This window comes from Diceros bicornis, chromosome 11 (genome assembly GCF_020826845.1).
Source record: "Diceros bicornis minor isolate mBicDic1 chromosome 11, mDicBic1.mat.cur, whole genome shotgun sequence".
Lineage (NCBI taxonomy): Eukaryota > Metazoa > Chordata > Mammalia > Perissodactyla > Rhinocerotidae > Diceros > Diceros bicornis.
The window spans coordinates 15405367-15693724 of record NC_080750.1 but is presented as its reverse complement, the minus strand read 5'-3'; the positions used below and the strand labels follow the sequence as shown (position 1 = coordinate 15693724).

Genomic DNA, 288358 nt, shown 5'->3' with positions numbered 1-288358 from the left:
AGCTCAGGGCCAGTCTTCCTCACCAAAAAAAAAAAGTAAAAGGATGAAAAGGAATATATAATGCAAACACTAACCAAAAAAACCAAAAATCCCCCAAAACACAGAGGTAGTCATATTAATTTTAAAAAGGGGATTTTAAAGCAAGAGATAAAGAGGAAAATTTCATAATGATAAAAGAGTTCATTCCACAAGAAGATCTAACAATTCTAAATTTGATTCATCTAATAATTCCATAGCTTCAAAATATATAGAACAAGACTTCTGCTTTCAGCCTTGATAGAGTAACTGGTACCAGGCTGGCCCTCCTCTTATAAATAACCATAAAAGCAGGGCATTGAAGAACCGGCAGCAGAGAAATGTGACACCTAAGAAAATGAACACAAATAAGGTAAGCCCCACACAGAGCACAGCAACCTCACTAAGCTAAAGAAACAGAGATTAGAGAGTTTCAAGGTTAGCGAAGCAATTGAAATTTGTAGCACAGCATGCTGGAGAGAAGAGAACTGTACAGAAAAGGAGATACAGAAATACGTATAGAAGAACTTTAATTTTTTTTTTTTTGCTAAGTACCAAGCTGTGCCTATTTAGGGGTGTGACTCCATAAGGCTAGATCTACAAAGAGTGACTAACAGGGAAAGAATGTGTACTGAAAAATTGTGACCTAAACAACCACTGAAGCTTGCATAGGATTAGAAGATGCTCAAATTCCAACAAGCCAAAGTAGAGAAACCTTGTTGAACACCCTGGGAATTTGGTAGAAAGACCACGCCTTAGAAGTTGGACTAATCTAGCCCTAGTGTAAAGACTACTCTAGACCTGCCCTAACAAAGTTTAAAAGAAAGCCTTGAAAAACTCAAGATGATCCATAAGTAGATTAATTCCATTCCAAAAGGAAATTCAACATTGTTTAAAATAAGACAACAAAACCCAGAAACTCAACAACAAAGCATCAATAATGTCTAGCATAAACCAAAAACGACCTGGCATGTGAAAAAGCAGGAAAATCTGACCTACATCCAGGAGAAAAATCCCTCAATAGAAACAGAAAAAAAAAAAAAAGACAGAAATGATGGAATTTGCTATTATAAATAAGTTCAAGACTTAAAGGACAAGCTAAACAGTGAAGGAAGAAATAGGGAATCCAACCGAGAAAGGGAAACTATAAAAATGTAAACTATTAAAAAAAAAACTATATAAAAATGAAGCAAAATTCTAGAATAGAAATTCTACAATTGAAAAATATATGAAATAAAAAATTCACTAGATGGGCTTAACAAGAGATTAGACACTGAAGAAGAAAAGATCAATGAAGTTAAATATACTACCACAGAGAAACTATGAAACTAAAGCACAAAGAGAAAAAAGGCTGAATAAAAAGTGAGTAGAAACTCAATGACTTGTTGAATATCAAGTGGTTTGACATGTATGTAATAGGAATACCAGGAAAAAAGGACAGAAAAAATGTTTAAAGAAATAATGGTCAAAAATAATAAAACTCTGAGCCTAAATGGCCTTTTCTTTTATTCTTTGAAATATTAAAGGAATAAATACTAGCAATCTTACACAATTTGAAAAAGCAGAAAAAGAGTGGACACTTTAAAAATCATTCCATTAGGTCAGCATAACCTTGACACCAAACTAACATTATAAGAAATATCCCTGATAAACACAGATGCAAAAATCTTTAAAAAAATATTAGCAAATAAAAATCAATGTTATATATAAAAGTTAATATATGTGACCAAATTAGATTTATTCCAGCAATGCAAGATTGGTTTGATATTTTAACAAAATGTAATTCATCACATACAGAAAAAAAAAGAAACCTATATAGACTACATGAATCAACTGGTGTATAAAAATCACTTAAAAAACTGAAATAAACATTAATAGCACTCAGAAAACTAAGAATAGAAGGGAATTTCCTTAATCTGAGTATCTTTTTTGTGTGTGTGTGAGGAAGATTGGCCCTGAGATAACATCTGCAAATCCTCCTGTTTGTTTGCTGAGGAAGACTGGCCCTGGGCTAATATCCATGCCCATCTTCCTCTACTTTATATGGGACGCCGCCACAGCATGGCTTGCCAAGCAGTGCGTCGGTGCGCGCCCGGGATGCGAACGGGCGAACCCTGGGCCGCTGCAGTGGAGCGTGCCCACTTGACTGTTTGCGCCACTGGGCTTGCCCCTTAATCTGAGTATCTTTGTCACAAAAACACAGCTAATATATTCATGATGAAACACGGAACACTTTCCTCCTGAGTTCAAGACTACAACTAAGACATGGATGTCCATCACCATTTCTATTTAATGGTGTAGTGGAGGTTCTAACAAACGTAATAAGAAAAAGAAGTGAAAAGATTAGAAAGGAAGAAGTAAAATTATTTTTCACAGATGATGTGATTGTATAAATAGAATATCCAAAAGAAATCTGGAACTACAAACTATTAGAATTAATAGGTGAACACAGTGAGATTACCAGTAACAAGATTAATATACAAAAAAGTCCACTATATTTTTATATGCTAGCATCAAACAAATGGAGAATATTTTAAAATACCATTTGCAATAGCACCAAAAAACATCAAATAACTGGGAATAAATGTCATGAAATATATATACCTCTATCTGGAAAACAAAACATAACTAAGAGAAATTAAGACCTAAATAAATGAAACGATATACCATGTTCACGAATTATAAGTCTCGATATTCTTTTTTTTTTTTTATAATTTTTATTTATTTATTTTTCCCCCTAAAGCCCTAGCGGATAGGTATATGTCACAGCTGCACAGCCTTCTAGTTGCTGTACGTGGGACGCGGCCTCAGCATGGCTGGAGAAGCGGTGCATCAGTGCACGCCCGGGATCCGAACCCGGGCCGCCAGCAGCGGAGCGCGTGCACCCAACTGCTAAGCCACGGGGCCAGCCCTAAGTCTCGATATTCTTAAGATGTTAATTCTCCATAAATCGATACACAGAGTTAATGCAATTCCATTCAAAATTTTAGTAGGTTTTAAATGTGCGTATGTGGCAGAGGTGAGACATGAAAACAACAAAGTGAGCCTTAAATTTATATGGAAATACAAAGAATCTAAAAGAGCCAAGACAGTCTTGAAGAAAACAAAGCTGAAGGGCTCATATTACCAAATATCCAGACGTTACAGTAAAGCTACATAATAACTAAGACAGTGTGGTAGTGACATAAGGACAGAGCTGAGGAAAAGAAAAGACCAACATATATAAGGTTACATCAGAGGTGCAACCATAATTCAGCAGAGAAAGGATGGTCTTTTCAATAAATGCTGCCAAGTCAACTGGATAGTCATATTTTTAAAAAAATCCTTGAGCACTATGTCCAAAAAAAATGGAAAATAATAAGTGTTGACAACAATGTAGAAAAACTGATACCCTTATGCACTGCTTGTGGGAAAGCAAAATGGTGCAGCCACTGTTGAAAACAGTAGTAGTTCCTCAAAAAGGTTAAACACAGAATTACCATATAATCCAGCAATTCCACTTTTAGGTATATGCCCAAAAGAACTAAAAGCAGGGACTCAAACACTTGTACACTCATGTTCATAGCAGCATGATTGACAATAGCCCAAAGGTGGAAATAAGCCAAATGTCCATCCACAAACGAATGGATAAACAACAAAAAATGCAGTATACCCATACAATGGAATATTACTCAGCCTTAAAAATTAAATTATGATACCTGCTACAGCATGAAAAAACCATGGAATATTATGCTAAGTGAAATAAGCCAGGCACAAAAAGATAAATATTGTATGATTCCACTTATAGGAGGTACCTAGAATAGGCAAATTCATAGAGACAAAAAATAGATTAGCACTTCCCTGGGGGCTGGAGGAAGAAGGGAGTAGGGAGTTATTGTTTAAAGACTACAGAGTTTTTGTTGGGGATGATTAAAAAAAAAGTTCTGGAAGTGGGTAATGATGATGGTTGCACACATTTTGAACGTACTTAATATCACTGAATTATACACCTAAAAATGGTTAAAACAGTAAATTTTGTTATGTATATTTTACCATAAAAAAAAGGCATGAAGGTTCAACACAGTATTATTTATAATAGCCAAAACTGGAAACAACCCAAATGTCCTTAAATAGGTGAAGGATAAACAAATTGTGGTAATATATAAAACGGAATACCATTCAGTAATAAAAAAAGAACTACTGATACACACAACAATTTGGGTTGATCTTAAGGTCATCATAATGAATGAAAAAAGCCAATTTCCAAACATTATAGTATATGATTCCATTTATATAATATTCTCAAAATGACAAAATTAGAGAGAGAACAGATTACCAGAGGTTAGGGGAGAAGATTTGACTATAAAGCCTGAGGGAGTTCCTTTGTGGTGACGGAACAAATTTGTACTTGGTGGTGGTAGTTACACTAACCTATACATAGGAAAATATTTCATAAAATTATATACATAAAAAAGTAGTAAATATGAAAACTAGCGAAATCTAAGTTGTGTGGTCTAGTTAACTGTGCCTATGACAATTTCCTGGTTTTGATACTGTTCTATAATTATGTAAATGTAACATTAAAGGAAGGTGGGTGATGGGTACACAGGACCTCTCTGCATTATTTTTGCAACTTCTTATGAGCCTATAATATTCAAAATAAAATCCGTTTTTAAAATTCTGAGAGAAAACTCCTTTCCCAAACAAAAGCACACATTAAACTTAGTGTCATATACTTTCTTAATAAATTCAGAAAGTTTTTGGTTTTTAAAAATACAAGTCATCTTAGTAACTTCACAGTTACACAGGTATAGTCATTAAAATCCTAGCAGTAAATGATCAAATAATTCATCTATAAGAACGTATATCTAAGGGACCCAGAAATGCTCCAAATTTCTGTAGTAGTAAATTGAGTTGTTTCTAGACATGAGGGATAACTGTACCCTTCATTCTTGTGGAAAATTAAAAAAAAAAAATATGAAAGTTTTCAATAAATAAATGTTTATTAGCTAATTACTACAGGAAAGTCATTGCCTAGGAGGCAATATGCAAAACATCAATAAATTTATAATTTATTAACAGGGATAAGACATGTGAAAATAAATGTGATAAGAGAGGAATAGGATATATAAGAGTTTAGAGATAGGAGGGACATTTAAAACTAGAAGGTTTCAGAGAAAATTTCATGGAAACGTTATATTTGAGCTAGCCCTAAAATGGGAAGAATGTGGGTAAAGTTAGAGTGGAGAGGTTCTGATTCAAGATGGCAACACAGGATGATCCTGAACTCACCTCCTCCCATAGACATGACGAATCTACAGCTATATATGAAAAAACTTCCTCTGAAAAAAACCTAAAAACTGGCGGAGCAACCTCTTCACATTGGGCAAATGAGAGAGAATCCCACCACAAACCCCACCCCTGGCGTGGCAACTCACAATTGGAACTCAAAACCTGGAGCTTCTCCCTGAGGAGCAAAGGGTTCACACCCCACATTGGGAACTCCAACTTTTAAGACTAGCACCTGAAAGATGAGCCCCCAAAACATCTGGCTTTGAAGACCAATGGAGCTCACACTCATGACTCACAAGGCTGTGGTGAAATGAGGAACAGCTTTCAAAGGGCAGACTCACTCACCCCAGCACTCAGCAGAGAAGGAGCCCTTTAAAAGCACCAAGACTCTGTGAAAGAGGCTCATTTCCTAATTTTAAGGCATTGGTCTGAGGGGCAGGGGCCTGTTGGGGTACTCTCTGGGAATGGAGGCTGGTGACCACCATCTACCTGCTCTCCCTCTGCCCTGCTAAAGCCAGTGGGTGTCATCTCTTTTCTTTTAGTTTTCCTTTTTTTTTTCTTTTTTCAGCAGGTGCCATCTTTGCTCTTCCCCTCTGCTTCCCTTCAGCTAGTGCACATCTTCTTTATGGTCTCCCTCTGCTGCATTCCAGAGCAAAAGCATCTCTCAGAGAGGAGCTCTTATATATGTCTGGTGCCCTTGTTTTTACACCTGGTGCCCTGGTTTCTGCAGCTGCCGCCCAACAGATACCAGATGATGCTTAGCTCTGCTGGCCAGGTGGGCTTGTGTTTCTGGGTCCCACAGGACTGTAACAATCAGAGAGACAGTTCTTGGCAGGCTACCACCCCCAAGGCACTGCATAGACAGCAGACAGAAACATACCCTCAGCCTTTCTGTGAAAGATGCCTACTTGCTAATCCTGGAGTTTTGGCCTTCCAGGCAGGCTTTAGGTCTGGCACACATCTAGAGGCTAAGGAGGTGATCTCAGGAAACGTACGCTGGGGGACACCATCTATGTGCTCTCCCTTTGTTTAGCTATAGCTCACTGGTTATCTCCCAGAAGGGAGCTTGCACACTCGTCTGGAGCCCCAATTTTTGTGACTGCTGTCCAGGGAACACCTCCAGTTTGCCTGGCTCTCAGAGCCAGCAGGGCTTAAGCTTGCTCTCCCACAGACCTGTATATATTTGCATACTTTAAAAGCTGCTGCCTGAGGGTCTGGCTTCCAATCAGCCTGAATCTAGATGCTGACTGAGATCCTCCCCTTTGAGACAATGACTGGTCTTGGCACATCCTCAACTATTGGGAGCTATTAACAATAAAATAGGCTGCTTAGACAAGCATAAAGGTTTGAGACAGCTAGGGCAAGGTTGAACAGTAAGGTTCATCTCCTACACAAGGCCAACCCTTTAAGACTGGGAGACATGGCTGCTTCATCTAATGCATAGAAACCAACCAGAGTGTCAAGCAAAATGAAGAAACAAAGCAGTAAGTTCCAAATGAAAGAACAAGATAAAACCTCAGGAAAAAAACCTTAATGAAACAGAGATAAGTAATTTACCTGATAAAGAGTTCAAAGTAATGGTCATAAAGATGCTAACCAAACTTGGGAGAAGAATGGATTAACACAGTGAGAACTTCAACAGACAGAGAAGATATGAGAAAGTTCCAAACAGAAGTCACAGAACTGAAGAATACATTAACTGAACCGAAAAGTACACTAGAGGGGTTCAACAGCAGATCAGATGAAGGCGAAGAAATGAACAATGCACTCAAAGACAGGGCGGAGGAACTTACCCAGCTACAGCAGCAAAAAGAAAAAACATGAAAAAAAGTGAAGATAGCTTAAGGGACTTATGGAACAACATCAAGCAGACTAACATTCACATTATAGGAGTTCCAAAACGAGGAGAGAGAGAGAGAGAGGGGAAGAAAGCTTATTTGAAAAAATAATGGCTGAAAACTTCCCTAACTTGGGGAAAGAAACAGACATCCAGATCCAGGAAGCCAAGCCCAGAGAGTTCCAAATAAGATGAACCTCAAGATACCCACACCAAGATACATTATAATTAAAATGTCAAAACTTATAGACTAGGAGAGAATCTTAAAAGCAGAAAGAGAAAAACAACTTACTATATATAAGGGAACCCCCATAAAGCTATCAGCGATTTTTCAGTAGAAACTTTACAAGTTACAAGGGAATCGCAAGAAATATTCAAAGTGCTGAAAGAAAAAAAATTCCAACCAAGAATACTCTTCCTAGCAAAGCTGTCATTCAGAATTGAAGAAAAGATAAAAAGAATTTTCCACATGAGTGAAAACTAAAGGAGTTCACCTCTAGACCGCTTTACGAGAAATGTTAAAGGGATTTCTTTAAGCCAAAAAGAAAGAGCGCTAATTACTAACAAGAAAACATATGAAAGCACAAATCTCAGTGGTAGAGGTAAATATATAGTAAAGGTAGTGGATTCATCACTTATAAAGCCAAATAATTAGTTAAAGGGATACACAAGATAAAAAGATGTAAAATGTGACATCAAAACCAAAAAACGTTGGTGAGGGAGAATAAAAATGTCGAGCTTTAGAATGCCATCAAAATTATCAACTTAAAATAGACTGCTATAAAATGTAAGTCGTTATATGTAAGATGGCGTGGAGATGTTCAGTCTTATAGAGCTGATGGAAAAGCATAAGTAAAGATAATACAGCAGGAAAGACAGGATATATTCAAGAACCACAAAATTATTCAAATTGGCTAAAGTAAAGAGATTAAAGAAGTAGGAAGCAGTGAACAAATGGGGAGACTTGTGGTGGACTCAAAAAAACAAAATCATAGAATTTCCTATGGTGCAGAACATTGCAGGTAATGCCACCATCGTATTTTTCAATTCTCAAATACAGTAAACTTTGATAGTCTCAGACCTAATATATTCAAAGTTTGATTTGAAAGTGATATAAAACTTTAATTTAAAATATTTTTCTATTAATGAAACAATTCAAAAAGAGCTGATAAAAAAACTTAAAAATCACTAAAATATTGAAAAAGTATCCTTAGACATAACTTAAAAATCTTATCAAGTCATCTTGTCCAAACAAGTTACGTATTAGAATGGTTCTACAAAAGTGAATTTCCTCTATATTATAATCAAAGTGTAAAGCAAAACTCTGACAAGCATAATATATCAATACTTGTACAACTGAAACTACAACTCTCAGGAAATAATTCATTTTAAAGTTTTCTTCTAGAAGTAGTACACCTTTTCACCTCTACCACCATGTAACAAATAAAAATTATAGCTTCTATGAAAACAGAAAATAATTCAGACCTAAAATACCAAAAATGAAAGGCAATTCAGGCTCAGCAGAATTTTTAACAACAGAAATCTGTATGTTATTTCCAGGAACAAACACTGTTTTGGTTGGTAGTGAAGATACTCCTTTGGTACTACTAAAACTATTAAAGTAAACAAAATCAAATAGTTTTGACATATATTGTAACACAAGAAGTGACAGAGCAGTAAGTTGTATTTTAAGTCAACTTAATTTATAGGATGGCATCAGGATCAAAAGATTTCTAAAGAGGAAATTATCACGCTTCCTGTTTACTTAACAATATTCTTTCTCCTTTCTCACATCAAAGAACAACTATCTTTATCTAGGAACCATCAATTTCAGCTCATTCTCAAAGAAAATAAACTTGCATTTGAAAGTCAAAATGATCCTTCATTATTATTATGAAGCTTGACATTAATATCCAGTCCCCATCAACATTTCCCAAGTATTTGTACATATTTCATGTACATGTTACACTCAAATTTTTTTTTTACAAGTTTCATCTAACATTTCCTTAAAATAATGCTCAGTCATGTCACTTCACCTCATGTGCAAAATGAAATACAATTATCTAAAAATACATCCCCACTAAAAATTTCTAAGTTTCTATAACAAATATAATTAAATGTCTGTTCTACTCCCTTCTGGCACTGCCTTAATACATGATCAATACCACCATATTTTTTATTAAAAAGTTTAGTTAGAATTCTGCTTTATAACATTTTTCATACCATGGCAGATATGAAAATGGTATTACTGAACATGGGGGTTAAATAATAGGCTGCCTAGGGCCGGAGTTGACTGTCCAGGGCTCTAGCTGTCCCTGGCCCCACAATGACCCCTCAAAGGCTAAAGAGACTGAACACTAAATCTCCATTCTTAAGAGATTTTATATATTTTAACTATTGTACTATTTCTCCTAATAACTGAGTTAGACTGAGGGTGAAGGGAGCATGACAAAATATAGGCCAGGGTTAAATCTCCAAGAATTCAAACTTTGAAAATACCCTGAACACAATCTCTTGCAAATCTCACATCTGCCCCTTCCCCAATGAAACTGCTTTACCTCCACTCAATTCTCCTTTTTACTCGTAGTTTATTTCCCCCATTTTGGCTTGAACCATTTCAGTAATGCATTCACATTACCCAAGATTCCCTAAGCAGAGCTGACTCAGTTGCAGCTGGGCCAATTCTCTGACCTGGGTAACATCCACTATCCTCCCCAAACAAGTCATAAACATCACATTAGGCAGCTCCACTACAAATTCATACACACTGATGAAATCTCTCCAATCTTATAAACAAACATAAAAAAAAAAACCTAACCACATCCATATTATTCTCACCACCAAGCTGCTATAGAGAACCAGAATTCAGTCATTGCCTCCAAACCCTCATCTCCCATTCACTCCTTAACTGTGGCCAATCGTACTTCTGTCACCACTAACTTTATATTATTCTGTAGGGTGGTGTTTTTTAAAGTGTGGTCAAAGTACTACCTGCATCAAACCATCTGTAATTAACTTGTTAAAATGCAGAGTTGGGGCCTCCTCCCAGATCTGCTCAATCAGCGTATCTTGGAGTGGTACCTCTCCTGAGCAACCAGGTCTGGGAACTGCTGCTTTAGTCACCGGTGGACTCTTGTTGCCAAATCCAATATTTTTATAGTCCTTGTTATCTTGACCCCTTGCAGCACTTGGGAATGCTTATTCAATTCCTGAAATTCCTCTTTCTGCTATTCTTCTCGCTCTTCACCTGTCAAACAACTCCACGTGTTTCTTTTTATTTAAAAAAATGCAAAATATAAGTTTCCTTGAGGTTCTAGCCTTAATGTTCTTCTTTATATTCCCCAAAAAGAGGCAAACATCTTTTTTCACAACTTGAATAATTAGCTCTTTGCAAGTGATTCCTAATTTTTAATCTTTACTCCAAAACTTTCTCAAGGTCTTTATCACTGTATTTCCAGTTGCTGAATATCTCCACTTGACAATCTATTACCATCTTAAAAATGTATGTCAAAACTTCCAATCTTTTCAGCCACATCAGATTCCATTCTTGACTTCTCTGCTTCTATTTATAGTACCTCCAGTTATCTTGATTCCAAAAATCTATACATTCATGAGGTAATGGGAGAATTACTATTAATTTTTAAGGTGTGCCAAATGAACTGTGGTTATACACGTGTGTGGTGTGTATATTAATGAGTCCTCATATTTTACAGATACATATCAAAGTATTTTCAGATGAAAGAACATGTCTGATATTTGCTCTAACATAATTCAATTTGGGGAGGTAGATATAAAATAAGGCTGTTGTGTTTTAATAATTACTATGGCTAATGGGTACATGGGGATTCATTTACTATTCTCTCTACTTTGGTATGTTTGAAAATTTCCATAGTAAGTAAACAAAGAAAATGTCATGAAACAGTATTTTAATGTATATCACTTCCCTACACAAAATCCTTCAAGGGCTCCCTTCTGCATACCAAATCGAGAACATCTGCTAGACTCAACTCTCAAGTTTTCCATCCAATATTCTATACTCTAGCCTCAAACACTGTAACATTTCCTTTCTAATCTTTGCTTTACAATTTCCAACCGGAATGCATTCTCTCTCCCATTTCAGCCTTCTAAATTGTACCCATCCTTCAATGCTTGCCTCAGATAACAGAACCTTAGAGGTAAAACAAGACTTAAACTTAGATGCAACTAGTTTAGTGGGTTTTGAACAATATTAGAAGTTGAATTTCTACTTTGAACAATATTTGAAGTCTGAATTTAGAAGTTTTTCTTCAAGCAAAATATCTTGTACAACCCCAATACATAACACATAAAAGAGATAATAAGCATTGCTGCTTTTGAGGAAGGGCAGCCTGAAGCCCTTTTATCAAGCTTCCATCCCAAAACACAGACGGACGACCACCAGTATCAATTTCATCCTTGCAAAGATTAAAAACTGAGCTAAGAGAGATTAAATGACTTACAAGTCACAGTCATAAAGGCAAATGTGATGTTTTATGTCCATCTCCTGCTCCTTCTACTAAATGATTGCCTTCTACTAAATGCCATCTCCTTTATCCTTTTTATAGTCCCTCCTGATATCCCTCTCTAGATATAATCTTTCCTTTCTCTAAACGGAAATGCTACATATAATTGAATAGACATGATATATAGAGACACTCAGCGACTATATGTTGAATAAATAAGTGGCACTTACCAGATTCTGTCTGTAAAACAGTTGGGTATATTTGCTCTCTCTTACCCTTAAACCTGTAAATTTCTTGAGGAAATGAACTGTCTTTTACAGATTCCCATGGCAGTGTCCAACACATGGCCTTTTTACTGTGAGGCAAAACTTTTGGAGGCAAATGTTAACCGCCTGGTGCTTTTCCTTATTTTATAAGTGTCAGTAAAAAGCAAAATATCCACGAATGTGAAAAGCCAAGAGAAGGTGAAAGATCTTATATTTTTCAAAGGTAAATTTACTACCAAACAGAGGTAAAATAGAAATAAAAGCTGGAAATTAGCTGTGGAAGGAAAGCACCCAGGAAAGAAACTAAAACAAGGAAATACCAGCTTAGAGAAATAAGCAATAAATATCATCTAATTGATGGAAACTTATTAATAGTATATTTATGTTGATCCACGTGAAATTGCTCATATTTGACCCTTTTTAACCTATCAAAAAAAAGGAAATTTCACATGGTTAAACCTAATATTAATAAGTATAGAGTGTAGTCTACTGAAAGACATACAACTGTCTTTCTAGAATGACTTCAATGTTCATCAACTAAACTCTACCATACTTTTAGAACAGACAAAAAACAAAAAAACCGACATCAACCTCATCAGAGATTATAACAGTTCATATGCAGTGGTATGAGATATACAAATTTAATAAAGATACAAGCTAAGAGGGACAAAGCCACCATTTCACCTAAAGATATATATTCTAACTAAACAGTAACTAACTAAACTTTTCCTTTTCATCTAATCACTGTACAAATATAAATATCAAGATAAACAGTCTTTTATTGATCTATTATTAGAAATCTGTACTATTCTAAATTATAAAGGATTAAATAAAAATTAGATGGATCTTACAGGACACTTGAAATGGGCGATCTTATTTAAAGCATTTATGATAATCCTCTACTAATCACAATAATTTATCAAATTATTCCCTAACATAGTTAATATTTTTCTGCATTTATATGTGCAGTTTGCATTCATGAACTTCTTTGACATGAGAAATGATGTTTTAGTTACTGTTTATTTCCTATCACATAGCATGGTGACTGGCACATATCAGGCACTCAAATGTCTGTTGAATTAATCAACAAATGAGTAAGAATTATTATTTGTATTCTTGGATTTTAATTAAAAAAAAAAAAACAAACTTGAGTGAGATACCAGGACATAATGTTCAACGAATATCTTTGCTGTATGGATAGCTTTAAAGCAACAACTTAAAATGAATTCTCTTCTAAACTATAAAAAGGGTAATGGCTTTATAATGTCTGTAAAAATAAATACAAAATGGTTACACAATGAATCAGGTAACTAGTTTTCAAAAAAATACTTTAAAAACTCTAATGTTTCGATGTAAATTGACAAGAATATTTACAAATTTTTAGCAATCTCTGGACACTGCTGTTGCAAGACACTGATTTTGAAAGCTGAAAACCAACAATATTTTTAAAATATTTTTACTAGTCAAAACACACCAAAAAATAAGATTTTTACTGACAATAGATTGTCTAATTCACATACTAAATTGCTCTATACAGGGAGATTTCACAATCCAGGAGCCATAGCCATGTTGCTGTAAGTAAGATTTCAACAACGTTTTCGCTTCTTGATAGGATCCAGACATACACTATAGAAAGAAAGAAAAAAACTGAATTACAGAATATAGGCAGAATTTGGCTTATGAAAAGTAAGTAGCCCTAATCTTGTTTCTTTAGTTTGGTATTTTAAAAATTAATGAAAATCTTGTTGAACTGCTATTTTTTCTCAATATTATTTTTGAAACTAAAAATTGTCCTTCCCAACACTCCTGAAAGACAATTTAATTTAAAAAATTTTAATTAAAATTTTAATCATATTTATTACAGAAAACTTGAAAAATAGAGAAAATATAAAAGAGGAAATAAAAATCACCTGTAATCCCCAAACTATAGATAACCACCATTAATATTTTGGTTTATTTCATTTTTTATAAATGAACATATTGATGAACTTAAAAAGTTTTATTGAGTTATAATTTATATACCATAAATTCACCCACTGTAAGTATACAGTTTGATGTTTTTTAGTAAATTTATAGAGGTATGCAACCATCGCCACAGTCCAGTTGTAAAACAATTCCATCACCTACAAAAAGTTCCACTTGATTGCATATTTGCAGTCAATCTGTATTCCTGGCCCCAGCCTCGGGCAACCACACTAATCTACTTTTTGTCTCTAGAGTTTTGCTTTTTTGAAAAATTTCACATAAACTGATTAACACAATATGTGTTCTATTACGTCAGGCTTCTTTCATTCAGCCCCATGTTTTCAGATTCATTCATGATGTATCATGTATCAGTAGTCTGCTCCTTTTTATTGCTTATTAGTATTCCATTGTATGGATATATCACATTGTTTATGCATTCACGAGCTGACGAACATTTGAATTGTTTCCAGTTTCTGGCTATTACGAATACTGCTGCTGTAAACATTTATGCACAAGTCTTGTGTGAAAGTATAAGTTTTTCTTTCTCCTGGACTGATAACAGTGAAAAATACTGGATCATATGGTAAGTATATGTTTATCTCTGTAAGAAACTGCCCCAACTGTTTTCAAAAGTGATTGTACCATTTTATATTCCTGTCAGCAGTGCAAAAGGTTTCCAGTTTCTCTGCAACAACAGCTAGTATGGTCAATCTTTTGGATTTTAGTGGGTAGTGCAGTGGTATCTCATTGTGGTTTGATTTTGCATTTCCCTAATGTCTGAGACTGAGCATCTTTTATATGTGTATTTGTCATTTCTATATACTCTTTGCCACTTTAAAAAACACTCTTGTTTGCCCTCTTATTACTAAGTTCTAAGAGTTCTTTATATATTCCAGGTCCAAGACCTTTGTCAGATGTATGATTTGCAAATATTTTCTTCCAGTCTGTGGCTTGTATTTTCATTTTCTTAATGATGACTTTTGTAAAGCAAGTTTTAAATTTTGGAGTCCAAATGATCAATTTTTTCTTTTATGAATTGTGCTTTTGGTGTCACATCTAAGAAAATTTTTCCTAAGCTAAGATTACAAATACATTCTCATGTTTTCTTTGGAAGTTTTATAGTTTTAGCTCTTTTAGATCTATGATCCATTCTGAGTGAATTTTTTGCATAATTGATATACTCTAAGTTAATTTTTTTGTTTTGTCCATGGATATCCAAATGTCCCAGCACTATTTGTTGAAAAGACTGTTCTTTCTCCCATTAAATTCCTTTGGCACCTTTGTACAAAATCAATTGACCATAAGTGTGTGGGTTTATTTCTGGACTCTTATTCTGTTCCATTGATCTATGTCTCTCATTACATCAAAACACTGTCTTGATTACTGTAGCTTTACAATAAGTTTTGAAACTAGGTAGAGTAAGTCAACCAATTTTGTTCTTTTTTAAAATTGTTTTGGTTCTTCTGTGTGCTTTGGATTTACATACCGATTTTAGAATCAATTCGCTTGTCAATTTCTACACAAAAGCTTGCAGGGATTTTTGACAGAGTTTGCACTGAATCCTTAGATTAATTTGGAGAGAAGTGACATCCTAACAATACTGAGTTTTCCGATCCATGAAATGGTACATCTCTCCATTTATTTATGTCTTCTTCAATTTGTCTCAGCAATGTTTCATCACTTTCAGAGAATAGGTCTTACACTTCATTTGTTAAATTTAAGCCTAAGTATTTTTTTTGCTATTGTGAATGAAACTGTTTTCCCAATTTTATTTTTAGAGTGTCATTCCTGGTATATAGATATACAATTTATTTTTCTATATTGTTCTTACACCATGTGCTAAATTCACATGACACAGTTGTTTTTGGTAGATTCCACAGGATATTTTACATACAAGATTACATCATTTAGAAATAAGTTTTTCTTCTTTCTTTCCAGTCTGGATGCCTTTTCTTTCTTTCTCTTGCCTTGCTGCACTGGCTAGGACCTACAGAACAATGCTGAATAGAAAAGGTGAGAGCAGACGTTCTTCCCAGTCTTGGTGGGGAAGGCGGAGAGAATTCAGTCTTTCAACATGAAGTGTGATGTTAACAGTAGGTTTTTCGTTCATGTCCTTTATCAGGTTGAGGAAGTTCACTTCTATTTCTTATTTGTTCAGTGTTTTTACTGTGAATAGGTCTTGGATTTTGTCAAATGCATTTTAGACATCTTTTAAGACAATTATGTGGGTTTCGAACTTGAATCTATTCATATATTACATCAAATAATTTTCTGATGTTGAATTAACCTTGCATTCCTGAAAAAAAGAATCATATAATATGTGGCCCTTTGTGTCTGGTTTCTTTCACTTAACTGATGTTTTCAAGATTCATCATGTTGTAGAATGTATCAGTACTTCATTCCCTTTTATGGGTGAATGGTAGCCCACTGTACGGATATACCATATTTTGTTTATCCATTCATCAGATGATGAACATTTAGGTTGTCTCTACCTTTTCTATATTATGAATACTGCTGCTATGAACATGTATGTACAAGTTTTGGTGTGGATATATGTTTTCAATTCTCTTATGCATATACCTAGGCATATGGAATTCCCAGGTTACATGATAACTCTATATTTAACTTTTTGAGGAACTGTTAAACTGTTTTCCAAAGCAGCTGCACCGTTTTACATTCCCACCAGCAATGCATGATGGTTCCATTTTCCTTATATCCTTGCCAACGTTTGTCAATATCATTCTTTTTTATTATAGCTATATCAGTGTTTGTAAAGTAGTATATCATGTGGTTTTCATTTGCCTTTCCCTAGTGACTAATGATGTTGAACATCATTATTGGTCATTTCCTTATCTTTGTATATTCAAATTCTTTGCTCACTTTAAAAATGGGGTCATCTGTCTTTTTATTATTTTGTCGCAAAAGTTCTTTGTGCATTCTGGATACAAGTCCCTTGTTAGATAAATGATTTGCAAAAATTTTATCCCAGTTTGCGGTTTGCCTTTTCATTTTCTTAATGATGATTTTTGAAATGCAAAAATTTTAATTTTAACGAAAGAGAGAAAAAGGCTATCTACATCACCTACTCAATCAGGCTCAAATCACATGCTGAAATTAAAGCTGTTTCACAACTTTAGGATAGGACAATTAATTTATACGGATATCTTAAATTATTGTCATAGACTACTTAACTTCTATAGTTAGCACAGTTTATCATATACAGAAAAAATTTTATTACCATTTTGCTTTATTACCATTTGGGTATGATAGCAGGTTTTGAGCAATATTATCAAAGTAATTACACACCATACTGAGGTGGCTACTTTAAGTGTCAACACTTATTTACATAACTAATTTCTGGCATATTCATTTAAAAAATAATTTTACCACTACATGGCAATATCTTATATTCAGGAACTATTCAAACAATTTTTGCTATGTATCATGATCAAAATTAGAAGATTGTTGTCTTAAATTTTATTTCTATGATCAACTTCATTCTTTCAAGGACTTACCTTAGCCGCATGATATGTACTAGCTTCAAGTAAATCTTCTTTTTTAGCTTCTTTGGCAAGCAGGTTAAATCGATTTAACATTGCAGCCTTACAAAGCCGACTTGCCATTGACATACCACTTTTAAATGGGGAACTAAAGCAGAAAAGAAAGAAACATTCACTAATCATTATTCAATGATTTATGGTAGCAGTTGTAGGGATTAAAATCAACAAAGAATCTACAAATATTTATCTCAATTATGTGCAATGCATATACTGAAATTTTTCTACATAAAAATCTTTCTGAATATTTACTTTCTGAAGCTAATTTCTTTTATGAAGTTACAGTTTAACTTACTACAGTGCTGCATTACAAATTCAAGCAGAAGATGGATGGAACATTTCTATTGTTTGAAGCAAAATTAATCTTCAGTGTTCCAAACTAAAACAAACAGTGGTTCTACCAGGGAATGATTGGAAGAGGGCAGAGAAATATTTTCTGGGATGATGAAAATGCCCCACATTTTGACTGAGGCGATAGTTACAGAGGTATACACATATATCTTATGAAACTGTACAGTGCATTTAACTGTATGCAAATTTTAACTCACTAAAAAAAGTTAAATATACACACCTGACCACCCTCCGTACATGCATATATGTATGCATACACAGATAAATATTTTTTCTATGTTTCTAATAAAAGTGAGCCCACAGATCATGAGTTTTGCTACTGTAACTCTTTCCCTTCGTTATTATCTTTTTATTAGTTTTGCAATTAGTTTGGCAATTATAAAAATTGCCAAAATCCTTCATTTCTCTCTGTCTCCATGTTCTTTACAATGTGACTTTTCAGATTCTCCCATCAATAACTGTGGCTGATCTTCCCTCCCCTTGAATGTGGACTGGCTTTGTGACTTGTTTTGGCTAAGTTTTGAGGTAGTTTATATGCAGCAATAGTTAACATACATTCCTGTGTATGAAGTCTATTGATCTCTATATATTCATTTTCCACTCGATACCTTTTGTTGTAGCTTTTCAGATGATTCATTCGGGCTTTTCTGGTATAAAATGATACCATATGCAAAGAGTGGTAATTTTACCTTCTCCTCTCCAATATTTTATATCTCATTTTTTTCTTGTCTAAATGCATTCAGTAAAATGTTAAATAATAGTAAACAATCATGTCTCATTTTGGATGTTAGTGCAAATGCCTCTAGATTTCATCATCAACCATCATAATACTTTTAGACTAATAAAGATACATTTTATCCTTAACAAAAATATCTATTCCTTTTTTATTGAGTATCTTTATCTGGAATAGTTGTAGAGCTGTATTATACACCTTCTTAGAATTTATGGAGATAAATATATGGTGTTTTTACCTACATCAATTAATATGACAAGTTATATTAATGAGAGTTTCTATTCTGGTATTATTTCTATTACATTAATATCCCCACATTCCTAGAAAAAATGTCAATTAATATTGCTATATAAAACATATTATTAAAGTACTCCCTAATAGTCTGTTCCCTAATATTTTATTTAGCAATTCTGCTTGGATATAAAAGTGAGCTTGGTCTGTAACTTTGGGGGAGGGGCAGCAATCTTCTATCAGGTTTAAGTATCAATGAAACAATTGCTTCATAAAAGCATTTGGATGTTCTTCATCTTTTTAGATAGCACATGAAGTTCCTGCTATTTAAAGGTTTATAAAATTCCTCTGAACCATCTCAGAATGGTATGTTGAGAAAGAGTTAGGGCACCTTCTTGATAATTTTCTCATGAAAATAATCTGTTTAGATTTTTATCTTTTCTTTACCAGTTTTAGAAATATTTTCTTCCTAGGAATTTATGCATTTCATCCAGGTTTTCAAATATAGTTGCATGGCTGAGCAAACAAGTTTCTCATGATTCTTTTAATTTTCCCTGTTTCTGAGTAATTACTCATCATTTATTATATGAGATTAGCTAGTGATATTTTTTCACAGAATCAGCTTTTTATGGTTACTTCTAACTTTTTCTGTTTTCTAGCTCTTTAATTTACATTTCTAGTTTTATTAATTTTTTCATTCTGCTTATTTCCATTATTTGTTGATATAAGCACTTAAAAAAATTGGCTTTTCCATTCAGCTTTGCTTTAGCTCTTTATCCTACAAGTTCTCATATGTAATGCTTTCAATATCTTTGTTTTCTAAATATTATGCAATTTTATTTTGTATTTCCTCTTTGAGTCAAAAGTTAGACTTTTTTCCTCAGTAAAAGAAGTCCCTAATATTCTGATTTTGTTATTTATAGTTTTATTGCATCACAATCAGAAAATACTGTTTCTATGTTTTAGAATTTGAGATTTCTTTGTGGCCTAACATATGGTCAATTTTTGTCAACATTCTGTAGGTTCTTGAAAAGCAGTTGTATTTTATATTTGTATGGTGCAGAGTTTTAAATAAGTTAATCAAATCTACATTATTGTTATTTAAAACTGCTATATTCTTGCTTATTGTCTACTTGATCTACTATGAACTAGAAGAGGTGAATTATTGTCTCAACTACCAATGTGTTTCTATTTTTCCTATTATCTTCTGTAATTTCTGTTTTACGAATGTTGATACTATATTACTTGTTGCATAGATATTCATAACCCTTCTGTGTTGTGAATTACACTTTATATTGCTAGAGTGTCCTATGCCTTATGTAATGTTTTGGGGCTGATTTTACACCTTGTCTAATATTTAGATCACATCTACTTTGTGTTTGTAATCACCCAGCAAGCACTTGGCTCTAAGAAATGAGTTAAGCTCATTTTACATTTATTAATTTCATCTCTGTTATGCTATTATATGTTCTCAGTAAATAGTTTTTTATTGTTTTTCACAGAACACCTGTTTTGTTTGTATGTGTGAGTTAGTCTGTTATTAACAGTGATACACTTCTTTATGCTGATTTAAAGCATAAATAGTATAATTCAACCTAGCTGAAATAATCAATAGTATGCTTGACTGAGTTCACACCAAGAAACACTTGTATGTGCTCTTAATTTAAATCCGTCTTCACAAAGAAAGCAAATTTAGGCATTTAAACTTTCATCATTGGGGCCGGCCCGGTGGTGCAAGCGGTTAAGCGCTCGCGCTCCGCTTTGGCGGCCCCGGGTTCGCAGGTTCGGATCCCAGGTGCGCACCGACGCACCGTTTGTCAAGCCATGTTGTGGTGGCATCCCATATAAAGTAGAGGAAGACGGGCATGGATGTTAGCTCAGGGCCAATCTTCCTCAAGAAAAAAGGGGAGGACTGGCATCAGATGTTAGCTCAGGGCTAGTCCTCCTCACAAAAAACACAAAAAACAAAAAAAAACTTTCATCATTATTCATTACCTCATTATAAATGTATGTTTACACGAAAAGAAGCATTTTAGTTTTACTTGATAATCAATGGCAGGGATATTACAAAGAAATGTCTAAAAGGCATAGTGCATTATGGTTAAGAACAAGGGCTTTGGAAATAAAATGTTCAGATCAGAATCGCAGCTGCGTCACTTACTACTTAGGTGACTTTAAGCAAGATATTTAACTTAGCTTGAATCTCAGTTTCTTTATCTGTAAGAGAACAATACCACCTAATCTACAGGGTTATTATAAGAAGGCAGTATAACATAGTACAATAGTTCTCACACTTAAGTGTACATAAGTAATATTTGGGAGAGCATGTCAAAAATACAGATTCCTGAACCCTAGATCCATAAATTCAGATTCAATAGAAGAAACTGAATTTCTTAAACAAATATATTATATGATTCTAATGATAATGGTGATGAAATGACACTTAGAGAAATACATGTTCTGGAGGCTGATTTTGAATGCTGGCTCCACCATTTGCTATGTAATTTCAGTAAGTTACATACCCTCTTCAGGCCTGTCTTCTTATCAGGGAAAAAAATTTTTTTAAGTTAGTACGATGCCTACAACATAGTCACATTCAATTAATGATAACTATTATTACTGTTGTTCAGAATTCAAAAAATCGTATCCAAAAAAGTTAGAATAATAAAAAAATTATATTAAAACCTATCCTTTTGCTTAAGTAGTATGTGAGTTTTAAAGAAATTAGGAATGCTAACCTTTTAGTGATCTTCCCACTTAGGCCATCCACAATCTCCAAAGAATTGTCCCCTTGTGCCCAATTCAGACTTATGGATTTATATTCCAAGTTTGTTTGAAGTGAATATGCAGAAGGTACTAAACTAATATGAGGCCTGTTGACCAAGTAAAACATTGGAAGTTTCGAAGTGAGTGCGTCATCAACACGTTGCTTTATAGCAATTTCTAAGCCTCTAGTATCACTGCAATTCCCATCACCTAGAAAGCAAAATCAAAATACTCAGAAGTTCAATATCGAGACTATACAAAAAAAAAAAAAAAGAAAGAAAGAATTGGAAATAGTCTAAAGTCCATTTCTTCATCCTTTACCTTGCAACCTTCCCTATCCTACTTTTACTCTCTTAGCAGCTACATTCTTTACCAGAAGCAGGACAAGGTAATGACAGTCAGAATTTCCATTCAAAAAAGAATCTTCTACAGAAAATAATGAATTGACATTCCAGTGAATAAAAGCAGAGCCAGAGTTGACCCCGAAAGAAACTGGTACTTTTAAGAGGGTTCTGCCAGAGTGAATTGGCTCATTCTGTCTTGACTTCTCAGATTACAGCATAAAACCAGTACTTAATGCAGCAGATAAATGTGGCTGAGAAATAATTGGTGAAAGTAAGTTATTTTTCCACATTTGAGGGCCACAAATTACAACTGCTCCAGTACCACAACGTTTCAGTTTCACAACACAAAGTAATTTAAAGAATGACCAATGCTGGTTAAAACTGTGGCCAATACCAAAAGCTCTGAGTTCTCCATTAAAATAACTATTGAAGAAGAGAGCTCAATAAGACGCAATGTCATTAGTATAAAATAATGGGCGGCATCAAACTTAAAACAGAAGTTACAGAACAGTCATTCCTATTTAAAAATTAATAATTCTAAATCAGATCTCTTTCCTCCTTAGATGGTCAGAGGTTCTCACAAGAGAATCTTCATACACCACTGGACATATTTCAGAAATCAAGTTTTGTTTCCACATCACTGGAATTGTTGAGGGAGCTACTGAGCTTACACTTACTATGACTATTTGGGAACTAAAAAATGATGTAAAAAGAACATGAGTTGCTCTTGACATCCTTTTTCTAAGCACTCCTTTGAATGTTCCAAATCAAGAGATATCAACAAATGAAGGCTAGTTAAATTAAAGATACACTTGGGCACAGAAAAAAAGTTGGGAAGAAATAAGGTCTGTGGAACAGCCTTTTTATCTATAACGAATAGAAGACGTGGATTCAAAAGAAAATGTTATGGAGGCCGGCCCCGAGGCTCAGCAGTTAAGTGCACGCACTGCGCTACTGGCGGCCCAGGTTCGGATCCCGGGCGCACACCGATGCACCGCTTCTCCGGCCATGCTGAGGCCGTGTCCCACATACAGCAACTAGCAGGATGTGCAACTATGACATACAACTATCTACTGGGGCTTTGGGGAGAAAAAGGGGGAAAAAAAAGGAGGAAGATTGGCAATAGATGTGAGCTCAGAGCCAGCCTTCCTCAGCAAAAAGAGGAGGATTAGCATGGATGTTAGCTCAGGGCTGATCTTCCTCAGCAAAGAAAAAAAAAAGGGGGATTAGCACAGATATTAGCTCAGGGCTGATCTTCCTCACAAAAAAAAAAGAAAGAAAAAAAAAAGAAAATGTTATGTATTTATTATACACCATGCTATAGACAAATGTGTCCCCACAAAATTCATATGCTGAAACCTAATCCCCAATGTGATGGTACTTGGAGGTGGGGCCTTTGCAAGGTGATTGATTAGGTCAGGAGGGTGGAGCCCTCATGAATGGGATTGGTGCCCTTATAAAAGAGACCTTCACCCTTTCCACCATATGAGGACATAGTGAGAAGACAGTTATCTATGAACCAGGAAATGGGCCCCTCACCAGACAACGAATTTGTCAGCACCTTGATCTTGGACTTTCCAGCCTCCAGAACTGTGAGAAATAAATGTCTGTTGTTTAAGCCACCCAGTCTATGGTATTTTTTTTTTGTAGCAACCGAACAGACTAAGATGTATTGTAATGAGATGACACTGGTTGTGCCTAAAACAGCAAGACAGGTTTGGAAAAAGATAACAACCCTACAAGTCAAACTCCAGGTATGATTCCTTAAACATCAAATTGTTTCACCTAAATGTTTTAACGAGGTGGTATAAAAGCTAATTTAATAGGAAAAAATCAAGTATATTAGTATTTTATTAGAAGCTTTACTTTTTTCCTTTATATACGTATGCTTTACTTATTAACTATCTGAGGTATGATTTTGATTATATCTTGAGGCTAAATCTTGTTCCTGGAAAATTATATCTCTAAAACTATGTCATACAATAGGTAAATTTTTATTTGATCCATCCAAAATAATCTGAAGTAATAACATGAAAATCAAAGGTGAAAGTCAAAGGTTAAATCTAATCAAAGACTACAGCAGACCTGATCTGACAGCTTTTCATACAGAAAAGATCTAGGAGCTTAGTCTTCCATAAGTGTAATATAAGTCAACAGAAATGGCTGCTTAAATAGCTAATACAAACTAAGGCTGCATTAATAAAAATAAAGTGTCTAGATCAAAGAATACAACATCATTAAAGAACTATACACTGGTCACACCACATTTGGAACATCACTGTCTGAGGCATTACATTTTAAGACCATCAACCATATATTACAGAACATCTGGAGAAAACAAATCATGTTCCTGCGAAACACAACTGATGTCTAGATAGGAGAAGACATAAAGGTAAGAAGCATCTTGTCTTTGTATTCCAAATGTTCATTCTCTATTTTATGCAAATGGCGCCCCCTGAGAGTTATTAACAATGCACAGCACCTAGATATAGTAGGTGGCTCAATAAATACCTGATGAAAAAGGAATATAAAAGATCAGATCATCAGAGAGCAGTCATTATCAATCCTGGATACACATTAGAATCACTAGAGATTAGGATATTAATACCAGTGCCATTCCCATACCATTTTAAAAGCTTCCCAGGAGAGCCCAATGTGCCACAAGAGTAAAGAATAATAGATAAAATTTATTTTTCAAGTGTTCCAGGCAGTAGAATTAGTATTAAGTAGAAAATAAAAGCACTTTCAAAAATAAAACATGCTGACTCAAAGCATTTATTCATGAAACACTAACTGACCTCCTAGTATAAACCAGACCAAGATGAGGAAAGCAAAGCACCTGCTTCAAGAGTGTCAAGTTTAACAGACATAGCAGTCAGATTCTAGTCACTGGCTAGGCTCAGACAAAGGTTTCAGAGCTTAATTTAATAGGAACAGCAGCAGCATGAGAAGTTATGAAGACTGAGTTTGCTCTCCCAACAGGCAAACTGAATGATTTGGGATATTTTATTAAAATTCTGAACCTCATATTACTGATCCGAAAATAAAAGGAAAGGAATGAATAACAGAATCTCTGAGGCTGTCAAATGCTTCTTAAAAGTCCCATGAACTATGTTTAAAATAGATTCCTTCACTAGGAGGAAATCAGCATTTGGTATTCTCTATAATCCAACTGTACAATTCAATTCAGCATATAAAAAGAACTCCTGGATGGAAATACTTCTGGACAAACATTCCTGAAATATTTAGACAGATGATCCTACTGTCTAAAATAGGACACCAAATTTGCAAAATATACCTTAAAAAGCTTGAAAACTAATATAAATCCAGCTATTTATAAAAATCTAAGCAAAGTGAGTTTTTTTTCCAGATTATTCTGGATTCTTTTCTGCTCAAATAATAGTAAATGACTTTTTAAATACAAGCCTAAGATTTTTCTTAAAAAAAGAATACTACCACAAAAAGACAATATGACCATCTGAGAATATCTACAGAAAAGTTTGTTTCCGCAAACTTTTTGAAAAGTTAAATGAAGTCTTAAAATATAATACTTCCTCCCACTTGTAACTGGTCTATTAAATTAACTTAGGTTGTTAAGAATCAAAATAAAGAACTACAAAAGACTTCATAAGACTTAAAAGGGGACAAGGTCATTATTGTCAAAGAATTAGAATTAATCTGTATTGTCACTCAGTACAGAATTAAAGGAAGCAAATTTCAATTCTAAATAAGAAGGAATTTTTTTAAACAATTGGAGTTATTCAATTAGTGGAACAGATTGCCTTTAATCTACTTCTACTCTCCACACACACACTACTGGAGGCTTTATCAGAAGCGGCATAAAAAGAGTTTGTATATTAATTAAGAAGCCGTACTAGACAACTCATAAAGTTCAATGAACTCTTGAGATTATTTTTAGCTGACTAAATCACATTCTTTTAGTGCACAGACACTTTAAATGAGTATTTCTCAAAGAAAGCCTTTCACATTATCTGTATCAGAATCACCTGGTGGTACTCTTAAAATGTATATTCTTGGGCCTCAAAACTCCTACCCCTTGCCCGCACCGCCCCCCGACATACAGTAGAGATCTTAAAAGGTCCAGAAATCTGCATTTTTTTACAAAAAACAACTTAAACACTAAAATTGTTTAGGTTATACCGGACAGAACACCAATTAGTTAGCTTTAGATGTCTCCCACAAAGATGCCAAGAAAGAGAGCAGAAGCAATTTTACAAAGTGTTACAGTGTTTTTATTGCTACCTGCTGTTCCCCATGGGTAGGTGCAAGATGACAGTCAAAATGATGAGATCTAATTTTTAAGCCCCTGTTCCAAATCACTAACTAAATACTAAATAATTTTAAAAGAATCTATATCCATCCTTTTAAGAAACTAAATATAGTACGGAGTTACATCACACAAATGACAAATCTTAAAATATCTTTCTTCACAAAAGTCAAAGAAAGCCTTGCTTGCCAAAGCTGTGATTCTAGAGAAAGCAGAGACATTTCTTAGATACTTTATAGACATTTATCATGAACAAAAACAGCCTTTCCTAAAGGATACTGAGAAAAGTTTGAAGTGTCTGAGAGAGTATCTGAACTGACTAAAAGAAAACAAGGTAAAGAAGAACTTTATTAACCAAATTAAATCAAAGAAATATATCATCTATAAGAATACATATTTTCAAGAAGTAGAGGTAGAAATAACTACTTTTGAGAGTATAAATATACAGGTATTCTTATATACTGCTGGTGGGAATGTGATTTGAAGGGTTACTTGGTAATATTTTTCAAAATTGCAAAAGCATACATCTTTGACCTGCAATTCTACTTCCAGGAATTCATCTTATAGATATACTTTTACATGTGTGAATAACAAATGTAAAACGGTCATTCACTGTAGCATGTCACTGTCACTGTAGCATGTTGGTAGCTACAAAGGATTAGAAACAATCTAAAAATCCCATCAATCTATAACTGGTTAAATAAATTATGATACATTTATACAAAGAAATACCATACAGTGAGCCATGAATAATAATGAGAAAATTCTTTATATATCCATATGACTTTTCACTGAACACCCTTTGAATCTTTTGAATTGTGACCCAAGTAGTATTTCCTATACAAAGAAAATAAGCTTAATATTAGAAATATAAACAAATAATAATTGTTTCCTTTTTGTACTTTATTAAAGCCAAACTAAACAAAAATGGCAAGGAAATACAGTATCTTGTATACATATGGAACTGAAAAAATATTACCTATAAGAGAAATTCCTAAAGAAATGACTATAAAACACACAGAATGATGGGGCTGGCCCAGCGGCGTAGTGGTTAAGTTCGCACGCTCCACTTGGGCGGCCCGGGGTTCGCAGGTTCAAATCCCAGGTGTGGACCTAAGCACCACTCATCAAGCCGTGCTGTGGCAGCATCCCATATACAAAATAGAGGAAGATGGGCATGGATGTTAGCTCAGGGCTAATCTTCCTCAGCAAAAAGAGAAAGATTGGCAAGGGATGTTAGCTCAGGGCTGATCTTCCTTACTAAAAAAAACCAAAAAAACACATTGAATGGAAACAAAAAACAAACCCAAGAAAGAAATAACAGAAAAACCACCACCTAAAAACAAAAATATTACCCATGTGAGGATTTAAAGCTTACATGTGTAATCATTACCAAAAATTTACAGTAAGCAAAGGAGAGTAGAGTAATGGTAGTATTTAAATTGTTTCACGAGGGTAACTAAAGCTTTGAAACACCTAGGGCTTTACGAAAACTATAGAAATGAGCTCCAAAATTGCTTGTCGATGAGATAATGTCTGGAAAACCATTCTAATATAAAGATAGCATTCTGTAATATTCCCCACCAAAGAAGTAAACTACTAATTCAGATTATTTATTTTGTGTTTTAGTTACTTGTGACTCATCTGACATATCAAAAGTATCCAGACCATAACCAAACATATGAAAAGGGAATAAGGGTAGGAAAGAACCAAAATGGGCATTTAATATTTTTCTTATTTCAGAGATAACGAAATATAAACTTTTAGATTTGAGAAGTTCAAGGAAACATCTCCCAAAAGAGAGGGGTAAAAAACTGAATATTGTGCAAATAAAAGTATAAGTTCAAGACAGAATACAGCTAATTGGCTAACTTAAAATATTAATTCTTAATCACCTGGTAAGACGACAAAAGTCATATTACACTAAGTATAATTACAAGTTACCATGAAATGAAAAGCTCAGCAAAACAGTGGATCTGTCTTTTTGTATCTTAAATACAGCTTCATGTATGCAAAATCTGATTTCATACGGATAAATAAAATAGTGTGTTTAACATAGTGAAAGAGGTCAGGATGTACTGAAATCCCACTCACCAACAAGTATATTGCTTATATAAACTGGCTGTATAAAGTGACTCAGCAATGCTCCCTGTACACCAAGCACTTCCCATCTTGTCAATTTGTCACTTGAAGACATACTGCTTACTCTATTAACAACATCTGCAGGACAGCAGACAGTCAGATAAATCTTGCCTTCAACAGCCACATGCAGACTCAGTTCTTCATTGGCTTCAAATGCAGATATAGAATGAGGATTAAGACGCCTAGACAAAGAAAATCAAGTTTCTGCCTTTAAAAAACAAAGTTGACAAAGTAAAATCTACATTTACCTAAGAATTGTTCTCAAACATGTTTAACTTGCCAGTGTACATTTAATTCCTGTAACAGAACAGACACAAACCCAAAGGTCACTCCACCAAATGGAGTGACTTGGTTCCACAAGATCAATACCAAACAGAAATTAACCATATTTAGAGCTTCCAGCAAAGATAAACTTATTGTTGCCATTCTTTATGTCCCTTAAAATCAAATGAAAACGTAATTTTTGTCCCCACCATAGTATGTGATTTTTCTTTCTCCGTATGAAAACATTTAAAAACTAGAAAGTGAGGGAACGAAAAAAAGAAAACTGACAATTCGTATTCAAGTTTCATCTCCAATGAAATATGTTAAAATGATAAAATGTAAAATTATTTTTCTTGCCGTTTCTCTCCAGAACACTTATTGCTCTTATTTTCAAAGATGTTAACGGAAGGATTTTTAACAAACTATTAACCAAGGTAATCTCTAGATGGTCAGACTTGAAGTGAATTTTACTTTCTGCTTTGTGCTTGTCTGTATTGTTTAAATATTACGCTAACTGATGCTACCCATTCGTCAAGATAATGAAGTTTTGGCCACAGATTGACCAGAAAAACAAACTGCATCCTTAACTCCTGTATTAGTATGTGAATAGTGAATAAATCCATACTTTCCTCAAGTTTATGAAGTCTTAAAACTAGAGAGGAATAGAAGATTTTCAATAGCATAGGAAAAAAAGTGGTAAAGTACATGGACTATTTAAGTAGTAGTAATAGATCAGATTGAGTGGAAGGGAGAGAGAGAATTTGTGGACTCTTACAGTCTACAAATAACACCTAAAGGCTGGAGGGGAAATATGGATAGATATGAATTTGCCTGTTGTATTGCTGTAGGGATTTAGAATATAAGATATGGCCTTCCTAGCTGCTTTTAAAAACAATTTCCATAATACTTACAACTGTGACTTAATCTGGGCTGATCCTTTAGGCAACTGGTTCATATAGAGGTAAATGTTGATATTCTGTTTGAGAGTGAATAGATTAGAAGCTGGTTCTGTACAAAATATTGATTTTTCCATCATAGCAGGATTTTTGCTATAGAAGAGTAGAAGTTGTCTATAAAAGTACCTAAAAGAGATGGATTATAATTTTATTAAGTAACAAAATGTAAAAATGATGTATCTTAAGCATAATATTCATGTGTCATGAGCAACGTCCCTGTATGTCAAAAGTTTTGATAAGAACTCCTAAAATAATCTTAACCTTATTTAATGAAGAATTAAGTCCCTTGAGCAGTCCTCAACTGAAGTCCAGTCTGTCCTGTGACCTGCCTTAAAGCACCACTCCTTGACCACTCCACTCTCATTTCACATTTGAGTCTTCAACTGTCATATCCTGCAAAAGACCCATTTCTCTACTAATTCCTCCCTTCTTTCTCAGACAGTTCTGCTCCCAGTCTCTTAGGTAAAGTGTCAATTTTCTGCCTTACTTTTATTTCCCCTTCCCTGCCAAAACAGACAGACACACAAATAACATCAACAACTGTGGTTCCTGCTCCATAGTGGTTTTGAAGACAAAAACATAAGAGCATAGGTACAATGCAATGAAGACCATAAGTTGTATTAACAAGTGAAGCAGATCTCCCGAAAGACTACTACTAATCAAATCAGGGGACAAATACTATTTTGCTTTTTAAAAAAAAACATGATTTTTATGCTGCCATCAAAAATATGTAATAAAAAATTAAGCATTAGTATATAACAGTGCCAAGCATGGAAAGAAACAAACATAAAAGAGGTAGCTTTAAAGAGGTCAAATAACTCAATAAGCACCAAGGGGAATGGAAGGACAATGAGATGCATTATTTTCATGAACCTCCCCCAAAACTTTCCTTTTAAGATTATAGGATTCTTTCTCTTAGAGATACATAAGTTTTTCAGAAAAAATACTATGTCTAAGTTTGCTCTAAAATACTCTGAGAGAGGGCCGGCCCCGTGGCTTATCGGTTAAGTGCGCGCGCTCCACTGCTGGCGGCCCGGGTTCGGATCCCGGGTGCGTACCGATGCACCACTTGTCTGGCCATGCTGAAGTCGTGTCCCACATACAGCAACTACACAGATGTGCAGCTATGAAATACAACTATGTACTGGGGCTTTGGGGGAAAAATAAATAAATAAATAAAATACTCCGAGAGGATTTTAAACAGCAGCAACAAAAAGTGAGGTTGCATAGATTAAATAAGAACAGCAGAATGCTGATAACTGGATATGATCACTGGCTATTGGTATCAGATTGCTGATAACTGAACGATGGAATTCATAATCCTATTCTCACTTATGTGTGGTATGAAAATTTCTGTAAAAAAAGTTTTATGAAAAGTAAGCTCAATGGCTTAAAAGAACCAAAAGCTGGTGGATGCTGCAGGAGGTTATACTTATTTCCCACTTTTCATGTTTTCATATGAAGGGACTTCTGAAGAGTGGCATTCCTGCCTTCTCCCTCCTACCTCCTATTCACTCCTCTTGTAAGGAGCACAGTGACTAATGAGTCTGGAAAAAAAAACTAGGCATGCTCACCTCAGATCGTTTCTCTCTTTTTCTTTGAGATCTACCAGCCTAAAGAATATATTATCTACACTCTGCCATGAATTTACCTGTTGTATTGCTGTAGGGATCTAGAATATATGATACAGCCATTCTAGTTGCTTTTAAAAGCAACTTCCGTAATATTTACAATTGTGATAAACTTTGCACAGACCTCATGAGTGGAAACCCATCAGTTTCTGGTGCTGCCTTTGGATAAGTATGTCTAATTCAGGGGTGAAATATTACAAAGTCTACTTGGTCCAGATCTAAACTTATACTCTCAAAATACTTAATCAGTAATAAAAATGGTATTTTTAGCTTAAAAAAAAGGTTGTAAAATTCTTAAAACTAGGCTCCTAAGGTCTTGATAACAGAAGCCACTAAAATCCACAGACTAGACACTGCAGTTACTGTGATAAGGTTTTCAGGGGCCGGCCCGGTGGTGCAAGCGGTTAAGTGCGCGCGCTCCGCTTCGGCGGCCTGGGGTTCGCCGGTTCGGATCCGGGGTGTGCACTGACACACCACTTGTAGAGCCACGCTGGGGCAGTGTCCCATATAAAGTAGAGGAAGATGGCACGGATGTTAGCTCAGCGCCAACGTTCCTCAGCAAAAAGAGGAGAATCAGCATCAGCTGTTAGCTCAGGACTGATCTTCCTCACCAAAAAAAAAAAAAAAAAAAAACTATGATAAGGTTTTCAAAAGTGACACAGAAATAATCAGATGGCTTGGATAAGAAATCGTCACATCCTTGGATGAAAGATTAGCAAAATTCCATTTGAAAATAAAGACATGTATGTGGTTACTTTGGGCTGAGAGCATTAATATTTGATGGCATTAAATATATTTTGTTACACCTTACCTAAGGAGAGATCTTCTTGCTGTAACAACAGCATGAGTGTCGTGCAACACTCTTCCATCTGGCTTAATGCACTGGCTGTAATTGTATTCACCTGTGCCTATAGCTACAACTTCATGCTGTCCAGCTGAAAAGAAAAGGTTAACAGTAGCAGGTTATTTTGACCTCCCTCTTCCCTATGTTCAACCTCCACCTCTAACTTACCATTTTAAAGTTAGTAAAATATATTGACCAAAAAGATGAATAAATGACCCCACAGTTTCAAGTAAGAGCTTGAGAGTCTTCTAAGAAGCAAAATTTTAAAAATATTTCAATATCTCAATTAAAAAGCTGATGTTTTATATTATGATACTTTAAATTTTTACCACAATCAACAGAATCACCAGATATCCTTGGATTTCAAATATGCATCTATTTATTCTACATTTAGATTTATTTTGCTAGCTAAGAGACTTCATTTGCCATTCTACTTCTGTCTTAAACAAATTATCTACATATAATGCCTCTAATTTTTTCCTAATCCTCTCAAACTCTCTACAAACCAAATTACGGTTTCTTTCTCTGTTCTACTAAAACTGCTTTTTTTTGAAGAAACAAGCACCCAAGCTTTTTTCAGTAGTTTTACTCCACTTACTTTTTGCTGTACCTCATTTGAGATTTCCTTCAAATCCTATGCTTAGAAGATACACAATTCTTTTTTCCTTTCACATCCTAACTATGGGGTCTTTCTACAGCCTAGTCACTAGCTCATTACTCTTTTTTCTCTAAAGATTCTCCTCTCAATATCTTGCTCATTCTATCTTTCACTTTTGTGTTAATGATTTCAGAAAACCTCTAGTCTTAGTCTTTCAAAGTTCAGTTTCACATTTGCAACTACCTAAAGGATTTTCATCAATTCAACAAAAATCAGTGAGGTCCTACCAAGAAGCAGGCACTGAAGTAGATGCTAGGAATAAAATGCTGAACAAGACATGTTCTCATGAAGCTTCTAAAAGGAGAGACATAAAAAAAAGACTAAAACCACAAATTGTGATAAAGTGCTTAAGGAAAACAAACATGGGGCTAAGGTAAATAATAATGGTGGGAAAAGTTACCTCATGCAGACTACTTGCAGAATCCTTCCCTATGAAACTGAAATTTTAAGTTTCAGTATGAGAAGTGAGCATCATGAAGAGTGAAGTAAAAAGTATTCCAGTCAAAAGAAACAGCTTGTGCAGACCCTGGGCAAAAAGAGACCAGTGTAGCTGCTCTAGCAAAGGGAAGTGAAGGGAATGGCATAAAACGAGGTTAGAGACAGAGGCATCATAAACCATGGTAAGGAGTTCGTGGATTTTACCCAAGAGCTATGGCAAAGCTACTGAAGATAAGGAAGCAAAAACCATACTGGGTTACATTTTAAGATAACTGCTCTATGTAGAGAATGGCATACGTAAGGTTCAAGAAGCTGAATTAGGGGGCCTGTTACAGTAGTCTAGGTAAGAGATAATGACTTAAGACTCAAATGATGTAAGTTAAATGGAAAAGAATGATCAGATCTGAGGCTGAGTGGGGATATAATCAAAAAAGGCTTAGAGATGAATTGTAGGGTGTTAGGGAAAAGGATAAATAATGGATGACTTAGATTTTCAGTCTGTCTGAGCAACTGGGTGGATGCCATTTACTGAGACGGAGAATGCTGGAAGAGGAGTAGGATTAGATGAGAAAAATAAAATGCTCCATTATCTCTAGTGTAGCTGCTCCAGTAAGGGGTGGTAAAAGGGAATTATATAGTGTCAGTGTAAGTTCTGAAATGGTAATGTAAGTTCTGATTTATAAAGGGCAATAGTGTAGCCAAGAATTCAGCTTCTTTCTCAACTCTGTAACTCAACTTGCAATGTTTCAGGGAGATAATAGAGTTTGATAATGCAGAAAAAACAAAGGATAGCCAAAGGAAGGAAATTCATCAAGATGTGAGAGGGAATGGAATCAGGATTTAAGTGAAGGGATTAGCCCATAAGAAGTGAGATCCTTCCTCCACTGTAACAGTAGAGAAGACGGACAAAAAAGCAGGCAAGTATATAGATTTGGTGGCAGAGGCCAGAAGGCAGTTTGGATTTCACAGCTTCTTACAGACCTGATTAAAAATTATGAGGCAAGGCCATTAGTTGAGAGCAAGGATGCAAGAGAGGTTGCGGGGTATTTGAGGACAAAGAAAAAGTATGAAATAGCCATCACAGGGAATGTGTGACTAATCCTACTGGAGACACAGGCTGGCTGGGCAATGAGGAATACCCACGCAAGGTTTCTAATAATACATTTTAAGTACGTATTGATTGTGTGAGTTACTTAGGAATGTGTACTTCATTTTACTCATGCTTTCCACACCTCACGTTCACAATCATATTTCTAAAACCAATTTATTATTCTCACCCATGCTCTTCTCCACACAACTTCACATCAGCTTCCAGATTCCCTGTGTATATGGAAACACCATTCTCCTACGCAAACTTGAAATGATGTTATTTTTTTATTCATCTACCATTTGTTGTCACCTTCATCTTATCACATCAATTTTTTAAAAATATTTCTTTCTCTTCCTATTCATATCTATCTCAATTCTAGTATAGCACTCCATCACAAGCATCTAAGCTGTGATTCACTAATTCAGGTTCAATCACTGTAACATTTTTTAAAAATTGTTTGTTGTCAATTATTGCTTAAACATCAATTTATCTTAATCATCACAGATATAATTAATTATTAAGCTTTTACTAAATACCAAGTACTGTACTAAACACTTTATTTACATTATCATATTTAATCCTAACGACTCCATGAAGTAGAAGTTATAATTTCTATTTTTAATAAATGAGGAGTTTAAGCAGAGAGATATTAAGTATAAAACTTGCCCAAAGTCATTTAAGTAGCAGAGCTGAGTCTGACACAAATGTTCCCAATAATTATAGTACATTATCAATCTCTGTTCAAAAATCTTTCACAGCTTATTATCTATCTCATTAAATTCAACTTTTGGCTAGCTTTTAAGTCACTCCAAAGTCTGGTAACATCTCACCAACCTAACTATATTTTGTATTACTCCTGTATATATACTCTTCTGCACTAGAAATAAATTTCTCTCTCACTGTCCCATAAACAGTTTTCTCACTGCTGCTCTCTCCCCTCATGTTTTTCTCTCTCCAAGAATATTTTCCTTTCTTCTATTTAGTCAAACCTAATTAACCCTTAAAGTTTTAGCTTAAGTCTCACCTGCTCCCAAAGACTTTAAACCTATCAGTTCTCTATCTATGAATTCTCATGCATTTTTGGATTACAGAAAACACTTTTTAACTTTCATCATCTTAGACTTTCAACAGTATATGTATCTTCTCTCGCCTCCTAGATCATAAAAACTCCTTAAGAACAGGGCCAAATTTCAAGTTGTTTTTATATCATCTAAAATATCTTATTCATAGATGAAAATAAAATTCAAACACTTCTAATTAATGATCAGTCTAGAACATTAAAGGGTAACAAAAGATTAAATGTATTTGGAATCGTATCATAATATCCACATGAAAAACCAGAGGCTCGTGATTTTTCATATTTTAATCTTTTCTTGAAAATGAAGAAAATATGTTAATTTTCATAGAGCTTTTCTCAATGTTTGTTATAATGCGAGATTAGATTTCAGGTTGGTAGTGGTACCAACAGAGTTATTGTTTAAAATGTTAGGCACTTACCACTCTGCAGTGCTCTGTTGGTTCCTGGTTTATCTCTATCTTTGAGAAACTTTGTGTTTAAGGACCTACACCTATTGGAAAAGGTCACTTCAAATCAATGCAACCATTATCAACAGGGGCAAAGATAGTTAATTAAAATACTACCCTAGTATAGTTCAGATCATTAAGATATTTAATAGTTTTTCAACACATCCCAAATATTTGGACTTACCTCGTTCAATTACAAAAGCAGCCAATGAATTGCTACATTTCAGATATTCTGAATGAGAAGAAACTAGCTGATTAAATGTTTCTTTAACAATCTGGGAAATCTTTGCATACTGAATATGTCTCCCTTCTAGGAAAAAAAAGCAATATGAATTTGAGGAACATTGTGCTTTCTCCCAGAGGTCTCTATTATACCTATTATAACCCTACAACTGAATGAGTTAATAATTTACAGATCCATGTAAGCAAATTTTAATTTGTGTCAGGACTAAGATTCTAAAGTATTCAATTCTAAAAGATCACAAGTTATTGAGCTTTTTGGATAACTTCTTGAAAGATGTCTTAGTATTATATATTAGACAATTATTGATTTATGTTTGATGAAAGATCCAAAAGTTATACAGGATACAATTCTTTGTTGTACAGGATTGTCCCACACTGCCAGACAACCAACATTTCTTGAATGCCAGTAGTCTTCCCCAATCAGTGTGACAATCAAAATACTCTCCTTAGTATTTGCCCCACTGAGTACCACTGCATAGTACTAAGCACTTAGAGATTCTTAATATAGTTCCATGTTCCCACTAAAAAAGTCCCAAACTTCAAAAGGGCATAGTTTTAAGTAAGTAACTAGGATCACCATATAACATTTTTTTTTTTTGTGAGGAAGAACAGCCCTGAGCTAACATCCATGCCAATCCTCCTCTTTTTGCTAAGGAAGACGGGCCCTAAGCCAACATCTATTGCCAATCCTCCTCCTTTTTTTTTCCCTTTTTCTCCCCAAAGCCCCATTAAATAGTTGTATGTCATAGCTGCACATCCCTCCAGTAGCTGTACGTGGGACACTGCCTCAGCACGGCCGGACAAGCGGCACGTTGGTGCGCGGCCCGGATCCAAATCCGGGCCACCAGTAGTGGAGCACCTGCACCCAACTGCTAAGCCACGGGGCCGGCCCCGATACATTTTATAACCAAGAATATACATGAAAAGTTACCTATGGATTTTCTTTTTTAAAACATGACAGAGCTAGAGTCTGGGGTAAGGGCCCTGGCCATCTGTTCTGTGTAAATATGCTTGTGTATCCCCAGTGAAGAACCACTATTATAGAGAACGAGAGGTTGCAAAATCACTTAATACAGTGTTTCTCAAAGTTTAGTTGTAAACCACTAATATACTTCCTGATGTTTCATGATGGTTGCTAAGTAGTGTATCAAGTGGATCACATTCCATTTAATGTTTTCAGAGGGAAAAAGCAATGAAACAATTTTGCTTTCAAGCATTACATATATATGAAATGTATAATTAATTAATTTTCACAGAAATTCTTTTCACCTGCTTAATAACCATTACATTAAAAAGGCACAAAAATGATAAAAGTCTGACGTTAGTAATCTCAGCTAATATTCTGCTAACTGGATACAACTCATTTGAGTTAGCCCATCTACATATTTCTGTTTATATTTGTTAAACTTGAATTTTTCTTTGTTAATGTTAATGCTCTCTTCTTGGCAAAAACAAGTCCCATCAAAAAGAGTGAAAGAACAGTCACCAAGTTAATCACAAAATGAAGCTCTGGAGGGAAAGAAGAATGAACTACAGGTAAATTTTTTTTATCTAATCACGAAGTGCACAATGTGGAGGTGCAAATTATCATCATCATTGCATGCCAGCATATATTTCACTAAAATGGTCAAAACCATCAATGTGTGATGTACAAATTAGTTTTTGGTCCTTATCTAATAAAAATATGAATGAGAAGTACTCAGCAACTTGCCTCTGGTATCACCAAAAGCTCATGATATAGGAGAAGCAGCATTCTTTTAATGATATTTTAAAGTTTAACTATTTTTCTATTTAAACAGCAATACAAGAGACATACATGCATAAGTCTCCTTCTCCAAATGAAACAATTATTACTAATTTCTTATGGATATTTTGAGAAATAATCTATAAAAATACACATACTTCGCTTTAAAAAATAAAAACTGGAGCACGCTAAAACCCACTTTTTGCATTTACTTTGTCTTGGACACCATTCAAGGGTAGATAGTAGTGCTACTTCATCCTTCTTAATGGTTCCACAGAATGAATGTACTATAATTTACTTAATCATGTCCTATATAGTTAGCAAATACTTCGTGTTATGACAGAGAATAGAAAATTAGTACTGACCAAAAAATTATGTGTGGCAAGAGAATGATTTGCTGCACATTCAAAAGGTTGCATATGAATAACACAAAGAACATTTGAGAGTTAACATATTGATATATCTCTTGATCTTAATTCAGTATTGAAAGAAATAATAGATATTGTGAATACAATCAAATCTCAGTTACTAAATGTAACTCTTATTAGCATGTGTTTGAAGGAGTAAGGAGCAAGTGCAACACTGTTTTCCCTATACATGTGTGCTGGCTATTGAGGAAATACAGTGTTCTCTGAAATTATTGGAAATGAAGGAAGAGATAAAAATATGACGTACATAATACCAATTAACACCATCTCTTTGATTTCAAGTTGCTAATTTCAAGTGACACTATCACGAGTAACCTTACCCTATCTTCAGAACAAATATACAGTCATGTGTTGCTTAACGATGGAGATACGTTCCAAGAAATGTGTTGTTAGGTGATTTTGTCATCATGCGAACTTCATAGAGTGTACTTACACAAACCTAGATGCTATAGCCTACTACACACCTAGGCTATATGGTACTAATCCTTTTGGACCACCATTGTATATGCAGTCTCTTGTTGACCGAGATGTCGTTATGCGGTGCATGACTGTATCACTATTTTTAATGAAGATATGGTCCAGTTAGAAACATGGAAAAGTACACAGGCTGTGAAATAGTGATACTCTTTAAAACTGGCCCAACACAATCTGTTCAGGAGATTTTTGTGGGTCTCAAATCTTTTTTCCTCAAAAGTGATAATGTCTAACTCCTGTGTTTACTCGTAAGCTTGAAGGATCATGTTTGCTCTCTCTTTTCTCACTAACATTTGACTTCTACCAAACAGCCTACCCACCCTGACACTATTCTTGTATTTCTTTAAACATACTGTTAACCATACACGCTTTCTTCCTCACAGACTGATCTGTTTTCTCAGGTAATAGTAATCTATATTATTTGCCAATCATTGACCAGGGATTCTATCCCACTATTCATTAAAAATGTCCACAGAGGCTGAAAAGAAAGACTAGAGCCCACTCCCATATTAAGAGATCATTGCTGTTGGACTGATCCCTCACTGCCCTTCTGTTCATCAATTCTTATGACTGTTAAGTCAAGTGACTACATTTAACTATCGGTAGATTGTGTCTTTTGAATGTGCCCATTTTCCCTGGTCTGGTCCTTTTACTCCATGCAAACACACAAGACTTTGCTTTCTCTGTCTTAGCAAGATAAGTGAAAACCAAGCTTGAATAGGCATAAAACTGTTTTCAAATCCTAACCTACAGTCTTGGAAAAGAGAAAAAAAGAAAGGTTCTCTTTCATTTTAATCCTACAAATACTCTAAACTTTAAAGTCTGAAGTGTTACTGTTATGTAGGCAAGGTAGAAATTGAGAATAATTTCCTGCCTTTCAGGGGATTCATCATCTAATGGTAAAAGTATACAATAACTACTATACAATGTTGAATATGATAAAGTGTTTTAATAAAATAATAGTAGTTACTATTTAGTCAGCACCTACTGTGTGCCAGGCATGATCTAAGTATTTTACATGTATGAATTTATTTAACCCTCATAATAACCCTATGAGGTAACTATTGTTATGGCCATTTTACAGATGAAGAAATTAAGGTACACAGAGAAGTAACTGGTCCTAGGTCACACAACTATTAACTTCAATTGCAGCTGTAGTTTTCTTGGGCTTGAGTGACAAATAATTGCCATTAAAGAAAGTGAATAGATTATCTGAAATGAATGCCTCAACCATCAAGCACTAGAGAGCCATTGGTTTTCATTAATGACAAACACATCAAAGCAAAGAATTCTCATAAAAAGCAGTTATATAAAATTGATGAACAATCTCATTATAGAAAAAAAGTCATTTCTTCAGTCTTTCCTGTTTCTTATTTCTCTAATTTTTAGCAGAGTATGGAAGAAAATTCTCCCCTTTGTAGAAATGTGACAGGTTTTAATGATAAAATATTAATCTATATCTTCATATCTATACATATTTTAATTATGTTGTTATAATTTTTAATTGAGTTACTGTTCTAAAAAGGAACATCATAAAGAACTTTCCTACCATAATGTACTTTTGAAACATATACTGGTTCAGGTGAAATAACAGGCTCTGCAGGGATAGGAGGAGGACCTGTAAATAAAACAAAAATATAAGGAAACGTGAAACTTCAATGTTCCAAACAGCAGGTACCTTACTTTTCTGTAATAAAACAGCAATCCAAGAATGATTATTTTTTCTGTATACTCTGTCAACTCTAGGCCATCAAATGTCTGTTAGCCTCAATAAAATGTGTTTCCTATACTGAACTCAATTATGCAAACACATTTCTGGGTTTCCTAATCTTATGCTACTATACAGCTTGCTTTGTAATAGATGTAACATTCTGAAAAGCAGTTAAAATGAAACGTCAATTTAGATGCTTATGAACAATTTTATATTTATTGTAATACTATGTAAAACATTTAAAATTAATATTCTATCAAAAATTAGTAAGTAAAAATCATTTTTAATCTTTCTTTACCAGAGTGTTTTCCAGGGGAATATTACAAAGTTTTCAAAGCTTTTACTCTCATTCTTTGCAATGGCTTTCCAATTTGGTTCCCAAGTTAGGGAATCCAGGAAAAACAAGAAAAGAACATGACACTAGACCAAAAGAACAAAAAAGATCAGGAAAACTTAAATGAAGAGGCTCCAGGAGCAAAAGTTTAATTCAAGTTAGTATCTTTGAAGAATCATTTATAAAGACAAGGAAAGCAAACAGAACTGCTACTCTGGACTTAATTTTGAGTAAGATGAGAAACTGGCTGAATATATAAAAATCAGCAAGGAAAGACTGACAATGTCATCTTGGGGCTCATGTTACTTATGCAAATGCTGACTACAGTTAGATATATATATACTCTGGACTTCAGATAAGCAGAACTGTAAAAACTCATAAAGACGGACTTTTTTCCATTTACTCAAGTGAGTAGCACTCAAGGAGAATGAAGACTAAAGATATTAAATCCTATTTATGAAGCAAAAATACTTTCAATGAATAAAATGTGACTGCACAAGTTGGTTTGCATTTTAAAACGCCATACACCAACAGGCAAAATAATTTTGAAAAAGAAGAACAAAGCTGGAGGACTCACACTTCCTTACTTAAAAGGACAGTAAGCAAAACAGTGTAGTAATTGCATAAAGACAGACACATAGACAAATGGAACAGAATAAAGAGGCCAGAAATAAATCCTCACATGTAGTCAAACAAATTCTTGACAAGGGTGCCAATACCTAATTCAACTGGGGAAAGGATAGTCTTTTCAACAAATGATGCTGGAAAAACTGGACAGCCACATGCAAAAGAATGATGTTGGACCCTTACCTAACACTACATATACAAAAATTAACTCGATATGGATCAAAGACTCAAACATAAGAGGTGAAACTATAAAACTCTAAGAAGAAAACATAGGAGAAAAGCTTCATGACAATGGATTTGGCAATGATCTCTTGAATATGACACTGAAGGCACAGGCAACAAAAGAAAAAATAGACAAGTTAGACCTTATCAAAATTTAAAACTTTTGTGAATGAGAGGTCACTATTAAGAGTAAAAATGCAAATCATGGACGGGGAGAAAATATTTGCAAATCACATATCTAATAAGGGATTGCTATCTAGAATATGTAGAGGGCTCCTAAAAATCAACGAAAAACAAACAATTCAATTCAAAAATGAGGAAAGGACCCGAATGCAACATTTCTCTAAAGAAGATATACAAATGGCCAACAAGCATATGAAAAAATGGTTGTCACTAATCATTAGGGAAATGCAAATCAAGGCCACAATGAGATACCATATCACACCCATTAGGATGACTACTATCAAAACAACAAAAAATAACTAGCGTTGGTGAGATGTGGAGAAATTGGAAACCTTGTGCACTATGGGTGGGAATGTAAAATGGTGCAGTCATCATGGATGACTGCATGCAATGGTGCAGGCATCGTCAGTTCTTTACAAAAATTAAAAATAAAATTGCCATATGATCTAGCAATTCCACTTCTGGGTATAAACCAAAAGAAGTGAAAGCAGGGTATCAAAGAGCGATTTGTACACCCAGGTTTATAGCAGTACCATTCACAACAGTCAAAAGCTACTGAAACAACCCAAGTGTCCATCAATGGATGAATGGATAAACAAAATGTGGTTGGTATATATATACAATAGAATATAATTAAGTCTTAAAAATGAAGGAAATCCTGATACATATTATAACATGGATGAAATTTGAGGACAATACGCTAAGTGAAATAAGACAGTCATGAAAAGACAAATACTGCATGATTCCAATTATATGAGATACCTAGAGTAGACAGAAAGTAGAATGGTAACTGCCATGAAAGGGAGAATGACGAGTAATTGTTTAATGGGTATAGAATTTCACTTTTGTAACATGAAAAGAGTTTTGGATATTGGGTGTGCAACAAAGTGAATGTACTTAACACTATTGAATTGTACACTTAAAATAGTTAAAATGGTAAATTTTGTTTTATATACATGCATTATAAAATTTTATGTTATTTTTACCACACTAAAAACTTTTTAAATGATTTTTAAAAAAGAGGTATTAAAATAAACTAAACTTAGAACCAGATTCCTAAATCATTGTGTCAGTGTTAAAGATTTCCAAAACCTAACATAGTATCATTAATCATACTGCCCTTGAAAAACACTAGCGCAAGAGTTTTTATACAGTTAATAATACAATGAGACTACACTTAAAAAAACACCATGGACAAAATATGAAAGAAGATATACACGAAAAATAATTCTGATGAGTTCAAGATTTTGAAAAAAAATTAAGTTTTTTAAGTTTTATGTTATAAACGAAGAAGAGGAGACAAGAAACACTAATGTAAGGTTAACAGCAAAGAGAAGAAATACTCAACTTATCTTTCGTATCCTTTCACAAGAAAAATAAGTCTTTAAACTCAGCCTTCCTGAGTGAATATTTTAAAGAAGAAAATGTAGCTCACTATAAGAGAAAAGATGACCTAAATAAATTATTTCTAGGATTTCTAACAAGAGAAAAAATATTTTTAAAGAACTTTTTAGTCTCAATCAAGGTACTACTGGCACTTTTTGAAAAACAATGGTGAATACAAAAGTGGTGTCAGTCGAGATGGGAAAACACCACCTTAATTTTCACAAAGGAAGGAAAAGATACATGCTTAAAAACATGAATTGTAAAGATTCTAAAGATTGTAGACTACTACGCAAAACATGTGCTAGCCCTAGATAAACATTTTGAAAACACTTAGGAAAAAAAGCATTTATCATGAGAAGCCAATCATAAATACTCTTTTTCGATAACTAAATTAGATACTTGGAAAATTCTGTAGATATGTTTTAACTTGATTTCAACAAAGTATTTTAGTTCCTTTAAGGTAAAGGACAGGTCTTATTTGATTCTAGATTCCAAGTACCTACCACAGTCCTTGAACCTAGCACATCCTGAAAACACAGATTTATTGATTCTACTGCATGCTACGGTTGCAAGGAAACTGGGACAATATCACTAGGGACATACTCAGGTGGGTTGATGGCTGATAAAATAATCACATATAAAGGATTTCCATTAATAAACTGAAAGAATGCCTTAAGAATATTATTTGTCACAGGTTCTGCCTTTCACATTAACTTGTTAAACACTCTGGAAAGGCAGGAGTATATCTATTAAAAAAAAAAAAAACCTGAATAAATCACTAGTCATACTAAGCTCTAGGTGAGCAGGATTTCTTCACCTAGAGCATAATATAGTGTGTAAGACTGAATAAATGAATGATGGACAAACATGTAAGTTGGTAAGGATAGCAAAATTATCAAGTGATAAAATCAAGACTCAAAATTGTCAAAATTGACTTCATATTAGAAAGATAAGTTTCTAGGTAAAAGTCCTTACCTTCCAAATATTTAAAAGAAAAAAAGTCAAAGAAAACATTATCCATATGACAAAAAAGGAAAAAATCGAAAGAAACCATAACAAGACACTTATCAGCGGTTTATAATAAAGTCAAATGTTAAATTTTCTATTAAAATATTCTTTGATTATGTCAAAAACCAACAATTTTATGAGCAATAGAAAATCATTAAACAAAACAGGATAGTCAGACATTGGATAAACACAAAAAAATAACTAGAAGTAGCATCATCATGAGTATCAAAAAAAAAGATTTCAAGAGTAAAAATATATATATACAAAACATAACCATAAAACAGAACAAAAGGAGTAATTTCATATTGAATTACAAGGTTTACTCTGTAACAAAGTGAAATCATTGCACCACTGCTCTTTATAGGTCAAAGCACATGTAAAAAACAAATCAGAGTATTTTAATAAAACAAAGATAAAATGACATTTATAGTGCCAGTACGTATAAGACATTTACCAAAATCATCATACCTGGCCCTAAAAAATTGATAAATCTGAAAAACAGTGAACACAAAATAACATAAAAGTTAACAAAACACTTTCTTAAGTACTTATTAAATCCAAAGTATGAAAAACTATTTGAAAACAATGAGAAAGACTATACACAAGATGTGGCCAAATAAATCATTTTTAATTATTAAATAATGGTTTTAAATTAACATAAAAATAAAAATATATGAAATAAGAATTCAACTTAAAGAACAAAATGACCTTAAGTATGACAAAAGAAAAGCTGAAATTAATATACAAAAACCAACAAACAAGAAAAGCCCAGTAGTACAATAAATAATAATTTAAATTTTAATAGAATGAATTTATCATCACTGTTTAGATCAAACTTAAATGTTTTTATTTTTTAAATTTGCCTCATTTACAGGTAAACCCAAATATAATCTAACATGAAATGAATAGTGACAAAAACTGCCTACTATGCTAACACATATAACATGCTAATATAGTCCTCAAATTGATTAATATTTAACAAGAATTACTATCATTTGATTATGTATTATTCACCAGGCACTAATTAAAGGCTTGGCATGCATTATTTATTTAATCCTAGTGACAGCCATAGGAAGTAGTTACTATCATTGTCTCCACTTTTCAAATGATGAAATGTAGGTTTAGAGGGAAAATAACTTGTCTGTCCAGGGTCAGTATTCCAATCTGAGCAATCTAATTCTGGAGTTTACATTGTTAAGCTATTTGCTATGCTACCTTAGGCCATTAGTTTCTCAAGTAACTCTACCATTACTGAATTTAACACAGGCAAACATCACAAAAATTGCATTAAAAACCTCTAAGTATTAAATGCACAGTGTTAAGTGCATAATAAGAATCCAATAAATTACAGAGAAAACCAAGTGTCTGGACTCGAATCTATTGGCAATTTGACAACTTATCAGAAAGTTCAGCAATATGATTATATCTTTTGGTGCTGAAATACACAAAAGCATTTTAACTACTGCTAAATAGGTCAGCAATCAGACAGCAATGGAAAGAAAATTTTCAAATCCTGCTACTTCTATCTTGTAGTTGCCAAGTAACTTCATTAACAGAAATCTTTCAGGTGATCACTTCTGGAAAATGATTTTACACATACTTTATAATCAAGAGTATTTACCTGATGTTTCTAAATTTCTCAGTTCAGGTTCATCCAATTGTAGAAGCTCATCAAGAGCTAATTTTGCCGCATTGGATCTAGACTCCTTTTTATTTAGTCCCAGTCCAGTCTTGTATTGAATACCATCCACCACGGCACAAAAAGCAAAATATGGTCCCATAACATTACCTTGAAAAAGAACTCAAATGAATGCTACAATACTTCACAGTACAATCTTGTAAAAGATGTCTGTTATATGTGAAAACATCCCAATACAAAAATTCTAGGAAACTATCTCTATCTATCAGTTTTTTTGTAGGGCCATTACAGGTTACAAGTAAAGCTGGGTGGGCCCCTCAACTAGTTCTGAGGAATCCTTCAAGCAGCCAGGTTGCCTCCAGATTCTGCAGGAGCAGTAGGGCCAGCTTTAGAGTAGAGGTCATACATGGAGTAACAGTGTCTTGTATAATGCCTGGCAATGGCAAGCATCCAAATATCTACAGAATAACCAATGAGAGGTACTATGTGTAGCCTCTAGCAACATCTTTCTTCTTTCAAACTTCAATATAGTCATGCACTGCATAATGACCTTTCAGTCAAGGGACCGCATATACCATGGTGGTCTCTTAAGATTAGTACCATATATAGCCTGGGTGTGTAGTAAGCTATACTATCTGGGTTTGTGTAAGTACACTCTATGATGTTTGCACAACAATGTGATTTCGTTGTATCCCTATCTTTAAGTGACATATGACACTACCAATAAAAGTTGAATTTCTCCCATCTTATGAGTGCCTTGATACTCTCTTAAGCTCCAGAACAGTAGAGACCCCTTTGAAGAAATCCTGTGCACCTATCAGCGAGTCAGGTAAGCAATTCAACCCACCATAGCCTTAAGACAGGCAGAGGGAGGGAATTCACAAGAAAAACCCAAACATAAACAATAAAAAAGACATGCTAAAGAATTAAACTGAATGTCCAGTCATCAAAAGTTCCTATAAGGATTGCCTTTACACAATTACTTTTACCTAGTTTTCATATTTGCCTGATGAAAAGTGAAATGGAATCTTCTAAATTTACAGGCCAAAGATTTTTCAGGTTCAAGTTTTAGTTGTTGATATTCAGACTTTAGGAGGCCTTTAAGAAACTTGAGTCTCCACTTTAGTTATGGATGGCTAGGTACAATGTCACTCCACATAAGCCTCATCATTATTTTCTTCTCACATATTACATTAACTTCTGGGAGTTTTTTCCTTAAGATACACATCAAGGGTTTACAAGCAACTCTCAATTGCATTTAGGTAAATTGCTTTCCCTCCACCATCTATGACCTCAGTTTCCCAAGTTCCTTCCTTCACGATCACCTGGTTTCCAATCCAAATTTACTAAACCTGAGTATATTTTGTATATTAACAAGTGGCCCAGATGATTCTTATGTGTGAGATATTACACAACAAATTTGTTAATTAAGTACTCTGTGTCAGAGTGCTGAGTCTTTAAGCTTCATCCTGTTTATACCCCAGGTTATCAAACTTTAATATGGATCTAAATTACCTGTAGAGCTTGTTAAAAATACTGATACTCTGATCTCACTACCAAACCTGCTGAATCAGATTATTCAACTAGTACTATGCACACAAAATGAACACCATTAACTGTCAATGGGTTGTGTTTTTGAGTAGTTTTCCTCAGATCAACGAAGATTTGCCCTGATCAATTTTTTTTTCTTACTGTGACCAATAGTTTACATTTTCCAAGGGCAGTCTGAGAAGAATAGAGGAAAGTTAACTAGTTACACAGAAATTAAGCCCAGAGTATTGATCACATGAAATAATCCAACCTACACTAACAGGACCTAGGAAAACTCCACATTCTACACTAATATTCTATTTTTGTCATCTGTTAGTTTACTATTATTTCATCCAAAACAACAGACTGGAAACTTGACTTCATTATGACAATCTTTACTAAAATCTCAAAAACTTTAAATTCTTTTGCAAAGATGCTAACTTTGAGACCTATATTGGCAAAAGTTAGTACCAGGAAGAGAAAATTAAAGAAACTAAACTACCTGATATTGTGTGAGTACAAACATATACACACACACATACATATGTGCACACATATTTTAAAAGACTGTGCTTCTTTGACTCTCATACTTTTAGCCTGTCAATGACTCTTTAAGAGCACTTATTCTCTTATCCCTCCATTTTCCTAAAGTTCTTCCCAATTTCTGGTCACAAAGTGAAGAAATCAGAAACTGCATTCTGCATTTTACTGATCTGTACTCCTGCAGCCCTCCAGAGGCACAATATGGTAAACAGATTCTTCTGGTCGGGAGGCAGTTTTGAGAGAGAAAGGAGAAAACAGTCACAGACAAGTCTGCAGAGAGAGTATCAATCATGTAAGTGCTATTTTCACTTTTAATTCTTGAAGTTCAGAAGGCAAACTTGACCATAATTTTTGTTAGGCATCATCACCACAGAATCTTTCTCATAATATAATCACAGTCCAATTATTTAACATCCCTACAAAAGCATGTTTATTCTACAAGAAGTATTTATGCTTGAAAATAATCCACCAGGCTGATGAGATTTCAATTCAACTAGCCATACACAAAGAATTAAAATTCAATGATTATAAAAATTTTGTATATGTGACTTATTTGCAGAGGCTCAAACGGCTAAAGAAATATGAATACAAAAATTTCTAAAGTATACTTGTCAAAACATACTAGTAGTTATCTAACCCCAACATTTTGAGAATACAGAAAATAATCAAATTTAGTACCACTTATATGCTCTCTTTTTAATAGGAAAAAAATATTTTCCAGTATTGTGATACACAGATACAACTTTGGACTTGCCTGTTGTTACTGTTTCCTTAAGGTCAAGCTGAACCCGCTGCATTTGTGCAAACTGGTGCAAGGCTGACACAGGATTTATCTCTCCACGTTTATATTTCATTATAAATTCCTTAGGTATTTTTTTTGGAGGAAGGACAGGATTTGCAACAGAGGAAAGACCTTTGGAAAGCAATGGTTCTGGAAAATTACCTAAAAATAAATGTTTACACTTGTCAATTTGGTAAAATAAAATAATAAGCAAAAGCACTAAACCCCTCCCCAAAAGGGAACATTATCCCAGACACACTTAGTCATATGTGTTTCTTATTACAAGTAAGTTTCTACTAAATAATTCTGGCACACATGACAAGTGCAACCTGCTATTGCATGTATCTTCTGGAGTACTAAGACTATTTTGCAAAGAAGTGCTATCACTGTCATATCATTAGGGACATCAAAGACTCAGAATTTTAGTAACGTCAGGGTCTTCAGAGGCTCTCTAAGCCATTTTTGCACATGATGTCACTAAGGCCTAGAATGGAGTAAGACAGATCTGGGACTAGAACCTAGCTTCTGTTTCTGATTCACTATTTTATACTACCTTTCACACTGAATTCAATCGGATTTTTAAAGCGTGTTTGTCCCTGCTTTATACTTTATGCTAAGTCATATGAGGAACACAAACCAGTGTAAGTCCCGTCGTTTCCCTGAAGGGGCAAACACAGCCTCATCTCAAAAACGCAAGACACACTTGACGCGGTTGAACAGCCAAGCGGTAGAGAATGATGAAGTGAGCCCAAGGGGCAGGATTTCTAGGCCTCCTACGGCGCTGGAAGTCCAATCCGAGCTCCCGGTGGGACGCGGCCACAGGTAAACGGATACATATCCGGGAAATATTTAAACCAGAGGCTCAACAGAACTCATTGGCCATTCCAGAATTTTAAAGAACTTAGGCACTATTGCAAATGAAAAGGAAGCCCATACCCGTCACTTGCGTCACCCTGGATGCCATATGCGACAGGGCGTGACTTTCCGAGGAGTATCCTGCGGGGGCAGTGACCGTCTGGGCTGATGGCTGAACCGGCAAGTTCTTTTTCAGCATCTGAGCGAAGCTAGGGACCCGGGAGCTCTGAAACCAATCATTGCTGCCCGACATTTTGTCACCTACAAGTGGTAAGAACGTTGGCAGAAAATGAAAAATAAACTAAAAACACTTACTCTGAAATAAAAAAACAACCACATTTCCATCAATGGCCTTGACACACACACTCACGCAAGAGCTAAATCACTCTGACGTCATGACTGCTTTGTGACTGGAGTTTTGATTGGCGCGGAACCCGTCCTCTCTAAATCCCTTCCAAAAGCACTGCTACAAAGGGGGAATGAGGGGACAGGAAAAGAGAGGAGAAAAAGAAAATTCAAAAACACGAGCCCACCGCGGCCCGTTGGTGGCCTCCCAGTCCCAGCACAACTCCCACCCATCAAAACCGTCCTTCCCGCCCTGTCGGGTGGACGCTGCGGGCGGGCAGCTCACACTGGGCAGCAGGCCGCCAGCCGCCGCAGCCCGCGACGCCGTTGCTTCCTCCTCCACGGCTCAACCTCTCTCTTCAGGCCGCTCTGTGTGAGCGCCACGCGGCCAAGGCGGCGTCTTTCAAAAGCGGCCTCGCGGCGCCCCTGGACGACCCCACCTACGCCCCCCGTACCCCGCCTCGTCCAATCACCAACAGTCTCCGCGGCCTGCGCTCCCGCCTCCGCGCCCCCCTCGTCCAATCACCAACCGTCTCTGCGGCCTGCGTTCTCGCCCTCGCGCCCCCCCCTCGTCCAATCACCAACCGTCTCCGCGGCCTGGGCTTCCCCCTCCGCGCCCTGCCTCATCCAATCAGCAACCGTGTCCGTGGTCTTCACTGTTGCGTGCCCTCGCTGTGGTCGCGGTGCTCCAAGGTTGGTGTCGCCAATCGTTGCGCACGTTCGAGGCCCGGTGATGCCGGCTTAATTCTGTCAGCGTGGACTCTGGTGCCCTGTGTGCTGGAGAAGTGATGTAAAGTGGCGAAGTTCTGCCTCTTGATTGTCGTGCTTGATGCCCTCCACCAGCACCACCTTTCGCGGTCCTCACAGGCTGTTGTACTGGGGCCTCCCCATCCAGGGGGCTTCGAGGCTGTCCTAGGGGTCCCTGTGTGGGGGCGGTTTCAAGGCAGCCCGTCGCTTTATCCTCACGTATATACTGTGAGAAGACGCTTGCGGACCAGGCATGGCCTCTGCGGTGTCTTCCTATTTACAGAAAAAAACCGCCTTGGACTCTTGCAGAAGCTCCACGGACAGGACGAACAGCGAATAATGGAACCATCGTGAAAACAAATGGGGGCGTTGAGAGTTAATGGCTCTAATATCTGAATGACAAACCCAGTGTGGGTGTTTTCAACTCCTGAAAGTTGGAGGAGGCCCTAATGGAGGTGTTAGCTAATAGATAGCTGAAAATATTTTTAATAGTAAATTACTAAACAAGTTTTGATATGTAACCCAAAAGGAATTCAAGGAAGCGAGTGATATTGTTATAGCAAGATTTAAATGCCTCTGTTTTTGTATTAAGCAATGCATTTTCAATAAACGTGTATTTTTCTTTAGTAATTATCAAAATGTGTAGATTCTGTTGCTTTGATCAAGTGTCCATTAGTAATTATAACTCAATCCAGAATTTTTTTCTTGACATTTAGAGGCTTTTGCTTACAGGAAATTAAGAAATTCAAATATTGTTGCCAAGAAGTATGATAAGGATGATGAATAAAACTTCTAAGAACAGGGGGCTGGCTTGGTGGTGTAGTGGTTAAGTTTTTGTGCTCTGTTTGGGTGCTGGGGTTCGCAGGTGCGAATCCCGGTGCGGACGTAGGCACGGCTCATCAAGCCCTGCTGTAGCAGCATCCCACATATGAAATAGAAGAAAGAGAGGCAGGGACGTTAGCTCAGGGCCACTGTTCCTCACCAAAAAAAAAAAACTTCTAAGTGCAAAAGTATATAATTACATCAGGATCAAATTTGAGGAGGGACAGGAATGGAAATAGAAGCTCAAGAAGTAAAAGGAATGGATAAAAATTACTCTTAAAGCGTATATATATACTGTTTTATTTTGAAATAACTTTAAATTTACAGAGGAATTATAAAGGTAGTATAGTACAGAGTTCATCTGTACGCTTCCATCCAGTTTCCTGGAATGTTAACATCTTACTGTAGTACATTTATTCAAACTAAGAAATTAGGGTCCAGCCCGGTGGCATAGTGGTTAAGTGCACGCGCTCTGCTGCAGCGGCCAGGTTGGGATCCACAACTCACCGCTTGTCAAGCCATGCTGTGGCGGCCTCCCATATAAAATGGAGGAAGATGGGCACAGATTTCGCCCAGGGCCAGTCTTCCTCAGCAAAAAAGAGGAGGATTGGCATCGGGATGTTAGCTCAGGGCTAATCTTCCTCACACACACACACACACAAAAAAAAAAACCTAAGAAATTAACATTGGTACAACACTGTTAGCTATACTACATGCTTTATGCAGATTTCACCAGTTTTTTTCAACTAATGTCCATTTTGTATTCCAGCATTCAGTCCAGGATACCACATTGCACTTAGCGGTCACATCTCCTTAGTCTTCTGTGGTCTATGATAGTTTTTCAGTCTTCCCTTGTTTTTCATGACCTTGATATTTTGAAGAATACTGATGGGATATTTTGTAGAGTGGCCCTCAATTTAGATTTGCCTGATGTTTTCTCATGGTTTTACAAGAGTTAAGGATATTTGGGAAGACTACTACAGAGGTGAAGTGCACTTCTCATGGTATATCAGGGAGTACATGATAACAACTGTTGCTGGTGATGTTAACCTTGATGACTTGGTTAGGGTTGTATCTGTCAGGTTTCTTCACTATAAAGTTACTGTTTTCCCTTTTCTCTGCTGTTTGTTAGAAGAAGTCCAGCATACACACAAGGCGAAGGAAATAGAGGTCCACCTCCTGGAGAGTGGAGTGTCACAGAATTTGTGGACATATGTTAAAACCATCATGTTAATAAACATTTTGAGGGAGATAATTTGAGGCTTTGCAAATATCCTGTTCCACTCTGGAGTTTCACTTAACTAATTTTCATTCTTCTTTGGATCTTGCCTGAAGCGGTTATTACTGTGGTGTTTTGTTTTAATATGTTTCCTCAGTTAAATAGTTTTTAAATTAAGATATAATTGACACATAACATTATATTAGTTTCAGGTGTACAACACAATGATTTGATTTGATCACCATGGTAAGTATAATTAACATCCATTGCAACACAGTTGCAAATTTTCTTTCTTGTGATAAGAACTTTTAAGATCTGCTCTCTTAACAACTTTCACATACACAGTACAGTATTATTAACTACAGTCAGCTGTACATTACATCCCCAGGACTTAATTTATTTTATAACTGGAAGTTTGTTTCTTTTGAGCCTCCTGAAGGACCTACCTGAGGCTCTTCTTGAGGAGGTGTCACTCTTTGCAGAAATATGTCCATTGTGATTTGCATGGTTTGTTTCTTTTCTTCGTCATAGATTTGCTTTTAAGCAGATAATGCATCATGAACATTTGTGTCTATTAATGAAAACCTTTCATTTCAGAGTCCATGTTTTCAAACTTTTGAAGAGCCTGTCGAGGTCTGCAAAAGCTCCTACTAAACCCTTCACTGTGAATTTTCTTGGGGGTTCTTCTTTTTCTTCCCCTGCAGTTTCCTTTTCTCTTGCCTCTTCTTCAGCTATGCGTTTCTGTTCCAGTTCCAACAACTCCTCGTTAGTCAGTTTCTCAGGAACCACATCTAGGAGCTCCTCAATGTCATCCTCATCCACATCCAGGTTAAAATTATTTGCCATCTCAACCACAGCCTTGTTGATTTGTGCAACCTCCTCATCCTTAGCAAGTCTTTTAAAGTCATAGACAAACCTCTTGAGTGTCTTCTTCCAGATGCCATTCATACACTCCTTGGTGGCATCACCCCAAACCCAAGCAGGGTTCTTGATGCAGTCTTAGATGTTGTAATTCTCCCAGAATTGCATCAGTGACTTTCTCAGTTGCAGGAATCCCTGGGCAAAGGTATCTTTCAGGTAGTAGGTCTTACAAGCTGCTATAACTCCTTGATCCATTGGTTGGATCAAAGTGGTGGTATTTGGAGGGAGAAAGACTGATTTGATATTGTGATGAAGATCATCAATAAAAGGAGGATGTCCAGGAGCATTATCAACAATAAGCGAAATTGTGAAAGGTATATTATTCTCTAAACAGTACTTCTCCATTTTGCTGGCATAGCAATCCAGGAAGGCATCTTGGAAGAGGAGCTGGGTCATCCATGACTTCTCATTGCTCCTGTAGTACACCAGCAATGTGTGCTTTGATGTGCTTGAAGGACCTGGGGTTCTCACTGTGTCAGATTACAAAGGGCTTCAATTTGTAGCTGACAACATTCCCCTCAAACAAGACTGTTATCCTGTCCTTAGAAGCCTTTGAACCTGGCAAAGTCCTTTTGGGCAATCATTTCTGGAATAGGTAGGTTTCACTCAAATGTTTGAGCAAATATTCTATGAATATGAAATATTCATAGAATATTTGCTCTGGCCAGTAATCTTTCTCTACAATCAGCTTATCTGGAGTATCCAAAAATTCTTCAGCTGCGTTCACGTTAGTACTTGCAGACTCACTACTCACTTTCACATTATGTAATGGATAACAATTCTTAAATAATTTAAACCACCCAGAGCTAGAAGTATAGCTGGGTCCAGCCTTTTCTTTCAACGTCACAAACAAACTTTTTACTTTGGCAATGATTGTCATGATGCTGAGAGGGATACGCTTCTGTGTCTAGTCTTCCATCCAGGTCATCAGAAGTTTCTCCATAACTGATATAGGCCCTTCTTGAATTTTTGTTAGTCTCGTTGCCTTCAATTAAGCAGATCCTTTAACAGTTTCCGTCACTTTGGTCTTGTTCTTCAAGATCATAGCTGTGATGGAATGGGACGTACCTGACTGATGAGCAATAACCATCACTGATTTTTCCAACTTCGTACTCCTTAATCAGTTTTAATTTTGTTTCCAGCTCAATCACTTGATGTGGCCTCTTACTGGCAACATTAGCAGTGGATTTTGTATGCACAGGGGCCATGATGAACAAAACAACATGAGATTAAATCAAGCACAAGAAAAAATGACGCAGTCAAGAGATATAGTAAACACAGGATGTAGGAGGCTGCTGTGGGCATAACACAGCATACTGTTTTACAGTAAACTTTTTTTTAATAAGTAGAAAGAGTACATTAAAATAACAACAGGGGCCAGCCCGGTAGCGGTTAAGTTCACACGCTCCACTTCGGCGGCCCAGGGTTCTCCGGTTCAGATCCTGGGCGTGGACCTACTCACTGCTCATCAAGCCATGCAGAGGCGGCGTCCCATATAGAAGAGCTACAACCCTACAACTTGATATACAATTATGTACTGGGGCTTTGGGGAGAAAAAAGAAAAAGAGGAAGATTGGCAACAGATGTTAGCACAGGACCAATCTTCCTCAAAAATAAAATAACAATAAAAAGTATAGTACAGTAAATACATAGACCAGTAACAGTCATTTATTATCATTATCAAGTATTATGTACTGTATATAATTGTATGTGCTGTACTTTTATATGACTGGGAGCACAGTAGGTTTGTTTATACCAGCATCACCACAAACACGTGAGTAACGCATTGCGCTATATTATGATGGCTACAGCTGTCACTAGGCGACAGGAATTTTTCAGCTCTGTTATAATCTCATGGGACCACCATCATATATGCGATCCATCATTGACCGAGACGTCATTATGCAATGCATGCCTATATTTCTGTTGATTGCCAAATTACTCTGGCTTGGACTTCTAATTCTTTGTTAAAGGAAACTAGTGAGAGTGGGCATCCTTGTCTTGTTCTTGATCTTGGAAGTCTTTCAGCTTTTCACCACTGAGTGTGGTGTTAGCTGTGGGCTTGTCATCTATGGCCTTTATTGTGTTGAGGTACATTCTGTCTATACCTAACTTGTTGAGAGTTTTTATCTTAAATAGATGTTGAATTTTGCCAAATGCTTTTTCTGCAGCTATTGAGATGATCATATGATATTTATCCTTCATTTTGTTAATGTAGTGTATCACATTGATCGATTTGCAGATGTTGAATCATCCTTGCCTCCCTGGAATAAATCCCACTTGGTCATGGTGTATGATCCTTTTCATGTATTGTGAATTCAGTTTACTAGTATTTTGTTGAGGATTTTTGCATCTATGTTCATCATGGATATTGGCCTGTTATTTTCTTTTCTTGTGGTGTACTTGTCTGATTTTGGTGTAGGGTAATGCTGGCCTCATAAATGAGTTTGGAAGTATTCCCTCCTCTCCTATTTTTTTGGAAGAATTTGAGAAGGATTGGCATTAATTCCTCTTTAAATGTTTGATAAAAATTCATCAGTGAAGCCATCTGGTCTTGGCCTTTTGTTCGTTGTGATGTTTTTGATTACTGATTCAATCTCCTTCTAGTAATCGGTCTATTCAGATTTTCTATTTCTTCCTGATTCAGTCTTGATAAGTTGTATGTTTCTAGAATTTTTACATTTTTTCTAAGTTGTCCAATTTGTTGGTGTATAATTGTCCATAGTAGTCTCTTATGATCCTTTTTATTTCTGTAGTATCAGTTGTAACATCTCCTCTTTCATTCTGATTTTATTTGAGTCCTCTCTTTTTTTCTTGGTGAGTCTAGCTAAAAGTTTGTCTATTTTGTTTATCCTTTCAAGAAAACAGTTCTTAGGTTTCATTGATCTTTTCTGTTGTCTTTTTAGTCTCTAGTTTGCTTCTTTCCACTCTTATCATTTTTATTTCCTTCCTTCTACTCATTTTGGGCTTAGTTCTTCTTTTTCTAGTTGCTTGAGGTGTAAAGTTAGGTTGTTTGTTTGTAATTTTCTTGTTTCTTAATGTAGATATTTATCACTATGAAATTCTTTCTTAGAACTGCTTTTGCTGTATCCCATAAATTTTGGTATGTTGTGTTTCCATTTTCATTTGTCTCAAGATATTTTTTGGTTTCTTTTGATTTTTCTTTGACCCATTGGTTATTCAGTAGCATGTTGTTTGATCTCCACATATTTGTGAATTTTCTAGTTTTCTTCTTGTACTTGATTTCTAGTTTTATACCATTGTGCTCAGAAAAGATGCTTGATATGGTGTCAGTCTTTTTAAATTTATAAAGTCTTGTTTTGTGGCCTAACATATGATCTATCCTGGAGAATGTTCCATGTGCACTTGAGAAGAATGTGTATTCTGTTGCTTTTGGATGGAATATTCTGTAAATGTCTGTTAAGTTCATCTGGTCTAACATGTCTTTTAAGGTCAAGGTTTCCTTATTGATTTTCTGTCTGGATGATCTATCCATTGATGAAAGTAGGGTATTAAATTCGCTACTATAATTGTATTGCTGTCCATTTTTCCCTTTAGCTCTGTTAATATTTGCTTTATATATTAGGTGTTCTTATGTTGTGTGCGTAAATATTTACAAATGTAATATCTTTTTATTGGTTTGGCTGCTTTATCATTATATAATGACCTCCTTTGTCTATTACAGTCTTTGTCTTAAAGTCTATTTTGTCTGATATAAGTATAGCTACCCCAGCTTTCTTCCGGTTTCCATTTGTATGGAATATCTTTTTCCATTCCCTTGCTTTCAGTCTGTGTGTGTCCTTACATCTGAAGTGAATCTCTTATACACAGCATATAGATGGGTCTTGTTTTTTAATCCATTCAGCCACTCAGGTGTCTTTAGAGAATTTAGTTCATTTACATTTAAAGTAATTATTGATAGGTATGAACTTATTGCCATTTTGTTAATTGTTTTCTGGCTCTGTTGTAATTCCTTTGTTCCTTTCTTCTTTGGTTCTATTTGTGATGTGATGATTTTCTGTCTTGGTATGCTTAGGTTCCTTTCTCTATCTTTTGTGTATCTACTATAAGTTTTTGCTTTGTGGTTACCATGAGGCATGTGTAAAACAAGTTATATTTATGACAATCTATTTTAAGTTGATAACAGCTTAAGCTTGAACACATTCTAAAGCTCTGTTTTTACTCCCCTTCCATGTTTTATGTTTTTGATGTCACAACTTACATCTTTTTGTCTTGTGTATCCTTTAACATATTATTGTAGTTATATTATTTTTACTAGTTTTGTCTTTTAACCTTCATTCTAGCTCTATGACTGATTAACCCACTACCTTTAAAACATTAGATTATTCTGAATTCTACTACATATTTACCTTTACCAGTGAGATTTACACTTTCATATATTTTCCTGTTACTAATTAGTGGCCTTTTGTTTCAGCTTAAAGAAGTCCCTTTAACATTTCTTATAAGATGGGTCTATTGGTAATGAACTCTTTTAGCTTTTACTTGTCTGGAAAACTCTTTATCTCTCTTTCAATTCTGAAGGATAATTTGCCAGGTAGAGTATTCTTGATTGGCAGTTTTTTTCTTTCAGTGTTTTTAATATGTCATGCCATTCCCTTCTGGCCTGTAAAATTTCTGCTGAAAATCTGCTTATAGTTTTATGGGGTTCCATTGTATATAACAAGTTGTTTTCTTTTACTACTTTTAAGATTCTCTCTTTGTTTTCAAGTTTTGATATTTTAATTATATTGTGTCTTGGTGTGGGTCTCTTTCGGTTCATCTTACTTGGAATTTTCTGGAATTTATTTTAGCCATTATAATAGGTATGTAGTGGTATATAATTGTGGTTTTAATATGCATTTCCCTAATGACTAATGAAGTTGAGTATATTTTTATATATCTTTGCCATCTAGATCCTTTCCTTGGTTAAGTGTCAGTTTAGTCTTTTGCCCATTTTCTTATTGGATTTTTTCCTTTCTTATTATGTTTCAAGAGATTAAAAAAAAGATAATATATATCATTATATATTCTTTATACAAATACTTCATTCGGTATGTGATTTGCAAATGTATTCTCCAAGTCTGTGGCTTGAGTATATATTCTTTTAACAGTGTCTTTGTAGAGCAGAATTTTTTAATTTTGAGAAAGTCTAGTTTATCAATTTCTTCTCCTGTGGAACATGCTTTTGGTATTGCATGTAAAAACTCACCCCTAAACCCAGGGTCACACATTTTCTCCTATGTTTTCATCTCAGATGTTTTAAAATTTTAAGCTTTACATTAGGTGTATTATCTATTTTTCCATTTTGAGTTAATTTTTGTATAAGATGTGAAGATAGTCTTGAGCTTCTTCTTTTTTTATTTTTTTGCCTATGGATGTCTAATTGTTTCAGCACTATATAAGAAGACTATTTTGGGGCCGGCCTGGTGGGGCAAGCGGTTAAGTGCACGTGCTCAGCTGCGGCGGCCTGGGGTTTGCTGGTTCGGATTCCGGGCGCGCACCGACGCACTGCGTGGCAAGCCATGCTGTGGCAGTGTCCCATATAAAGTGGAGGAAGATGGGCACAGATGTTAGACTGCCCAGGGCCAGTCTTCCTCAGCAAAAAAGAGGAGGATTGGCAGATGTTAGCACACGGCTGATCTCCTCACAAAAAAATAAAAAGCAGACTATTTTTTCCTCCAGTGCATTGCTTTTGCATTTTGTCAAAAATCAATCTGGCATATTTATGTATAGGCTATTTTTCCTTAATGCAGTGGTTACAACTTCCAGTATGATGTTGTATAGGAGCAGTGAGACATGACATCTTTGCGTCTTTCTGAATTTTATCGGCTTGTTGGATCTGGATGTTTCTTTCTTTCCCTAGGTTAGAGAGTTTGCAGCTGTTATTTCAAATAAGTTTTCTGCCTCTATCTTTTCCTGTTCTCCTTCTAGGATTTCTATAATGCAAGTATTGATCCACTTGATGTTGTCCCATAAGTCCCTTAAACTATCATCAGTGTTTTTCATTCTTTTTTCTTTTTGCTGCTCTGCTTGGGTGAGTCCCACTTCTCTGCCTTAGAGTTCACTGATCCTTTATTCTGCATCATCTAGTTGGATATTGAACCCCTCTATTGTATTTTTCAGTTCAGTTATTGTTTTTTTCAGTTCAGTTATTGTATTCTTCGGCTCTGTGACTTCTATTTGGTACTTTCTTATATTTTCTATCTCTTTGTTGAAATTCTCACTTTGTTCATCCATTCTTCTCCTGAGTTCAGTGAGCATCTTTAGGACCATTATTTTGTATTTTTTATCTGGTAAAGCACTTATCTCTGTTTCTGAATTTTAAAGGAAAAGAATTCGATTTCTCACATTAAGTATGATGTTAGCAGTAGGTTTTTCAAAGATATCACTTATTAATCCAAGGAAATTTTCTTCTGTTCCTAATTTGATGACAATTTAAAAAATCATGAATGGATATTAAATTTTGCTGAATGCTTTTTCTATGTCTATTGAGATTTTTTTTTTAATTTGGTCTGTTAGTATGGTGAATTATGTTGATTGATTTTCAGATGTTGAACCATCTTGAATTCCTGGGGTAAACTCCACTTGGGTGTTATATATTATCCTTTTCAAATATTGCTGGATTCAATTAGCTAATGCTCTGTTGGAGAATTTTGCATCTGTGTCCATGAGGAACATCAGGCTATAGTGTTCCTTTCTTGTAATGTCTTTGGTTTTAGTATTAGGATAATGTAGCCTCAAAGAATGAGTTGAGAAGTGCTCAGTATTCTTCTACTTTCTGGGAAAGATTAGGTAGAATTGGTATTACTTATTCCTTGAATGTTTTGTATTTTCCAGTAAATTTTTTGGAATTTTCGTTAAAACCATCTGGGCCAGGAATTTTGGTTTTTTGGAATGTTTTAAACTACAAATTCAATTTCTTTAATAAATATAGGACTATTTAGGTTATCTATTTCTTCTTAAATGAGTATTGGTAGTTTGCATCTTTCAAGGAATTAGTCTATTTCATCTAAGTTTGGTGTAATTGTATCAAATTTATGGATGTATAGTTTTTTGTGGTATTCTTTTATTATCACCTTAACGTCTGTAGGATCAGTAGTGATACCCCCTCCTTTACTCCTAATATTGGTAACTTGTGTCTTCTTTCTTTTCTTTTTCTTCAGCCAGGCTAGAGATTCTATTTTATTGATCTTTTCAAAGAAACAGCTTTTGGTTTTATTGATTTTTTTTTCCTGTTTTTCTTTTTAAATTTCATTTATTTATTCTTTAATTCTTTATTATTTTCTTCTTCTTGCTTTGGGTTTAATTTGTCATATATTATTTGTTATTATTATTTATTATTTGTTATCAATTTAATTTGTTATTCTTTCTCTCTAATTTCTTTAGTTTCATGCTTAGGTTATTGATTTCTAATCTTCTTTTCTAATATGAATATTTAATTCTATAAATTTCCCTGTAAGCACTGCATCCCACACATTTTGATACATTATATTTTCACTTTCATTTAGTTTAAAATATTTTTAAATTTCCCTTGGGACTTACCTCTTTGACCCAGGGCTTACTTAGAAGTGTGTTAATTTCCAAACATTTTAGGATTTTGCAGGTACCTAGTTTAATTCTGTTATGGTCTGAGACATACTATGTATGATTTCTATTCTTTTAGATTTGTTGAGATTTGTCTTAGGGCTGAGTATGGTCTATCTTGGTGAAGGTTCTATTTGAACATATGAAGAAGTGTTCTTCTTCTGCTGTTGGGTGGAGTGTTTTATAAATACCAACTAGGTCAAGTTGGTTTTTAGTGTCGTTCAGGTCATCTTTATTCTTACTGACTTTTTGCCTACTTGTTATATCAGTTACCCAGAGAGGTGTGTTGATATCTCCAGCTATAATTGTGGATATGTCTATCTTTTCATATCTGTCAGTTTTTGCCTCATCTATTTTAAAGTTCTGTCATTAGTGTATACACATTTAGGATTATTACATCATCTTGGAGAACTGACATAGAGTACACATACACAAAGAGATGTGTATCTCTTTGTCCTGATAATACTCCTTATTGTGAAGTCTACTTTGTCTGAAATTAATACAGCTACTCAAGCTTTCTTTTAGTTAGAGTTTTCATGGTATGCTTTTCTCCATCCTCTTGTTTTCAACCTATCTATGTCTTTCTATATAAAATAAGTTTATCGTAGATAGCATATAGTTGGGTCTTGCTTTTTTATTCAATCAGTAATCTCTTTCTTTTCACTGGTATGTTAGGCAGTTCACATTTAAAGTGACTATTAATGTGGTTGGATTAAAACCTTCCATCTTAATAAGGCTAGCTGTTTTCTATTTGTTTCAATTTTTTCCCTGACTTCTCTGGGTTTAATTGTACATTTTTTATGATTCCATTTCATCTCCTCTATCGACTTAATATTTACACATCTTTTATTTATTTATTCATTTGTTTATTTATTTATTTGTGAGGAAGTTCAGCCCTGAGCTAACATCCATGCTGATCCTCCTCTTTTTGCTGAGGAAGACCGGCTGTGAGCTAACATCTATTGCCAATCCTCCCCCTTTTTTTTCCTCAAAGCCCCAATAGATAGTTGTATGTCATAGTTGCACATCCTTATAGTTGCTGTATGTGTGACGCGGCCTCAGCATGGCCGGAGAAGCAGTGAGTCGGTGCGCGCCTGGGATCCCAACCCGGGCTGCCAGTAGCGGAGCGCGTACACTTAACCGCTAAGCCATGGGGCCGGCCCCTACACATCTTTTAAGAAACCTTCTAGTGGTTGTGCTGGAGTTTACAGTAATATTTTAAAATAATCTGAGACCACCTTCAAATAACATTATACCACTTAACATGTATATTTATCTTATAATAGTATATTCCCAATTCCTCCCTCATATGCTATAAACACAATACATTGTTACAATTTTTCCTTTATCCAGTTAATTATCTTTTACAACAATTAAAAATAAGAAAAAAAGATATTTTTGTTATCCTCATTTATTCCCTTTCGACATTCTACATGTCTATATATAGACTGAAGTTTCTGACTACATATTTATTCACAGGTGCTCCTGCCCCTTTTCCAGATGTAATGTTGGGGCTAATTCTCCCAGGGGCAGAACTTTTTTTATCTTTTCACTCTCCTCCAGCTGCAGTGGGTTTCCACCAGTTGCCTCAGGCAATAGTTTTGTTGCCCTTCCCTCTTTAGAATAAGGCTTTTATTCCTTAGGAGATATAGAAGAAATGGGTCTCGGCAGAGTTTCACTGGTGGCTGTTCTTCCTTCTCTCCAGCCAGCACCATGGGGGAAGCTTTCTCAGGAGTCACCTTGATCTAACCTGTGAGCACCTTGTGGGATTCCTGGAGAGAAAGCCTGCAGGAAGGCACAAAATCCCCCCTGTCTGGCCCCCAAGGACATCACGGTCTTATGCTACCCTATGCTCAGTCTGTAACAATTAGTTAAAAATTGGTAGCTGAATCTTATTAGCTTGTATGGCAGTGTGTGAGCATTTGGCCCAAGTGAACAAAAGCTCAGATCCTTTTTGTCCCTGTGTCTGTCTCTCTTCATATTTCACGTTAGTTGTTTGCAATATGACCTCAGTTTTCTGATGGATTCAAGAAAAATTGTTAATTTGCAGTCCAGCTTTTTTATTTTCAGAGTTCTAAGAGTGAGGATAATGCTTTTTCCAGCTCTCTACCTCTCTAGGCTAAAACTTTAAGTACTCTGAATATATATTTTTAAATGAGTGATGTTGGGGCTTAAGTCCCTAGAATATATTCCTTGGATAAATTTAAAAAGAGTGATATAACACCCCAACCTCCTCACCCTTATTCTGGCCCTGCTGCAAGTTGAGACGAGGAAAGGGAACTACTATTTTATAATTATTATTTCATGGAAACTACACGTCTGCTTTGTGAAGTATACTTTAATCATTTTATTGGTGAAGTCTTGCAAGGCACCTGTTCAGCAAATACTAGGGCAGATAGTCAAGTTCAAGTGTACCACCAAAGCTAAAACCTTTTCATCAAAGCAAATGTGTAGAAGGAAATAAGCCTTTATGCTGCAAAGGAACTCCTAGAAGATAAAATATCTTCAATATCAGCAAACATTTTAAGTAAAGGTAATTGCCTATGCTGCTTTGCTAGGCACTAAATAAAGAGATATATACACACACATGGTAGCTGTAATCAAGTAACTTATAATTTTGGACAATACTAATAACAAAAATCATGTAAAGAATATGGCAGAAAGAAAAATATAAAGTAAATCATGTGAGAAATGAGTGTTTTTGGGTATAGCAACAAGAATAAATCTTTGAGGGTGGAGAGAAAATCTTTCGAAAAAAACCTTCAAAATACTGCATATTTACAATCTGACTTTGTATTGCCTTGAATGTTACCACTCTAGTGTAAACAACCATCTCTTGCATGTTTTACTGTGACAGCCTCTTGACTGGTTTCCTGTTTCATTGTTTGCTCCCATCCTTATACCCCTTTTCCCCCATACTCTCTTTTCCTTACACTAGCCAAAGGGATTCTTTTCACCCACCTCCATGGTTGGTTGAAACCCCTCCCATGGCTTCCCATCTCACCTGGGAATATAAACCAATATCTTCACAATGGCCTCTGAGTCCCTACATGATCTGCTCCTGCCCTCCTCCTTGACTTGACTCTGTTCCAGCCAGGGTGTTCCAGCCTTTTTTGCTGTTAGTCAAACATGCCAGGCTGGCTGCCATCTCAGAACCTTTGTCCCCTCTGCTTGGGAGGATAGGCAAAATATCCCTACATGATCTGCTCTTGCCCTCCTCCTTGGTCAAGTTACCTGGTCCTCTGAGTCTCAATTTCTTCATCTACAATTTAGGCGTATTATCATCCACTTCATTTAGTTGTTTGGAGGAATCTATTAATTGATAGATATAAACAGCTTATCATAGTACTTGTTACCTGGTAAATGCTTGGTATTATTATTTTATTTCATATATGAATAAGTAATAAAGTTTTAAAGATAACCTTTAAATGTTTGTCACAGAATTTAACACGTAAAACTTCCATGACAGAAGTTAAATAGATGGTGGAACCCTCATTTCTGGTACTGGTCATAAGGTTGTTATTAGAATTTATCATTTACCTCTTGCACCACCCGTTCCGAGTCAGTTGCCTTCAATCATTGTCTCAGATGATTGGGGCTCCTTATTCAGTGGAATAATGTGAAGAACTATGAAGGGTTTGAGATTTTGCTCTACTTGAAAGCTTTAAAGTTAGCCTGCCTAGTTTCATGGATTCTGGCAGAAGACATGAGACTCATAGGCCAGAGACTAAGGATTTGATTATTCACAGCGTGGGCATAAGCACGTCTGTATGGTTCTGCATGTCCTCATATCGCATAGAGGCAGCATGTATGCGTCCAGATGAATGCTGCACACTCAGTGGGGTTGTATTACAGGAGAAGAACTCTGAGCTTAGGGAACTCTAATCTTTTTCTAATGGGCAGAGGGAGACACTATATTTTCCAAGGCTGTAGGTAAATCTACCCTTTGTTCTGGGAGAAGATACTCTATTTTCCAAGGTTGTTTGCCTTACAAATATCCTTGAAAATATAGGACAATTAGTGTCTTGCTTGCAAGATGTGCAGAAATGTGGGAGACCCATTGAGAATATCTTCCAACAATGATCTAATCTTTGTTTCTGAGAGATCTGAAAACTAATAGACATGGATATGGTTGCTTTACTCTGCTGCAAATTTAAGGGCACTAAGAGACTTCTTCAGGGTTCACCTTGGAGCTATCTACATTCCTGCTCGTCTCCATTGTACAGCAGCAACCCCATTTCCCCCAATGATGAGAAAGTCAGTCACTGTAGCTGGTACCTTTTTACTAGTTCAACCAGTTGGCATCTGGAAACCCAAATAACTAGGTGGCAGCCTCAGATTCTAATTTAATGAGAGCATTGTTGTGTTCCTAGTGGAAATATTCCTCCCTTGGATACTAAGAGTTCTTATCAGCATAATTGGACAGAGAGTATACATTTTGAAGTAGATTGTTAGGCATAATAGTGAGAGGTGACAATTCCTCTTTCAGCCCTCAGTTATTGGATCCATGTATTCTGTTGATGGAAGATACAGTATGAGATATTGAGGACTAGTTTAGAACATCTACTACATCCAGCACCCCAGTGATAGTATCTTTCCCAGACCGAGGAATCACTGAATTTTCAGTAGGTTATTCCACCATTACAAGTCCAGCTGCATTGGATAATGACAGAACTAGTGAAACCCATAGGCATCAACTTTCTTTCACTGTAAGGTAGGTAAATTTTCACTCTGTTAAATAATGAATAAATCTGTTAATAGGAAACTGTAATAGTAAAGAAAAGTATTTAAACAGAAAACTATTACTATTCATGTTTGATGCTTAAGGTCAATAAATATCTGCTTCCTCCTCTCCACAGGTTGGAATTCATTGAGACAGATATCAGAGATACAGAGGTTTAAAAACAAAGGTCAGCTTTATTGCTTAAAGAATCTAAATTGGAAAATGTGGCTCAGATGTGTGGCCAAATGGGCTTGCTGATGCTCTCTCTAAATACATAAATTGACTCATTCTCTCAGTGCAGGCTGGACAGATCCAGGTTGCTCCTTACAGCGTGCACAAGGGAGGAAATCAGAACTGCATCCTCCTTGCTGGCAGGCTGGCTTCAAAAGGTGAAAAAGAGGAAGAGGCTGAGCTCATTTTCTTATCTCCAGATCACCAAATAGATTACGTCACTTTTGGGGAGGAGAGAACAACAGATTGAGAGAGAACCTGTTATTATTCCTGTGGGAAGTTCCTCATCATGGAAACATGAAGCCAGGGGAAAGGAACTTATCAGAGAATTAATTTAGCAGCTTTTTTGTCTGTCCTGTACCATTTCCATTGGCAGGTGACTTGATGATCTGACCGGTCAACCTGTAATCATTCTGAGCGCCCAAGCTTTGTTGTTACCTCCTAACACCACTCCCCATGTATAGACCACTGGGTATACATCTAATGACCAGGGTCTACCTGCCATCACTCTTGACAGCATTTGCTCTCTTTTTGGTGCATTTTAACAGCACCGTACTCCAAAAATGCCTCTCAACATCTGATAGTTCTTCTGAGAGCTTCCCTAAGGGTTTGTCACATATCATTGTCTAAACCAGCTGTTTGAATTCAGAGCCTTTCCTGGTCTTGAGTTGCTTGACTCTCTGATCTACTTGACTCTGATCTGCTTGACTCTCTGATCTGCACACGTAAAAATTCACAAAACCAGACCTTATCCAATATTGCTCACTTAAGGATTAGAGTCTAGCCATCTGTCAGATAACACCTTTGGCTAAGGATACTCTATGCTTGAGGTCACAAATGAAAAAAAATATTAGCAATTCTCCTTAACTGACTTTAGAATATATGCTAGTGACACAGGGAGATGGGTATCTAGCTCTCACTGTGCAGAGGGTACAAGCATTCTGGGCGTGGCACTGTCAGTTCTCATAGAAAATGACCAGTCCACACAGGTAATCAGGTTTATTCCACTGAACTTGAGAAGACACCATTCCACAGTGAGGATGGAGAGGATTCTAAAGCAATTCTATTTAGTGTGGTCTACGGACTGAGGCCACTCCATGAATTGTTACTGTTCTGTGAGAGGTATAAAAATTGAGAGTATGTATTTAGAAATTCTTATAGCAACTGATAGAACCCAACACTTGAATCTAATAAAATTGAGTCATAATTAAAAACTTGAGCTTGTATTTTGTATGTCCTTAAGTATTTTTTTAATTTTGAATAATTGATTCTTACTATAAGTATTGCTTTGATAGTTTAGATTGGTACTTCAGATTTAGATTTGGTGCTTCCATTGGTAATATAAAAAAATGGTTCTTCACTACATATCGTTTGTAAATCACAGCTCTAAAATGGGCCCTAGAATCTCATCTTTACAGGAGAAAATCCTTTAGATTTTGTTACACATTATTGAATTTTACAGAAAATCTGGATGTAGCACATGATTTCCTGGAATAGAACAAAGTACATGATATAGTCATCCCTTGGTATCCCAAGGGGATTGATTCCAGGATCCCCTGTGGATACCAAAACCCAAGGATGCTGAGTCCCTTTGTAGGCCCTCTGTGTCCTCGCATGTGGAACCTGTGGATAGGGAGGGCCGACTGTACTCATAAAATGTAGACCATCTGGAAACTTTGTAATCTAGACAGCTGGCTGTATCTTGCTTTTTTCATTTAAGAATAAACATTAGAGATCATCCTTGTTTTTTTTTTTTTTTCACAGTTGCATATTATTCCACTAAATGGATCTGTCATATTTTATTTAACCTGTCTTCTGTTGTTGGATATTTGAATTGTTTCCAACCATTTCTTATAGAGAATGCTGCAACAAATATTATTACATAATTATTTCACACATATGCAGGTATATCCGGTGTGAGACTGTTCACTAAGATTATATGCCTTTGTAATTTTAATAGCTCTTGCCTAATTGTCCTCCATGGCAGTCGTACCAATTTACATTCCCACCAGCAGTGCACAAATATGGTTTTCTCATAGCTTTGTTCAACAGTCACAGAAATTTTGAAGTTACAGATTTCCTTTAAATTGCCCTTTTTATAGCGTTATCATAGTAAGTGCCAGAAATAGGGTAAGTTTATACTTATGTCATTTTTTTGTAATCTCATATAATACTTAGAAGCATGGGAAATTTTTACTATTTAGAACTTACTGGCATACTATTTCTTTGAAGCAGAGAATACATACCTGAAGTAGGACTTAAGTCAGGAATTAATTTCCTTTTTATTTACTTTGTTTTATGGAGTAACTTTCTGGCAGTATTATCTTAGACACTAGATCCAAAGTAGGCATAGAATTTGCTTCTCTGGTAAGCTTGATCAATAGAAATAATGTACCTATAGCCCCCAGATGTAGGAGTGACTGGGGGGGATACAGAGATCAGAAGATGATAGATAAGATGGTCTAGCAGAAAGAATACAAAATGACTCTAGACACTAAGGTTTTCGTTTTAGTTGTGTAAAAAAGTTGCTGTGTGACATTAGATAGCAATTCTTAATTCCCCTACCAACCCTTGCGCTCTCTCTCTCTCTCTCTCTAAACATATATATATATATGCACGCACATACACACCCCCCTTGGCTAAGTATCTTGGCTCTTCTGGAGTTTTGTTTTTTTTGATCTGTCAGAGATAATACTGCCTTATCTACCTAAGCACAAGGGTCTGCATCAGAGGCTTTCTTGAGGTGTTTTCTAGCTGTAGGGTCTTCAATTCTACTGTTTTTACCCAGTCTGTAAACTGACTGTACTGGCTTGGCCAGATTTCAAAACTCAGGTGTTATTAACAGTATTATGGCTATCTTTGAATATTATTTTAGATTTTGCTATTCTTTTACATTCTTTTTATTATACTTACGCATGCACATAAACGTGCAGAATATATACATTATACATATAAACATATACATAAAGAATAAGAAGTAGAATACTTAGTCTTTCTGGAGCCTCTGCTGTGCCGCTCTCTGACTGCATCCTCCTCAAGCTAATTTTTATAAGGATATTATTTTTATAAGTATTAATTATCTTATATGAAAACATTCAATAACAACGCAGGATAGCTTATTTTTATAATTAATAGATGCCTATCAAAGAAAGAAAAGACTCAAAAACACTACAGACTGAGACCAATTACTGTGACTTTATTACAACAGTTACAAATAATATTTTAGTGGTATTTAATCATATCACAATTACTCAAACTATATACAAACAGGGATTTATACAAGCCTACATTTAAAAAAAAAACAAGCAATTAATAACCAAAAAAATCACATTATCAACAAGATCTTTTCTAAAATTTATGGCCAATACAAAGGAAATTCACAGTTATTCTTAAAATGTTTTAAAGACACAGAATCATATTGCACATAATACAATTATAAATCCTACTGCGCAGATTTATATATTTTAATCAAGTTTTTCACAAAATTTACATTATCATGCAATACTTGACTGTATATAGAATGGTATAATGAGAAGAAACAGGTTAACTTACAAACAATATAATGGCCACAAAATTAGAATTATTTTAAAGTTATATTTAAAATAATTTTACTATACAAAAAAAAAACTCCAGTGTAATAAAACATAACAGACACAATCATAATTTGTTCACACATCGTTACTTTTTTAGTGTTCCTCTTTGTCTCTTCCTTTCTTTTCCTTTTCGTCCTGTAGTGCAGTACCCAGCTTTGTGATAAGAACCGACAGAACCTTGTCCAGTGGGTCCATGACTCCTCTCTGAAGCCATTTAGGAATAGTAGTCCTGGCATGATGAAAGCCCAATTTTTGAAGAATATAATCAACACCTACTGGATCAATCTTTCTTCCAGTCCAAGAAATTAATCTAAAATAATTATAAATAGTAGTTATGAAGGAGTACAGTGCCCTAGCACAGTCTTGAAAGTAGGTTCAAAAACATCACTAATATGTTCAAGACAAAGTATTTTCAATAGGGGCACTTGAATAATCTAACCAACAATTCCTGGATTCACTATCATAGCATTCAAAGAACGTGTGATTAGGGCCGGTCCGATGGCGCAAGCGGTTAGGTGCGCGCGCTCTGCTGCACCTTTCATGGCCCGGGGTTCGCTGGTTCGGATCCTGGGCGCACACCGACGCACCGCTTGGCAAGCCATGCTGTGGCGGCGTCCTGTATAAAGTGGAGGAAGATGGGCACGGATGTTAGCCCAGGGCCAACCTTCCTCAGAAAAAAAAAGAGGAGGATTGGCAGATGTTAGCACAAGGCTGATCTTCCTCACAAAAAACAAAAACAAAAATGTGTGATTATAAGTATCCTTGAGAACCAACACACAGCAATGGAATTTACTGAATTTCATTCTGATTGATTTATTTTAGGCCTGTTAAGTTACACAGTCATCTTAAACATTTAAAAGACATCTGGTTAATTCTACAATTAACCTGATGGGGGGAATCCTTTCACAATGTATATAGTTGGCCTTTTGTATCCATGGATATTGCATCCTGTGGATTCAACCAAGAGTAGATTGAAAGGCCTACGATGGTTGCGTCTGTACAGAACATGTACAAACTTTTTTTTTTTGGTGAGGAAGATTAGCCCTGAGCTAACATCTGTGCCCATCTTCCTCTCTTTTATGCGGGATGCCTGCCACAGCCTGGCTTGACGAGTGGTGCTTATGTCCACATCTGGGATCCAAACCTGTGAACCCCAGGCGGCCCAAGCAGAGCATGCGAACTTAACCACTATGCCACTGGGCCGGCCCCTACAAACTTTTTTTTTCTTGTCATTATTCCTTAAACCATTAATGCAGTATAACAACTATTTATACAGCATTTACATCGTATTAGATATTATAAGTAATCTAGAGATGATTTAAAGTGTATGGGAGGATGTGTGTTAAGTTATATGCAAATACTTTGCTCTTTTATATAAGGGACTTGAGTATCTGTGGATTTTGGTCCGGAGTACTGAAATCAATCCATAGTGGATACTGAGGGATGACTGTACGTATATCCTTGTACACTTAAAATATCTTACTATTTTGTCTATAATACCTTAGTAAAGTGGAAAAAAATAAAAGAATTCAAGAAGCATGTGGCATAATGGGGGGCTGATGGGGAAAGGGCTGAAATTTACTGAGTGTTAGCTATGTGCTAAACATGTTTGAATGGAGAACCATTTTTTCCTTATTCCTGTTACTTCCTTCCATATAGCAGAACAGCCATTAGTGAAACACTCTAGGCCTTTCTCTGTCTCCTTACTGATGATTTATCTGATTGGAAATTAATGGAGGAACTGAGTAGTGTAGTTCAGTACACTACCCTCCCTTCCTGCCTTCTTTTAGGAGCCACTCATTTTGGTCTGTTCCCTCATGCCTTAGGTTTTTCAAAGACAGGGCCTGATTAGGTTAGCTCAAGCGTGTTCACGGCTGCCTGTGGCTAGGTGAGTACATAGTGCTGCTGACTGTACAACTCCAGCTCCACTCCCTTGAGTTTTGCATCATTGAGACCCTGCAGGTAAGTCTAAACCTGGACTTCGTAGTAGAAAGCCATCGCCGCCACACATCCAAACCACATTCTTTGTCATTAGCTTTACAAGTATTAAACTGTCATTTTGATTTCCAGCTGCCTCTCTCCCACTATTTCAAATGGTCTTGAACTTGGATAGGGACAGGGGGTAATTAGGCATTGATCTGCTAAAACTCAACTCATTTTACCATTGTAACAACCCTGCGAGATAGGTAATACCATTTTTCAAATTTTTCATATGAGGCAACTGAGGCAAAGACATGTTAGGGCCTTTGGCCCAAGTCATTCAGCTATTATGCTATAAAGCTGGGCTTAGAGCCAGAACTATCAACTGTGCTCTTCACCACTACACCATATTACTTAACTAGTCTCTTGATAGTTTGCTAAAAAAAAGTAATATATTTATGGCAAATTTAACTATTTTTATGCTCATTTTAAATTAAAGTCATTTTATATTCAACTTAAATATAGTCACTCTAAAATATAGTCAAGTTCATTATATTTATTTAGATTTACAAGGGCAAAACAGATTTTCCAATTTTCTGCATCAAGACCTTTCCAGTATTTTAATATAGTTCCTGAGTACTGACACTGTTAATAGTAAATATACTTACGAGAAATATTAATACCAAAATGTTTTGCTGATTTGGTTACAACAAATTTTATTGAATACCAATTAGTAACACAAAGTCACTACTTTCTGCTTATACAGGAACCCACTGTATAATAGAGATTTTGTTAGTTTGGAATTATTTTGTGCCATGAATATATCTGAATAGTAACCTTATCTAAATGAAATCTATATTGTTCTGCAGAATGTTGTGCTGGAGTGTGATGAACTTTTTTTTTTTTTTTTTTGCTGAGGAAGATGTGCCCTGAGCTAACATCTGTGCCAATATTTCCGCTATTCTGTATGTAGGTTGCTGCCACAGCATGGCTGGTGAGTGGTGTTCGTCCATGCCTGGGATTTGAACCCACAAACCCAGGCCACTGAAGCAGAGCGTGCGAAACTTTAACTACTTGGCCACAGGGCCAGCCCCGTGATGGCTTTTTTTTTGATACTATTAGTCCATGATTTGGACAGTTATAATTTGATTAACAAAGCAGATGAGAGGAAAGGGAAAAATAATAGGAAGGTCATGAGTGTTAATCATAAACAAAAACATCCAAGGCAAGTACCATTAGTTATAGCAGCAATTATCAGTATTATTAGAAGCTGAAAATAGTTTTGAAATTTTGATCTGAAAACAAGTTGATATAATTGGGATCACAACTGTCATAGAACATGACTTAGTAAAGGAACCTAAATCTGATAGCGTTAAATTTGACAGATTTATATTGCTTAATATGCAGACAGAAGGACACTGTGAAACTGTAGGTTTTATTACATTGTCATGACATATGTGAGAAATTGTAACAGTTCCTTAATGATGATGTATAACTTCCATTGCATCTTCCCAAACTAAGTAACAGAACAGTTTACTGTAGCTACCTCAAACACCTGAAAATAACATCCTGGTGAGACGGTGAAAAAATAACAGCAACTGTGGAAGTGGAGTTAATCTCATATTTTAGTGATTAACTGACGCAATGCCACACAGTGGACAGCTCATCAGCACTGAGCTATTCTCAATGTTTGTGCTTCTTTTGCCTCACCTAGAAGCACTTACAAAAGCAGAAAGGAGCAGCAAAAACAGCAGAAGTTGTAGAGTTACAAGTTACATTATTTATAACCTTTTTCTCATAATCCATAGGATATAAGTAAAATATGTATATCCACCACTTACCTAAGAGTGGGTTCTAGATGCCATGTGTTGCACATAAAATCTCTCCAGTCAACAGTAGTATAAGTGATGCTATCTTCTCTATCTTTGTCAGAGGAATTGTCATCAGGTATAATAATTGGACTTTTCTGTCCTGGTCTAGTAGATAAAATCCGAGGAGGAAAAATGGCTACAAGGAAAATAATAGATTAATATTGCAAATATATATCTTAGAAATTTATTTTAAATCACTATACAAACAGAATAATTGTCTCCATTTATCATTTTTATGAACTGGCCAAAGCCTCATTTAATTACATTTCTTAAAAATAATATTTTAAAATAAGCCATAAATAAGTGCCAATTATTGGTATTTCTTGGAGAAAAACAGTATCAAAGTTATTTCCTTATAACAATTAGAAATAACATGCCATTATTTATTTTTGAGGAATAGCATATGTTTTACATATATGTGTGCCTAAAACTAATGGTAAAGAATGCTGAGATTTATTTGATAGCAGGCATAGGGTACTGAAATTGACAGTTGTAAGTTTCCTAAAGAAGGGCAGTAGGTGGATGATTTTTTTTTATCAGCTTTATTGAGAATACATTTCAGTCATTTAAAGTGTACAACTCGATTTTAGTATGTTAATGGCTATATATATTTGAACTGTGGTACTACTAACTTAGAAGCTTTTATGTTAAGCAACCTTTTCACTCTTTATAGTGAATGCTCAAGTAAATGTTTTATGACAAAGTCTTTTTAAATTAGGAATCATACTATACATAAAATCAAATCTGAGACAAAGGGAGCTTTCATATAATCTTCTTTAATAAATACAGCATTTCTCTTATGGCACAAATTTTAAAGACACAAATGGGGCATAAAATAATTGATTACTTACATAATATGATATGCATTATGTAACTCTAGTTGTAACTTTATTGAGAATTGGGGTAGGGATAAACCGTTGATCAGGAACGAGCCTAGGCATGGAGCTGTACTCTCACACTGCGTAAGGATCCAGATGTCCTCAGGTACCACCTGCTCAGCTGCTCTGCCTTTGTTTATTATTGGAGGTGGTTATAGTGTTAAAATTTATCTTGATGATCTAGAAATATGTTGATTCTGGTCTAGTCTTAATGCTCTTAAGAATTTTTCAGGGATGCTTATGTTTATTTTGGTCAAACCTAATTGTGTTTAGTTCTCAATAAGAAAATATACTTAAGGTATTAAAATTTTTTTTTTTTTAAAGATTTTATTTATTCATTTTTTTTCCCCCCAAAGCCCCAGTAGATAGTTGCATGTCATAGGTTCACATCCTTCTAGTTGCTGTACGTGGGACTCGGCCTCGGGTTGGACGGAGAAGTGGTGCCTCGGGGCGCGCCCGGGATCCGAACCCGGGCCGCCAGCATCAGAGCGTGCGCACTTAACCGCCAAGCCACGGAGCCGGCCTAAAATATTTTTATTTATAATTGAAATCCCCATAGAATAACAATTTGTTAATGTAAATCCGAAACTCAAGTCCCTATTCCCTCTCTTCCCATTGAAATAATGTTTTACAACAGTTTATATAAAAATAGTTTTTTTTTTTTTTTAAGAAATACACACAGTTAATGGCGGACCAAGACCAACACAATATTTCATAAAATGACAATGTCTTCACATAATACCTGAGAGAAAGAAATCTGGCAGGCTGTCATATCTAGGTAGACTAAAAAAGAATTCTAAACTTCACAGGTTTACCTAGAATCTCTTTTCCTCCATATTAAGTTTAAATATTAAGGCAGAGAGAAAAGAGGATTACCAGTAACCGGTATATTTTGGGTGCTATATGTGAAGACTGGATCTACTTATAATATATATAATATTTCCTATTATATGGTTTCAGTCATTTTACTTGAAGTTTCAACTAATGTCTCAGAGATTTCTCCCAGTCATCATTATTGATTGTACTCTCACTGAATTTTTGGCACATCTAGATTGCAAATCTATGCTGTGCTACTTTGCACTCTTTCAACATGGTCTTTTGATAATCTTTGTTTCCTTCACTCAAAAATTTATCATGAGGCTATTCTGAAATATCTGTAAGATAAATTTTACATTTCTTTCTTCAAGAAAAAAATGAAGTAATATTACAGTGTGACCTGAACAAATTACATATCTATTCCAAGCAATTCTTCAAAAAAAAATCACATCTGTTGTTTTACCATTGTATATTCATACAGTTGTACAATAAATATTTATTGAAAGAATAAAGACCATATATTTGGAGAGCGTTCCATATCATTACATTTCAAACTGCCTCATTCTTTTAAACAGCTACAGAGCATTCCATTCCATTGTATGGACACACCATAACATATTCGACCAATTCTATATGGATATTAGGGTCACTGTATGTTTCTCAATGGGCAAACATTTAAGTTTCCATTGAGTAAACCAATGTTGTTAGCTAGTGCATAAAAATGAACCACCACCACTGAAGTCTACATAATTTATAAAAAGAAAACATTCTCTGCATTGCAAACGGATTTATCTTATTTAATTCAGTTTTTCCAATTACGTATATAACTCAGGCTACTTCATTATGTACTTGTTTGTTTAGTCATTTCACTTTGATTATCAGTGTTTCCTCAAAGAGGTTTTCTTCTCCTTCTTTGCAAGAATCTCCTACAAGGTCTGATAACGTATATAACACATATGGAAACATTTTGTCAAGTATAAAACACCATTCAGTGTGAGGTATGGTTAGAAAAAAACGTGCCAGGTATTCAGAAAGTCTTTCCCATAGTCTTATTTATATTTATTTCATTTATTTATTGATATTGGCAACTCATGGAGGAAGGAGACACATTCTACTGCCTTTCTTGAAGCTTTTAAGGAAAACAAGAAACAAACCCCAAACAAGAAAATGCTACCCACCTTTTTCTTTTTCTTTAAGATAAGCCGACACTAAATCATGAAGAAACATGATGAGCTCAGCATCCATGGTCACACAAATGTGGTCAGTGAACTCTGTCACCACGCTACATTCTACCTTTGGCTTCAGGTTGGCATCTGCAACAGCAAAGTTCTTTTATAGTAAAAGATTTTATGAAATAAGTCCCTTTCTCTCCCTGTTAATAAGGGATTTACAAAGGTCCATGTAAATGTATCCACTTAAATGCAATTACAGAGAAACGAGTAGTTTCTGTATGTGAATTATAGAATGATGATGACAGTTTACTAAGGACCTTTTGAGTATATCCCATTTATTCCTCATAAAAGCCCAATGAATGCAGTCCTATTATTAACCCCCATTTTACTGAGGAAAAAGAGACAAAAAATGAATTATTTGCCAGAGGCCATATAGCTGGTAAGAAAATCAATTTCACCCAGAAAATCAATTTCATTAGACTATATTAATAGTACAAAAATAACCTGTGAGACAACAGCAGTAGTTTGAAGTTCCTTTAGAATTTTCTTAGCAACTTTAGAAACTCAAGATTGTTTTTCCACATACCCTGTAATGAAGGTTCTTGTGGTTCTTGAACATGAATGGACTTAAAGTCAAGCTGCATCCTTGGTAACGCAAAGATGGTCTCTGTTTCATGATTATAGCTAGAACCTCCTCTGAATCCACTCAACAAACTAGAATTCTTCACAGTAGTGCTATTCTCAGTATTATTAGCATCCACATTACGAAGTAGGTTCAGCTCTACATGCATAATAATAAAGACAATAAGAATGAGATTAAACCAGTAGGCATTGATAAGCCTCTAGCTTTCATGACACTATGACACAAACTGTTATCATTTCAAAAGTCGGAAAGTGGGGCCAGCCTGGTGGCATAGCAGTTAAGTGCACACTCCGCTTCAGTGGCCTGGGGTTCCCGGGTTGGGATCCCGGGCACAGACTGACGCACAGCTTGTCGAGCCACGCTGTGGCGGCATCCCATATAAAGTAGAGGAAGATGGGCATGGATGTTAGCCCAAGGCCAATCTTCCTCAGCAAAAAGAGGATTGGCATTGGATGTTAGCTCAGGGCTGATCTTCCTCACACACACACAAAAAAAGTTGGAAAGTAAAGACTCACGTTTTTAAAAATAGAGCCATATAAAGCTGTGGTCTTGAGAATAATGATATATCTATATATAGATATGAATATAGTTTTATATATATAAAAATTTAGTGATATATTTATATATGTAGTGATATATAGTGACATTTATATGTATGTAGTGACATATTTATATATATATAAAATAGTGACATATTTATATACATATATATATATAAATAGTGATATATATCACTATTCTCAAGATGGAAGCTTTATGACATGATTTTAGACAAAAATCCAATACATTTGGTTTTTGTTTCTTGAACTTTAAAAAGAGCATTATCCTCAACTGAATTCATTTCTGAATTTAAGAGTTTCATTAAGCTCAAAGTTCTCCATAGATAGAATTCTTCATTATTATAGAATTTGCAATTAAATATTATCCTGACTTTGAAATCAGGCAGAAGTCCTGATTTTCCCCAATATATGTGTTATGATAAAAATCAGCATTTTTCTAGGTACAAGGGTAGCAGAACAATATGCTAACAGCCCTTCCCTAGTATCCCAGCCAAAAAGAACTCCTTCCCCCAAAAATCTCCATTTGGAAGGTAAAATAGTCAATATATGCATATTCTAATTTACTTCCTTATCCTCCTTTGTTCTCAGAATATTTTTAAGAGTCTCTAATCCCTGGGGTTGCCTATACCATAGTAACTATTTTCCATGGGGCCCAATTCATCTTCTTTTCCATTTTGAAAGGTCATTTTTAAGTAAAACATTCAAGTATTAACATGTCTCAATCTAGTCAGCGTTCCAATACAGACGAAATGATTGGTAAAAGCAGTACTGTAAACTTGAACACAAAAACAACCACAAAATAAGAATTTTCATGACCATATTATTACAAGACTGGTGAATCTTATCACATGAAAAAACTCATCCAAAGCACTCTCTTTAAACTTATGACTAAATATATTATTTAGTTTCATTTTATTCCAGCTATCCCGAACCTTAAGTTTTGTGGCATTCTATGTTGTATAATAACTTTAGTTAGTTGTATAATAATTTTCCCAAACCTCCCAAGTTTAGCATTACTACGAAAATATTTTTCTAATTATAATAAACTTAATTTCACTTATTTAAACCAACTTTATTTTGAATGTTTTCAGTTACATCTAGAATAATTTTAGTCTATAAGATGTGGCACTACCAGGGTGGTGAATCACATATAGTCATGTGCATAACGATGTTTCTGTCAAAAATGGACCATGGTCCCATAAGATTGGTAGCGCATAGCCTAGATGTGTGGTAGGCTATACCATCTAGGTTTGTGTAAGTACACTCTCTGACATTCGCACAACAAAATCGCTTAACGATGCATTTCTCAGAGCATAGCCCCATCGTTAAGTGCTGCATTACTGTACTAACATTGTTACTTATGTCAGCAAGAGTAAAATGAAACTTGTTTAATTATAAAGCAACGAAAATTCTTCTTCCACTTAAATTCTAAACACAGTCAACAGAGCCCAAAATAGAGAAAACAAAATCTCTTCAAAGAATCAAAATTTTAACCTTCATTCCTTGTGGCTGTAACATAATTGAACCATTCTTTCACACTGGCTACTCCATGGGGTGGATTTTCATGGCGACGCCTTGTTATCTTGGTTATTGTTGCCATAGGACTTTCCAAAGCACCACATGGTTTGGTAACCATGGTATTATGACCCAGATGAAAATCCAATGTTTGTACAATATATGTAGAATGATCACTAGAGCCTAGAGGAAAAAAAAGTTTTTTAATGTAACAAACTATATTTAGACGCAAGAAAATAGTTGTGGCCCTAGAGTAATAGATTTAGCTAAGTCATACATAGATAAAGTTGTAAAATGGAGGAGTAAATAAGTGAGAAAAAAATCACAAGTAATTGTTCTTTCTTTTAGTTATAACTGGATTTATCCCCAGTAAGATGAAGAGCATCAACCATTTTTCCCTTCTTCATTAAGCAACCACTGAGCAGGAAATTAAAGCTAAAAGGAACTGGGTTTATCACTGTAAATAGAGGTAAAAGCACAGCCTTGCCCATAAAAGTTAAATACAGTCTTGACTTGCAATAATTTCCTTCCACTACCTATGTGTCTTCTCTTCATGTTTTTATAAGAAATATTTACAATAACTATTATTATGACTATGGCCAGCCATAGCAGCAGAAACTTTAATTGCCTAAGAAATGGAAAAAGATGGCTGGTTCAGAAATAAATATGAAAAAGGAAAATTACTTTGTCATTTATAATCATATCAGAAGATAGGAAAAAGTAAAAGCTGTAAATGTGTCAGTTTACCATCTTCCCAGATTTTCTGAGCTTCAGTCCAAAAAGCAATATTTGGTTCCTCTAAATGAAAAAGGGCCCAGGATTTTGAACGGAAATTTGGACCATGAAAACAAGCCAGTGTCATATGATTTCCATGTAAGCTCATTGATCCTCCAAACTGCATTCCATCTTCTGGTAGTGGAATCTGAAATAAGGATATGTGGCATCCTGATACCACCTTCAACACTCCAGGCCAGTGGCGATGATGAGCTGCGTCAAGCACTGCAAGAAAACCCAAAACCACGTATCTACAAGTGCCTCAGGAACATCTTGAATGGCGAGTAGGAAGGCAGCAAGTGCCTACTTTCTACAGCTGAAGTGACTCAGGTAAGGGATGAAAACAACAACACCTGGTTAACATTAAGAAGCCAATAAAGATACAGTCTGGGAAAAGATGCTGCATAAGGATGGATAGAACTAAGGAAAGTAGTAACTTAATAATAATTACAACAAACACTTCGATGATTAATGATTTACAAAGTGCTTGCATGAAATTTTATGCAATTCTCACAATAACTCTGTAAACTACGTATTTCATCTAGACTCTTTCCAAGTGAAGCAGAAGGGGGGTTAAGTGAACCAGTGACTAGAAGACCTAGAAATCAAATGCAGATCCTTGATTTTAAGTACTGTTTTTTACTCTCTTGTACCCTTGCTACTCAAAAGTGAGGTCTGAGGACCAGCAGCCTCAGCATCACCTGGGAGCGTGTTAGAAATGCAGACTCTTAAGTGTACCTCATACCTACTGTATCAGAATCTGCATTTTAATAAAATCTCCAGGTGTTTCAGATGCACATTACAGTTTGAGAAGCACTAATCAGGTATACAGTTCATAGTTACATTTCCCATTTATCCCAATAATATCCTTTCTGGCTGTTTTCCACAACTCTCATTCCAGATCTAACCAAGGATCATGCATTTTATTTAGTTAGCATGTCTCTCTAGTTTCCTTTAATCTAAAACAATTCCCTAAGCCTGTTTCTTTGTTTTCTATGACAAGACTTTTGTGAAGAATTCGGGCCAGGTGTTTTGAGGACCATGCCTCTATTTGTACATGCCTGATACCAATTCCAGTTTAAAGGAAATACACAGACTAGAGGAACAAGATAAATGAAACCAGAAGGAAACAACTGAAAAAAATCTAGAAGGTAGGACATTCTCCAGGACAATTGAGCTAGTCTCTTTAAGTCATGTCATTAAAAAAAGGACTGCTGAACTAAAAGAGAGTAAAGGAACATAACCAGATTTAACCAGTGATCTTGGTTTGAATATATTGGTTTGGACAAACCAGTTGTAAGGATAATTCTAGGTCAACTGTGGAATGTGGTCAGAAGGCTAGAGGAGATAAATAATTAGCAAAATGGAAAGTTGGAGATTGTTGACTGGAAAAGGTTACAAAACAATATGAACAATATTTTGGTAAAAAGTACACATATAATAGGTGCATATAAAAGTACCTGAAGATATACGCTCTGAAGTATTCACAGTGATGCAATGCACATGTACTGCTTCTGTGATAATAAGTTACTAAACATTATCCTGATTCTGACTACTTTCACCACTTTTACCTCTATCATTCTAGTTAAAGCCACCATCATCTGTTGCCTGGATGCTTGCAATGGCCTCCTTACAATGCTAATGTGACAATGTGTATCAATGATAATGGTAATTACTGCAATGGTCTCCTTACTTCCATTCTTAACCACCTGTAGGCTCTTCTCCACACAGCAGCCTGAGTGATGCTTTAAAAAGGAGTATTTTAAGAAAAAGTAAATCAAATAATACCAAATCTATAAACATGTCTCCAATAGCTACCCATCATATTAAAAATCTTATCTGTGGCCTATCTCTCTGAATTCACGTCCAACATTTTCCTGTTTGCTTACTCTGTTCCACCACAGCGGCCATCTTAATGATCCTCAAACAAGCCATGTTTCTTCCTACTGTAGGAGCTTTGCACCCTTCAATAAACCCCTATGCCCAGAACTCTCTCCCCACAGATCTTAGCCCGGATCTTCACTTCAGAAAAGGCTTCCCTAACCACCCTTTCTAAAACAGCTATCTTCACACACTGTCATTCACCATCCTTCCCCTGCTTTGTTCTTTTTCTCAGCACTTCTCTCTACCTGAAATTCTTACATATTTAGTTAGTAAATTAATTATGGCCTCTCTCTCCCATTAGAATGTAAGCTTCATGAGGGTAGGAATTTTGTCCACTAGTAGATCTCCTATGCCTAAAACAGTGCTTAAGAACATGGTTGATGCTTAATATTTGCTGATTGAATTACCGAGTGAAAATAATAATCTGCCTAATACGACACAGCTAATAAATCAAAACTCAGACATTCCGACTCCATAACCCATGCTCTAAACCAGAACACGATATTGTCATAATTAGTATTCAAGAGCATGGAACGAGCATGGTTGCGATGAGTTGTAGTAGGGGGAGGAGGTAATAAATGATGACTTCCAAAATGATGGCCTTTTAATTCCATTGGCAGTAGGAAATTAGGTACTTTGCTGAGTGAATAAAGAGCATATGGACCACTTTGTATGTATAGTATATAGGTATTATTGTTATTATTTTAAATTAAGATAGTGACACACATTTAGTGAAAGATAAAGCATATATAAAGGCTTAGTTCTAATTCTTACATTGTTCTTGTGAACTTTTCTCTAGGTTATTAGTCATCGTCTTAGGTGGAAGATAAGGAACTGGTCCCCAGGTAGACAGAGCTCGTTTGCTGGTATCAAACTGTTGTGTAAAAAATTCCTGGAGCTTCATTCCTATTTTTATCAGGTCTGGTGTGGTTGATCTTGATATCATTACTTGGAAAATATCCCACTTCAAATCTCCATGGACAAAAATTTCACTAGAGCATAAAACAGAGTCTTTATCATATATCTTATAGAGGATAGTTAAAAAGTACAAGAAAAATTCTCTTGCCCACCTATCTTGTTTATTCATACTAATTGCATAATATAAAATCATTTTGCAAGAAAACTGAATTGTGTTTTCTCACTGGATGATAAAAAATATGTCAAGAGCCGTCATGTGAAGTGTTCAAAAAGTAATACTTTACTGAATACCTTTTATCAGTCATGCTTGACTCCAGTGTATTATACAGATTTACTTTCCATTCATCCTGAAGCTTGAGATCAGCATTACTGAAGATACCCATGAGGATACTTGAGCCCATGTAATCAACACGAGCTTCAGTAGAACCCATAGTAATCTGAATTTTGTGACTAGGTTGCTGATTTGGATGTTCAGAAATATGAGCTAAAATAGAAACAATAATTACTTTTCAAAGAAGTGCGTAATGGGAAAAACTCATCAAAACCAATTTTCAAAAACTTTTTTTCAATATATTTTTTATTTGTAAAATTTTAACATACCAACCATCTCCAAAGCATTGACATCTATGGTCCCTCCAACTACTCCTCCTTTAGAATCTAACTGTGATCTTCCCAGACCAACAGACATGCTTATCTCTCGATCTCGATTGCTTCCTACCGATAGACGGCCCTGGCTCTTCAAACCACTAGTTGTCCAACTAAAAAAAAGAAAAAGAGTTATTAATTAGACATATGGCTTCCAATGCCATGAATTAAAACAGGAGTTAAATCAAATGATTTCAAAAAAGTTTGACAGTGAAGCAATACATTTCTTATAAAAACTGGTAAATACTTGATGATGAAGGTTTCGTCTTAGCTAGAAAATTACTCTATTTTCCTCATAATTTTCTCTCTTTTTAGAACATATTTCATGCTGTTTTATATTACAGTATCTTTAGGATTAAGCGATTTTTCAGGATAAAGCAATTTATACCTTTTCTCTACTGTCTTTGCTCTCAAACATTTCAGCTTTAAAAAAAAGTTTTGAATTGCTTTACTACAATATAAGAAAAATTACAACTAATGATTAAATATATTTTCTTTGTATCTGAATAGCTTACGTTGTATTTCCCATTACATTACTCATATTCATTTGAACATTTAATTGCTTCAAGTTGATAGCAAACACGACAAGTGTTTCCCACGGGGTCCCTTGTTGGCTTGCTGCTTTGTTTGACTTGTTAAAGGGAGTTGATGTTTTTGAAAGTGAATCTAAAAATAGAAAAATCAAAAGCACATTCATTCACACAGATGCTCAGCTGATTACAAGGCAAAAACCACTTATCACTATATTCCAAAAAGTAAAAATATAATATTCTTGTATCAAACCTAACATTTAATAGTTGTCATATTGCCTCTAAAATAAGTTACCATTTACTGGTTTAGTAAGTGCTGGCAGCCTTACTTCTCGAAAGCTCATAAAGTTCTGTATTACCTCCATTTTATATGAGGAAATTCTGGTGTACATGGGATATGGCAGCACAGATCGTTCATCATGCTGGGATTTTCTTAACAAAGGAGAAAATATAAGTTGCTGCTGCCAAATAGAAGCCTCGAAGGCAGGGACCATTCTAAAGCGCAGAGGCCATCTGGGGTGCCTGTCTTCTGTGTTCTTATGGACTCAGTATATATCTTGAATCCTGCCTTTGCTCACTATACTCTAATCTTACCTTGTGACATGAACTACATCATTTATCTTTATATGTTCAGACACAAGTAGAGTGCTGAGGACATAAAAGAGTTCAAAAAACCCTGGCTGAATAAAAGAAAGATTGAACATAAAGATTAACGTTTTCAGTATCAAATATCTTTTACAACACTGTAGGTTTATTTCTAAAAGCAACTATACCATATGCAGCACAGTAACAATACGCTCACTCCTTTCTCCCCATCCCTTTTCAAAGATACTAGTTACCCAGCCAGTCTCTTCTCCTGGCAATACTTTGATGTGTTTGTTGTTTGGGTTTGGGGTTCCCCCTGCCATCTTCCATAAAAACCTGCAAGGCTATATCTCCCTGCAGTTGGGGCAGAAATCTGGGAGTAACTAATTCAGATTTTTATCCTGGGGGACACTGGAGGGCACCTGCTGATAAAGGGAGCAGTGTTACCTCTTCGAGGAACTGAAGAATCAGACACACTCCTTGATCTGGTGGAAGCCGGGGACTTCAGGCTCTGTGCTGCTGTCCCTGGTGACACGGCGCTGTTGGTCACATGCTCGCTGAACACACTAGGTGCCTGAGGCATGTGGCTGAAGGAGGCTGACTGACTGGGCTGCTCCCAGGCCCTGCAGTAAGCTTTTCTTGCCGATTCAGGAGAGAGGTGCTGGCTTACCCCTTCAGTGGAATCAGGTGTCCCTGGGCCAGATGCTAGTAGAAAAGCAGAAAACAAAAACAACATTAACAGTAAAATCACCATCTATAAAACAACAAATTTCACCACTCCACCTTTTCTAATCACGTTATATATTCCTCCTAGTTCTCTATTTGACAACCGTATGTCAATTTACAGTTTGCAAAGTACATGCCAGCTTATTTATTTTATTTAATTCTCACAGAAACTCCATGAGAAGGGTAGGACAGGTACTCTATTTCCAGATCCAGATTTCTAATATTTTCTACTGTAGCACGCTAACTTGACTTTTCACTTACGAGGTCTAATACCACAACAATATCTGAGTCCAAGAGAAAAAATGCAGGCAGTATGGTAGCATGTCCCCAACATTTTCTGTTTTCCATGCTTAACCAACCATGATTAATTTGCATGGTTAAATATATTTCTCCGTTTCCAGATTTTAAAAGATTACAGAGTAATCATTACCAAATAAAAGTCAGCTGAACGTACTCTCTGAGAGAGCAAGATTCTGTCTCTCTGGGTCTGTGATACAGCCCCAGTGCTACTGTATCCCCAGTGGTTAGTACATTAGAGGGGCTCAAAAGACATTTGTTGAATGAATGAATGAATGAATGAACATGGTGCAACTTACCAGGTAAGACAAGGCTTGTGTTATCAATCATGGATCTTGTTGCTGTTGTAACCAAAATTAAAAGCATAATTAAGTATATGCTTAAGTATAATTATAATTACATAACAAGCTTACTTGGCAAATTTATAGTTTGGTCTCCGAGGAACAGGCGTCTTGCAATACTTCTCCTATACCATGCTCTTGGAAATGCCAGAATTTCACTGAGTCGCCGCATATCGTATTTAAAGGAGGCAGACCCTATATCACAAACAGCTGATACATAAATAAATAAAATTTGTTAGAACTTATTTCCAAAAACCTTAATATTTTCACATGGTAGGTAGGACATGGTATTACACAACTGAATTACAATCATGTTATAATTCATGAAATATCAAAATAAGTTACATAGTATGATTAGTAAGTGATAATACATTCCTTCTACAAATTATAAAAATAGCACATTCTAACACTATTAGTTCCATTTCCTTTTTTGAGGTGAGGGCAAGTTGGAATTATCACTTTATTGTGAAATTCTCAGAGGTTCTCAAGATCAGTCTTACAAACAGCTTTCTACTTTAACACAGGGCTCTTGTCAAATATGGCAAATGAATCATCAGGATGAGCTGGGATACAAACTTCCTCAAAAGTAGCTGCAAACCAAATAGCTGTGTGGCAAGACTACTATTGTCCTTTTAGACAAAGAGCAGTGACTTGTCAGTCTGAAAGCATTCTGATGGCCGTCTCCTGGGCTTCTGCTCAGAGCTCTCTGCTGGCTCCTGCTCTACGTGTTCCATATCTCTACCCTAGCTTCTGTGGGATTTACACCAATGTCTCCCAAACCTAAAGTTTCTGGTTCAGCCTAAGCCCACATCCACACAATTGCCTACCAGACATTCCACTTGAATGTCCTATAGTCACTTTCTTCTCTATTTTCTAAGTTAATGACTTCACCGTCCCGTCAGTCACATATGTTAAAAGTTTGAGGCATCCTTGTGTCCTCTACTGCTCCTTACATAACTTGTCCTCCAGCTTGTGGATTCTTATATTTCTCTTGAAACCATTCCCTCTTCTCCTTTTTTACTGTTCAGGCCTTCATCCCGTATTGCTCAGTCTATCTCAACAGCCTCCTCAAGCATCTTTCCTCTCCTATCTTTCATGCTGCCATCAACTCTCTTTCTAAAACACCAATCTGAAACATCATCCTCCTCTTTTTAAATGGAAACAGATGTTTATTTAATAATCCATATATAATTGTGTGTGTGTGTGTGGTAAGAACCCTTAACATGATGTCTACCGTCTTAACAGGTTTTTAAGTGTACAATACATCATTGTCATCTTTAGGAACAATGTTGTCATCTCATTTCTTAGAAACCTCTCATGGTTTCTCACTGCCCAAAGGATCAAAACTCTAGTCTTTAGCCTGGCAAACAAGTCTCCCCCCAGTCTGGTCCTGATCTATTTTACTAGCTTTACCTCTAGCCAACTCCTCTCTCCCTCTGGCCCCAACTGCTTTGTACAACCAATTAAATGTTCAGTTATATCCGTGCTTCACCCTCAGTGAACCAAAGTTTGATCCAAAAGCATACTTTTTGATGCTTCTGTGCCATTAAATAACATGTTGCTATAGCCAAGAATATTCCTACATAATTTTGAAGATCTGGTCCAAGTATCATTTCCCTTGTGAAGCCTTCTCTGATCTCTTATATAAAACAGAATATATTGTTTTCTCTTCTTTATATAAACCTTCATTATAGCATTTATTACCTTGCAATGTCATTTATTTGTCTACTCATAAGACTTTGCCTTATCAATCACCTAGCACAGTGCTCGGCATAAATTCACCGTAAAATACACCTCAATATATGTTTGTTGAATGAATACTGGGTGGAGTGTACTTACTATATTTGTTTGATTAATAATTTTAAAAGTTTCCTCTCATATAGTACTCTGAAATCTTCAAAATGTTCCACATGCATTTAATTTTAAATACTTCAATCACAATGTAAAGAAAATGAGCAGGTGATTTGCCCATAGTTATATAGCTAGTTAAAAAGCTAGCAATATACATGCACACAATTCAAGATCTTATGACACCAAGTAAAAAATTTTTAACACTCATCCCTATTTAGTGTTTTAAGAATTTACAATTAGAAAATCAAATAAACAGAAAGTCTGAAATTTTACCAATTCATGGTAGAGAAGTGAAGAAAAGACGTTTTCAATGATTTAATTAGGCATATTTTGATCCTTGGGTGATATTTCTATATATTTATCTAGAAATCATATTTTTAACATTGATTACTTGGACTGAGATAGTATAGTAGGCTGGACTGTTTATTTCTCTCCTTTAAATCAATTTATCACTAAAAGCTTAATATTATTAAATGTATTTAATATTGAAACAATGTTATAAAGGAGGCCCTTATTTAATTCTGGAAAATAATATTTTAATTAGAAAACTGTAAAATTGAATACCAGATATATTTATTAGCGTAGTGTCCATCTTGCTTGCAGACTTGCTTACAGACTGACTTTCAAAAAATGAGGCACCTCCTGAACGCCTTATTCGAGACAGACTCACTTTTACAAACTCAAGGTTTATACTGAGTGAGTCTTTTCGACCAGTGACTGAAGTGGGTTCTTCATCCACATTCCCTTTAAAAAGACACACACACATTAATATATACACATGTATACATATACATACACACAACTATCTAGTTACATGAAATTATCCAATACGCTGGAATATGCCATCAATTAAAATCACTTCAGTGAGGTAAAAATTTAAGCAGAATGATCTATTGAGCATTAGCATTCCTAACAATAGTTTTAATAGGTTCAAGCCCATAACCATAACTGATGATTTTTACAACCCTTCTCCAACAAAAGCTATTATTGACGTGCAGTATATGCCTTCATTATTTGTCTAAATAAGTCAAGAGAGATTCACTAATATCAACATCACATGATTTTTAGTGGTAAATCTGTACTTTAAAATGCCAGTGGAACTTAAGTTTGCTAAATAACTGACTAATAATAACAATAGTCTCATTTTAAATTAACAAACATGATGCACACACTTTAAAAATTTACTATTTATAGAATATAATTTCTTATACAAATAGACAGTGATTTGGTAAAACATTTAAACATTTAAGTAACATAAGTAACTTCTTATATCCAAAGAGATTATTGTGCTGTGTATGTCACTTATAAAATATTCTGAGTTTTTAAATTCTTGTATAATTAATTCACCTGAATTATTTATTTCATATTTCTACTTACTATGTAGAGACAGGATAGATATTATCAAAAGGAAAAATAAAAAAAGTTTCTGATCTTATTTTACATCAATTATTAAAGGTATCATGATTTCTGAAAAGATCAAAGCTTGAAAAGTTACTATAAATTTGAAAAAGACACAAACATGCTAAGTATACCTAATCCTCCTGATCCAGATGTGAGGCCAGAAACAGCAGTTTTTTGTTTCCCTGCTCCATATGGATGAAATACATAAAGGGAAAAGTCAGACATGCATGCAGTGAAGCTCAAACCAGACGAACTGCTGCTGGAACTGGTCAGATCTGACTGGCTACTACTATGTCGACTTCTGCCAAGAGGGCTGCCTAATCCTGACGAACCTACAGTGAACACAAGAAATCCAAAATATTTATAAGCCACAGAAAATTTAAAAAGCCTGTTACTAATATATTCTCAAGAACCAAACATGACTTGACAATGGAAACACTCCAATATTAACTGGTCAATAAATTTAAATCCTTGAAATCAAAATGAGGACTTTCATGTACTTTCCAATTAGTAATTTACTCTGTAAACCAACTCTGTTCTTCTTTGAAACAATTATTTATACATATGATTGGCCAACGCCATGGTTTCCTGTTTCTTTTCTCCTTTGCTCCACTGGAAGCAGGCAGTGGAAAGGCACAGAACAGTTGGGGTTTAAGCAAGGAGAAGGAGAACAAACTGTAAAAAATCCAAATTATACAGTGGGAGTCCACATTTCAGTAGGAAACAGTGGAAAGAGAGCAAGGTACACAAATGCAGCAAGTTAAAGTTGTCTTTGTTTCAGAGAGCCAAGTGTTCTCATTGGCAACATTTCCCATGGGTGGATAGGCGAATTCCAAATATGCTTTAAACTTAAAAAATATGAGACCATCTGAATAGAGCATTTTGCTGATGATCCCAAAACATATATCTCCAGACAAGACCTCCTTTGAATTCATATATCGCAGCTGGTTACTTGACATCCTACCAGAATGCGTTGCAGGCGTCTAAAGCTTATCATGTCCAAAACTTAACTCTTCATCTTTTCCCCCAATCTGCTTTTTCCTAATGTTTCCTATCTCCAGTAAGAGACACTTCCATACAAATAGCTCAACCAGAAACCTGGGAGGTTTTTTTTTTTATCATCCCTCCCACTTCTAACTTCCTATCAAGCAATTTATCACCATATCATTTCTGTGTCCAACAACATATATCAAGTCTGTCCATTTTTCCCTCCATCTCGCTATTGCTATTCTAGCCTAAGCAATTATCAATTCTGGACTGCTGAAATGGCCAACCACTCTCCCTGCTTCCATCCACTCTTGCTCTCCAATCAGCTGCCACATTGCAGCTGGACTAGTGTTCTAAAAGTGTAAATCGGAATCAAATCCACTCCCCTGCTTAACCTTTGAGTGGCTTCCCCACACAATCTGGCTCTTTTCCTTTTCTCTCAATCTTTCCCATGCCAGTCTACCCTTTATTCACCACGCTCCACTTATACTAGTTTTTTTTTTTTTTTTTTTTCAAAGTTGCCAAACTCTTTTCTGCTTCATGGATTTTGTATTCTGTACCTGGAGTGTTCATTCCCCCAACTCTATGCTTGGCTAACTCATACTCACCTACTTCAAGTTTCCATTTAAAATATGCTTGTTTGCTTAATATCTCTCCAAATTCAATTTAAGTTCCACATTAGCAGGGACCATGTCTGTTAGCTACTACTGTATATCTAACCCCTAGGACTTACACAGATCTCAGTAAAGTTCAATAAAGATCCTTTGAAAGAATGGATATTGTCGTAACCTCTACGTATCATTTATTCTCATCGTCATTCTTTCTTGTATTTTTTTTTTTTTTATAATTTTTATTTATTTTTTTTTCCCCCAAAGCCCCAATAGATAGTTGTACGTCACAGTTGCACATTCTTCTAGTTGCTGTATGTGGGACGCGGCCTCAGCGTGGCTGGAGAAGCGGTGTGTCGGTGCGCGCCCGGGATCCGAACCCGGGCCGCCAGCATCGGAGTACACGCACTTAACCGCTAAGCCACAGGGCCCGGCCCTCTTGTATGTTTTATGATGATAAAATGATCAATGTTATTTTCTAAAAAATCATAAAATGTGGGCACAAAAAAATAGTTGCTCATTTCACATTCCTTTCACTACATGTTCCTAGCATAGTACATATATACTACCATAATAATTTGTGTTAATAATTCGTGACATTTTGTCCTTAAGAAAAAAGCGAATGTCCCAATAGAGGAATGGGCAAGGGCATATTTATCCCCCTCACTCAAAGAGCCAATAAAGTAATACAATATAAATTAAAATAATAAAATCCCACTTTAGTACATTATATTGACAATAATTGAAAATAAATTTAAAGCACAGTGTTGAGAAGAATACAGTGAACTTGGTATCCACACACACCTTGATGAGGATGCAGAAATCTTCTAGTCTTATTAAAGAGTAAAACCTATCAAACCCTTTAGAAATATTCACTCTCTGACTTAGGAATTCCACTTTCAAGAATTTATGCTAAGGATGTTTATAAATATTTATATACAAAGATATTCACCTCAATATTATTACAAAATAAAAAAGAAAATGCCCAGGGAGTCTCAAACATAAGATCAAAATGATGGAATGTCGGGGCCGGCCTGGTGGCGCAAGCGGTTAAGTGTGTGCGCTCCACTGTGGCGGCCCGGGGTTCGCCGGTTCGGATCCCGGGCACGCACCGACGCACCGCTTGTCAGGCCATGCTGTGGCAGTGTCCCATATAAAGTGGAGGAAGATGGGCACAGATGTTAGCCCAGGGCCAGTCTTCCTCAGCAAAAAAAAAAGAGGAGGATTGGCAGATGTTAGCACAGGGCTGATCTCCTCAGAAAAAAAAAAAAAATGATGGAATGTCATGCAGTCATTAAAGTTATTTTAGAGACAAAGATTTAATAATTTGGGAAAACCTATATATTAAATTTTAAAAAGTTACATAGCAGAAGAGATCATATTTCAATTTTTCCTGGGAAAAAGACTGTATCTCTACAAAAATGCTGGTTATCCATCATAAAGGAATACTATTTATTATTTTCATGTTTTTTTTTTTTTTTTTTGGTGAGGAGATCAGCCCTGTGCTAACATCTGCCAATCCTCCTCTTTTTTTTGCTGAGGAAGACTGGCCCTGGGCTAACATCCATGCCCATCTTCCTCCACTTTATATGGGACGCCGCCACAGCATGGCTTGCCAAGCAGTGCGTCGGTGTGCGCCTGGGATCCGAATCGGCGAACCCCGGGCTGCCGCAGCGAAGCATGCGCACTTAACCGCTTGCGCCACCAGGCTGGCCCCTATTTTCATTTTTAGTACTTTTTTGTTTCCTATATTTTCTATAATGAACAATGAGTTAATGTGACAATCAGAAAAATATGTTTTCAAAAACCAACACTACCACTCCGATACTTTGTTTTGACGACAACACAATTCCAGCAGCAATATTTTGGAGCTAAGTGCGAGACAGTGGGGAACTGCATTAGCAAAAACTTTAGTTCTAAAATATTAACTTCTTGCTTTCCTATTTTGTTGTGAAAACTTTCAAAGATTCACACAGCAAAGCAAAGGTTTTGCTTTACCATTTCTCCAGTGTCTCCAGACATGCCAAATGTCCCCTGGGGGCAAAATCGCCCCTGGTTAAGAACCACTGTTCTAACGATAGTTCTCTTATCAATTCTCTCATCAATTTTCATTCATTCTAGTTTCTTTCTTTAAAAGTGTCCAATAAAATATTTATCATTTGCATTTGTGATCTTTATATGATTTTTAGGGCAGAAACGACACTGAGCTTTAACATAGTGAAGAGTGACTATCTCATCAGGAAATCATCAGTTCTATTTTAAAAACAAAACCTTTCATGAAACAATACATTTGATTTCCGTTACAAAGTTTACCATTAAAAAATATATACAGTCATGCGTCACTTAACAACGGGGAATACGTTCTGAGAAAAGTGCCATTACATGATTTTGTCATTGTGTGAACATCATAGAGTGTACTTACACAAACCTAGATAGTATAGCCCACTACACACCTATGCTATACGGTACTAATCTTATGGAACCACTGATGTATATGTGGTCCCTCGTTGACCAAAACATCATTATGTAGTGCATGATTGTACATGCTACTTAATACAATTTTAATTCAGCGTGATAAGAAATCCTTGCAACATAACACTACATCTCTTATTTTCTATTTGCAACAGTGATTACTCTTAAATATAAAAATATAGCATAAAACATTCCAAAGTACTTGAACGTATTATTATATGACAGTTACTTCATAGTGCTTGTAGTATGTACATTCAAGCCAACAAAATGCTATCCAACTGCCATTCACTTGTAACAAAATATACTCAGAACTTTGATCTACTATAGATTTTTAAATAAATACTCTAATTCTCAAATATTCTTCTTTTCCAAATTTATTTATTTAGAAGTATATATTCATTACTATTAAAAATATTTATTTAAAAATAGTATTTGACTTGGGGGCCGGCCCAGTGGCGTAGCGGTTAAGTGCGTGCTCCACTGCGGCAGACCGGGGTTCGCGGGTTTGTTTCCCGGGCGTGCACCGACGCACTGCTTGTCAAGCCATGCTGCAGTGGTGTCTCATATAAAGTAAAGGAAGATGGGCACGGATGTTAGCCCAGGGCCAATCTTCCTCGGCAAAAAGAGGAGGATTGGCATCGGATGTTAGCTCAGGGCTAATCTTCCTCAAGAAAGAAAAATAGTATTTGACTTTATACCAGTGGAATAAAAGAATGTTTCCATACCTGGAATTCCAGTTTTGGTAGCAGAAGTCTTTGTTCCACTCTGAGTAGCATTCCCTCCAGGGGATAAAGTCTCTGCAGGATACGCCGTTCCTAAAGTCTCCAGTTCTCCTCGGTTTGAAGAAAACACTAAGTCCAGGGATGGCAGCTTTAGCATGCACTCTACTCTTGATACCGGTAAACAGCTAAACTTGATCTGTGAGGGCTAAAAAGTGCAGAAAGCCAAAAAAAAGGTTTCTAAGGACTAGATGGTTAAAAAATTTCACATTGGGTTCCAAAAATTACATTTAATTTCCATTTCAGTCCACATATATAAAATTTATTTGACACGTAAAAGGATTTTCTGTTTAATATCCTAGCTTTTTCAAACAGACACATGATACATTAACCAAAATGTATTAAAAAAAATGGTATCATTTTAAAAAATCTAAATATTTGAGGAGCTATCTCTGAGTGATAAATATTTAGATGTTTAGATAATTCAGAATGTTAAAGATGTTTATATTCATATTATACTTGTTCATAATCAAGTCTTTTAAAGGAAGTAATTTTCCTTATACTAAAATTTAAAAAGGCTGTTGCATTAATAACAAAAGTTTTATAAACTCTCAAGCCCTCACCCATTACATGTTTTCATTAGATCTTCAAAAAAGCTATTGCAAAAACAGATCAGACAGAAGCTCTTTTGGCCAAATTGCTATTGTAGAAAACAGTTTGAACAGATGACCGTTAGTGTTGCTTTTATTCCTGAGATTGATTATAAGATTTTAATTGAGGGTAAACTAAACTCTCAAGTTTGGATGCAAGTAGTTTTCAAATCCTCCTTAATAAATGGACTCGATCAGATGCTAATATATACTCCCCAAAGGCCTATTGATAGGACTGCATTTTAGACTAAAATATTAGATAACTCTTAGCAGAAATCCAACAAAGGTGCTATTGTGACTTTATATCTAAATTACACTTTAAATCTGCTCAAAAAGGACCATATAATGACAAGAAATACAGATGCCATAATAAAAAAAGGCATAAAATGCTAAAAGAGGGTTTTTACTTATATATTTTTATTTTTGCCACAAAAGTATGAGATCTAAATTTTGAAAACCCAAATATCTACAAACCTCCTCAGCAGAAAAGTAAATAAACACATAAAATTATACTTCCCAGAGGTTCAGGCAATCTTTAAGCCATCGGAGACACACTAAAGGTCCATGAACTCAAAGTTAAGAAAACTTTAAAGGGAAATCAGGTTGGAAATGTTCAAATGAACTGAAGAAACACTTTTTTCTTTAAAACAAAAAGGAATAAATGAAGTAGATCACCTGAACTCGTACATAAACCACAACATCTACAGGGAAGGAAGAGTAAGCAGATGTTGAAGATGATACTAATGACGTTGTTGATTCTTCCATAGGATCTGGTATTTCAAAATGTCCCATATCTTCATCTTGTGAGCTGATAGCTGTTAAAATATTTAGTTTTAAGTTTTATTATTAGGGCAAGGGCAAATTATTTATGAAAAGATCCTTTTATGCTGAGATCAGGGGTGTGAACACAGAAACATTTACTCCTGTGGCCCATCATTCTATACGTCTTTTCCTATTCAAACCTCTTGCTCATTCCTCCAGAATTCGATTCCCCTGCTGCTATACCAAACACTGTACCAAGAAAACAGTAATTACGTTTTTGCCCTTAAGGAGTTTCCAGTCCAAGAGACACACTAATGAAGGAGCTAAGGATGTTCATTTTCTCATTACCTAGCTGTGGCTGTGGGAAAATCACATAATCTCACCAGGAGTTAGTTTCTTTATTAGTAAATGAGGACTGGATGATCTCTCAAGTTCTTTTTTAGTTCTGTAATTCTTTTACATTTATCATTGAATATATTATATAATAATATATGATAGCATTAAGAAATCCTTCTAAGTAATAGGACTCCAAAATATATGTGATGAGAAAGTAAGTATACGAGGATACTCACTTGTATAATTCCTCTCAATTGGTGTAATTGGGATAGTTTCCAGAGCCTTTTCCAGAAAGTCTAAAAGGCAGGGACTAATAACCATTTCTTCTGGCAATGACTGAAGTGCTACCCAGGCATATAATTTGGCTGTTTTTACTCCTCCACTTCCTTTTCCTTTGGCTAGAACAGTTACAAATGTGAGATGAATTTAATAAGTAGTTCCCATAAAACATATGGTAATTCTGTGAGAAATTAAAATTATATGACAGTTTAATCAGGCGAAGCACCTTATCCTTAAAACCATACAAGAATGCAATAAAAATAGTAGGCTGATAGAAATGATATATTAATGTCAGAATACAAAGATGATTAACGATGTATAATGCAACAGTTATTCCTACTTGCTCTAGGTCACAAATTTTGGTTCCATTTTTCAAATTTATACTTTGCTAAGTCTCTCATTAGCATTATTTTAGCATTTAGTCTCTCATTTAGCATTATTTTGTCCACTTAAAAAGTAAGATATAGAGAACTTTTGACTAACAATATTTTATGGCAAGTGAGGAAAAATGTCATCTCTCCTTCCTTCTACCTAACCTAAATATGTCTATGTCAGTAGAATGAGTATAATAGCTAACTTAGCTAACTTTGGCTTAGGTTTCCAACTCCAAGATATATTAGCTTTGTAAGCCTAGCAAAACATTCAACTTCTATGAGCTTAAACTTTCCCCATGTATAAAATGGGGATAATAATACCTGTCCTGCACTTAACAGACATAGACGTGCCTTGTCAATTCAAAAGTGATATAAAAAATATTAGGCATTATCATGGTTACTAGCTATTTTAAAAGATTTATATATCAAGTTCCATCTCTCAAATTTTTTCAAATAATTCTTGCCCAGTCTGATATTCCTTTTTCTACTATATACATAAAGTATTATTGTGGTGTGGTAGCCAGATTCCAAAATAGCTTTCAACGATCCTTGCCTCCCGGAATTCATGCCCTTGCGTAGTTCCCTCCCACACTGAATAGGGCTGACCTGTATGATCAGTAAGTTATTGTGGAAGGGATGATATCTGACTTCCAAGGCCAAGTCATAAAAGATATTGCAGCTTTAGCCATGTTCTCTTTTGGATCACTCGTTTTAGGGAAGTCAGCTACCATGTTATGAGAACACTCAAGCAGCCCAGCGCAGAGGCCCATGTGGGGAGGCACTAAAGCACCACCTCGTCAGCCATGTGAATGGGACGTGACGGAAGCAGATTTTCCAACACCACTCAAGGCTTCAGATGATTGCAGTCCTAACCAACATCTTGACTGCAACTTCATAAAAGACTGTTAAGTTAGATTCACCCAGCCAAACTACTCCCGAATTTCTGGTCCACAGAAACTGTGTTTGAGGTTATATTATAAACTACCAAGTTTTGGGTAATTTGTTATGCAGTAACAGATAGTAAATGCAGTTAAGTCCAATGTACTCTGTCTTAAATGTATAAGTTTAATGTTTCCATCTAGATCATAAGCTCCCAAACTTGAACTACATAAAACTTTTTCTAAATATACATAGATCTAAAAAACTAAGTAAACTATTTAGTATATTAAGTTTATTTTAACAACTAACAGTCTAAGGTAATATCAATTCGAAAAATAGCCAAAAATGGTTGCCCCACTCTTCCATATATGAATTTTGTACAGTCATTATAGCCAAGTCTATGTCCTTTTTGTGAATTTGAAACAAAGTCTCAATAGAGCAAGTAGGTGATGACTAAAAATTAAGTTATATAAAAAATAAAGTATATTTTCCTTAAATACCTGAGGGAATAGGTGGGGGTTGGGGAGGAAGTAAGGTGTTAGTCTTGCTCTGGACAGTGCAGGGTAAAGGAGGAGAAGGAGGAGATGTTGCACTATCTTTCATACCATACAGCTTGGACTCTTTAGAGAGTGTTCTTGGCAAGGAAGATCCTCTGGAGGCATTAGGTGATTCAGTCTTTAGAGTCTTGGAATTGTAATGCAACTGTATGGAAACAAATAAACTTTCAAAATTAAAATTATGCAGATGAGGAAAGCCAAGAAATGTAGAAAAATGTGGTAGGAAGTACACTGGTCCAGGAGTCAGAAGACCCAGTTCCAGTTTTTACAAGTTAGCTTTCTGATCCTAGCATGTTTCTTAGCTTTTTTCCATTTTTAAAATTATAAAGGTCATCCCACGTATTATTTAAAATTCTTTGTAGCTTAACATTCTAGGATTCTGTGATGCTAGAATCTAAAAAACAATTGTTTAATAAAGTTACACTAGGCAAGGTTTAGTAAATATGTTATGAATAACAAGGTATAAAGAAGAAAATTAACTTCTGCCAAAATTTTGTGGAAAAAGCTGTATAAAAGAAGCGGCAACCTGTGATTTAGACGTTCTATGTTCAGAATATGGCTACATTAGAGAAAAACATCGGAAAGCCTCATTTTAATATAATCGGCGAAGGAAGAACATGTATGATAGAAAATAAACAGTGCTGCTAGTAATCCAATCCCTTATCCTAGACATTCAGGTTTTTACCTTTACATCAACTCCAGGAATATAAAATACTGTTGTTTCTGAGTCACTAGGCTTTGTCTGTAGAGATGATGGCACTTTCTTGCCAGTCATTAAATGGGTGGTAGAAGCATAATTAGTCTGAAACTTCTTCTTTTTTGAAGGAGAATCTTGATCTAAACTCCTGGAACTTCTATCATAACTCCTATAAATAGAAAAATGTTTTATCTTTTAGAAAAAGGACATTTATCTCCTTTTCTTTTGTTTAAAATCAAACATTTATACAGCAAATGGAATGTAATCTTTCATTTAAAAAGTTGAAAAGTAAAGCGCATCAGTGTCTCAGCTAAACTGATGAAAGCCTTGCACAGATGAAGGTTACGTAGTGTGCGCCATAACTACACAGGACAGTTTCCTTTGTTCTTTCCTGAGGTCAAAACTGTTTCACATAAATGATTAGGTTGAACCAAATGAAATTGCCCTTTATGTAGGTAAAAATAGCTGAGTATCAGCAATTTATTGGCTGGCTTATTATGGTTCAACCAAAAATAAGTTAACAGTCATTCTTTTGATCATTACTACTAATTTGTAAGACTTTAACTGTTTAGAGTGACTTTTTATCTTCTCCTTTTATAAAAAGTCTCATTAGACAAATAGACCATTTAAAAGTCTTTTACTATGGAAAATTTCAAACATACAAAAAGTAAACAGACTGGTATAATGAACCCCCACGGATACATCTCCCAGCTTCAACAATTGTCAGCATTCTGCCCTACTTGTTTTATCTACATTTGCACCCACTCCCCACCCACCCACTCCATTATTAATATTATTTTATAATAATTCTTTTTTAGATTAGGAAAGAAAAGCAAAACAAAAATTCAAAGAAAAAAATAATCTAACATTAAGCCTGTTTATACCACCATTTATTTAATGATGGAAAAAAATGGTAAAGTTGCAGTTATACCCTGAACATTCCAGTATAACGATGCCTCTTTGTGCAGTCGTTTCCCAATCTTTCTTATTTCTTTATGAAGTCATCAAAACTCTCAATAACCAAGATATCTCTGAGTACTGCACTGTTCTTTAAAATAGAAAAATGCACAATACCAAGATAGCGACTGAGAAATTCATGCTTGTTTAAAGGAGAATTCCAAAAATATAATTATTTTAATTAACAAATTTTTTAGAACCTAAATCAGACATCCATTTCTAGTTGCCAGAAAATATTACACTTTTGTTTAAAGAAATAGTATGTTATACAAATAACCACTCAAACATTACAACTATGATTAAATCTACATTTTGGGACATGGAGGGGAATGTTATGCTGTAATTCTGTGATATAAAAATAGTATTTCTAACAAATGCAGTTACACGTACCCTTTTCAGACCAATTTCTTACCTTCTAAAGCTTATATCATCATGTTCTTGTAGAAGCGTGGTTGGGTGGAGCACACATTTTCCACTATCAATTTCAACCCGTATATCAAGTTCAAAGTCAATATTTCTCTCTGTAGCTGTGCCACTAAGACTTCGGTTGACTGGTGCTGTTGGCCAGCGTTCTGTAAACAGCTGATGAACAGCAGCAAAGCCTGTTGCTTTTTTACGAGATGTATGTCTAAAGAAAGAACAACTGGTCATTACATTGTAGTAAAATGGGAAGAGTTTTTAACAAACTGTTTTCCAATATGTTATGTGAGCAATGGTCTGTAAATAAATTTTACTATTTTATAAATTCACACAAATTACTCAATTAATTCATACTAACTGAAGTTTCTCCTAACTTAAATGGAGTCATATTTTATTCAACAATTATGTACTGAATAACTATTATGTGCCAGAAAATGTGCTGGTGCTGAGGATACAGGCACAATCGCTGCTATGAAGGAGTCTGAATATCAGTATATGAACTATAGGCATGCCTCGGTTCATGGTGCTTCGCAGATATTGCATTTTTTACAAATTGAAGGTTTGTGGCAACCCCACATCAAGCAAGTCTACTGGCACCATTTTTCCAACAGCATTTGCTCATTTCATGTCTCTGTGTCACGTTTTGGTTATTCCCACAATATTTCAGACTTTTTCATTATTATCATATTTGTCATGGCGATCTGTGATCAGTGATTTTTGACGTTACTGTTGTAATTGCTTAGGGCGCCATGAACTGTGCCCATGAGACGGCAAACTTAATCGATAAATGTTGTGTGTGGTCTGACTGCTCCACCAACCGGCCATTCCCCCATCTCTCTCCCTCTCCTCGGGCCTCCCTATTCCCTGAGACATAACAATATTGAAATTAGGCCAAATAATAACCCTACAATGGCCTCTAAGTGTTCAACTGAAAAGAATAGTCACACGTTTCTCATTTTAAATCAAAAGCTAGAAATGAAATCAAAAGCTTTAGACAGGAAGGCATGTCAAAAGCTGAGACAGCCCAAAAGCTAGGCCTCTTGTGCCAGTTACCCAAGTTGGGAATGCAAAGGAAAAGTTCTTGAAAGAAATTGAAAGTGCTACTCCAGTGAACACACGAATGAGAAGAAAGTGAAACAGACTTATTGCTGATATGGAGAAAGTTTTAGTGGTCTGGATAGATCAAACCAGCCACAACATTGCCTTAAATCACAGCCTCATCCAGATCAAGGCCCTAACTCTCTTCAATTCTATGAAGGCTGAGAGAGGGGAGGATGCTGCAGAAGAAAGTTTGAAGCCAGCAGAGGTTGGTTCATGAGGTTGAAGGAGAGAAGCCATCTCCATAACAGAAAAGTGCAAGGGGAAGCAGCAAGTGCTGATGTGGAAGCCGCAGCAAGTTCTCCAGATCTAGCTAAGATAACGTAATGAAGGTGGCTACACCAAACAACAGATTTTCAATTAGATGAAATGGCCTTATATTAGAAGAAGATGCCATCTAGGACTTTCATAGCTAGAGAGGAGAAGTCAACGCCTGGCTTCAAAGGACAGGCTAACTCTGTTGTTCGGGGCTAATGCAGCTGGTGACTTTAAGTTGAAGTCAGTGCTGATTTACCATACTGAAAATCCCAGGGCCCTTAAGAATTATGCTAAATCTACTCCACCTGTGCTCTATAAATGGGATAACAAAGCCTGGATGACAGCACATCTGTTTACAACATGATTTACTGAATATTTTAAGCCCACTGCTGAGACCTACTACTCAGAAAACCAGACTTCTTTCAAAATATTACTGCTCATTGACAATGTACCTCGTCACCCAAGAGCTCTGATAGAGATGTACAATGAGAGTAAGGTTGTTTTCATGACTGCTAACTTAACACCCATTCTGTAGCTCATGGATCAAGGAGTAATTTCAACTTTCAAGTCTTAAAAAATACATTTCGTAAGGCTATAGCTGCGATAGATAGTGATTCCTTTGATGGATCTGAGCAAAGTCAATTGAAAACCTCCTGGAAAGGATTTACCATTTTAGCTGCCATTAAGAACATTTGTAATTCATGGGAAGAGGTGAAAATATCAACATTAACAGGAGTTTTGAAGAAGTTGATTCCAACCCTCATGAATGACTTTGAGGGGTTCAAGACTTCAGCGGAGGAAGTAAAGGCAGATGTGGTGCAAATAGCAAGAGAACTAGAATTAGAAGTGGAGCCTGAAGATGTGACTGAGTTGTTGTAATCTCATGATAAAACTTTAACAGATGAAGAGTTGCTTCTTATGGATGAGCAAAGTGGTTTCTTGAAATGGAATCTACTCCTTGTGAAGATTGTTGAAACGACAGTGAAGGCTTTAGAATGTTACATAAACTTAGTTTATAAAGCAGCGGCAGGGTTTGAGAGGACTGACTTGAATTTTGAAAGAAGTTCTACTGTGGGTAAAATGCCATCAAACAGCATTGCATGCTACAAAGAAATCATTTGTGAAAGGAAGAGCCAATCAATGTGGCAAACTTCATTGTTGTCTTATTTTAAGAAATTGCCACAGCCACCCCAGCCTTCAGCAGCCACCGCCCTGATCAGTCAGCAACCACCAACATCAAGGCAAGACCCTCCACCAGCAAACAGATTACAACTTGCTGAGGGCTCAGATGATGGTTAGCATTTTTAAGCAATAAAGTATTTTTAAAAATTAAGGTATGTACATTGTGTTTTTAGATATAATGCTATTGCACACTTAACATGCTACAGTATAGTTTAACATAACTTTTATATGCACTGAGTAATCAAATATTCATGTGACTTACTTTATTGTAATACTGTCTTCACTTTATTGCAGTCAGGAATCAAACCTAGGATATTTCCGAGGTATGCTTATAATATTCTACGTTTTGGAAAAGATTTCATTTTTGCAAACTGTAAAATTTAAAATGCTACTTTCTAGCATTTATTAAAAGATAAAAGAACAGAAAAATAAAAAAAACAATGCCATATGGAGGTAAATTACATTAATGAACCATGGGTATGTCTCAGTCTCACTCTGGCTAGGCACATTAAGATTTTTTTCTGTGACAATTAACAGTTATATATACAATGCTTCAAGCTCAGTTCTAGATTCTGAAATACTATCTAAGGATCTTAAAACAAAAACGCTACTCACGAGGGTTTCCTGTAAATATAAAACCTTTCCCTCTCATGGTCCTCATCCTTTTCATCCTTCTCGGAATCTTCACTAGTAGACGACAAGCTGTCGTCCCGTCGGCCCTCTTCAGGCTGGAAAGGAATGCCTGGTGAAAAGACTCCCGGAGTTTTGGGAGAACTGAACACGGAATATGATCCTTCACTATTTGATGAGTAATGGGATGGCCCTTCAATGGTTACTGACAAAAGGTCCAGTTCTGTCTCCTCTGGAAACTGATTGTAAAAAGAGAAAACACGAATCAGGTTCATATTACAAAACTCTTCTCAATTAAAAAAAAGAAAAAGAAAAAACATATGTTTAAACATTTAACAATTCTCTCAGAGTTGAATTTCCTCACTCTGAACTAATACAAAGGTCAGATTCATGAACATATGAAATGGCACACCAAGGACAGAAGCAGAAAGTCAAACCACAGGAAGTCACACCACTGACATACTAAAAAATTAGAGTGAAATTTTACTTTACATAAGCATATATCATCATATTGATTAGTACATACTGTAATTCTTCAAAGCATAAGTTAAACATGCTATGGAAAGTGTGATCAACTGTAAATCAGAAGGGCATGAGAGCAATCAGTGACGGGAGAGCATGCAGTGTCAGTACAGAATGTACATCACGCTTGTAGATGCTTTCTGTGGATTTATCTTTTAAAAATGAGCCCCTAACAGGTTGAAGAAAGATGTACAAATAGTTATGTAATCAAACATATTAATCAATCAAAGTTAAGAATGCTATATTATAAGGTGAATAGGTTGTATAACCACCACGTCACTAACGGATGATTGTATCAGGAGGCCATTGTATTTAAGTAGGTCAAAAAAACAACAAAATTTCCTATGACCTAATTTCAATTTCCAATTTTGAGAGTCGCTTGAATATCCTTTGAGAATGTGATAAGCCTTTGTAAAGTGTAACATGCAAGGTAATGTAATTTATTGATGTTACTATTAGATACATAGTGAAATCCTACAATCAAAATTTCAAACATCTGCAGCATCCAGCTTTCTTCAGTTTTTATAACATACATGTTTATTTAGTAAACAAGTAAATCAGATTTCATTTATCAGAATATCTTCAATTTTTAAAACTGTGGTAAGAATTTATGTAAATAAATATCCCTTTGTTTTGTATTTATTTTATATTTAACCATGACTTGATATATATATATTTTTTTTGTGAGGAAGATCAGCCCTGAGCTAACATCCATGCTAATCCTCCTCTTTTTGCTGAGGAAGACTGGCCCTGAGCTAACATCTATTGCCAATCCTCCTCCTTTTTTTTTTTTTCCCCCAAAGCCCCAGTAGATAGCTGTATGTCATAGCTGCACATCCTTCTATAGAAGTTGCTGTATGTGGGACGCGGCCTCAGCATGGCCGGAGAAGTGGTGCATCGGTGCGCACCCAGGATCCGAACCCGGGCCGCCAGTAGCGGAGTGCGCACACTTAACCGCTAAGCCACGGGGCCAGCCCAATGATGTTTTGCAATTTATGATTTTTCTATACTATTTTTTATAAACAGGGTACACTGCTATTTAAAAACAGGACTTGAATCAATTCAAATATTAACGCATTTAAGAATCACTTAATCATTTTGCAATATATACAAATATCAAATCATTATGTTGTATATGTGAAACTAAAAATGTTTTATGTCAATTATATTAATAAAAACATAGACAGGAAAAAAGATCACCTAATTAGCAGAAGCCATTCAATTCACTGTAAATGATTTATTTCCAAGTTTGTTTCTAGAAAAAAGGACATGTTTTTCAAGCTCATTATACTACAATCTAACAGTTCTAAGACAAAATTCAGTGTAACTATGGGATATATATTGAGACTGTAGCTTAAAAGAGTGGGGGCAGGGAAACAAAATATATGTGGAATAGGTGCCAGTTTTTAAATGCAACTTAGAAAAGTCCCAGACAAAGATTCATATACCTAGGATACAGACACATTTTTAAAATTCAATTTTACTTTTATGACTTATATTTAGAGAAAATATTTGGCTCATAAAAATGTTAATTCAACTTATAAATGATTGTGCGGTACACTTTCCACTGTTTTGAACATATGAATAATTTGTTAAGTAATTGCTTTTATATGTTTTTTTATATCAATGACTCAAAAGAAATAACATTCATGATTAATTTGTTGTTCTAAGATAGGTTTGATTCTAGTTTGAATTAATTTGTTTTTTAAAGAAAAGATTTATTTTGTAATAGAACGTCGGGAAAAAGAGATTCACTTAAGGATTAGCAAGTAACTGTAGTAAAATTGCATTTTTGGTTTATGATTTGGTTGAGTTAATTTGGTAAGCTGATTTAGGCTTTTTTGAATTTTGGAGATTAAATAATTAATATTAAACTATAAACAAGTATAGAACTAAAATATATTTGTGAAAGAGCTTATGAAATATACATGATGAAAAAGAATTCAAACGATCTTAAACCTGTATATAAAATATTTTTGAAGTCTGAGTTTAGTATGAAACGAGAGGAAGACTTGATGAAAGCAGATTTTCAGGGTGGATAATTAATTTTAAAGCAAAATTTATGTTGTGCTTAATAAGTACCTGAAAATACCCTTCCCCAGGACAGCTGGATTGTGATGTACTTCCCCATACTGGTTTTTTCAACTTAATTAAAATAAGAAAATTTATAAAAATTCATGAAAAATAAAAAACAATGGTTTAAAACAAATATACAAAAAATGAAACAAACATTTTAACATAAATTTTAACATGCTATAAAATTAGAATACAGCTTTGAAGCTGCCCTTTTTAATTCTGGTTTCTGCTATTATCTCTATATATTCTGAACTAAAACACATAAATAATAAAATACATAAAATACACAAATAGATACAGTATAAACATTCCACATTTTCAAATGTGTAAAAGACATAGTTTAATGTGGATTTGCACTTGAAATAAAAATTATTCAACAAAACATTTTTACCTAAGAGTAAGCAGTATGGAGTCTTTACATGTACAACACACACCTGCAGCACGGCTCTCAAATGATGGCACGTGGGCAGAGCCATGCCATTTGGTAATGTACAGACACTTCAACCATCACAAGCCACACTTTCATAGTAGGTTGGAAATAGTATTTCAAAATTGTATAACTTCTATAATTTTGTAATTACTAAAAATTATTTAGCACTGTTTATCTCTAAAAAATAATCTCTCTCTTACTGTATCTTGGATATTGAAAGTTACTCTGGGTCCCGGAGATGCTGCATCCACACGGATTTCGGGGAGCTCTTCAGTTTCTCCTACTCGAGAACTATATAAAGTAAAATATAAAGTTATAAAATATTAACGTTTGTGTTAAAAAAATCCCTAAGCTTTATAAAAGTCTGATTAACGACATTAGCATTCTCTTTCTAAATATTTACCTTATCCAAGGATTGAAATTTTGATATTCCATTTCTTAACCTTTAGCATCCCATAAAAAAAATTCAAGGTTTTGATTAACCCAAGATTTTATAAAACTAAACCATATAAAAAAGAATTCATACCTCTTACTTTACAGGGCTCATTTACTAGTAAAACAGTATTTTTCTTCAATGATAAGTACCATTTCCATTTTTTCAAATGCTAAATGTTTGTGTAATCAACTTTTCTAAAATGACAAACTTAGAGCAGCAGTTACTAATATGTACATTTTCATTTCTTTGGATAGTCTATAAGTTTACACACTAACTTGTTAAATAGCAATGTACTTCATTACTAAATGCACACAATGATTCTGGTATAAACGTGATAGAAGAATTCCTCAAATAAACTTCTTAGTTTGACAGTATCCACTGATATTTGACTAATACGTCCATTTTTGCAATTAATTTTGTAATTTCCCCAATTAGAACAGAATTAGTAAGTAGTGGACCTTAGTAAAGGAGTCAGCAATTTTCTTACTTGTTTCATTGGTTGAAATACATATTACCTTGCCCTTTCCATACGCTTAAGAGGTGGTCTTCCAGAAGCAGAAATGCTTTTCGATCGGCTATAACTTGGTTTATAACCCAAACCCCACTTATCCTTCAGGGAAGCAGCCTAATGAAATGGGAGAGAAAAAGGGTGACTTTAGGCAGTTGTTAACTGTTGTAATATCTGACTTCAAATAAAATATTCTACTATTGAACAAGTTAGCTTGTTTTCCCCAGGTCAATAACAAGTTACTTTAAATTGTGACTTTGAATGCCACTTAACAATATAGATGGATCAAAGGAGAGCAGGAATCAGCTACTCTTTAGTCCTAATGTCAATTAGTACGGAGGGCTGTACAATAAAAATATGAGCCACCAGCTGGCCTGAGAGAACAAAGAAAAGAAAAACATTGGGAGTGGGGATGAGGGGTACAAAAATAAAGTGAGAAGAAAGGAAATGATTAAAAACAAAAGAAAATGAAAATTGAAAGGAAAGAGGGAAAGAAGGTGGAGCGGGGAGAGACCACCAATTATCTGAGCTACACCCCAGGGCATCCCTGCCACAGAACTCTACCACACAAAGGAAAGGAAGTGGTGACGTGAATACTCTCCTTGACTCCAAATCCCTCTTCTCCAAATTGGTGGCTAGGGGCTAGATATTAAAAAGATTCTAATATAATGGAGATTTGAAATCTAAGAGTACTGGAAGGGAATTGGGGGGAAAATGCCAAATAAGACAAATGTTAAGACACAGATGTAGTTTCAATAATTTCCCTAATCCTCTCTACCTAGTTTTATTCCTGACAGTCAATTACAAAGTATTAACTACTTTGTAAACAGTACACAAGCAATATTTTAATTATATTGTATGATTGTTAGGTATACAGTAGCAAAAATTTTAAATACAGAACTATGCATTACACATCATCACTATTTATTACTATCAGAAGCCAGTGATGAATAACCCAAATTGGATTTTATCTTTAATTTAAATAAATAATTTTGAACAGTATTCAAACGAGATTGTCTGGGAGTTTGGGGGTGAGCAAGGAAAGGAAGGTCAAAAGCTGATGAGCCCTGAATCCCCGCACTTTTCCCCCTTCTTCTGACCCCAGCAGCTCTCATGTAACCTGTTTTTTACGTATTGGAGTGCCATCCAAAAACCTTATTCTAGTAAAAAATGAAGAGTTCCGATTATTAACAACAACAACAACAAAAAAGTTAAGAACCTATTAACTTTTTTTCAACAGGTAATTTTTCCACTAACAAGACCACCTTGACCCAAAGCAACCTACCACTCTATCTGAGTAAGTTTTAGAATTATTTTCTGTGTATTTATAATATATCTATATATTTATTTCAACTGTTCAGCAATTGGACTAAATCCCAGAAAACGTGGTAGGTAGTGGGGTCAAAGATAACTAACTTGTTCTTTATGAGACTCTACCTCTAGTAAGGGCAACTCAACTTGCAAATAATAAAGACAGGAATAAAGTGCTGAGGGTACCCAGTGGCTGAGAGGTAAAGTCAGCTGTGGAGAATGGGGTAGGGGTAGAATGGACATCTCAAAAGACTTCACATTTGAGTTAGAGACTAAAAAGAAAAGTATGACTTCATGAAAGGCAGACAAAACACAGTGGCTGAGGGCACAGACTGTCTAGTCCCACTGCTTGGGTTTGAGTCTTGGCTTCACTGGGATTACTAGCTGTATAACCTTGGTCAAATTACTTGACCTTTGTGTCTGTTTTCTCATCTTTAAAATGGGGAAGAAGGTTGCTGAAGAATCAATTTAATGGGCTGTTAAACATAAAGTGCTTTAAACACTGCCTGGTATATAGTACACAGGAGACGTCCAAATCAGGTGGTATTATCACCAGCAACAGAGGAAGAAAGAGAACAACGTACGTATCATCATAAAGTTTTGTAAAGTAAAAAATAAAAAAATATTCTGCTTTAATAAAATTCTGCTTTAAATGTTACTCACTCGCATACTGGACCTCCGTAATTTTTTACGAACATCTCTTCGAATGTCATTCACAGCAACAGATTCTAACTGTTGGTAACGTTGGATTTCCTGGTTTATGGTTCCTTCACTTGCACCCAATTTTCTGGATGTAAAACAAATATTGCATTTGTGTAAAGAAGTAACAAAGTAAGCTTGATTTTTATTTGCTCCTTCTTAATTCTTTCAATGAGCAGAATATCGAAGATTATGTATGCACAGGCCAAAATCCTCCATAAAGTTAACACTCATATCTGGCAAACTAAAAAAGCTCTAACATTTTAGGAAAAGGTTGTTACCCATTTCTGCATCAAGAGTCTCTCTGACAATCTTATGAAAGCTATGGACCCACTCTGAGGAAGAATGTCTCTATTTAAAAGTCTATGGACCCACTCTGAGGAAGAATGTCTCTATGTAAAAGTCTACATATAACTTAAGCCTCAGGTAAGATTTTAGGGGAGGAAGTATATTTTGCTTCAAGTCATTTTTTCCCCTGAGAACAAAACTCAAACTGTAATGTAAGTCAACAGGAAAATGTGAATCACTGTATCATAATTAATTTACCGACAAGTTTTTAGGTAATACTTTTCATTGCACAAAATGCATATGTTTGTGTAAAGCCCTTGAATACAAAAAAACACAGGTGCAAGTATATGAAGATCAGAAAACATGAGGCGTGACTGTCACACTTTCTGGGAAAACAAGAATTTCAAAGTTTGGCAAAAAGAATATTTAGTCTTATGGAGGAAGCATTACATCATCAGTACTATCCAGCAAGCAACAAGGAAAAAAGAATTGCTACCACCTACTCCGCATCTCAACTCACCCTACCCCCACCTCCAGGTCTAGAGAACCACCAATATAGGCAGGCAAAAAACAAAACAAAACAAAACAAAACATGAACTTTGAATTCAGACACACACAAGTTGAAATTCTACTTTTTTTAACCTCTCTGAGCCAGTTTTCTCATCTATAAAGTTTGGATAATGCCATCTAATCTCACAGAAACGTCATGAGGATTAAATTGAGATAACATGTCAAATTCACGATACTTCATAGATGCTAAATTTGTTTCCCCTCTTAAAAATTTGCATTCCAGAAATACTAATGTTAGCAAAAGACTAATACATACATTTATATACACATGTGAAGATACATGTAAGTGTATACACACATGTAAAGACACGTACATGTGATATAAAGTCAGTCATAAACTGCTCAGAATGGGGAGTTGTGATGAGCACCAGACTAGGATTTCAGGCCTAACTTATCACTAATGAATTATGATCTCAGGCAAATTACCAAACTTCTCTGGACCTTCTTAATATTTATTTATTTGTTTGTTTGTTTGTTTGTTTGTTTATTGTGAGAAGGACCAGCCCTGAGCTAACATCCAATGCCAATCCTTCTCTTTTTTGCTGAGGAAGACTGGCCCTGGGCTAACATCCATGCTCATCTTCCTCCACGTTATATGGGATGCCGCCACAGCATGGCTTAACAAGCGAGGCGTCGGTGCGCGCCCAGGATCTGAACCGACAAACCCCGGGCTGCCGCAGCGGAGCGTGTGCACTCAACCGCTTGTGCCACCAGGCCAGCCCCTGTGGACCTTCTTGATCTCATTTATAAGCTAAAGGAGTAGTACTGGCTCAAATCCAGTTTCCGCTACATTTAAAATACTATGATTCTATTATTAGGGAATACCAATATTAAATTTAAAATCATGATACATACTTAAGATCATCTATTACTTTGGCCTGTTCATTCAGTTCTCTGATATCCACTATACGCTTCATAATTTTTCTTCCTCTAAGTTCTCCTAGCTGGCTAGAAGATGCTCCTTGTCTTCGATAATCTACAGCTTCCTGAAAAATCAAAAGCATGTCTGTCAATACCACCCTCAGGTCACAGAGCAAATCTATACTATCACAAAAGTAACACCTTCAATCAAAGGAAGCATGCAAGAATCAAAGCCATCTATATTAAGTAAGATGATTGGAGTTCTCCAGTGATTCAAATCCCTTCATTTTCATAAGGATCTATTTAGTTGCTACCTACGTTTCCCCATGAGTGAGCTCTGCATGCTTTCAAATGGGACTGGCTAGACTGAGGGGAGCCCAACATCTTGGGGTCACACAGATACTCTGCAGGAACAGAATAGCGCTGGTGTGGGGGCGTCAGGCCTAGGAGGTGATTTACAAGTCGCTGCCCAAAGGTGAGTTTGTGGCCATCTCCACTTACTGAATTTCCATCTGAACTCTAAATGATAAACAGTAACATTAATTTTTTAAAAAATTTCTTTCCAAGAACACAACTATTTTATGATACAACAGTTAAAAGATGTTTAAAAAATTTTTAAAAATCAATACCAGAATGAAAGCAGAGAGTAACTTTCTTTTTAACTACCAAATAATTTGATACTATAGAATGTACAGTATAGATGGAAATACATATTTTAAAAATGCACACTTCATTTCATGTGCGTGCACTTTGCTTTTAAGTTTCATTTTTTAACATCTTTATTGAGATATCATTCACACGCCATAAAGTCCACCCATTTAAAATGTACAATTCAGTGGTTTTTAGTATCTTCACAAAGTTATGCAACCATCATCACAATCTGTTAAGAACATTTTCACCACTGCCCAAAGGAAACCTCGTAACAATATGCAGTCTCTTTCGTTCCCCCTCCCAACCTCCTCAACTTTCCCAGTCCTAGGCAACCCCAATCTACTTTCTGTCTCTACAGATTGGCTTGCACTTTGCTTTTAATGTTAGTAGTTACCTACTAGTAGGTTAAGGCACAAGTTGGTTGACAGTCATTATAAAACAAACAAGTCAATTAAAAGACAATATTATGAAATTAAAAAACTATATTATAAAATGTAGACAGAGAGAACCACCACTCCCTTCCTTCCTCTACAATTAGGAACTACAATATAATAAATAACACTGAGTTAATAATATCCCTGTCTCTAGGTAAAAGCCAGTCCTGAAAAAGTCTAACAGTGAGTTTACTTACAGTATGGATAGTGGGAGACATAGTATCAACTTCATCCTCATCTGACAGGTCGGCTATGTTCACTGAATTTAGATCAGCGATGTCATCTATGTCCTCCTCTCCTGTCAGTGTTGTCAGGGTATTGCCCAGAGCATTAAGTCTTTTGCCAATGTTAGGATCCATGTGGACGTCAATCCCACACATTTTCCACAACACATTGAGTGTCCAGGTTCCAGCACTACTACTTTCTGTTTCAATAAAGAAGTGTCATTTTTGGTAAGTCTTGAGACTAGAAATTTAAATAGTTCTACATGGAAGGAATAGAATGGATGACGGCCCTGTGTGATAACTAATGTCCCTCACAGCTAGATTTTTCAGAAACCTCAGACTCGGAGATTGGTTTTCCTATTATAGAGTATGCATCTGTTGTTTCCTCTGTGCAGCACCCTCTTTCTCCTATGAACCATGGATTCACTCCTCTCCACCTCCAAGTTCATCTACCTGCCTTCCCATGGCTGTAGCAGGAATTGCCATGACCCTCACTCATTAGCCAGAATTAATTAAATAATTAGTTCAGGTGAGGGTCAAAGTTGGAAAACTAAGAATCCTTCCCTGGACTTGAGAAAAGACTGGTCCCTCTCTCATGATTGAGGGTGAGGAAAGGAGGCTCATGCGCTGTTGGCAGCCATGTTTCCTGCCATGGGTAAGGAGGAGGCCAGCAGTAAGAAAGAATGAAGCGGTCAGAGAGGAGCAAAGACCAAAGCTGGAAAGAGTCCTGGTGATGGTTGGGATATTGGTTCCAGTAGTTCCTGAGGGCCCCTGAATGGACATAGTTCCTTCTCTTCACTGACACAGCCATTCCTAAGTTTACTTGTGATCTGCAAATCTCCCGTTATTAAGGTCCCCCTTTTGGTTAAGTTAGTCTGAGTGGGTTGTTGTCACTTACAAACAAGAGTCCTGACAAAGACTTTTACATGACCTTTCTCCCATATGTATGTTTACCTCAGTCATTACCCTTTCCTTCTAACACTACTCCTGGAAATTTCCTACCCTTTTCAGTTCTCTGTCAGTGGGGACTGTCAGCCTTGCTGCTTTCTGCGACAAGGTACTGAGGATGAGCACTGAGGCCACGAGACTTGGGGAGGAAAAGAGGGAACAGTAAGGAGAGAAAGGAAATCTACCAACCTTAATCAGCTTCCAGCCCCTCAACGTTTTAAGAGTCCTTAAATAAATACCTCCCTTTAGCTTACCTTAATTTTATACCAAGCAAAATAATAAAAATTTACACTGTGCTATCATCTTAGTCAAGACAGGTTATTGCTTCTATAGTTATCTCCTAACCAGCTTCCTAGGTTTTTTTCCTTTCTAATACTTGAAAGTGTCCCTTTAAAGTGTCACTATCTGCTTTCTTGCTAAAAAAAATTCATTGGCTTTCCTACTGTTCACCAAATCAAGTTTAAACTCCTTATTTTGGGATTTAAGACTTTTCCCATCTTATTTTTCATATAATCTTGTTCCAGCCAATTTCAACAACTCTAACCAGACACTGTGTTTTAACATCACGAGTGATACTAGTCTCTCGGCCTGAATTTTATCTGACCTGTACCTCCTAGTTTTTGCTTTAAGAAACAATTTTATCTATCTTTCAAGTCCCTCTTTAAATGCTTGTTCTTCAATGAAGCTTTCTCTGATCCTAGTATCCTTTCAAATTTGAAAATTTTCTCTCCCTCCTGTAAATTTTGACAGCAACTGAAATTTTATATTTTATTGTACTTATCACTTATTACCATTTAATTATGCTGCAGAGCCTTAATTATATTATTAGAATTTAAATTTATAGAGAGTAGCAAGTATATCTTATTCATCTTTGTCTTTCCCAAAACATTTGGCAGTGTATCTTGTACATAGCAGGTGTCTAACTAATAATTGTTAAATAAATAAAAATACGCTAATATTACTGCAAAATAGCTTTTAAAATTAGGGTACACCAGAATTAGTTTAGTTAGAAGATCCTCTCGCTCTATTAATACAAAGGCAATACAAAGGCAAAAAATACATATATAAAGGCAGAATTCTACTGGACATATGTCGCAAGAGTAATACCAAATGTGAACTTACCAGCTGCCGCTTGTCCTGTAGTCCTGGAACATACTTCATAGGTGCCATCTGGAACTACACCTGCATAAAAATCACCCCAAAAAATTTTTCAATAAAATTACGCTTGTGATTAAATACTGTACTGCAATTTTTCACCCAAAGATTATTATCTAAATAGAATCACTAGTGTCTCTTGGTTTCAGTTTCTAATCTGCAGGATGGAAGGGCTACCTTAGATGGCTCATAATATCTATTTCATATCTCCCAGTATTTTATGCTATGATTTTAAGAAGTAACTGCAGTTTTATCTTCACATTCTGCATGTGATTTCCCTCTCTGAACTCTAGTTTCTGCATGCTACGACAATTTGTGCTATTATGAATGAATGGCACTTTGAGAATGCAAACGACATAAAACTGATTTTTTGATAACTAAGAAGTGCCACATTAGGTCACAGACATGATTCATCAGCCTTGTCATTTCCTTTGACAAGGAACATTTTATGAGAAAAAAATGATTGGCTGCCATGATGTCAATCTCATAAGGTCATGGACCTATTTCCAGAACATATCTGGCACTAACTTTGAAACGTTTACTACCACTTAGCTTTAATCTGATAACTCCAGCTTCAAAAGAAGAAGTTAGTTAAATCAACAACTTTAAACAGTGAAGGGCGTATCATCCTTGAAATAACTTTTAAACAAAGTAAAGTCTAATGATAGAATTAAGACCTTTTCTCAATAATCCTTAATGGAAAACAAATTTCAATCTAAACCCGATAGGACATACATCTTAAATTTCTTTCTGCAATTCACTCCATATCCTATATTGGTATGCAAATATTACTCAAATCTGAGTTGTAGAAATACTACAACTTATTTTGGGAGAAACGGTCTATTTGTTAAGTACAATTTCTATTATATGTTTTTTTTTTAAGATAGTGCCAATAACTCTAAAATCTAAATTATATTTTTGAACCATATGCTATCTGTGCCTCACATACAAATTATAAAATAAGAAAGAATTAGATCTTGTTTTGGGGTAAAAGATGACCCAATTCACCTTTCATAGTCATGGTTATAAATCAGAGCAAAAGAAACCTAGATTACCCTTTCAAATCTAGGAATGCTAGAATGAAAAGAAAACCCCTTGCAATGTGAGTAACATAATTGAAGCCAATGAAAGGAAGAACTAGTAAATAAAAAAAGGATAGAAAACGTTAGGGACTTCCAATTCCAATAAGTGTCAGAGACTTTTTAAAAATTAAGTTTTAAAAAAAGAGTATATACATTCATAGAATACACACCCATGATGAATTAATAAGGAATATTAAGATTTTTAGGAGCAGACTGGACTTCCGAAAGTGAGGAGTAGGAAACCAACTAGGCTCTTCCCCATAGTACCCGTGGTCTCTGTGTCAGAGACGACACTGAGCTGGACCAACCATTAGTCTGAATACAGGACAGCAATTTCCTGCTCTAAGACCGAATGCTCCCTGGGTGTTAACAGAGAGCTTTGAGTCCTTCAAACTTCTAATGGTTTACATATTTTTAAAAAATATATGCTAATGTAAAGGGTCTAAACTTTACTATCTACTTACATGGTCCTCTGAACTCTTCCTACAGATTGTCCTTTTTAATTTTTACTGCATTTCCCAAAAAACATTATCACCTAGAGAGGAAATTTCACTGGGCTATCCTTTGCCTAGGGCATGATTTTACAGTGATCTGTAAAAAAATCCTAAGGCATAATTCTACTGTTCCTTATTTCTCTACCCTATACTCAACTCTTTTTTTCAAAAATATTAAATGTCAGTTATACCCAAGTATACTTACTACTAATAAAAACTACAAAGTAGTAAACTAATTTGTCTATTTTATCATTTAGAATTTTTATAATTATGCCAATAAAACAACTATTCTACTCACTTCCTATGCCTCCCTCCCAAGACACTAAACAATAAAACCATTACAAAAACAAGTCATTTAATACCCTCCAAAAACCCAAATCAATTATGATTATCACAATTATCAGCATGTCTGTGTGCTACTTTGTTGGTGTAATATATACACTGAGGTGCTGAGTTTTTAATTATTTATATTTTTTTTTTTTTTTTTTTTTTTTTTTTTGTGAGGAGATCAGCCCTGAGCTAACATCCGCCAATCCTCCTCTTTTTTTTTTTTTTGCTGAGGAAGACGGCCCTGGGCTAACATCTGTGCCCATCTTCCTCCACTTTATATGGGACGCCGCCACAGCATGGCTTACCAAGCAGTGCGTCGGTGCGCGCCCGGGATCCGAACCAGCGAACCCCGGGCCGCCGCAGCGGAGTGCGCGCACTTAACCGCTTGCGCCACCGGGCCGGCCCCTAATTATTTATATTTTTTAATGTGTGTTTTTGACGTTTAGTCAGAGGCATATTTCTTAACGCATTTTCCCTTTGTTTAAGTCATTCTATCCATATAAATGACTATAATGATGGCAAAGATGTCATCTTAATAAAAATCAGTAGGTTTAAATTTATTTTGTTTAAAGAAAAAACACAAAGACGGTTACAGTGACTTTTAAATACATAAATAACAACTGTGTAAAATGACTATTTGTAAAGATTTCTGATGAAGGCTATTTGCAGTCTTTTGGATATTAGGCATGAGTACTTTGGCATCAAGTCTGCTTAGTAACCTGAAACAATTCAAATAAATCCTAGTATTTTACCTATGAATTACGTAAATGCAAAGCATTCAAAACCAAGAATTTCACCTATAATTTTATCTAAGTTTTAAGTCAACATTGAATGCCAAAACTTCAATTTTTGATATTAAAATAATGGAAAGGTTTCCCATTCCTCAAAGAACTCCCCCCCACCCGCCCCCAAAGAGAAAGAAGATTTTCGCTCAGTGGAGAGGGGAAAAAATTGCGTAAACAATGGCATATTACCTTCCGAAAAGTAATTAAGTACTAATTTTGGATTACAAGATTGACTGAGGAATTTTAGTTCACAACCTTTGATTCCTCAAATATAATTTTCCTCCATTATTAAAATTAGTGAAGCTTTATCAACTCTGCTATAATATTTAAAATATTAATATAGGGCCGGCCCCGTGGCTTAGCAGTTAAGGGCACGCGCTCCGCTGCTGGCAGCCCGGGTTCGGATCCTGGGCGCGCACCGCTTCTCCGGCTATGCTGGGGCCGCGTCCCACATACAGCAACTGGAAGGATGTGCAGCTATGACATACAACTATCTACTGATGCTTTAGGGGGAAAAAATAAATAAATAAAATCTTTAAAATATTAATATAGATAAAAATAAACCTCTATACCTTCAAAATAGCATATAAATACAGCTTTAGTTATTCCCAACCTTGAGTATTATTGAATTGGAGGAATTCACACAAGTTACATTCTGTATCCTACAAATTTGGACATGTGGATTTATTCGTGTCAATATTAATTAAGGCTGGAGTTCTTGCTCCTGGTTATCTACAACTGTTCTATGTTATATGATGAACTATATCTTACACTTTTATCACTTCCTTTCAAGATCCCCACAGAACAAAGATGCTGTATCTGGTTATTCACGAATCAATTATGGGAAAAATCAGCGAGTGAGCAAACCTTCAATGTTACATTATACAATGTTCAGTGTTCAAATGTTATACCATCAAAGAGAATGCCTAGTTGGTTTACTTACCAAAACTACTGAAAGCTACAGTTTTTCACAAATATTCTGATATCTTTAACTAGAAATAGCCCTTATTTCACAATGTCCAATGACATTCCTATATCTGAACATCCTTTAGTTTTACAAATGAAGACACTGGTTTGCTTTTAATTTTTAAAAATTCTAAACCTTACAGAGAAAATAAAAGATACTCACAAGCATTCATCACTAGATCCCCACGAATTTCTGGTTTCCAGTCATCCCACGATGTCTCAAAGCCATCAGCAAATCGGATACAGAAGTTTTTGAAATGTCCTTTACTAACCAGAGACTCTGAAGAGCAAGCAGTGATGAGAGTACTTTCAATAGTCAATACTAGAGCAGAGCCAGTGTCAAGGTCTCCAGTGTGATTAGACTGCAAAATATATTAGAGAAGGCATAAAACAGAAGGAGACAATTTTTAAATTTGAAAATCCTCATAGGATTCATAGAAACAAAAATCTAGAGTCAAGCCTAGAAAGCTTCATTAAAAAGCAGCTTAGAAAGATGCTTACTTTTAAAAATTAAATTGCTCAAGTGAAATACAATTTCCATATCCATTTTTTTAAACTAAACTTGTAAAAGTCTAATTATATACTTTTCTATCTCAAGCTTCTGTTTTAGTTGTGGGGAGTGTTCTCATTATGACAACCACCTCTGACGTGTACAGCCTTCTTGAGTTCTGTCCATCATGCCATTAAAAAATTACCATTTTTCAACTCCTGAGACATAAACATACCACATGTTGCCAATCCCCAACCCAGAGTTTTTCTTAACACTGTCTTGTTAAATGAGTTTACTAAAAGGTAAATTCACTCAACAACTGGTTACAGGTTATGTAAGGTAAATTACAACAGTAAAATATAGACTTCTGTATTTGTTATAATTGTAACTTCTTGACCTCTCAGGGGTTCATAGCCTTTTCTTCTCATACACATGTGCATGCAAATATGTATTCCTGAGAATGCATCCTAAATTACAAAGAGAAAATTCTTGCTTTATCTGGGTGTACACATAACTTGGAAGTTTAATTACCATTAACTATTAGTTTAAAGCATTTTGGAATTCCCTACCCTATTTTAGATGAGGTTATTAAACATTATTAAATAGTATTCTTAAACATCCTTTTGTTTCTATTTTATTAACAAGTATATACCAAAGGTTTCTTTGCTAAAAAACAAAACAATAAAAAGATTCCAAAAACTAAGCTGCTTATCTGGCAAAGTAAAAATGAAGAGTGATCAGATGGGAGTCATTTCATCACTATTCTGAGGTACATCAGAGTGCTTCAGAGAAAAGTCTCATGAGACTCATATTTAATACACTGTAGATGAATCATGGTTGAAGGAGTTCAGTCTTACTTGCTATTTACTAAACTCAAGTTATAAACTCTTCTCCTGAAAAATTTATTGTTATATTCCATATACACAGAAACTGTTAGTAGAAATGTCTGGCTCTTAACCTTGGATTATGATTCGATTTTTTGTACCTGGGCAGTATTTGTGATAGGCAAGCAAATTCCCAGATCATTCACAGTGAGCTGGAGGAAGAGAGTCCCAAAGGCCTGGGCTGACGTTTGCTGGATCCCAGGGAGCATATCTACTACTTCCTTTGTAGCCATATGAATATCCTTATGTAAAGCCATTCGTTGTTCATTCCAGTTGTCATAGGCAGCCTTATAATTCAGCCAAAACAGCACAGCTTTTGATAATTAAGACAAGGCAGAAAGAAAATTAAAATCAAAACTGTGAAGCTATACGGCAAGTAAATCTCAATAGCTGCAGAATCTCATTGATTAATAAAAATTACTACCAGAAAATTGTAGCATTAGAATTAGAAAAGATCTAAGAGGACATAGTCAACTTGACAGACGAAGAAAAGAAGCAGAACATAAGCAATTGCATAATGGCAGAAGGAAAAAGAAAATCCAGGTCCATTCATTCATTCAACAAATTATTTGTGAAATGCCTATTCCATGCTAGGCACTGGGATGGAATAACAAACGAAAACAGACGTGGTCTCTGATCTTGCAGAGCTTTCTGTTACTAATGCTAAAAATTCTTGAAGGAGAGGGACATAATACTAGGAGTATAAATTAAAAAGATGTAATTTAGAGAGAGAGGTTGAAGACATTAGAGTTTGTAACAAGAATGAAAGCTTAAGGAAAACTTTCATTGAATGCAGTATAGAGAAGGAGGAGCCTAAACAGGAGACACAGATGGAGAGGTCAGAGAAGCAGAAGGAAAAGCAAGCGTTATATCATAGACATAAAGAGTAGAAAGTACTTTAGAGAGGTTTTGAAAGCTGATGAGAAGCTGGTGAGACGAGAAATGAAAAAAATGTGCACTGATTTAGCAAAATAAAATGTTATCCATAACACTGCCAAAAGGGCAGTTTTCTAACAAATTGATCTTATCACCAGACAATGCCTACCACCAATTTAAATCTTAAATGGCTTCATAAATGGTTCTTTTTTTTTTTTGTGAGGAAGACCAGCTCTGAGCTAACATCTATTGCCAATCCTCCTCCTTTTTTTCCCTTTTTCTCCCCAAAGCCCCAGTAGATAGTTGTACGTCATAGTTGCACATCCTTCTAGTTGCTGCATGTGGGACGCGGCCTCAGCATGGCCGGAGAAGCGGTGCGTCGGTGTGCACCCAGGATCCAAACCCGGGCCGCCAGTAGCGGAGCGTGTGCACTCAACCGATAAGCCATGGGGCCGGCCCCCATCAATGGTTCTTTATTGCTTCTAAAATACAATTCCAACATATTTGACCAATCTACATTAATTAAACTCTATCAATCTGTTCAGTCTTATTTCCCATTATTTTCTTTTATGAAAGCTGCTGCTATATTTTCTTAGACCTCTGTACTCATATATATTCGTTCATATTCTCTCTCATTTGGTAAATATTTATTTAGTTCTTACTATATGCCAGGGACTGTTCTAGGCCTGGGATGCAAAGGCAAATGAGACAAGCTTTCATTTCCTTCTCTCCCTGGTGAACTCCTAACTCCAAGTTGAATCTGAAGAATGAGCTTCTCCTCTAAGAAACACAGGTAAAATTAAGAGACTTCCTCATATCCTCGAATATGTATCTCTAACCCCACTCTGTAGTCTACTTTGCCCTGCTTCCAACTGAATTGAGAGTTCCTCGAGAGCAGGGATCCTGTTTTCCATATTTGTATTCCTTTTCTAGACATTACACAATAAATGTCTGTAGAATAAAGACAGTGCCAAAACAAATGGGTGCATTAATTATCCAACTAAAAATACTTCGCTTTTTAATTAAAATTCTGAATCAGACATTCCTATATATCCAAGTAGAAAGCAAATAACTTTAAAAAGTAAAATAACTTTAAAAACTGAAAGGAACAGGGGCCGGCCCAGTGGTTAAGTGCACACACACTGCTTTGGTGGCCCGGGGTTCGCAGGTTCAGATCCCGGGTGTGCACTGATGCACCGCTTATCAAGCCATGCTGTGGCGGTGTCCCATATAAAGTAGAGGAAGTTGGGCATGGATGTTAGCCCATGGCCAATCTTCCTCAGCAAAAAAGAGGAGGATTGGCATTGGATGTTAGCTCAGGGCTGATCTTCCTCACAAAAAAAATAAATAAAATAAAATATGTATTACAAAAAGAACTGAAAAGAATAAGCAAGAAACCTTTTGGATGCTCACATTTCAGATTTAGGAGACATTTAGCTATCAAGCATTTACACTGGTAAACTACAGATGATTTTTATCTAGCATTACCAAACACTTCTAAATCCATAAGATAGTACCGATGGACTTGATCTTACCTCTATCAAAAGCCACAGGCTGTGCATAAACAATTGGTCTATTCAAAGTAATAAGCACAGCTTCCCTATCTGAAGAACCACTGATTTCTTCTCGGAGGGCATTTCTTAATCCAATTCGGGTTTTAAAATAGGCCACTTGATGAAAATCAGAACCAGCTTCCTCATAAACCTAAAATAAAATTAAAAGCTCAATAAAATCAAATAATGGAAAACGTTTTAATTGAAAACAAAACTAAAAGTTTTAACACCATTAATGTGGTATTGTGCACCAAAAGAACTACAGTACATTTTTCTCAATTTCATTTGTCAATTATATATCTTATACCCCATACCATAAACACTTGAAATATACAATATGAACGGGTACATAAGAAGTAAATCTGAAGTCATACATAAAGTTCATACAAAAGCTAGGATGAGGCCCATATTCTGAATGGCAATGTATTAAATGTTTCAAGATAATTAGATCCTTTCCCATTTTATAATGTGTTTTCATTTTAAAAAATTACTGTTTTTCTAGAGATGACAAGAAATTTTTGTTCATTTATTCCTCCACATAATCTTTAATATAGCCATTCAATTTTGAAAGTATGACTGGTATTCTTTTATTCAGTTCTTCAAACCAAAGAAGGAAAAAAGGTTAAAATCTACATAATTTAGCAAAATAAAAACAAAAACAACAACAACAAAAATCCCCAATGAGCTGCAAAAGTTACTTTTTATAACATAGAGTCTGATTACCTGCTGTAGATAAATATATTTTAACTTCATATGTTTAACATTATGGTATGCAAAACGTGCCAATATTACAAACGGCAGCTAAGAAATTCAGTAATATTTTAAGAACTGACCAATGTTAGTAGGAAGCATTGAAATAAAAAATGTTTAACAAAAGAAAGAGAAATTATAAGCAAATATTTATGAAGATACTGGATTAAGTTTCATGTGATTGCATTTGCACTAAACTGTAACAATGTAACACCAAAATAAACAATGAAACAACAAGGTAAAATTGTAAAGCCCTTCTTAAATGAGTGTTCATTAGAATTTATAATCAGAAATTTTAGGAACATAAACTAAATATACTTTTGTAAGTATAGTAATACTTAAAGTACTTAAAGTAGCTCAAATTGATGTGCAAAATTTAATAGCCACAGCTCTAATATCAACATATTCTGCACTCACCTGATGTTTGACAATTTGTCCTAATGCCAGATTTAAATCCACTTGGCATTTCCCAAACAGTTTCAGATAGCTGCTACTTCCTGGGGAAGCTTTGGTTTGAAGTCGGTTCGAAAGCTCCAGTTCAATCAATCCAGTTTCAAATCTCACAGCTCTCATTGATGGAGTTGTGGCCGTTACTTGAATACCCTAGCAGATCATGTTAGGAGGAAAAAAGGAATCTTAAGTCAACAATGTCCAGCCACTCAAATGAAATCTCTCAATACACGATATAAAAGCCATGTTTTAAAACATAAATAGGAGACCTACTGAGCTGATAAAACTGTCAACATTCTTTAATTTCTCATGTTAGTAGGGACTGTTTTAGCTATTAAATTTCACTTCAGTATTTTGTATTTAAAATCTAGACTGTTCATGAGTTAAATACATTAATTACAATTAAATAACTATTTGGTAAGAATGATTTTTATTTTTAAGAACACTAGTATCTTAAATATTGGAAACATTAAGGTTTCTATTAAGGTATTGTTAATTGGACAAGTGTACAAAATATTTCTTGCAGGGTAATTTATAATAATCAGAAAAATTAAAAATGGTCATCAGAAGGTAATAAAATACATTGTTACAATTGTATAATACAGAGTACAGCTGTTTAAGAAGATAAAGTTGATCTAAATGTTCTGACATGGAAAGGCATCCAAGGGTTTTTAAAATGCAAATATATGCATATATAAAAATACATATAGAAAAAAGTCCTAAAGGATGTTCAAACAATTGTTAAAGCTTTTTCTCTGAGTGGATAGGGTTATACTTCATTTTTATTTTCTATTTGGTATATTTATGTATCATATGAATTTTCTATAACATACATTAATTAGAAAAATACTTCTGAAAGTATCATTATTATTTATAAGTTACCTTAAACTGCAAGTTCAGGGAATAGAGGAGAATTTTAGGCTTATCTCCATCTGCGGTTCCATCATGTTCATTCCAAAGAGGAATAGGCTGCTCCCCACCTAAAAGAAGTTAAATAATTGAGGGTTTGCAGCAATTTCTTTAAAAGGAAAATAACTATTTTGTGCATTAAAAAAAACCCCATAAAACAGTTATTTTTTTTTTATTGATCATTAACTCAATCTTTAACAGGAAACTTCAGCCCAGTCACATTTCACTGAGGGAGACATATATAAGACAGAGATAATACTGCATACATAGACATTTATTAAGAATATTTTATAAGGACTAAATTAAAGCATTGTACATATAATTAAATCAAATGTGACTATACATCTCAGAAAATATGTTTGAGGGAAAGAAGTACACTGGACTAATTTCTTCAATCAAAAATGTGAACTTGTTTGTTTAGATGTGCTGCAAACAAAAAAGAATGAAAGAAAAAATAAAGGTGGAGAAATGAAAACTAAGATAATACGTGCTAATAATAAAGAGTGTGACAACAAAAGTTTGTCCTATAAATTAAAAAAAAAAAATGGGGGAAGGGACCCTGGGGGTCAAGTTCCTACTAACAGATCATTTGTTGCCCAGGCATTGTGGTATTCAGGAAACAATGTTCTAATATCTTATAACTTCTATTTCCCTTGATGAAAAAACTTTTCTGCATGTTTATTATTCAAACATTCTATCTTGAAATGATTCATCTTTTTGTATGTATGTTGAGCATCATCCCAGGGAGCATATATGGGTGGGATGGGAAGTTTTTTCCTATTAGGGACCACAGATGTATCAAAAAAACTAAGAACCAAACAGATAAAAAGCAGGTTTTATTTGTTTGAGAGAGAAATTAATCTTTTATGGGCTTTCAAAATTTAAAGTAGGGGTCAAAATCTATTTCAATTAGCACTATGATAAAAATGTACTTTAGTTTTCCAGTAGAAGAGAAAAAGAAAAAACAAGAGGAAAGGTATAGCAAGAGGCAGAGATGGACCAAAGGTATACCCAAGGTAAGACAGAAAAAGTAGACAAGGGCACACAAGTTGACCTAACGGGAAAAAAAAAGATATATCTGTGTATGAATACATACACAGGAAAGAGAAAGAAAGAATGATATGGATGGAGAGACAGGGACCAAAGTAGTCAAGACTTGCGGATCAATAATACTAGAACATATTAGTTACAATATATTCCTCATTTTGGAAGAAGAGGTAGACTATATGTGTCTGTGCATGCTCAGTGCTTGCCCTTATGCTTGCACCTTCCCTCTCTGAATTATTCTACTCTAAGATTTACAGCACAGCACACTGGCTACCTTTTCTTCCAACTTATAGTTAAGTACTTCCTCTCTCCATCTTCTATTTCAAGTCCACAGGCATCTCTTACCCAAGCATCATCACTGATGACCCTATCTACAGCCCTATATATATATATATATATAATATATATATTATATATGTATATATAAATTATTTTTTTCCCAGCTATCATCTACTCATCCCATTTCTATTGTCTGTATCTCCCATCTACTACTAACAAACCTTCCATGGTCTTAAAATGTCTTTTCATTTCTCTGATTCCCTAACTTCATTCAAATATGCCTTTTTCATTGTCTTATCATTTGGAAGTCTCACATTCACTCACTCCTTTGACCTAGTGGATGGTGGCTAACTTACTTTTCAGCGCCATTCATAAACATTAAACCATTATTCTCTCTACCTTTTCATCCCTCTTATATCACCGTTTCCTGAACTCACTTTCCTAAAATGCTTTTGGACCCTCACTCATGTTCCATTCTTATTCATTTCCTACCTTTTCAACCAAGCAGACCTCTGCAGTGACCCTAATACCAAATGATAGTGAGTTAATATTTGAGTGCTTACTAGGTGCCAAATGCTCTTCTAGGTCCTTTATCACATATTAATTTATTCAAATCCCTCCATGATGTACCACAATCAGAATTTACTCATTTCTTCCTCCGTGACATGTACCATAAAATACAAATCTCTGTTCTATTATTTATTTATCTACGTATCTATCTCTCCAATTAGATCAAATTCCCAAGGGCAGGGACCATATATCTTCAGATTTCAGCAAGCAGTACCCTAGCAGACACTCAGTGTTATGCTGAACGCAATCAGACCTATGCCATTTGGTGATCCAACTCTTCATCTTCTGTTATTTCTCCAACACACTCTTCACAACAACTCCTGCAAGTCTTCATGATTTTCTTCATACTCCCACAATTCCTATCTCATTCTCAGCTAACAGATGATAGTATGTCAATGTAAGTCCATAAATTGTAACAAATGTACCACTCTAGCGGGGGATGTTGATAATGGAGACGACTATGAATGATTAGGGGCAGGGAGTACTTGGGAAATGTCTGTACCTTCCCCTCAATTTTGCTGTGAACCTAAAACTGCTGTAAAAAATAAAGTCTATTTTTTTAAAAAGCCTATTTGTTTTGTGTTATTCTATCACTACCTTGAATATCTTTTATCTAGTTTCAGAAAAAGAAATTCTTAAAATTTAAAAGCAAAAGCTTCACCTCTTACAAAATGTATTACACAATCATTTTAGTTTATAGAAATATCAGGGACACTATTATATTAGTCACATGAACTCTACAGTTTTCTACCTTGTTTTGAATTAAATATATACTTGGCCCAATTCTAAGAAGGTAACCTCCTTATAAGTTTCTCTCTAAGATGGCTATACATACTCAAAAATAGATCTCTTCTGTTTACTAGGTCTGTGCTTACCTACATCTTTCTGAAACCTAGGCAGTCCAAGAGCAATAAGATTATAAGAACTGATTCTTTGGAAAAGAATTTTCCTAACAAACTTGATGATTGTTGTGAACATGAGTATTCCCACACAACAGAAAATATCCTGAAGCTAAATGTAATATGAAAGAAAAGTATGAGGAAAAAAGTGTAAGAAATAAGGAAAATAATAATGAACATTATGGGATAATAGGGAAGCAATACCGAGATTAGAATACTAAGAAACTTGGCCACAGGGTTCAAAATATTCCCTCTCAATAATTTGTTTGTTCCCTGGTTTTGATAGGATGAACATCTGTGCTCCATGAGGCCCTGGGGCCAGCTAGGGTTCATGGCTCCCCCCAAGTCAGGAAGGAATGGTTCAGGGAGCAGACCCAGCCACTAAATTACTCCGGCATCATAATCTGATCTCTCTATCTTTCACAGTGATTAGCGTGTCTTCATGGTCAGAATATTCATTTCTAGTCTTCTTTTCCAGCTCATTCTTCATAGATCTAGGGATATACTTGTAATTTCTATCTGACTGCAATTCAAAGGTTAAAAAAAGCCTTTTCTCTTTCCTCAAAACCACTTTAAGGGCACTTACAGTGCCAGTTTGATACTAGGAACTCTACAATGCTAGCTTTTTACCATGAGAGATACAAGATTAGTTAATGTAAGAATTATTTATTTATGTATTTTGAGGACATCAGCCCTGTGCTAACATCTGCCAATCCTCCTCTTTTTTTTTTTTGCTGAGGAAGACCACTCCTGGGCTAACATCCATGTCCATCTTCCTCCACTTTACATGGGACGCTGCCACAGCATGGCTTGCCAAGCAGTGCGTCGGTGCGTGCCTGGGATCCGAACCGGCGAACCCTGGGCTGCCGCAGCGGAGCACATGCACTTAACCTCTTGCGCCACCGGGCCGGCCCCAAGAATTTATTTTTTAATTATACATATTCAGCAATAACAGTCTTGAAACTATTCTTTAGAACTCACAAAAATTTACCAGCTTGAAATATTTTTAACAATTTTCATACCATAGACAATGTTCTCATGTGATTTAACCAGGTAAATGGGCCACATCACAACTTGCATTATGTTCCCCAAGCAGAGGAACCTTCAGTAGCAGAAAGGATTTTTATTTCTTTCTTAATGGTTTGTATTCAACCATTTTCAGAAAAATTCCAACGTTACCAATTGACATATTTTTTTGACTTACCTTGTGAAATTCTACAGCTCTGATGGGCCTCTTCAATACGATCATTAAGTAGGTACCTGATCTCGGATGCAACCAGAACCAGCCCATGGGAACCAGGAAAATTTGTTGCTCACACAGCTGCTACATAATTTAACTCCCTAACCCAATGAGCTCTGTCTCCCCCTTTAGAGCTTTACCAAACTCCATTCACAAACTCTGCCTGCATCTTCGCTACTTCTCCTTTTCGCCAAACTAGACTTCGTTTATAAGGCTTTGGATACGACTTCCTCTGTGAAGCCTTTTCTCCTTCCTTAGACTAGATTAGTTTCTCCTGTGACACAGACAGAGCACCCTGTTCTTGTTATTCACAGAACTCATAAAAATTGTAATTGAATACTTAGATACTTAATAAATTTATTAAATTAATGATCTATCAACCTGGAGGAAACCCTCTTGATGCCAATTTATAGATGTGGCTTAACTATTATTTTAACATGATTATATTCATGGTGGAAATATTCAGCCTCAAGAATTATTATACACAGAATTATTATACTTGTTCTCCACTCTACTTCCTCTTAATACTTTATCTTGTGAATTAAAATCCAATTAAACTTTTTCTAATCAAACATGTATTTCCTGTTAAAACATAAAACTGTGATTAAGAAGCTCAATTATAATCTATTCTTGAGGCACAGGAAAAATATACTAAGGGTTGCTATAGACGATTTACCATGTAGCCAGCATATAGTACCATCTGGTATAGATTAAGGTGGAAATCTTAATACTGATCTAAATTTTGTCCCCAAATGAATAAGATTGGTTTGGTTAATAGACATACACTAAACTCCTTTGTGAAGTTGATGAATCGTAAATGTATATCTCACACACGACAAAAGTAATAAGCAAAAGAATCTGTAGGAGAGAGAGCCAGAAAAGGAACACATATTTTCAGGGAGTTATTCAACAATTATATCTAAATGATAGGATCAATACTCATACCACAGATACATGGACATCATGTAGCCAATGAGAATAAAAACCTACTATATATTCTATACTATAAGGTACCACATCATCTTACCAGACACTTTTTGTATTACTTCATTAACTTCTTTCATGAACACTTTCTGTACAAATACCAAGTGGTTTAGAAGATCAGTTGTGAGATTATGTTCAAAAGAACCAACCTGCCAAACAAAATCAGAGTATTAGATTAACACTACTGACTATATTAGTTTTAAATACATCTTTTGCTCACATAAGTAATACCAAACTCTGAGGAAAAACAAATATCTACATACTATTTGAAATCAATATACTGAAGAAGGGTTAAAAATATTCAGATTCTCCAATACTTTATTGGTCTGACGTTATGGGCCATTCCTCAAAAAAAAAATTTTTTTTAAGTAACAGTAGCCAATAAGGTATGAGAAATCTTTTAAAACAAATTTAACTATGTAACCTGCTAATTTCAAAATTGAAATTTTGTCTAGAGTAATATTTATTTTTAATGACCACTGTTGTAGTGTTAGAACCATGGACAAGTATCATTATAAGTGAAAGTAAATTTATTTACTCATTCAAATATGTATGGACCATTTACTTTGTGTACTGCATTAGGGGTTAATGACATAGCTGTGAATAAAAACAACAAAATTATGGCTCTCATGAGGCTTACATTTAAGTGAATTAGCAGATAAGATATACTCAATCAGTTTTAATATAATATATGACCTATGATTAGTATAAAGCATGAAATTTCTAGCAAGAATTAGTTAATAAACAGATTAAATAGAAAGCAGGCCCTAGGGCCAGCCCAATGGCATAGCGGTTAAGTTCACGTGCTCTGCTTTGGTGGACCAGGGTTTGCAGGTTTGGATCCTAGGCACGGACCTACACACCACTTACCAAGCCATGCTATGGAGGTGTCCCATATATAATGTGGAGGAAGATGGCCACAAATGTTAGCTCAGCAACAATCTTCCTCAGCAAAAAGAGGAGGATTGGCAAGATTGGCAACAGATGTTAGCTCAGGGCCAATCTTCCTCACCAAAAAAAGAAAAGAAAAGAAAGCAGGCCCTAATTGAAGTTGAGTATTATAGTAAAGATATACCGAAAAATCCTTGTAAGGCAAATGCTTCCACATTTGCCACTTTGATAGCAATCGTATTTTGATCAAAAATTAAGAGAGCAAAATTGATTTGGCAGTCTTCTTCAGTGAGAAGTCACAAAGTCTAAGCTGCACTGGGCACTTTTATTTTGTATATGGTACAAAATAGGCAAAAATGATTTTCATGTGTGTCTATTTTAGGCTGTAGTAAAATAGGCAAGTCTCAGAGTGATGCAACTTTAGATTCTTTCAAATGTTTATAATTAAGTGCATTCTTAATAAATTTGGGATTGTCTTCTACCCCAATTACAAACTTTATACATTTCTAAATAGCTAATATTAGTAAGGAATTATGCCATATACTACATTACATTTATTTTATTTTCTGCCAAATGAAACATTAATAACAATATTGCTAACCCAGAGTTTGGGGCACTTATTTTTCAGAGTAGAAAGCACAAATGAAATATGCTTTATAATCTACCTTTTACATAAATATTTGACTTCTAGAATCTTGTACACTTTTTTTGTACACTCATTTTTCACATACAGAAACCCAAACTCTTCGAAAGGTGCTGGGCAAACAGGGTCTAAAGAAGGTAAATCAGACAGAAGTATGTCCCCCATAGCTGTAATATTTCTAGCAAAGAACCCCAAGAGTGTTCTTATTAAATGCTTCAGATTCTAGAGAATAAAATTTATAAAACAAATAGTTGGCAAATTGCTTTTTGATAAGGTTGCAATTGTTTCTAACAAACTGACAAAATAAGCTGAGAGACAGTACACTGTGTGGCCCCTGCATCTCTCCCTTGATAGGAGATTTAGGCAAAGTTATTTAATCTCACTCAGTTTCAATTTTCTACTATATAAAATTAGGATAATAACAGATGACTTGCTTACCACAAATCAAATGAAAAACATGTCTCCAAATGATTTTTAAACTTGTGACAGTTGTACAGATATAAAGTGAAAAAATAATGATGGAATCAGGTATGCTGGCTTTCAACTTCCCTTGGTAAAGAAATTAGTCTGTGAATGTGACTGTAATTATTTTACCTTCCTGCATGACCTTTAGACTGTTATTAATAATTATGTATACCTGGATGAATCATGTTACTTCTCTAAAGGCTCATTTCATCATTATAAAATGAGAACAAATATATCTACCTCATAGGATTGATTTAAGGACTGTAGGAGTCAATGCTTATAAAGCACTTGAAAAACGTTAGACGCTACCAGCTTTTTATAATAAAATGAACCATGAAAATACTGCAGAGATGGATGTGAAACCCAATGTAAGAAAATATGAATTCAAAGGTGACTAACACACACACACACACACACAACATGTTTAAATAAAACTATAGGGAGAGAGAGAGACACATACATGTGTGCATGCACACACACACACACACACACACCAGATTTGATATAGAATTCTGCAGGAATAAATGATTTAATGATTTGCTTAAAAGTTGGTATCACTGCATATTTTGGTATACCTAAAGCTTGAAGACTTCTCATTACAAAGAGTAAGAAAAATAAAAAATTAACTTACTTCTGCCACACAACGTAGATAATTTCCCTGTAAATAGTATCCTTGCTTAGAAGGCAGTTCATCTATACTCCACACCTGATCTGAATAACTATCATGCTCTTCCATTATATATTTCCCTGACATAGTGACAGGAGGAAGGTTGAGACTGGCAGAAGGAGGAATGGTTGACATATCTGTAGCAGAAACTTTTGAAGTAAAACGCAATCTGTGATTTGGCAGCTCAAATGTAAACCTGGTCTGTGCACCTGTAAGAAAACAGAAGAGTTACTTTTCATTTGTTCAGGTGCTCGTTCACTCATTCATTCCTTACTTTGTTCAAAAAATGGTGTCTAAGAAAAATGTATGCATATTCCAAAACCCATGTTGAAAGATATGGACAGGATATTTTAAATTTGCTTATCTTTCCTATCTTTAAATGTATGTATGGTTATTATAAAGAGTCAGTCAGTCAGTATTATTAAGCCAGCAAGTATTTATTAAGCCTAGGAAGTGCCCAGCATTGTGTTAGGCACTAGAGAAACACCTGCAAACGTTCTTTATTTCATAGAAGGGAGAACAGAAAGAAATTGCCCTTATTACAGAAGAATTAAAACAAGAGAAATTAGTCAAGTTCAAAAAAAAAATTCCCAACCCACACAGTGCTTTTCCACAGAGAACAGTTAGCAGTTAGCAACTTGTCTCCTCATCCCAGTTCAGTACGGAAGAAGACAGTGAAACTGTCAAATCAATTAAATTATACTTGCTGAAAACATTCGCCAGGTATAAAATTATATAAACACATGTATCTATGACCTTAATAATTATTAATGGGACCATAAACCAAATAAGCATATGATATGAGTTTTAGTGTACTGTTGGCCCTAAACACTTAATCAACAATTTGGCACGTAGTTGTTCAAACAGTTATAAATACACAGCCCATACTATCATTCAGGCCATATTTCTTCAACTATTTATGAGAGTATTAAGGAGTAGCAGAAACCTTATTAAAATCAAGATCTATTATTGCCCATTACATATACCGTGTAATGTATATGCATGTGCTTCTCTCCAAAAAATCGACTGACATTGTTCTGTACGTTACCAATTCTCTCCACTCAAACATCATTAAATTTTGCCTATATACATATATATAAAATAATTTATTATATATTCCTAATGTTTACAATTGTGCCAGAAATAATCCTCTTTTTTCAAAATACTAATTAAAGATCACCTCCTATATGTCACATTCACTATACTCACTCACTATACAATAATGTTTATACTTGGAATGAGTTAGCCATACTCAGATAAATGCTCTCTTACCAACTGGGGCAACTGAGAATGGCCAGATAAGTCACTACTGCTCTGATCTCCTCTTACTCAGTAGTCCAACCAGGTTGACTCACTGATTATCACTTGCAGGCTCCATGGGTGGGGAATGTCTATCACAAAAGCTACCACTACTATTACTACCACCAGCATCACCAAATGAAAACACCAAGACTGAAGTAATCCTAGGTCTCAGGTCATCTCTGCCACTAGTGCAGGCATTCTTTTACTATTTTTGTCCCTTTCCTTCATTTCAAGAAGAACTATGTGTTCTTACCAATCTGGATATTTGACAATACGTTTACTTTGTTCCTAATTATTTATTTCTTCCTAGTTCTAAACTGCCTATTTGGCTTTTTACTTGCTGCTTCTGTTGACTCTTGTATTTCACGGATGACCTGAATAAATAAACACAGTGCTTCTATTTTCAGTAACAAAAAGATCGAGATGTTCTGGGGCCAGCCCAGTGGTGTAGTGGTTAAGTTCGTGTGCTCCACTTCAGCAGCCTGGGGTTCACAGGTTCGGATCCCCGGCATGGACATACACATTGCTCATCAAGCCATGCTGTGGTGGCATCCCACATGCAAAATAGAGGAAGACTGGCAACACATGTTAGCTCAGGGCCAATCTTTCTCACCAGAAAAAAACAAAAGATCTAGATGTTCAGAAAAATCCCTCAATAAAGAAAACCTAAAATGCTAGGGGTAGAAATAAATACATACACATAGTATATAAATATATTCATGTATGTATGTATTTATATATATGTATATATTTGTGTGTTTTTTTAATTACTAATGTAATTTACCATGTTAACAGAATAAAGGAGAAAAAACATTTTAATTTTAATAGATGCAGAAAAAAGTATCTGATAATATTCACCAATTATTCTTCATATAAATTCTTAGCACACTAGGAATAGAAGTAAATTTTCTTAATCTGATAAAGGGAACCTAGTAAAATCCTACAGCAAATATCATATTCACTGGAGAAATATTGATTCCCTTTAAAATAGGAGTAATAAAAGGATGTCTACAAAACCCCTTTTATTGAACATCGTAGCAGAAGTACAATAAGGCAAGAAAAAGAAATAAAAAAACAAAGACTGGAAACGAAGAAACAAAAGTATTATTTGCATATGATATGAATATCTACTTAGGAAATTCCAAAGAATCTTATTAGCAATAATAAAATAGTTTAATATGATTGCTGAGTGTAAGATTAACACAAGAGGATCAAGAGCATTTGTACATACTACCACCAAACAGTTCAGAAAATGCCATTTTACAAAATACACCATTTGTAATCACCACCACCACTACAACATAAGGTACCTAGGTATCTAAGTAAATAAACATAGCTTGTAAATGATGCACAAAAGCCTTAAGTAGAAAAATTTTAAACTTTGTAGAAAAACATTAAAAAAGACCTAAAGAGACAGAGAAATAGACAAATTCAGGAATAGGAAGATTAAATGTTACATCAATTCTCAACATCAATATTAACAATTCTCCCCAAGTAAATCTATGGTTTCCATTAAATTCTTATAAAAATCCAAATAGGCTTTTCCAGGGAACTTGACAAAGTGATTCTAAAATGTCTATGAAGGAGCAAAGAACCAAAAATAACCAGGACAACTCCCAAAAAAGGAAAAGTCAGGCAGCAATATGATACCAGTGCAAATAGGCCAATGAAGCATAACAGAGAACCCTGAAATAGATCCCAATACATAAACACTTAATAGATGACAAAAGTGGATTATGTACAACTGAAAAAAAAGATTAGTCAATAAATGATGCTGATATAATTGGTTATTATCAAATTAAAAAAAAAATTCCATATAGATTAAGAACTTAAATATGAAAAGCAAAACTTCAAAACATTTAACAGAAAGTATAAGAGAATACCTTGATGATCCTAGGAAGAGAAGGATATCTTTAAGACATAAAAATATACATCACACAGGAAAATACTGGTAAATTCAATTACATTAAAATTAAGAATATCTGTTGATCAAAAGACAACTGAAAGTGAAATAAGCCTCTAACTAGGTGACAATATATGTTAAACATATAACATCAGAAGTTTAATATACAAAATATACAAACAATTCCTGTGAACCAAGAGAAATACAAATGACTCAATGGTAAAATGGGCGAAAAACAAACAAGAACCATCAACAGAAGTTTCATATAAGAAAACATATAAGGACCTCTTAATCATATAAAAAATTCAGCTTCATTAGTAATTACAGAAATATAAATTAAAACCACAATGAGATATCATTCTACATTTACCAGACAAACAAAAATTTAAAAGTCAGGTAATAACAAGCGTTGACAAGGATGTGGAACAAGGGAACTCTCGTGAATTCTGGCGGGCACAGACAGTTTTGCACTTCCTAGTAAAACTGAAGATGCCTTTACCCTACAGTCTAGCTGTGCCACTCCTAAGGAAATACCTGTGAGAAATTCTTGCACATATACACCAGGAAATGTGTACAAGAACGACAGTAATGGCAAAAAAGTAAAATGAGCCAAAGGTCCATCAAGAGAAGAATGGATAAATAAATTGTGATATAATCACCTAGTGGACTACTATATTTCAGTGAAAAATGAATGAACCATAGATACATGAATGAACGTAGATGGAATCTCAAACGAAATGTACATCAAAAAAATTCCAAGTTAAAAACTGTTAGTGGGATTCTATATAAATAAAGTTAGAAACAGGCAACAGCAAACTTTAAGTGATTTATGAGCATATACAGATGTGGTAAGACTATAAAGAAAAGCAAAGGAATGGGTAACAAAACTCATGTGAGTAGTTCTTCCCCAGCAGTCCTGGGAAATATTACCTGGGAGTGATTATTCCTTGAAGGAGCCTTCAAAGTGCTGGTAATGTTCTAATTCTTAGGTTGTGTAATGAGTTGGTGAGTTCAAAATTCTTTATTATTCTTTAAACTGCATGTATACAATTTACACACTTCTGTATATATGATACATTTCAGAATAAAAATACAACAGCAAAGAATTTTTGGATAGCACATATAAGGATCACAAAATCTTACAGAAGTAGCTGTTTTGAAGAAGTCACATGACCTCTGATTTGAGCTAAATGCACCCAGTGTGAAAATAAACCAAGTTATTCAGGCTATAAGGACCTAACAGACGTAGAAATTTATTCAACTTGAGTTTAAATTGGAGAAATGACCTCAATAGTTGAATACCTTTAAAGAGTTTGAATGAAAGCAGGGTCCATGCTGGTCATTCAAGGAGGTTTATCAATATTTTTTACTTGACTGAAGACCATCATTAATGAAATTTACAAGTGTTATGATTAAAATTATTTAAATTTCATATAGTATCTATAAAACCAAATTTACCTTTTCACCAAAATATTACTAATGTCTCCAACCAACAACAAATTTTAAAAGACTGAATTCAAAATTCAATGTTACCTGTCATTCCATGACTTCTCATTCTTCCCATCTTGTATTCTGCTTTCAGAGATGGTAAAAGCGCTGCTCCAATGGCTATACCATCTAACATGGCACTGAATTTAAGAACAATTGGCTTCTTTTCTAAGCCTTCTGGGAGCTGAGGAAATTCATTTGTTTCAACAGGAGTTTGATTAACACTTGTTGGGGTTTTTTCAGAAGGTAGGGGGGTTGCAATATCTTCTTTTACAGACTGTGGGCTATAAAGCAAAAAAGGTAATTTAAAAAAGACACAATTAGGGGCCGGCCCGGTGGCGCAAGTGGTTAAGTGCGCGCGCTCCGCTGCGGCGGCCCGGGGTTCGCTGGTTCGGATCCCGGGCGCGCACCGACGCACTGCTTGGCAAGCCATGCTGTGGCGGCGTCCCATATAAAGTGGAGGAAGATGGGCACAGATGTTAGCCCAGGGCCGTCTTCCTCAGCAAAAAAAGAGGAGGATTGGCAGATGTTAGCACAGGGCTGATCTCCTCACCAAAAAAAAAAAAAAAAAAAAAAAAAAAAAAAAAAAAAAAAAAGACACAATTAGAACAGCTACCATTTTATTGTATAAAATTATTCAAGTTCTCAATGAAAAACAGCAAAAATATACTGTCAACAGATGCTTTCTTTCTAATACCAGATCATATTAAGACTTCCTAAAAACAGCCATGGAAAAATGGTGATCTAGAAAAATAAAAATGAAGAAGTAATAACAATATAAACCGGAATGTTATATGCCAAGGCCATTCATATCATTAACGTGAAACTTGAGTTTAAACTCAGGTTTGTCTGATTCCAAATTCCATTCCTTTAACCATTATGCACTCTACTGTTGATTATAATACAATTACTACTATTGCCACTACTATTACTAGCACTATTAACAATAATAATACCAACACCAACAATAACAATAATTACCTGAGTGCTTACTATGTGCCAGGTACTATTCTTAGTGCTTTGTGTGTTTTATACCATTTATTCATTTATCTCACAAAACCCTCTGAGTAGATACTATCATCTCTGCTTTGCAAATGAGGAAGCATAGCTGGAAAGTGGTGAAACCAGGATTTAAACTCAGTCACAGCCTGACTCCAGAGTCTGATTTTTTAACTACTACATTTCACTGCCAATATATTATAATAAGGAAAAATTCCTTAGAGTTATTTTAAAACTAAGGCTCATGTACACATTCTGGATTCCACATTCCATTGATGGGAGAAACATATTTAAATTATTACTACTTGGGCAACTTCAAACTTGAATTAATATTACATAAGAATTAAAGATAATAGATAGAACAATTGTAAAAAACACTACTTTAGGATACGGTCAAAAGACACAAATGTTTTTCTACCGTATAGCATAGGAAAAAAGAAATATGGCAAGACAAATTTTTTACCGTTTACTTATCATATTTGTATTAGTTATTCATTAGTTACAGCTTTGGAGACCAGGAATAAAGCTCAGCAATGCAGACCCATGAACAAGGGCAAGACACAGGGAATAAAGGTTAATGTGCAAAGGTCCAATAATTTCATATAGAGGACAGCACAAAACCATGTGTGGGACATAAATGGCCACTGCAATTTTTTAAACCTATGCAGTCAAAAATTTCAGTGAGTTCAAAGGACAAAAATATTGACTGATACAGTCCTAGAATTTGTCAGTTTGCTTTTCATTAGTATCTCTTATGATGTCCACAAATCTCTAGGATCTGTTAAGCTTTACTGATGCAACATGGAACACTGACAATTGCGTTTGTGACACAGTACTTTAATAATATCCAATGATTCTCCCACGATCATGTTTGGCTATTTTCCACCTGCCCCACTGTCCACAATGGTCAATACTTAGATGTAACTCTGTCTTCCTCCAAACTATTGTTAACACAGCAAAGAATGACCTGAAGTATTATACAGAATCACAGAACTTGAAGGAATAACTTACACTGTAGAAGGTTGTCTGATGAGGTCTGAGATCTGCTTAGACAACTGGTGAGAACTTCGAACCATCATGCTATGTAAGGTGGCAGGGTGCTGGGGAATGTTGATGCTGATAGCTCCTACTTTGAACACAGCAGCATTGTTGGTCTTTAACCCTCTCTGGGCACTGTAGAGGGCTTGGGACTTGGCAATACTACATTTCACTACAGTTCTATTAATAGAGAAGGAGGACTATTAAAATATAGCCAATTAAAGAGAAATTTTGAAAAAGTATTTTGAGAGCAAGACAAATGCTTTTAAATCACTCAATGAACTAAACGACTTAAGGTTTTTCATGTTTAAATCATATATTGAAGAAATAATGTTTTCTAAAAATACTGAAATACATTTATTTTACAGTTTGCACCAAATATTATTCTATTTCTTTGATAAAGAGTTTACAGAAGAAAATATATATGTGCTCATATGTAAGTAAAAGCATGAATACTGACATACTACATACATACAACACACAAAATTCCATTTTGACTTTTTTCCCCATTCAGAATTCCTCTTTTCTTCTCCAACTTATTTTAGGGATCCATATAACCACTAAGAAAGCATAGATGCTAAATATAAAAAGAAAAAAATACACACTATACTTCTTAAAATCTAATCAGTCAAAGAAACTGATCCAACAATCATCTCATATGTTAAAAGAAATTAACAGGAAGGAAGAAATTTAACTTCTATTTTCTATTTCTCTTTCTTTTTTTTTTTGTGAGGAAGATTAGCCCTGAGCTAACATCCGATGCCAATCTTCCTCTTTTTGCCGAGGAAGATTGGCCCTGGGCTGACATCTGTGCCCATCTTACTCTACTTTATATGGGACGCTGCCACAGCATGGCTTGACAAGCAGTCTGTTGGTGTGTGCCCGGGATCCGAACCTAGGAACCCCGGGCCGCTGAAGTGGAGCAAGCGCACTTCACCGCTATGCCACCGGGCCGGCCCCACTGTTTTTCATTTTTAATGAGTAAGAAAGAAATGACAGAAGTCCAATTCATGATGAGTAATTACTACTTAGTTAAAAATTAGTCAGCTTTACTGATACAAAAATAAAACAGAGTTACTACCTTTCTTGATTTCCTGTTCTCTTTCCAGTGCTTAGAACAGTGCCTTAAACATGGTAGGCACTCACTGAACTTTGTGAAATGAATGAGCAGAAAGAAGTACAGCAGAAAAATGACTCTCAACCTTATAACTGTGGAATTTCACAGATAACACATAATAGGTCATATATGTAGAAGCCATGATGAAGCAGTCTTTGACATATACAATGGACAGGTTCATGTCAATGAACTGCACCATTAAAGGGCCAGATAGTAAAAGGATAGCTTCTGACATAAATTTACCTTTCAAATCGGCAAAGGATTCTTGTTAACAAATAGATTTAGCAAAACACACAAAATGCTAATTTCATATTAACGACACACCAGTTCATATACATTTATCTCCACTTAGGCTGCAGAGGATTCACCAAGAATTTATTTATAGTCTCAAGGATCTAAAGAATCATTTCATTACATTTAACTTCTATTAGAATAAACCTGGAGAAGCATAACAGTGGCTCTATCAGAGGTCTTGATTATTTACAAACAGTGAAATCCAGGTATTATATAAAATTCAAAAATGATTACTAGAGAACTATATTGCTTTCTTCTATAAAAGCAACTATTTCTCAGAGACTATTGCTGACCAGAAAAAGAAAAAAGTATTCTATGGAACTGGTCTAGCCAGTATGAGGGTAGTTTCTGGGATGTTGACTAGTTACTGAATTTTGAATCTTTTCTTAAATGTTATAATAAATAAAGCTACTGTTTATCATCAATGAGATTTCATTTTAAATTCAATTTCAAAATGAGCCAGAACACATTTAGATGGTGCTAAAATGCAAATGGCTTTCTACTTGTAAACAGCATCTATCTATTGAATGAAACTAAATGTACATTCACAAAGACATCTGTCTTTTTATCATGACAGACAAGAAATTCTATACCTATTTCACTGTTTTACTTTTATAATCCATAGAAGTCCGCTTGACTATCACGTCACACAATACCGGATTTTTCAATTATATACCAAAAGTCAGAATGGAAAGCTAATGGGGCTGATTGCTCTCCTATTGTAAATCCTATTGTGTTATTTCCAGTGGCAATTTTGATGTTAAGGATCTCAGGAGATCTGTGTTGCCCACTCCAGAGGGCCCCATTCACACCGGAGTCTATGTAAATGATGCCCACCACTACAATGTGAATGGTGTTCCTTGGAGTAGGACAACATGGTGGTCCTATACTGATCAAACTGAACCAGAAACTGTAGAGGATGTCTGATTAACTCTTGTCAAACTGCAAGTGTTAAAGATGTCAGGAGACCCAGGATGAGGAATTAAACAGTTTACAAGCTGCCAATATGAGTTATCTATTCATAATTTTAATTTTTAAAGAAAGTTGCCACTTAATCTAGGTCATACAACATGTAGTATACATAAAACTTTTACACAAGAAAAGTGGTCAAAATCTCTCTAAAGACTCTACAAACTTGTTGCACACCAGGCATGTAGAAAGTTCATGGCAAGTGACCAAGAAGTCTGGTTAAAGAATTCACTGACAGTGGTGGTCTACTTCACAAGGTTCCACTAGATATACTGTGAGCCTCAGTTACAATGACCACAGAGCCTAATCAGGCAAGGACTTTTTCCCATCTTCTTTTACTTCCTGTGTCCAGGCAATAGGGCCTTAAAGGAACGCCAGCCATCCTTGCCCATGCAACAAGCTGAGTGAATGATTTGAGGATTTGCTTTGGGGCCTCATTATCTCTACTCTATGTCTACCCCGACCCCACTACTTGAGCATGCAGGTCCAAACTTTAGAGGCAGGGAGAGGAAGAGACTAATTCATGCACCCTGACTTATGCTGCCTGCCTCAATTCAGTTTTGCCTGAAAAACCTCTGCAATGGGGGAGGGGGGAAGTGATGTGATCACACATTATTTAGTCAGCTATTAAAAATCAGTGGAACTTTCTTTCTCATTTGGCAATTGTGCCTTACATGTTCACTCTTTCTCAGCAGGAAACCCTAAACAAGGAGAGAAGTGGCGGATAAGTGGTATCATGACAGGGACCACCTCTCATTTGCTTACTGTCACATCTCTGAAGACTAACACAATCCCAGGCCAAAATATGTAACCTAATAATTGTTGAATGGATGAAAATGAGATCTTTAGCCATTAAAAAGCATTCCCTCTAAGGTCATACAGTACTGATTTCTTCATTATACATCCAGAGAACTCAGTGCTAAGAAAAAAAGAAACAATAATTCTTCTCTAGCTACTATGACTACTAAAGTGGAATTAGATATTTTTTCTATATACCTGTTAAGTGACACTAATACAGAAGAGTATTTCCAGAAAATAGTCATTTCTCTAATTTAATATTAGTGCACTTATACTTTTTTAGTACTTCCAGTTGGCTGATGAAGTGATATAGATCACAGATAATACCAACAAAAGGGCTGTTAACTGCTGATATTAGTCTATGGCCTGTTATCAACATAGAATGAAACAAATCTCACCAAGTATAATAATCTTACCAGTATGGAACATTATATACTGATTCATCTATTTATGAAGCATATTCAAAGTTTATAGAAAATGTCCAAAGAAATAACCAGTGTTAAGTAACATATTAATTTGTCATGGTCATAAGACTCATGTGATGAATATTTAAATACAGCACTCAGTAAAGCTCACTACTACAAAATATCAGATATACATGGGTCAAATTAAGCCACTCAAAATATAAAAGTACATATAGTAAAAGCCATACATAAAATCTGTCCACAGAACAGTAAACTCTCCCTATCTTAAAAACAGAATTATAAGGTTGAGATGTGTAGATATTTTCATATATTAGTGTTTTAATGATTATTTTTGCAATTAGTGAAAACTTGCAAAGTGAAATTTTTTTAGCTATTATCACATGAAACATTAACAAAGACCTGTGATAATATAAATTTTAACAGTAACATGTCTAAAAAAGGCACAAGCAACACATAACTATAGTGTTATAATCTTTCAGCAACAAAACAAGGTATAAATTAGCAAAAAGATAGCCCTTACCTGTGTGTTTTCCTTGAATAGCAGTAAGCTTTAGTCTATAAAATGGTCTATATTAAAACTACAAAATAATAACTAACTACATACATTCACAGCCAGGCAGACAATCTAAATATTTATCTTTCAAAACTATTCAATACTATGTTAATCACAAAGCCATGAAAAAGAATAACATAACATACAGAAACTCTTGTTTGGCTGTGCTTGTAGGAGATGTAGGAAAGTCCTCCAGTCTACAGATGAAGATTCAAGAGGAAAGCAGGAAAACAAAAGGAAGCAAAGAAACATTCACGCATAAATTAGTTACAATATGACCAATCATCTGGAAAGCTTTTCTATTTCCCACTTTTAAAATTTTCCCTCAAAGAAGCTTTTCAACTACTTTTTTAGTTTCATTTCTGCTTAATTGAAATTGGAAACGGAAAGCCAAAGAATAAACCCAGAAAGTCTTAACACTACTAGAATTTGGCAGTGAGTAATTAATAACTCTTATTTTTCAAGCAAAAAAGTTAAGGGATCTTTACTTAGGTTTAAAAAAAAGAAGTGATAAACATCAACTATATAATAATTTTTTAAAAATCTGCCCTAAACTTCTATATTTTGCAAATGTAGAGACTATTTGAAGCCCTTCTCCTAAGAGATAATAAATAATGGAGCTAACAGTAGGCTAGAGTAAATAAAACATATAGGATATCTAAAGAAATTTGTTTTACTTTCTGAATAGGTTAAAGTGACCATGGTACTTTAAATTTAGAGTCAACAAAAGAATCATGGAACCCAAGATGACTTTCTGCAGAAGCATCACAGTGAGGTGGAAGGAGTATAGGTTACCCATCTCTTCTTCTTGACTGAATGATTTTAAGCATTTTAGGCAAACACTTTGATCTTTCTGAATCTCAACTTATTGTTCTGTAAAGTGGGGATAAAATCACCCCCATTCACAGGATTGTGGTAAAGATTAATTAAAATAATCTATGTGAGGGTCCTGGCCGACAGTAGATACTTAAGTTGTAATTACTACGTAATCCTCCTTCTTCCATCATGAATGATCAGAAAACATCTTGTCTCTCACAACTACTGGAATTTCCTGGACTTTCAAAAGACTGCTTAGGAAATGCAATATGGACCATTTAGGCAGCTATAATAAAATATACTCTCTTTGGTTCTAGACTTTCAGGTCCAAACACCCCAGCAAGACTTAAACATCCGTTTCAAGAAATGTTCCCCAAGACAGCTATCACATTATCCACGTTTAAAATATTATGAATAGACCTATAACTAGTCAATCTATGACTAATATTTAATTTTTATAATGCTGAACCAAATCCTCTATTTAGTCAATATTTAGCACTATGGATGCTTGATAGGACGATAGTAGGACATGAACTAGTTGTAATATTAAGAAAGAGCAAATTCTCAAAATCTGATCTAAACACATTTTGTAGTTACAACATAAAACTGCTCCACTGAAAGGAAATTAGGAATGAAGGTATATAATCCCAAGTGTATGAACAAAGTCAGTGGTTAAAATGTATTGATATTAGGTTAGTGATCTGAACAGCATGTATAAAGGTAATCATTATCAAAGCCATTTTGAACAGATCCAAGAATAGAACTTATAAGGAAAAGACAGCAGCAAAGAGTCAGACGAAAGGCGATATGGTATGGTATACACTATAAAAAATTTTCCTGTATGTTGGAAGGGTCTCATAGGCTTTATAGTTAAATTATTTAAGCAAAAATGGCAAGAGAAAGCTTTGAAATCCAGCATGAATATGGGTAATGATTACTTAACATAAAATCAAGAGTCCATATTCTTTGACTATAATTTTGTTTTACTTAACTATTTGAATTTTTGAGCTTTTGCATCTTATATGTTTAACTGAAATTTGCGCTGTAATCATTTTCTCGTTATACAATCTTACAACGTACCGGGAGTCAGTTTTTAAGGGGCAGAGGAGGTGGTAAACCAATTTTAGAAAGGAAAAAAATCATTTTTCTGAAAACATTTCATATGGTGATATTCTTAATGACAGTCAGAATCACAGTATCTGGGAAACCTCAAAACTTAGAAGGTATGGGATTCATCCAAAGAATTTTAAGTTTCCTTTAAAACTATAACAAACAAGTTTAAGAAAATGGTAAAAATCAACACACTTACTGTATATTTGGTGTAATCCCTTCAAGCAGCACAATATTAACCCCACCAATGTGAGCAGTGGCACACGTCTCAGTCATCTTTTGATGTAAAACATCTTAAATGTGAGAAAAAATAATTATATGAATCCTGGAAATATGATAATTGCACTTCATATTAAAATTGCATTTTATTCATAATACATTCAGTGACAAAAGATAATTTTAAAGTTATGATAAAATTTAAATTATTTAAGAACTACTTTTTAAAAAATTTCCTTGAAGTTTTTTATTTCTATGTATTCATATATACATGTATATTATATGTCAAAATTGGAATAATGCTAAATATAGTTTAAAATGCCATTCGTGCATTAAAGAACCTAATGGCAAAAGAGATAGCCTAATGACATTTTAAATCTCAGAAGTAATACGAGTGCAGAACACTTGGAAAACTTTAAAAAACAAAAAGAAGAACAACAAAAAGAAACTACATAAGCCAGCACTCTTGATCCATATAAATGGGAAGTTCCATTTTCTGAAGAAAAATTGCCAAGCAGGAATTTTTGAGGACATGACATTGGCTTTCTTCAGAAAAGCAGCACTATAGTATTAGACCATCATCATACCTTTCATTTTTTCCTTAAGTGTAAAACTGCCATGGATCCTCTTCAGTTCTGATTCCATAGTTAGCCCACCAATGTCTGCCTCCAGGTGTGTGCGGTTCACCATGCCAATCCCAAATACTATTAGAGTCACATGCTGAGGTTCAGAAGTTACCAAGCTACGTTTCCTCTGTGTCTTAGTCAGACTGTTACTATCTTGTTCATTCTCAAACACAACTTTACACGTTGGCTCTGTAGGGCTCCGAACTCCTTTAGAAGTAAATGGAAATATATGGTTTTAGATTTGAACATCATCTTACCTTTCTTTCCCTCACATTCCAAACCGGCCTTCTTTCTCCTCTTCCCCACCAAAACAATTTTTTAAAATTTTCTACATTTTCCCATGGTCGTATTGAAAGTAAACAGTAGAGTAAGACATGTGAAAGCAGGTCTGTCTGAATTCTTTAAGAGCATACTGTGTAAGAGTTAGGAAGGATGGGAAATGGGGTGGCAGAATATTTGACTGCCGTTACCATTTTCTCTCCTTGGGTGATTAACAATTTCTTTGCATTTCAATTATCCACTTAAAACATGAAGAAAACATGATGAACAATCTGCTGTCTTTTTTAGTATTACTGATTTTCTAAACAGAAATTCTAAAAATACAAAAATACCCATTACCTGCTGGTCCAAATGTTTCTGAAGATTTTTCCAATATTCCTGTTGGATCAGAGATGAGTGAATAAAAGTTAAGCAATTTATACATATTCTGCCAGCACTCAGCTGAAGGCTCACTTTGTTCTGACACTGTAATTGAATCAGAGTCATCCATATGAATGGTCATATGATCCACTACATCTTTTGAACCTTTCCTAGACACTTTTGAAGTTCTTCTTTCAGATCTTCCTAAGGAATTTTTGTTTCGAGATTCCTTTTTGTTATTGTCATTATTGGTCCGTTTGTTCTTTGCATTATTTACTCTATTGCCGCCATTAAGACTTCCTCTAGAACTGCGGCTGAAGTCAGATGAGCGAAAATCCCGATGTTTTCTGGTTTTGAAGGTAGGTGTTGGGGAAGCTGATCCAGCTGTATATCTGCTAAGTTTAATATCAGTCTGAGTGGCTTTGATGTCATCTATCATTGTACTAAATTGATGAATAAGACGAACTAAAGCCATATCTACATGCTGGCTTATTGACTGACAGGAAATAGTGAAGTTGCAGTGAAAGGTATTGTAATAACGCTTGTTGAGATCATGAAAAGAAAGAGCACTGGTAGAGTTCTGAGGGGTGCACACTGACTTTTCCATTACAACAGCACTGATGCTAAAGGTTTCCAACATTAATGCTGGTTTGAACTCAAGTGGAGGAAGATTCACATGGCCTTGCCTAAAAATGTGAGGAAAAAAAAGAAAATGACAAAGTTTTACTTCCTTTTTTCCAGAACAGCACAATCTTTATGAATTTATTAGCAAAATAATCTCCAAGGTGAAATATGTTATAAGCCATTTAAGTAATTTTAAGCAAGAGATCAAGTAGACTGTCTTTTCACTTAACCAGCCTTTTGTAAGTCGGAAGCTGGGCCTTAAGTCTCCCTCCTTGATCTTACTCTAGAACTGACTAGTCAAAATCAGACTTATGTTAATGATTTCAGTGAAGTGAAATTTCCCACTGCCATCCAATGGTACACCCCGATGGTACCGGAATTTAAAGCCAATTATTCAATTAAGATACCTCTCTTAACCGTCCTCTCCCCCTCTGTCAAATACATGGTTTATATATTTGATTTCATCACATTTTATATAATTTTATTTGCTATTTGAAATGAAACCCTGCTGGTACACTTTGCAAATCTGAAAGTGGTGAGGAAAGCAATTGAAACAAATCTGAGAAATGCACACAAAAAAAACTTAAAACCTTGGGGCCGGCCCGGTGGCGCAAGCGGTTAAGTGCGCGCGCTCCGCTGCGGCGGCCCGGGGTTCGCTGGTTCGGATCCCGGGCGCGCACCGACGCACTGCTTGGCAGGCCATGCTGTGGCGGCGTCCCATATAAAGTGGAGGAGGATGGGCACGGATGTTAGCCCAGGGCCGTCTTCCTCAGCAAAAAAAGAGGAGGATTGGCGGATGTTAGCTCAGGGCTGATCTCCTCACAAAAAAAAAAAAAAAAAAAAAAAAAAAAAAAAAAAAAAACTTAAAACCTTTATAAAAATTATTTCAGCAAATCCTCCTGGTGATCTAAAAAGTTTCATGTAGGAATATTAGAGTCAATTTTAATATTAAAAAGCCAAAAATGCCTCAGATTTCCATAAACCAACTACCAATAACAATAAACCTCAAGCACCAAAACTGTAAAAAGCTATTTTTTTCCTGCTCTTCTTCCATGTACAATAGGAATGTGTAGCCATACAGGTCAATCAAACATAGGATTTTTTTTCTATTGAAAAAAAAGACAGTAGCTGCTTTGATGTTCTCAATTTAACTTAAAAAACTGATAATTAGAGAACAATAATTCCTAAACGAATACTAGCATTACTCATTTAACAAGAAAAAATCTCACTTTGTTGTGTAACTCATGAAAATGTACAAGCTCACAGTAAGCCTACATTCAATGCTAAGCTTGTGGTCAGAGAAGGAAAAACTGGATTTTGAGAATTAGAACATGTAGGAGAGAAAGGACTCAAAATCCACAAATGCAAAAACAAGAATTGAGAAGATGAAAGGGAGGCAAAAAAGTCTTAAAGAGAGGAGAGCCAAGTAAAAGGGGGAAAAATGTGGGTATATAATGAAGGAGTCATTTAAGCAAAAGCAGCCAGACATGTGAAGGGCTGGCATGAGCACTCTAGAGCCAGAGTTAAAATTAAAATTTTTAATTATTTATTAAGTCTCTAATATGTTCAACTGTCTTGACTGGAGATAGCAAAAATATTAGGAAACTAATATTTATGAGAACCTATGCTAAATGATTTAATAATTATCCTGGCTTTACCGTCTAGAAGAGTTACATGTATTTATACAAGAAACTATAACCCAATAGTAACGAACAATAATTAACAGAATGAACAATATGCTACAAAAAAAGCCCAGACAAGATTGAAATTAATGACCACGAAAAGGGTACTGTGACAAAAGTCTCCAAATAAATAAGAGTTAAGGTAGAATTACAGGAGATCTGAGAAATAAAAGCTAATCATGGGTTAGCAGTAGGAATGTAGAGCATTCAGAGCTAGTGTGATAGTAGAAAAATTAAAAAGAACTTTAAGTTTGGCTAGATCAAAGGCAGTTAGTTCAAAGTCACTCAAAGAACATCTCTGGGAACATAAGAAGGGAAGTGTAGTCAGATGAAGGTCTAGTCTGTGGCAGTATTATATGGCATTTAGTAGGCCAATAAGTAGGCATTAACCATAATCACACACACACACACACACACACACACGCATATATATAATCTAATTGTGTATAAACTAATTATATATGATACATACAATATATGTGTATATATAGTGCATACACATGTACACTATATGTGTGCATGTACATATATACACATTATATATATTATTTTTTATATACACTTAAATGAAAGTTGGCTACTGCAAGTAGAAATACAACTTCAACTCAGGGCTGCTAACTCTAATCAAGGAGTCTAAGTAGGTACTAATGTTTTGGTATCTGGATTTGATGATTCCAATGTGAACAGATTTCAATTACCATGGTTTAGTTAAATAACACCAGCCTTCAACAACATGGTTCAAATTTTTAACTAAAATTTAACTGTAAATAACTGCATAAAGTACAAACTTGCTGCTAGCTCTTCAGTCCACAAATCACTATGTAAATAACAGATGTACATCATAATCATTGACCAATCACACCACTTCTGTCAAAATATGTCAGTGATTGGTCACTGCACATTTGTTATTCATTTCATGCATAGACAGTAAAGCATATAGTTGTGTTGCCTCCTTGTGATAAACCCACATGATATTTTACAAAAATGGAAAATCAAAAGAGGGAAATGGACAGCAAAGATGAAAATGCAGCAACCAAACAAAAAATGATAATGCTGGTAGTGAAATTCAATTAAACATAATTGGAGTTATAGAAGAAATAGCTGACCATAGAAATGTTGACACTTCTGCTGTTTTAGAAACTCTACATATGCAACCGGAGGAACTCAGTGAAGGCAAACTTATTGGCATAAAGAGGAAAGTGTCTGTGGCAAAAAGGATGAAGATATCCCAGAGGAAGTGATACTGGCAAGAAACGTCATAGTAAAAGGAACTTGTTAAGATATTTCATGACATTGAAAACGCAAAGGATAAAATGTTGGAAACTGATCAATACTTAGGACGGAGTATGACATTTTACCAAGGCACAGAAAAGATGCTCATTCTGTATTGTGAGTTACGTGATAAGAAGCCAAGGACTATTCAACTACCCTTTGATGAGTTTTTTAGAAAGAAATAAAACGTTTTAATTCTCAATGTTTCTAATGCTTTAAATTACAATATACTAAATACTAGTTTTACTATATTTTTCATTTCCCTAAACATTTATAATAAACAGTGAGAGAGTTTTTAATGTTTTGACAAACATTTTTCAAGGTCACAAAATAAAAGCAATTTTCCCCACGAATCTTAATTATCATTAGGGTCACTTTGCAGTGTTTCAGCTTGCACAGTCACTCTTATAGGACCACACAATTGTGAAAAGCAAAGACTGTCTTATATTTAATAGAAAAGACAAGGCAGTTGTCATGTTCCTATGTCATTAGCAAATCCTCAGATATTTAATGCCCTGAAACAAAATTTTAAAAAGCGGTATTTTTCTATATATAATTGCCATGAATTTTTTAAAGTTATTTTGTTAAATTATTTGCAATTTTAAATATTTCTATATTTCACTTAGCTATATGTTGGATACATGTGCATTTTACTTTTAATTTACCACCTTGTAAAAGCACAAATTGGATGAAACCAAGAATGAGGCAAAAACCTCTTGTCATAAATGCCCTGTATGTCCACATTCTATTATTCCTATACACTTTAGCAAGACCTACTCAAAGTAAAATTCCAAGTTCACAAAAGACTAGTCAGATCTTATTAGTGGGCATATTATTTCCTATGCAAGCAGTAAAGAAACTGAAGAACTATCCATGACAATAAAGAATGACAGTGAAAGATAGTTCTTAACTTTCACCATGCCACATTTAACATTCCTATGTGTTTGTTTCTGATGGCTATAATCTCAATATGACTTCTACTCTATTCTTCATAGAAAACACTACCTGCTACAAGTCAAGTCAACTCAGAAAGGAGGTTAACAATAAATTCTAAGTAAAATATATAAAATTACAATCCATAAGCTCATAAAAATTCAACTACAGCAACAGTAAATAAATTCTAAGTGTATATATCAACATATATACTTTGGCTGACCCTCATATATGTGCTAACATGGTATAAAAACATGCCTAAAAATAGGCCTCATAACCTGTTGATAAAATCAACAGGTTAAACAGATAAAATCTTAATTATTACAGATAAAATCAACAGGTTACTAAGAAAATGTGGCTACTATTTTTGTTAAATGAAAATTATCTTCTCATTAAGATATTAAAATTACTTTCTCATTAGCATTAGAAGAAATCAAAGTTAAAAAACAAACAAGTATTATAACCTTTGTACAAAATTTTACATAAAAACAACAATAAGGCCAGACACCTTCTTGCTCTTTTGCCTTTCCTCTCTTTGGCAGTGTCTGAATCCACGATATCTGCTCTGAGGCAGTCCAAAGTCCCTGAAAAGGAAAGGTGCTCTCCAAAGTACATTCGGTAGCAGAGTGGCATTGCATCCTGTGACTGGATCCCTGTATGACTCAGAAGAGGTTTGAAAACAACCTAAAAGACATAACACCCATATTAGCTCAATTTATAATTCATCACTTACTGTGGCTTTTTTCGTATTCTACCTCAGTACATATTACTGTAGCGTAAAGCAAAAAAAAAAAAAAAAGGTCTTATGTGATTAAATATAGCTCTAATTTTACTTAAAACTTAACAGTATTTTTGAGCACCTATTTATGTGCCACTCATCTTTAAATTAATCATACGGACAAAGATTCCTTGATCCTGTCTGAGTGTCTGAAAATACAAGGAAAATAAAATTATAAATTAGTTTAAATCATTCTACTTCTTGCTTTTTAAAACGGCATGAATAGCTGTGTTTCCATAAGAATCTAGTATAGTAAGGTCAAAAAATAGTTCATCAACTTCCTGTGTTAACACAAAAACATTTCACTTGTTATATGAAGAGTATCTGATCTATTTTTAAATGGTATCACTTGGCCCTAACAGTCATTTAACATTTATTTTCTGGCAAAGAAATTCCTTTACATTTTAAGTATTATACACGCTTATGGAAATACATTACTGGTTAAATCTCTAGTTAACTGAATTTCAGTCACTAAGAGCTACTAACCCCAACAGAAGCAACTATATCTGTTTAATAGATCACTATAATCACTCTGACTACTCTTTCTCTGCTGTATGGATCCTTTCTCTCCTTCAACATCCTAATTAGAAGTGCTATCCAATGCTTTACTTGGCCCTCTTCTAACTCTTTCACTATACATTCTCCCTCAGTGATCTTTTCCTGAAGCTTAAAAAATTCCATCAAAATGGACACACGCCATTTATGTAATGAGACCCAAGTCCACGTTTTCAGTTCTCTCTAGGTCAGCTCATTTGTTTGTGCTTGCGAAGATAGGCTACTCTTGTGAAGGCCTGGAATGAGAGAATTCCAACAATTTCACTCTAGACTGGAGCCTTAGAAATTTTCTCTCACTTGTATACTTGCTTGGCATACTCTTTCTGGAGTTTACTCTTTCTTAGATTTGCTCTTTCATCCTAATGGAAAAACTCTTCCCTCTTCAAGTTTCAAACCATCCTCCACCTTTCCTAAGCTCTGTCATCTATTTATGCCCTTGGTTAATCTTCCACTCCTACCAGAGACTTTGGCTCCTGACTTACTGTCTTCTTTTTCTTTTCCATCCCAATTTATGTTCCTGAATGACTTCTCTGGCCATGCAGATAACTCAAGCAACACTTCAGTTCCAAAGTTATGTGACTTCCTTTACCTGCCATAACCCTGGCTTAAACTCCATTTCAGTAACTTCCTAAATTGTATATTACATGCCATCACCTCATTTTTCTTGCTATATCTGCTTTGGATCAATCCTCTTCTACTCCTATAGCTGAGCTGCTAAGGACAATGAGAGGAAATGATGTAATTGCACTCACTTGGACTCCAAAACTAACCTCAACTCTTACCTAGACCCCTCAGCACTATTGGCAATCCTTCTGGGTATCTGTGGTGAGCTCTCTGTCACAGTCATTCCAATCTTTACACATACCTAAATCACCTCACACTTTTTATTGTATTATTTAATATTCATGTTTTTGGTGGATTTTAGAGTCTTATATATAAAATAGTATAGTTATCTCTAAAAATGTGATTGAATGTTAATAAATATAATGAATGTATTATATAGGCCAAAACAACAACAAAATTTTTTTCCCATTCTCTCTCTTTTAAAAAAGTGAAGGAGTCCCTAAAAACCACTCCATGTATTGGAGAAGTAAATCTCAAGAAACTTTAAAGTGTCTGACACATTTCTTAACATAAATTACCTCCCATTGTAAGAGAAAATTGAAGCTACCGATTTGCAAACTTACCACTGACCTTAATGCCTTCCCAAAAATTCTCAGAGGAAGAAGTATCCTTTATGTCTAAAGCATCTCTTTATAAATGGCTCTAAATTCCAACACTTATCCTTCTCTGAATCTTGCTCTATGAGTTTACCCTTCTCTGTTTTTGATCGGGACCTTCCTAATTCCTTGTAAATATGCTCTCTTCCATCCTGAGAAAATATCACCTCTTAATACCCATGTCCCACTCCCCCACTTGCCTTCTGGTCCCTCTATCTAAAAAGAACATTTCAAAAGATTTTGCTCTCCACTCTCCACATTTAATCAATTAAATAAGACCTCCACAATATTTTTCCTTTACCTTATCAAAGCCACAACCATCTAAGCTAAGAGCCTGATAACCACTTGTGTGAACTATTACAATAACTCATCTTTTCATCTCTGGTTGCTCTACTTCAATATTTAATGTAGTGCTACTCATATAATATTTCTATATGTACAGTTCTCATCACTTTATTCCTCTGCTCTAAAATCTTCAATGCCTCCCCAGCGCTCACTCAACAAAGTCTTAACATGGCACTAAGACTATAGAATATGATTAAATTTATCTTTCTAGTCACTATTTAGCCAATCTGTATCTCCAAACGACAAAAATGTTACTATATAGGACAAATAACTAATGCCACTCTTCTGTTTAATGAGTATCTAGAGATACTTAATTTGCATTTATAATTAATCTATGTACTTTTTAAAGGCTCCTCCTGTTTTGCATAAGGCTTTAGGCAGACAAGCACAGAAAGAACATTTTCACTAGAATTCCAAAGTGTACATTACTTGATAGTTCCAGCTGCTACGTACTGTCTAATGAGGGGTTACAATAATCAGGGAAAAACACACTGGCTCACCTGTGCATCAGCCAGCTGAACAGCAGGAAATCCTTGGTTGGCTTCTTCTACCCCTGCCACATCATCCTGACTAGTGCTATGCTGAGAATGTGTCCCATCCAATGTATTCTGGTCACTAGACAAGACGGTGTTGAAATCTGAGGCTGAGGGAATTGTCGGAAGATTGGGTGCAACACCTAACAGAGTCAATGTTCAAGAACAAAATCTAAATTATTGAGAATAAAAAACATAAAGGGGCACAGCAAAGTAAACTTATGAAGCCTGTATTGTAGTAGTATTACTAGACCATTTAAATTGAAAAGAGAGAAAAAAAATAGTACTTTTAGATCTTTTTACAGACATGATTTATCAATAAAAAATGAAATTAAAATTTCAGAAAATCAGTCATCCTCATACACGAAGTCTATATGAGAGCTGGTCAGTCCAAAATATAGAATTTTATGGCTGGAAGATCTTTGAAAAGCATTTGATATTCCATCAGCTTTGCACTGAGGAACAGAGTTACAGCAGGGCTACAGAAAGCAGCTATAGCAGGGCAAAAGCCATGGGTGTCACAGAGTCACACACAGAAATTTCTTCCCAACCATGCTTTCCTGAGGTGGAACAAAAATGAAATGGCACTATTTCTTTCCTCTGTACGCCCTTTATCCTTTAATTCCCTAGGCAAAGGGTCCATAATAGAGAGGAAATGCTTCTTTCTGTTCTCTTAAAATTTAAACTCTAAGCAGTAGTGAAACTAGTACCAGAAAAGTGGTGAGAGCTGGTGGAAGCACCATGAACATGAACATCTTCTTCAACCAAGGGCCAGTGCTAAGAACTAACACGCAGTTAGAACTAGGATCAGTTCCAGATTCAAAAGCGGTCCATACACAAGCAAGAAAAAGGACTAAGTAGTCACACATAGACTACTTTTTATAATTTCGTATTTTCTGACTGAAGACAATTTACTAGCAATCTAAACAGCTGTTACAAAGATTAATTTTAGCTGCCTTCAGTAACTAGAATCAAAGGCTACTTCACATATTCTTTTTTAATCTTTTTTTTTTTTCTTTTGAGGAAGATCAGTCCTGAGCTAACATCCATGCCTAGCCTCCTCTTTTTTTGCTGAGGAAGACTGGCGCTGGGCTAACATCTGTGCCCATCTTCCTCCACCTTATATAGGACGCTGCCACAGCATGGCCTGACAAGCGGTGCATTGGTGCACTCCCGGGATCCGAACCCGGGCTGCCAGCAGTGGAGCGCGCGTACTTAACTTCTACACCACAGGGCCAGCCCCCACATATCTTTTTTAAAATGTATTTTTTTTACAAAAAAATAATACATACATCTAGTACATTTGGAAAAATAATAAAAAATTTAGAAAAAGAATAGAAAAGGAAGGGTGGCTCCACTTTTGTGTCTGGAGATAGCCACCAATACTTTCTTTGTGAATTCCCTGCCAGTCTTCTTGCTACTTATACATATTCTTTTAAAATTAATAAATTGCCCTCATTTGTTTCCCTAGTGGAGGGCAAGAATATTACTTTATTCCTCTTTGTACTCCCTTAGATTTAATTAAATATTTAAGCAACTATAAAGAGTATAAGAATGCTAGTTATGTCCCAGAGGAATCCGGATAAACTGAAAATATTTTCTGTATTGTACATACACAGTGTTGTAATTATACTTTGCATTTTTTATTTACCTCCTTTTAGTGTTTTGAAAAATAAACCAGCCACATTAAATGGAAGCTTTAAACTCTTTAGTTATATACAGTCTCACATCTGACATATTTGCCTTTCCACAAGAACAGTGAGTCACTGCTTTTGACTCCCTCAATTGCAACATTATCAAAGGCATTCCATAAAAGGGCCAATTTCAACTAAAACATACTTAAACATTTGAGATCTTTTAGCCATCCTCTGAAAAATAGGATTTTGCTATAACTTTACACGTGCCTCTCAGATAGTTAAGTAAAATAACGGGATAACTCAGTACCTGTTGGAAGACTATTGTGTCCTGATTTGGTAGCAGGAGATTCTTGCACCACACTTCCCCGATTGCCCACGGCATTTGACATCCAATTATAGAAACTCACAGATGATGGCTCAGATAGCAAGGGGTGTTCAGATAACATATCAGTGGCCATTGTATTTCCTGAAAATAGTTTTACTGAATATAGTATTACTTATGTACTAAGGAGCAGAAAATGAGATTTATATAACTATTTTTGAAAAGTTAGGTTAAATGTCTTTGCAGATGTTTTCAAATTCACTACTTGATGTTGGTATTCAGATATTAAGGCATTAATAAATACCTTATTTTTATGATAACAGGGAAAATTCATTGTTGGCTGGTCTAAACAGCACCCCACACGACATCTAGGTTTATAGTAATGTCAAGTGCCGCAATTTAAAAACGCAAACTAAAGGCCTGAAGACACCAACAAATTACAAACATTACAGTTTCCCAAAATATTTTCTCAAAGATAAGGTGTAAAACTAAAGATTAGTGATGCATCCAAAGTATATATCTAAATAAACTTAAGTCCTGTTTTTGTTTTTTTAATTCTCCCATAGAAGTAAACTTAAAATTGTCAAAACTAGGGATATACCTGTTCTCGTTAGGGAGCTACTTTTCACAGCTGTACTACTTCTTTGAGGAGTCCCTTCCAGGAGGTTGTGCAAGCTGGGGAAGCTTCCAGTCAGGTAGCTGAGCAGGCTCTCCTTCCTTGGACTCTCCTTAACTGGCATCCCAGCACGACCAACATGCACTGGAGAGTCCGTGGCCGTGTCTCCACTGGTATAGCTCAGAGAATGATATGGATGAACGCCCTACAGAAGGAACAAGGCAGGGCTCTTTCTTATGCATGTAAAAATGACTGCTGACAACTAGAACTACTATTACTGTTGCTCTTACTGCCAGTATGTGTTCACATTAATACCAAAACAGATCGTGTCTACTAGGATTGCAGTGAATCTCAAATGTATATAAAAATGTTTTATAACTCTATAGTACAATACAAAGGACAGCCTTTATCCTCGTTAACTTATTTTAAAAATGGATTATTAATTCCCTTTGAAATCTGAAGAGGGAGTCCGGTGGCAAGACTTCTATTCTGAAATTCTTAATACTACACTACCCTTCTTAGTACCCTTGATATGGTGAATCTCTGTCTTAAGACTTGATTCTCTGTAGAGCTCTAATATGCCAGAAAGAATTTCTAGCAATTCTCTGGGGAAAAACAAAAAAAATCCCAAGTTACAGAATTGTCCAATCTCTATCTGTTCGGTCATATTTAAGATTAGAATTTCAGATCAGTTTAAAATATAGTACAAAAAAAAAACACTACACAGACAGAAAGATCCTGAAAAGCAGGCATCCACAACAAAGTATTTGTAATTTCAATTCTTTGGAGGATTTTTATAATCCATAAACGAAGGAATGTTCAAAAAAATTTCTGAAAGAGAACAGCATTAACAGCAAAACACCTAAATTTGGTCAGAGGGTTTGCAAAAACCATCAGCCAGGAAGAAAATCTGAGACAGATAAAGGAGTTGAGAATTTAAAGTGTCCTGGCTTTCTAACTGTAGAAATTGAATAAGCTTAATAGGCCAAACTTCAAAAAATATATATCAAACTATCAGTGAATGTTTTAATAAAACAGCAATATTTACACAGAATTAAAACTTCAAAAGCACAAAAGACTATTTAATGAAAAGTAAACATCCCCTGAGCTCTAGTCTACTAGGTCCCTTCCCCCACAAGTCCTCTTAACTTTCTTATTTATCCTTCTGTAAATAATTTATGACTATATAAGCACATATACATATTTATCCTTTTTTAACACACAAATACACATTGTCCTATATATTGTTTTTACTTTAATCAATGCACTTTCAGGATCATTCCATATCCACTTAGAGATCCACTTCATCTTTTTAGAGTCTTCATAGTATGCACCTGTATCAGGGTAAACTAGTTTATTAGTGCTCAGTGGTTAGTCATTTATGTTGTTTCAATCATTTTCCTATTATAAATAGTGTTGTAAAGAAGATGTGTTCTTTACACGTGTCTTGGAGCATTTATGAGATTCATTTCTTTAGAACGAATTCCTGGATATGGTCATATGGGTGAAAGGGCATTACATTTTAAATTTTGATACAAATTGCCAAATTGTTCTTCAAAGAGGCTGCACCAATTCACACTCCTACCAGTACTGTATGAGAGTATCTGTTCTCTCACATCTTCACCAACAACATCAAACATTTTAGTTTTTTCAATCTTATAGGTGGAAATGGAAGTCTCATTTTAATTTACATTTTTTTAATTGAGGTAACATTGATTTATAACATTATATAAATTTCAGGTGCACATCATTATATTTCGACTTCTCTATGGACTACACTGTGTTTACCACCAGAAGTCTAGTTTCCATCTATCACTGTACACATGTGCCCCTTACTCCTTTTACCCTTCCCCCATTGCCGTTCCCTTCTGGTAACCACCAATCTGTTCTCTGTATCTACATGTTTTTTTGTTGTTGTGGCTGTTGTTTTTATCTTCCTCATATGGGTGAAATCATATGGTATTTGCCTAATCGGAATACATTTTCATATTAGTATATGTATTTCTCTGTGAACTGCCTTTAACCACCTTTCTATTTGGTTGTGCCCTTTTTCTTAGTGATTAGGAAGAGATCTTTAGATATTAGGAAATTAGCTCTTTGTCATATGTCTATTTTGTTTATAATACATCATTCTTCTGTGTAGAAATTTTATATTTTAACACAGTCAAAATTATCAATCATTTACCTTATGGATTCTGGGTATTAATATAAGTCTATACCCAGACTTCCAAAGAAAGTTAAAATATTAGCTGTCTTTTGTTTTCAGTGCTCAGAAAAGCAAACTACCAAAATATAAACAAATAGCCACAACAACAACAAACAACTTACTAAGTGTTGACTATATGCCAGGTATTTTTCTAAGCATTTTTTAGCTATTATTTCATTAACTATTGTACTCTCCATCTTATAGATGACCAAACTTATATATAGTGCAGTATTGGTTAAATTTCTTAAAACAAAACAATGTAATTAAAATCATAAAATAGCCTAACTCAAACTGTGTACTGACCATGCACAATTACAAGATGATCAACGTTTTCAATATTATATTTTACTGAATACAATATTCAACAAATTGAAAAGAGAGCCCTAAGGCTTGGTAGTTAAAGTAGTCCTTATTCAATATTAATTACTGACTGATGATACAATTTTCAAAGAAATGTGTACATTACAACTTACTAATCACGTTAATTCCAACATAAAAATATTATTTGAATATGTAGAGTGGACACCTAATATTTAAATTTGAGATAACAAAAATTTAGGTCTTCTCTGTAAGTCTAATTAACTCTAACCAAAAATAGCAATAATACCTTTATTTTCAATGCAGAGTCACTATGGGTATGAGTCTTAGAAAGTTTCCTCATTATCTCAGCTCCAGTGACTGGTCCAGAGCTACCCGGTGGAGGTCGGTTGGCTGTTCCTTCTAGTAGCATTGTGTGTTCACTGACTGTGGCTGAAAATGGTTCAAAAGAATAAGCGGGCTATGGATTATAAGACATTTTCTTGAAACATTGACTCCAGTGTTCCTGGTGGTGTAACTACACTCTACTTTACATAATCCTTCACAAAGAATTGTAGAATCTGCTGTAATATTCACTTTTTTCTTTCTTTTACTCTTCCAACCCCAATCTTCTCTCTCAGTCTCAAGAAAGGAACAAATAGCTTCCATTCAGTCTTTCACATATGCCACCCAAATGGTACAGAGATCAAAAACTAATTCAACTAAGCTCAAGAAAGTACAGAATTTTCACAGATTAACATAGGCATTTGCAGATAATTAATTAAAAGGGCTGTTGACTGCACTATTCTTCCTACTTTTGTGTAGACTTGAAATTTTTCAAAATAAATACAATCTAGCCTATTCTTTATAACATGTTCATTTATTAAATATAAAGTTTCTTAAAAAATAAAAAAAAGCTGGGTAAAGTAGTATATATCAATGTCCTAAAAGCTCTAATTTTAAGACTACTGTCCTCTCCCATGGTACTTCTAATATTTTTTTCAAAATATCCTAAGATAAATTTTCATTGAATATTTCATGTCATGATAATAATAAAAATTAACCCTTGAAAAAGCATTCAAGTATGCATGCATATTTCTGAAATGTATATTTACTATCTGTGTTCTGGCACAGTGATTATGTCAAAAGAATTGTAGGCTGACTGCAGGCCTCCAAACATTATATAATCTCAGGATCATACAGGCACCAGGCAAAATTCAAAGACTCCTTTAAAAGACTGCGGCATAGGGAGGACAATAAACAGACAAATACTAATATAAATTTTAAAAGGAGGTTAACATGTTTCACTCAAAACATTCTAGTTATAGAAAGATGTCTGTTGTTTGTACTGGAGAGATGAAGAAAATAAGTCTACTGTATTTCACAAAATTAAACGTAAAAATCAAGTCAGTATAAAGATTCCAACACTATTACCATGTCTTTGGACAAATACAAATTGTACTTGTATAATTAAGCCATGACATTTTCAAATTCGGGACACAAATTATTAAAATTATCGCACGTACTAAGTTACCAAGTGCATAATATCTAACTAAAATATTTACAAAATTACCTGCATCAAATTCAAATTCTGCTCCATCAGCACTGGTATCACTTTGAAGACCACCTCCACTGTCCAGCCCAAATCCGTCTTCACGTTCGTGGTCCACAGCTGACTGAGGTTTCAGGGGCTGAGCTGGTCGATGTAAGCTAACTCCTTTAAAGGCTGGTGTCACCACAATGAACTTCATCCACTGCCTTGCCAGTGCAACTAAACCTTTCTTTAAAGTTACCAAAGCAGGAAGTCCATCACTCTGCAACAACAATAAGGTAGTTAGAAGTAACCTTACTATAATCACAGTTACTATTTAAGTGCTTTGCATACATTTATTCATTTAAATCTCATAACCCTCATTTAGAGACGAGGAAACTAGAATTTATATGTTAAGTAATTTGTCCAAGGTTGCACAAGAGAGTCAGTATTTCAAGCTGACTAAAGAACTCAATCTCTAAACACAATGCTGCATCTTTCTGTCATAAACAACACAGCAGTACCAGGTGAATAAGAGACTAAACATGGGGTGCAAAACTGGTATTCTCCTTAAGAAGCATTCAATCCACTTTAGCTTTTTTGCCCAATTGAAGAATCAAATGTATTTTGAGCTACCTGGAAAATTCGTTAAGCAAAGAGGAAATGAAATTAATCCCTTCAAAGATTAGGTAAGCAGCACTATTTTAACATTAAAAAAATAAATTACTATAGTTAAATGCTGGACATAGATGAATTTGTAACTGCTTTGAATGTTAAATATATTATCAATAACAATTACATAATTTAGAAAATATTTTATTTCACATGGTGATGACTGTAAGAAAGAAAATTTGGCTATTTTTCCTTTTGGAGCCTTAGCCTAAGGAGAAAAGGGCAGCAGTCAGTCTACAATTCTTTCAGCATAATGGCTGTGCCAGAACACAGATAGTAGATACACATTTTATCCCCTCTCCATCCCCTTTCCTATAATCCGTTGTGTTAGGAGAAATGGCTTTAATTGAAGAGAGCCATTTGCTAGATGGCAGGAATCACCTCACTTACTTTCTGAGGGGAACATCAGGTCCCTTAGCCTGCCCTTTCATTCCTAGACTCAAGTAAGTAGGGCCATCTTGTGATTCCTCCTCTTACATGGAAAGCATATCTGGGCAGAGCATCCATCCATGAGAAATGCCTTTCATTTTCTCTGTTATGGTTTCTCTGCCTGTGACTAGATGGGCAAGTTAGCCTTGCACTGTGGACCTCCCAGTCTTCAATTCACAAGATGGGAGTAGAAAGCACTACACTAGCCTCAGGCCTAAGTACCTTTTCCAAATCCATCATTTACTAGAGATTCTTGCATTGGAGGTTATCAGGAGCTTGACTGGCCTTTAATAATACTGATACACTGATCCCTAATTTAGCTAAAGATTCTTGTGCATTCTCTATTGACCAGAAGCTTGGAGAGGAGAAGGGAGATCCTCAAGCTCTAAACTTCTAATAGTGATGTATTATCTTCTATAGCACATTTCTAGGGGCAGAGATATATTGTACTTATTTTGTACAATTATAGATCCTCCCCTCAATCATTAATTAGTCCTTATTTTATCAAACATTTCTGCAAAATTTGACTCTGGTGATTACTCTCTTGCTTGAAACTCTTCATAACTTTGGCTTCTGAGACATTCTTTCCTGGTGCTCCTACCTCTTTCTTTCCCTCCTCAGCACTTTGTGTACCTCTATCCACCCCGCTCACCCCCATTTAATTTTGGTATTCTTCAGGGATCCATCCTTGACCAGTTGCTCACTCAACACATCATCCCTATAAGTTCATCCATGTCCACAAGCTTCTCATACCTTCATACTGTCAACTCCCAAATCATTAATCTGAGCTGAATGTTGTCCATAGACTGTATTTCTAACCATATTTCTCCTTTGGACTTCTCATATGCCTCTCAAACCCTGTGGGTCAATAGCTCCTCAAAAGAATAGAAGCTTCTTTAGAGCTAACATATAGTCCCAGTAACTCACCATAGTAGCATCATCAATGATGGAGTAATTTGCCTGGTGCAGGTAGTGGTGTAGTATATTACACAGCAAACATGAAGGATTTTCTTGGAGAAAGCGGGCAACTTTTGTAAGTCTGTTGTATTTACTTCTCAGGGGAAAATGTACACTTTTATTCTGAAACAAAGCGAAAACAGTAGATTTAGAATGATATATCAAAGATACTACAAATAAAAGATATTCAGTAATTACGAACTTGCAGGTCTGATGTTTTCTAACAATGAGGAAAAATAAGGGATCATTTTCAATAATAAAGTTTGTATGATACCTTGTATTGTGGAAAGACATACCTCTAACGCTTCTGTCATTATGCATCCCATAACAGCACAAATTCTCAAGGTTCCCTCAGTTTCTAACTTGTTTAGGGATGACTTGAGTTGGTCAATGGGAACAAGCCACGCACCAACAGCTGGAGTCGCAGTACTTAAAAGGTTCAGCTGCCTTTTAATATTAAAAAACAATTACAAAAACAAGTGTCAAGATCTGTACTTCAAACAATCTCCCATACCTACTGTACTTAGTGGCTACTTTATTTAGGCAAAGTTACTTTTCCTTTTGACCATCAGATAAATTATGAACATATAACTAGGAAATGCAAAGAACAGATAATAGAAAAGAAAAAAATATATAAAAGCCTATTAGAGGTGAAAAGAGTAAGAAGTTCATGGCAGAGTAACATGTGAAAGTAAAACTAAAGCCCTAGGGAAGAAAAAGGGTCAAACAAGCTGGAAATAATGTCTACACAAAGTATGAAGTAGGAAAGATGGAAGACAGTGGCAATTTTAATACTAGATATACCATAAGAGTAATTCAAAAAATATATGAAACAGAATTGTACATTATTTAAAGCAAGAAACACCAAGGGATAGCATTACATTTTTTAGAAATTTTTACCTAGAAAATGCATGTGTAGGAGATCTCACATTGGTGGGAGCTGCAAAACTAAACCAAATTTCTTTGATAGTCAACTTCATGCTACATGAATCTGGAGGTGGAGGCATTAGAGGCAGATCTTTCTTCAAATCATCAGATTCAACTCCTTCATCCTAGATAAAATAAAATACAAAAGACTTACTAACCTACAGCCCCTTAGAACCACTAGCATAGAGGTTCACTGATGTTTTATGCGCAAAACCTTTCTATAAAATCAAATTCTACAGATAATACCTTTATATAGAACAGGTAATATAAATCTTGCTCAGCCTCACCCCCTCCTGATTCTAAGAAATATGTATGGATCCTTGAAGCTCCAAGGAGCATAGTCTGAAAAAACACTGCATTATAACAAACTATAAATCAGAGGTTTTAGAACTAGAGGGTTCTTCTTGATCACCTCATTCAATCACATTTGTTTAGAGATGTTCAGTGTTTTTTTTCCAGATGAAGAAAGGGAGAGAAGGAGGTTCTGTGATTGCCAGGGGTCACACAACTATTAAGTAGGAGAATGAGTGATAGAATTAACATCTTCTGCTTCCTACTTCAATCTGTCTTCCATTCTATTTTAACAGAATATCTCAAACTTCCAAATAAAGTGCCATAAGAAACACTATTGTAGCCCATGTTCAAATAAATAACACTCTACAATAAAAAATTCTTAGTTATATGCTAGTAATCTGAATCTGTATTGAGAAATAGGAATAATATTTTTTAAATGTGTAATCACCACTCTTCAGAATGCAGGGAGGTAAGAAGTGTAATATTAAAGAAACAAAAAAGTCTACTGTCTGTTACATCTACTTAAAGTTTCTAATTCACTTTTTGATATTAGTGGTCAAGATAAAGAAAAGATTAGCATTTTCTTGTGGGATGATTAAGGAATGAGGAGGATCCACAAAACAGCTTTGAATCCTAAGTGTTACAAGGCAACGTGTCAGCAGTAATAGTAATTTACAAGTCAGCAGACGCTAAATATAAGTCCACATTCCCTTATCTGCAATTCTAAAATCCACAATGTTCTGAAAATCTAAACCTTTTTTTTGTAAATGTGGCATCAAAATCTGATCCGAACTGATGAGAGGCTATTTATCCTACCTGGTATTTTTATTAATGCTGTGCCACAGAAATATTTAAATACTTCAAGATGAAGCGAGGTCTCAGATTCCACTAGGAGTTTATGTAACATACAGTACACAACCATATTACCTTTCTTTTAAAAGAAAAAATCTGAATTCTCAAATACATCTGGCCTGTGGGTTTCAGCAGAGCTGTGAGTCAGGCACTGGGTATACAATGATATAGAAGACAGAAGTCTTGAGGAACTTAAAATTTAAAAAAAGGAGAGGGCGCTTGTAGATAATAAGCAACTAATTATAATACCATGTGAAGCAAAGTAATAATAAACTTAGTTTTAGATTGAATTTTTGGTGCCTATGGCATGTGTAAATGATGATATCTAAAAGGCCATTAGATACAATTCTGGAGCTCAGGAGAAGGGGTGGTGCTAACAGCATAACCCATGGGAAAGAGCAGTGTCATCAAATTATGGAGCTGGACTACAAAATGAATACGTCAGGGAGTGGACAAATAGCAAGAGAAGAGTAGCCAAGAACAGAACATGAGGCGAACACCCACATTTAAGAACGACAAAGAATTCCATAAGGAAATGGACCAAGAAAAGTCTGAGAACCCAAAGAAATCAATGTTACAAAATTTAGGGACTTTCAACAAGGAGAGTACAATAAGAGAGATCAAGGAAGACACCTGCGTTTCTGTCAAGTATTTTAGCAGGTGGAGGAGAGGGAAAGATCAGCTAGACCCCTCCCACTTCTTTTGTCTAGTGCATAGCTACTATATTTTTTAATTTCCTTAATTAAAGGGCTAATCCCCACTCACTCCTCAAATACTTTCACAGACCTCACAGGAAAACTGATTAAACTCTTGAACTATACATCAAATCAAAATAAATGTTTCAAAAATAAATTCCCAGAAACCTGGAGTTCAGAGGTGATTATGCCAGTGAATACTGGATTCTCATGATACATTTCTTAATTAAAAAGTGGTTTCATTCCTCTTCAATTGGTCTAATTTTCAAATAACCAGAAGTCTATGTATGTACGTATGTGTGTGTGTTTAAGAACAATATTTACCAAGTTCTTACTATGTGCTAGACATTGAGTTAAGCTTTTCCTATATATTATCCTCTGTAACCTTCACAGTTCTAAAAGTTCAATATCATTACAATACTCCTGTTACAGATGAAGAAACAGGATAGGGTAAATAACTTGCCCAAAGTCACCAGCTAGTGGTACAACTCTTCTGTAATCTAGAATTTTGAATATTTTCATTACTGCTGTTACTGTACTTATCACCATGAAATTCTATCATAATAAAAATAATAAATGAGTTGCATATAAGGTATTCTTCAGGATTCTAATTGAAATAGGCAGATAGTGACGAAAAAATTCACTTATATGAAATACTACCAGTAATGAAATCAATTATTTAAAAAAGGAATTCTGCTAAAATCTTTCAAACATAAAAACAAAGCCTGCTTTTCTGAAATTCTATTAATTCATTAATTCAACAAATATTATTAAGTGTCTAATATGAGGAAGGTATTACACTAGGTGCAATGACAGATATAAATCTTCATTTCAGAAATTATACTCTAGCATTAGTATAATCACCAAATTGCCTTGACTACCATTTAAACAAAATCCAAAATATGGAAAGATAGGCAAATATACTCCAGAAATTAATTTTGACTTGGGTATGTAGTTTTATATGTTATTTTTCCAAAGCATTATTATTAGAAATTCACCAACTTGTTCATCTGAAATAGAATTTCCATTTAAATCTGAAGAAGGGCTTGTTCGGTCACAAGGAAGATTATCATCGGAGATATCAGTATTATAGCCACTGCCAGTTGGAGAATCAGAAGAATTATTGGATGTTAGCACTCCTCCCCTTTCTGTGACATTAGCTTTACCCATAATTCCAAAAGTATTATATAAAACAGCACCAGACTGTCTTCCTCCTATAAAAATGAAAGAATTTATTTATGAAAAACAGTAGCTGTCTCAACGCTGTAACTCTACAATTTTATCCATAAGGATAAAAATAAAAACTAAAAATCTCATAAAGATCTTTTTTTTCCTCACCAAAACTTTGCCCTTATCTATACAAGTGATATAAGATTGGATTACCAGGTAAAGAATTGTAGGCATACACAACTACTATTATACAGGACTAAATGTAAAATCTTATACACAATTCAGCCTTCCTATTAATATATTACTCAATAATGTAAAAGAAAACAAATATAATTGTAAGTCAGTCTCCCTCACTGAATAAAGGATTTACAGTATTTTCATCCCATATGGCAAAGCTCTACTAATCAAAGATCCAGTTTCCAAAGATGCAAACTTTCAAAATCTGGGTGGCTTTATATTTTACTCGGGAATTTTTTCTGAACTACAGATTGTTTTGTTCAGACATTGATGTTTTATACGTCTAGATGCTCTGCTGGTTTTGAATCACATAATGGAAGGAAAGTTCCATTTATACACTTAGGATGGGGCACCCCTGATAAATAATCATAGGTACCACACTTTCTGCTTAAATATGCTGATTCAGGTTACTGAAAGTCATGAGTGTTCAAAACATTTCAGCAATGTAGGGCCAATCTGTCCCCACACTTCAGCAGAATTCAAAAAAGTAAAAAAAAAAAAAAAAGCTTACCTTTTATGGTTAAATTTTCAAGTCCACATTCAAACATTATCCAACCCCATTTTTCTTGGCTGGGACCTATTCGAGTGATATCTGGAACAGCTTGCTGATCAGTTTCATCTACAAAAGTAAACTCATCCAACTCTTCAAGAGTAAATAAAACTTTGGACTTCTCAAAGGGAATAGCAGTGATGGCACAGGTACCAATATCTATTATCAAAAGAGAACGCAATAGCCATTTTTCAAGACAGAGGTTTGTATATTTTTTTTTAAACAACAAACAATGTAGACATTTGGCATAGTGGTTGTCTTGAAAAGATATCTTAGTATTCCATCAAACAGAAAAATAAACAAACTAACCAATTTCTAGAATAATGCTGCCTAATGTCATACTACTTAAAAGTGCTAGAATCATGTTAAAGTAAGAGGGAGAAAAGATGACGCCTTATTGCTCAGAGGCAGAATGAATTCATTTCTGAAAGATTATACAGTACTCTAAAAATCTACAATTAAAAAGCTCCTTGGGGCCGGCCTTGTGGCATAGTGGTTAAGTTCACAGGCTCTACTTTGGCAGCCCAGCGTTCATGGGTTCCAATCCCGGGCACGAACCTACACACTGCTCGTCAGGCCATCCTGTGGCAGCATCTCAGATACAAAATAGAGGAAGATGGGCAAAGATGTTAGCTCAGAGCTAGTCTTCCTTCAAAAAAAAAAAGCTCCTTAATAATTCAGCTTCATAGTAAACTATTTATTTTTTTAAAGACTTTATTTATTTATTTCTCCCCCCCAAAGCCCCAGTAGATAGTTGTATGTCATAGCTGCACATCCTTCTAGTTGCTGTATGTGGGACGCGGCCTCAACATGGCCGGAGAAGCTGTGCGTCGGTGCGCGCCCGGGATCCAAACCCGGGCCGCCAGCAGCAGAGCGCGAACACTTAACCACTAAGCCATGGGGCCGGCCCATAGTAAACTATTTTTAAACACTGTCTCATCATTTTACAAAATGAAAAATTATTTTAATTAATTACCCAGCCTTAGGAAAAACATTTTCTAGGAAAATTACAGCTTTTACTATAAGATTGCTTTATGCCAACATATTTTATATCACTAGAATTCATCATAGACATTGCCTTCATTCTACTGCTTACAATACACAATACGGAAACTAACATCCTGAGTGTCTGAGAGAGATTTTTATTTTATCTTACTTTTATTTACTTCTTTCTCTGATTACAGCTAATGAATACAGAAAAGCAAAAAGAAGATTAAAAAAACATATATAAATTAACCACTCAGAGATAACTTGCTTACATTTGAAGTAAGTTTCCTTTTGGCTCTTTAAAGATCATTTTACAAACCCAGCTTTGATTCCCACTGTTTATCTAACAGCAAACCATGATAATTTCCTCAGGTCAATAAAAACTCTTCAAGGATACTATTTTATTAGCTATATAATATTCCATCATATGAAAACACTATACTTTGCATTTATGATGAGAAAGTCTTCCCTGATCAGAGAGTAAATATTCACTTACATTTTTCTATAATTTTTTCATTATTTTTTTATAGTTGTCTTTAATTCTATGAACTTATTGTGAGGTATGATTTAAGTGAAGATTTAATTGGAATTTTATTTAAATTTTTTGATTGGGTACTACATAGATCAAAGTTCTAAAAAGTATGAAAGGGTATACAATGGAAAACCTCCAACGCCACACCCAGACATCCACTTCCCCTCCCTATAGGTAACAAATACCATCAGATTATTAAGTACCTTTTCACAGATACCTTATGTACATATAAGCAAAGACATTTACATTTCCTTTTTTTTTCTCTGCATTTTTACACAATGTCCACCTTGGAATTTCAATGGGAGTTTTGTCTTTGATGAATTCTTTCTGGATAATACGACTTTCAAAATTATATTTAGTTACTACTTATGGTATGTACACACCCAAGAGCAAACTGGTTACCAGTGCAAATTACAGAGCTGAGAAAAGTCTTTTTATACTCAAGCCATTGTATTTTGCACCAACTTTAGGACCACAGATCTCAGGTTGTCATGGAAAGTCTCTACTTGGAATCCTCAGGTCAAAAGCTTTGACCTCAAACACAAGGATGGTGAAAAAGCCTTGAGAAAGCCACAGAAGTTACACAGACCCAGAATAAAGATAGAAATCATGGAACCTTCAGAGCCTACAGAACACAGTAAGCAAATTCAAGGGAATCACTTGTTCATTCAGGATTGGTCACCTGTCCCACAAGGATATTTTAGCATAGCAATCATATAACAAACTCAATTTTTCCTGGATTGAATCTCTGACAATATGAGATCATTTAATCCTCGAAATGAGCATAGCCACTGAATTGAGTCAAAAATATTGAAAGTGTATGTGATGTCTCTAGTTTTCTCTTTTACCTCACCAGGGACTTTGAGGCATAGTCATGTCCATCACTCTTATTGTTGCTACATTTTACAGATGTGACTATCTACTTTTGATATTACAATTAATTCTTTTTAATAAAGTTGTGCCAACAGAAAGATTTTAAAAAGTAAAAAAGGCTATAAAGATCATACTCTCTCTGTTCTATAATGAGCAAGCAGATACTATGAAGAAAAGAGATGGGAGACAGAAGCAGTTCCTAATTTGGGACCACACCATTTACTTTTCTACCAAAGATTGCTTTCCATTCTGCGTAGAATGTGAGTAATCAATAGTTAAACACCATGTGTTCAATATACTCAGAAATACCTTTCTCTTTCTTATAAAATACTCAAATTGAGCATTATTCAAAGGAAAAAAATCATATTTCCTTTTGCAAGATCCTCTTAAATTTATACACGTCAAAGAAAAAAATATTTGTTGTAGAATCCCACCTGTTGTATCAAGACCCCTGAGTTGCCCATGAACTCGATGGATGTTTAACTTGGCTGCAATCTCTTTGCCTTTTTCTGCTCCGGCATTTGATCTGAGGGATCCAGATGACTGAGGCGGCATCTTAGTGGCATGGACGTACCTATCCAAATTTGATGTTCTCCCAGGTTCTGCATTATTTGAAATCTCTTCAACCACACCTCTTTACGGGAAAAGGAAAAAAAAAAAAAAGAGTATGATGGTTAACATTTAAATAATGTAATTCAGTAAAAACATTTAATAAGTGGTTTAAAAAAAAATTTCCACTGGTTTAATTAAACCAATGTTAACAATAAATTTTTCAGTGTTTACGGAAAAATAGTATAAATAAAAACAGTACAAACTTTTAAAAGCCTATTTTGCTAATCCACAAAGTGAGATTTGAAATTCCAATATAAGTTTTGAGTTTTAACATTAGAATTTTCAGAAATGTATTAAAAAGATGATTAAGGCTTGCTTTTACATCCAGCAAGATAATCATGGCTCAAATTAATAAAATCTTTCTTACCTGTTCATACGAACTTGTGTAGCAATTCTGTCGAAACACAATGCTACCAGGGAAATGTGAGTCACACTTCTACTAGGAGCTGTACTTGGAGATTCTTCCACCGAGGCTTGTAACAAACATAAGTTTACCTAACACACAAAATGTCATAAATTTCAGAGGTGAAAAGTGAAAAGTTATCATTTAAACATAAGATATACAGGAAAATGAAAAACTACTGCCAGGAATGACATATCTATGTGTCTGAGAGTGATGAAGACAAAGATCATAAATACAGACTCTCATAATTAATTGTAAGTAAATTCTTACTGGATGGATGTGGAATATTTTAGTAAATATTACCCAATATTCTGTTTAAGTAAACTACTTACATTACATTAATTCTTACATTAGATCATCAATGGAATAAAATATATATTCTAGATAATACAACCTATTCCACCACCATTCATTTTAGTAAACACAAAGGATAAAAACTACCAAAATGCTCTCCTCTTTCATAAAAATTTTTAAATATTAATTTGTTACCTTTGGTATGCTAACATTAGCCTGAAGACCTTTAATTGTTACATTATCTTGCTTCATTGCGAGATTTGTCTGTGTTTGTCCTTGGTTAGTCGTTCCTATGGTAGGGTGCTCAGTTTTTGTTCCTCTAATATCCTGTTTGGAGGACAACTAAAAAGAATGAAAATAGAATTATTATTTCACAGATCTTTCATAATTTCCACATCATCCACAAGAGCAACTTGCTTCTTCATTGTGCTTGTTTATGCCCACCTATATGCCACCTGCCATCTGGTTTAGCACCCCCAGTCTTAAAGTCCAAACATTAGAAAAGCTAGAAAAAAGACTGGCAGCTTTAGGGTTGAGAGAAGTGATATATAATAAAGAGAAATCAGCCTATAGAGAAACAGACAGAAAAAATGATAATAATAGTAAGTATTTTTTTAGGATCAATAAGTTCTACTTACTTGAAGGCAGATTTGGTTTCTGATAATTGGCTCCTTGTTGGCTGAGAATATTTTCAACTTTCTTTTGATTTGTACTCCATCACCCTAACTACCTATCACATGAAATGCCAATTTATTCTGAATAATTGGATTACTAAAAATAATCATCCTCACTTTCACCTTGCCTCTGGTCCCTAGTCCAAACACAACCCAGATAACTTTGAAAATCAAATGGAGAATCACCAGAAGAGCACCAGCATATGACCGGCAAGACACTGGCTTGGTGGCAAGGACTACAGCACAAGCAGACTATCACACACCAGGAGGCAGTGACTTGATTCATTGAGGTGAACAAAAATAATCTCAAAAACATTAAGAGACAAGTTATCCAATCATAGAGGAAAGTCAAAATAATATGCAGCTTTGCTTTCTTACAAAATGAATGTACCAGTCCTAAAGAATGCTCATTCACTTAGGACCAAAGTTCTTTAGGAAAGGCTTGAAATTAAGTTCCTTCCAAAATAAAAGAAAAAAAACAAAGCTATGTTTTAGTTAATATTTTACTACTATTTAATCCATAGTATAGTTATATATGCTACCTCTTATGGAGCCAATGACATATAAAGACTATTTAGAAATGTCCATGTATTCCAATTTAAGTGGCTAATAAAATCTTAATAAAGTTTTTTTCAAGTTTGGATATCATGTACACATGAAGAATACTCAGTTTGCCACAGTCTTTGAATAAAAAGTTCTCACATTTTCTGAGAAAGTAGTCTTGCTATTTTGGACAGCCTCCCTGAGGACTTTGGCATGAAGATCATCTACAATCGCAGCTGGATGTTGGGTACTAGCACAATGAACCATTGCTTCGATATATCTAAGGGAAGAAAAACAGTAAACGAAAAACTTAAATATCACTTAATATGATGATCTAGTTTATCTAAATTGTTCCATTCTAGATTTTATTCATGTTAGTTTTGTCTCCCTATAAAGACTATAAACTCCTTGCAGGACAGAGAAGCTATTATTTCCTCCTTATCCCTTCAATACTTAGATAATAGTATGAATATCACACATAATAATTAGTTCCTGGGTATTGGATCATTTTATACTCATCACCCTGAAAGCAAAATTGGAAAATATAATGCAATATAATTATTATAATATTGCAATAAAATTATTTAGTCTGAAAAAGTAAGAAATGACAATTAAATGAAACAAAGAAAGACCTAAACATATTTTCATTTTTGTTCAGTCAAAATAGCCATCATCAATATTCTTTATGGAAGTATATTACATACACTAATCATATCACATACATCTATCGTTTTATAAAATAGTTATATTTTTAGACAAAATTAATACCTGTCTAAAGCTTCAGCCACCAGAGGAGTCAGAACAATATCAACCGTTCCTTTTACTTCAACTATGGCTGTTGTCCTGGTCTGAGAGACTGGTTGATTCAGGGTCCACTCTTCTGTTAATGTTTCATCATCTGTGTTATCAACAGCTTTCTTTTCCAGAGGAGTATATGGTGTACTATACAATTTAACAGGTATATATTAAAAGACTATGAAAAAGAATAGAAATTGGAGGTTCCTTGAGATGAGTGACCACTTAAACCCACATTTATTTCATGGAATTGGACTAGATATTTTATATCCCAAATACTTTTCAAAGACAGGACAAATAAGGTACTAAAATGCATACTGATAAAAAATGGTTAATACATCAAATGAGAAAAAATTTTTTGATATATTTACTTGATGGGACTTTTCCAAAATATGAAAACTACAGTACTGAATTCTCGTTAGTTCCCAATTTTGATATGCCAAGTTATGGCGTGCATAGTATGTCTAAGAGAAATGCTACTGATTGCTTACTAATGTAGGCAAAGCCATAACAGACAACAGAGTTGAATTATTTGGAGTAATTTATTCATAAAATAAAGTCTACAGTGAAGTAAAGAATTGTTATTCCTCAGAATAAACTCTACCTATCTCATAATCAAGAAAGACTGACTTTAAACTTCAAAATTACGTAATTTTTACTTACTTTGAAGTTGATCCTGAAAATTGCATTCCTCTGTCTAGCAAAGAATTAGCTGTGAGCCCCTGTTTGATAACCTGGAATAATATAAAACATTACTTATAGTCTAGAATTTTAATATTAATTATTCTCTAATTGTATGCTATTGATTGATATTTGTGAATACACAGATTACCTTGTTAATATGATTCTGATATATACGATACAAATATTTGACAAATTGAGAAAATATTCAATTGGCAATTGCATTTTCTGTTTATTCAGACAAATGACAGGACAGGGCTGTAAGGTTTTAGCAGAGTAAAAGACTATACACAGAAAGCTTAAAAGCAAGTGCTTCACACGTCCTTCCTCAGCATACCTTTTCAAATTGAGCTTTTCTTAAGCTAATTTTACAGTCTTCCAGCACAATCAACTTTTAAGTGGGAAAAGAGTCCTAGCTATATAGGAAAAGCTAGATTGTATTTTATATCCATAAGACAAAATAAATAAGGCACTTGAATAATCAAACTGAATATTTAAATGCTAGCCAGTTATTTAGATTTAAGAGAGAAAAATAACTTTCTTACTTCCTATGCTCTATTTTTGAAGTTGTCTGAAGAGATGAATTCCTTGACTTATTTTCTCCAGAGATTTGACAGCCTAATCAAACTAGAAAGATTTATCGAAAATACTAAAATAACTCAAACCTCTCAGGTACTATACTGCACAGCAAGTACCATAACAGTTTTATACTGGAAAATTCATACCAACATATTTTCACAGGGAATAAAGAGAATTCTTTGAAATCTTAGCATGAGCAATTTATCTTGGGAAAGATTAAGAAATGGGCACAACCTTAAAATCAAAACTTTGTAAGTGTCACTAATGTTTCTTCTTCCTTCAATACATATTACTCAAAAGCATATTTGTATGTAAGGATATTCAACTCCCTGGATCACATTTCTACCGTTACTTAAGCCCGAGCCCGTCATCTCTTGCACAAACTGCTGCACCAGCCACCTAAGGGATCATCCCACTTCCTCTCTTGCTTAATTACAACTGAATTCCACTTAAGTAGCCAAAGTACATGAGATCACATCACATTTCCTTAAAGTTCTCACGAGTTTCCCAATGAAATTAAAATAAAATTCAAACTACTGATACTCTGGTCTACAAGTCCTTAATGATCTGCCCTTGTTTAGGTCTCTAGCTTCATTATGAGCAAGTCTCCTTGCAAACCCACTATGTCTCATATACACTGATTTCTTTCCCACTCTAGAACTTTAGCAAGGCTGATGCCTGTGCCTGAATGTAGTGCCCCTGGGTCTTCTGATCCTCAATTCTTCCTCATTCTTAAAAGTTTCAGTTTAAATACTACCTCCTCAGATACATCTTTCACGTCAATACGATCTAGGGCGCTCCACCCCACATTATTCTCTATCCCAGCATCCTTCGATTATCTTCATAAGACTCTTCTCAATTTGTATCATATACTTACCTGTTTATTAACAGCCTGTCTCCAACCCCTCAACTATAAGCTCCAGGCCCATTTCCCTCATCTATGTACATCAAATGCCTGGCACCCAGTAGTATATAACAAATACTTGAATTAAGAATGAATAGGGCCGGCCCAGTGGCGCAAGCGGTTAAGTGCGCGTGCTCTGCAGTGGCGGCCCAGGGTTCACCAGTTTGGATCCCGGGCGCACACCGACGCACCGCTTGTTAAGCCATGCTGTGACAGCGTCCCATATAAGGTAGAGGAAGATGGTCACGGATGTTAGCTCAGGGCCAATCTGCCTCAAGAAAAAAGGGGAGGATTGGCATCAGATTTTAGCTCAGGGCTAGTCCTCCTTACAAAAAGAAAAAAAAGAATGAATAAATTAACATTTAGACACTTTAAATAAGTGTATATGTATAGGTAAGTATACACCACATATGATTCCTGAACATTGTTAATCAGTTGCATAAGCTTTTACATGCTTAGTTTTGGTCTTTAAAATCACAAAATTTCTTATAAATTTATAAAAATAGTTTTCATATTAGCTATTATCACTAAATTTATTTTGACATATTTTTAGCTTTCCTAAAAAAAGCTATTTACAGAATACATTACAGGAAATGGACAATAACCAATTCATACTAAATTGTAAGATCTCAAACGTCAAGTGAGTGGAATTGGATTTGCATAGAAGCAGTTATGGATTAGTAGAAAGAATACCAACTACTAAAAACAATTTCAAAATTTTATTTTTAAGACAGAAAATATGAATTCAGAGACTTGATCCTAATCTTAGCGTATAATGTAGACAGAGATTAAATGTTAATTGACGAACATCGTGACAATCGAATCTGAAACTATTCCTCAATTTGATATGCTTAAATTTATAACACCTACCAATAACTCTGAGACCTACTGTAATAGAGGAAGCCATAACTTCAGAAATTCTATCTTTCAGAAAGATAGCTAAAGTGACTGAGAGTAATTTTAAAAACATCTTAAAAATCTATTTTTCTAAATAAATATATCAGTGGAAACTAATAATTTGGTTTATACCTTAAAAGTTGGAACAGAAAGCTGTTCAAACGACGATGAACTTTCTTCACTGGTTGGTGTATCCAGATCGAGTGGACGATGCAATGAGGACTTAGAGGTTCTTTTGTTGGCTGGGTGCTTCACTGACCAATTAATTACCTGAAACTGAGTAAGGTAAGCCTGATAACAATTCATCACAGGTTGTTGAGAAGTTATCTGTTCGCTCTCTACTGTTTTCTCACTTTCTACAACATACAGATGTTCTATAACTTCGTCTTCTCCACCTAACGCAGAAACAAATGAAGCCTGGGAAGGATGAGTTTTGAATGGCAGAGTTCGGGGATCCTGAATGCTTTCTCCATGGCCAGTAAGTGGTCCTTCTACACTGTGATATATGGAACCCCTACTGTAGTCAACTTGCTGGGTTTGTTTTTTCTTCTTTTTTCTACCTGGATAAGTTCCAGGGCCTTCATCACTGCTAATGGGCTCAAATTCTTCAGCTGCAGAAAAGTAGGCTTCACTATCAGCCATTGACATGCTGGAATCCATTGATCGATACTGATGAAATGAATTAGAGTCTGCTGATGGTGTGTACGGGAATGAACCAAAACTTCTTCTCTGCTTTGGTGAGTCTAGTACATTCTCATCACTTCGGGAAACATCACTACTAAACTGGACTCCAACTGTAACAGGCTGCTTGTCCCCATAAAAAGCAGCAGTAAGGCTCTTGGTGCTTCCAAGTCGAGTAGAACAAACAGAGGCTTGTCGTTTCAAGGGAGACCTCAGAGGAGACTGACCTACTGACTTATCCTGAGTATTAGGAGACACAGGGTTGTTTCCCGAAATTTCTGTAGGAATACTAAACAGAAAGCGAAGCTATTACCATTTACTGTACATCATATAATTTACTCTAAGTATAACCAGAAGTACTTATAAAATCCTTTTAGTAATTTTAATCATTTATTTTACAAATAAAGGAAAATATAAAATTTTACAATAAAACATCCATACAAAGCAGCAAAACAGCACAATATGTGTTCATATCCCATATAATTCCCCCCCCCAAAAATTGAGGCAGCCTAAAACACAAAACTTTAAAAAACCCAGAGTATAATCTTCTATCCACAATCCATGAACACTAATGCATTTATAAGGGGTTTTTTTTCCCCATATCCTCTAAAATCTTGTCCAACAAAATATACCAGGGGGCTTTGATAAATGAGAGGGATTTAAGGAGAGGAAGAAGTCATAGATAACCCCAATATTTCTGACTTTGGTAACGGATGCAGAAGTGCCATCTACTGAGGCAGAACAAGTTGAGTATGACAGGCACAAGGTCATTTTTCATATGTTGAGTTTGACGTCTCCATGAAACATTCAAGTAGAAATATCAATAAGGTAGGTGGGCTTACAGGGACAAAGGTTTTGGTTGGAGTTTTACATTTAAAAGATGTTAACTATAGATCATAATTGAAGCCAAATAGTTATTGAGACTGTCTAGGGAAATAGTATACAGTCAGTGGAGAAAAGCGTACAGAGGAGAATCCTGAGGGATAAAAACATTTAACAAATGGCAGGCTGTAAGAGGCAGAGAAAGAAGAAAGAGAGGGAAAAATGGAGGACATGGAAATAGAGACAGAAGGAATAGCTAAGGAGGTGGGAGGAAAATCTGCAACGTGCTATCAAATCAAGAGGAAAGTGTGTTTCAATAAATGAGGAGTCAAGGAGCCAACAGGAAGATGAAAAACTATTCACCAGACCGGAAGGATAATATCCAAACACTAACAATGGTTCACTCTGAGTGGTGGGATGACAAGAAATATTTATTTTCATTATACTTCTCTGTATTTACCTAATATCTGGAAATGAATATATATTACTTTTATAATCATAAAAATAGCAAATGGACATTTAAAAATATGTTCAAGAGGAGTAAAAAAAATTTCTACAGTGGGTAAGTTGAGAGGAAAGAAGTTTTCCTTGCCACAACGTTAAACAATTATAATCCTATTATGATCAGGTTTCTAAATCTAATTGAATACTCACCTTGCTTGGCCATCATCTTTTTTCGTACCATGCAAGAATTCTTTTTGAACCAAATGGTCATCAGCAATAGAAGAGGGACTTTCCTTTTCACCTGCCAGTAAAGGCTGTGCAGCACTAGAACTACTAGTCTCTTCTGAGGAAGAGGATGAGCTATGAGATCGTAGTGGTACTTGAAGACTAAGGTGCTGAGTTTTTCTCTCTACTTCTATTCCCACTGATTTGTTTTCCCATTCTTTCCTCTTCATGCCATTCACATTACCTAAACGAACAAAAAAGTAGGTTACGTGAACATAATTTCAAAAGCAATTTATGAAAAATATGACAACTTAATTCAATTCCCTGTTTTTAAGTATAATCATTTTTAAAAAGCCTAAGTATCTAATTTCACATAGCAATATGCTAAACATCATACAAAGATATCCCATTAAGTATGGATCCAGAGTCCACAGTGAATTTTTTGTTCTTTTTTTTAACCTTTTGAAAAATTTCAAACTTATAGGAAACTTTTAAGAATAGTATGAAGCCATGATGTATCTTTTACTCGGAATTACCTATTTTAAACATTTTGTCCCATTTGCTCTATTTATATATAATACAAATAATATTTTTTGAACCATCTGAGAGTAATTTACAGACACTGTGGCCTTTTACCCTAGATACTTAAATGTTTATTTCCCGAGAATAAGACATAACCACTGTATAGTCATCAACTCCATAAATTTAATATTTATACAACATTGCCATCTAATCTACTATGTGCTTTCCAATTTTCTCAGTTGACTCAATGATGTCCTTTAAAGCACTTTCACACCCTCCAGTACAGGACCCAATCTAGGATCATATATTATTGCATTTGGTTGTCATGTCTTCTTTAATCTGGAACATTTCCTCAGCCTTTTACAAGAGCCCTGTGATGTTAAGTAATTGGGAGGGGGGGATAAAAGGAGAGTTACATAGCTGTCCAGATCCAAAAAATAACTCTTGCCCAACTTTCCCTCTCCTCTAGCCATCCCTGTGCTACCCAAGATGAGGAACCTGCTAGTAGGAGAAAACATCTCCCCAAGCAGAATGTAGTTCTAGACAGAATTTAAGGGATAAGAAGACTTAAGAACTTACAATGTAATATTATTTGCTTCTACTACCACAAATGTAAAAATCAGAACAAAAGTCAAAAAAAAAATGGGTTTGATTCACTTCTAAGTGATACGAAACTAGTGTTCACTGACCTTCCAAGGAAATCCTTAGTTCTACCAATATGTCTTCCTTGATTCTATCCTGACATATCTATATATCTATACTCGGTTTCCGGACAACTCGACAATCAGAAAGTCAGATACTTACGCAGGGGCTAATTTCAATCTTCCCTGGACAAGAAACTTATGGTAATTTACCAAGTACAACTCACTCTTGAGAGAATCACTAGGAGGTATAGACACTCCTTATTATACATTATAAGAATTATAATGAGCTTTGCTTTGTTCACTGTTAGAGAGAGAATTTGCTATTTTTGAGCTTTTATACCATGTGTAAATTCCCTCTTCCCTGAGTTTGTGATGGCTAAATTTTGATCTGTGAATCAGAAAATCACGCCAAGTCTTTATAATTAGCATGAGCGGTAGTACGGTGGAAAGACCACTAACGTGGCTTCCATGGCCCTAATTCTAGTTTCTGCTCAGCCATACACTTAGCTGTATGACTTCATGCAACTCAGTCTCAGTGATGAGCCTCAGTTTCTTAACTATAAATAAGGATAATATGCAACTCACACGGTAGCTTGGGGACTAAATGAGAAAACCTTTAAAGATAAACATTATTCAGGGGCCGGCCCGTGGCTTAGCGGTTAAGTGCGTGCACTCCGCTGCTGGCGGCCCTGGTTCGGATCCCGGGCGCGCACCGACGCACCGCTTCTCCAGCCATGCTGAGGCCGTGTCCCACATACAGCAACTAGCAGGATGTGCATCTACGACGTACAACTATCTACTGGGGCTTTGGGGGAAAAAAAAAAAAAGGAGCAGGATTGGCAATAGATGTTAGCTCAGAGCTGGTCTTCCTCAGCAAAAAGAGGAGGATTAGCATGGATGTTAGCTCAGGGCTGATCTTCCTCACACACACACAAAAAAAACGATAAACATTATTGAAATGTAAAAAAGTAATATAAGAAAAGAGCTAAGTTAAACTTTATTTAGGATCTTTCTTATCCTTTAAGTGAAGAAGTTTTGGTGTTTGCTGATTTTATAATATAATCTGCTCTTATTCTAGTAAAACTGCTCAAGTTAAACAACCTTAAAACAACATGTACACACTTACGTATTATATTCAGTGAAAAAATCATTTAAACAGGAATTTGGCATATGTAGTCCAGCTCTTTCCTCTAAGAGCTCCTGATACGTGAGAAATAAATCCAATAAACTCTTAAAGTTTAACGTATTTCTTTCCTATCTTTGTTTGCCTGCTGACAAAAGGCCGTACTAAGTTAATGTTTTTGAATGGATCAAGGGAAAAAGGCTAAATATTGGTGAAATATTAAGACTTTTCTACATTTCACTTCTTGACAGTATGGCAACTTAAGCAGTAAATATTGCATTTAATTGCAGGAACATACAACTAAGAAACCCAAAGGAAAATCCATTTCTGAAGTCTTTAGAGAAAAGACCTCAAATCTAAATCAAATGTACTTAAAGCCATCATTCACTGCTCATACCAAAATCATGTATTTGCAAAGTTATCCTACAGGCTTTAAGGAAAGACCACATTTCTCTTCTTGACACGTTCAATTTTAGTGATGAGGAGAATATTTTACAAAAATATTTGATAACACAGGGGCCAATAGTATAAGTGTCAGTATACTATATAATATAAATATAATATAGTATATAGTATAAATAAGCTGGCAAAACAACTGTTACTTTGAAGCACAGTTATCCCTAAGAATATCCCTGGAAGCTGGGTTCTAGGAAAATGATATATAAGGAAATATTTAGAATAAGCTTGGCTAGGAAAATCACCCATGTCAACAATAGGAGATCTGCAGTGTGGACCCACTTTTGCCTTGTATAACAATGAAAACCTCACTAGTCTTATCTGGCTTTAGTTACATCACCTGTAAAACAAAGGCAGATTATACTGAACCCTATTTATAAGACTTCTCAAAAAATTGAGTTGAACTAAGCAACACTGAACTTCTCCCAGAATGGCATAGGTATAAAGATAATAAAAGATTAGCACAAGTGACAAAATAACACATCTTATTACCATCTACAATTTTGGGAATTTCTTTAGTAATAATCCATTCTCCAGGATGTAGCAGAGACTGTCCATAATACATATCAGACTCTGCACTCGTGCTTGAAAATGCAGAGCTACTGGAAGGTGTCAACTCTTCAAGTTTGAAGAAATCTAGGCCAGTTACTGTGCCACCAAAGAATCTGCAGCCACCGAGACAACCACACTTGTTCCTACACCTCTTATTCTTCAGGGTATCGTCTGGCCATAGAAACCACAACCTAAACAGAACCCAAAACAAAACAAACAAAAAAAATAACATAACAAAAACTCATTAAGAAATGAAAAACTTTTTTGCAGCTAATTAAATATAAGTTAATTGTTAACATTTTTAAAAGACAAGGCAAACACAAACACAAAGGTTTATTTTTACTGTGGTATGTCTTTTTAATCATGTTGACATTCCAAAACAAAGAAACAAACAGTTTCACTATGGTAAGTGAGAAGGAAATAAGTAGAAACAAGAAGCGAGAGAGAGCATACACTAAAAACACCAAAAACCAAAGAGCCAAAAAGAAGCAAATATAAAAATCAAACATTTAAACCCAGTTTAAAAACAGCAGTAAACATTCTCAAAAGGACTAAAAGTTTTAAACAATCGAAAAAAATGGACAAAACTATTAGTATAGATTATGCTTAACAGATAATTTATTTACTTTAGCATTTCAAAGTCTATTTCACATGGCAAATTTAATACACCAAAATATTATAAATATGGGGCCAGTAAGAAATCATTTCTCAATAAAATCAAAATAATGTGCCATTTTATATTTTAGAGAAAAAATTGTAATAATTTTGTAATAAGGATTCTAAATTAAGTATAAAGAATTAAGACAAGAGAAAATGTATGCAAAATTCTTCAGGCTCTGTGAGTGACCCACACACAAATCTGTCAGTATTTATTAACATCCCTGCTTTTTGAAAAAATATTATAAAATACAAATCTGGGAGATATATCTTTATTCCTTTTTTTACCCTAAATAATAAAACCACCTCAGATTCACAGTCCATTTTTCTAAGCATTTTCACATGCATTATCTCATTGGATCTTCAGGGCCCTCACAGGAAGACAGAATGTATTACCATTTTCATTTTCCATTCATTCATTTATATTTCTTGAACATATCTATTACGTGTGCAGTATCGTGCTAGGCAAAACTGACAGTCTTATCCATACGAAGTTTACAGTATAGAGGCAAATACAGGCCACAAACAAGAATATCTAATCATAAATTATAATAAATGTTCTGAGGTAAAGAACAAGGTGTTGTGACAAAGAAAATGGAAGCTTTCAAAAAGTAATATTTGAGATGTGAAAGATGAGATGGAATGAATATATCAAATTAGAAGTGGAACATCAGTCTAGAGAAGTCAGAGGGAAAAATATGTGAGAAACTCTTAGGATGAGGGAGAATTTGAGGTATCATTTCAATAAGATGTTATCAATTTCAAATAACTTCTCTATTTTAAATTATTAAGATTTAGTCATTTGGCAAAAATATTTTAAAGCACTATCAAAATAAAGACCTTATATATCCCGTAGAATTTTTTAGTTCATTTGTGCAGCAAAAAACTTAGCAGAATGTATGGCTTTGCCGTCATTTGGATGTGGGTTCAAATTCCTGCTATGCCACTTAATAATTCTAGGACTTTGGACAAGTCAGTTAACATTTCCTTTTTTTTTTTTTTAAAGATTTTATTTATTTATTTTTCCCCCCAAAGCTCCAGTAGATAGTTGTATGTCATAGCTGCACATCCTTCTAGTTGCTGTATGTGGGACACGGCCTCAGCATGGCAGGAGAAGCGGTGTGTCGGTGCGCGCCCGGGATCCGAACCAGGGCCGCCAGCAGCGGAGCGTGCGCAGTTAACCGCTAAGCCACGGGGCCGGCCCTCAGTTAACATTTCTAAGCCTCAGTTTCCACCTCTGTAAAATGACGGTCTGATAAATCTAATAAGGTTGTTGTGAGGATTAAACGGTATAACATATGTAAAGCACCTGATGCAAAATCTGGAATTCAGAAGCTGCACAACAAACGTAAGCTCCCCTTCCCTATCTTTATATAATCCAATGCACTACAGTTATGCATTGCTTAACAACGGGGATACATTCTGAGAAATGTGTCATTAGGTGATTTCGTGGTTCTGCAAACATCATAGAGTGTGCTTACGCAAACCTACATGGCATAGCCTACTACACACCTAGGCTATATGGTACTAATCTTATGAGACAACCATCGTATATGCGGTCCATCATTGACCAAAACGTCATTACACGGCGCATGACTGTAGTGCTCCACCCCCAGAGTTTCTAATTGAGGTCTGGGAAGGCCTGATTATGTAAATTTCTAACAAGTTCCAAGGAGATGTTGGTGCTGGTAGTTTGGGAACTATACTTTTCAGAAATACTAATCTAATGAAACTAATGGTCTGTGTGTCCAGTAACTTTTCCACGTGTATTGGAAATGCATATATCTACTCGTAAAAACTCCTGGGAAGCAAATATGCACAAAGGCAGCCAAAGCTGAAGGTCAATGATTTACTATATAGGGAGAGGCAATTCACCATGGGCCCTAAACATCTCTACCTGTTTTTGCTGGATATGCCAAGAATGCAAGGCTCTGACCAGGCCATTTCTCAGGGTTGTACTGGCAGTAAGTAACCTTAAGGGATAAGGTAATGTCTCACCCTGGAAAAGATCAGGCTTGCTTCCTCTTACTATAAAAGGAGAATCCCTAAGTTCAGTGTTCTCCTTCCACAATGCATCCCACTGTGTGCAGACATCCATCATGGGCGTTTTGTGTCACTGCCATGAGAATCACAGATAAGGTTGCCAGATTTAGTAAATAAAAGTAAGTTTGGGGGCCGGCCCAGTGGCATAAGCGGTTAAGTGCACACGCTCTGCTGCAGCGGCCCGGGGTTCACCGGTTCGGATACCCGGCGTGCACCGACACACCGCTTTGCAAGCCATGCTGTGGTGGTGGTCCATATAAAGTGGAGGAAGATGGGCATGGATATTAGCCTAGGGCCAGTCTTCCTCAGCAAAAAGAGGAGGATTGGCAGATGTTAGCTCAGGGCCGATCTTCCTCACAAAAAAACTAAATAAGTAGGTTTGTCCTATGCAATATGTGGGACATTCTTATACTAAAAAGTTATCTGTAGGGCCGGCTCCGTGGCTTAGCAGTTAAGTGCGCGCGCTCCACTACTGGCGGCCCAGGTTTGGATCCCGGGCGCGCACCGACGCACAGCTTCTCCGGCCATGCTGAGGCCGCGTCCCACATACAGCAACTAGAAGGATGTGCAGCTATGACATACAACTATCTACTGGGGATTTGGGGGGAAAAAAAAAGGAGGAGGATTGGCAATAGATGTTAGCTCAGAGCCGGTCTTCCTCAGCAAAAAGAGGAGGATTAGCATGGATGTTAGCTCAGGGCTGATCTTCCTCACAAAAAAAAATAAATAAAACTGTTTAAATAAAAAAAAAAGTTATCTGCAGTTTATCTGAAATTCAAATTTAACTGGGCATCCTGTATTTTATCCAGCAACCCCACTCGGAGGGCACAGGGAACCAATACAAACGCATACGACTCTGGCTACTGCTTTTGCTCTGAGTAATGAAGTCCTTTGTCTCTGACCCAGAATCCTGTGTCTTCTACCAGTACCCACGTAACTGTGGCAGGCTAACCTGTTAGCTTGTAAATAGGATAAAAGCCCATACTCTTCACAATACTTGACAAACCAGAGCACTGAAATCAACCTAAATGAGCCACCTGGAACAACCTGAATCATGCGGGGCCACCTCCCCAGCTTCGTCAGCACCCTGCTCTACCACCTGACCTAACCAGACACAGGCATTTTGTTCACATTAACTGGCCTCCTGAGCAATAATTAACAAAGTAATCAAAGTTTTTTTTAAACAATATTCTCCATAGATGAGCTTTCATCCTCATATTTACAAGATGTCAGTATCTTAAGTTAACTTAAAAGATTAATGTAAGCTCAATAAAAGTCGCATCGGAATTTTTTTTAACCGGAAAAAAATTTTTTTTAACTTTAGGGAAAATTAACAGATGAAAATATGCAAACACTTTGTGAAATGGAGAAATGAATACGTATTAGGTATAAACTTTTTCCACTGTATTTGAATAGACATTTGCAGAAAAATCTGTTTACATCCTTGGCTGGATTAGAGTTAAATTCGGGTGGATTAGAGTTATATGTTAAAAAAAAAAAAGGAATAGAAAAAAAAATGCAAGTGCCATCTGATGACTAGCAAAAAACGTTTTCTCACATTAGTACAAGAAATTACAAAGACTGACATATTTGAATACATAAAAATTAGTCTGCATATAAGATTAAAAAAATTAAAAGATGAAAATCTGCAAAATATTAGTGGTGATCTATAAAGAGCTCTTCAAAATTGGTAAGAAATACACCAAGATCCCAATAAATAAATGTACATAGAATACTAACAGGCAATTCACAAATGAGGAAATAAAAACAGCCAATAAATCTATGAAAAAAAGTATTAATCTCAGAAATAAAGAAATGCAAAATAAAACAGATACCACTTTTTAGTTTTATAAAACACTCAAAGGACAGCAAAAATGCAGTGAGATAGAGACTGTACTAAAAAGCCATTGAGAATATAAACTGAAATAACCTTTCTGGGAAATAAATTGGGAATGCTTATCAAAACTCTCAATTTTTAACACAGACATACCCCCTTTTACGGAAACTATAAGGAAATACCCAGAAAGTGTGGAAATAGATTTTATGTACAAAAGTGTTCCTCTTACTATTACTTAGAATGGGAAATCTAGAAACAATCTTTATGTTTAATATAAGAGCAATGGCTAAATAAAGTATAGTGTATCTTTTTGATGGTGTATTATCATTCATTTAAAAGGAACTTTATAAACTTTCTGTTCATGTGGGCAGAGGCTTAGGACGTAAGTTTAATACAAACATGCAGAATTTAAAAATGTAAATTGGGATGATTTCAAGTATAACAAAAATACACTAAAAATACTGGAAAGAAATATGACAAATTCAATGTTATAGGGTTATGATAATTATTTCCCTTTATTTCTTATAGTCTTCTCTATTCTTAAAATAAACTTATATTAACTTTATAATGGGGAAGACAGAGATGGAAAAAGTCATACTGATATTTTAAACGGAAAAGATTTAGTAAGAGGCTCTGGCAACTTTTTAAAAGGCAGATATAATCACTTCTTAAGGACCAATGAGAATAAGGTTAGGTACTCTTAGTCTTCCCTGCAGTTGTGAAGGCCTACACAAGGGTTTTGTAGAGTGCATGGTGATAGCAAAGGTGATTTCTAGGAATGAAGAACTGGAAGTGGAGGGCTGTGGGGAGAGAGGAAGGGAGGTAGCGCTTTTTACAACGTTATTTGGGACCAGGAATTCAAACTTGTTTCACTGTTGACATACATAATATGGGCTTAGAAATGCATCAAAAAATAATGTTATTTCCAGGAACCACATCATCACCAGAGATGAGATACAATGTATTTACTTAAATAACAGGTCCTTATATATTCATTGAGGTGTTCTCAGCACAACCAAATTAGGTCTTTATTTAAAATGTTCTTACTCCATTCCTAACAGAATTTCCTCTATAATTATCTAGTAATTTTCATCTGAACTTGAGACTATTACAATTCTTAAATTTCACTTACCTCTTAGTTCTGGCATCATGAGTTTCTAAGAAATGTCGTTGTGCTTCATGTTTAGCATGATGATCAGCAGCTAATGCAATATCAACAGTAATAAGTCCTAAATTGACTGACCCAGCTTCAAGCCAATAGGCCCTCCGTAGTACTGCAGGCTGAAGTCCCACTCTGGAATTATTCAATTGTTCAATGTACTGTCTCACTTGAAAATCCTGAATTGCAGCACTAATTCCTTCCCCAACCGACTGATTGTGGAGATTACAGTTTGCAACCCGAATCGCACCCATCTAAAGTTGAATGAAAAAAATGAAACAAAACTGTAGTTTCTTTATTTTTAAGCAACTTAGAATAAACTTAAGAATAGGTAATTATTTCAAATTGCATAAAATATAGAAGAAAGGAAAAGGAAAAAAGGGGAAAGGGAAATAGAAAACATAAAAGCAACAGAACAAAAATAGACATTCAACACCACCAACAAAAAGAGGATAAAAGGAGGGGCCGGCCTGGTGGCGTAGTGGTTAAGTTTGTGTGCTCCACTTTGGAGGCCCAGGGTTCGTCGGTTCGGATCCAGCACGGACCTACACAATGCTCATCAAGCCATGCTGTGGCGGCATCTCATATACAAAGTAGAGGAAGACTGGCACAGATGTTAGCTCAGGGACCATCTTCCTCAAGCAAAAAAGAGGAAGATGGGCAACAGATGTTAGCTCAGGGTCAATGTTCCTCATCAAAAAACAAAAAAACAAGAAGATAAAAGGAAAAGAACATAAGTCCAAAGGAAAATAAGAGAAGGAAGAAAGAAAAGTTGGAAGGGTAGTAAGTAATGAAATCACAGAATCCTAACAAGGCTGATTTTAAACAGTAACCCACAAAGCAGAGGTGGCAAACTAACGTTTTCAAGACCCAGGCAGGAAATGTAAATATAAAGCCTAAAGGCATTCAAAATCAAATCTTTCAAAAACATGACCAATTTACATCCTGGCCATAAAAGCAACCTACTAGTTTATATCCTCGCCATATAGCAATGTTACAGTAATTCAGTTAGAGTAAAAAAGTAGGGAAAGTACGCTTTAAAAAAATAATACTGGACGAGAACATGGAGGAGTAAAAAACAAAAAAAAAGAAGCTATTTCCTAGAATTTTGTAGTATTCTGTGAGATGACAAATTATAAACGTATGTCGTATTTCAAGAAATGGAGGCTAGGTTTGGTAAAAAGGAAAAAGAACTACATTGGCCAGGAAACAAATAAACGTGTACCTTTATATTTGTAGCACAGCCATGCTCCACAATATAAACATCAGCTCCATCAACTGCTAAACGAGTCATAGTATATTTCAAATCATCTGAAGTTGGACAAGGCCCAGGAATACAACTTAACTAAAATGAAAAAGCATTGAACATGCAATTCTTCACCATCAATTCATTATTTTGATACTTAAGTGTCCTTATTTAAATAAACAAACAAAATTCTGGTTACACGTGTATTTTAAAAAATCAGTCGGTTAAATTTCAATTTTTTATAATGATAAATGAAAACATCAGCAATTAAAGTCTTACCAATTAGAAAGCTAATCATAAGTAAACATGAACCATTTTCATCCAAAAGGGGCAAGTAGCAAGTCTAACTTGACAGAATACACATATAACTTGTTATTAAAACTCAGAAAGAATAGTCAGAGTAAGCTGATAAGCAAACAACGTCACAGGTTTATAAAAACTGTATAGGAGTTTTAAGCTGTAAGATTTCCTTATAAGTACTCCGAAAGTACACACACACACACGTATTTGTTTTTACACACGCTCACAAATACATCAACTGTAAATTTTATGATGACATCTAGGACAATCTGCACAAATTTAATTTTGTTTTACTCCTAAAACATAGATTTGGTCATGTTTAGGTTGGAAAAAAACATACATAACACCTACTTCAATGAACTTCTTGGGGAAACAAGAGCCCTGAGTAAATTACTGGCCCAGTAGCATGTAACTGCTCAGGAGTGGCAGAGCCAGGACTAAGATGCAGATGTCTTGCATTACAGTCAGTGCTCTATACTAATATATTTCCTCCATACAAAATCGACCTAAAAAAATCCTAATCTAAAATGACAGAAAGCATATCAGTGGTTGCATGGAATAGTGGCTGACTGCAAAGGGACACAAGGGAATTTTCTAAGGTGACAGAAATGTTCTAGACCTTCACTGGTGGTAATGGTTACACCAGTTTCTATATTTGCCAAAACAACTTTAAAAGGGTGAATTTATTGTCTGTAAATTATGCCTCAATAAAGTTGATTTTAAAAAATTTTAATGCAATATAAAAGCTTTGAGTCTAAAAAAAACAGAAGGGAGGAGAAGCCTACAAGCATGTGTGAATTATCTATAAGAAACTAACTGGTTGACAACGACTAAGGAACTAATTCCCTGGAGCCTGGCAATGTGTTTATAACAAGAAAAAATAATTTTATCATCAATTATACTGTTTCCTTTATTGTTGGTAAATAAGCATGGATTACAGAAGTTTTTGGACATAAAATTAAAACCAGGATGAATTATTTTCAATTTACAGTAATATAATAGCAAACAAATATAGTTTGTATAGCAAAAGAAAAGAAAAAGACACGTACACAAAAGAAACTAGAAAGAAAAACTAAACTGTTAACAATGGTTATCTCTGTGTTGTAGAATTAGGGTAAGTTATTTTTCTTTTTTGAAACTACCATGTTTTCCAGGTTTTCTGAAATGAGCATACTACCCTCCCCCACAAAAAATGCTCCCATCCTCAAATTCATAAGAAACAATATTTACTGCAAAATAAAACGCTGCATTGTTCATTGCCACTGCACAAGATTTTAGGGATTACCATCTACTTTTTACAACCCTTTTTACTTTTTAAGGGTACTGTAAATGACCCTTAGTGTAGGTAGTGCAATGTTGTGGAAAGTGCATAAAATTTGGAGTCAGGAAACTTGGCCAATGTCCAACATTGCTAATCACATTATAGGAGAACAGGTATGTTCCAGAGGGGTCTGCAAACAATGTCATGTAAGGGATTTAACCTTCTTCCTGCTTCAGTTTCTAAATCTTCCACATAAATATACAACCATATCCCAAAGAGTTAGTTAATAATGCAATAAGATATGTGTTAACAGTAATAATGTAAGAGATGATATAACTTTTATAGTATCTCCATTTATTTGTGAATGCATGTTTTAGTAATTACCTCATATTTTAGATACTTACAACTAAATAACAACTGGCTACGAATTTGCAAAATAATTTTATTAATTTAAGAAACTGAACTATAGTGTTTTAAATTACTATAGTGATTTAAAGCTGATATCTCAACCTTTCATTTTAAAAAATCCATAAATGTCCATAATACTGCTAACATATTTGTTAACATACCTTGGATTCACAGAACCGACGATCAATTCCATGCTGACATATCATTACTGATTTTGGTCTTTCCAGTTCATACTCCCGACATACCACATGAAAAACAAATGTCTGTCCCCACTCCAAGAGACAAGCCAGCTACAAATAAGCAGTGACCGAGTGACAGCACCATTAGCATTGTCAACAAGTGTTCAGAGTTCAAAAGCTTATCAAGAATATTAACACAGCTTGAAAGAACCCAAATGCTGTCTTATACCTGCTGCTACATGATCTACTTTTTAGCCCAAATCGTGATTTTTCTACCTTGACATCATTTATAAGCTTATATTACTTTTCAATTCTGAATGACAAAATGTATTGCCAAAAGGAAAATTCATTTCAATTGAAAAATTCAATTTCAGCAACTTCTAAAGCAAGTACTTTTCTTTAAGGTTATATCTTTCTCCTTATATGACTAACTGGAATTCTCTGCATAGAAAAGCACCTAAAATTCTCTACCTAATAATAAACCTAAATAAAGCTTTGATGTGAAATTTGTGAATATCTAATTATCATATTGAGCTATAATTTTGGAAAATCAGTTATTTTGAAAATTAAAGCACTTTTGTTATGTAAATAGAATAAGTAAACATATATCACTAAGTAAATATATATCAATTCTTCATTAAGTCTCGAGTTTAAAAAACCTTAATTTTATAATTGATCAGAGTTGTTAACAATAAACACACTGAGACATGGGTATACATGATATTATCCCTTCAAAAAAGTATATAATTTAAACTCTTGGAAAACATGAATTTCACTTTAAAAGCATACAAAGAATGTAATAAACATTAAAAGCACCTATGGATTCATGAATCTCACAGGAAACAGTGATGCCAAGATTCTAGTGAAGAAAGAGAAATGTTTCATCTTCTAGTAAGTGCAACTTATAAACACAGGAGATTCTAGCAATCCTTAAAGGAACTGTCCAGTCTTGTAGCGTCAGCATGGCTTTATTCCTTGCTTGTTGGGGAACAAGCTGTTTTGTTATACGCTTCAGTTTTTAGTTGTATATTTAGAGACAGGAAATGGCAGATAATAAGGACAGGATAGTTATGAGGCCAGTGAGCACTGAATATTTCCTTTCATTTATTTTTTTACATTCCATTATATATTCCTTTTCATCCATTTTTATATAAAATATCTCTTTTCAATTCTATTCATTTTCCTATTTCTAGAATCTTAATTTTTGCTGCCTTAAAACAATTTCTTTCAGATATACAAGGTACCTAGATTCTTTATTCACCTTCTTGTTGCTACTACCTACCTCTAAATTATGTTTCATATCCATTCTGTAGCTTTTTATTGAAATTGAGTATTTACATTTCTACCACATTCCAGTCTTTTGAAATGCCAAGATAAGCATGCATATTATCACAAATACGTGGCTCAACAGGTGAAATGTTACAGTAATATGGCTATTCAACTAAATGGCAATGGTTCATTTCTAGAACTAAATAATCCTTAAGGCCTCTGAGTCTTCTAAAGACTAAGTAGGATGGTGAAGGGAAGGGGCAATTTATCCAAAAGGATCACAACCAGCACTCTAGACTAGGTTTATTTACCAGTAAATTTGTTTTTATTTTTTTAAAACCAGTATCTACATCACTAACAACAGGTACAATGATGTTATCTTGCTTTGGGACATGACAAGTGAGGAACCATGCTACCCAATCCATAACATCATAAATGTTATTTTCAAATCCTACTTTAAAAATATACAAGAAAGCAAAGTTCTTAGAAAATTATTCTATATACTGGGAAAAGAACATTGTTCCAACAGTGGAGAGTCAGCTTTTATAATTTTAATAATACATAACTTGATTTCTAGAAGAGTTCTCATCCTAAGGTTTTCCCAAAGAATACTTGAAAGTATTATGTAGAACTATAAAACAATACACCCATCAATTTTACGTGGCTCAGAAAAGTGCAACTAGTCTCTCTAACTCATCTATTGCTAAGAAAATTCTGAATGGCAAGAATGACTTTCATCCAAAAAGTAAAGGGTATTCTGGCCATCAGAATGCCATTAGTGGAAACACAATGAACATTCAAATGGGCATACAACTTCCTCTTGGGGAGGTGGGTGAGTAGAGAAAAAAGAAAGTAAGTCAGGAGATAGTACTCTGAGAATCATACCTGGGGTGCTGTGACCTTAGCTGTAAGGCTTCCAGCCTGCACATCAATCAGCCATGCGTATTCTAAGGAATCACTTCCTAAAGGAAGACCTTCTGCTGAGAACATAGCATGTGCTCTCAGCTGGAGACCTGACAAATTGATGTGACCTTCCCTGAGTACTTCATCCACTGGGGGTCGCTGCTGAAAACAGTAACAATAAGACTGTTAAGAAGCACAAGCAAATTGTATTATAATTTCCGGTTGCTTTTTTTCCCCAGAGACAAACAGTAAAAACATGTTATCGGGAAAATAAGACTGCAGGATTCACAAGCTCCTAACACAACCTTGTACCGATAAAAGTAGTCTGAGTTAAGCTTCTGTAGTGACAATATCCACAAGAGCCCAACTGCAAAGCAAGAGAGCAAGGTCATGAAAAGAATGCAGATCTTGGGGCCAGCCCAGTGGCATAGTGGTTAAGCTCCCCCACTCCGCTTCAGCGGCCCAGGATTCAGAGGCGCAGATCCTGGGCGCACACTACACATCACTTTATCAAAGCCATGCTGTGGCGGCATCCCACGTACAAAATGAAGGAGGATGGGCATGGATGTTAGCTCAAGGCCAATCTTTCTCAGCAAAAAGAGGAAGATGGCAACGGATGTTAGCTCATGGCCAATCTTCCTCACACACACACACAAATCAATGCAGATCTCTGATTGTAACTGCCGTGATGAATAAAAAGAAACTAGTACTCTGACCGACAGGGAATGTAACAGGCCAATCTTTTGTGAGAAGACATGAATCATAAGATTAAAATATTAAAAAGAAGAAAATAAGAGAAGAACAAAGACCAAGACCCTAAAATGAAGAACTAGGGAAAAAAGCCATCTTCCATATAGATTTTGAGAACTATGTAAACATAAAAAGGATAGATTTATCTTACAGAGAATAATTACATACTCACTAACAAAAAGCAGCAAATATTTCAACAAGAAAATTTCTAAGACTTAGTCAAAAAGCTAAAGGATATGTCCTAAAATAGGGTATCTCATGGAACCCTAGTTCCACAGAATAAAGAAAAGTTTGGCAATGCCCTACCAATCAATCACCAATTTCTGTAGAATCTACCCCCCAATCTCTCACAAATGCATTGATCTTCTTCTATCTTCACTGCCAGCGTCCTGATCCAAGTAATACGGCTTCTTGCCAGGACCTCTGCAAAGCCTCCCAGCACTCACTTTTGCATCTCCTGCTCCACACTCTACAAAATGACCACAGAGATCTTTCTAAAAGGCAAACTTGACCGTGTTCTTGTCTCAAGACCATTGCATGCTACCAACGCCCCTCACACCTCTTCTTGAACACTTTTTACACTTGAAATTATTTATCTCAATTTTAATTCCCTCAATATTAATCTTCTCCACCAAGTTTATTTCTGTCTTGTTCACTATGTATCCCACTGCACCCAAGAGAGTGATCGCAAATGTAGATACTGCTGATTAAGTAACTATACAGATTTCTGCACAGCAAGTCTTCTCAAAGACTTCAATATACTAATCTACACTGAGACAGTTCACAGATATCTCCCAAGCTAATTTTACCAAAATGGTCTTTTTCGTGTGTGTTTGTGCAGGCCATCTTATAGGGTTAGTGTTCCTTGTTTTAAAACATTTGGGAAATGCATTCTTAAAAGAAATTTTTTTTAAGGATAAGAGCTAAATCTAAGTCGTAAGGAATTCTTAAAAGGAAATTTCAAGTTGTGACATAATAATAGTTCTAGAAGCTCTTCTGCTACATTTTTTATTTTATTTTCATCTAAGCTGTGACAGTATATAAAATCACCTAACTTCTCCAGACGTCAGTTCTCTTATATTTTATCTAAGGGGGTTGGGGAGGATGGTCAATAAAGATCTCTTCTGGCACTGAGATTCCATAATTCTTGGTACAAAATTTTTGATAGCTTTTTTTGAGCTCAAAAATACATGTGGATCTTGGCTTGTCCTACAAGTATAGCCTACCTAGTACACCAATAAAGATTATATTCTAAATTTTATTATGGCTCGCATTATGTTGTGGTTGAATTGTATCCCCTAAAAAGATATGTTCAAGTCCTAAGCCCAAATACCTGTTACTGTCACCTTATTTGGAATAGGCTCTTGGCAGATGCAATCAAGTTAAAATGAGGTTACAATGGATTAGGGCGGGCCCTAATCCAATGACTGGTGTCCTTGTAAGAGGAAAATCGGAACACACAGACACATGAAGAGAACAGCATGTGAAGACGGAAGCGGAGATTTGCGTGATGTGTCTACAAGACAAAGAATTCCAAGGACTCTTAGCAACCACAAAAGCTAGGAAGAGGCAAAGAAAGATCTTCTCCTACAGCCTTCAGAGAGAGCATGGCCCTGCTAACACCCTGATTTCAGACTTCTAGGCTCCAGAACTGAGAGAATAAATTTCTATTGTTTTAAGCCACTCAGCGTGGGGTACTTTGCTACAGCAGCCCTAGGAAACTAGTAACACATCATAAGATGATCATAAAGTAAAATGTATGGTTTCATAAGTTAGACACAATAATCTACCCATCAGCTTAGTTCCTTAACCTTGAAGCCCTGTGTTAAGACTAATGCTACCAAGAATAAGCAGCTACAGGTAAGTGACCCAGGACTAACCTTGAGGGCTAGTCACAGTGTGAAGCCTCCCACCATGAAAGAATATTAAATAGTAGAGAGACAAAGGAAGAAAAGATTTCTTAGGAATAGTCATACCAGCACTACAAACTGTAAGAAAGTTACGTAGGTATGGGAATTCCAACAGCTCTGTATATAGAGCATCCTTGTCTTTGGGGTGAATTATGAAGTGGTAACGATCTAGGAAACAAAATATCACCAGTACTTCTAACTATCACCTTGCTATCTTCACCCCATGAACTCCTTTTCTAATCACCAAATAAATCATACTTCATACTTCAATCTCTGTACAACTTTGTCAATAACTATACAATTTGGGATAATGTGAACTGTCATATTGAGCTCAGCAACATGTTTTTTATATCTGGTAAAGTTTTTTGAGAATGCAGTTATTAAAATAAATTTAAAGTGCAACCAGGTACTCATAAGAAACCAGAGATACTCATCCAAGACTCTCAGAACTCAGCCATAAGAAGACATTTCCCTTTTACCTTTATTAATTTCCTCAATAGACTGAAAAAAGGAGACGGGCTTCCTTTCCTCACCCTTGCCTCCCAGGATAAAAAACAACCAATTCTAATGGCCTACTAATTAGAGCGAGGAGGACATGAGTTATTTTTAAGGTTTCTATGGCAAGTTAAAATAAAAGCGTTATGCAAGTGAGATTTCTGTAATGATAGAACAGTCCTGTTTCTTGATTTCAGTGGCAGTTACATGAATCTACATATGTGACACAGAATTATGGCACACATACTGTACCAATGTCAATTTCCTGGTTTTGATACTGCACTATAATTATGTAAAAGATTGACATGTGGAAAACTGGGTGAAGTGTACACAGGACCTCTCTGTACTATCTTTGCAACTGCCATTTAACTATAATTATTTCAAAATAAAAGTTTAAAAAAGGAAACACATTCTGCTGCAAAAACAAGCACATATTAAGTGTTTCAGCTACTATGATCTCAGCTACATCAAATATATATACAGTCAAGTGTCACTTAACGACAGGGCTACTTTCTGAGAAACGCGTTGTTAGGTGATTTCATCATTGTGCAAACATCATAGAGTGTACTTACACAAACCTAAATAGTATACCCTACTACACACCTATGCTATACGGTACTAATCTTACAGGAATATCGTCACATAGGTAGTCCATCCTTGACTGAAACATCATTATGGTACATGACTGTATATCAAAAAATAAATCTATGCAAAAAATATAGTCAGTTAAGGCAAAAGAATGAAAAGGGGGTAGGTTATTTTAAATAAGATGATCAGTTACTACACAGAATCCATATTATGTTTTTGGGGTATCAGATTCATCCTCCTGTTTATAATTTTACTTTTCCTTGTATTAAAACCCATTTATCTTTCTAAAGTACCCAACTTGACTAAAAGTAGGGAAAGAGTCCTAAAGTAGTGGTAGATGCCAAGAGAAGACACTTGGCATTAAAAAACAAAAGTGATATCTATCCAGGAATGTAAATTATTCCCATTTGATGAATATCATTGGTTCTCTTCCAAAACAGAGTCAGGGATAATTCTTGAAGGCATTAACAAAGTACCTTGTAAGTATGTTAGATGAAAAGAAGAAATCATTGACCATGGAGCTGTGTATGTTTTGAAGATTACAGTACTGGTTAATATTAATACTTAGGTTGTGATTTTCAAAACAATCCACTAACATTTTATACATCTTTCCCTTCCATAAATATATGAGAAAGTTATAAAGTATTTCTTCCCATTTCTAAAAATAGATATAAAATATAATTGAGATTACATAAATAGGGAACAGCAGAAAGAAAAACGATTCTTGAAAAACTCAAATATATACACATATACAAAACTTCTTAATGTAGTTAAAAGTCTCTAATTTAAAGAGCTATATATTCCATGCACAGAAGCTAACATTGTTAAGAATAATAAATCTTAAGATTTAAGGAATAATAATAAAGAGTAATAATAAACTCCCATAAAGAATAATAATAAATCTCTAAGTCTCTACCACAACTCACTTCCACATTACCTGATAGTTATCACTGACAAACACATTCAGTGGCGAGAGGACAAGTTGCAGCATGGTCTCCCTAAATCCTTTTTTCATTTCAAAACATAGTCTTTCCAAGAAAGCTGTAGGGCACTCAGGACCATCAGTAGTTCCGTGCTAAAGTCAAACAAAATACCATAATCAAGATATAGAAAAAATGAAGACCAAGGAAGTATGGGAAAATAAAAATTACATTTACATAATTAAGAGATTTTGATTTTTAAAAAGGAGAAACAGTGCTTACTGACAAAAATTACTATTCTGGACCTTAGTGAAGACATTAGGTTCACTAAGCACCAAAAGTGACTTCTCTGCTGTGCAACCATAGGCACGTGACATGGAGCCAGTATGCAGCACAATGCTCTAGGGCCACCCCCTCACTGCCTGACCTGGCTCCAATGGCCCTGGGTTCTATGGGCAATATAATCTCATTCCAAGTCAGCTTCAACAGGCCCAAGGGTCATCCTCAGAGTGAACAAGGATTCTGTGCTGGATCCAAATCGCTGACACAAGTCAACCCCCAAGGTCAAGCCTGAATCTTGATTTTGTAATGGGTCCACCATCAGGCCCCAAACTGGTCTGGAGTTTGAGATAAAGGCTAAGAAAATGTAAAGTCCTAGAATATCCATCAGGCTAACTATAGACAAAGCAACTCAATGCCATGATAAAATGTTCTAAAGTTACAAAGAACAGCAAAAGAAGAGCTAAAGTAAAAGAAAAACAGAAGGCAAAATTATCAGTGATCAAGTAAGCACACTATGAAGAAAATAATAAACTAGCTTATAAAGATAAAAGGATAAATTTAGAAGTTTTCAAATCTGAAATTTTTGTAAGAGTGTGTGTGTGTGCAGACACACTCACAGTTTCCTACGCTGGTGAATTTCATAATATACTTCAGACTATTTTGATATGTAAACACTTACAACAGGAAGACGCCCATGAACTTTGTACAAATTAACAAGTACAGTAATATCCCAAGGACGCAAGGTAAGTGGATGAATTGACTTGGCTGAACTTTCATTTTCCTTTTTGTCATTTTCCATTCCAACAGCAGTCCACCCAGAGCTGGAAGATGTTGACAGTGACAGAACAGGACTTGAAATAACCTCTTCAAAATCCATATACATGTCATCTTCCCCAAAGTAGTTTTCCTATGAATATTAAGAAAAAATTGCTATCAAAAGAGATATGTAACAATAACTTCTCACCTTAGAGCCCAAAATTTGTAAACTAAGCATCTCTCTAACCTTTTTAATTAAAAGCATCAGGTCTATTTCCTTAAAATGAAAAAAAGATATACATATTAAAGACATACACTTAACTTGGCTGCTTAGCAAATAAATAGCAAAAAAAAAAAAAAAAAAAAAAACCCACAAAAAGTTAACAGTAGTTTATAGTAAAGCTTCATGATAATACCACCTCTAATTACAGCAAAAACTTCAATTTCAATCCTAGAAGAAACCTTTGAAGATTTGTAAGGTTCAACGGTTTTCAATCTGTGCTTCTCAGAGTTCTCAGGCACTACTACCCAGAGACATCCTTTGGGAGAAGCAGATCAATTCACTGAAAATCAATCTGGCTAAATCCAAATAGCTAAATACTACAATTCATATATTCTGGTTGGGATATTTATCAGGAATATTTTAAAAGCTTTAATAAGAATGTCCAATTGGGGTTATGAATGACAAAAAAGTGTTATAAACAGTTACCAAAACTTCCTTTCACATAGTCCATTCTGCTCTTATGCAACAGAATTTCAGAAGTATTTCAACTATTAATATTCTGAGGATTTTTGCATCAGAATTTAAATTTATTTTCAATTAAAATTCTTTTTTCTTCCCATTAATTCTGAATTTAAACTTTGCCTATTTGATCCGTCAGTAGTAATCAAAAGTTGTTAAAATATTCCAGTCAACACTGTTAATTATATTTGTTCAATATTAGTTCAATATTAGAACCAAGTTAGTATTTTGGTAAATTCTGCACTTTGGTTATTGACACATTTATTTTCTGGCTAAGGTTCTGGATAACCGGTCAATGAATATCTTTTCATAGGAAAGGACGTTGAAGGGCTTAAGGTCATTCAGTTAATTAGTGGCAGAACTAATATTAAAATCTCAAATCTGCTCACAGAACTGGTTCTTTTTCTTTATTCTCTACTGTTATGTGCCTCTAAATAATACAGGTCCTACTTAGAACCTGCTTGAAATCTTGATAATTGTGAATATATAACTCTGAGGCATGGATAAATTAAGCACAAAAATAAAGGTTAATAAACATTAGTTTTTATCCTAAATTCCAACATTAAATTTTTAAAACCAAAAATAAATGTCTAATTAATTTCAATCAACATTAAAAACCTAGAGGTATTCAGAGCAGTTCTCCCTTAGATCATTTGAGAAGTCTTTTCAAAATATACATGCCACCCAGTCCTGGAAATGGGTTCAGTAGGTTTGCAGTGAATATGGAGTCCAGAGACAGGTAGAAAGTGAAAAAGTTCCCTTGGTGATTTTATCGGCAAATGGCCTCCAGACTCAGTCATCTCTGCCCCACCCTCCCTCCACACAACTGATTTAAGGAGTCAGTGTACACTGTTCATGTTTATTAGCTTTCAACATACTAAGAGTTATCAAAAAATCATCAGAAATAAGTTATACTTATTTTAGCTACTTTTTAATAATCCTAGCCTATAAATTTCTTATTTTTTAAATACTACCCGGGCTGGCCTGGTGGTATAGTGGTTAAGTTCGCATGCTCTGCTTTGGTGGCCTGGGGTTCATGGGTTCAGATCCCAGGCACAGACCTACACACTGCTCATCAAGCCATGCTGTGGTGGTGTCCCATATACAAAATAGAAGAAGACTGGCACAGATGTTAGCTCAGGGCCAATCCTCCTCGCCAAAAAAAAAAAGAAAATTCCCTCATAGTCTCTTACAGTCTTTAACAATTTTTAATCTTAACAAAAAAAAAAAAAAAGAGAGATTCCTGAAGATTACTACAATTAAAAGAAAAAGATTCTCTTGGGCCTAATATTCAATTTGCTTTTAAATCAATCTCCACTTAATTATCCAAAAAAGAAATAACTCATATCAAATTCTTTAGGGAACACTGAATCTCCAACATAGAACATTTGCTAATTTTTATTAAATGTGTCAATGGCTGTTTTTTTAAAGAGTTATACAATGCTAGGAGTCTTTTATGACTTAACACATTTGCACCTCTTGAATATTATGAACAAAATGTACTTTTAAAATCATAACTCCTTTAAAAAGCTAGTCTAACGTTAAATGTTTAATGTTGGATGTCTGATTTAAGTTTTGTGGGGTTTTTTAATATGTGAATTCCATCTGTAAGGGTTAATTTCTTTAGGATTCACTTAAAAATTACCAAACGGCTGACTGAAATATAAGGCAAGTAGTAATATATTATGGCTTTTATGATATTTTAACATTAGTAAATGTACACAAATATTTACAAATACAAATTAAAATTTCATTTCCATTTTAAACAACCCTAGGAAAAAAACATTGGCTTACAGAACTGGCAAAAGGTGTTCTTTTGTCAAATTTGTAGCATGCATGACTTTAAAATGCTAAAATAAGTTACGTTTTCAATTTACTTAAGAGTTCTCTGTAATTTTATTTTCCTAGAGATATTTTAGTAACAAGTGTCAAGTAACCTATTTCAAGTAACAGAAGACAGCCATTTTTTTCCCGGCTAAAAATTCAGACTTATCTAATGATACTCATTTCTCAAAAGAGAAAAAAGAATCATCAACAATAGTTAAAAGAAGGCTAATAAAACTGGAGATGCAGGAAAAAAAACCTACAAGTACTCTGTTTCCAACATCAAATTTTTTTAATGGAAACTTGATAGCCAGGCTTCCGTTCAAGACACTAAAACTATTTTTGTAATAACATATATGCCATATATACCCTTAATCCACAGTTAACTATTTGCCATCACTGACATGCTATCACTATTTAGATTCAGACTTCCCTTCTTCCATTAAGAAAAAATGTAATAAGACTAAGAGAAGTCAGTTCAGAAAAGTAATCTAAGTGGTATTGTTATCCAACTTTGTATCCACAACATAAGAAATGGCATGAAGTTTTAATATCTGAAATGACTTTGCACTGACACTTAGAGTTGCTATGTTGCCTACATCTTCAGAAGACCTCCCATTTCCATAAAATGTCCTCATAAATTTTAATGCATCTTTAGTATATACTCTTCCTAGAATTCTTTATAATGATAATGCCAGGCCTAGTTTCTTTTGTGGATTTTGGAAATCAATTTTACAGTCAAACAAACATAGAGTGATTCTTTTTGTTTCCTAGTGTATCCTTTATAATTTCTTGATGTTTAATTTTGATAATTGAAAAAATTACAACCTCAGTTACATGAGTTTTCATATTCTCTTTGTTTTCTTTCACATATACATACATACATTATATATATCTCATACCTAACTTTCAAAAAGTTTTTAAGTTCTAACACTGATACTGAGTAGAACATAAATTATATATTAAAACAAATGGAAAAAAAAAAGTGATGGAAAGACAGAGATATTTAAGATAAGATAACATCTCCATGTCAGCATGACACTAAGCTTTCTGAGTAGGGGAAAAAAAAAAAGAAAGAAACTTAAAGAGTTACAATATATACCTAATAAAAGGAAGCATAGAGCTCACTGGGCTAGAAAAATTTTTTGCCTGTCACGTTTTGTATATATATTTTATAAAATATCTCAAAACTTAAAAATTTCAAATTTGTTTTTGAAGACACTTCATACAAGTTCTGAATTAATTTGATGAATGTAAATACTAATACAATCTTTAGTGTAACAAACTTTTGACATACTAAAAAGTTGTTACAAAAGTCTTTAAGCTCATAAAAGTCTTCATCAAAACATAATCAACTACCAACAGACGTTACATCTCTGAATTTATAACGAAGTCTAAAATAAAGGCATATACTTCTTTCTCTGTATTCTTTGTTATAATCCTCTTATTTTTGACGAATATGCATTACTATGGAATTTTTTAAATTAAAAAAATTGAGGTTCAACATACATATGGTAATACAAAAACCAGAATTAAAACCTCTCTGGTAGTATTCAAAACAGATATTATATCAATATAACCACCTTTACCTGCTAACTAAATCACTGCTTATATTTAAATTAAAATATAATTCAGCTTCTTCAGGGAGACTCAAGCTTGAAAATAGCATTTTAGATCTTTTACAGCTATTCACATGCAATCTCAAGAAAATAAGATATTGGGAGAAATACTTGAAGAATATTTTAGTCAAACAATGGTCACTAGAAAGAAAAAAAATGCGTGCGTGTGTGTGTGTGTGTGTGTGTGTGTGTGTGTGTGTGTGTGTGTGTATTTCCCCCCTTTGAATCTGAAGAATCACTCCTTCAGGAATTTCTCCTAAAACCCCAGGGGAAGAAAAGGTAAAACCAAACAGAAACTGCAGGTTTCCACAAATATTTAACACATTCTCTCTTGCATCTTTTATCTTAAATTACATCACCTGATGCTTTATGGTAGTTTTTAGTAAATATAATACAGTAACTCAAATATTGAGATTTCATGTACCTTCAAAACTTACTCAGCTAGCACTCCTTCCAGAGAGCCTTTGCTAACAAACCTTGATTGTCCGTCCCTGACCACCCCTGAGCGTCCTAGACCCTTCTCAGAATTCCACCTGCTACATTATGGGATTCCCTGTTAGCTAAGCCTTCGATATCCAAACCTCTGCAGTTATGAAACTGCAAACGGAAGCAAATAAGTAAGCACTGATAAGATGAGACTCATACAAACATCCATCCCACAAATAACTCGACTGCTCATGACTGGTGATTTTGGACAATTAGTCTCTTTGATTATCAGATGTAGCAAACATCCAATAGTACAATGAAAATCTAAAGCAAAGTGAATTTGCAAAATCCTGGAAAAATGCACAATTTCATGAAGTTGCTAAAGGTGATGCTGGATAACTGCTCAAATCACAAGTAAAGCTATCAATCATAAGTGAGGATCTGGAAGGCTTAAAGCATACCTAAAAGAAGGGTAAATCGACAAGAATTACTGATGACTTGCCGGGAACTTTTTAAAGTATGATTTGAATATCAAAAGAATAAGAGTGATGTCTAGAAAACTGACAAAGTGCTCAAATATTTTTCTTAAAATAGCGTCTCTTCATAATCATGCTACAGACATCAACCTTAAAGGGCTCTCATACTATATAATCATAAAATTTCAGTGGAAAAATTATACCTAAGGGAATCAACACTTAATTCGATCTTTGTTCAAAGTAGTGCATATTTCCTTAGAAACTAAATTTGTCACACTCGGAAATAAACTCATATTCATATATTTGCTTCAGTTTTTAAGATGGAGCTCCAAAAAAATCTTGGCTTAATATTTACCAAGAAATAAAGTCTGGTTTTAATGGAGTCACTTGAAGTAGACTTTTCCTGGTACCAATTATCCTCAGATAATAAGGTTCTCTTGTACTTTTACTGCTGTATTAATTACAATGTGTTAAAATTTGTCCATACATATGTCTATCCTGCTATATCCCTCTTGCTTATCTTATGGAGAACAGATGCTATACCATTTCTATCTCAAGCAACTAGCACAATTACTAGAACATACTAAATGCTCAAAAAAAATGCTGAACTGAGGAGTACACTATTTTTAATAAATAAATTTGTAATTGAGTCTAGCACAAGTCCAGTCAACATACATCCTCAACATGTTCGAATCATCCAACTGGGTATTTCAAATGGTCTCAACTTCAATTAGACAGTAACTGCTTTGCCTATGTTTAAATATAAGTTAAGTTCTTTTAAAAATCATACCTTTATACACAAAAAGGCATTTAACAGAGGTCCATAAAGAGTTATCCGAGAATCTGGGGAAAGTTCCATTTCTACATGAAGTTTATCAGGTGGAAGTTCTGAGGGATCAACAGGTGGGCGTGAAGAAGTAGAAGGAGAAGAAATAACTCTGTCTGATGTTTTCTGGGATGGCCTTAATACAGAGAGCATCGTTTCTTCCATTTCTGACACTGGAATAAATTGAGACAGAAAAAAAATAACGTTTGGGGGAGGGGGAAAAGTACCTCTTAGAAGTTCTCCAAGGAACTGTTCACTAAAAAATTCTATTTCACGAATATGAAAGCAACTAACACTGATATAATATCTATAGTATATAATGAAAACAGACCTGAAAGACTAATAACTAAGAATGCAAATAAAGGAATAGACTTCACTGAAATATGTATAGAAACACATAAATCAGACTGCAAAGAATCAAGGAAAAGATCCTGTTAACACAGGCAACATTCTCATCGAGTCCCTGTAATATAAATTTGGGTCACAATTAGGCGTTAACTATACTGGGGCATCAAACTACAAAGTTATTTTCACACAAACAGCTATTCAAATACAGTGTGACATTACCAAGCTCCATACAAAAGAAAATTATGAAAACTATTCTTTAAAACTTAACTCATTGGAAAAACAAAAAAAAAAATATCGCTTGACTCTAACTCCATTTTGGAGCCCCCTAATAAGGCACATAAGCTTCAGGGAAACTATAATGATAAGACAGTTGTCAAAATGCATTAAAGAAACTAACATTTCACAAAATCAAGCACTTTAAATATATAGACTCACATACATCTTGTTTCGTATTTCAGCTCTACTGCTCCTAGCTTGGCAGACCTTGAGAAAACTACTTTTTCTGAGTATGTTTCCTCAACTGTACAATGACAATAATATTTCTCTCACAGAGTTGTTGTAAGGATTAAATGAGATAATGTAAGCCAGGAAACACCTTGGCCTAGTATTTGACACATATTAAATGCTCAATGAAAGCTAACTGTAATTATACCAAAATTCTTAATAGATTTTAAATGTATATAATTATGTCAAAAGACTAGATACATTTCCAAAATTTTTTCATTTCTTTTTTGCATCTTTGATATCAATTATAACACCAGAAGTTTCAAAGTACAAATTATATAAAAACACTTACATGATTGTTTTAGCTGTTCATCTGCTTTTTGTGGATAAATTGGATGCCATGTATAATCAATTGTAAGCATGACACTTGGGACAGTCCAGCATTCAACCCAACCAGCCCTTTGAAGAGTAAAAAATAAATTTTCTAGTCAAGTACTTATTCCTTTAATTGTATACAGACACTAGTCACAGAGAACCAAATTTTATTGTTATCCTTTGAGAGAATCAGAAGAATAATTTCTTCACATATAAACATAAAATATTTAGATCACTAATTTTATGTACTCACTTTTCTTGAGTGATGTTCCGCCATTTTGGTTTTACCGTTTTCTGGCCACTCTGACACTCAGTAGGAATACCAGTATCATGAGTCATTTTATTTGAGTGGCAATTCTTTACCAGCATAAATAATGAATATTTACTAGGGTGGCAATCCGGTAGAAACAAGTGAAGATCAACATCTTCTCCCTAAAAAATAATTTATAATAACCCAAAGTAATAAAATAGGTACACAAATATATTAGGTTACTATTACAGGCAATCCTATCTACAATAAACTTGAGAATAAATTCAAAAGAAAATAAACATAAATTGTAAGTCGTAGATTTTACATTGCACAGTCAGGTAAATAACTGGAACAAGATTTTACATTGACTAAAACTAAATTCTGATTAGAAAGTCAATGAAAAAAATCAGCAAAATAAACAGCATAGTTTCCTTGCACAAAAGAGTAAAAAGATTATCTTCCATGGGTATCCATGGATATTTCACATGTAACTCAGTAAAAAAAAAATTAATCATCTCACTAATATAAGCTCAGGTGGAATATGTTTTGCATTTTTATTAATTTTTAAAATACGATTGTCTCTTTTGATTCTAGTAAGTTTTGGTTCCTCAACTAGCTTTTAAGAATTCTGAATTGGTGGCAGGCCGCTGGTGTAGTGGTTAAGTTCAGTGTGCTCCGCTTCAGCGGCCCAGGTTTGCAGTTTCAGATCCTGGGCTCAGACCCACACCTCTCGTCAAGCCATGCTGTGGCAGTGACCCACATACAAAACAGAGGAAGACTGGCACAGATGTTAGCTCAAGGCCAATCTTCCTCAAGCAAAAAGAGGGAGAATGGCAACAGATGTTAGCTTAGGGCCAATCTTCCTCACCAGAAAAAAAAAAAAAAAAAGAATTCTGAATTGGTGTATCAAAGGATCTTCACTCAATTTCACATTTTTCCTTATAGATCTCCTAATCTTTGTTTATCTTGATGCCTGGTTTCTTAACAGGCGGCAAAGCAGAGTGGTTAAAAAAATGGAGCCCTAAGCTTTACTGCCTGGGTTCAAATTCCAACTCAGCCACTCACTAGCTACAGGACAAGGTACATGAACTCGGCTCCTCAGTTTCCTATTCCATAAATGCAGACAATAACAACTACTTCAAGAGGGTTGTTCTGAGTATTAAATGAGTTACTAATCATAAAGCACTTGGAACAGTGTCTGGCACATAGAATATGTTTAATAGGTGTTAGCTGCTCTTATTAGTATTGCTGCTATTTTTACTACCATAACCTCCACCAATACTACAACTAATACTGATTGCACATAACCTAAAATTAGGTCTTCCACAAAATTCTGAATGCATGAGAGCTGGCTTTCAGATAAAAGAAAGAAAAGTATTTGTGGTTATTCCTTGAATTCATGGTTACAATTAGCAATGAAATAAAAGGCAACTGTAAAATCTAGTTCATAGACACAGTAAACATTAGAGCTAGAAGGGGTTCTGAAAAGAACATATAGATCAGCCACAGAAGTTAGAAAGGAGCTCTAAGAAAATAATCAGCTCAGAAATTTTTTTTTTTTTTCATTGTCCAACTTCTTAGGGGAAGTTAGGGAACTTAGGGGAATGGCAGAACATTACAGTTAACTACAAACAAGAAACAGCAGTAATTCTGTGACACTAAGGTCAGTAAACAATAGAGGAAAGCTAAAATACTTCAGGGTGGCAACAAGATGGGCAAGGGAGAGTGAAAACAAGCTTTGAGAAATCAAACTTACTAATGAACCTTGTGGAATAAACAATGCATTCAATTATACATACTCTTAAAGAGAACTTGGTATTACATGTAGCTGGAACAAAGTCCGTAAAAGGCAAAGAGAAATCAATGTTCAGTGTTTCCCCACAGGCTGCCAGATAAACTACAAAAAAAGGAAAAAAAAGAAAATGCACTTTTACTTTTAATAAAATTTTAAATAAGAATTGCCTTAAATACACACCTAAACAAAACTAAATTTAAGACAATATGCTTAGTCCAATACAAACTGACTAGTTCTCTGAGAGTCTCACAAGATAATAGAAAAAAGATCAATTCTAGTATCTATTAAAACTACAAAATCAATACCAATTTTCTTTGTTGGTATTTGTCTTAATGAACAGAATACTTACCCTAATTTTTTAAAACTTCTTACCATTTTCCTGTTGTTTAGTGGAACAGTCAATCCAATTGTGTTGATTAGCAGCCCAAATCATTTCAAATTGATGAAACATGATTTTAAAGTTCCATGTATATGGAACAAATGAAAAAATGTCTGGAGCGCTATCACTGGACCAGTCTTGAATTAAATCTAAAATTATTGGGGTGGGAGACAGAAAGCAAAATTAACCGAAATTCAGAAAACAAAACATAAAGATTCTAACACCAGTCAAAAATGAATTTTTCTTTTGTAACTAAAAAGAATGTTTATACTGAAATATTAAAAGGTGATTAAGATATAGCTAAGTGATTTGACAGTAAACAGATGTTTACTTAGTAATCACAGTTCCAAATTTTAAAAATTTTATGCATTCCATATGCCTATTATTTTTTTAAAGAAACTTTTGAAGATAAAAGAGGAAAAAAAAAAATCATTCAACATTCCACTAGCAAAATATTCAACATTGTAGATATGTTTCCTTCTAGTTTTTTTCTATGTAGATTTTTACACTATCCTAGATGCACGTTTTATATATTGATTTTTTTTCACTGAACTTAACATTTTTCCATGTTATTTCACACTTTAACAAAAATTTTAATAACAATTAAAGAGATTTGCCAAGATTTACTTAACCACTTACTATACTTGGATATTTAGACTTTTTCCCAATTTTTGTGTTACATATATAATGTTATCACATGTACTTTCGTGCAAGATACTTTACGTATTCAGGATTACTTTGTCAGTACAGATTCCAGAAGCAAAATTGCTGGCTCAAAATTGATTAATTTTTTCAAGGCTGTTACAAATTACAGAATTGCTTTCCAAGAGTAGTGAACCCATTTATACTCCTACCAGAAATGTGTTCCACTAGCTATTTCATTGTACCCTCTTCTGCATTATACCTCTTTCTACCTCTCCTCTCTCTCTCTCTCTGTCTCTCTCTCTGAGGGGGAGGGTGCAGCTTGATAATTAGTAACTGAAAAATGGTATCCCACTTTAATTGAATTTCTTAATTATAAATAGGGTTGAACATTTTTTCATGTTGTTTTACTCCTTAAACAAACACCTACAAAGTGCCTACTGTGTGCCAGACTCTGTTCTAGACTCTGCAAATACAATGGCAAACAAAACACAGACTTGGCCTTCTTAGAATTATAGTCAATCTTCTTTGTTGATTGCTGATTTGTTGTATTTCTGATTTGTATGGTTAAATTGTTGCTTTTTAAAATTGTGTTCATTACTTAGTCTGCTTATCATTTGGTATCTTAATTTTTTTTAACCTCACTAGGTGAAAGCTCTTTATATGAAGATGTTAGCCCTGGTCTGTCGCCACGGCTTCCTCTACTCCTTCTTCTGGCATTTGCATCATTTACATGCACTGATACTCCCAGCAATAATGTCTTTCAATGAACGGTTTCCTCTCAGAAGTGTCAAGCTTATCTTGAAATACTCACAGTACATAACACGGCGCTATGGACAGAAAATGAGAACTTTGTGTATTTGAGAGAAACAACTGGAAGCCAGACTGTTATAGCACAAACTTTGACACCAAGACAGTCCTGGGTTTAAATTCTCGCTGTATCATTTTACTAGCTACATAATCTTGAATAAACGACTTAAATGCTATCAGTTTTCTCTTTTACAAAATGGGGACAACTTCACAGAGTTATTGTGAGAACTAAGATAATATATGTAAAGTTTTAGCACAGTAACTGCCACAGGGTAAGCACTCCTCAAATGGTAGCATGTATTATTAAAGATATTCTAAGAAAAATAATAAGTACAAATAAATATATAAAGTCGTTTTCTTTGAATTTTAAAGGAGATTTTTAAGCTGAAAAATATTAGATTCAATAACAAAATCAGAAGTCAAATTTATCTTACAGAATATCATATGAACTCATTTAAAATTTAACTGCAATGTGCAGAAGCTTGCGCACATATATTAGAAATTCCTCTCAACAAAACAGCAAAATAATATATTTAATACCAAAAGTAAATAATAATTTACATTAATATTAAGATATAGAGTTTTACTATATCAACAACAAAAGGCATATGGCTATTAATCTGTTCTATGAATAGAGAAAATTCCACTTATCAGTTTTACTTTAAATATATTTTTATTTCATTTAAACAGTCAATCACAGTGGTTCATCATACCTTACAGCATCTATGCTTAATTCTAAACTTCTCTCCTACACGCCATGCTACCTAACTAGCATCACTCTATCCCCACCCGCTAACTTTGTTCTTTAGCACAGTGTCTAGCACCTGGAAGAGGTCCAAAAGTCATCACTGGGATTAACCAACTCTACAATACAAATTCATCAAGCTGATTTTCTCACTTTGCTCCCCCATAAACATTTTTGGTTCTACACTATTACTCAAACTATTCATCCTATCTAAAATAAACACACTCTTTGGGAGCCTCTCTGCTGAAGAAAACTCTAACCATCTTTAACAACAGCATGATACTAAAAGACAGAGCACAGGATCTAGTCACAAAAAATGGTTCTTAAATGTCTCTTCAACTTACTAGTTTCATGAGTTTGCCCAAGTCATTGAATATTTCTGTGCTTTAATTTCCTTATTGTTAACTCAGGGATGGCAATAACAGCTATCCCTTTTCAGAGTCACTGTGAAGATAATATAAATGAATACGCTTTGGAATGTTCCATGGAAACATACTATGCAACTCTCAGTATTACTGAGTTCATTTACAAAGACCATTTCAGATCTTAATGCCCTCCCTTACTTTCTCTGATTACCTTCAGATCATAGTGATTTCCTCTGTACTCATGTCTTGCTAACATGCATTTGTTAGCTTCACAATTCATGCTTGCACTCAATATATACACTGTTTTGTATTGTTTCATTCATCTACATCTAGTGCACATGCCAATATACTTGAGTGATAAATACTACAAAACAAGAAATGCCCATAAGCGATATCCCATAAGTTCTCTGTGGGCTGAAATCATGGTTTATATCTGTTTTGAAACATTATTCATAAGAGACTTTCAACTTGGGTGCATTTATCCACTTTACACTTCTATTAGTTAAAAGACTGAGATATAATTGCTAGAAAAATAAACATAAATAATCTACTAATAATCTCAGGAAACCAATGTAATTTATAAAGTTATTAGCCAATTTTAACAAGTCTTATAATTTTTTCTTCAATATCTTACTAGAAATTTCAACATATTCTGCAAGATAGTTTTCTACCAGCTTACACAATATCTTTACTGATTAATATTAAAAATTATGGTAACAAAATATTTTTACTAGAAGCCTCAACAGCTATTTCTTTTAATTTAATTAATTAATTAATTTATTATTTATTTTTTTTGTGAGGAAGATCAGCCCTGAGCTAACATCCATGCCAATCCTCCTCTTTTTGCTGAGGAAGGCCGGCCCTGAGCTAACATCTATTGTCAATCCTCCTCCTTTTTCTCCCCAAAGCCCCAGTAGATAGTTGTATGTCATAGCTGCGCGTCTTTCTAGTTGCTGTGTGTGGGACGCGGCCTCAGCACGGCCAGACAAGTGGTGTGTTGGTGCACGCCCGGGATCCGAACCTGGGCCGCCAGTAGCAGAGCACACGCACTTAACCGCTAAGCCACGGGGCTGGCCTCTTAACAGCTATTTCTAATAAGCACTTTTCTTTAAACTAAAAGCTGCTCTCATTACCAGATGGTCTTATCAAATAATTTGATTAGAAAAAAGAAGCACTTTCTTGATGACTGCTGTACTCATTTAGACAAATTTTTAAATAAATTTTTTTTTAAAAATAATTTTTATTTATTTATTTTTTCCCCCAAAGCCCCAGTAGATAGTTGTATGTCATAGCTGCACGTCCTTCTAGTTGCTGTATGTGGGATGCGGCCTCAGCATGGCCAGAGAAGCGGCGCGTCGGTGTGCGTCTGGGATCGAACCCAGGCTGCCAGCAGCGGAGTGCGCGCACTTAACCGCTAAGCCACGGGACTGGCCCTAAATAAATTTTTAAAGTTATTAAGTTGGTAATCCAAATGTTAGCCTGAAAAAAACTCATCTACAACTCACTTGGTAAAGTTGTTAGGTAAACACTCTATAAAATGTCAATCAATTGGTACTGGAGCTTTGCAATACTGTTACATTGTTTTCTTCTCCTCCTTATCAGAGTAACTCTAAGTCAATTTCATCATTCCCAGATTCTGCCTTGGTTTTATATCTTTCAGTCCTGAGGCTCTATATTATACTTATCATGAAGCTATTTTTGTCCCACACTGAAATCTCTTAAGAACAATTTTATCTCACCAATAATAGGCATGAGAATGGCTGTTAAGGAATATTAGGCATTCCCTCACACCAAATAGATAATTTATTTTCTGCAGAATTCTGTCAACAGAGAAATATAAAACTGAGAAAAGACAAAAGCAATTCAAACACCATGACTAAGATATCCGCTCCAAGGCTAAATTAATATCACTCTCTAATAGTTATCCTTTATAAAGAATAAATAAGTTTTTACACAATTCTCAAAAACAAGAGAAGTAATATGACTAAATGTTACAGCTGTTAAATATGGGATATGAGAACTTCAGTTTTGTGTCTTTCTATATTTTCTAAATTTATCCAAATATATTTTAGAAAAAATAAAAAACCAAAAGTGAATTTCAATACATGTAAGCATAAAGATTAGAGTTAGAGGAAAAAAATAATTTAGAGAAAACACGGTTGTAATTTAGGAAATGGGTAATTGGCTGTTTAAAAGTAACTGTTACAATACTCAGTCTAAATGAAAATGCTACTACAAAATAAAATTTTTTAAATCTTGAGGAATTTATACTTCTACTCCAACTATTCTTAGCACTGCTAAAGTCTCAGGATGTGATATTTCTGGAGGAAAACCAATGTGAAAGATTAAATGCTTGAAAACGCTGGGTTTTTTTTTTTTTAGTTTAAATAAATTGAATAATTTATAATAAAAAAATGAAAATAGAAACCTATTTTAAAAGATTAGCAAAGTTAAAAACTACAAAATTATAAGCGAGAGGGAAAAGGCTACTGTCAAAGATGCTATATATAACAGATTCTTGAGACAGACTACTTGGGTTGGAATCCTAGCTCGACCAACTTACTAGCCATGTGACCCCGGACAAATTGCTTGACCACTCTGTACCTCACTTTCTTCATCTGTAAAATAAGGATGATGATAATAATATTGATCTCAGAGAGTTACTATGAGGCTTCAACAATTTAGTATGTGCAAATCGCTTAGAACAGAGACAGACACACAATACACACTAGAAGTTTTAGCTATAATTTTTTTCAAAAATGAGATTTGAGTCGTACTTATTCAGTGTTCAGCTTCACTGACAAAAGTTCATGTAGCCAAGGACTACAAAGCCAAAATTTCTACTACTGGGACCCTGATTTGAGCTTTGGAGACGAATTACATAACTCCAAGAACGTAGACGCATTCTATGTAGTCCCCAAGACAAGGCTCCCAATCAAACCAAAAAACAAATATAAAAGACTTATGATTGAACATAGTGTAGTAATGGCATCATAAAAGGCCAAAACTCTAGTAATAGCAAAATTAGGGTAGAAATTGTTATCCCTATTTCACAGATAAGGAAACTGAAGCTTAAACAATTATTAATTTGGCCAACATCATATTGCTAGTACATAACGTCAGGACAGGACTATCTATGAATACCTTAATCACCACTATACCCACAAATATCTAATAGTACTCAGCACAGACTAGATGCTTGTAAACAACTGGTGGATTGGTGGGTGGGTGGGTGGGTGGGTGCATGGATGGGTGGATGGACAGACGGATGACTGGATAAATGTAGCCATCAGTCAAGCAAATATCAGGTGCTCTGCAGTAGCCACTGACCCTGGCAAATCAGACCAACTCTGTTTGGATAAATTTTTCACAAGAAGGCTCAACGAATGCTACATATTTTTATGTAGTAATATTTATGTTATTCAGAGACCAAGACTATGTGTTCCCATACTCATGAAATGAGTAGCTATCAAAATATGCTGCAAGAAATAAAGGAATTTTTTCCAACTAATGATAGCATCAACTCAATTGCCCACGCCAATGGAAAGGAGTAAGTAGGGGAACCAAATACAAAAATAACATATTCGACTATTTGAATACATTGTTTGCGGATTATAATAATTAAAGCAAAATAATGAAGTCATGCTGATGCCTAATTCAGGAAGAGAAAGAAACTGATTCACTTTCCCCATCTTATCTCCCACTAAACTGACACAAAGGACTAGCCTAAGATGAGTTTGTTCATTTCCTTCTAAGCTCAATTTTGGGTTCATATTTTCCTTGCTTGTGTTAGAAGAGAGGACAAAATATCTATATTTAAACTTTCCCTTTGATATTCTCAGCCCAAAAAGAGGTGTAAAAGTAATAAAGTATGAATCGTGTCATCAAATCCCTATGTTGAATCTAAGAGCAAAATTTACTGAATGTAAACAAGTTCACTGTGATAACATTACATTTATACTTATTAGAAAATTACCTGTAAAAAAGTTCTTCTGTGCAAAGATGAAGTGGTAGGTGGCTTTATAAACCTCTAATTCACACTGCCATGTCTGTGGCATGTTCCATATTCGGGGGTAGCTGGCATTGATGTGGAACTGCAAACCAAATGTTAAGTCAAAATGTTAAAGCTTAAAATGTAACATTGTGTGAACAGCATTAGAAATGAACTCACACACTGGTGAGTAATTAAAACTTATTTTCCTGCTGAGCTGAACAGAAGGTTCCTTCAAGATTTTAATATTGCTGTGGCTAAAGGTCAGTATCCATGGTTACATCCAACTCTTCGAAACACTAAGCCATGATGCGGTCAAAAAACTTCAAGAATAATAAATTAGACTACAGTCTTGGATGCCATACTCTAGCTAAACTAACAGAGTAGCAGCCAACGTCCTTAATTCCTCCTTAAGCCTAATCTGTTAAGTGAGAGGCTTAGGGTCAGGGAGAGTGGAGTGCGATGCATACTGTCACACAGAAGTCTGGTCACCAGTGCCTCCTGGGTTCCCATTTGACACAGTAGTTATAGATCAGACATAGTGCTTTTTGGCGTATTCCACCTGCCAAAGCTTGGCAATGCTGCAAAGGCAAGAGTTGCCTGACCAGGAATAGCATTATTGCACAGCACTATTTATCAGCAATAGCTCAGGAATTCATTAAAATGCTAAATATGCATGGTATTCGATATATTGTTAGTAATTGCAAAATTTCCTCTTAATTTACATATATATCATGTGTAAATATGCTTGTTTAGACAAGCAATTAAGGACCTAACGGTACCATTATATAAAAGAATCCTCTCTGAATATCAGCCATTCTACATAGTAGTTTTTGTTATTATTGCCATTATTGTTGTTGTCCCTGATAAAAAATAATAAATCTGCCTGATTAATGAGTCCTGAACCTGCAATTTTAATCATGAGCATTTCCATATTTTTTCTGTTTCTAATATGGTGCAATCCAGGGTATCAATAAGATTTTCTTTCTTTTACCTTATTCGTAAAGTAAAAAAGCACACTGAATTATTAAGCCCTGAGAAAGAATCCAAGAGGTCAGAAAACAGATAGTAAAAAAATATCTTATTTACAACGTAGGAGAGAGTCAGTCTGGCCATACAATGCAGTTTAAAAACAATATTCTAACAACTTTTCACATTTTTAAAGGCCCAAAACCCATATATCATTGCCTTATATTCACTTCCCCCATACTAGAAGCAGAGCAACTGAGAGATGCCAAAGAGAGTCCGTAGCACTGGGAATCTACTCCTCTTCCCAAATTTAGGGCCAAAGACACCTGCTGGTTCTTGAACGAGAAGATGGACCTTTTGAGGACTTTCCAGTTATTAAAATTTTATATTAAAAAACTAAACCCAAAGTTGTATTTTATGCTTGTATGCATATCATCATATACTCTAGACTTACTGCTAACATTTCTGCTTCTAAAAGAGTCCGGTATTGCATGCTGGTGGTGGCATCAACATGTAAGAGTTGTCCTTTAATTGCAGGGGTGTAACCTAAAATAAGTGAAAATGTAAAAATTAAGAACCTAAAAAATATATACATAATTAAAAATTTTGGACGGGAAACAACTCCCCCTACCACCCAAAGAAGGAATCTCTGAAAAATGGTTATCAGTCACTATTTAAACACACCTCAGTGATGGAGAGCTTGTTACCTAATAGGTGATCTTTCTCATTTTAGACAGCTCTGACAGAAGGAAGTTCCATCTTCATATAATGTCTATCCTGATTCTGCTTTCCAGTGCAAAACTACAAGTCTATTCTCTAAGTGATAGTTTTCAACAATTTAAGACAGCTCCCACTTGTTTTCTTCTTCCACTGACTCAAGGATACATATTTTCATCATTTTCAACTACTCCTTATATAACGACAGTTTCTAAACAACAGCTATTCCTTAGTAATGACAGTTACCAAACAACATAGCCCCATTCTAACAAAAGCAGAAAAGTTCAGAGTATTTCACTTATTTTCTTGAGGGACTGCCCTTCTATGAACACTAACTCTGTGGTCATTAATATGGCTAGTTCAACATGCAGCCTGCTATGGGTTTTTTTTTTTCCCCCAAACACATGAATTTCTGAAAAAAGTTCTAAATGTATTTGAGCTACACTTTGTTACTGTCAAAGACCTAAGTCTATTTTTCCCCTCAGATAGTCATCTCAAAAGCCACCTAACCTTTACCAAGAACCTGACTGGGCTGACGGACCCTTCACTCACTCAGAGTTCCACAACCAGTGTGCCGTGGCACTTCCTATGAATTCACAATCAGTATACTCGAGACACTGATCCCTTCAGCCATCAGCTGGCCCCTTCATCCCAGTGCACCAATAACTGTACAAAAAAATTTTTGTATGACTATTATTTCCTACGTGCATTATCAGTTTAAAAATGGTAGAAACATTCCTTTAATTGAACCATTCTCAATTTTGTGCAACCCCCAACTGCCTTTTCCCCTGTTATATATCTGTAATTAAGGCTGTCCTAGAAGATGCTTCTTCCCAGCTGACTACTCTGAATCAACCAGTCTTAGGATTCTCAAGCATCTGCTTCAAAACTTGGCATAATCATTCTTTTAAAACCAGCTAAGATAAGGTTTAGTTCTTCACTAAAATAGCCCCAAAGTTATAGGGAAAAGATACACGATGCCATTCCCAGTCACCTTTTCAATTGCTTATCCAAGCAGGCAGACCAGACTGCTACCTTTTTATGCAAGCTAATGAATCTAGTCAACCTCTCTGCCTGCTTTCTTGTTATAGTAGAAACAAAGTTAAGTGACAGAAACAAGAAAAGAGAACCAAGAATTATATAAAAATTACTCCAATTATACTTAGCAATAGGAACATTGCTGGTTAGTAATTTAAAAATATGGTTAAGTTGCTATTCTCTATATGCTCAAGAAAGTGAATAAAGCAGAATTTCATTTTAATTGTTCTCGATTACAAATGTAATAAGAGAATGGGAAGAAGAAAGAAAAATGAAGAAGTCTATATAATATTTTGACAAATTTAACAAAAAGTATTGAATCATGTCATTGATTAACTTGTATCAGAGTCCAAATGTCAAATACATAATAACTTAGATTATCTCAGCTCAGATGAAACTATGGCTATCAGGGCATTATTCAATACTTTAAATATGAAATATTCTGCTTTCTTAAAGTTATGCTATTCAAAGTACCCAGCTTACTCCCTGACAAAATCTACTAACCATATAACCTAAAACAAAGCCTATCAGTCATTCAGTCAGTTACTGCCCATGCGCCATGTGCCAGGCACTGGTTCAGCACCAGGCACACACCAGCGAAAAGCAAGACACAGCACCTGCTCTCACAGAGCAATAGACGAACAGGAAAAACATGTGCTAAGCCAATTACGCTCAGTCCTACAACAAGTATAGGGTATAACGAAAGCATAGAGTAATAAGACTTAATTAAACATTTTAATTTTAAAATTCTTTAAACTTAAAACATTTTTCCCTTCTCTCTAGGTGCACAAATAATTTAATTATGCAACATTTACTGTTAAAAACTACAGGTACATCAAAATATAACAGAAAACTGAAAAAGAAAACCCCATTAATGTTAGTCTAAATGGATTAACGAACTTTTATACGTTGTTTCCCTACTAATCATTTAAAACAGAAAAATACTCATTGCAGCTTACCATTTTCCTCAACTGTCATTGGAATATTAATTTCTAAATATGAGCCAGCGCCTACATTTACATGTACAGCATTTGTTTCCTACCAAAAGAAAGAAATTAATTCATATAAAACATTTATTATCATTATACTCCCATCTTTACTTTTCAGTTTCTATCACAGACAAAATATAATCATGAATGATACTAAATAGATATTAAAAGTTCCTAAGAACAAAAATTCAAATTTATACCAAAAATACACTAAAACAATTTGGTCAGATACAAAGGAGAAAAATGAACCAGACTATGGTTTGAAGGTCTATTATTATTAATTAACTTCTTTCTACTATTTCGCACTTAATGAAAGAAACACATATACAATTATTTGGGGCAGCGGGCAGTTACAGGAAGCCCACAGAAATGAATATCTGGTGACAGGACTAATCACCAGAAAAATACTCTGGAAAATAATGTTCAAATTTTAAACACTATTTTCTACTATATTATTTCAATAATTACCCTATTTTTGGTAAACAGCAAGTCAATTGTAGCATCTGCAATAATATTCATTCGCAGTTCAAAAGCAAGGATCTGTCTTGGTCTCCCAGGCTGTGCAATTTCAGAAACTTTCAGAACTTGATAATCAGGTGGGAAGAAAAACTTCCATAAACAATCTCTACATAAGGAGGTAGAAAGAATAATGACACGGTATTCAAACAAAATTACCTCTGATAAGGGACCAAAATCAGTATTCTAACTTTATTTTATCACTGCTATGTCATTTAACAATTAGACAAATAGAAAAAAAAATGAAGTCACAAAATAACACCTACTATAATTTCCTTTCAATAAATTGAAAGACTATTTCTCCAATGTTTTATACTTCCACAGATCAACGAGCTTTGAGTACTTATTAAATATACTATTACCAAATGAGACATAGTTAAGACCAAATTTGCACTGTTCAAGCATACTGTGAGAAATTAAAGACTTTCCACGAGTATACCAATTGTACTTCAATTGCCCAAGCGGCAAGGAAAGAACTGAAGGACGATGGTTTAATTAGAATCATTTCACTCTGAACAAGTTACTTAACCTTTCTGAGGAAACTTGACCTGCTTCCTCATCTGTAAAATAGTAATAACATAACTGTTCTCACAGAATAGATCTGAGGATTAAATGACAACATATACAGAAAAGACTTGGCAGTACATGGCACGTGGGAAAAATGGCTGTTATTTCTACTATTGTCATAATCATTATTTTTAATCAATATTATATCAGTGAGAGTCTAAAGAACAAAATATTTCTAAAAAGTAAAAAAAAAAAGTTTGGAGGCTAAGGCCCTAATATATTTGCCTTCCCTTATGATTTGACAAAGATGAAAGAACCCAAGTAATTTTCAATTTAGAGTCAAAATTAGTATAATATTACTCAGACATTCAGAGAAGCTGCCAGTTTGTGGCTTTTTAACAGGAAGGGTTGAGGAAGGAGTCACCAATAACAGGAAATGCTGCTTGGAATAAATAAGACTAGGAAAAATTAGATGAACAGGACGAAATTTGTAAACTGACCTATCAGAGACTATAACTTGCCATCATTAAATTAATGTGTACGAAAAGAAAACAAAGTTCTGCAAATGTTTTGGCTAAGACACAAATATATAAAACTAAAACTATTAAAGACAAAAAATCCAATATGATCATTAGACAGTCATGGACTACAGGGTGGGTAGCAGAATATAATGAAGAGCAGTGGACTTGAAGGGCTGCTCTGAATCTTGGTTCCAGATGCTGTAGAAGATATCTCTGCACTATCACTGAACCTCTCTGCATCTCCATTTTCCCACAGCTAGGATGAGTTCACCACACTCGTCCTGCGTATCTCACTGGGTTATGAGGATCAAGTGTGAAAATACAAATGAAGCACTTAAGTGGAAGCAATAAAAGGCCAGACAATGTCAGGAACATTTGTTTGCATTATTGTAGTTATCACCTAAGGATGTGGAGCAAATCTAATACAGCTTGTATTTCAACTCTGTCATGAAAACTCTTAAAAAGAAAATATCAAGAAGGAAAAGCTGAATATCTTAAAATTCAGAAAATCATGTAAATTGACATCAAAATCTACAAGCTAAAAGGTCATGCTACCCCAGAGATCAAAAACTTCTCACAATGCTGAGTCAACTATCCAATAGGAAAACAGTTGAGATTTCTTCCTATATTTCTTACATTAATAGGTGGATGCTAAGAAAACTGGCCTTACTATCCATTTCTGATTACAGTTCATATTTGTGTAGAAACTCAATATGGGGATGGAGAAAAGGAAACGGCTACAAAAGAGGAAATGCAGTGTTCATACATGTAAGTGAGGAGATTATTATTCATGTTAGTTAACTAAACGCATGTGAAAATAAATTTCTTTTTTCTTTTTTTTTTTAAATAAACCTGAATGGTTTTGTTAGGTCCAGGTTAAGAAATATATTGCTGTTCTCTCCTGACAGAGGCAGGATCTACTGAAGGGAATTGGTTAAGCAAACTTTTCTTTTATGTTAACTTCAGTGTCATTTCTCTATAGAACACAAAGATCACCCCAGAAGTGAATATGACCATATATTAAAAGAATTTTAGTTTGGACTTTCATGGAAATATACCTTAATAATTTTTTAATGTAAAAATTGTTAATATAGTTTAAGAAGAATCACATTGTATTCAAGTACTAGAAATGCAAAAATATTTTATGTGTCTGTATTAAAGCATCGTTTTAATTTTTTCCTTTCAAATATAACAATATGTAACTGTTATTCAACGGAATGTAAAAACCCTCATTTTCAACTATTCCACAGTGAATATAGCATGGCTTACTGTAGAAAAAGTCTTAGCATAAAAGGAAAATTTAAATCCAGTAATTTGAAAAGCATTTGCTTTCTAACCTGAAATTTTAAGCTCTGTTTACTTTCAAGTCAAATAAATAACCTAACTCAGAACTTAATGAAGTATTTTATTAGCATATTGCACGAGGTTACAAATAACAAACTTACTTATTCGTTTACCATACAATTGTTAAATAGCTACTTAACGGGGCGGGTATTCCTGTATACTAGAGATACCAAGATTAACAGAACGTAGTACTTGACAAAGTATGTAATTCTTCTAACAATGCCAGGTAGAAAGCATTTTTAAAACAAGTATAAAAAGACTAAGTATCAGCACTCTTTCATTAGTCCATCAACGGCCCAGTAATATCTGCTTTGGTGAATGATTTGGCTTGTATTTCTCCATTCAAACTAGTTTATGAACAGAAAAACTAAACTAACTTGAAGCAATGTCTATTTACATAAAAATTCAATGTTTCCTCATAATTAGTGGCAAATGTCCCTCCTTTGTTTAAAATTCTTTAATAAGTAGAAAGATGTTCATAATATATTAAAAATGAGAATTACTTCAAAATTAATAGAATGACTAAAAGATAAAAAATCCTTTCAGAAACTCTCCACTACCTTCAGTATAAAATCTGTATTTCTAACTATCTACAAATGTCTTAACAACCTATGGCACTTATAAGACAACTCTCCACTGTATCATGCATTTGCAGAACTCTTCCCTTGCCTCCATTATTTATCCTCCTCTTCCTTCTCTGGCTAACTCTTACTTATGTTTCAAAACTCAACTCACATGTTACCTCTACCAAAAAGCCTTCCCCAATTTTTCGCTCCTCTAATCTTTAATATGAGCTTTTACCTGTTATGTGCTAAATTGTGTCCACCTAAAAATTCATAATTTGAAGTCCTAACCCCTAGTACCTCAGGATTTGGCCACATTTGGAGATGGGGTCTTTAGAGAGGTAATTAAGTTAAAGTGGGGTCATTTGAGTGGGCCCTAATTCAATATGACTGGTATTCTTCTAAGAAGAGGGAATTGGAACAGAGACCTACAAGACACACAAAAGGGAATACCATGTGAAGGCACAGTGAGAAGATGGCCATCTACAAGCCAAGGAGAGAGGTTTCGAACACATCCTTCCCTCATGGCCCTCAGAAGGAATCAACCTGCCAACATGTTGATTTCTGAATTCTAATTTCCAGAACTATTAGAAATTTCTGGTGCTTTGTTATGGCAGTCTTAGCAAACTAATTAAGTACCTTTCTAAGTTCTTCTGCAAGACTTTTTACTTAACTCTATTATAGCACTTAATAAAACTCTTGTTTCTTTTTTCCTCCACTAAAACTGAACTACGCATGCCTTTTATCTCTGAATCTCCATTGCCCCAACAATCCCTGGCATATTTGTTAAGTACAAAAGGAAAAACAAAAGAACCAATAAATATTCTGCTCATTCACCATTTTTCTAATGAATTAGCTCCTCCTTTGGAGCAAATTTGCTTATGCTAATTTCTCTACAAACAAGTTATTATTTGGATTAAAATGTTTAGTGATATCTTACCTTACCATAATAAAATAGCTTATAAAAATATTAACTAGCTTTTAATAAAAATTATAGTATTAGCTCAATACATTTGAAACACTTATTAGAAACATAATTTACTCAAGTACCTCTGCCTATCGGCCCATGGCCCATAGTTGAAATCTGTTCCTTTTCCACAAACTATATCCAGTCCCCAGCATGGGGGCAAATCTTGTAATTTGCAATCCTCACTGCTCATTTCGCCTTCAGTATTTTCTTCTGTTTCCTCTGGAACAAGTCCTATATTGCAGAATACACAAAATAAAAGCAGTTACTTAAAATAACCATTAAAAAGTTTCCTTAGATCAGCAGTTCTAAAAATATTTTGAACTCAGGAACCCTTTACACTCTTAAAAATTACTGAGGACCCTAAAGTGGGCTTTTTTGTGTATAATATCTGTCAAAATTTACTGTATTCAAAATTTAAATTGAGCAATTTTTTAAATAATAAACTCATTACATGTTGACATAATGAAATGTTTCATAAAATTTAATGAAAATAACTATTTTTAAAAAAATTTAATGAAGTCAATTTCATTTTTAGTGAAAATATTTTTTAATCAAAAATAACCATATTTTATAAAACAAATTAATGATAAATGTTGGCATTGTTTTTATTTTGGCAAATCTCATTTTATGTCCAGCTTAATAGAAAACAGGTGAGTTCTCATAGCTGCTTCTGCATTTAATCTGTTCAAGGATTTGAAGAATACCTAGCCTCATACAAATAGGTAAATAGAAAAGGGAGGAGTATTTTAACAGCTTTTTCAGATAATTTTGGATATTCTTCTTTGACACTACACCAAAATTCAACAAGTGGTAGTTTCTTAAATGTTAGGTGCAATGTGGAATCTGAAACCATATCGCTTAACTTTTCATACTCTGTTACTTTAAAATTTACTGATCTCTCTTACACTTTGAATAAATATTTTACCCATGGTATGACTTTATAACATCATGCATTGGTCATTTCATTATTAAACATTTTAAAAATCATATTTGTTAATATCACTGATAGTCTCATCAAAAAAGTCAAACGCACAGTGACAGCCCCAAATTTTCCAAAATTCTAATTTTCACATGAAAGCTCAAAACCACAGTTTGTCTCCAGTTGTTCTTTGAAGTAAAACTGCTGTACTACGAGAAGAGCAAACAGTTCAGCTTGGAACTCAATCACACAAGCGCTTTTCCTCAAAACACCAGTGTGCTTTGGTATGCAGCAGAAGTGCATTACGTGTACTTGCCATTTTACCATGCTGAATATTAAAAGTTTACTCAAAGGTCAAGATTTGGTAAAAGTAATTTTTACTGCGTAATCAAAGACATTTTAAAGTAAGACTAGCATTTGTTGTTTTACTGCGAACGTGTGGCAGTGAAAAAGACAGTGATTACTAGTAAGTTTGGAACCACTGGTATGATTCGTGCTAAGGCACCAGCAGTTTTACCCGCCACCACTTTTGCACCATCAGTGCAAAGGTCAACATGGTGAAAAAGGCAAATAACATCCTAGTTTTATTTTGGAAATATTTTGACCTCATAAACCCCCTGAAACGTATAAAAAGATTATAAATAGAAAAAAGGGCTAAAATTTCAATGTTTAGCTACCTTTACAAAAGTGAAGCCACCTGGGAAGCACTGTAACTAGCTGGATTTCAATCTTCAAACTTTAAGCCTCAAATCTAATATATTGTGATGTCTTTCTCCTAAGCTAGCATGAACTACCTTAACTACCACCACCTTCTCTAAAGGTTTTCACTCATTGTCATTTGCATTCACAATTTTTTGAGGTATATTTGTGAAAATAGAATTTGAAGGAAAGATTACTATATTGTTCTCTTTTAGTCGGAAATACTAAACTAATATTCAACTTTTGACAAACGACACATATTATTTAGGCAGGCATTCTTACATCCTCATTTACCATTTATTAATGCTTATTTATATCCTCAGTAAAGACAGTTAAAATATTATTAGATATCAGCATTTCATACAAGAAAGAGGATTGTGACTATGAAACATACTTTCAAAAAATAATACCTGGCTCATCCATGTAATAGTAGATGTCAACATCATTTGACTGCATCACCACAAAACCTTCTCCCATTAATCTTGGTGGTCTATAAGAAGGAAGGGGGAAGGCAAACTAAGTACATCTCCCGAATATAAAATGTTCAGTATTCTAGTTAATGGTGGTAATAGGTGAAAAGCAAGAGGGAAAAAAAACCTAAAAAGCAATCAAGTGTAACATCTTGAAAAGGGAAAATAGCTTTTACATATACAATAAATTATTCCATAACTTTCCTACATTAGATGAAATAACAAAATGGTACTGAAAATTTTTTAATCAGTAAATTGGTTCAAGAAGGAAAAAAATTTATTTTGCATTTTTCATTTTAAGTTTTGAATGAGAGAAATCAATTTAAAACAAAGTTTAATTAAATACAATGGAAGAACAATGATCACTGGAATAGAATAATAATATTCTGCATTTGCAACAATAAATTTAAAATTAAACTTAAAATTCAATCTTTTTCTATTAATAACACTACAAAATTGAATAAGAAATATTGTTTTATGTACCTGAAAAATAAAGTATAACCTTTCAGAAAAATTAAATAAGAAAAAATGCTGTCATTTTTAACAACTTTACATTACCTATTTCCAAGAATATTTAGTTGATCAACTTGAAATAAATTTAAAGCAAACATCTCGAACTTCAATTCTAGAATGAATGTTTCTCTACCATCCATTAATTTCCCACAAACTATTAATCTTTACTTGCTTTTATTTAATAACTTTTCTCTTTGTCATACACCACAGTATCTTCCTTCCATATCAAAATTAACTTCTCAATCATTAGATAATATAGCATGCACAAATTCAGCAATCATCTTCTAAGTATGTATTAACTCACAAAGGTGATTTAAAATCTCATCCTTTAATCTCCACACTTACTTTTGAAGAGTGAAAAATACAATTTTAAATCTTTTTACACAAATTAATAGAACACTTTTTCATCTTACTCTCTAGTAATTTTCCCAAATTCCAGATTTATTCAGTATTATAACTTTTACCCACAAATATAGAATTACGTGCATAGCCCACATTCCAAAAGATGCTTAGCAAAGTCCGTGATCCTAAAGAGTGAGACCAGGTAGATCCACACCCTCCCTGGTACTCAAGTGGGGAAAACCTCTCTATCATTCTAGTCAATCCCCAGAAAACCTAATAGTAAGCTAGCCAAAAGTTGGAAGTAAAAAGGAATAATGATGCTTCTCACAACCTCACAAACTTTATATTGCCTACACACAAGGATAAAAGCTGAGACAGCACAAACTCATCATATGAACACTTAAATTACACTAATTCAACCACAGAGTCTCCTTCACAAAAAAGACTAGAAATTGAGAATAACAAAGATTATGAAAGCCCTCATCCCACCCATGAGCGAGTGGCCTGTCGTCAGATGGGAGTTATGCTTCTGCTGTTCCCTCAGGGTCCCGGTCCACTTCTATGGAAGTGTCCCACCACAATGAGTGTGAGTCTAGCGTGCATCATTAATATAACATGTCTCCTAAATGCAAGCAGCTACTTCACTGAAGGAAAACCAATCTGGAAAGCTAGGTGGAAAACTGACTGGGACTTAAATGTCAAGTGAGTTCCAAAACTGCACTATCCTAACTTCACCAGTTTTCTAAAAGTGATTTTGACCCAATTTTCAATTTTTCATTAATTCAAAATGGTACTCCACTATAATGAATTTGTTGCATTTACTATTTATCTATCCCTTCTGGAAATAAAAACCTACCTGTAATGTGTATTTTCTAACATACAAACATCAGGGCTTAATTGCCCAAAATAAGTTTCCCAAATAAGTGAGAAGGAGAAAAAGGTAGAAAAATTATAGCTATAATCTCATAGAAAAATATTTAAAATTAGAGTTTACCAATGGATAGCATATCCACTTATCTTATAAAGCAGAACTACACTGTTAATTGATTTAACAGAGAAATATACCTAATTGTTGCCCAACTTGTAGCAAAGAAATTAAAAGGATGCTCAAGACTCTAACTGATATCTATATTAGATGTAAAGAAGTTGTTACTTTTATAAGACTTTCTTACTCATCATTTTGAAGACCAACATATCTTGGACTAGGAACAAGCATGACTCGAACATTTTCAAGCTTTCCTTTCACAATATGCATGAATTGGTCAAGATGACTGGAAGGTGGTTTTGTAGTATAAGTTAAAAAAGCATCATCAAAGTTGATGCACAGAGTTTGAGGTTGGTAATGATTTCCAAAGGCCAAACGTCCCTAAAAAATAGATAAGAGACATTATGCCATAATATTCAGGCCATTTTTACCTTTGTCTTAGCTGATCTAATAACAAGCATTTTCAAGCAAAAACTAAATGATTCCACTTGAGCACTAGATACTACTTAAACTACCCCACTGATCAATTTAGATCAGTATTTTTAAAAATTTAAGCACTTGTGAATAAACAGCCTTTAAGGTCTAACAAATTTGTGCCAAAATGGTATTGATGTTAAAATAATTCTTTCACACTTACTGACAATTGAAACCAAAAAAACTCTACAAAATTCCTTTATTTTCTTAAGTGAAAATTATACTTACAAAAATAAAAGGGTCTGTTGTTAACCCACCAAACATTAACTGTAGCAGAGTTTACTTACTGTGCTCACATTGACCTTTATGACTGGAATAAGTGATCTCCATGAAGATGTGGGGTCTTGAGATTCTGTTTTTACTTTAACTCTGAGAAGAAAAAATAAAAATTGACATTTATAAGAAAAACTTAAACACCTGAGGATACAGTTGACTTTTTCACAATACACATTATTAATACCAACTGTACTTTTCCAAATACATTTAATGACTGCTCCAGTAAACAAAACAATGACCATCTAACAGAATACTAATATCCCTAAAACGTCTCTTGGAATGTACTCGATCACGTATCAATTTTTAGATTGGCAAGCTATAATAACAAAACTATGGTTTTAGAAATGACAAGTTTTAATGACAAAAGTATAAATTATGATATGCTGTCACTACATCTACCATTATTCCCCTTACACTACAATACATTTTACAAGACAAATTATTAAAACAACAAATGACCAAGCTACAAGTCACTTTGATGTTTTCTACCGTTTTGAGCACTTCTGACAACTCAGCTGATCCTTTTCCTTCCCTACCCCACCACTTTGTTCCAAAATAATTTCCTCTCAATAAAGTGAAAATGATAGGACAAGAGTAAGAAAAAAGAAACTGGCCATACACAAAGTACACAAACTTTAAGAATTAAAATTTCACAGCAATTCACTAAAAATTTCAGATGAAAACTTGACATATACCCCTTCAATAACCTGATCATTCCTAAATAACAATTCTGAGGCCATCTCCATTAAGGTGGCCCTCAGTGCTTAAAACGAATTCAAAACTGACCTTACCGCCTCCCCCAACATCCTCTTTCTCTAAGGTTCCCTGACTAAGCATGACCACTGCTTAAATTAGGAATTTAATTCCTAATTTTTTTTTTCTCATTCTCCACATCTAATCTATCACTGTCTTATGGATTCGTTTGCCTACGTATATCTGGAATCCATCCACCTCTTTCCCTTCCCCTTGCTACCAATCCAGTTGATGATTATCTCTTCCCTGAATTGTTACAACATCCTTCTATTTGGTCTCCCTGCCCCCAGTCTTATCTCCCTCCAATCATATGATAGCATTACTGACCTGGAGTAAAGCCAAAGTTGTAACACCTAGACCCTGCTAACCATTTTAGTCTAATTTATCCCCACCTCAAAAAGTCCACTCCAGCCTTAGTAAATAACTTCTTGATTGCATATGATGTTTCTTCCCTATGGAAGAGTCTTCATCTCCTTCTTTGCCTAACTCATTCACCCTTCAGGTTCTAGCCCTCCCTGATCCTTCTATGTGTGCCCACAGAATTCTATTCTTGTCCCTCTGGTAATATGTCTTGCACTGATTTTGCCTATTAACTGCTCTAACTCCCAAAATAGGCTATAAATTCCTTTAAGACAGAACAGTTGTCATATTCCTATTACCCCCAGTACCTCAGCTCACTGCCTGGGACACAATATCCATTAAATATTTAATTGAGAATAAATGTCCTCATCATCAACTTAGAAAAAAAAATTACTAGGTATGCAAGTCTGGTTCAACATTCAAAAATCAATTAACATTAACAGGCTAAAAATGAAAAATCAAATGATCATATCAATAGATGCAGAAAAAGCATTTTATAAAATCCAACATCCATTCATGATTAAAATCTCTCAGTAAACTAGGAACAGAGGGGAACTTCTTCAACTTGATAAAGAATATCTACAAAAAGCCTACAGTTAACATCAAACTTCATGGTGAGACACTAGAAGCTTTCCCACTAAGATCAGGTACAAAGCAAGGATGTCCCCTCTCACCACTCCTTTTCAACTTCAAACGGGAAGTTCTAGTTATTGCAATAAGACAAAAAAAGGAAATAAAAGGTATACAGATTGGGAAGGAAGAAATAAGACTTTATTTGCTGATGACACAACTGTCTACGTAGAAAATCTGAAAGAACTGACAAAAAAAATTTAGAATTAATAAGTGATTATAGCAAGGTTGCAGGACACAAAGTTAACAATATATAAAACTTAATCACTTTCCTACATACCAGCAATGAACAAGTGGAATTTGAAATTAAAAACACAATACCATTTTTATTAGCATCACAAAAAATTAAATACTTAGGTATAAATTTAACAATTTATGTACAAGATCTACATGAGGAAAACTACAAAACTGATGAAAGATATCCAAGAAGAACTAAATAAATGGAGAGATAGTCCATGTTCATGGATAGGAAGACTCAATACTGTCAAGATGTCAGTTCTTCCCAACTTGATTTACAGGTTTAATGTAATCTCAATTGAAATTCCAGCAAGTTATTTCATGAATATCGACAAAAAACTGATTCTAAAGTTTATATAGAGAGGCAAAAGACGCAGAATAGCCAACACAATACTGAAGGAGAAGAACAAAGTTGGAGGACTGATACTATCTGACTTCAAGACTTACTATAAAGCTACAGCAACCAAGACTGTGTGGTATTGGTGAAAGAATAGACAAATAGGTCGATGGAACAGAGTAGAAAGCCCAGAAACAGATAAAATCACATATTTGTATATGTGCCTTAAATATGCACATGTATGTATATATTTATGTATGTGCATTCAAAAGGATAAAAAACAAATTGATAACAGTATTTATCAATATGGAGGGAAGTGGGACTGGTGAGCAGGAGTAGAACAGGATTTTTTTTTACATTACATAATTCTGTATTATTCGAATTTGTTAAAGAATTATATAATTATTTATGTGAATAAAAAATCTACAAAGAAACATTAGGCTGTGTATAGGTGAATAGCGTCAATCATATTCTAATAAAAGCAAATGTTTAAATGTTGGAGATTAATAAAATTCAAGTGTGACAACAAACCTTTCAATTTTGGACTGGGTTCTTGTTCTTCCATTTTCCCGTGTTTTATCGTCCTCTTTCTTGGGTGGAATTATTGTTGGCTCCAAACCAAACAATTCTTGAAGACGTCCATAAAGATCCGAACGATTGTAGACATGAAATTCAAAGTCATTGACTGTTATATATAATCTGGTTTCTGCTTTTGGATCTAAAGACATCAATTACAAAAAAAAAAAGTTTTTAGTCAACTTTTTAAAAACTTTAGTCAAAGGTTTTTGTTGAATCATTTCTCAAAGCTAAAGTAACTCAAATGATTTATTTTAAAACAGAATTTTATGATAAAGAGAATTATATTAAAAAAATATATGAAACTGGCAAAAAAAGAAAAAAGCAGATGTTACTATAATATTTTAATTTAGCATTCTAAAAACAACCTGAATTTCTAGATTCTGGTCGTATAACAACAAAATTTAAAGATTAAGTGCCATCTACAGAGTAAAAGTAAAACTTTACCCTAATTAGCCATAAACTTATACTAAAATAAAAATAGTAAAATGTTCAAAGTATGATGAATTTAAACATCACATTAGTTTTTGAACTTTTGCATCATAGAAAGTAGGATTTTTCATAAATACTAGTTTGCTTTTAAAAAGTACACAATGCTAAAACAAAGATCTTATGAACTGCAGACTTCAAACAATAATCTCAAATAAAAGACAATTACATTAAATATAAGTAACAACAGTAATTCATAAATCCATCTATAAAGATGGGGCACTTGTTTCTACTGAGGAAACTATCTAAGACTGAATCACATGTCAACCACAGAGGGTCAGAAGAAAGGTACCACAGTCAGTGCTTTCTTTTGTTAGGAATCATACACATCTGCTTTTGAGACTTCTTTTTTAACCTTTATCCATTTTTATCCCTATTGAACAAATTCAACTGAAAGGCAATTAAAATTAAATAAAACCAGTTAGAACAGCTTCATTTTTTTTTTTTTTATTGTGAGGAAGAGCAGCCCTGAGCTAACATCCATGCTAATCCTCCTCTTTTTGCTGAGGAAGACCGGCTCTGAGCTAACATCTATTGCCAATCCTCCTCCTTTTTTTTCCCTTTTTCTCCCCAAAGCCCCAGTACATAGTTGTATGTTGTAGGTGCACATCCTGCTAGTTGCTGTATACGGGACGCAGCCTTAGCATGGCTGGACAAGCGATGCCTCAGTGCGCACCCGGGAGCCGAACCCGGGCCACCAGTAGCAGAGCACACGCACTTAACCACTAAGCCACAGGGCCAGCCCCAGAACAGCTTCATTTTTAAAAATGGGTAAAGAGAATTATTAACTTTCATCTTAGTAGCTTAAGCTGTGGTTTTAAATATGAGGTATATACCTTTAGTAGGGTACTAAATTTCACCAAAATTAATTTCTTCTCGTTATTAGCAAAAAAGCATATGAAATGTCAAACGACCTAAATAAATATAAATTTTAGTTTAAACTAATAAATTAAAAATATACTGCCACTCATATTTCAAAAAGAAAGGAAAATGAATCAACAACATTCATTTTTTACACAGTAAGACTTTGAGTTCTACTCCAATCTAGGTTTTTTTCCTCATTACTTCCTAACACAATTGAGGGAAAAAAAAATAAACTCAATCCTTCAAAAAACTAATGTTTAGAAGCTGTAACTTTTCTGGTATTTTTTGAATAGCTCTTAACCTATGTTCTCTCCTATGTCTTCAGATTTATCACATGACTAAAAGCTAAGACAATCCCCTAAACTATTACGTCAAGTGTTTCACCCCTTTTTCTTGATGTAGGTCAAATTCTTAAAATTAAAATAAAAATAATAGGAAATACACTGGTTTTTTAATACATATGACGTATTCTAAGACTCAACAGTAATAAATATCATTATCCTTTTTTAAATAAGTAAATCAAACTCTATCACTCATTAGGTTTAAACCTTTCCTCAGCCATCAACCACAACCTCTCCCCAAAACGCCAGGGCCAAATATCCAGCAGCTAAGTCAAATATCTCCAATTTAATGTCTAACAGGCATCTCATATTGACATATCCAACCAAACACCTGGTTTTCCCACCCAAACCTGTGCCACAATATTCCCCATCTTATCAATAGCAAGTCAACTTTTCAATTGCTCAGGACAAAAAATTTGACTGCTCTCTTTCTTTTATGTCCCAGATATTATCAGCAAATCCTATTAGTTTTTACTCCAACACATATCCAGAATCCAACCACTTCTCACCACTCTGGCCTGAGTCAACACCAACTTGCACCTGTTTTAACACAATAGCCTCCTAACTAGTCTCCTTGCTTCTGCCCTTATTCCCCTTAACGCCTGTGCTTTACACATTATTCCCCTTAACGCCTGTGCTTTACACATGGGCCAGATCTGTCAAAACCCTAACTAAAACCAAGTCACTCTTCCACTCTCTAATTTTCTGATGGCTTCCCCTCCCATTCAGATTAATACCAAGACTCTTTAAGTGACCTATAAAATCCTACAGGATCCACACTCTTCTCTCCTCCTAATCCTCACTCCAAGTACACTGGCCTCCATTTTGGTATTGAAATAGGAACAGAACCACCATGAAATGTTCTTTCCCCAGATATTCACAATAACTCATTTCCTGACTTGCTTCATGTTTCTGTCTATCTCCTATCAATGAGGCCTTTCCTGACTTCCCTATGTGAAAGAGCACTCTCCCTGCAAACCAGCACTCCCTATTCTCTGACTTTGCTTTTATTTTTCTCAATGCCACACTTTCCTCACTCCTTCCTTGATGCTATATATATTTACTTGCTAATTATCTGAATCCCTCCCAACTTAAATGAAGCAAGCTCTGTGAGATAAGGATCTTGTTTTATTCACTCTTCTATCCCTGGTGTCTAGAACAATTCTTAGTACATAGACGGGCTCATTTACATAAAAGAATAACAAAGCATCTTACTACAAATCATACTCCTAAGTAAAACAAAAATATCCACAAACAAATAGATCTTAGACTTTTTGAAAAGTCAACATGTGAAAGCATAATAAATGCAAAGTGGAATATTTTTCTATTCCCATGTTGATCTATACAAGTAGGAATTAATTTTTATACACTTCTTCAAGGTCACAAACAACTAATCAAAATTTACCTCAAAACTCATGTAAGTCATTTGTTTTCAAATTTACTTTTGGAACAGTTTACCATGATCCCTGAAAACAAATGCCCTGATCATTAGGAATACGCTATAAAGGCTGGTGGATGAGCTACAGAAGCAGCAATGGGGAAAATTAAGAGTCTGGATTGTCCCCTAATTGGATCAGCAGTGATAAATAAACAAATGATGACTGAATAAAAATGGAAACAGGATTACTCTCAATTCCATCTCTAACTTGCTGGACATGCACAACTGATTCTCTTCTTTCACTATAACTGATATGATAAGAATACAGCTACATTAACTTACTAAGGACACCAAGGCCCAAAGAAAAGGTATTGATCTCTGAAAGTATTTTGACAACAGATAAATACTAAAAACTTAATACTAAAATACTGCAAGATCCCTTCAATAATCCCTAGCCAATTTTCTCAAATGTTTTTTTTTGGATTATTTATTATTGATTGTCACCTCCCCCCACCCCATTGGAATGTAAACTCCATTAGAGAGAAGAGGTTTTCCTGCTGCGTTCCTAAATGTGCCTAAAACAGAGCCTGGTACACAGGAGGTGCTCAATAAATATGTTAAATCATTAAACAGAAATAATAAATGGGTTTTTAAATTTTAAATAAGAATTGAACAAAATGCCTAGACCACTCTTTTCCTTCCAAAAATCACTTTAGAAAAATATTGAATAAATAGCTAATCTATAAGCATTTTAAAAGCACTTTTTGGTTTCATATTTTAAAAGAGAAAGATTTAGCTGAGTTCACATCTCACTCCTTAAATTTGTTCTATTGTTTCTATTTGTTTCCCTTGTATTAATAATATTCCAGCCAGCAAACTACGTGATTAAACAGTATATCAGATCTCCCAGCCTGGCTGATCGCCAAGCTTACACGGTATTCTCTCCAGAGCCTTTGCCCAGGATCTTTTCTGTTAATAATCCCAGATTTCTGCCATCCCCAGGACTATTCTATATGGCAATACCCTCCTCCATCCCTCCCCCCCAATCCCAACATACACACACAGATGCAAAGAGGCAGGTTGCCCAAGAGCACACCCATAGAGGCAGAGACACAGGAAAAAGCACATACACAGAGGTGGGCACACATATACAGAGGGGGGCATGCACACACAGGTACACTCAAGAACACAAACAGAGCCACTCGCAAAGAGAAGCACACACATGCACATACTCTCACAGAGCCATACATGCAGATGCACGTACACAAGTACTAGCACACTCAACAGTATCACCCTCATAGAGATAAGTACACACAGAGCCCACATGCAGAGGTACTCCACACAAAGACAGGGATATCTTCCCAGATCAACAGGACACATCCTCATCAATAAACACTTCCCCCAACAGACAGATGAGCACCTTCCCAAAAGAGAGACAGATTCCAAAGGCATGTATCTCCCACATATAGACAGACAAGTGTGCATGCACACACTCACACAGTTTCTTTAAAAAATAAAATAAAAAATGTTGGGGACTTCTGCCTTGGATTCTCCAGGAACTGGAGAACAGCAGTAAATAAACCGTAGAAAGGATAGAAGATTGGATTCCCGTAACATCATTTACTAACGTTGTGACCTACGGCAAGTACTAAACCACTATGAGCCTCATTTTTCTCACCTCTAAAATGAGAACACCTCTACCCATCTGTAGGACTGTTGTACATAATAAACACAAGTTCTCTTGTCTTTGCAGATCAAATTCTTACTACCCATATAAATTGTGTATTTGCTTTTGATTTACACTGAGCTCTCTTCTTTTTAAATAATCTTTCATTTCATAATGTGATATAATGTTCATAATAATAAATGCAGCTAACCTCTATTGAACAGTTGCCATGTTCCAGGTACTGTTCTGGGCCTTCTACTCACATAATCTCATTTAATCCTCACGACAACCCTAGCAGTGAGAGCCCAAGATTACACTAAAAGGAAGTAGACTGGAATCCAGGTTTCTAAATACTGGCTCTCAACCACAAAATAAAGTTACTTATCAATTATATTACTAAGTATAATGACTATTTCAAAGCAAAAATGTTATTAATAGACACGATAACATATAATAACATAATAAACTATAGACACAAAAGGCAATTAACAAGTGGTTAATTTATAGAGAAGGAAAATAAATGAATGAATGTTGTAGAAGTGCTTAAGTCTCCTGAGCAAACGGGTAGTTGAGACTTCTTGTTTTCCAAAGGTAATTTAGGAAGAAGGCACTTATTTAATTATGTAATTGGGACGCATGCTATTTGTAGGAAAAAACCTAAAGTGCAGAACTGCTGTCAAGGCCTTGTAATACTTAGAATCAATACTTAGTACAAAGACAAAATAGTCTACTGACCTTTTAAAATTGTTCAGAGGTTATTTCCTTTATTTAACAAACAAATAAGATCTAGATGCTATAAATTTAAAAGTACTAGATTATATTAGGCTAAAACTTCTAAGCGACAAAACAACAGAAAAGGACACACTTTACCATCATTCTTTCACTTCTTAACAATGTAAGAATTCCTCTGGATAAGAAGGATGCATGCCTAGTTACTAAGACCAGTATTCATTTAAACTATTAAGCTATGATATATCTTCACATATTAAGAGGCAATTGGTCCTATTTATTTTCCAAAAGAATAGCTTAAAATTAACTATCCTAAAAATAAAATAAAGATTTTTGACCTATAGCCTCATTAACTGGCCTTTAGCCAACAGCCATCTATAATAGATCACTAATTCACAACCTAGGGAATATTTTACAACAATTCTATGGTAAACAAATTAGATGTGTTCTGTTTTCTTTTTTTTTAAGGGTTAAACTGGATAACTGACAATTTTAAATCTGCTCCTGGCTTAAATTATCCCAACCAAGTTCTACAGCATAGAATTTTCAGCACTAGAACATCCCTCTTTTCTCTTAATAGAGGAGTTCTTAACTTCCTAATGAAATCTTGGCCTTACCCACAGACCCACAGCCTATCTCCTTGGATGGCTAGTGGCCATCTCTCTATTCAGGCACACGCCCCAGTTAGGCTTCTAAATTTTCCACCAAGAAATGTCAACCATCACTACTTCCTGCTTGTTTAACTGTCAAAGCACAAGGATCTGCCCTTAATCAGCAAGAAATAATGTCTAGACTGTAAGGTCCTGCTAGTGAATATAATCCACTTTTTAATATATATTCAATAATATTATCCAACTTTTTTATCAAAAACTTAGTTTGCAGCCTATTCTCACTCCTCTATGCACTGCATTCTAAATTTTGTCCCTGAATCATGCTAGATTAATAACGTATTTAGACCAAACCGCTTATTCCTGCATGCTATTTGGCATTGTGTCTTTACCTTGGAAGGGTGTGACTGTGAACATGTTGTTAAGAATGTCATCCTTTATAACAAAGAATTTCTTTTAAAAGTACAAGTAAGAGAAACTTCTTTGACCATTCACCAAAGCCGTGCTCCTCTTGATGAGCACAGAGATTTAAATGTTAAAATCTAGGTAAAACTACGAGCAAATAATTAGAATTGCAAAAGTGATAACTGATAAAGTCCATCAATTTTTAAAGTCACTATAAATGAGGTATAGAATCTTTTCTCGGGGCCGGCCCAGTGGCACAGTGGTTAAGTGCGCGCGCTGCGCTGCGGTGGCCCAGGGTTCGGATCCCGGGTGCACACTGACGCACCACTTGTCAAGTCATGCTGTGGTGGTGTCCCATATAAAGTGGAGGAAGATGGGCACGGACGTTAGCCCAGGGCCAGTCTTCCTCAGCAGAAAGAGGAGGACTGTTAGATGTTAGCTCAGGGCTGACCTTGCTCACAAAAAAAAAAAAAATCTTTTTTCTATTGCAAACCACTGGTACACAAAAAATGAAAAAGAACAACCAAGACAAAATAATTTAAAGATGTTTAAATATTAAGAAGAACATAAGATATGCAAAAATTATGATAATATTTCTGTTCTACATTATGCACAATTACAGAGAGAGAGCAGAGACGTAGAAATATGTTAACATTAAGAGTGACAAAAAGAATTCAAGACACAAAGAAATGATGGGAGGGCCTGTCAAGGAAGGGCCAATATTTGAGCTATTGAGCATTGAGCCCTATTACTCCGGGGTGTACGAATCTGAAGGAGTAATTACATCTTGCCACATCCTTTGAAATGAGCTAAGTTCATGTCACTCCCCTACCCAAAAACCTTTAATGGTGGTGGCTGCCGGGTGTTCAATATCCTCCATAACGCAGCTTCCAAATTATCCTCTGTTCTTCCTTTACCTTACATTTACCCCCAAATTGAGTTATTCCTTAATTCCTAAACACATCTGTTTTCCAACCTCAGTGCCACTGGTCAAACATGTTATTCCACCTGAGCTACCCTCCCTTCCACTCCACCTCTGCCTGACATAATCCTACTCACTGCCCTCATCATGCACACTGCTTAAGAGATGGGACTTGCACAACAGTCCTCCATCTACCATTCTGCCTCCTGACAAATGGGCAGAACTTTAAACATCATCAAACCACGATTCTGCCTGGGACCACACTAAGTGGTCCATACCAAAGCTGGTAATTTTGAGGAGGGTTCTCAGTATTTTTCCTCAAGACACACACATTGCTCCCTTTCTCCTTTAATTATAATTGTTTATAAGCATGTACTCCCTCAAATAGATTCAAGTAACACCCATTTACTCTTTCTTTTTTTTTTAAATCCCCCCTCCAGCTTAACACAATGATCAGTAAAGTGAATGCAAAATAAATATCTGTTAAATAAGGTAAAGATTTTTACCAAAAGCTACCTATTTCATGAAGGACTTGGGTCAGTTACTCTCGACCTCATCATCCATGTATTTTGATGAAAAGCAATCCACTTTAAGGAGATGTGATATTTCATGATAAAATAAAGTAATTATTTTCTTCAAAAAAAGCTATGAACAATTTAGGACAATATTCCTCGTGTCTAAGAAAATTCTGAAGCGGGCAGTCTCATTAGGCTTAGCTTTAAAACTTGCGGTTGCCTCTAGATACCACAAATGTCTTCATTCCTCCCATAAGCTGTGATCAGGGTTCATAGATAAGAATTTCCAAGAACTTACTTGGGCCACATTTGACAAGTCTGTTTTATAATATAAGGAGCAATAGAATTATGTAAGCAGACCTGGGTTTTTATTCGGGCTTTACCAGTTACAATCACAGGAATTTCTGTTTTTTTCAGCTGCAAAATGAGGGATTTTGAGAACATTAGCTGTTTCCAAATTGATAAGAAATTTTGAGAAAACTGGTTCTTTCCAAACTGTGTTCCTTGGAATCCTGGGGTAAAGAGTATGGGATGGGAGTGGTCTTAGGTCAAATGAGCATCCTCAACCCACCATCTCCCTATAGCTTTATCAGTACACATGAATATCTTACAAGATGGAAAAAAATTCAGAATAAAATTTCTAATATAAATATACAAATATACAAAAAGGTAATTTTTTACATTACAAACCAGCTAAACAAAGAGAACTTTTGTTTCAGCTCCACTACCACCTTGTTAACAATAAAGCTTATGTTAACTAAACATGTGGGGAAAAAAAGACGAAGTCAAAACAGCAAATCATCTAATATATAGATTGGAAGACTACCAGAAATGTGACATGCAAGGGAAAAATATGCTCCTAAAGTAAATCTATCTCTAAGAGACAAACCAGATGGACTTTACAAACTAAATCAGAGGCAGAAATACTGGGCCTGCTCCAAGTTCAGTGAGTGTGTCAAAAGTTGGGACTGAACTCAAAAGAATGGAGCTTAGGAATGAGCTTCAACCATCTCTGAAGTATAAGTAAGATATCTTTACGTAAATGCCACCTTTAAGGCTTATAGTCTAATAAAATATAAAAAGTTATTAAGAATATTCTCTTCCCAAAATTTAACATGGATAACAGTATAGAAAAGTGACTCAAATTTTTGAATTTGTTCATATTTCCTCAAAAGTCAAAACTTAGGGTCCGGCCCAGTGGCATAGCAGTTAAGTGTGGGAAGTAGAGAAAGATGGGCACAGATGTTGGCCCAGGGCCAATCTTCCTCAGCAAAAAGAGGAGGATTGGCATTGGAGGTTAGCTCAGGGCAAATCTTCCTCACAAAAAAAAAGAAAAAAATTCAAAACTTAAGATTCCCAATGCACCAAAATATTGACTACCTAAAGAATATTTATTTCCTGTGAGAATGCTTATAGCAATTGCTAAGAAAAGAGATAAAAAGGCTGGTTTAACAACTGATATTCTAAAATCACAGATTACAGACTCTTAATAACACACAGCCATTCTACATCACAGATGAGACTGCAACAGGCCTATCCCAAACTCCCACAGTGTACTTTTATCATATGAAGTCATTTAGCCTCTGTTCAAAACTATCTAACAAACAACTCTAAGTTTTAGGAAACTTTTTCCAGACATGAAATCTGCCCATTATTCTTTCTAATCGTTCTGATTTCATTAACTCTTCAGACGCCAAATTCTAACTCATTTATGCCAGCCTTTTCAAGGTAGAGTACCTTATGTATTATTTAAGAGGGAGAAGACCATCTGGGCACAAGAGAATGATAGTAAGATGAAAGAAGACTAAACAACAGTGAAGTAATAGTGAAATTTAAAGTAATTTAGGCTACAGCAAACTCGTGATAAGTCTTAAAACTTTTGGAACTTTAAATTTATTTTCCCATAGAAACCAAGTTATACATGATGGTAAGATTCCTAAGACCTACAAAAAAAAAAAAAGCCAACATGTAACTGGAAAGTTCCAAAGTTATATAGAACCTAGCCATCATTTCAGAATCTCAGTATGGGGTGCCAGAAACACAGATGGTCCTGACAACTAAGAAAAGGTGGAGGTGTTTCATCTTCTTCTGACCCTACACTCCCAGGCCCCCAACCAAAATCTTTTAGAACAGCAGTTATCCAAGTATGGTCCAAGGACCTTTAGGGGGAATCCCAAGACCCTTCCTGGGGGAACGCAAGGTCAAAACTATTTTGATAGTATTATTATACTAAGATGTTTGACTTTTTCTGTCATTCCCCCATGAGAGGACGGTGTAGGATTTTTTTAAGGATACATGATGTATGGTACAACAGACTGAATACAGCAGAGGTGAGAATCCAATTATCTTCCATTAAGCCAGACATTTAAAATATTTGCAAAACATGAAATAATGGCACTCTTCTCACTAATTTTTTTTTGCTTTTGAAAAGTTATTTTTCATAAAGTATGTTACTTATTTTAATATGTAATGGATTTATGATAGATACTTTTAATGATATAAAAAATATTTCTATAATTATCAGGCTTAATTTTGAAAGTAGTAAATATAAATAAACATAACTTAATATAAATAAAAGCTCTTTGGGGTCCTCAATAATTTAGAAGAATTTAAACAGTTCCTGAGATCAAAAAGTTTGAGAAACACTATTTCAGAAACTAAAGACAAACTCAAGACAAGGTCTACTCTCCTTCAAGCCACTGGTTTGGTTAATGTAGAGTAGGAGGGTTAGGGGCACAGACAGGAGACCCTATAGTCATGAAATGAAGACCTGAGGAGAAAATTCTGAGATGATAAAATTGGGATGATAAAAAGCAGAACCAGAAGATACTCTAGAGCCTGCATTTCTTCTTTTCCTCTCATCCTTACCATAATAGATAAATGAGAATTAGTAGTAGTGTCAGGTAGAAGTATGAATAAAGGCATACAGGCTGAAAAGTAAGAAAAGCGTCTTAGCAGAATGATTCAAAGGTGCTGAGAAGGCCATTTTAACCACAGTGCAGGGTTAGGTCCGATGTGAGAGGAGGAAGGCTACAAATGTGGGTAACGGTCATATTGAGGATACCTTAGAATAAATAATAGGCTCAAGTAACTATATTTAACCATGCAAGAGAAAAGTTAAAGGATTTTCAGCCAGAGTGATAAAATCAGTTTTGTAAACTCCAAAGCTTTCAAAATATTTTTATCTATTATAAAATGTGAAACGTTTCAATATCCATAAATGAAAACTCTTATTACATGACTGAAGATTTCAAACACATGAAAAAATGAAAACTCACCATGTTGTTTCTGCTTTGGGTTATACATTTTCCACCACCGAAAAATTATAAATCCATCTTGAATTCTATGCAAGATAAATGACAAAAATGAAAACTTAAGTAACAATTTACTTAACTCATTTCTTAACTCATTATTATAGAGGGCAAGCAATGGATAATGAATAAGGAAATACAGAAAATTCTCAAAAGAACATTAGCATACCTAAATGTTTCATCATCTTCCAGTTAAAAAAGGAAAAGAGGATTTGCATAGCTCTAAATTAGTTTCTTCTATTTAGGTAAAATGTAATATCAGACTACATTTAACAGGAAAATGAAATACTAACAGAAAAATTTTTCCTTTTTTATTTATTTTTTATTTTTATTTTTTTGTCTGTGTGAGCAAGATTAGCCCTGACCTAACATCTGTCGCCAATCCTTCTCTTTTTGCTGAGGAAGATTGGCCCTGGGCTAACATCCATGCCCACCTTCCTCCACTTTATGCAGGATGCCGCCACAGCATGGCTTGCCAAGCAGTGCGTGGGTGCGCGGTGGGGATCTGAACCCCAGGCCGCAGCGGCGGAGTGCACACACTTAACCCCTATGCCACCGGGCTGGCCCCAACTTTTCCTTTTTTAAATCATATTTTTTAAACGATGTTAAAATTATATAAACAAAAAGCCAAATCTTGTCACTCTAAGGCGAAAAAAGTTTAAAGATATTCCTTCACTTCTCTAATGACATATCACCTCATATACTCCAAAAGGATAAACTTATAGCCTCTTAACTTTTTACTTTTAATTTGGAAATAATTTTAGACTCACAAAGAAGTTGCCTCTACTATTTTAAGTGATGTATGAGTGTCGCCAAACCCAAGCACCTCTCAACTAATTCAAAACTTTCAAGTCCTAAGTAACACATTTTAAGAAAAAAAATCACAAAAATTGAGTGAGCTTTTCTTTCAAGGCTTATGGAAGAGAGAATATACCAAACATACAAATTACCAGTTCCTATTATATTCAGATTTGTGTTTCTTTCTTAAAGTAAAATTAGAGCTGCTAACAGACGCTAAACAATTCTAAAAACTTATTACTTATAATAAGGAGCTAATAGATAAGAGTTATCAACATCTCTGATCGTTGTTTTGTATAACAAATGACCACATGAATTCTACCAAAAAAAGGATCAGGTAATTTAATGTCTCATTTTTTTTTCTTCTAGGGATGAAATGAGATTATTCATTTCTATAAGCTGCTATTCAATAAACTTTTCACTAGTCTAAACCTTAGCTAAATTAATCCACTAATAGAAACCTTTAAAAATATCAATTCAACAAGTACAATTTACTGAAAACAATAATTTTTGATTAACGGTTTTATTTGAAAAAGCAGCTTTTTTATATGAAAAAGCAAGTCATGTTAAATAAGTATCATAATCAGAAAAATTTTTACAATATTTCAAGTTTGTTTAAGATGGGTTCTTTTTTATTTGCTATTTTTTTTTTTACCTAACAGACATGTCTTCTGTAATGTAATAGATTTCACGAACCATGACTTTTCCAGAAAGAACAGAGAAAGAAAAGGAGCCTGTGGTAAGAAAAAAACAACAGCAATTAATGTAATTGTTTGGATAGACAGTAGAGCCCTTAAAGCTTAAAATAATCTTAGCATTCAATTTATTCAATAATTAAATGTTCTCTCCTTACTCCCATCCTGATATCCTTACAGCCTTACCAGTTTTCTGTCATTCTTTCCTCAAATATAACAAGTGCCATAAGTATCATCACTATGGACTAAGCTACTAAATAACCATATGAGGACATCAGTTAAAAAAGCTGCTTCATATAGATAATTCTCTTAATTATACACAGCCATTAAATAAACCCAAAGCAATGACCACCATTTTTCTCCATTAATTTGGGTGATTCCAGGAACCAGTCATTGCCTCAAATTAACAGAAGACTACTTACGTTTGAGAGAAGTTTTATTTATGTCCACTAAGAGGTATCAACTCTAAGGAAGGTTAGAACGGTTCTACTCAGTGACCCTTGATCCCCTTTTCCCACTGGTTTAGGGCCTTCCAAAGCACATACACCATCCTATCTATCTATCTGCAAACTTCCTACTTACAAGAAATCAGAAACTAAACTAATAAAGCAGGCCACAAAATGAAATACACAAGATCATTCCAACTTACAGATTTTTTAGGTATCAGTTACTCAAAAAGAAAAAAACCTCAAAAACTTCATCAAGCATCAGAAATTTTCTTTGGACACTGGAATCTTAAGAAATTTTTATTTCCATATTTTATATGTGTCTAGATTATTCAAATTATTTTAATGAGCATCTTTTATTTAAAAAAAGTCAAAAAGTTACTACAGAAACACTTTAATAAGAATGAGGTAAAGGACATCACCAAGTGGTAGTTCAACTCTAGTTACAGAGTGTTATGTGAGAAATTCTAGTTAGCTTAGTTTAACCTTCATGAAACAAAGGTAAATTTCTAAAGCTATCTGTTTACAAAATATAAATTTATAATATACATCTCAAGATTACACAGAAGAAAAAAATTCAATGTTACTCAAACTTACCAATATGGATATAGCCATGCTTGTATAATCTGTTAAGAACTAGTGTTAAAATAAGACCAACATTCCGTGAATTATAATATGTGAGATAAATAATCCATCCACAGGACAAAATGGTAGCTGTCGGAAGAAAAAAATGCAAAAGGATCTAACTATATGTTTCCTTTCAATCACCTTAATATCTTAATAAAAATTTGTTAGTAAAAGATAATTTATCACATTCAGAATGATAGGACTTACTTCCATATAGTAGTATGTCCTCTTACAATTTAACACCTGAATTTTTTAAACCAGAAGTTGATTCTACTTTATCCAACGTGCCTCATTCTCTCTAGCAATTAGTCAGAAAAGCACAGATTCTAATTAGATCAATTAAAGCAATGTTTCAAGTACATCTACTTTCCTTTTTTTCTGTTTCCTTTTTCACTGCTTTGTACCGTTTTAATTATTAAATATAAGTAAAGATGTTTTGGAAAAAGAAAGCCCATATTTCTGAATATTCTGAAAAACATCTACCTTTATTAGGCTAAAAGCTTATTCCCAAGCAATTTCCCAAAGGTTGTAGTCACTTAAAAAGAAAGAAAACTGAAGATTTTCTAAATCAGAGAAAAGTTATTATTTTTTTAAATCAACAGTCTCCGCTTTTAAAAAAGTAATGGAAAGAAGTGGAAATTTTAGCCTACTTAAAGGCATATCTTCATTAAAAAGGTCATTTTAAAAGTATAACTATTTTCTAGATCAGGAAAAAGTAATGTAAAGCAATTTAACATGTGTAAACTTTTAACAGCATCACTTATTAAAAAAATTATTTAATATAGATAAAACAAAGCAGTCACTGAGAGTCAAACTACAACATTTCTCAGGGTAGCTTAGACTGATGGGAATATCTTCATGTAGCAAGTGCTATAATTTGGCCATGAAAATTATTTCTAGAACAATTCTTTTGAAAAGTTATTTTGATGATATGTCATTATGTTTTAGGTTTAAAGTCATTTTCTATTAATCTTTACCGTAAATCACTGTGTCAACAGCAGGTTCTTATTGGCCCTTCAGAATGGCAAGAGGTACTTGCTGACAAAGTATGCCTCTAGTATTAAACAACATAGGAACCACGGCATTTACATTGTATCTTGTCCCCCCACACCCCCTTCAATATCATAAGACCACTAGTAAATTAAACAATCGCTCAGTGTTTTTCTGGCTATTGCTGTTGTACTTTCCTTAAAAAACGGAGTTGTATACAACAGAAAAACATCAGAGAACGTCCTAGGTGACAGGAGAGGGGACAGACAGGAAATAAGGAAGAATCTTGCCCTTAATTAAACAAAAGGTAATTTTCAATGCTGCTTTTATGAAGTTCTATTTCATACTAATGTTTTGCATTTCATTTTACTTTTTTTTTTGGTTTTCATTAGTGATTATTTACAGTAGTTCACTTTCATAAATCAGAAAAAAATAGAACTCAAAGTTTAAATGATAATCCAACCCTACTTACAAATCATGAAATCATCATAATTCCTTTTATATACACTTCACCTCTACCACACATCCTGTGGTGTCATGAAAGAAGCATAAGCATGCAGTCAGAAAACAACAGCTGTGAAACCTGTGTAAATTATTTAATCCTTATGGGCCTCAATTCCCCAACATGTTAAAAGGAAGAAAACACCTACCTTCATAAGTTTTCTCTGAGCATTAAGCGAGACAACATACGCAAAATGCCTGTGGTGTGTGGCACATAGAAGATGCTCAATAAATATCATTACCCTCCTTTCCTCTTATCCCATCTTACCCTCTCTGTTTTCCTCACTATACCTTTCTAATTCCTATGCCCAAATTCAAATCAAATACTGTTCTTCCACCAAAACTTCCTAGGCAATAATAGCCTACAGTAACATCTTCCTCCTTGATATTATTTTTATATTGCTCTCTCTCATTTGTTCATACTCATTCATTCACTCATATTTCCTCTCTCTGCCATTTAATTATACACTGTTTTGTATTATTTGTATATACCTAAAAAACTTGTGGAATATTAAACAAAAAAACTATTGGCAAAGCCTACTGGCCAAGTGCATAAGGAGTGAGGAAAAGATGAGAAGACTAATTAGGCAAAAACATCTTTACCATGAGGATTTATCACTTTTATAATAAAACAAATAAAAGTGTTTGTGTGTGTGTGTGTGTTGGGATAGGGGGTGGAGGAGTGGACATGAAACAGGAGAGATAACCTAAGAGCAATGTCTTTCTTCTTGTCTCACCTCCTCGAAGTCAGACAATGAGGCAGTCTAAGAAAAAGAGCCTTCCAAAGCAGTTTCATACAAACAAATATTAAAATCTTCTTTCCAAAAAATAAATGGTACTGTAAGCATTCCAACCTCAGTCAACCACTGCTTAAAATCTGGCAGTTGTTAACCCCTACATAAAAAACAATAAAGTACAAGAAAATACATTCTACTTACCAACAAGGAGCCAAACAACATTGGAATTGTGTTCTGTAAGAAAATCTTCTAATTGAGTGATACTAGGAACAATACTCTCATTCTTCCTTTGATCCATTACTGAAGTTCTTCCAGAATAGCATCTAAAGGCTAAAAGAGTTCAAAGGTTAAATTTAGAATCAGAGATTTGTTAAACTGCGAGGGAAATCATGTAAGGGGAAAAAAGGTAAATTTAATAAATGTGAAAGTTTATTAAATTACATTCTGGTTCCTTCAATGATAAGAACACAAAAATAAAACAAACAACAACAAACTGTCCACATTTCTATATAAAATATAAGACAACGTATCATTTTTAATGCCCTGATTTCACCATTCTAAGTATGAACAGAGACTCAGGTTCAGTTACTATACTCTGGATCAAAATAAGAAGGACACGATTATTCTTAAATCTAATCAAAGATATTTACCTCAACAACAAGAAGGGAGTAAGTATTAATCATCTACATTAGACAAATTCATCTAGACTTGTCCCAAAACCTGCCAGTTAATATTATATTTACATATTAAGTTATATTAATCCTTCTTAACCTCCATCAGCTGTGTATTCCCCATTATTCCATGGAGAAACAATCCTCCTAGTTCGGATTCACTCTGGGTAGAGTTTGGACTGTAAGCAGGTCTCCTGCTATCAGACGCTCAGGATAAATTACAATACACTGTCAAATTGTGACCAGACATGTGAGGAATATATATATATATATATGTATGTGTGTCTGTGTGCATGCACGCACATGTTAGAGGGATGAGTATGAATATTCACATGTACTCAGAATGAGTAAAAAGTGAGGAATAAAAGTTCTTATTTTATGATCTAAGAATCAAGAAAACTATCCACTCTGATAATACAGTATTAACATGACTAACCCAACCTACCTACAACAAAATTATGTTATGATAAATAGAAAAAGAAAAAAAAAGCTAGACTTACTCACAAAGAGAGCTACACAGTTTAATGATCTTTTCAGACCAAACAGCATAGATGATTTTTAGGGAAAACTAGAAAAACATATTATAAAACAGAAAGAATATGTGAGGACAACTTTCTACTTGAAATTCAGTATAACTGACTTGTCAACTTCTTAAATATGTTTTCTGTTTACTTATCACAAATCCTATCTTCAGAGATCACAAACAAGTTTAAAAATTGGGTGAGACAACATTGCCAGATACAATCTACAACAGATTACAATGTTTCATATTTCTACACTGTTGAAATTATTCGAGTATAATTTAGATGCAAATTAAATATCTCCTCTAAAAAAATGAAGAGGTCAATAACAAAAGGTTTATTATTCATAGTGATAAGAAAACCTAAGGGCAAAATAGCCAAAGAAAATTTTTTAATGTTTTCATTTCTCAATAACCCTTCTATGGTTTAGAAAGTGAGCAAAAAATGTTCTCATACTGAACAGATTGGTGGTGGCTAGAGGCAGGGGGTGGGGAAAATGAGAGAAGGTAGTCAAAAGGTACAAACTTCCAGTTATAAGATAAATAACTTCAGGGGATGTAACATACAGCATGTGACTATAGTTAACAATACTGTACTGTTTATTTGAAAGTTGCTAAAAGAGTACATCTTAAAAGTTCTCCTCACAGGAAAAAAAAAATTTGTAACTATGAGGTGATGAATGTTATCTAAACTTATTGTGGTAATCATTTTGCAATACATACATATATCAAATCATAATGTTGTACACCTTAAACTAATACAATGTTATATGTCATAAACTAATACAATGTTATATGTCAACTATATCTCAATAAGACTGGAAAAAATGTTCTCATATTTTTCAAAGCTTTGGAAAATCCGTCAACCAGCAACTTAAAATTTGGGGGCTAACTTTACATTATGAGCTTTCTCTTTCTTCCATTTTCAGTTTTTTAAACTCAAAAAATAAAATTTTTAAAAGGGAGAAAACACTGAAAAGACCTACCATCTAAAACCAAATATTCATGTATTATGTAATGGTTTAGATATTATAAAATAACATCCATAACTATTTCAATATACTTATTTTTACCATCTTACAGATATATCACCATCACACCACTGAGGATGAAAAGATCACCCAGTGACTCCTAGGGGATGTTCCATGAGGGATGTGTCCTGCATTCAGGTCTCCACATAAAAGGAGGATCTGTTTTGAATCAAAACCAAGGGGAAGTGATCTATCCACCAAAAGGATCTAGAGTCCTCATCCAAAATCACCCCCACCACCACTGTAAGAAACCATAGCCAAAAAGAATGTAGAAAGAGGGTGTTCAAGTTGTAAACATAGAAAGCTGCAGTATCACACAGATATAACCAACATCTTTCCAATTATTAGTTAATGCAAAACCTTTAAGAGAAATCAACAGAGAAGGACTGAATAGTTAAAAGAACAAATTTTGAGCAAGCAGAAAAGTAAAGGCTAAGTACGACAATAAAGGCGCTAAAGGAAGAGGTGGACATCCTGGTATAAAGGAAGTGAGTCCAACCAGCACTGACACAGAGACTCCAGACTGAACTGGGGCTATGTACTTACCCACGGTATTTAAGTGGTTCACCACCAATTCCTTAATGGAGAGGCCTGGAGACTGATGTAAGAACCTACTGCATAATCTTCGTGGAGCAAATGATGGAATAAAAAACAAATTAGTTGTTTCCTCTTCCTCTTCCCTGCCTGAACAGTTCAGTCTGAAAGCCGCAAGGTGAAGCACAGTAAGGCAGGCATCTGCGTGGGGGAAGAGAGGACAGGAGTCTCAGGGCCTAGAGTGGGATGTCAGAGCCCAATAAGGGTAAATTAAGTCTCTCTCTGTGCGGTAAAGAGGCTTGTGGAACAGCAGCATATTTCAGGGTATCAAAGCCACAGCGGGATGACGAGGCCATACTTGAAAAGAAGAGGTCAGGCACAGGGTACTGGAGCCTGAGTAGAAGGAAGAGGGCATCCCTGGCGGGCAGAGAGGGGCAGGAGAAGCAGTCCAGCTCAAGGTGTGGGAGCCTGAGCAGAGATGAGCATCTGCCCAGGGAGGCTGCCTGGTGCGGCATGTCAGAACCCAAGAGGAAGGCATCAGACACCAAAGAGATAAGTAAGGCTTCCATGCAGGAGGGCAATCTGGAATAGTGTGTTAAAGTGGGAGTAGGATAAGGAGGGCAGACACCTGGGAGATAGCCCACGCTGGGTATGGGGGAGAGATTAATCAAGTAAGTAAATATATTAAGGATAACAGGACCCAAGTTTCTCGCTGTTGGAGGATATGTGGTGTTGGATAAGAACTGGAGGTAAGGTTTTCAATATAAATGGATGTAGAAATAAATATAGCTGTAAATGTATATATGGGTATGTATGTATACGCATATGTTCATTAACAGGTCCTGAGTGTAGCAACACCCCAATAAAAATGAGCAGAGAACTGTGCTTCTAAAAACCATTTCGTATTACGAGGAAACAAGGCACCTTGAAGAAATGGCTGATTCCACAACTAAGGCAGGGAACATCAAAATGAGCCTTATTTTTCCAGAAAGGAAAGAAGTGTTCAAAGCAAAATGGGAACATGTCAAATGGACACAGAAACCAGCTTGAAGACGCTTCCACTAGCAAAATGTAAGACAATTTAAGCATCAAAATAAATAAGAGCAATGGATTACAACCCATTTAATAAAAAGGAATCTATGAGTCCATACCAATATAAATAATTAAATTTTGATGAGCAACAGGATGCTCATATTATCTCAAAATAACTCCCCTCAAAATAATTATTAATGACAAAGGGGAAAAGAGGAACTTTGAGAAAGCTGGCAGTTAATTAAGTGATCAAAGTATACACCATCAATACCAGATCAAAATCAATAATAAATCAAAATTGTGCACTTCTTAATAGAAGAGAACAGCCTCACTTCTGTGATACTCTTGCCAAAGATGCATAACCTGAACCTAATCTACCTTGCCTCTCTCTCGATGGATTATGACCAATAGGGATTTTATTAATCTTTGTATCCACAACACCAGTGACAGTGCCTTGAACACGGGCACTCTTTTCAAGTATTATATCATTTTAAATGGTATTTTTATCTATTACATAAGAAAATAACATTGATCTACATGTTTTAAGACATGCTCTCTCAATATTTTCATCATTCATCTAGATTCTCTTTATTCTTCCTGAAATCCATGGTATTCATTCCAAAACTGCTGTCCACATTAGAAAATAAATCATGGCAATTATTATTTTAGTAACAAAACCATGAAAATGTGAAATAGTTTAATCAAACACAGCACAAACCAGAGATTTATCAAATTTCCTAATTTAACACCACCACCACCACCATTTTAAGAAACAGCTTTCCAAAAAGACCATTACTTTTCAAAATGAATTACCCATAAAATATTTTCATTTGTTTTTTCTTTATTTTTTATTGAGGTAACATTGGTTTAAAACACTATATAAATTTCAGATGTACAACATTATATTTTGATTTCTGTGTAGACTACATCATCTTCACCACCCAAAGACTAATTACCATCCATCACCTCACACACGTGCCCTATCACCTTTTGGCCCTCCTCCTGCCCCACTTCCCCTCTGGTAACCACCAATCTATTCTCTGTATCTATGTGTTTGTTTGTTGTTGTTGTTTTCATCTCCTACTTATGAGTGAAATCATATGTATGTGACTTTCTCCATCTGACTTATTTCGCTTAGCATAATACGCTCACGGTCCATCCATGTTGTCACAAATGGCAAGATTTCATCTTCTTTTATGGCTAAGTGGTATTCCGTTGTGTACATATACCACATCTTCTTTATCCATTTATCCATTGATGAGCATTTAGGTTGTTTCCAAGTGTTGGCTATTGTGAATAATGCTGCAATGAACATAGGGGTACAAATATCTTTTCACATTCATGTTTTTATGTTCTTTGGATAAACACCCAGAAGTGGAATAGCTAGATCATATGGTAATTCTATTCTTAATTTTTTGAGGAATCTCCATACTGTTTTCCATAGTGGCTGCACCAGTTTACATTCCCACCAGCAGTGTACAAGGGTTCCCTTTTCTCCACATCCTCTCCAACACTTTTTTTTTTTTGGTGAGGAAAACTGGCCCTGAGCTAACAGCTGTTGCCAATCCTCCTCTTTTTGCTTGAAGAAGAGTGGCCCTGAGCTAACATCTGTGCCAATCTTCCTCTATTTTGTATGTGGGACGCCGCCACAGCATGGCTTGAGGAGCAGTGTGTAGGTCCAAGCCTGGGATCTGAACCTGCAAACCCTGAGCTGCCAAGGTGGAGCCTGTGAACTTAACCACTATGCTACCAGGCTAGCCCCTACACTTATTATTTTTTGTCTTGTTCATTATAGCCATTCTGATGGGATATCTCATTGTAGTTTTGATTTGCATTTCCGTAATAATTAGTGATGTTGAACATCTTTTCATGTGCCTGTTGGCCATCTGTATATCTTCTTTGGAAAAATGTCTGTTCAGATCTTTTGCCCATTTTTTAATTGGGTTGTTTGTTTCTTTATTGTTGACTTGTATGATATCTTTATATACTTTGGATATCAACCCCTTATCATATACATGGTTTGCAAATATCTTCTCCCAATTGGTAGGTTGTCTTTTCATTTTGTTGATGGTTTCCTCTGCTGTGCAGAAACTTTTTAATTTGATGTAGTCCCATTTGTTTATTTTTTCTTTTGTTTCCCTTGCCTGGTGAGACATGGTATTCAAAAAGGTGCTGCTAAGATCAATGTTGAAGAGTGTAGCGCCTATGTTTTCTTCTAGGAGTTTTATGGTTTCAGGTCTTACATTCAAGTCTTTAATCCATTTTGAGTTAAATTTTGTGTATGGTGTAAGAAAAGGGTCTAATTTCCTTCTTTTGCACGTGGCTATCCAGTTTTCCCAACACCGTTTATTGAAGAGACTTTCTTTTCTCCATTGTATATTCTTGGCTCCCTTGTCGAAAATTAGTTGTCCATAGATGTGTGCATTTATTTCTGGGCTCTCGATTCTGTTCCATTGATCTGTGTCTGGTTTTGTGCCAGTACCATGCTGCTTTGATTACTATAGCCTTGTAGTATATTTTGAAATCAGGGAGTGTGGTACCTCCAGCTTTGTTCTTTTTTCTCAGGACTGCTTTAGCTATTCAGGGTCTTTTGTTCTTCCTAAAATCTTTTCAAATACTTTATTCAAACTATTTTATTTCTCTGCCATTGGCATAAAGGAAATAAAAATATCTAACATCTAATACTTGCATCAACAGACTTTTAGAGATAGAATTCCAAATCTTGCTTTGGTCCTTCAAATACAAAGGCCATCCTACAAATCAATACAAAAAATACAAATAATCTGATAGAAAAATGAGTAAAATACATAAACTGGCAATTCACAGAGAAAGATAATATCACTAGCAATTGGGGACAATCACCAATTATCACCCACTAGTCACATAAGTGAAAATTAGAAAGATTGCAAAAGTATGAAAAATGGGCACTCTTATACAACTGATAGGAGTAAACGTCTTTGAGAAGAACAATTTGTCAGATACTATAAAAATGCATATGCTTTGACTTGGACATTTCAGTTCTAGGACTTTACTTCTCAGAAATACTCAGGCACAAAGATTTTTTTCAAGGACAATCACTGCAGCACTATATATCATACTGAAAAATTGGAAAAAAATGTCAATTGATAGGAAAATAGTTAAATTATGGTACACTCTTACTATGAAATAATATGCAGCCTTTTTCAAAGAAATGAGACAGCTCTATAGAGGATGACACAGAGAAATGTCCAGGATATATGTAATACTAGCAGGGAAAAAGCAAGTTGAGAAACAAGATGTATAGTATTCCACTTAAGTGTCTAAAAAAAAAGACTATCCATTATGTATATTACATATACATGTACATATATATGGTGTGTGTGTATATACATATATACTTTTTTTAATCTGCGAAAATATTAGCAAAGCCATGACTGGTTGCCTATAGGGAGAGTGGTGAGAGGAGATTTGGGGTGAAGAAGAATCCGTGAGGCAGGACTTGCTACTTAGGTATTGTTTAAATGTTTTACAATTGGCATGGAATACAAACACTTCCATAATTTAAAAAGAAAAAGGGAGAGTGATGGCTGGAAGACAGGATATGATGGGTGGGAAAGGAGCTGTTCTTACCCAAGCACACATCTCTTGGCCTCTCCTTATAACTATGGCCAAGGAATAGGTGTCTCCCAACCCAAAACTATCAACTTGGTCATCTGTCATTCTACCATCGAGTCTTTCTTCCTAAGGTTCTTAAATACTTGTCTTTTTTTAAAATTAAAATGCAAATACCAAGCAATACCAAACTCAAAGCTTTCATCTCAACATCAGAAAGACAGTCAACACCTTAGCAAAAATTATTCGATTTGACAGCCTTGAGTATAAGAATGGAAGGAGGAACACGTATACTGTTCTGGAAAGGGGAGGTGGGTAAGCTACAAACAAGGAAGGAAGTAAAGAAGACTAAAAGGAAAGAGACTGGGGGAAGGGACAAAGAGGAGGCAGTTATCAAAAAAAACCCAACAGTAGAATCAAAAGGTCCTTCTTCAGACTGTGCTGTTTCAGAAGTAGACCACTGTATGGATTAAGAGGATGGACTCTGTACTAGATCACCTGGGTTCAAATACCCCTTCTGACATTATAGCATTATAGCTGGGTTACCATGGGCAAGTTACCTAAACTCTCTGTGCTATATTTCTTCATCTGTAAAATGAAGACACTAATACCTTATAGAGTTGTATAGTGAGAATTGATGAGTTCATATATGTAAAGCATTTAGAACAGCACCTGGCATATTGTAGATAATATACTGCACAAAATTTTTACTGCTGGCAACCAACGTTTTGCCCATTACTGTTGGCATTCACCTCTACACATGAAGATCGCTTATTCTGAACACTGAGGGCTGCTTTCTGACTGTAGGAACATGCTCAGCTTGTACTAGAGGCAAGCCGGAAATGCCAGAGAGTAATGTCAATGATACCAGGAAGTTGGTGGATAAATACCTGCAGCCTCCTTGCTCTTGATCTGGGATAACTCTGAGGCATATTTTACTCAGTTTTGAGAGTAGTGAGAGCTCAATGGTAGTGAGCTCCAGATGCCCGCAGCAGTAACTGCTAGGATAATGCCCTTTACTGGCTTCAGTCCCTTTCCTTTCTTCCTTCCCCACTCCCCTAGCAGTGTTTCCTATGGTCACTTCCCAAATAAACCACCTGCACTTGAATCCTTATCCAGGTTTTGCTTCTGGGGAACCCAAACTAAGGCACTATTTTTTTTAATTATTTGTTACTAGTCCTATCGAATCTGAGGACAGTTTTCTTTTACAAGAAAAATGATCCTGTGCTTTAAAAGAGACCATGAAACCATATAGTTTAAAGCACACAGTATTTAATAAAACATTTAAGATTTTTTAAGAAATCTTGCTTTAATTCAGAGCATACATACGTGTAGGAACTGGCTTTTAACAGAAAGAGGAACATTTCCTTTATCTGAACAGGATGAACAGAGGAAAGGAAGGACCCAGCGACAGGGAGCTTTGGTGGTGGAAAGATGAGAGAATCTGATAGCTTCTATACATTTTTAAAGCATGAGTCAAGTTCATATTTATTTAAAACCTCTTCTATTTCACTCCTCTTTTTTCTTATTACTCCTAGTTTTTTGTTTCTAATCCCACTACCTTCTACCTTTTCCTCTTCTATTTTTCTTAATTTTTAATTTGTGTTTGTAAGAGCGGGCAGAAAGATGGACCCAGGGTGGTAGCTGCCAGGAAATATGGATGAGAGGGCCCCAGAGTCCCCCACCACTACCCCACCTCAGCAATAAATATGTGATTACCTCAGAGAAGGGGAGTGGGAAGAACTGGACGAGCCGTGCACCTGCCCATAGCTCCTCGAGAAAACCTCACTGCACTCTCCCAAGGCTACATGGCTCCTCTAAAACAGGTATCACCCCACTATTTGACACAGGACTGAAGAAATAAGGTTTTCCTATATCAGGCTTAAACTGGAATATGTCTATATAACATTACCTATGATATGAAAAGACCTAGCTATGAAGAGCCATAGCTTACTCTAGTACTTTCATGGGAAAGTATCTATTGGATATTGATTACTCACAGCAACATAGTAAGACAGTGCATGATAATGTAGGGCTATCTTTTTGTTTATTCATTCAATAAATACTTATTGAGCTTAAAAATTCTACTATACAGCTAAGAAATTCTGAGTATTAAGTGTAAGATTTGGAATATTCACAATAATCTTTAGTAGAATATCTGACAATACAGAAAATGCTAAATAAAGGCTGTTTGAATGACTACCTATATCTTAGCAGTTATCACATCATACTGTAACTATCAGTTTAGAAGTCTGTCTCCCCTACTAGACAGCTACTCTTTAAGAATGGATCTGCCCTATTTATTTGAGTGTGTAATATCCAACAAATTTCCTGGTACACAGCAGTCTCTCAATAAATACTTGTTTCATAAATGAATGAAATAAATGCATCATTCTAAAAAGTACATAATTATGAGCTATTGCAAAAGATAAGCAAGTATTCCCAACGTATTCAGGGCCAAAGAGACTCCTAAATGATCTTTTTCTCCCTCAAGAAAACTTGATTTTCATTTGCTTGAGTTTAAGAAAGGATATTCAACATTTTAATAACCCAATTCCAAATGTAACAAAAATCAGAGAAAAAATTTAATCATACTCAAATCCCTCATGCAACCATGAAGTCACAATTCCTTGTATAAAAGGTGTTCACATGTCTTCAGATCATTATATTAAAGGTCTCTGGGGGCCGGCCCCATGGCTTAGTGGTTAAATGCGTGCGCGCCGCTACTAGCAGCCCGGGGTTCAGATCCCAGGCGCGCACCGACGCACCACTTCTCTGGCCATGCTGAGGCCGCGTTTCACCTACAGCAACTAGAAGGATGTGCAACTATGACATACAACTATCTACTGGGGCTTTTGGGGGAAAAAAAACGGAGGAGGATTGGCAATAGATGTTAGCTCAGAGCTGGTCTTCCTCAGCAAAAAGAGGAGGATTGGCATGGATGCTAGCTCAGGGCTGATCTTCCTCACCAAAAAAAAAACAAAAAAAAGGTCTCTAGATTTAATCACAGTTACTTTTCTATAAAGGAAACTATATGGGGTTTAAGAGATGGGAAATAAATGAACATTATAGCTTTCCCTTGAACTTCACCAACATTCATATTCTCATCATCAAGACTGAACATCTGTATACCAGACATTCTGTGAAGTATGCACTCTGTACACGTTTCTGCATTGCTTACCCATAGGCCAAACTTTACCAATCTACATCAACTATTACAGAATATACAGTTACTTGAAAACTTTTCAGCTATTTGGTATCTGCAAATACGTAAGAAATTATCTTGAGATGCCTGTAGGGTTCCCAATTTCAAAGTTATTTATATCCCCCTTAAGAAGCCAGGTCATTGGGGGCCGGCCCCGTGGCGTAGCAGTTAAGTGCTGCTGGTGGCCAGGGTTTGGATCCCCGGCGCGCACCGAGGCACCGCTTGTCAGGCCACGCTGTGGTGGCGTCCCATATAAAGTGGAGGAAGACAGGCCGGATGTTAGCCCTGGGCCAGTCTTCCTTAGCAAAAAGAGGAGGATTGGCATGGATGTTAGCTCAGGGCTGATCTTCCTCACAAAAAACAAACAAACAAAAAGAAACCAGGTAATTGACCCAAAGATCTCACTAAATACCAACACGAAGAAACTGCCTGGAGGTACTGCTTATCTTTCTTATGGCATAATGACATCCCAAAAAAAAAAGGTAAAACACAAAACAGATCACAACAACATTTTTATCCTAAATGAAGTTTCAACAGTGTTTAATTCATCTGAACTGTTTCTACAATGGCTCAAGTAGTCTGAGTACTCACCAATCTAAAGGGAGATGTTCTGAAACAAATGACTTTCTGATGCCCCTTCAAACTCTATGATGCTACACAAATAAAACATACAAAATAGAGAAGTATGCAATTGAACATCTCACATAAAGGAAATATGTAAACTTTTACATTTAAGATCGTATTGGAATGTATAAAATAGTTGGTATAACCTGTTGAGCATATAGTGATCTGAAAAGCCCTCTCTGCCTAAAAAGTTTTACCCATCAGGATACGAGACCTAAAATTCCACCACCCATTCCTTTAAATAGAGTACTAACCAATATTCTCTCTTAAAATGTAAAGATATCTTTAGAGTATCTCAATAACAGTTACCATTAATTATTATCATGCATTATTAGTGTAAATTAATTCATTAGATTACTTTTTTCTTTAATAAGCAGGACCCAGGAATATCACGAAAGGCCCAAGATTTCTGAAGATGGAGAAAACCTTAAAGAGGAGATAGCGGGCAACAAAAGCAAACTTAGTTTCCTTAACAATTTTGGTCCTGGTCAACAGCTGTGTGTACATAAAGCAAAACTATACAATGTCCTATTCTGTTCATTTAAACAAACAAAATAAACAAGTATCCTCTTAGGTCAAACAGACGAGGTATAATCCTCTCTACCTAGGTCCCTTTCAATTCCAGGATTCTAAATGTAACAACCACAATTTCACCTATTAACTAACTCTAAAGCCCAAAAGAATTAAATGGTAAAATAGCATTCAATCAGAAATAACAGAAACCGTCTCATATCCTGGAAATAGATTAGGCTTCAAAACCAGATTAGGAATGGAAAGCTCGCTCTGTCCCCTCCATCCCTTCCTTACCTGTGAGGCAGCTTGAGCAAGTTACTGAATCTCTTTGAGCCTGTTTCCAAGTTGTAAAATGGCCATCTCTTCCCTGAAGAGAACCTAAAGGTGTTAAAACACAAAAGCAAACAGAAAACTCATAACACGGTGCTTGACAAGAAACACATTAAAACAGTGATAGCTAAACTACCATTAATCAGCTCAACAAAAGGAGAAAGTGAAAAAACAACAGAATGCATAGCAGTAAACAATGACTAAAATGTGTCTCATTCCTTAAAAAATATAAGAGAAAAATACACATATTTAACTAACTACCAGAATTTTATAACCAAAAGAAATCAGTTGGCATAAATAACAATCAAGAATGTATTAAGTTAGTATGAATAACATAGTTCTACAAATACCAGTGAGCATGATTCTTAGAAGCAGATCAAATATCAAAGCACACAGTCACCAGGCAACTATTGCTGATGGAATATTCAGATACAGGGACTGACGATTCAAATAGTATAAATCAGCAAACTAAACAAATGTAAAGTACTTTTCAATATCATAATCTATGCTACCAAAATGGTTCTTCATGTTATAAATGGAAGAATCTGTAACATCTAAGAAGTCATATCATCCAACAAAAATGTTACACTTTAGCAAACCTCACTTCTATTGCCAGAAATTTATGGTGGTTCACCTAAACATCTACTGAAAGTTAAAAAAAAAAATCTCTTCAAAAGCTGTAGAAAACTTATCTAATAGGGTAAAAAGAGCTAACTTCAACTTCTTCAAATCTAGAAGAAACCATGATTTTTAAATATTACCCACCTCTAATTGTCCACCAGAACTAATTACTATCTTCAGCATATTCCTTAATATGGTCAGTGATAGAAAGAGATCAACGGAAATTCCCATGAGTGAAAGGTTTAATCCTCCCACTTCTACATCCCATAAATTGATTAGTTGTGGATTTGTTTTGTTTTTGCTTTTCGTACTGGCGGGTGAACACACTCTACAAGTTTCTTTCAATTATTTTAATCAAGAATTCAATACGTCACTTCCATTTTGATTAAAAATACACCAAGAGGCATAACATTAAAAAGCTAGCATCAACAAAGTAAAATTCTCCAAGTTTCTTGTAATAAAATTATTTCCATTTTCCTATCTGGCCCTTATGTTTCTCTCTTCTCTTCTGCCTTAAGTCACTTGAGTCAGAAAACCCCATCTATTACACATTCAAACCACCCACCCAATAAAACAGGGTCTTTGGATGTGGGAGAGAGGGAGGAAGAAACTGACCATGTGTTTACCAACACTCTCATCATACCAAGTTCAAAAAAATATCTTTTCTTAGCATGTTGCCATGCAGACAGCCCAACAGATCCATTTAATAGCCAACTCCTATGAGCAGAGAAAATTGTGAAAATTGAAATTGAACTTTTAGGTAAGAATAACAAAAAAAGGCTGCTTCAAGGAATTTCATAGGGATAGGACCTATACAAAACTACTGGTGACGCCTGACACAGTATTTTAAATGGATACGGAGCTGGATAGAAACACACTTTACATATGCATAAAACATGACAAAGTACAATAAGGTCAATAGTCTAATGTTTAGACTCTAAACATTTTGGTTAGTGTTATCTTACTTTTTGAAATGTTCATTCCATGGTATTAACTCATTAAAACAATTAAATGATAAATGGTATCATTAAAATGATAAAACATAGCTACCATAACAATGGCTAACATTTATTCACCGCTTGCTATGTGCCAGGCACCCCTCTAAACACTTTACATGTATCATCAGAAATAACTACCTAGCTACAATTCCCCATTTCACAGATGAGAAAACCGTGGCAGTGAGAAGCTAAGCACAAACACAGCTAAGACATGGCCGACCTAGGATTTGAACCTAGACTGTGTGGCTTAGAGTCTGTGTTATATTGCCTCTCATATCATTTGTGTTCACAGAAATCAGTAATTATCTCTTAGTCCTCAGTTTCTTCACTATGAAAAATGAGTTTCTTCTCCCAGCTCTAAATTCTAGTTTAGGAGCTAATATATGAATCTTAGAATTTTGGTATTAAAAAATTTGTAATTTGCCCACTATGGCATTTTTTCTCCTAAAAGCATCCTCCATTAAATCAAAGGTCAGTAATCACTTTTTCTTTTTTTTTTAAAGCCTCAGTGCATGGTTTCATATCCTAGTTGTTGGTTTAATTATCTGTGTGAGCCGCCTGGTTCCATGACTGGGAAACAAACCGGGGCCACAGCAGTAAGAGCACCGATTCTTAACCCCTAGACCACCAGAGCTGGCTCAATCACTTTTTTTTTTAATAACCACAAGAGGTAACACATCAAGTTATTGAGCCTAATTAGCAGCAAAGAAGGTCAAATTGTAAAGTGAGCTAAATCTGACTGAACTACCTCTCCACTTCTTTTGCACCTCTCTCACACCTGGTCACAAAGGCTATATCTACATATTTTTTATTTTTATAGTAGATATTTTTTATTTTTATATATTTTTTATTTATTTATTTTGGTGAGGAAGATTGGCCCTAAGCTAACATCTGTTGCCAATCTCCCTCTTTTTGCTTGAGGAAGATTGTCCCTGAGCTAACATCTGTGCCAGTCTTCATCTAGTTTGTATGTGGGAAGTTGCCACAGCGTAGCTTGACGAGCAGTATGTAGGTCCACGCCCAGGATCCAAACCCCTGAACCCCAGGCAGCCAAAGCAGAGCACGTGAACTTAACCACTACGCCACCAGGCCGGCCCCTATATCTAAATATATTTAAAGAGCTTATTTGCCCCTAAAGAAATTGACAATTGGTAGGTGTGTGATAGCTTAAAAATATGTCCAAAATTTCTTTGTATACTTCCCTTCAAGAAGCGGAGCTTAATTAATTCTCCTCCCAACTGTGAGCTGAACTTAGTGATTCAGTTCGTTTTTTTTTTTTTTTTTTTTGTTTTTGTTTATTGCAGTAACATTGGTTTATAACATTGTAAAAATTTCAGGTGTACATCATTGTACTTCTATTTCTGCATAGATTACATCATGTTCACCACCAAAATACTAATTACAACCCATAACCACACACGTGTATCCAATTATCCCTTTCACCCTCCTCCCTCCCCCCTTCCCCTCTGGTAACCACCAATCCAATCTCTGTCTCTATGTGTTTGTTTATTGTTGTTATTATCTACTACTTAATGAAGGAAATCATATGGTATTTGACCTTCTCCCTCTGACTTATTTCACTTTGCATGACACCCTCAATGTCCATCCATGATGTCACAAATGGCTGGATTTCATCGTTTCTTATGGCTGAGTAGTATTCCATTGTGTATATATACCACAGCTTCTTTATCCATTCGTCCCTTGATGGGCACTTAGGTTGCTTCCAAGTCTTGGCTATTGTGAATAATGCTGCAATGAACACAGGGGTGCATGTACCTTTACAAATTGGTGTTTTCAAGTTCTTTGGATAAATACCCAACAGTGGGATGGCTGGATCATATGGTAGTTCTATCCTTGATTTTTTGAGGAATCTCCATACTGTTTTCCATAGTGGCTGCACCAGTTTGCACTCCCACCAGCAGTGTATGAGAGTTCCCTTCTCTCCACATCCTCTCCAACACATGTTGTTTCCTGTCTTGTTAATTATAGCCATTCTGACGGGCGTCAGGTGATATCTCACTGTAGTTTTGATTTGCATTTCCCTGATAGTTAATGATTTTGAACATCTTTTCATGTGTCTGTTGGCCATCTGTATATCTTCTTTGGAGAAATGTCTGTTCAGGTCCTTTGCCCATTTTTTAATTGGGTTGGTAGTTTTTTTGTTGGTAAGATGCATGAGTTCTTTATATATTTTGGAGATTAAGCCCTTATCAGAAGTATGGTTTGCAAATATCTTCTCCCAATTGTTAGGTTGTCTTTTTGTTTTGTTGATGGTTTCCTTTGCTGTGCAGAAGCTTTTTAGTTTGATGTAGTCCCATTTGTTTATTTTTTCTATTGTTTCTCTTGCCCGGTCAGACGTGGTGTTTGAAAAGATGTTGCTAAGACTGATGTCGAAGAGCGTACTGCCTATGTTTTCTTCTAGAAGTTTCACAGTTTCAGGTCTTACATTCAAGTCTTTAATCCAATTGGAGTTAATTTTTGTGTATGGTGTAAGGTAAGGGTCTACTTTCATTTTTTTGCATATGGCTATCCAGTTTTCCCAACACCATTTGTTGAAGAGACTTTCTTTTCCCCATTGTATGTTCTTGGCTCCTTTGTCAAAGATTAGCTGTCCATAGATGTGTGGGTTTATTCCTGGGCTTTCGATTCTATTCCATTGATCTGTGTGTCTGTTTTTGTGCCAGTACCATGCTGTTTTGGTTACTACAGCTTTGTAGTATATTTTGAAATCAGGGAGTGTGATACCTCCAGCTTTGTTCTTTTTTCTCAGGATTCCTTTAGCTATTCGGGGTCTTTTGTTGTTCCATATAAATTTTAGGATTCTTTGTTCTATTTCTGTGAAAAATCTTGTTGGAACTTTGATAGGGATTGCATTGAATCTATAGATGGCTTTAGGAAGTATGGACATCTTAACTATGTTAATTCTTCCAATCCAAGAGCACGGAATATCTTTCCATTTCTTTGTGTCTTCTTCAATTTCTTTCAGAAATGTTTTATAGTTTTCGGTGTACAGATCTTTCACCTCTTTGGTTAAGTTTATTCCTAGGTATTTTATTCTTTTTGTTGCAATTGTAAATGGGATGGTATTCTTAATTTCTCTTTCTGCTACTTCGTTGTTAGTGTACAGAAATGCAACTGATTTTTGTATGTTGATTTTGTATCCTGCAACTTTACCATATTCATTTATTACTTCTAAAAGTTTTCTGGTGGATTCTTTAGGGTTTTCTATATATAAAATCATGTCATCTGCAAATAGTGACAGTTTCACTTCTTCCTTTCCAATTTGGATCCCTTTTATTTCTTTCTCTTGCCTGATTGCTCTGGCTAGGACTTCCAGTACTATGTTAAATAGGAGTGGTGACAGTGGGCATCCTTGTCTGGTTCCTGTTCTTAGACGGATGGCTTTCAGTTTTTCACCATTGAGGATGATATTAGCTGTGGGTTTCTCATATATGGTCTTTATTATGTTGAGGTACTTTCCTTCTATACCCATTTTATTCAGAGTTTTTATCATAAATGGATGCTGTATCTTGTCAAATGCTTTCTCTGCATCTATTGAGATGATCGTGTGATTTTTATTCTTCATTTTATTAATGTGGTGTATTACGTTGATTGATTTGCGAATGTTAAACCATCCCTGCATAGTGATTCAGTTCTAAATGAATAGTGCAGAGACAATGGTGTGTGACTGGGTCAACAATGGCATCACAGTTTCCTCCTTGCTCTCTCTCTTGGATCATCTGATCCAGGGGATGCCAGCTGCCTTGTTAGGACACTTAAGAAGCCCTCAGAGGTCCCTGTGGTGAGGATCTGAGGCCTCCAGCCAACAGCCATGTTAATGAGCCATCATGAAAGCAAAGCCTCCAGTCCCAGTTGAGTCTCCAGATGACTGAAGTCCCAGCCAAGATCTTTGCTGCAACCCCATGAGAGACCTTAAGCCAGAGGCACCAGTTTAGTCACTCCCAAATACCCGACCCACAGAAATTCTGAGATAATAAATGTTTTAAGCCACTAAGTTTTTGGATAATTTGTTACTCAGCAATAGATAACTAATACAAAGTATGAGAAAGGTAATTTTGTGAGATATCTGCAAGGTATCTCTACCCTGATTGTTCATACCTGTCATCTTAAGCTAAACCCCTACTCCACTCTCCTCCTCCTTACCAAAAGATCAGGAGTCAGCAATACCACACTGAGAAGGCTACAATCACATGAGTGAAGCATTTCCTCTTTCTACAGTAAGTGAGAGCCTCTAGCAAGGACTCTGTGAAGCAACCTCTACCCTGCCTCCCACAAATTTATCAGTATCCATAATCATCACCATCTCCTTCCCTCCTGTTTCAGCAGAGGTCTACCTAGAGTACCATTAACCTACATCCTTGTTTTCTATCCCTTCCAGCTTGGTCAGTAACCTTGCTTCACCAATTATTCTCCCTCATTCCTCTGTCTTCAAATTTTCTTTCTGATGGCTTTTTATCCTTAACAAATAAAGATTGGAAATGTAGTCATATCACTCATACCTTTAAAAAACAAAAACCCTCTCTCAAACTCCTATCTCTAGCTATCCCCTCTGTATTCCATTTAAAACCAAACTTTCTGAAAGAGTAAATGACATTAGCTATTTCAATTTCCTTATCTCTTACCCAGTGTGAACTGGATCCACCTATACAATTGCTCTTGCTCAGGTCAACAACTTCTTAATTGACATCCAGGGGATACTTCTGTTGTCTTCATTTTATTTGATGTCTCAAAGCTGCCTAATACTCATTCCTTTTCTCCAAACTCAGTTCTTCCACTGACTTCTGTGACTCTCTTGATTTTCTCCTACTTACCTGCCCACTCCCACCCATCTCCTTTACGGTGTGTTTTTCTTCCACCTTACCCTTAAATATTAGCATTCTCCAATCCTCATTTTTCTTCTATTACTCTACATTTTCTCCCTGAGTGATCTCATCCATTCCCATTGCTTTTAACTATCATCTATAAACTGAGACTCCAAAATTTACATCTCAAGCTGGGTCTGCTTAACTCAGATCCATATATACAAGTGCCTAATGACATTTCTTAGAAGTCACAGATGCCTTATATATAACAGCCCCAAAATGAATCCATCTCCAACCATGTTTCTCAATCTATTGCTCTTCCTATACTCAGTAAATGGCCCCAGAATCCACTCAGTTTCCCAAGCCAGATACCAGATAATTCATTTAATTTATCCTGTAAATATTTAATAAACATTAATTATGTGCATGACCATGATAGTGGCTAGAAATTATTCTGACTCCACTTTCCCTCAAGCCCACTAAATCCTATCTATTCTATCTCCTTTGCATCTATCTAATCCTTCTCCATCCCTTAATTCCCATTTGCACTGCTTTACTTCTGGTTCTCATGTGCCACCTGGATTATTACAATAGCCTCTAATTGATCACCATGCTTCTATGCTCATCTCTCTGAATTCATCATCCAAACTGTTGCCTATCTGTTTACGTCACTTCTATTTGTTATATATAAGTTCCCTGAAATTTTCTCAAATTAAAGAGTTAATTTTCTTAAACTCCCATGAAATTCTGACATTCACTATTTTTAACACGAAAAACAGTATGCTAAAGTGAAGTCTATAAGAATCCTAGTTTCCCACTGTATCTTAAAGTAGTACTAGTGGAGTACTTTCCTTTACTAACTAAAATAATATGAAAAATTTATTACAAATACAAAAATTTACCATATGGGTAGTGCTGTTTCCCTACTCTTATAAACCAAAATATCCCTGCATATAAAATCAAGAAAATGTATGGGTTCACAAAAATATTGCCTTCTATAAAAAAATTCACTACTCTAGTACTCTCCAGGGCTATGACGACCACTACTCTATACTACAAGCCTGAAACAATGCCTGACATATGGTACTCAATAAATATTTATGAAATGAATTCAATATTTCTTTATCATGTTTATCCATGTCTTCTATTCTCCATAGAACTCACAGTAAAAAAATATACTTTTCATTTTCATTTATACTCATTCATACTAAGTTCAATCATATACAGTATTGTATGAAGAACAAACCAAAAGTCAACTAGTGTTCTTCATTTCTTTTTAAAACCCTTTATAACATGAGCAGATTAATGAGCAAGCAAAAGAGAGAAAAGAATATTGACACTTGATAGAGAATCAAGCAAAAGCTTCCCTTGGCTTTCTCCTGCCAATACACAAGCTAAGCACATGACTCAATTGTTAGTCAGGTATCAAATAGTTCAAAAGTTAGGGAAAATGACTGGCAGATCACATTATAAATCATCACTACCCCACCCCCATTCCTTGAGAATTTAAGCAGACTAAACCACAACTGAAGCAGAAAGTCAGATTTCCTCCATCTGAGCTTTAACTGGAAATTAGATTTTTTAAAAGCTTAGCCAAAATATTTACCGAATTTTTTTCCAGAGTCTGCAACGTTCTGTTTTTCCTTCTCTTTATCTTCAGAAGGCCTGTCTGCAGTGTTTCATCTTAACAAACTTGAAAATAAACACCATTTTAACCAACTATACAAGATATTCTGGTTTTATCACCAGTTTCACCATTTCAGATTAAATGATTTGATTACACATGCTCTCTTGCCCATGCACACATACACGTCTTCAGTGTTAGTCCAATATTACATTTCCATTTTTAAAGTTTCCAAACAAGAAATACTCCTAAATCTAGGATAAGACCACAATTTCCAAACTACAGCCTTCCAAAGGTTTCCAAACCACTGTACGTACAAAAAGAGGGTGATTTTGGTAGTCAGAGGGTTCTACAGGTCAAATCCCACCTTTAAAACATACTCAAAATGTAGCCTTTAAAAAATGGCTTTCTCAAATTGCTGGGTCCTTGCAGCAAGAATGGTACCACTGCTTCCTTCCTGTTCCCAGCCCCTGGCACACTTTTTATCAAATGAAAATCACCTTGCACACTCTTAAGATGCTTGGGAGATGGAAGAGCACGCTGATTGAGGGACTGTAAACTGAAGTCAGATCACCTGGCTTAAATCACAGCTCCGACTTTGGCTAAGTTGTTTTTCAGGGCTGTGGGCTTTAGTTTTCATCTATACAATGAGAATAACGACAGACCTGACATGATAGGATTGTTATGATGATTAAACGAGATAATACATGCACATAAAGTATGTACCGCTCAATAGTTACATAAATATTCTGGTTAATTCACCTATTTTTATACTTCATGTATCTAGCTGACTTAGAATAAATCAGCTTTATTGCTACGCACAGAGTCAAAGCAGCAACATGAAACCAGTTGTAACTTACACGCTTGGACAGTTACAAAACCAAGATTTCCTTACAGAGGAAATTTACAAGAACTCTTTCCATTTAACTAGCGTCTCTAACTTTCTACCGTCAAAACTAAGGCCAACGGGGGGATGGGGAGAGGGGAGACGACGACAATTCTGCTGAAGGAAAATCAACTTCCCTCCACCTTCCTTTGGCCAAAAGATGTTTCCGCTGAAATGTACACTTCCATAGTGTAGACTCAGCAGACACCAACATACAATATAAAACACACCACGCCTGGGGAGAAAAGGGGAGTTCTAAGACTCCACTGCCCTTGGTCAATCGACCCTGTGTTACGCTGTATGGGGTCTCCCACAGGCGGATGCTTCTAGAAAGGCTGAAGCCGGAGCTTGCAGGTGTCCTATCCTTCCCGCCGAGTCCACACACCAGCAAGTAGGCGCCGCCCACTCGCCTTAACACCATCCGCAGGGCCCGCTCCCGCATCTAAGCCCCCAACTATCTGTCATGGCCCTTCCAGGCCTTCCCATTGACCTCTGACACCCGGTCTACAGGTCCCCGTGCTGCAGGTAAGGATGGCAAAAGAATAAGAGATGAGTCGACGCCGCAGCAGACAGCCGTGACGAAACCAAACCTCCCCGACTCCGAACGCGCTGAGGTCCAGAGATGCTGGGAAAAGTGCTGCCCACTGCGACCCGTCCCCTTACCTGGGCGAGGACTGGGGCGGCCCGGAACCGCTCCGGCCTCTCCCCGCGGGACGCCGAGGGCCTTGGACGGCGGCGGCGGCGCCGAGCCGGACGCTGCCTACGGTGCTTTGCCCGCGCCCACAGCCTCTAGCCCCGCCGCCCCGGCCCGCCACCCCAGGTCCACCACTGGCCCCAGCCACTGACACAGAGGTGGGCGGAGGAGGATGGGAGGGGTCCAAACTGGGGCCGGGCGGCACTGCGGCTGCGTCAACTGGTAGCGTCATACGTCACGGCGCCGGAGCCTCAAGGCACGCCACGCGAGCCCCGCCCAGGAATCGGCGGCGCCCCGCCCCTTCTCCCGCCCTCCCCGGGCTGGGGGCGGAGCCTGGACCGTGAGGTGGTGGTTAGGGGCGGATTTGAAAAAATCCCCTTGCTCCCCACCCAAAGGGAGTGTTAATGAATGGCCTTCCTGAGGCCAGGAGACAGATAAGCACGGGCAGGAAGGAACAGTGCTGACAAAAAAGAGAATGAGACCGGTGCTATGATGTGAAATGAATCCGCTAGGAGTAGACAGCAATACTTGTATGACTCTATCAATAAAGGGAACTTGATTGTGTGAAATGCCACACTGAATCTCTCAACTGTTATTGCTATATTAGTGAAAAGTGGTTCGATGCTCACCATTTTTAAAGAGAAAGGCTCTTTATATTATTTAGCAGGTGAACCAAGGCAAATGACTTCCTGGAGTTAGAGGCTTATCACAGATATTTTTCGCACTTCTTATGTACGAATTGTAATAGAAAGAGAAAAATGGGAAATAGTCTTAGCCCTGGGAAGCTTTCTGATTACTTGGAGCAGATGTGGACTATGCCCATAAGACAAGTGCAAACAGTAATATACTAGCAATAACAAACTGTGTTAAGCATGGGGCAGGCACTGTTCTAAGCACTTTATATTCATTGACTCATTTAATCCTCCCAAAACCCTGTGAGATAAATACTCTTATTATCCCCATTTATTTCCGTTTCACAGATTAAAAACTAAGGTACAGAAGGTTAAGTAACTTGTCAAACTGGAAAGCTAGGTTTTGAACCCCAGCAGTGTGGCTCCAAAGTTCATGCTCTTAAGCATTACTGTATACTGCCTCTTCAGTTCTAAACGTCTCCATCTCTAGATCTGATTTCCTTATTGAGTACCACATCTCTTAACATTTTCATGTGGGAGTTCCACTCTTACCTCAAAAGGAACAGATATGAAACCAAATTTTAAAATAAAGCCAAAAAAGTCTTAGTTACTTCACCTGCCCCTGGGGACACTCCTATCACTCTTTTTGAATTAACTTCTCAGAGTTTATTTCTGCACTTCTACAAAGAAATTAATTTCAATAGTATTTTTCAAAGTCTGGAAGAATTCTCCAGAATTCTCATCACTCAATCTTTGTTTCCTAGTAAAGCTCCAGGATCCCTACAAGGATTCAAGTTTGCTACAGCCAAACTACCAACTTTGCCCAAGGGGGAAATTGTCCCAGTACAAGTTCTCCATACTAGAAATTCCCTAGGTGTGGTTCAGGTTCCTTGAATCAAAAACTAAACTAAAACTAAATGGCCCTGGAGCTAAGGGAAAGAGTTAAGAAGGAAGAGGGGAGAGGGAGGTGAAATTCGCTGTGGTCATCATCTAACCACTGAGTGAACTGTTGGAATCTGCAAGTTTCTAACTCTACTTCCTTTTCATCCCTATGACCAAGAGCCACCCTATAACTACAGATATGAATTAGACAACATCATACAAATGAATTATTTATTTTAAAAGCCTTTCTATTCTATAAGTGTAATGTTGTGAAGATCATTAAGCTCTCTGACGTTTCATTTGATTCACTAATTTTCATGGCAAGGCTTACTCCCTTCACTTGTCTCCCATCTAGTTTTACTTTTTACCAATATGCCACTAAACTAAGGGTATAAAAGCAATTGTCTCTATCCAGAGACTTCGATAAGAATAGCTCAAACAATGTAAGCCCTGTAATGATTTTTTCAAACTTTTTACTTTGAAATAATTACAGATTCATAGGAAATTGCAAAGATAGTACAGAGTGGTCTTGTGTATCCTTCACTCAGTTTCCCCCAATGGTTATATCTTACTTAATTATAGTACAACATGAAAACCAGGAATTTGACATTGGTATAATGTGTGTATAAAGCTTTATGTCATTTTATCACATGTAAATTCATGTAACCATAACTGCAAACAAGATACAGAACTATTCTATCACCACAAAGATATCCCCTTGTGCTACCCCTACCCCTTTACAGTAACACCCACTCCCGTTCCTGTACCATCCCTAACCTCTGGCAACCACTAATGTGTCTTCCATCTCTAAAATTTCATCATTTCAAGAATGTTATATAAATGAAACCATACAGTATGTGACCTTTAGAGACTGGCTTTTTTCGCTCAGCACAATGCTGTTGAGGTCCATCCAAGTTGTTGCATATATCAATAGTTTGTTCTTTTGATTGCTGAGTAGTGTTCCATGTATGGATGTTCCACTGTCTGTGTAACCATTCACCTATTGAGGAACATTTTGGTTGATTCCCATTTGGAGTTATTACAATTAAAGCCACTGTGAATAATTGTGTACAGGTCTTCTGTGTGGTGTAGTGGTTTAAAAAATATATATGTGAAATTTTCTTTGTCTCCATTTCTTTTGGCCCACTGAAAAGCACTATTTTTTTAAGGTGGACCCAAGCTGAAAAGGTGAAATTTATCTCTTTCAACTTCCTCTGTTCCCCTGGTTCCTCTCATTTGCCATTCACAGGCTCACATGCAAAGTCCAGCCTCTGAGTCAAATTAAATCAGGCTCTTGTGGTCCCCCTGAAATTCTCCCTCTCATCTCCTTCTGGGGGATATTTCACTTTTATATAAAAACCTTGAAGACAATAAAAATCTTCAAGTTTAAAGAGATTGAATAGAATAAACTCTAATGGTGTAATTTTAGGCACAGTGAAAAGACTGTTTAAGGATAAGAGGGATTACTGTTACTGAGGGAACGTTCACTGCCTGATGTGCTTAGGAGCCAAAACTACAGCACCGAATTTTGAGAAAAGAAAGAACTTTATTACATGGTGACCAGTAAGGAGACAGGAGGCAAAGCTCAAATCTGTCTCCCCAAGCTGAAGTAGGGACAGACTTTTAAGGAGTTGGGAGTGGACGTGGTTATACAAAATGCTAACTTGGCAGAATCTGATTGGAGAGTGGAGTATAACAGTCTTATAAGTCCAATGTGCTACAAATCAAGGGACCCCACCCTTCTCATTAGGTAACCCATTCCTCTTTCTCTTCACATTGAGTTCTGTAGTTAGGGAACTTGTGGTTCCTGGTTGGCTCAAGGTCATCTGAGGACAAGGTTTCCATCTTCTGAGCGTGCTCCAGCTGCATGACTTGCAATTTTTGCTCCTTGCCCCTGCAAAACAACTTTGGTTGACATTTCATGATTGGTACAAGAGGATACAATAGGGCCAGTGCAAATTGGTCTATCATGGTTACATTACTTTCAAAATAATCCGTAGAGGTAGCCACCAAATTAACCAAATTTAGTTGCTTTATATTTACATTGATATTTTCACCATGAAAATGTTTTATACTAGAGTAAAATAAAACGTGCTTCAAAACCTAAATTAAATATATACTAAGAAAATTTTTAAAAATTAAATATATACTAAATGCCAGGCATTTGGCTAATGCCTTATGTGTACATTTCATTTAATTCACACAAACCTATAATGTAAATAAAACTAGTGGATGAGGGAGTTTGGAAAAGTTAAATGAATTTCCCAAGGTCACACAAGCTAGAAAGTGGAACCAGAACTTGAACTCAAGTGAGTCTAACTCCAACACCCATTATGTTTCACTGCTCCATACTAGATCCAAGTAAAAAAAATATTTCCCAAATTGTAATACCGCAATGGATAATACTGTAAAACTACTTTACAGATAATTTAAAAGCAATGATGGGGGCTGGGCTGGTGGTGTAGCGATTAAGTTTGCACGTTCTGCTTTGGCGGCCTGGGGTTCACAGGTTCGAATCCCAGGCTCAGACTGACGCATCGCTTGTCAAGCCATTGTGGTGGCGTCCTATATAAAGTAGAGGAAGCTGGACACGGATGTTGGCCCAGGGCCAGTCTTCCTCAGCAAAAAGAGGAGGATTGGCATCAAATGTTAGCTCAGGGCTAATCTTCCTCACACACACACAAAAAATGATGTTGTAGTAATATATTGCCTGTATTTTAATGTATAAAGGAATTTAATGCCACCAAATTCAATATGTTAAAGTAGTTTTGAATGCTTAATTTAGGTTTTATTTTACTATCACTTAATAATTTCTTAAAATCACAATTTCTTTATGTACAAACTTGAGTATTCCTCAAGTTGTTATACACTTTTCATAACGCCAGGATACCAAGTCTGAAGTCAATTCTCATACCAAAAAAAAAAAAAAAATCAGTAACATCAATAAGTCCATGAAAACAAAAAAAATTTTAATGGATTCTTATATTATTTCCCAATATATCTGCCAACTGAAATTATTTCTTTCATTTCACTTACCCCTAGCCAACGCAGGCCACAATTCATGCTTCTGTCATGCCACGAGTGCCACAGCAGCCACCAATGCTAAAACAAATAAACCAATGAAATTTAAGTCAAATATATTTTAGGAAAACCACAATTACCCATTTTAAAGCTGATACAAAAGTGAGAGGAGCTGAACATATATTTTGAAAGAGTAAGCTTGTACATCTTTTGATATACTAGAAAAAAACAGTTTTCTAATAATGATTTGAACTTTAAAATAGCATATAATGTCCTACAAATCAATAAGGAAAACCAACAACCCAATAAACGAAAGATATGAACATATAGTTCACATAAAAAGAAATACAACTGGGCCTAAAACATTAGAAAAGATGTTCTTCATTCTGTGCCTAAAATTACACCATTAGAGATTTATTCTAGTCAATCTCTTTAAACTTGAAGATTTTTATTGTCTTCAAGGTTTTGATATAAAAGTGAAATATCCCCAAGTCTCACTGACTGTTCTTGGGTCCCACACTCATCCCTAATGGCAATGGGGGCTGCAATAGCATTGACTCGTTTAGGCCTTGATCATGCACTCTAGCCCCAGAATCAGAGCTAGCACCAACTTTGTGCTACCATTACTTCATCAATACAGACGTATCACAATGTTTTCCAATTTCTAAATAATACTATATTTCGAATTCTCTGAGGTAGGAACTAGCTTACAGAGTTTTGTATTCAGGTCTAGCATGCGTCTGGCATAAGGTAAACATTCAATAAATGTTATTAAATAAATGAAGGAAGGAACAAACAGTTTCAGATAACGGAAAATCTATGTAAAAACAAACATGTCAAAGAGTATTTAAAAATCAGTAAATATCACATCCTTCATTTGAATGTGAAATACCACACACATTATATCAGAATTTCCATTTACTGAACAATATTTTAAACATAAAGTTACCATTAGCTAGTGCTTTTGGTTATTGACCGTACTTCTCAATCTGAGATATGATATAATAATCCAATACTGCTGTGTTTATGAACCTTACATTTTCTACTAACACTACATATGCAAATTTGTGGAGTGACATCATTATAATAATAATTGTTGTAGTTAATACACATTGAGCACTTAGTGTGTACCAATATATTTTTCCTGAGCACTTTATACATATTATTTGTTCCTCAAAGATGATATGGCAGTTGAAAATCAGGATAGCATACAGATGAAAGCAGACGTCTTTCAAACAAACATGATTAGAAGCCAGCATTTCCTCATAATAATTTGTTTGGCTCATTTCCTCATATTAATTTGTTTGGCTCAGGTTAAATATTTCCTAATCTAAAAAGATACACTATAAAAAGCAGTGCAAAACTAACACCTAAATATGCCTTAGTATTTAGCTGTTGAAAACTGATTGAGTCAAAGAGTTTTCAAATGAAACCTTAAGTAGAAAATGTTATAGTGATACAGACAAACTTATTATGAAATCCAAAGTGCAGACATTGTATCAAGATTTATGAAAATAGCCAAAGCAATCTTGAGAAAGAACAAAGCTGGAGGTATCACGCTCCCTGATTTCACACTATACAACAAAGCTATTGTAATCAAAACCTTATGCTACTGGCACAAAAACAGACACAGAGATCAATGGAACAGAATAGAGAGCCCAGAAATAAACCCATACTTACATGGTCAATTAATCTACAACAAAGGAGGCAAGAATATACAATGGGGAAATGAGAGTCTCTTCAATAAATGGTTTTGGGAAAACTGGACAGCTATATGCAAAAGAATGAAACCTGACCACATTTTTACACCATATAAAAATAAATAAATAAATAAATAAAATAAACTCAAATGGATTAAAGACTTAAATGTAGGATCTGAAACCATAAAACTCCTAGAAGAAAATATAGGCAGTCAGCTCTTTGATATCAGTCTTAGCAATATTTTTTTGGATCTATCTCCTCAGGTAAAGGCAACAAAAGCAAAAATAAACAAATGAGACTACAACAAACTAAAAAGCTTTTGCCCAGTAAAGGAAACCATCTACAAAATGAAAAGGCAACCTACTGAATGGGAGAAGGTATTTGCAAATGATATATCTGATATGGGTTAATATCCAAAATATATAAAGAACTCATACAACTCAATATTAAAAAAAAAACATTACAATTAAAAAATGGGCAGTGGGGCCGGCCCTGTGGCTTGGCGGTTAAGTGTGCGCACTCTGCTGCTGGTGGCCTGGGTTCGGATCCCGGGCACACATCGATGCACCGCTTCTCCGGCCATGCTGAGGCAGCGTCCCACATACAGCAGCTAGAGGCATGTGCAACTATGACATACAACTATCTACTGGGGCTTTGGGGGAAAAAAGTAAAAAAAAAAAAAATGGGCAGTGGACCTGAATATGCATTTTTCCAAAGAAGACATACAGATGATCAACAGACACATGAAAAGTTGCTCAACATCACTAATTATCAGGGAAATGCAAATCAAAACCACAATGAGATATCATCTCATACCTGTCAGAAAGGCTATTATCAAAAAGACAATAAATGACAAGTATTGGTGAGGATGTGGAGAAAAGGGAACCTTTGTACACTGTTGGTGGGAATGTAAATTGGTGCAGACCCTATGGAAAACAGGATAGAAGTTCCTCAAGAAGTTAAAAATAGAACTACCATATCATCCAGTAATTCCACTTCTGGATATTTATCTGAAGAAAACAAAAACACTAATTTGAAAAGATATATGCACCTCTATGTTCATTGCAGCATTATTTACAATAGCCAAGATATGGAAGCAAACTAAGTGTCCATCAGTAGATGAATGAGTAAAGATGTCATAGCTATATATGATGGAATATTACTCAGCCTTAAAAAAAGAATGAAATCGTGCCATTTGCCACAACAAATGGATGGACCTGGGGGTATTATGCTAAGTGAAATAAGTCAGAGAAAGACAATACCTTATGATTTCACTTATATGTGGAATCTAAAAAAAGAAAACAAATGAGAAAACAAAACAAAACAAAACAGAAACAGACTCATAGATACAAAGAACAAACTGGTGGTCACCAGAGGGGGGCCAGCTGGGGGAATGGGCAAAATAGGTGAAGAGGATTAAGAGGTACATACTTCCAGTCATAAAATAAATAATTCACAGGGCTGTAATGTACAGCATAGGAAATATAGTCAATAATGTTGTAATAACTTTGTATGGCAACAAATAGTTACTAGACTTGCCATGGTGATCATTTCACGATGTATATAAATGTCGAATCACTATGTTGTACATCTGAAACTGTTGTATGACAACTATACTTCAACAAAAATAAAACCTGCCAAAAAAAAAAGATTTATGAATATAAAGATGGAAACAAAAATATCCATCGTTGCAGAAACATTGGCATCTTCTGGTAGCAATAAAACCCAAAGCCAGTAGGAGACACTATTTTCACTGCAAATGAACCTAATTACCATGCTTATGTTCATTGAAATGCTTTTTCTTCCCTATCAGTGTCATTTCCTTCTTGTCTGAACAAACTAACTTTCAGATACAGTTTCAGAAAGTAGCTACCTGTGTCCAACTAAAAAGAAGCAGAACTGAAAATTATCTGCCTGAAAAAATTATCTTACAGAAGAATGGTAAATGCTATCTTCATCCTAAAGACCTTTTGCACCTATTTAATCAAAGAGGCCAACAAAGGATAATGCTATGGACTTGAGAAAAGATTTTCCAAAGCCCAAATTACTGTATTTCCTGAATATCTTCTTGTAGACAAGGAAACTGAGGTTATACGTTTCCTTCCCATACTTAACATAATAGCAATGAAATGTGGTCATCAGAAGTATTGAATTCCCTAATTAATATTTTTTGGCATCTTGAATTGACATATAACATTCTGGAAGTTTAAGGTGTGCAACTTGTTGATTTGATACATTTGTATCTCGACATGATTACCACCACAGTGTTAGAGTAGGTAGCACCTCTATCACATCATACAATTATCATTTCTTTTTTTTATGGGGATGAAGCCAGGTACCTGAAGGCTAATGTAAATATTCAATAAGAACATGATTACCCTTCGACCTTGTTCCCAACACAGACACAGATGGAAAGAAGTTAATCTTGTTAATTTGCTGTTTTCTTGTTTAACCAGAGGGGTGACTCAAAGGTCACAAGGGTTTATGAGCTTATTTTGAAGAAGAAAAAGAATGCCTTTAAGGAAGTTACCACCACCAGATAACCAGCCCCAGCTGGCACCAAGAAGTCTGGTTGCCCAAGGGCTTATCTGGAGTGAAAGAAACTTAGACTTCCTCTTCGTTTCTCTGAAACTCTACCTCCCAAGCCCCTTAGCTCTATAAAGACCACCTGCTTTCTTCTCTTGTTAAGGTGGATTTGAGAGAACCTATCCTCCCACTTTCCATTTTGGCCAATTCAAACAAGCCTTTCTCCATTTCCAAGTGTCTCAGTGATTTGCTTATTGCGCATAAGGCACACAAACTTGAGATTAAGAGATTCAGTATCAGTGAGAACATTTAAGATCTAGTCTCTTAACAATTTGGAAGTATATAGTATTGTTTTTGTTTTGTTTTATTTTTTTCCTTCCCAAAGCCCCAGTGCATGGTTGTATATCCTAGTTGTAAGTTGTTCTAGTCCTTCTATATGAGCCACTGCCACTGCATGGCTACTGACAGACAAGTGGTGTGGTTCAGCGCTGGGGAAACAGAAGAGACAGAAAACATCCAAGTAAATAAATTTGATAGTTTTAGACAGTGAGTAGAAGATATGAGTACAAAGAAGGAAACCAAAAAAGAGAATGTGGTAGAGAATGACTGGGTTTAACTTTAAATGGGGCAATCAGAGAGAATAAGGAAACAAAAACTTATAGGTTACTGTATCAATGTCAACTTCCTGGTTTTAATAAGTAATGTGGTTTTGTAAGATGCTGTCAATGGGAAAAGCCGGGTAAGAAATACACGGAACTCTCTGTACTGTTTTTGCAACTTCTTGCAAGTCAAATTATTTCAACATAAAAAGCTTAAAATTAATAAATAACTTACACATTGTGCTAAAGCCTAGGAAGGAAAGGAAGAGAAGACAGTGAGAGAATTGGAGAATTTAAGGAGGGTGATCAGGAAAGGTAGCTCTGTGGCGGTGACTTTTGAGCAGAGATCAGAAAGATGAGAATAAATCTGTTGTGTGCAGGAGAGGAGCAGCATTCCAGGCAGAATTCACACAGCATGTGTGGAGGCCCTAAGGCAGGAAATAGTTGGCATGCAGAAGGAATTGGTAGAAGATCTATTTGGGTGGGGGCATAGCAAACAAGGGAGAGATTGGGACAGGAGGATAAGGTTGATGATGTAGGAAAAGCACCTGGGTGTTTGTGATGCCTTTGTGCTAGCTGGATTTCACTTTTTCATTTTAAGCCTCAAATCTAGCATATGGTGGTGGTTTCTAAGCTAAAACAAATCCCTTGACTATCTCTACATTGTCTAAATTATTGATTTATGATCACGTATACCAGTACCCCTCAGACTTTAACATACATACAAATCACCTGGGGATCTTTTTAAAATACAGATTCTGATTCAAGGTCTGGGGTGGAGACTGAGATTCTGCATTTTCAACAAACTCCCAAGTGGTATAGCTGCTGCTGTTCCATGCACTAGACTTGAATATTAAGGTTTTAGTCTGCGATAAGGAGTTTGGAATTTATGCTAAATTCAAAGAGAAGGCCGTTTCAAGATTCTAGGTCACCTTGCAGGTATTGGGGTTTTTCTCTGCATTCCCTTTGGGATTTAACTCCTGGTGGTGAACTGGGTCAGGTCAGCTAGGTCCAGGTCAGTGGTCTTCAAATGCTCTTCTTCTTGTATTCCTAAAAGATTTTGAAAGCAATATATCCCTTCATACGTTAACATCCTACATTATTCACCATAAGCTTGAATCACTGCAAAGAATGAAATTTTCCAGACTATTACAAATACTGAAAATTTAAAATAAAACTTTACTATCACTCTTTTAAATGTATTCAATGGGATCTAAATACCATAGTCATTTATACCACTATCATTCATTGAAAAGTAATAATGGATAAGTTTTTCTGGAGTAGTTGCAAATTTTACATCATTTCTTTTTCTTTCTGAACTTGTAATTTTATCATACTTCCCCCACAGAATGTTTCCTAATATAATATATATTTAATACTTAAAAGTCTTTTATTGAGCACCTGACTTTCTTATCTGCAACAAAATATGCAAATAAATATAAATTTAATTTCTAAAATTTCATGTGACCATAAAGCATAGTTAAATTTTTTCCCCTGGATTGAATTATAATTGCAATTTTTAGTGAAAGTCAATTAACCAAAATAATTGTTTTATAAACTTTGATAAAAATTATTACATGAGAAGTTAAAATGTACTGGAAATGTATCTCTCATTGTGAAAAATGTGTTTGTTTCCCAATTAGTTGATGTATCTGTGGATGAATCTTACTGACTGCTCTAAGAAGACCTGATTACTCCTATTTTTTCATGTGTATTGATGTACGCTCTGAGAAACATTGCTTGTATAAACTAGGAGATAGGGATGAAAGGAGTTTTATTACACCAATATCTCTTAATTCTTTGAACTCCTTCAGAGTTACATGCCAAAAAATCACATTATGATCTCTTATTAAAAATTATTTCTTTGATTAGGTCCTTATAACACTAAGAATCAGAAACCTCGAGTTGCAAAATGATTTCTTACCTAGTCATTAGTCATTTATTCCAAAAGGAATTTACCAAAACTTCTCAAATGATATTAATGATATATTACTTTTTTTTTCACATAGAGCCACCTTGTTTAACCCATTATACTCAGAAAGGGCTGGGAAAATTGAAATATTGTTAATTTAAGTATATTTCCCATACAGTATGTTTGATAAACTGTTTTGTCATGTCATGTGCTTTCAATGTGTTTTGTCAAAACCCTAGAACTGCAGATTAAGCTTGTTCATAGAAAATGTCTGCTTTGAACCTAATTAGCAAAGTTAGGTTTCATTGTTTCCCCAGTCAGCCAAATCAGATTGACTTTCTATTAAAAAAAATAAAAAGTCTGCCATTAATTTTTTTTTTTTTTTTTGGGAGGAAGATCAGCCCTGAGCTAACATCCATGCCAATCCTTCTCTTTTTGCTGAGGAAGACTGGCCCTGGGCTAACATCTGTGCCTATCTTCCCCCACTTTATGTGGGACACCGCCACGGCATGACCTGACAAGTGGTGCATCGGTGCGAACCCGGGCAGCCAGCAGCGGATCGTGTGCACTTAACCGCTACACCATGAGGCTGGCCCCTGCCATTAATTTTTAATTCAAATGAATGTGTTTAAATGCATTTTGAGGGATAACACCACTGAAAAATAAGCTAGAAGGTAGAGTACTAAAAGTAAAGACATCAAGATTAAAATCATGTCATCTAATATAATTTTTTTCATTTTCATAATAAGCTATAAGCCAAAGAAGAAATGTTACGTGAGTTTTCATTATTTAACTTCTGATAATGCAATGCAATGGTTAGCCAAAACTATAAGTTACTTATAACGCAGGGAATATGATTAATAACAAGGCCTGTGTTTTATCCTGTGTCCCCCAGAAAGCAGAGCAAAACGCAGAGGCTTAAGAGCATGTGCTGGATCAGGAAGTAAAGGAGAAGAAAAGTTGGGATGGAAATGGAGCTGATACAAAAGTTGGCCACCCACAACAGGTTGCTGGAAGAAATATGCCTTGGGATCATCTGTTCGGGGGAGAAAATGGCGGAGCATTTTCCTTTGGCTCCTGCCAAATCATGAGGACTATCACTTTATTGTGGCTCCTCCAGATTCCAATTTGCCACACCAGACCCCTGCATTTGTTAAAAAGATAAAAATAAAAATAAAAATGTGTCTAAGGCAGGATTTTCAGAATGATGAAGTAAGGAGCTCACCAGACCCTCTCCCCAGCCAAACAATGATTTAACTGGTGAAAATTATAAAAATCAATCATTCTAATTCTCTAGAAATTGTGCTAAGGACAGACAGTAAATGAAGAAACACTCATTCAAGAAAATATACTAAATCTTGGGTAAGAACAGTGAGAGGCTGGGACATCTGTACCACAGGCTCCATTACACCTCCTCAGGTGCACATTATGTAAGCTCTACTATAGGCATTTGCAACCAAGAAGAATGAGATTCTTCTCCCCTTAGCTCCCAGTCTGGGTATACGGTGACCACAGAAGGGCAGGCAGCTGGTGTTTCTCATTTCCCCCAGGCCTGTGTTACACGAATTCTATTCTAGGCAGGGTCTCTCTTCCCAAACACAGCTTCTTCTCAAAGATAGAAACCCTACCTCAGGTATGGCAGGCTGAAAATACTAAGGCTCCAATTTACCCCAGCCCCAGCTGGCTGACAGCAAGGAGGTTCCAGGCTTGTAAGAGCAAACTGAGAAGATCAGGGCCTGCCCCCACTGCAGTAGGTGACCACTGGTGGTGGGTAGGTGGGTAGAAGCAGTTTCCTCCCCAGAAACTTGAAATGCAGTGGTGCAGGGGTTCTGCCCAGGGGGAAAGGCAGGCTGCAAAGACAAAGAGCTCTGCAGCTCTGCCTGAAGGGACTGACTTTATCTGAAACAGAAAGTGGAGAACTCCAGGCCTAAGGCTGTTATTGAAAATAACTGAGATCTTGGTGGAGAACAATTAAGAGGAGGCTGGTCATTCTCATGCTAGCAAAATAGTACAGCAACCAGAAGTTTAACGGAAAGAGCCAGGGAGAGAAGCAGACAAGAAGACCCTTCTTGAGATCACAGACAACTCTGGGGTCAGGAAGGTGTGTACGTATGCTAGGCTATGCCTGCTCGGGAGCAATCAGAGCAAGACATGGGGCAGACTTGAAATCATTCTCCAAAATGCAACATCCATTCATAATAAAAATTCTCAACAAACTAGTAATAGAGGGGAACTTCATCAACTTGATAAGGAATATCTACAAAAAGCCTACAATTAACATCATTATTAATGGTGAGAAACTAGACATTTTTCCTTGAGATAGGGAACAAAGAAAGAATGTCCTTTCTAACCACTCGTATTCAACATCATACTAGAAATTCTAGCTAGTGCAATAAGACAAGAAAAGGAAATAAAAGGTATAGATATTGAGAAGAAAGAAATAAAATTGTCGTTATTCAAAGATCACATGATTATTTATGTAGAAAATCCCTTAGAGTCAATAAGAAAATTCTTGTAACTAATAAGTGAGTATAGCAAGATTACAGAATACAAGAATAATATACAAAAGTCAATTGCTTTTCTATATGCTAATACCAAATAATTGGAATTTATCATTTTAAAAAATGCCATTTGCAATACCACCAAAAAAATTAAATACTTAGGTATAAATCTAACAAAATATGTATGAGATCTATACTCAGAAAACTACAAAACAATGATGAAAGGAATCAGAGATCTACATAAGCCAAGATATTCCTTATCTATGGATTGGAAAACTCCACATAGTTAAGATGGCAATTCTTCCCAACTTCATCTATAGATTGTCAATGCAATCCTAGAAAACTACTTTGCAGATATCAACAAACTTATTCTAAAGTTTATATGAAAGTCAAGAGATCTAGAAGAGCCAACACAATACTGAAGAAGAACGAAGTTGAAAGACCCATACTACCCAATTTCAAGATTTACCATAAAGCTACAGTAATCAAGACAGTGTGGTATTAGTGAAGGAATAGACACATAAATCAACAGAACAAAAAAGAGAGCCCCAAAATAGACTCACACAAAAGTAGGAAACTGGTCTTTGACAGAGGAACAAAGGCAATTCAATGGAGAATGTAATTTTATATAGAACATAAAGTGCAAATCTATAAAACTTCTAAAGAAAACACAGGAGTAAATCTTCATAACCTTGAGTTAGGCAATGGTTTCTTAGATATGATGTCAAAAGCACAAGCAACAAAAGAAAATATAGATAAAATGGACCGTATCAAAATTAAAAGCTTTTGTTCTACAAATGATATCATCAAGAAGTGAAAAGATAAGCCACAGAATGGGAGAAAATTTTTGCAATCTTTTGTCTAATAAGGAATTTGTATCCAGAATTTATAAAGAATTATTACTACTCAACAATAAAAACACAAATAACCCAATTTAAAAATGGACAAACTATTTGAATATATATTTCTCCAAGAAGATATACAAATGGCTAATAAGCACATAAGATGCTCAACATCATTAGTCATTAGGAAAATGCAAGTCAAAACCATAATGAGAAGATGCCTTTTCACACCCACTAGAATGGCTATAATCAAAACAACAGACAATGTGATGAAGAGGATCTGGAGAAATTACAACTCTCATACACCACTGATAGGAATGCAAAATGTTACAGCCACTTTGGAAAACAGTTTGGTAGTTCCTCAAAAAGTTAAACATAGAGTTGCCATATGACTCAGCAATTTCACTCTTAGCTATATATCTGAGAAATTTGAAAACATATGTTCACATAAACACTTATACATGGATGTTCATAGCGGCATTATTCATAATAGCCAGAAAGGGAAAATGAAAATATCATCAACTGATGGATGATAAACAAAATGTGCTATATCAGTACAATGGAATATTATTCAGCAATAAAAATGAACAAAGTACTGATACTTGCTACAGCATGGATTAACCTTCAAAAACTTATGCTAAGTGAAAGAAGTCAGTCACAAAAAGACCATATATTGTATAATTCCATGTATGTGAAATATCTAGAATAGGCAAACTCATAGATATAGAAAGTAGATGTGTGATTGCTTAGGCTGGGGGAGGAGGATGGGAACTCACTGCTGATGTGTATGGGGTTTCTTTTGAGGGTGACGAACATGTTCTAAAATTAAAATGTGAAAACCCTTTAAGCACACTAGAAAACGTTGAATTGTATATTTTGAATGGGAAAATGGTATGTATTATATCTCAATAAAGAAAGCAGTTTTTAAAAAATAAATTTAAGAATTGACTGGGTTCTCCTTGTCTCAGTAGAGTTCTGGCTATGGCAGACTTGCTCCTCCGCCCTCTTGTGCCTCAAGACTCAACAAACATCTCTCAGGATGGAAGCACTCCAGTTTCTGCTCACTCATAAGGGCTCGTCCCTCTCTGAATTTAGTTCATTCATACTTCTTTGTGTCTTAAATAAAAATATGACTTTTTAGTTTATTTGATGTGTTTTCATCTTTAAGATGATCTTCTACATATAACCCAGGATATATATTTGGTAGTCATATGCATATAGTTGGTAGCTAAAGACAAGAAAGTGCATTGGATCACTCAGGAAGGAAGTGAGGCATGAGACAGAAGGGTAGCTCGGGATTGAGCAGTCCCACCCTCTAGCATTGGGATAGAAACAGAAGAGTCAACCAAAATGGGATAAAGTGGCCTGGGAGATGGGAGGAAAACCATAAAAGCATGATGGCAAAGAAGCCAAGAGAGGTTAATGTTTCAAATTGGAGATATGTTCTATAGAGGGGGAAAAATGCAATGGCAACTGAAAGATGAACTTTTTCATCTATAACAAAATGAGGTCGGAGAAATATGAGTATGATTTATGGGTGGGAAAGTGTAAGTTATCGGGAAGATAGACATTATAGAGACAGAGAACTTAGGAGAGAGCTTATCTAGACAGAGAATCTATAATATTGATTCTATTTTTGATGAGTTAATAAATGCAAACTAAAATTATAAATCTCTTAAATTTAACTAAAGTTTTCTATCATTTCTCCTTAGTAGAATCAAAAATCTGAGTAACAGCAAAAGGCGCCCAGCCTTATTCACTTAAATGGTACAGGAAAAATATATTTCAGTTAGTGCACATATACCCAATTTTATTATTCTGGAATTAAAATTTTCTCTCTGTTCCAATCAAGTTTAAATGTTGGACATCTTACCGTTGGATTACCATTCTAAAATTACTAAAACTTCTCAGCAATAGATGTGATTCTCAATAGTAATTTTTATGGCACATACTAAGTAATGTCAAGGTCACAAATCAAAGTGTCAGCATTTTCATTAGAACGAAAAAAATAATGTAATTTGTTTACTTGTTACTATACATCAAAGATACAATTCTCTATTGCACACTTTTATTAAACTCGAATCATAGTTTCTCTTCCATAAACTCCCACTTCAATAACATGCAACTGAATTATTGCCCCATTTATATGGCTATCATAAGCAGTCCACTGCAATTCTTACAAAACACATCAAATTATAACACAATTCATCTCAGTTTATATAAGCTAATTGTCTCCTTAGCAGCTGACACAAATGTTGGTATATAGAGAAATCAGGTTGTGTGTTTTTGGGTCCAAAAATACTTGAAAGTTCCTCTCTTTTGAGTTCAGAAATGAGTGAGACTTGAGAAGAATCTGAATGAAAGAAAAACTTTAAATGTAAATACAGAGGTTATTCAAGACTTCATATCATTGTGGTTACCTTAAATAGTATGTTTTTAACACTGGGGAAAGGAAAGCTAGAATGGTGATCTTGACAGAGTAGAAATGAAAAATAGAATTGAGTATGGGATTTCCCATGGAAAAAAACAGACAAACACACAGTGGTTTTAAAGTGTCTTCATTTTACAAACATGAACCTATTACAAAAATTAGTTTCCTTTCAAAAGCAGTAATATTGGTTTTTTATAGTGTATAAATACTACAATATATCTTCATTAATCCGTTTCAACTAGAAATATAATAGAAAATAGGACACGATTAACAAAACCAACAAGAACAAGGAATTAACCAAAGAATGTATAAACCTTTATGAACAAAATTTTAAAGTATATAAAAGATCTAAGTAAGTGAAGAAGTAGCTATGATCATAATTTTTCAGTTTAGCATACTATGAATTATATTTAATTTATAAATTCCATGCAATCCCCCCACTAAATGCAGCTGACAGTACGAGGAACTCAAAAAATTCATTACAAATTTTATATTGATGAACAGAAGCCCACAAATGCCTAAATCAATTTTAATAACTAAGAGGAAAGAGCAGGGGCATGTCTTACTAGATGTTAAGACTAAATCAAAGCTTTATTAATAAAAAATATGATACTAGAGCAGGAACGAATAAATAAGCCAGTGAAACAGAATAGATAGTATGCGTTTATATATATGGAAATTGATGAGTGAAATTCAAACCCTCCAAAAAAGCAGAAATGAAAACATTGTCTGGGGTGTTGGAATAACTGGTTCATTATATAAAGAAATATACAACTATATCCCTACCTTAACCATGTAAATAGGTAGACTATAGGTAAACAATAGAGCTAATGAAAGAAACTATAAAAGAATATACTTGTGATATATAGTTGGGGATAGGCTTCCTAAACAAGACCCTAAAGGCAATTAATAAGATGAAAAATAGATGTTGACTACATCAAAATTTTTTAAAATTAACAATTTCTGTTCAGGGTAAGCCACCACACATAGCATTAGTAGACAGGTGACTGATTAAGAGAAGATATTTGCAGTGTTTAAAACCAACGAATCATCAATATCAACAACAAAACAAAAGAACGTGAAAACAAAGCGAAGGTATTATTGAAGTCAGGGTATGATTGAAAAATGGGCATAGGACATGAATAAGCATTCACAGAAGAGGAAGCCCAATGTCCAACAAGCATACTAAAAGATTCCCAAATTCACTAGTAACCAGAGAAATGGAAATTTTTAATGGGATGCCATGTTAACCTATCATGTTATTTAAATTATAAAGAGGAATGAATCCAAGGTTTGGTGAGTAATGGTGCACTGCTGGTGGGAGTTCCATTCTGGAAACTATGTGATCATGCTTAAAGTAATTAGGTCTGTGTCTGCCCTGTGACCCAGTGATCCCATCCTGGTCTATCCCAAAGAAATCTTTTTACAAGTCTCTGACGGGCTGTTTTCGAGGATATTCACAGTGGCATTGCTAGTGATCACGGGGAGCTGGAGGTTAGAGGAACGGATATGTAAAATGTGGTAGATGCATACCATGGACTAATACACATCAGATAGAAGTTATATTTACGTATAGCAACTTGGTAGGTATCAAAATTAATAAAAAGAGTTAAGGAAAGAAGGAGATCTATAGCACAACGCATAGCACTTCATCTAGTACCACATATTTTACAAGGATAAATATACAGTTAAGAAAATTTATCCTTGTATTGGTCTTTAATTAGAATTGGGGCCTCATGTAAGAGAAGAATATGAGTGAGAATATGGGCTGATGTTGATAATGTGCCAAGAACTGAAGACCAAGAGTAAGCTCAACTCTCCGCCCGCTAGGCACCCAAAAATCAATACTACAAACGTACAAGTAGATGCAGGAATATTTCATCCTTACGTGTAAGAGTTGCATTGCTCATCTAATAAAAATACTTTCAGGCTTTTCTCTGAGGTCTAGCAGGCCTATTACACTAACCAAGCAAGAAAATTGTTTTCTTTCAAAAAAGAAATTTCGCTTCCTGGTACTATTTTTGTAAATATTATCCTAGGTGATTCTTCTCAGACTGTTTCATAGTTTTCAAAAGAGAATCGCAAGTTTCTGCTCAAGACCTCTGAAAAACAAGTAGCTCTAGTAGTATCTTTGTTGGATGGATTTTAAATCCAGTTCTTGACCTAGTTGAGGATATTGTGTCAGGTTTCATGAACCAGATAAGGATTTCCCTGAACAACCTCCAGGGCTCCTTGTAACTCTAACATCCTACAATCTTGCTCTTCTTCCTCTGAGTTTCAGCATGCACAGTATTATTCTATGCTCCAGTGAGAAAAATAAATTTAAAAAGAATAACTCAGTTGGATTTTTTTCTGAATGGAATCAAAACATATTTTTTAAAAGTTAGACATTTGCTAGACAGCAACAAAATGCTTTGCTAAAATAGCAATTAGCATACATAAGTGTGAGGCAAAAGTGGTGAATTTTTTTTTTTTCCAATTCTGAGAAGAACTGTTGGAAATCTTGTTTTCAAAATATTTTCCTGTCTAATTGTGGCTTATTTTTGTGGAAGAAAGAATATGAGTTTTATCACTATTGTTTTATTTTTTAAACCTCCACTAGCATCGCAAGCGACAATTCCACTTAGAACCAAGCAACTCAAGAATGATTACATCTAGAACCATAGTATACAGTCTGGAAAAGCTTGCCTCACAAAGCTCTGACTCGTCTCTCATTAGAAAGTAGGTGATGGGGGTCCAGGCCTGTGGTGTGGCAGTTAAGTGTGCATGCTCCTTTGCTGGCGGCCCAGGTTTGGATACCAGGCGTGCACCGACGCACTGCTTGTCAGGCCATGCTGTGGTGGCATCCCATATAAAGTAGAGGAAGATAGGCATGAATCTTAGCTCAGGGCCAGTCTTCCTCAGCAAAAAAAAAAAAATGAGGATTGGCATGGATGTTAGCTCAGGGCTGATCTTCCTCACAAAAAAAAGAAAGAAATGAGGTGATGGATATATGAAGAACTCATACAACTCAACAACAAAAATACAAACAACCTGATTAAAAGTGGGCAGAGGATCTGAACAGACATTTTTCCAAAGAAGATATACAGATAGCCAACCTGCACAAGAAAAGATGCTTAGCATCACTATTAGGGAAATGCAAATCAAAACTATGAGATATCACCTCGTGGCCATCAGAATGGTTATTATTAAAAAGACAAGCAATAACAAGTGTTGCAGAGGATGTGGAGAAAAGGGAACCCTCATACACTCCTGGTGGGAATATAAATTTGTGCAGCCACTATGGAAAACAGTATGGAGATTCCTCAAAAAATTAAGAATAGAACTACCATATGATCCAGCTATTCCACTTTTGGGTATTTACCCAAAGAACATGAAAACACTAATTTGAAAAGATATATGCACCCCTATGTTCATTGCAGCGATATTCACAATAGCCAAGACTTGGAAACAACCTAAGTGCCCATAAGGGATGAATGGATAAAAAAGACGTGAGATAGATAGATAGATATATATATATATATATACACACACAATGGAATACTATTCAGTCACAAAAAAAGAAGAAATCTTGACATTTGCAATAATATGGATAGGCCTTGAGGGTGTTAGGCTAAGCGGAACAAGTCAGATGAAGAAAGCCAAATACCATGTGATTTCACTCATATGTGGAAGATAAAACAACAACAACAACAACAAACAAACACATAGACACAGAGAATGGACTGGTAGTTACCATAGGAGAAAGGGGATGGAGGGAGGGTGAAAGAGGTAAAAGAGTGCGTGTGTGCGGTGACAGACAGCAATTAGACTTTGGGTGATGAATACAATGTAGTCTTCACAGAAATTGAAATACAATAATGTACACCTGAAATTTATATAATATAAACCAA

The 288358-nt window shown here is 35.3% G+C and overlaps 2 protein-coding genes across 11 annotated transcripts; both read right to left on the bottom strand.

Moving 5' to 3' along the window:
• Positions 1-12991: 12991 nt before the first annotated feature.
• On the bottom strand, positions 12992-49840 carry ADAD1 (adenosine deaminase domain containing 1). Its single transcript, XM_058550009.1, has 12 exons — positions 49731-49840; positions 49442-49621; positions 48479-48667; positions 45634-45801; positions 40091-40159; positions 35837-35962; positions 31910-32033; positions 29423-29593; positions 28200-28429; positions 21446-21683; positions 17351-17483; positions 12992-13496 (listed from the first exon to the last, which is right to left on the bottom strand). Exons 2-12 carry the CDS (start codon positions 49611-49613, stop codon positions 13383-13385), a joined length of 1734 nt encoding a protein of 577 aa, XP_058405992.1. The 5' UTR covers positions 49614-49621; positions 49731-49840; the 3' UTR covers positions 12992-13382.
• Positions 49841-69127: 19287 nt separating this feature from the next.
• On the bottom strand, positions 69128-267512 carry BLTP1 (bridge-like lipid transfer protein family member 1). 10 transcript variants are annotated; one of them, XM_058549998.1, is made up of 89 exons: positions 267388-267512; positions 257737-257820; positions 256897-256958; positions 245923-246051; positions 243464-243580; positions 242381-242459; positions 240895-240959; positions 229655-229841; positions 226818-226899; positions 226244-226437; positions 224157-224236; positions 222209-222359; positions 218176-218332; positions 217678-217756; positions 215418-215509; positions 213980-214097; positions 207435-207590; positions 207067-207164; positions 205271-205449; positions 204995-205101; positions 203815-204023; positions 197861-198088; positions 196917-197054; positions 192219-192398; positions 190047-190175; positions 187896-188015; positions 186644-186924; positions 180915-181165; positions 177663-177921; positions 175638-176475; positions 173108-173178; positions 172418-172591; positions 171809-171929; positions 170628-170774; positions 170103-170230; positions 169558-169757; positions 166693-166890; positions 165777-165988; positions 162907-163058; positions 162303-162453; positions 161977-162129; positions 159991-160231; positions 158728-158870; positions 155900-156119; positions 155284-155442; positions 153307-153482; positions 150417-150592; positions 145377-146083; positions 144720-144965; positions 144116-144209; positions 142137-142187; positions 137808-138014; positions 135843-136081; positions 131069-131313; positions 128482-128587; positions 123393-123490; positions 122478-122663; positions 121293-121461; positions 118983-119194; positions 117671-117869; positions 113818-113877; positions 111721-111947; positions 110757-110957; positions 110433-110563; positions 108684-108807; positions 106717-106826; positions 105966-106056; positions 105342-105404; positions 102723-102976; positions 99562-99777; positions 98181-98361; positions 97439-97640; positions 95643-95804; positions 94984-95123; positions 93665-93866; positions 89004-89204; positions 88036-88215; positions 85693-85830; positions 84704-84961; positions 83657-83807; positions 83097-83254; positions 82788-82980; positions 82353-82570; positions 79668-79919; positions 78900-79103; positions 76789-76983; positions 76209-76343; positions 73307-73472; positions 69128-69855 (listed from the first exon to the last, which is right to left on the bottom strand). In XM_058549998.1, exons 4-89 carry the CDS (start codon positions 246017-246019, stop codon positions 69639-69641), a joined length of 15282 nt encoding a protein of 5093 aa, XP_058405981.1. In that variant the 5' UTR covers positions 246020-246051; positions 256897-256958; positions 257737-257820; positions 267388-267512; the 3' UTR covers positions 69128-69638. The 10 variants fall into 10 exon arrangements, with proteins under 10 accessions (XP_058405981.1, XP_058405984.1, XP_058405989.1 ...); XM_058550001.1 differs by having other exon boundaries at positions 97544-97640; positions 267388-267511; XM_058550006.1 differs by having other exon boundaries at positions 97544-97640; positions 110940-110957; positions 267388-267511.
• Between the last annotated feature and the right edge of the window lie 20846 nt (positions 267513-288358).

What these genes read in the sequence shown, in the direction of transcription:
- ADAD1 (XM_058550009.1), bottom strand. Translation starts at nt 49,613, where the DNA reads ATGTCGGGCAGCAATGATTGGTTTCAGAGCTCCCGGGTCCCTAGCTTC. An exon ending in TGCTTTTGTAATTGAACGAG is followed by an intron (nt 32,034 to 35,836) that starts GTAAGTCCAAAT and finishes TTTTCTTTTCAG; the next exon opens with CTGGACAGCATGAAGTTGTA. An exon ending in AGTGGGAAGATCACTAAAAG is followed by an intron (nt 17,484 to 21,445) that starts GTTAGCATTCCT and finishes TTTCTGCTTTAG; the next exon opens with TTCCCCATTTAAAAGTGGTA.
- BLTP1 (XM_058549998.1), bottom strand. Translation starts at nt 246,019, where the DNA reads ATGGATCAAAGGAAGAATGAGAGTATTGTTCCTAGTATCACTCAATTA. An exon ending in ACAGCCAAACAAGAGTTTCT is followed by an intron (nt 138,015 to 142,136) that starts GTATGTTATGTT and finishes CTCTATTAATAG; the next exon opens with AACTGTAGTGAAATGTAGTA. An exon ending in TACAGCCACAAGGAATGAAG is followed by an intron (nt 76,984 to 78,899) that starts GTTAAAATTTTG and finishes TTATGCATGTAG; the next exon opens with AGCTGAACCTACTTCGTAAT.